This window comes from Schistocerca nitens, chromosome 3, assembly GCF_023898315.1.
Source record: "Schistocerca nitens isolate TAMUIC-IGC-003100 chromosome 3, iqSchNite1.1, whole genome shotgun sequence".
Lineage (NCBI taxonomy): Eukaryota > Metazoa > Arthropoda > Insecta > Orthoptera > Acrididae > Schistocerca > Schistocerca nitens.
Genome location: NC_064616.1, coordinates 935,010,341 through 935,254,133, shown reverse-complemented (window position 1 = coordinate 935,254,133; position 243,793 = coordinate 935,010,341). Strand labels below are relative to the sequence as shown.

General features: G+C 42.4%; 1 protein-coding gene across 3 annotated transcripts; it reads right to left on the bottom strand.

The window, feature by feature from the left end:
* Positions 1-325: 325 nt before the first annotated feature.
* LOC126249007 (dihydropyrimidinase-like) lies at positions 326-224,589 on the bottom strand. 3 transcript variants are annotated; one of them, XM_049950595.1, is made up of 13 exons: positions 224,359-224,589; positions 79,327-79,421; positions 79,172-79,245; positions 55,742-55,852; positions 55,535-55,662; positions 51,576-51,755; positions 38,151-38,264; positions 28,546-28,793; positions 15,005-15,230; positions 14,737-14,847; positions 2,941-3,093; positions 2,350-2,563; positions 326-1,269 (listed from the first exon to the last, which is right to left on the bottom strand). In XM_049950595.1, exons 1-13 carry the CDS (start codon positions 224,395-224,397, stop codon positions 1,187-1,189), a joined length of 1,776 nt encoding a protein of 591 aa, XP_049806552.1. In that variant the 5' UTR covers positions 224,398-224,589; the 3' UTR covers positions 326-1,186. The 3 variants fall into 3 exon arrangements, with proteins under 3 accessions (XP_049806552.1, XP_049806555.1, XP_049806553.1); XM_049950598.1 differs by having other exon boundaries at positions 2,395-2,563; XM_049950596.1 differs by lacking the exon at positions 28,546-28,793 and adding an exon at positions 17,906-18,138.
* Positions 224,590-243,793: the final 19,204 nt, after the last annotated feature.

Genomic DNA, 243,793 nt, shown 5'->3' with positions numbered 1-243,793 from the left:
CGCTGTTGAAATGCCTGCACAATTGTGCTGCAAGTAAAAGACATACAAAACTTTCCAATTATTTCATCCACTGTTCAAAATATATGAAAAAGTAATAATAATTTACATTTTTATTACAAAATAAATATAATTCCTGTGTTTATGGTATTAATGCATCTCATTCTAAGTTTTTTCTGAACTTCAGGATAATCATGATTTCCTATAATCCATACGTCTTAGTCCAGATTAATAAGGTTACACTGTACTTTCTTCTGGACGTATATCTAAATCATGTTGGCAATCAAAGCCTCAGAAACTGATGTTGGTTCAAGAATTAACAACAACATAAGGTTAAAGAAATTTATTAATTGATAAAGCAAAATAAATTAAAATGTCCACAGTAAGTTCTGTTCACTGTGCCATCAATATGAAGAAACAACAGTCGTCACATACATTCATTTGATTAACATTCAAACATCATGAAGACATTTTTTCTCGAGAAACTGTGCTTACATGGCATACAAATCATTATGAAACAATTTTTATTCTATTACAGTCATATATGCAATTTACCTCTAAGTATTTTTCTACACAACTTGTAATGCACAACAATTACTGTATACCAAAATGTGCTCATAAAAACAGGCAGTGTTAATCTGTTAACTCCATACATTTCAGCAACCATACAACATACATAGCCAAGACTTCTGTCACTCTGACAAAGTATTTCTGAATACTGAGTAGAAGAGTTGTTCAATATCATTTAAAGAAAGCTACACTTAAAGAGTACTGAAACAATGTTTCCAGCTTCTGTAATTATAACAGCTTCAGATGCAAACAAGCATTACAAGAGAATAATTAAAACATTACTGCATAACAATAAGAATAATGAGCTTTTACTTGGTACAATGCAGTGGGCAGAATGTTAACAAACAACATTTACAACAAAACCAACCATATTAAACTTATCTTCAAAGCACCACTATGAAAAAGTACCCACACAACAATCAACTTACACTTTCTTCTTCTGTGGCTTACTTCAAGCTAGACATAGCTGGAACGTCTCCTTACAATTCCAATTTTAAAAAGCAACAGCATACAATTTTACACATGAAGTATCTGAACAATTATCACACCAGCTGCCAGGCACTGCTGCACAGCATAACCAAAATATCAGCTGCCAATACGTGCACAGAATCGCACTGCTTCACCAAAACCCACCAGATGACTGTCCACCAGGGGGGTTCTTCACTCTGATGCAGGACTTCCTTGCAGTGTCATCGAGCTCCTCTGAAACATGAGAATTGGAAGTGGGTTATTTTGGTCAGCGAATATTGAGAATTGGAAAATAATGAAAAATTCAAGTGCTATGGATAGCAAGCATGCAGTTAGATTCTTTTATGAAGTCCTGAGCTCATTAACTTACAAACATTATTTTCCTACTATGTCTCAATCTGTAGGTTGTACTATAAGGCATGATTAGTGTGTTCACTTCAGCACACAAGTTTATCAGTTAGCATGCTTCAGTTGGATATAATGTACCTTTGTTTTAGTCACACTTAACAGACTCCAAACCACTGTGAAACATGGCTTTTTGTGCAAGATTTACTACTACAACATAGCAGAAGTGATTGCCCTGTATGCTGCAGTATCACCTGTGCAAGTTACCGATGCTGACATTTATTTTTGCAGTATTACTTAATGCATTGTAAAGTTACGTTACTGTCAATAACAGAACAGTTAGTTCAGTCAATAACTATAATGTGCTGTAATTACTTATATTTTTATCATTTCTCTTAACATAAGTTTCCCTTGCTTTTATTGTGAATCCATGTTGTAAGGTCATCACTCTCAATGACAGTAATGATGTAGTGGTGTGGAGTCTGCTTCTTGGTGCCATGGAGGTAAGTAAAGATAAGCTGTCTTGAGAGTCTAGACCTGTTAGAATTGTGGAAATTGGCTTTTTGATGTACGCTTTATTTGTAGCACATTAGTATGGCAGACAAAGGAAGCTGTAAATGAATGGAATTTTAACAAAAATATCTAAAGCATAACTTCAGGAAGCTACATTTTTTAGTACATCATAGTTTTTCAGTATTATTAATGGTTAGCCACAAGAATTACTAGAATTATGGTATCACCAGTTTTAAGGTTAAAAACCACCAAGGTGTGAGTAATTATACATGATAAGGTAAGATTACTGTGGCAAGAAAAATTATACCGCCAAACATTTATGCCTTTGAATTGTTCTATAGTTTTCACATCTTACACAATTTATACTTTCCTTTGGGAGAAGAAGACTGAGTTCCTAATGCATTATTTTGCAATTACGGTATACTCTCTGCACAGATATGTAAATTATAATCTTACCACTTATTGAGAAGGTTGAATCTTGCAGATTACGTTGTCCCTTACTTGATGGGCAACTCGTGAGTGATGCTTCAGCTGCTGGGGACACAGGTGCTTCATCAGCCAGTTTTGGCTCCAGAAGAATTCCACCATTTTCAACTGCAATATCTAATTTGAGTTCATTCATTTTCGTTACAACTGCGGGTACTGATACTGCATTCAAAGTTGCATCCTCCTGAAAACCATTAGTTGTCAATGACTTTTCTGTAAATTTTTACAGTTAATTATTACACTCAGTTTCAGATCTGATGTTATGTCAAAGAAAAATGTGCAATAACTCTCTCTCTCTCTCTCTCTCTCTCTCTCTCTCACACACACACACACACACACACACACACACACTCACACACTCTGATAAGTGAACACTGATACATTCCTTTCATTGACCAAGAAAGTACTGTCATACCATCCCTGATGTAGAAGATATGTGCACACAACGGATAGCTTTAGGATCTACAGACTGGCATATTAACATGCTAGTTTTAATAAATGCAAGAGACCAAAAGAGGAATATATTCATCTACAAAATCACACAATATTAACTGTACTTACTTCGGCATGTTTAACCTTCTCATAAACATATTCCGAATACACTGGTGTTGGAACAAATTTCCCAAAACCTTGAACAGCCTTCAAATCACCTTCATCAACACACACTCTTCCATTAACTATTACATATTCTGGAACACCATGACATTCCATTCCCTGAAAATATTATAATTTTAGTAAACACAATGAGATTTCATGGTCAAAAATACTAAATGTAATATAAATGTACATAATAAAATATCTGTTTTTCATTTACTGTGTAATGACAATCAGTGTTGTAAGCCTTTAGGCTTTTTTAAAAATGTTACGCCCTTTGACCTGGTCGACTAGCCATGCACGATAGCAAGCCACTTCCAGGATTAGAGAAGGCACACTGCCCCTGAATTTAATCCACCCAGCAGATCAGCAACGAGGCCCATGTGCCAGACAGTCTGGAAATGGTTTTTAGATGGTTCCCACATCCAATTAGGTGAATACCAAACTGGTATCCATGTTCCATCTCAGTTATGATGATAAACTTTTCGAAAATATTCTCACATTCTGCCATGGGATAACTCGGCCACCCTCTACCACTAATATTGCCAAACCCAGATTAACATGCTGACCTCATGAAGATGTGGAGCACTGCAAGAAAAACAAAGGACAATATTATGCCTTTTGACAGGAATATGAGGTGCGATTACACATGCACCTTTCCATTCTGCTGTGTGGATCATGACACACCGACAAATATAATGTAATTTTTGCACGATGTTTTATAATGATCCATGAGTAGGAGGCATCAGATAATGGCCCAAGAAATAAGTGTCTGTTTTAAATAATAAACAGCATCATATATGAAAATTACTTCCTTCAAGAAATGATAAACTTGTAGCGTGTAAATGATATTTACAGATGAAATCCATAGCTTATACCTTTATTACATTAAAGAAGCAACATAAAATTTTTAGTTTTCTCTAAACGTGATCTTCTCTCACTATCCCCAAAAAAGTAAAGCATTGAAGTACACTAGGCAGTGTATTACATATTCTTTGATGCAATCTGCCAGACATATGACAAAATGAAGTCTGAATGTCAGCTTAACACTCCTCAATACATTGCATATTAAGATCAGCAGTTTTCAATGTAATGGTGGCATACGTGACCAGTGACAAGCCGTAATTCGTAAAACAAAATGGCACAAAAGAAGTAGTCTGCACTGATCAGGGTTAATGAAATCTAAAAATTCTAGTGGAATCTGGGATTCCCTATTCTTTGTGGGGGTTAGTGGAATTGGAGAAAAAGCTAGGCTCACTCATGAGGTCTCAGCACAGTTGAGAATTTGCTACTGACCTGTCTTGCAGGCTAGAGTTGAGTGAGTTAATGGCCTGAACCAAGATTTTTCAGTACTAGGATGAACTCTGCTGCCGTCTTTAACCTGTGCTATAAGATGGTGACTTCTAAGGTTCCACTGGATCATCCAGACATGCACTTTACTCTGGAAGCAACCATTCAGAGGCAGAGTACAAGTTTCCTGTACATGGGTCTCTCTCTTTAATTTAAGCATAACTCAGAGACGTGCTTATGAATATCCATCATCCACTAACTGATTACTGAACTAGCTAAATCAAATGTTAAAATACTAGTAGTTAACTGTCAAAACAGCAGTAGCAGAGTTCCAGAACTAGTCTCTTTCAGCTGATATCAGCAAAAGGGAACACGAATAGAAGACAGCTGATGCAGTGTACTGCACCTGTTAAGGAAAACTCACAGAAGACTTAGTGGTACTTAGTCTCCAGCAATGCTCCACTGTTGGGGGTCCTTACAAAGTCATTCTTATGGAAGACATCTATTCCTTTAATTCAGATATTTGTTGCTAGTGTAGTTACAGATCAGTATAACACATGTGAAAACTTAACAGAGGTACTTTAGTAACTTAAATGAGAAGGGTTGAAATAATGGTGACAATTACAAAACTGTGCTGTGTTAATTTAGGAAAAAAAGTATTGCAGGTTTAACTACTCGGCTACCACCATCATATAGGTAGTGTAAGGATCATGAAGTTATGGTAAGAGACAATAGAACACACATGGAAGGCATAAAGATGGTGATTGTTACTCTCATCATAAGCAACTGGAACATGACAGGGGGAAAGAAAGATCAAATGTTTTGTAAAATGATTTGTCTAAAAGTACGAAATATACAGATTAAAGAAACATTTTACACCCCTTTGAATGATGCTCAAAATTGTGGACAGCAAACAAGGTGCCAAGCAGAATTTAAAGTTAAACATTTAACTTAGAATTTCGAAGAGTACTGGATGAGATTTGTTGAGTAGGCTATGTTGACTGTGCACCTTATTTGCTGTTGATAACTTTCTGCATCATTCAAAAGGCATGTCAAATGTTTCTCTAATCTATTTTATTCCTTACTTTTACATGCATCATTTTGCAAAACTTTTTTCACATTTTTTTCAAATTTCTTTTCAAGTTTTGTTCAGAAATCATGACATAATATTTTAATATCAATTGATATTCCATTATTATTATTGACGGGTGTCTGGTTAAAAATGGAAAGTGACGCGGACCTTGATCAAGCGACACTTCCTTTTAACTGTACGGTGTATGTTACATTCCATTTAGGAACTTTTGGGTAATTGAACATGTATCAATAACTACAGATTTCTGTAGTTGTATATATAAGTTTCGATGTAGCTGTATTGCCTTGATGTACTGGTGGATATTGTGTGGTATGACTCCTGTAGTTGATAGTATAATCAGTATAATGTCAACTTTATCTTGATGCCACATGTCCTTGACTTCCTCTGCCAGTTGGATGTATTTTTCAATTTTTTCTCCTGTTTTCTTCTGTATATTTGTTGTATTGGGTATGGATATTTCGATTAGTTGTGTTAATTTCTTCTTTTTATTGGTGAGTATGATGTCAGGTTTGTTATGTGGTGTTGTTTTATCTGTTATAATGGTTCTGTTCCAGTATAATTTGTATTCATCATTCTCCAGTACATTTTGTGGTGCATACTTGTATGTGGGAACATGTTGTTTTATTAGTTTATGTCATACGGCAAGTTGCTGATGTATTATTTTTGCTACATTGTCATGTATTCTGGTGCATTCTGTATTCGCTAGTCTTGTACATCCGCTTGTGATGTGATCTACTGTTTCTATTTGTTGTTTGCAAAGTCTGCATTTATCTGTTGTGGTATTGGGATCTTTAATAATATGCTTGCTGTAATATCTGTTGTTTATTGTTTGATCCTGTATTGCAATCATGAATCCTTCTGTCTCACTGTATATATTGCCTTTTCTTAGCCATGTGTTGGATGCGTCTTGATCGATGTGTGGCTGTGTTAGATGATACGGGTGCTTGCCATGTAGTGTTTTCTTTTTCCAATTTACTTTCTTCGTATCTGTTGATGTTATGTGATCTAAAGGGTTGTAAAGGTGGTTATGAAATTGCAGTGGTGTAGCCGATGTATTTATATGAGTGATTGCTTTGTGTATTTTGCTAGTTTCTGCGCGTTCTGGAAAGAATTTTATTAAATTGTCTACCTGTCCATAATGTAGGTTTTTTATGTCGATAAATCCCCTTCCTCCTTCCTTTCTGCTTAATGTGAATCTTTCAGTTGCTGAATGTATGTGATGTATTCTATATTTGTGGCATTGTGATCGTGTAAGTGTATCTAGTGCTTCTAGGTCTGTGTTACTCCATTTCACTACTCCAAATGAGTAGGTCAATATTGGTATAGCAGAAGTATTTATAGCTTTTGTCTCGTTTCTTGCTGTCAATTCTGTTTTCAGTATTTTTGTTAGTCTTTGTCTATATTTTTCTTTTAGTTCTTCTTTAATATTTGTATTATCTATTCCTATTTTTTGTCTGTATCCTAGATATTTATAGGCATCTGTTTTTTCCATCGCTTCTATGCAGTCGCTGTGGTTATCCAATATGTAATCTTCTTGTTTAGTGTGTTTTCCCTTGACTATGCTATTTTTCTTACATTTGTCTGTTCCAAAACCCATATTTATATCATTGCTGAATACTTCTGTTATCTTTAATAATTGGTTGAGTTGTTGATTGGTTGCTGCCAGTAGTTTTAGATCATCCATGTATAGCAAATGTGTGATTTTGTGTGGGTATGTTCCAGTAATATTGTATCCATAATTTGTATTACTTAGCATGTTAGATAGTGGGTTCAGAGCACGGCAGAACCAGAAAGGACTTAATGAGTCTCCTTGGTATATTCCACGCTTAATCTGTATTGACTGTGATGTGATATTATTTTAATTTGTTTCGATATTAACTGTGGTTTTCCAATTTTTCATTACTATGTTTAGGAACTGTATCAATTTAGGATCTACTTTGTATACTTCCGATATTTGTAGTAACCATGAGTGGGGTACACTATCAAAAGCTTTTTGGTAATCAATGTATGCATAGTGTAGCGACCTTTGTTTAGTTTTAGCTTGATATGTCACCTCTGCATCTATTATCAGTTGCTCTTTACATCCTCGTGCTCCTTTGCAACAGCCTTTTTGTTCTTCATTTATAATTTTGTTCTGTGTTGTATGTGTCATTGATTTCTGTGTAATGACTGAAGTTAATATTTTGTATATTGTTGGCAGGCATGTTATGGGGCGATATATAGCTGGGTTTGCTGTGTCTGCTTGATCTTTAGGTTTCAGGTAAGTTATTCCATGTGTAAGTGTATCAGGGAATGTGTATGGGTCTGCAATGTAACTGTTAAATAATTTAGTTAGATGTGAATGTGTTGAGGTGAACTTCTTTAGCCAGAAATTTTCTATTTTATCTTTTCCAGGGGCTTTCCAATTGTGAGTAGAATTAATTGCTTGGGTGACTTCATGTTGCAAAATTATCACTTCAGGCATTTGTGGTATCATCTTGTATGTGTCTGTTTCTGCTTGTATCCACCGTGCATGCCCGTTATGTTGTACCGGGTTTGACCATATGTTGCTCCAGAAGTGTTCCATGTCTTATGTTTGGTGGATTGTCTATTTTAATGTGTGTGTTATCTATTTTCTGGTAAAATTTCTTTTGGTTTGTGTTGAATGTTTGGTTTTGTTTCCTTCTATTTTCACTTTTTTTGTATCTTCTAAGTCGTTTGGCCAATGCTTGTAATTTCTGCTTCTTTTCATCCAATTGCTCTATCACTTCTTGTTGGGAGATTTTACCTAACCTTTTTCGTTTTTTTTCTTCTGACATTTCATTTCTTATAAATTGTGTTAGCTGTCCGATGTCTTTTCTCAGTTTTTCTATTCTGATCTGTAGCCTGTGTTGCCATGCTGGTTTTGTGGGTTTCTTCTGTGTGTTGGTTGGTTCTGATCTCTGCCTAGTGTGTATATTTAGTGTAGTGAGTGCTCCTATATAAACCAGTAGTTGTAACTCTTCCATAGTTGTGTTTTCATTTATTTTGTTGTGTATGACTGTGTTGATAGTTGTTATTCTTGTTTCGACTTGTGGGTTATTTGGTGGTCTATGCAGGAATGGTCTAATGCCTGTATTTGTGTCTTTGCATTCTATATATGTCAGCTGAAATTTTTCTTCTATATCTAACATGTGTGTCACTTCGTGTTCTATTTGTGCTTGTTCTTAAGATTTTGTTTTCCTCTGATTGTTTAATTGATGCGTGTTGTTCTTTGTTTGCTCTGGGATGCTTGAGTCCATTACTGTATTTTCTTCTTCTTCTGATTGCATATTATTTTGTTCCAGTATTTGTTGTACTTGTAGTTTGATGTTTTCTAATTCTGACTGGGGTATCCTGTTATTTTTGATTGTTACACGGATCTGATCAGCTAGTCATTGTTCTGTTAAAAAAAATTTTAATTCTGGGTATCTGGTAATAAATGTTGTGTATACTTGTGATCTGTATCCAGTTGTGTTGGTTCCTAGGTTTGTTGCTTGGTAATAACAGAACATGAGGTGTTGATTAACTTCATCTGACCATCTCATCCTCTGTCTTTGTTTTCGTTCTAGGGTGGTTGCAGGAAGCATATCCTGCAAAACACCTCTATTTGGACTTGAATCATTTTCCAGTTGGCTAGCAGTGTCGTTACCATTGTGGGCGGGCATAGGGTTCAAGTGTCGTCCCCGACCATGACGGCGCTTGTCCGAGGCTTCTTTAGTTCTGTCCTGAACCAACTAATCACACTAAAAGGGGGGTTAGCCCTATTACTGGTTTGTTCTTTTCGTCACCTTTTACGACTGGCAGAACATACCGGAGGCCTATTCTTTTCCCGGGCCTCCACGGGAATTATTATTATTATTATTAAGCGATTTTGACAGTTAAATATCACACTGGGCGTGAGTCGTGCTTCGGTAGCTCAGTTGGTAGAGCACTTGCCCGCGAAAGGCAAAGGTCCCGAGTTCGAGTCTCGGTCGGGCACACAGTTTTAATCTGCCAGGAAGTTTCGTATCAGCGCACACTCCGCTGCAGAGTGAAAATCCCATTCTGGAAACATCCCCCATGCTGTGGCTAAACCTTGTCTCCGCAATATCCTTTCTTTCAGGAGTGCTAGTTCTGCAAGTTTCGCAGGAGAGCTTCTGTAAAGTTTGGAAGGTAGGAGACGAGGTACTGGCAGAAGTAAAGCTGTGAGTACTGGGCGTGAGTCGTGCTTCGGTAACTCAGTTGGTAGAGCACTTGCCCGCGAAAGGCAAAGGTCCCGAGTTCGAGTCTCGGTCGGGCACACAGTTTTAATCTGCCAAGAAGTTTCAAATATCACACTAATGTAACTTTCTGTGTTTAAGGTTCAGATTCTTTATTAGCTGTTGACAACATGTAGCAGAATGAGCTTTACATCCATATACAGAAGCAATCACTGTATTAATTACTGTTCACATCGCATGTACAAATTTATGTTTTGGTAACCTGTTGCACAGAATTATAATCTTCATCCTGAAGCTCAATTTCTACACTATTAGTATCCATAAATTCTCTTAAACTGCAGAATGCATTGTTTATTAATCTTTTATCCAACTCACTTTTAAAATTACTGAAAGACGTATTCACTTCAGAATGTAGTAATTAATTTAAAAATTTTGAACAGTTCACTTTGTGAGAGTTGTCTGTTTTTGTCAGCCTATGTCTAGGAATGTCAATATTCGTCATTTCTGGTATCCTGACAGTGTATGTTCTCTCTGGTGTCAAACTCTGCAACAATGTTTATTGTATATATCAATGCTTCATAGATTTAAAGACTGATCACTGTCATTATTTTTGTCGTAGTGAATAAATGGCAGCAGTGTTCTCTTGCACCAACCTTATACATTAATCTTAGCACCTTTTTTTGAATCAGTAATATGTCACTGACATGACATGAGTGACTCCATAACAACAGCCCATAGGATATGCAAGACTGAAAACTGAAGTAAGCTATCCTGAGATATTCATTTCTCACTATATCAGATAATTTCTATACAAGATATGACGCCCTTGATGTCTTTCTGCATACAGGACTAATATGGGGTTTCCAGTTAGTTTGTAATCAATGTGTATTCCATGCAGTTTTACAGATTTTGCTTCTATGTCTTTACCTTGCCCCAGCAGCTTCTCTGGATTGCACAGTATTTTATTAGATGTGAACCAGTTTAGTGTGTAGGAGTGTTTCCTCTGATTTCTGGCATAACCTTAACCTATCTTGATTTGTAGTGATTAAAGTTGTGTCATCTGCATAGCAGATAACTGAAACCCAAGACAATGTGGCAGATCATTAATTGCCAGAATGAAGAAGAACGGTCCAAGGACACAGCCCTGGGGCACACCAGATGTGACTTTCTTCAGGGAAGAATGCTTACCTTGAATTTACACATATTGCCTACTATTATTTAGATAAGAATTAATTGCTTGAAATGCCATATCATTTATTCCCTAATACTGTAGTTTGGCTAGTAAGATGTCGTAGGGAGTACAGTAAAAGCCTTACTCAAGTCACATAGCTCAAGAGAGACCATGTTCTTATTTTCAAATGCAATTAATGCCCGATTAACAATTTCAAGGAGTACCATAAATCAATATATGTCCTCAAGAAATTGTTAAAGAGAGTTTCAACAGTTTATTTATCTACATCGTATTCATGACCAAAGTAGCAGTTTGTGTTTCTAAGAGACTGTGAATAGTATATTCCTCCTCCTGGCCTCTAACCCACATCATGCTTGACTTATTATTTGTAGTCACATAATACCTGTCTGTGCATAGTGGTATGTGAGGAATAGTGGATCACAATCCACAAAACATTCATCTGCTATGCTAACAGAGTACATGTCTCTTGAGAAATTAACTATAATATTTTCCATACAGGTATTCCCACATGTTGGCTGTAATAATAGATTTAATGATCTGAGTAAGTTTGTAGATGTTTTTGAGTTGGGCTCATCTGAGCCAGACAACTAGTTGAAATCACCACATACAACATTAGTTTTGAGTTTTAAAATCTTGCTCATCGTTTGTTCAAAATTCTCAAAAAATAAATTAACATCAATCACCATTTAGAGATCCATACAAATTGACAATTATATTTTGTGTGGACTAATCACTGGATGTCACCTGGGTAACAAATCCATCAGTGACATTTCGCTACTCCTAAAGCTGCGCAAGTGATGTAATTATGAACTGGAAAGGTGAAGGAACAATCAAAGCTAAACCAAGACCATGCACATCTCATGTCCTGATGGACAGGGACTACTGTGAATTGTGAAAGGTGTTTGTGAGTAACTGCATGAAATCAGTTCCAAAGTGTTACCAGCAGTCCAGCAAGCACAATGACTGTACAAGGTCTGTTCAAAAAATTCTAAAACGTTTGTAATTTTGCATCAATTGTGCACTGGAGTGAAATGCAGTTGGCATCCCTGCACACCCCTGTGTTTAATGTGTAACAGCTGGAAATTTCATTGCTGTATGTCTGTTATTGTTCAGTGCTGTGTTGAGTGGGACGTTGCGTTCCACAGTTTGCGAAGGTAGAAGAGCAATGCGTCTGCTTGCAATTTTGCGTGAAACAGAGACACACCAAATGATGCAGGAAGTCTAGGTGATGAGGGCTTAAGCTGTACTCTGTGTTATGAATGGCTCACAGGGTTAAAAATGGCTGGACGGAAGTTAAAAAAGATGGCCCTTGTTCAGGATGCCCTCCAATATCTACAGACTACACTCGTGTCAGGAACGTCAACAAAATTGTGTATGCCAATTGATGACTGGCCATCTAATAGATTGCAGAAGAATGTAAGATTTCAGCACCCTGATGCAGCATTTGGAATGGATTGTGTTGACACTAAGTTCATCCCACGGCTCACAAGTCAAGATCAGAAAGACCTTCACCTCGCAATCTGAAGAGCTTTTGGATCATGCACATGAGAATGAGATGTTCCTTACAAGAATCATAACTGGTGATGAAACATGGGTCTATGGTTATGATGTTGAAATCAAGGTTCAGTCTTCACAGTGGGTCAGGAAAGGGTCTCTGAGACCAAAAAATGCTTGTCGGGTCAGGCCAAATGTCAAAGCCATGCTGATAGTTTTCTTTGACTTTGAAGGATTAGTTCATCAAGAATTCATGCCACAGGGACAAACTGTTACTCAATGATACTATCACCATGTGTTGCGATGCCTGCAAGAAAATTTGACAAGGAAACAGCTTGAAATGTGGTGAGACAATTCATGGCTCTTGCATCATAATAATGCACCTGCACACTCATCCCTGTTGGTACGTGACTATTGCACAAAAAACAAAATCACTACGCTGCCTCATCCCCCATACTCTCCAGACCTGCCGCCTACAGACTTTTTATTTCCAGAGTTGAAAACCCCACTGAAAGGACAAAGATTTGCAACTATACATGAGACAAAAGGTAATTCGTAGATGGCACTTTGCATGATCCAGCAAGAGGTGTACCAAGACTGCTTCCGGAAGCGTAAAAGACATTAGGGGGCTCTGTATCATTTATGGAGGAGAATATTTCAATGGAGACTGTGCACAATAAGCACAAAGTATGTGTAGAAAAATTTTGTGGACAAAGTTCTGAAATTTTTTGAACACACCTCATACATATGGAATTAAAATGAATTGGGAACAATGGTCAAGCAGCTCCTCACAAGCCACTCATTTCTGTAGTCTAGGCTCTTCCAGCTCTCATGTCCACTGGAGGGCACACAGTCGGAGGTGGGCAGGAGTGGACACACACTGGCTGTCAAGCTGACAGACTGTAGCCTACATATGTTATTACACTGGCAGAATGCATGCAAACAGGGGTGACCATGTGCCACATGCATGCCCACAATGAAGGCAACTAGGTCACCTGGTAGGTACACTACACAAACTGCACCCGCCCACACACAAGCTAAGGGGTGCCTGGGAGTGCCAGCACACTGTTTGGTGGCATTTGAACAGCCTGCTGTAGTCAATCCTAAGCAATGCTTGAGGTGGATGACTTGAAATGAGCGATTTGGAGTGACGAATCACACTATATGCTGTGACAACCTGATGGAAGCAGTTGGTTTGATGAATACCTGACGAACACTACCTGCCATCATATATAATGCCAGCAGTGAAGTAGATAGAAAGTGGTGTTATGGTGTGAGGGTGCTTTTCACAATTATGGTGTCATACACTTATCACAACTTACAAAAATGCTACATGTGATAGTATATGAAGACATTTTACTGCATTGTGTACCGAGTACAGTAGATGAACGGTTCAGAGACTATGACTGATTGCATCATCATGACTATACAGCAGCACCTGTGAGGCAATTGCTTTTGAACAATAACATTCCTCAAATGGACTGGGCTGCCTAGAGTTCTTAACTGAATCCAATGGAACACATTTGGAATGAATTAAAACATCAACTTTGGTCCATATCCCAGTGGCCAACATCAGCAGAGTTCAAGCTATCAAAGACAAAGGTTGAAAACATCCCATATTTAAGTTCACTAACAGGTGTCTTGATACTTTTGATCCGATAATATATACCAGCTGTGTTGCTATTTCTGCACAGCATTTTATGTGGGAATGATCACGAACCAGCTTACCACTCTAATCAATAGCAACTGCCAAACTGTGACCAAAGACAGAGTATACCACCCAGTGGCACAACACATTTCTGAGCACAACATGCTCAATTTCAATGACTGCTTCACAGGTTGTCCCAGCTGGATCCTTCCAGGCAACACGAGCTTTTCTAAACTACATAGATGTAGTCATCCTCACAATACATGCTTCATTCTTATAATCCTATTAGCCTCAATATCTGCCCCACATCCACAGCCACCTCCACCGTGCTCCAAGATCTGAGCTTCACTCATCCTGCACCTACACCCCTCTTCCCCAGTCTTCCCTTCATTCTGTCTCCCATTCCAATCGATCACTGCACATCAGTGTGTGCTGCACAAACTCACCTGGTACAGTGCCCCCACACAATTCCTGTCTTGTATTTTCATGCTGCCTCTCCCTCCCACATGTAAGAATGCCCCACCCGCTCCACTCCCCTCCCCACCAACTTTATCCACTTATCCATTCCACATGACAACTTTGCACCCCAGTCTCAAGCTGAGGAGCTGTGTTGCTCTAAACAAGATCCATCTGAAAGCTGAAAAGTTTGGTCTTGTTTCTGTGCCTTTCGTCAACTTGCTCAATTTTAAATGCAAACATTTTAGGTTAGGCTTTATGATGACTTATGGTTATCAATTAAAAGGCTATGTCTTCGTCGCCACATTAACATGAGAGTCAGTATGTACTATCACATCTACAACACATTTAATTATTTACGTTACTTAAGATCTTCCCAATACATACTTACCTCAAAGATGTTGAAATCAACAGCCTGATTATGGGTTTTAGCAGAAATAACTCTTGTCTTCACTGGGTCCCAAACAACAATGTCAGCATCAGAACCAACAGCAATACATCCCTATATTAAATGTTAAATGAAGAATTAAAAATGAAGTATTTTCTGTTTGGAACTTTTGTTCAATGTGCAAAATTATGAGAGAGATTTTAAGTTACAAATTTTTACAATTCAGTACCCATTCTACGATACATATTATGTAGCAGACCAAAAATCTCACCTTCCTAGGATAAATATTAAATATTTTTGCTGCATTTGTGCTGGTGACAGCAACAAAACGTTTTACATCCATGACTCCAGAATGGACACCCTTCTCCCACACTACTGACATCCTGTCTTCAACACCATTTACACCATTTGGAATTTTAGTGAAGTCATCTTTACCCATAGCTTTTTGGTCCAGACTAAATGTACAGTTATCACTGCCAACAAGCTGAAGTCCATCTCTAAAATAGCAAAATTTATTATTAAGTTTGTTCAACTCCTGAAAGATGGGAATCTTTGACATGAACAATGCAGGGAGAGAAAACAAAACACAAAAAACAAAAATCAGACAAATATTTTCTAACAATCTTTAGAGAACAGAGAACACAATCACTATAAATACATCTATTTACACACACACACACACACACACACACACACACACACACACACACACACAGAGAGAGAGAGAGAGAGAGAGAGAGAGAGGTGAAGGACAGGTAAGGCATGTCCACATGCACAAGATATTTACACAATGTCAAAAATATAGTAGTATTAAAGCTTTTTACATTAGCATTTTCTTCTTCTTTCATTTGCCTGCATATTATTAACATTATATTCTACATATTTACACATCAAACTATGCTCATATTATGAATTTGATTTGTAATGACCATCTGAAATGTTCACAATAATTTATGCAAAAAAACAATGCAAAAGCACCAGGTTTTGAGTTGTGCTGGATTAGTAATCATTAATATAAGAAAGAAACAGCCTTTCTGCATTGCATCCACAAACCTCAGAAGAAAATTTCCAATTTTCTATACTGTGAGGTGTCTTTGCCTTCAAGCTAGAAGATGCCCTAGCAGGCATAATAAAAGTGTTCTTTTAAATATTGAGCATTAGTCAGTGAGAACAGAATATTGAGCATATAGAAAACAAATATTTATTAAGTTGAACTATTCAGTTTAATCACTGAAGTCTTATAATCACCAAACTCTTATCTATCCGAGGGTAGTTACCACGCATTACCAGTGGTTCCATATGGAACAGCAAGACAATTTAACTTTCCTAATCTGTACTGATCTTTGTCTAGTACTGCTTTTTGATCATTAATGAATGTGACACCCAGAGCTCTTTGATTTAAAGATCATTGTCAGCTATTACAACCCAGCTTACTCCTTTTGGCTAAAGGCCTGTTACAAGAAATAGCAGTATGGAAACACTTAAACACAGTGGTTCTGGTTGTTATGTTTCACAGCCAGAGCAGAGTACTGATGCAAGTTTTGTTATATGGGACACCAGAACAGTTAGCAAGTCAGCAGAAATACTGCCAAATAAATGAGAGACAGGAAGAGCACTGAATCATTAAGCACTTGTTTTAAACTTTTTCTCCCAATAAAGTGTTATATGAGTGACTGACAAGCATTTAAGAGCATCATTCATATTTCATCACTTGTAATGGTAATACTGAACACAGCCAAACCACCAGCTTAACCTCTGGAATACTGGGGCATTCAGGACAGAGTTCTCTTGTGTGTTTGCTTTACTCCAACACAATATGTTCGCGAAGAGGTATGTAGCAACCATTGGTGACTTTGAAAAGGACTATTAACATTACAAGCACTTAATAAAATTCAATAACTAAGACTCGATAAAATACACACCGCATATGAAACACACACATATATTATAAGAAGTGCACAGGTGCCATCTTAGGAAGCCTTCAAATCAAAACATGAGTTATGCTGGCAGTTTGTGACAAGGAGAATTGGACAGACAGTGATGTCCTAGTGGGTCAGGTCACACTGTAGATTGTCTGACAGTTGCAGAGGATTCCATACTTACAGCAATGAAACTTTTTCAAATACCGGAAGCATAGAAAAGATGAAGAGACTGGCTAACTGAAATCGCAGATTAATAGAAATTAGAATGAACTTGGGATTATGTAAAAGACCTAACATGTTTTGAAAGACATGACACACTGAATCAATAAAACTCATTACAGAGGTCAACATGTTGTTTTCTCTTGTTTTAGATACTATCTCTAGGCTCATAAATACTAGTAGTACCTAGGAAAGCAAGCAAATATACAAAAAAATTGGGCAATAGGTCTTCTAAGGAACAACACATATCCTAGCACAGAGAAAATATTTTCAAAAATATCAAAAATTACAATCTGAAATGCGTTGGGGAACCACGATAAGAATGGGGCAATGAGGAATTAACTTGGCACTGAAGTCAACGAAATGGTTAACTATTTTAATAATGAATGCACACTCAATCTACTCACAGCTAAATTTGAACTCTTCTTCTCATTTAAATTATGTTCTGCCAAAGTTTCAACAATATCACATATTATTAACCAACATATCTATGTACATTTTAACAGTAATAATAAAATGTCAATTTTAATCTAACGGTGTCGTAGAAGCAGGCTGCTGAATGCAACAACATTTGCAACACTAACTTATTTTGCCCCCCCCCCTTTTTTTTGGGGGGGGGGGGGGTTTACAGAAGAGCAAGATTTTGTAACAAGTGATGTGAGCAATACTGACTCACCATCAATTAACATAATGTACTTAAGTTGCGTGTGCAACAATTTTTCATCTCGAGCATCTTCTAAGGAAAACTAAAGTCCGTTCCTCTATTTGATCCAAGTGAAACATTTCAGTACTTCACTTTCTATGTCATAAATGTGATAATATTACTCTGCGCCTTTCTGCTATATGGCATACGCAAATGAAAAGAAAATAAGTAGTACTTCAAAACTATTACTGTGAATGTAATGCCCATTTATTAGAAGTGCTCTTGTACTGGACTACAAACAAGGCAAGAAAAAGAACAAATCTATTTAAGTCAGGGTAGTGGCTAGGGTAAGGACTGGGGTACTAGGTTAATGAAAAACAGAACTTACTGGGCTAACATGGTGAGCAGGTACTCAGGTGTAGTAGGGTCTGGGCGAAGCGGAGGACTGGTAACATATGCTGCAGCATGCAGCCAGCTTTTGTCCAGCTGCCGGGTGCCATCTGTACCCACAGAAGAGGCAAGTGTCTCGCCAAAAACGACTACCCCTTGTTTGCGGACAGAGCTTACGATGGCAGCTGAAGACTTGCTTGTCACACGCACGATGTACAGGGGGCAGTTCACCTGTGTCACAACATAAATTCATTTGTCTGCACACCTATACACATAAGACGTCTAACTGAAAGCCCCAATTCAGTGCAACTGAACTGCATTCCATTTCATGAATGAAAAATGCTAATGTATTCAAAGAAATACAAATTGGCATACAGCTTGCTGTTGCTGTTGAATTAGTACTTTATTATTGGTCTGTTGCACTACATATTAATCTTTCTCCTAGAAATTCAGAAAAACAGAAGTTATAACATCAAAAATCTCTTACTCTGAAACAAGATAGTAACTCTTTCACAAGAAACCTCCTTTCAATGAATCAACAAAATACAGAATAATCTAATGTAAATAAGAAATGAGGGAGCAACAGCACTGGTGAAATGAAGATATGATATGCAACTGTGACACTGTCAGCATTTTATGGTGCAAATACTACAAAACACACTATTTGCAATTAACAGAAGAGACATCCTAGCTCAACGAAACATGAAAGAGAAGCACTGGGACACTACTGCAAGACTACAAGCATACCCTACTATTAAGCTACTGTCCAGAAATACTCCTCAAAAGGAAAAACCCTAGTGTGATGCAACAAAAATTAAAAGTGCAGCTGATAGTTGATGGGTTTATGCCACAATAAATATCATTACTAACTACTTCTATTATGCAAGACTACTTCGTTTTTGAGAAATATACTATTTAATACCTACCCCATGTTTCATTTTAATCAAAATTCCATTTCAGACACAAATTTCACTAATTTTATGCTAACTATATTTATGTATTATGTATTTTACATTTTAAAACTGAATAAAAACAAAAGCAAGAAAGTAACAAAAGATAGAATGGTTTAAACAATGAGAACAAACAAAATACAGAGATTCTGTCACAACAGCTTAAAATAATCCCCGATTATCTTATGTTTTTAGAACTCCAGATCCTTTTTCTGGGGAAACAGGCAAATCATTCACAACCCAACCCTAGGGACATATGCATCAGGCAGGGTGGAAGGTGGTAAAGTGACAACACGAACATCACTGGACAGTTGTGGTAAAATGGCACTGCCATAGCTATATATGCAGACTAGTTTATATGCAGCAGAAACATAAGCTTACAGCATTTAAACAGGACATCATAAATGAGATATTCCATCTCTTGTCAGACACACACAGTTCAGTTTTGTTCTATCTAGAACTTCAAATATTTATCGTCATCTACTTTGAGGTATTGTCATTAGTCAGGGACATAACAGCTATGCAGATATGGACCATGGCTACTTCACGATTGTTGCAAACGATGAGCTGCCAGAATTTTCTGGAGCAATTAAGTCCCACAAACTGAAGTTATTTTGGAATTTAATACAGGAATATCAGATTTATGCCCAAAAGGACTGGCATACATTCCAGGTCATATGGCATCAGGATACTAACCAGGCTTCTGTTAGTAGCATAACATAAGAGCAGCAGCTCATGTGGTCTTGTGAGGTTGCTCATTCTACTACGGAGGACTATATATGTAATGATCACATGAGTCTAGGTAGGTAGGTAGGTAGGTAGGTAGGTAGGTTGTTTGTTTGTTTGTTTAAAAGAGGGGCAAAGGGACCAAACAACAAGGTAATCGGTCCCTTGTTCCCAATAAAACAGTGCCACAAGTGTGAGAATAAAACAGACAAGACATATAACACAAAACGGAAAGGAAGGAACGACCACAAGACACGAGTCAAGGTATCTTGCCACTGTGAGCCAACTTTCAAATTCAAGTACCAAATGTAACCTAGGATGTCACAGTCCCAAATGTAAATGAGAAATTGTATGGCCTGTTACTTTCTGCAAATATATAAATTGTTTATAGCTGCTTGTTACTTTCAGAATGCATATAAAATGTTTTATTGCTGCATTAACCATACCAACAAGTACATTAAATAATTTAAGTTTTATCATTTCAAGTTGTTCACACACCCTTAACATGATGGAATATTCTAGCAGATTAATGCTCTATGCATGGAAAAGGTTGTAGACTGGATGAGCATCTGGACAAATTTTAACAATGGCCACTACCCCTACCTACTAATGAATACGCACAAACATTTGTGAAAACTGCAAGTCAGGTAAGAACCATGTAATTGGAGTTAGTTCTGTAACACAGATTAGCTACATGACAATTCACAATTTTTAAGATTATAGTATTGTATACAAAATCTGGTAGATATGGTGTGAAGTTCCTGCATGCTGCATCAGTCTTTAAATGTTTCGGTGTGTAATAAAAGGTGACCTGGGTACTTTCTTGGTAAACAACCCACCATGCAGTTTAGTCTGTAGTCCATAAATCGTGAGCAATGGTTGCTGAAGAACTGCTGATTGGTCATATCCCAAATACATTCTGCAATCCACCTTACAATGTGTAGCAACATGTATGGTGAACACTAAAATCAGGGAAGCAACAATATCTGCATTTCTTCAAAGAAGCTCACACATTGATGGACATAATCCTACTAAAATATGGTATGTGGAGTTGCCTGAAGGCTCTAAGGTGACTCAGTGTAGTGGTTGCTGGTCTGTTTGTCTTCAACATAAAGGAGGCAAGACCGCACATTGTATCCAATAGCACTATAAATGATCACACTTGTCATAAGCTTTTTCTACCACACTTGTCATAAGCTTTTTCTACCCTGCAACACAACAGGCTTCCAGATTTAAGTTACCACGGTAGTACTTGACACCTGTGTGTGCCATCACTGTATAGAACAGTTATAATTAAACTTTCATTATCTGAGAGGGTCCCCACGAAAAATGAGTCATTGCAGGACAATGAAACTTTGTAGAAACATTTGTAAGGACATTTGGAAGAGGAATAATTAATAAGCCATTGAAAGAAACAGTTAAATTCCCACGAGTAGGTAACATTTGTTGATTGGGTATCACGTTTACATTCCAGGTTACAAACGTTGCTCGATGTAATGACCATCTGCATCCACAATGGCCTGGAACCACACTAGAGATACCATTTCAAAATTGCTTGCAACACTTTTTCAATGCAGGACTCTGAAATCTTCAGCTGTCTTGACAACAGTTGTACAAGTGAAGTCCTGACCATGTTGATCATCTGCAAATGTAATTCACACTGATTGCCATACCAGTACCAGTCCCTAACAACAAGTCATGACACTAGCAATGAAAATCCTGTGGTGCACAGTCTGAACGTAATTCCTGTTACATTGTGTACCAATACAGTAAACAGTTTCCCATCTACACTTGCTCAAGTAGCAAAAGTTTAACTATAACCGCCTTGCAGAATAGGCTGAACCAAGTCTCTTGCTAACACTACATGACCATGGTAATATGAAATGTTTGCCATTTCTGGACTATTGGAATTTGATGCAATGGCATGCAAGACACCAGTCTGTCCTATAGCACACAAGTGTCTGCATCAGTCACATCAGCAAAACCTCAGAGTTCATGTCTGTACTCGTTTCAGTGGCCCAGTATCAAATCAACATTGAGGACATAGCTGTATTGTGTGTCACTACCACATGGAAAATGTGGCACGTGTCCCATGATGTCATCAGATCGCATTGCCCAATACATGTCACTGTGGACAACACACTTCTTCCCACTTACATCACTCAATTAGGAATCTGAATGTACGGACTATCTGGAAACTATTGCTATCACCTGTAGCTATTTCCCAATAACTTGGCAGTAGCGATTCACTAACAAGCAAACCTATACAAGGCACACACTTTGATTTTAATCGTCTTATGAAACACCCCCTTGAAAAAGACTGAGTTAAATATTTCTGAATCAATACCTATGAAATGGTAACAGGTAAAGAAAAAACCTCAATGAAATGGTAACAAATATTAAAAGAACTTCAAATAAAAGTTCTGCGGTTGTTAAAGTATGTTATAAAGGTAAACTGAGATCTGCTGAAAAAGTCTTTTTCGAAATCTCCTAACTCCCTCCCCCACTATTTTGTTTTTCCATTTCGACTTATGACTAATAGCAAAACATATAGCATTGTTACTACCAAATTTGATAATATATGATGACTGGTATTCCAAAGATTGTCAGAAATAAGCTAGAAATCTCTACATTGCTGTATGAGCGCCTGATGTGTGTTTGCATCAGTGTCAATAGTCATGTTGGGTTGTTTAATAAGTCTTACCAAGATAAATATATTCAAAATGTATACGCTACATAGATTGTTCTACATTTATTTTTTCTTTCAATTTTATGAAATATAAAATATCTTTTGTTGTATTTGTATTTTCTTTTAACATTTCGCATATTTTGTTTTCAAGTTGTAGCATTTTCAGATTTAATTATGTTATATCTGAAACTGTTTGTACGTTCTTGTTTTAACATTACTGTAAATCTCTACAATAACAAGGAACTGCTGGATTGTTTGGGCCAAAAAACAGCTGAATGCATTTTTTTAAGTGGGGTGTTCTACCCCGTAACAGCCATATGGGCACATATAAAAAATACATATCTGTTCTTTTGGACTACTCTATAACGTATCCAAAGCCAATCAAAATCGAAGTGCATCCCTTGGCTAGATTTACTTGTATTCTTCTAGATTAGGAGGCAAGCTAAAAACTAAAACTTAACTCGGTCTGAACAAGTTTGGGGAAGACCCAACAGTACCGACCAACCGCCGTGTCATCCTCAACCTATAGGTGTCACTGGATGCGGATATGGAGGGGTGAGTGGTAAGCACACTGTTCTCCTGGCCACTGTCAGTTTTCGTGACCAGAGCCACTACTTCTCAATCAAATAGCTCCTTAATTTACCTTCCCAGGGCTGAGTACATCCCGCCTGCCAACAGTGCTCAACAGACCGGACAGTCACCCACTGAAGTGCTAGCCTAGCCCAACAGCACTTAACTTCTGTGAACCGAGGGAAATGGTGTTACCACCACGACAAGGCCGCCGACAGAAGGTAAGGTACAGGACTCATTTTCAACACATCTGCACTGCTTATGACAATGAATACAGTACGACATAATAGTTCTTTCAACAGTACACGATTAATTTTGTTTCATGAAATAAAATTAGTGCAAATATTGTAAATACAAATTGCCCTAAACATTTGTTGCTCTTAGTAATTGGTAACATCAGATTGTGTTCAACATCTATTATTCAAATTTAAGTTGTTACAATGTTGCAGAAACTTTTCTTTCAAGTATCTTCCATTTCAGTACTTGTAAAAGATTAACACTCTTGAATATCACAGTTCCAACAGCATCAAATGACATTAAAATCATTACACCTAACAATTTAAAGTCTTCCGCTAACTGTTGCGCCATAACCTGAAGATATCAAGTAAGTGCTTCACTTAAAAACTGCAGAGTTTAAGCGACACTAACTGGCACAGCCTTTTTACAAAGCTACACATAATTAGAACAAGGAAATAAAGGGTTTGGCAGAAGAGAGTGCTAACTTTCAATTTAGTAAGGATTAGACTAATCACTTAAACTTTGAATGCATCACATGCTGGTAATGAGCAGTTCCATATGAACTGTCAGAAAATGCTTCTAACCACATGAAAAGAATAAAACAAGACTCTTTATGCTCTTGTCTTTGCATTTAACTGAATACATAACATGCAATACCTCAAAATACACTGAGGGTTAGTATTTTCTTCCACCAACCCCTTTAAATAGTCATTTGTATGACTAAACACATGTGGACAAGATTCCAGTTCTCTAATATGCTCACAATGTTGCTGAGCAGAATTAGGATATTTTAACTAACTTGTTAAGCTTACTATTTCCTCTGTTTTGACTGGTGTTAAGATTGTGTGCAAAAGAATTTCTACTGCAACTTTGGTCCAAAATTTTTTGCTTAATTTGGGAATTATTCATTGATTATGATATACAGTGACCGTAGGCCATTTTCATTTGCTATGTTGTGTGTGTTGTTTCATTATATGTACAGCAGTACTGATGATAATTGTTTACTCCCAATTTGTATTGACACTAGAATATGTAAACACACGCAGATGGCTCCAGAAGCTGCAACTAGTTGTGTTTATGATGGGACTAAGAGGAGGTTGTAATGAATATTACAGCTCAAATGGAAAAGTGTTGCCTTCATGTAAAACACTAGAGGGGAATACGGGGGCAAAGACAAACTCTTTCAGTCAGTAAGCATGCTTAATGCTGATGGAATAAAGCCCTGCAAGCACATGACCTATCCACATGGCCCACGTGAGAGCAGTAATATGCTTTGCAAATGGTGGCGGAAGTTTCCAGATTACCAATGCTAACGCCAGAAGCATGAGGTCACATACACAAGCTACTGTGCTGGCACAACATCACATGCATTTGTTCACAGCCACGCAGGTTTCGTGCACCTGCACTCACTTGCACATAGGCTTGAAATCTGCAGTTCGTTCATGTGTGATGCACTTCACTTACCCCCAGAGTTACATGAAATTTACGCAAATGATGAAAAACAAATACAGACATACATTACTGATGAATAAAAAATATAAATCATATCAAACAATGGAAAATCCAGGATTGAATGTAACAATATTATGAAAAGGAAAGTTGCTACTCATCATATAGCGAAGATGCTGGGTCACAGAGAGGCACAACAAAAAGACTCTCACAATTACAGCTTTCAGCCATTAAGGCCTTCGTCAATACACACACGTACGCACACGCACTCACACTCATGCAAATACAACTCACATACATGACTGCAGTCCCAGGCAACTGAAACCACACTGTGTGCAGCAGCACCAGTGCACGATGGGAGTGATGAGTAGGTGGGGGGGGGGGGGGGGGGTAAGGAGGAGGCTGGGGCAGGGAGGGGTAGGGATAGTATGGTGGGGGTTGACTGTCAGTGAAGTGCTGCAAGTTAGATGGAGGGATGGACCACCCTGTTGCTGAACACGCTGCCAAACACGATATCCTTCATTTCAATGACTGTTTCCCAGTGTGTGCCACATAACATTTGCACCAACACCAGCTTTTCTGAATTGTGCAGTTGGGAACTTTCCCTGCAATACATCCTACATTTCGATAACCCTCCTGGCCTCAGCCTTCGTTAGTTACTGTCCCAGCCTCTTCCTGTTCCCATTCCAACACTGCATAGCTGTCATTCTACCACCACATCCAGTCTTTTTATTTATTTCTCTCCTTTTCTGCTACTTCCCTCCCCCTCCTCCCCACCTCTCCCCTGCCCTCCATCTAACTTGCAGCACTTCACTGCCATCCCCACCATACTATCCCTCCCCTCCCTGCACCAGCTTCCTCCTTACTGCCACCCAGTCACCACTCCCATCATGATCTGGTGCTGCTGCACACAGTGTGGTTTCAGTTGCCTGGGACTGCAGTCATGTGTGTGAGTTGTATTTGCGTGAGTTTGAGTGTGTATGTGTGTCTATTGTTGATGAAGGCCTCAATGGCCGAAAGCTATAATTGAGTCTTTTTTTGTGCCTATCTGCGACTCAAATATAACTCAAAACATTATTCACTTAAATGTATAAAAATACTACTTCGTCATCTGTGAATATAAAGTGTTAAGAATAACATAAATTTTTAATCAAATATCATTTATTCCTCGATTCCTTGTCATTTATCAAATGAAGGTACTTTTTGTTCCTTTTACATCAGTCTTTAGAGCAACTCTTTCTTCTTCCCAAACATCTCATCAGAAACTATTTGATTTTCGAAGATTTGCTGGTGTGACACTAAAGAAAATACATTCGACATGTGCAAAGACGATATGGAGCATTATACGCCCCAAATTCGTCTTTATTTCATGATAACGAAACACAACTTGCAACTCATAATCTTCTTCAGCAAACAATGATAAATCGCCAATCCCACTGTAGTTTTTAGCTAATAATTCATTAAAATTCCACATTAGCTTCACTTCTCAAATCACATTTCAAATAAAATCTATTTATGTCATGTATCATTTGAAACTCACAACTGGATTTCTTTGACAGTTCTTGGGCTATTATGTATTTGTAGTTTGTTGTAAGCCTCCCTTGGCCACGGACAGAAATACAGATGGACTCACGGGCAAGACACTGCTGCAATAATTGCAACTGGTCCAGAAAGGTGAAAAACATTTTCCAATCGTCTCTTGACGCTTTCACAATAAAAAAATTGTCTGTGTGCTGCAATATTATGAACTCTTATGTACTCAAACCCAGCATCTCTTCTGAATTTATGAATCTCAAAGCTCTATATAACTGAATAGATGCAGGGCAGATCAAACAACCTGTTCCATATTCTAATGGCTAGCTAGAGTTAATCCTAAACACTTTTGGATGACGCTGGCTGTTCAGCATCATTCCATAAACATTTCAGGAGGCGTTAGGTTAAAAGTCTGAAGATGGTCATCATTTGCAATCACCCAGTTATTGCTGGGTTCAATCAGCAGGTAGCATTACAACACTAACAAATTGCATAATAATATCCAGAAGACATGCATATCTGATAGTGTTAGCAACCTAAGGAAGGCATTGAAGAGTAAAAGTTTTTTGTCATCTACATTCTCATCACTGGCTGCCAGGGGGAGAAGTACTGGCAGGTACAGTTTAATAGGACCGTGTTTGTACTGCATCTGCTGAGGCCTTCTGCCTATGAGTATTTTTATGCTTTATTTGTTATTCTGTGAATCAAGTAAAGCTGTGCTCAACTCTAAGGTTGGTTTCAACACTTCACTGCTTTATGAGGTACAGTGGTACGCCCTTGACTTCCTCCCATCTCTTAACTGACTTATAGAGCCATGAACGGGGATCTACATTTCAACATGTACTCCAAAATACAGTGCAGGTTGATTTCACATTATTGTCATTAGTATAGGTGAAAGAAATGATAAGTAACAGAAAATTGTAGGACCAACCGGGGAGCGAACACCAAATCTTTAGTTTTGTAGTCTGGAAATTAAGTCATCAAGGCACATTTCTGCATAAATTGATAATAAGTTATATCAAATAGAAACTGCACTAAGGCAAGGGACCAAATATTAGTTACAGAATTTTGTACAAGTAGTAAACGAAGAAACAATAGTGGCATTATAAGTTATTTGTTATTGAAGTTACAAACAATTTATTGGTGAATAAATTTGTTTCAATGACCTACTTATCTAAATAAGTATCCAGACAGAAGGTTATTGGAATAATGCATATCTTTGCTTACCACTACACTTTACACTTCCTTCCCTTTCCATTCATTGCAGTTCATGTTATCAACTGTAACAAGTCTTATTTGTGCATTTGCTCAATTTACTCACATAAACCTATGGTATATCTGAACTGAAGTTTTTTTTTTCTTTATTACACTGCTCACAATTATAGTCTTATCACGCTTTCACGCAAATTTACAGATCCACAGTTAAACAATGACTGTCAATAACATTAAATATTCAATTATCACTTTAATTTTTGTTATAAATGATCACAATCAGTCGCTGTTGTAACACTTAGTGAATCTCAGGTGTACAGCACATATTTTCTCCATAGAAAACGGAAAATTGACACTAAAAAGAAAGTCTAACTCTTAATGCATTCAAATGCTTGCTGGGTGCATCACTGCTGCTGAATTGTGATGAAGCTGTGTAGAGTATGTTTCCTTAGCAGTGTGGCTCCAGCCACACTGTCGGTTGCCCCACATTCGGCGAGTGAGCACCACATGATACCGAGTGAGGTAACTCCCAGCTGTGTGCTTCTGTGTATGTGTGCATAGCTAGTATGTGTGCATAGCTGGTGACACGGATTTGACATATGGATACAGTGTGCTATGACGAAAGCTGTACCAGAAGAACAAGATAGAATACGGAAAGGAGTTATTTAGAATAATACAGGGATTAGTGACAAGAGCAACAGGGATTTAACTAAAAGAGATATTTACAAATTGCTCAGTTTTTTGAGTAAAGTTACAAATGGGAGAGGGGAAATTTAGGAGTGATGTTTTCAAAAGAGTTACGGAAACCAGACCTCTCCTGAAGTATAGAAATGAGAGGAAAGTGAAACAAGTTGGAAATAGTATAAGGAAAAACTGTTAGTAAAAGAACTATCATCGAAACAACAGAAGAAGGGAGAAGAAGTAGAGATAGTGTGTCATTTCTATACCACACTAATTCTATTTTTCAAAAACTTACACAAGGCAGTTGTGCTTTGTCTACAGTGTGTCCGTCACTGTTGCAAGGTGTGCATCACATCATCAATACTCACATCCTAAGAAAGTATATTTAACAGATGGTGCTAAACAATTTCACACCACGCTATATACATTTTCAGCCTTAGAAAATTGTTCATAGTACATCTACAAAAATCATTGTATCACTTTGGTTTAAGTCTACTGAATGCAACTACTCTTAAATATGCATACAAACAGGACCATCACCAACAGTGAGCCTTTTACAAGATTAAGCCCTGCATCCTTCACTATACTTACTCGGCCAGAAGATGAAGGAGACGGTTCTTGGTGTCAGCGTCAGGAGAAAGGGGAGGACTAACGACATGTGCAGCAGCGTGATACCAGCACGTGTGGCGGTACTGCTTGCCATCAGACGCGAGGGCAGCCACCAGTGTCTCCCCAAATACTGGGCTCTGCCCAGAAGCAGAAGAGACATTGCGTGCCTGCACCAGCACGTCTGCTGCTGGCTTACTCATTACGTGCACTACGTACAGGGGACAATTCACCTACAAAGGAATGCGTGACGCATGCATAACATAAAAATTAAATTTGACCATATTACAGTATGAGGAGTCAGAATGTTACTACTGAAAGTTTATAATAAACCGCCATGCCTTCTAGGCTAATGTGCTTTTTAAGCAACCACATACTACTGTGAAACCAAGGAAAATCCTAGTGTACATCTTGTCTCAGAGTATAATCAAAGACAAGAAGGGAAGGGAAATAAATAATTTATTGTAAAGAAAATTTGGCAAAAAGGACAATGTCAAAGCACGAGTATTGAGTATTGGCAACTAATTCAGATAATCTCAGTCTGCACAGAAGTGAGTGTGGTTTGAGTAGATGGGAAAATGCATTAAAATGAACACATGAGAGTTGAAGAAGGAAAATCAGAAAAGTCACAGCCCAGAATGTGGCAGTATGAGCCTGCCTGTTTAAATGTGGTTCAATAAGGAAGAGTTAAGATGATTCAAATGTCTAATTTTAAGTTGAAAGTATCAAATATGATGTATGTCTAGTCATTCCAAGTAATACACGAAATGCTGAATAATTTCTTTAAATAGACCTTTACTATACATGCACAGATTAAAGGATGAAACTTCTATCTTCAGTGTGATCAAAAGAAATGCAAAATGCTAGATTTGTAATACAAGAACAAAACTGATTTTAAAGCAATTTAACTACACATAAATAAATAAATAAATCCACAATAGTGTGGAAAGAGACGCCAATTCCAGATTTGAAACATGTTAAACAAGCAGTAATTACAGAGGCGTAAGAACGAGAGAAAAAATTTGAGAATAATTTTCTATTTGAAGTGGAAACTAATGTAATAAGCAGCCCATTGTTATATTCTTCCCTATTTGTGAGCAAGTGACTTTGGTCGTATTATTGTTGCAGCACATGCACAACAGCTGAAGAGTGTTTGTCATTTACACTGATACACATGCAGTGGCCCCAACAGGACTATTAGAAATTGTGGTCCTATTATACCAAGAAGTAACTGGACAGAAATAGTATTCAGTGAAGAGAAGTACAGTACTTACAAAACAAGCATTTATAGCTGAGATACATATTCTTATGAATAAATACATAAATTTAGAAATACAGAAATCCACCTCAAAATCATTCAGTTAATTACTACAGCCATCTGGCTGTAAGACTGTAGGGTCAATCAACTGCTGGAATTACAACAAAGACATAACTTTAGATGATGACTAGGAGGAACCTGATCACATTCTTTCTGTCAGTATTAGTTTAGTGTCAATATTAAGTAGGAAAGATAAGCTGAACTGTACTGAAGTATTTTGATCAGCCCAAAAATTGCTGCGGGTCTCTCCTAGCAACACATGAATTCCTTATCTCCCAGATCAAAAGTTAATAAATTTAAAACTGATTAATTTAATGCTACTGCTTTGATGCTACTTCACGTTCTATATGTTCTGAGATAATACCAACACAACATTCTATATTTTCCTATCCTGTACATGTTGGGGAGTAGTTTCTGACTCCTCACAGTCAGTCATTTATTCATCGTATCTACTAATAAGCAATAACAATAAAGAGAAATGATATACATCAACATACAAAAGCTATATTAGGGGGACCAGAAAGTTATGCCATTTCTGTGTATGTAGACAATTATTTGTAATTTATCGGCTCATTGTGTACTTCCAAGTCACATCAAAGACTTTTTAACATTAGAGCAATTTGTTTACTCATACATAATTAAATCTTTTTCCCTTTTTTTCAATTTCTGGTGAAATATGACAAGAGGTACATGTCCAGCATCATATGTTTTTTGAATTTCACAAGGGTAATGACACAAAAGTTGCTATCAGAAACATTTGTGATATTTATTCAAGTGCGTTAGATGTTCGTAAATGCCAAAGCTGGCTTTCTAAGTTCAAAGTGGGTAATTTTCATGTTTTTGACTCATGTCAATCAGGAAGACCAACAAATCTAGCTAACTATATTTTAAGGGTGGAAGTGGAAGTGAATCTGTGCCAGACAATTCAACTGTCAAACACACTTAACCGACCTTGGATGACCATCCAAGAACATTTGCAGCAGATTAGTAAAGACAAAATATGCTAACTGATCCAATAGATGCCATTTATTGCTTCAGCAGCACAATACAGAAGCATTTTTTGATCAAGTGATCACTGGAGATGAAAGCTGAAGCATTTAAGATAATCCAGAACACAAAAGGCAGTGGCTCTCTCCAAATAAATCACCAATGGAGTACAGCTATGCCAAGTTTGCACTCCAAAGAGGCATTTTTGTGTGTTTTGTGGAATACTCATGGGTCATTAATGTTGAAGTGCTGATACCTGCAGAAACTGTGAATGCACACCTTTACTATGAACAACTGGATTGAGTAAATCAACCTTTAATTGGAAAGTGCCCAGCAATTGTCAAATGGAAAGGCATTATTCTGCAAAATGATAATGCAAGACTGCACTGTGCATGATGAAACCCAGAAAAAATTAATGAATAGAAATGGGAGGTATTGCCTCACCCACTAAACTCACCGAATACTGTGTCACAGGATTTCCATTTATTCCAGTCATTAGAATATTTTAATCAAAAAAATTTGAAATGTGGGTGATGCCCAAAATGTCTCCAGATTTTTGCTCAAACACCAAGTTATTTTTATTGGTCCAGCAATGAAAACTTGCATACTAGCTGGCAAAAGGTGGGTGATTATGAGAAAGAGTATGTCACTGATTGAAAACAAAAACATGTTAAAAATTTACTTGTTTGAATTTAATGTAAAGAAACAACATTACTTGCCGGTCCCCATAATATATTATGCTGCATGCATTTAAATACGAAAAATACACTCAAATGATTCTACAGGTAATTACGTAATTTTTAAATAACAAAACAACCAACTATTAACAATAAAGCAATGCACATATATTGCGAGCAGTAAGCACTTGGTTGGAGATAAAAACCAACTTATGATTCTTTACTATAAAGCTCAATCTGGCATCTAGCTTCCCAACAACTAGTTTTGTATCCTTCTTCCACTTTAAATTGCTTTGGATGCATATACCATGACATTTTACAGATATGACTATTTCCAGTTATTAATTGTCACTGACACTAAATTTATTAGACATCATACACTCATACATAAATATATAAACACACGAACTGTGTGCAAACATGTTTTGTCAAAATGACACATTCAAGATCATTACAATACATTGCACACATAACTAATCAACTAAAAAACAGTATTAATAGTATCCTTTTATAAAATTTACCCACCAATATATTAATATGCTCAGCTGCTTAATGTAAAACACCTAACTTAGAAACGTGTCACAGCAATCAAACAGTAATGGAGGGTACACAGAGTGTGGAATCTTGTGATTATAGGAGGTCCTTATCACACCCTGATTTGATCTGACCAATGTAACTAACAAATCACAGTTAGGCTCTAGCTATAAATTGTTCCATTCATTCCATTTATGTCTCCTTTCAAAGGTAAAAGGTACATCATAAAATGTACTGAAAAATACACAGGACAAGAATTGCATTTTCATACGTTTAGCATGTACCTACAAAAGAAAGAATAAAAAGTCTTACTGTACATACAAAATACATTTGTGTGTTCAAAGCCAGACCAACTGTTTTTCTTTGCATTACAGGCAATAAACAAGTCAGTTATACTGCACATACACTGCTGTAGAGGAAGTTCTTTTAACAGTTGCTCAATGTAATGATTTTAATTTATGGTACATACAATTCATCATTGTGTATACTACCTCAAGTATTCCGTGAAAGGTAACTTGGAAAATCAACAGAATAGTACAGTGTTTATTGATAAGAGCACATTTTGCATTCGTGCCAGTGATTGTTTCAAGTGTTGCACTGAACAGAAGAGAAGACATTACTGGAGTTCATCAAGCAGTGACATTTAACACCAACCGCAGGTTTCATCGTGTGGAGGGCCAGGGCCTGTACTGTCTCGAGTTTGTTGTGAGAGCAGTGGACAGTGTAGTTAAAATTCAACCCATCCTGTTGTTCCTACACCAAGACATGTTCTTCCAGGAGGACAATGTCCATGTACCCAATTCTTTGGTTACCAACACATTCCCCAACATATTCCTTAACTTCTCTGGTCAGCATGATCACCTGACTTGTCTCCCACTAAGCCTGTGTGGGATACCATGGAGTTTGCTGCAGAATTCTGGAGCATATTCTAAGTTAACGTACAATAAATTTGCTCGAAGCAAAAAAAAGCTTCTGTCCACAAGTCAGAAATATATAGAAAGCATCACTGATCTGAAGCTCACTTTGTCCTTTTCTTACACAATATCCTGTGAATCATCTATGAAGAGCAACAGGCAGATTCCATATTCAAAGAAAGCATTTGATACAGTGCCCCACTGCCGATTGTTAATGAAGGTCTGAGCATACGGAACACATTCCCTGACATATGAGTGGCTTGAAGACTTAATTACTAGGACGCAGTATGTTCTCCTGGATGACAAGTGTTCATCAGAGACAGGGGTATCATGAGGAGTTACCCAGGGCAGTGTTTTAGGACCACTCTTGTTCTCTCCATAATAAATTATAAGACACATATCTTGAGCTACAATCTGCAACTTCTGACAATGCTGTAGTGAACAGGAAAGTATTGTCATAGCATGACTGTAGGAGGATACGGAATGACTTAATGGAATACCCATTTGGTGTGCTGCTAGACAAAGTTATAACGATTAAATATGTAAGTGCAAGCATAACATTAGAAAGCGATATGAAATGGAACAAGCATGTAAGGTCAATGGCAGTTTATAGGGAGAAATTTAGTGAACTGTAGCTTGTCTATTAAAAAAGACTGCATACAGAACACTAGTGTGACCCACTCTTGAGCACTGTTCTCGTGTTTGGGACCTCCACCAAATCAGATTAAATGTAAACAACACAGCAATTCAGAGGTGTGCTGCTATATTTGATCAACATGAGACTATTATGGAGATGCTTTGTAGACTCAAATCAGAATCCCTGGAGAGGGAAAAGAAAAAAAAAATTCTTTTTGAAAATACTATTGAGAAAAGTTAGAGAATCGGCATTTGTGGGTAACTGCACAATGATTCTAATGCTGCCAAAATGCAGGAGGTGGACAAATGTAGGGAAACACCAAAAACACAACACATAGTCATGCCTAATATGGTGAAGGAAAACCACTAATATTCACAACAGTTTCCAGTGATCTCAGAATGGATAAATACAGGTCCTGCATGATTTTAGAGGGAATCCCATGACATTCTTCCTAGCAGTGTGAACATGGGCCCTGTTGTCTGAACACAGGATCACCATTGGTGAATGAACATTGTAGCATGGGCTGGACCTGATTAGCCAACATGGTCACATAATCCTTGTCAGTAATGTGACCCTGCAACGTAACCATGGGGCCTGGGCCTACAGACTACCACACTATGGCTGCCCAAATCATTACCGACCCCCCCCCCTTCCCCACCTCACCCCCCACCCCTTTGGGACGTAAACTTGGCAAGATGTTGGAAAATGGAACAAGACTCGTCTGACCAAATGGCTTTCTTCCATTCTTCCACAGTCCAAGTTTTATGACTCTGGACATTTGCATCATGGATGACCATTTTAGAATTCCAGCTCACCCTGCAATTCGTTGCTTATGAAGCTTGCTTCAAGTTTTGATGATGACAGGGTTTGCAAGTGCGACATTCAGTTCTGCAGTGACTTTTACAGCTGTTGTCCTACTGTTTGTCATTACGATCCTCTTCGCTGACCGTCCATCATGACCACTCTTTACACACTTTTGTCCATGTTATGACTTAGTGGATGATCCAGAATGAGATTTTCGCTCTGCAGCGGAGTGTGCACTGATATGAAACTTTCTGGCAGATTAAAACTGTGTGCCGGACCGAGATTCGAACTCAGGAGCTTTGCCTTTCGCGGGCAAGTGCTCTACCAACTGAACTACCGAAGCACGACTCACGCCCGGTACTCACAGCTTTACTTCTGCCAGTACCTCGTCTCCTACCTTCCAAACTTTACAGAAGCTCTCCTGCGAACCTTGCAGAACTAGCACCCCTGAAAGAAAGGATATTGTGGAGACATGGCTTAGCCACAGCCTGGGGGATGTTTCCAGAATGAGATTTTCACTCTGCAGCGGAGTGTGCGCCGATATGAAACTTTCTGCACATTAAATCTCCCAGAAAGTTTCATATCAGTGCACACTCCGCTGCAGAGTGAAAATCTCATTCTGGAAACATCCCCCAGGCTGTGGCTAAGCCATGTCTCCGCAATATCCTTTCTTTCAGGAGTGCTAGTTCTGCAAGGTTCGGAGGAGAGCTTCTGTAAAGTTTGGACAGTAGGAGACGAGGTACTGGCAGAAGTGAATCTGTGAGAACGGAGCGTGAGTTGTGGTTGGGTAGCTCAGTTGGTAGAGCACTTGCTCGCTAAAGGCAAAGGTCCCGAGTTCGAGTCTCGGTCCGGCACAGTTTTAATCTGCCAGAAAGTTAGTGGATGAGGTTTTCCCACTTTCCCTGCATGTGGTATAAATCTTCGATACTGTGACTTTTGGAACACCAAGTACTTTGCCTACCTTCGTTATGAAATGAAGCACCCACCATGCAAGCACCAAGAATTTGCACATATTAGAGTTCACTTATATCTCCAACACAATGCACTCACAACTACATAAGAACACTATTCTGACCACAACTGACAATTGTAGTGTATTGAGGGCATTGTACAGGTGCCATTCATGGTCAAATACAACAGCACAACTAGCAGGCTTGGTCAGCATCTGCATTTGTGTTCAAGCATGTATTTCTCACAGTGAGTCCATATTTTTGTCCCACTCCTGTATGTATCACCTAAGGACCACAGAGACAAGTAGTGTTACAAGGTACAGTTTGCCAATGAATCATATGGTGGGTTGGGAAATACGTATGTAGATGCAGATGGCATCTGATGCAGTCTGCATTACTGGCAAAAAACAAACAAACAAAAGGAATAAGTGAAACTACCGTCTAACATTATTGTCCATGATTAAACTCAAAAATTCTATGTTCATGTCTCTTATGCACGACTGCAGAACTGCATTGTAACTAGAGGATGGTATACAAAAAAACTACAGTTGTCCAACATTATATCTCCACAGATGTATGACCTTGTGATTATGATGATACAACAATCAACCTGTACTATATGTGAATACAGTTTTATGTGGCTACCATTGTTTCAATGAGTCAATTTTTCATATTCCACTAGCATACTTTTCTTGAGAAGGAACAGACATTTCCTGTGACAAAACACAGATACTACTAACATGCACATCTTTTTTTTATTAAGTAAAACATGACAGTGTCATCTACCAAAGCCACATTCCAAATTTTAGAAAGAAAATAATGACTGAAGCTGATTACATGAACTCTCAACTCTAGAATGCTGTGAATGTGTTTATACTCTTACCTTTATTGTATTACCTGAAATGATATACATAGTTATTTGCAATACAGGGTAACAATATATTGAAAAACACTTGCTAGGCAGGAACGAGATGAAAATAAAAACAAAAACTAACAGTGAACAATAATTCTACAATAGGTGGAGGGGATTGTCAAAATGTGTACACATGTTTAGAGATACATGTCATTAGTGTTTCCCAGCCAATAATGTTGGCTTTCACAAAGTGCAACCACCACATCTTCGAGTAGGTCCTAAATTGGCCTCATTATACTGAATGCACTGTCTTCCAGTTCTAACACCAATCAGCAATACTTGACAGTACCAACAATCAAATCTGGGTTCTCCAAGAGACAGTCAAACACACTGGCCATTCAGTTACTGAGGCGACTGCAAATTATCTTTTATTTGAAATACCAGCCTTACAGTTTAAATCCCAGACACAAAAAAATGGAAACAGGATGCAGTCACAGCATTGTACTACAGCATCCTGAGGTTTTATAGCATAATATTTTCATGTTGGCTAAATTATTTCACAATTTATCTTTACACAAGTCACCTGTGTAATGGAATATTTTGATTTTATCACAGTTGTTTTTTTCTAAGTGAGTGGACACACTTTGGGACCACTCACAGATGTCAGATTTTGTTTCTGCATTCCTAAAGTCTTCATGATTGACCATTTACTTCCACAGTTTTAACATTACAATTAACTTTGCAGACAGAAAAGATATTTGCATAAACTGCAGCAGTTCTGTTCTTGTCTCTACCATCTGCTACATCTACATCTACACTCTGCAAACCACCATGACGTGCATGGCAGAGGGTACGTCCAATTGTACCGGTTATTAGGGTTTCTTCCCATTCCATACATGTGTGGAGCACGCGAAGAATGATTGTTTGAATGCCTTTGTGTGTATAATAATTATTCTAATCTTATCCTCACAATCCCTATGTGAGCGATACTTAGGGAGTTTTAGTATATTCCTAGCGACATCATTTACAGCCAGTTCTTTAAACTTTGTTGACACAGTTTCCGGGATAGTTTACATCTGTCTTCAAGAGTCTGCCAGTTCAGTTCCTTCAGTATCTCTGTGACACTCCTACAGATTAAACAGACCTGTGACCATTCATGCTGTTGTCCTCTGTATGTGTTCAATATCCCCTGTTAGTCCTACCTGCTACAGGTCTCACACACTTGGGCAATATTCTAAAACTGGTTGCACAAGTGATTTGTAAGCAATCGCTTTTGTAGGCTGATTGCACTCCCCTAGTATTCTACCAATAAACCGTAGTCTACCACCTGCTTTACCCACAACTGAATCTATGTTATCATTCCATTTCGTATCTCTACAATGTGTTACACCACGTATTTGTACGAGTTGGCCGATTCCAACAGTGACTCATATTATAATCCTACTAGGATACTAATTTTTTTTATTCATTTTGTAAAGTGCAAATTTTACATTTCTGAACACTTAGAGCACGTTGCCAATCTCTGCACCACATTGAAATCTTATCAAGATCTGGCTGAATATTTATGCAGCTTCTCTCAGACAGTACTTCATCATAGACGACTGCATCATCTGCAAAAAGCCTGATTTTATCTTCAGTCAAGAATAAGATTTTCTTCTCAATATACTAAAAAGATCTATAACAAAATGTTCATTATGTATACAGTAAAATCACAGAAAAGCAGGCAATAACAAACACATGCTCTTATGAGATAGTTTTGATTGTATTTACACAAAATTATTTGTTTCACTTCACTAAATTCAAACTCAATAACAGCTAGTAAACACAACATTGTGCTGCTATTTGAAATATCATCTTGGTCTGAAATTGTGATCATGTATTATTTACATATATGACCTAACATACTATAAAAATACCTGGTTAGCAATGACGCATGCTCTGCCAACAGCTTCTGCTTCGACTGGTTCTGGCCTTGACAGCTGGTGCCCCTCAGGACCAGTAATGCCAGCAGCTAACAATTGTTGTGCTTTCTGTAATAATTGTGGTTTCCTGTTACTGAAGCCTCAGTTCTCCATGTATCACAACCCAAAAATACAACACTAACAGACACCTGCAGTCATTCGTAATACTCAAAATTATTCACAAATTTACATTTAGCACATGTCATGTTGGAATTAATTTTTTTCCACATAATATACTTGTGGGGGAAAAAACTACTGAGGACTGGGTAAAGAATCTGGTGTAAAATGCTTTACAAGGTCCTCACACAGGCAATATTTATTGCACAATACTGAGTACCATTTAATAATACTTACCATCTGGGAATGGTATTGACAGTTTGTGCAATATAGTGAAGGGGACTGCAGAGCGTTACAAATATTGACACTTGCTCAATACATTGTGCCATATATTGTACAGTGTACAGGTGATATTGTGCAATACACAGAAGTTCTTGCCAAAACTTTGTGATTTGGGGACATGCAAACAACAGATACAGTGACACCATACGAATATGAACACATCAGGAAAGACAGATGAAAGGAATTATCTGTGAAAGTGCATTCAGGAGAGTAGTTTGACTACAAATTTAATACTTATTCAATAATTAGCTGTAGAATCATTAGATAAAAGTGTATGGAAAGAATACTGTGACTGTGTCTGTTTTAGAAGCTTGAATTATTTATTGCAGAAATACGCAACAGCACTACCTACCGATACTCTACAATAATGTATCTTATTCTTTTCAGGTTTGCAGATAGCTTCCAGCCTTGTGGAAAGTGAAATCCAATAGTATATGAACAGTATCTTTTCTGTGTACAAAGCTGTAAAAGTTCACCCATTCAATGAAAGATACATCAGTCATCATTAAAAAATTCTGATAGTCATTTAGCTATGCTGCAAGTTCTCTTAGCATGTTATTATGGTCACTTATAAGATGCCTTCCAAGCCACTTTTTTCACCCCTTGCCACTTCCTCTCACTTTCCTTTTAGCAGAATACAACATTGCAGCTGCATTACATCTGAGTCTACATAAAGTGCTGACACATCACTATGAACGAAGAGTTCTAACCAACACATCCTGGACATATATATTGTGCAATAAAATTGTCGTGTTCTTCACCTCACACTTTCACGCAATATTTTGACACAGTATTATTGTACAATAAATACTGTGAGAGGGCCACTTTAGATGGATGCTGCTACTAGAATTTTATATCAGACGTATTTCCTACAATGCAAACAAAGAAAATGACAGGATGAAGATAATGATAAGGAGCTATACTGAAGAAAACTCAACAACTTTCACATGACAAGTTTAGAGAAATTAAGAAAAGCTGCACCAGCACAAAACAAAGGCAGGACTAGGTCCTAGGAGAAAACATTTAAAGAAAACAATTCTATGGCAGTACCGAGTGAGATGACACTGTGGTTAGAACACTGGACTCTCATTCGGGAGGACAACAGTTCAAACCTACATCCAACCATTTAGATTTTGGTTTCTTGTGATTTTCCTAAATCACTCCAGGCAAATGCCAGGTTCCTTTAAAAGTGCACGGCCAATTTCCTTCCCCATCCTAGATATCATCCGAGCTTGTTCTCTGTTTTTAATGACTTCGATGTCGACTGGATGTTAAATCCAATCAATCAATCTATCTATCTATGTATCTATTTATCTATCTATGTATCTATCTGTCTACCTACCTATCTATCTTTCTTCCTTCCTTCAGAAATAAGAGAAACCACAGTATGTCATTTGTTTAATAGTTCTAACTACCGAAAACATGCTTCCTAATCAAGTGAAATGACATTTGGAGTCAAATCATAGTGGTTTTCTAAACAAACCACAAGAATACTTTTCCAGCAAGTTAAAAGAAATTACAGGACAAAACACAGCTTTCTAATCAAACTGTTATTTCATCATGTAAAGTTGCTTACCATGTAGCAAAGAGCAGTAAAACTCTCACCACACCAGTACACCTTATTTTACCAGTTGTTCCAGATAGGGTATTATCAGGATACATGAGACAGCTGCCAAAGTGTTTTTGTCACACCACACTATTGTTCATCAAGTATTTGATATGACTGACAACATGAATTGTGAAGGTTGTGCACATGTGTGTTCATACATAGGTCATAGTATGACTGACTGTTAGGCTGATGGCACAAAGTTCATCTCATATTCATTAATGCACAAATCGCTAAGTTCCATACATTTCAGCCACTGTTAATCTTAACTTGTGGCCTGTTCTTATTAAAAGGTTCCTTTACACTACATAATGTCATTTGTAACTTCAGTTATTATGGTTTATTTGCCAGTAACATTTCTAGCTGTTGTAACAAATAATGTTATCGATTAATGTTTATTCATACTTTCGTATAGTACATTTTTTATGTGTCTTTTGCCTTTTATGGAACGACAACTTCAGTGACTTATGGTTTTAATGCCACTAATAGTCCAAACTATTGTAATGAACTATTTTCCATAATAATCTCAGTTAACATTTACTGGTTTTAAGTTTGTATTACTCTGCACACGCATGAACACAAGCACTAGCTGAGCTCGCTGTGTCGCTGCCCACAGCACCCAGTTATGACTCAGCTCCCACGGCTCACCTGTATGGCCCATTTGTGTGACCTAACAGCAGAACATTAGTAGAAGTGATGCAGTCTTATGACTATGTACTGTAGTACTAACATTTTAAGTTTGACAAGGCCAATACCTGGCATGCTTTAATTTTATTTTATATTGTGACATTTCTGAAGAAGGCTACATTATTATAGCCGAAACCTAGGTAAAGTTTCTTTGCTTATGCAACTGAAGGCTGAAATTTAATATAATTTCTTCAAACTCTATATTGAAATCGAAGTGCATTTCATCATTACTGCTTCAGTGAAGGAGAAGCATCCGCAAGTAGTTAACACGGCCTCATTAGTTTTTACACCTTCTGCAACAGCCTATTTATGCGAGGTAATTTAAATCAGCATTGGCTGTTATCTACACGAAACATATATTATGACCGAACATGGAGAAAGATGAGGATCGCAATTTTCAGTCTTGTGTGGAGATTTGAAGAATTGGTAATGAAGAGGCAGATTGCATGTATGGCTCTCGGGCGAGACGTCGGATGTTATAGTGAAAACTCCACAATATTATGTCAGCGCAACTGGCCGACATCTTCAGGTGCGACGAACACACTGCTAAGGCAGCACCAGAGCCCCCTATTTATGCCAGTTGTAGGCAGGAAGTGCGCATGCGTGGAGGCGCCAAATTCGATGGCCAATAGCGACGATATCAACTGATAGCTGGAAGGACAGTAACGCCACCTACAGGATGAAGGACCAAATACTTCGGCGCACGCGCGGAGGCTGCCACCGCTGCTCTGCACTGCCATCGGCAGCCCCAGCGACCTCTGTCGGAAGCCGCAAGGGCGGAGGCTGCCGCTGTTACTCTGCGCTGCCATCGGCCGCCCCAGCAACCTCTGTCGGAAGCCGCAAGCAAAACTGCGCGTCCATGTAGGCGCCTTGATTATCCTCCCGTTGTCAACAGAATATTTATGTTGCTGGCGAATCGTCGTCCGTCTTATGACCAATAGTATTCCTCTCTGCTCGAAGCGACTTCAATATGGCCAGTGCAGGATCCCATGCTGAACTAAGCTGAAAAGCCTGTGTCTCTGTTTACAAGATTCGTCGAGCTACGTATTTCCACTGCTTCCTTAATAACACTGTCCCAGTACGAACTCGTCGATGCGAGAATTTTTCTATGTTGATAATTCATAGAATGTCCTGTACTGAGACAATGCTCGGCCACTGCAGACTTTTCTGGTTGCTCCAGACGAATGTAGCGTCGGTGTTCAGTGCATCTCTCTTCCACAGTGCGACAAGTTTGTCCTATGTACAACATGCCGCAGCTACAAGGAATCTCGTAAACACCGGGGCTTCTTAGGCCAAGGCTGTCCTTAGATGAGCCCAAGAGAGCTCTGAGTTTTGCTGGTGGACGAAAAACACATTTAACTTTATGCCTCTTCAATAGTCTTCCTATTTTTGAAGAGACACCGCCGATGTATGGCAAGATGACCATTCCCCTTTGTTCTTCGCCTTCTTCCACTTCCTCACGTTGGGTAACCCGCTTTGGTTGTAAGGCATGGCGAATCTCCCGTTCAGAATATCCATTTTGTTGGAAAATGGTACGCAGATGGAGTAGCTCATTGGATAAGCTGTCCGAGTCTGATATGGCTCGTGCTCTGTGGACCAACGTCCTCAGTACGCCACTTCGTTGCGAAGGATGGTGACAGCTGGTGGCCTGTAAGTATAAGTCCGTGTGCGTTGGTTTACGGTACACTGTGTGACCTAATGTGCCATCTTCTTTTCTCCGTACCAACACGTCCAGGAATGGAAGTTCGCCGTTTTTCTCCATCTCCATCGTGAACTTGATGTTGGGATGAAGCGAGTTAAGATGCTCAAGAAAAACATTCAGCGATGCAATGCCGTGAGGCCAGATAACAAAGGTGTCGTCCACATATTGCCAAAAACACGTAGGTTTCAAATCCGACGCCTGCAGCGCTTTCTCCTCGAAGTCTTCCATGAAAAGATTAGCCACAATGGGTGACAGGGGACTACCCATTGTGACGCCGTCAGTCTGTTCAAAGTATTGTCCATTAAATAAAAAGTATGTCGAGGTGAGCACATGTTGGAATAAGTCTAAAAATTCCCCATCCAGCTTCTCGCTAATGAGCAACTTCGATTCCTGCAATGGTACTCGAGTAAAAAGTGAGACTACGTCAAAACTCACGAGTATATCTGATGGTGCGAGTCGTAAGTTCTTGAGCCGACGAATAAAGTCTTGTGAGTTACGGATGTGATGCTCACACTTTCCTACTAAAGGGCTCAATTGTGCTGCCAGATGTTTCGCGAGATTATACGTTGGTGCCCCGATATTACTCACAATAGGCTGCAGTGGCACATTATCCTTGTGAATTTTGGGCAATCCGTATAGCCTGGGAGGTACGGGCGCCTGTGTACGTAGTCTCTTAGCAACCACATCGGAGATCGTGCTGTTTTTCAGGAGCTCCAAAGTTTTTCGCTGAATTTTTGCTGTGGGGTCCTTATTTAGTGTGCGATATGCAGAGTCGTCCAGAAGCTGGTGCATCTTGCTCAGATACATCGACGTGGAGAGGATAACAGTCGCATTTCCCTTATCCGCCGGCAAAATCACAATATCAGGATCTTCTCGTAGGGATCAAACCACTGACCTCTCTGCAGCTGTCAGATTGTTCCTAGGCACTTGAGCCCATGTCAGAGTACGGCAAGTCTACCGCCGGATCTCCTCGGCAGATTCCCTGGGAAGTTTTAGGATGCCTAGTTCGACGGAGCTAATGATGTCCAGAACAGGTGGTGTCCTCGGAATGGGTGTGAAGTTCAATCCTTTCTCCAGGACCGATACCGCCGCGTCAGGCAAAGGTTTGTCCGCCAGATTGTATACAGTTCGTCTATGAACTTCGTTGTTCTCTTCTTGTGGTAAACGGTCCCTGAAGCGATGAAACTTATCAATTTGACGTGCTGCGTCTTGTTGTTGTTTCCAGTCTGAGAACGCCCAAGTAGCGCTGTCAACCCACGTCCAAGAATCAGCGGACAGTCTTGACAATATCTTCAAATGAACTGCCAAGAGCTCTCTGGATACGAAGTCCAGTTCTTGTCGAGTATGGTGAATCCTTTCTCTTACCAGTGCGTGGCTTGCTCGATTTTTTATCCTTTTAGCGGCTGCAGAGGTTATGAAGTGCGTCACCTTAGCGAACGTCGGAATAACTCGATGATCTCGGCATCTTAATAAAAACGTAAGGGCACATAGCAGTCTGCTCTTCTTATTCCGTAGTTTATCAAAACTGTTAACTACTTTTACAGTTACAGTTACAGTTACAGTTAACAGTTTTGTCTCTTCAAAAATAGGAAGACTATTGAAGAGGCATAAAGTTAAATGTGTTTTCCGTCCGCCAGCAAAACTCAGAGCTCTCTTGGGCTCATCTAAGGACAGCCTTGGCCTAAGAAGCCCGGTGTTTATGAGATTCCTTGTAGCTGCGGCATGTCGTACATCGGACAAACTTGTCGCACTGTGGAAGAGAGATGCACTGAACACCGACGCTACACTCGTCTGGAGCAACCAGAAAAGTCTGCAGTGGCCGAGCATTGTCTCAGTACAGGACATTCTATGAATTATCAACATACAAAAATTCTCGCATCGACGAGTTCGTACTGGGACAGTGTTATTAAGGAAGCAGTGGAAATACGTAGCTCGACGAATCTTGTAAACAGAGACACGGGCTTTTCAGCTTAGTTCAGCATGGGATCCTGCACTGGCCATATTGAAGTCGCTTCGAGCAGAGAGGAATACTATTGGTCATAAGACGGACGACGATTCGCCAGCAACATAAATATTCTGTTGACAACGGGAGGATAATCAAGGCGCCTACGTGGACGCGCAGTTTTGCTTGCAGTTTCCGACAGAGGTCGCTGGGGCAGCCGATGGCAGCGCAGAGCAGCGGTGGCAGCCTCCGCGCGTGCGCCGAAGTATTTGGTCCTTCATCCTGTAGGTGGCGTTACTGTCCTTCCAGCTATCAGTTGATATCGTCGCTATTGGCCATCGAATTTGGCGCCTCCACGCATGCGCACTTCCTGCCTAAAACTGGCATAAATAGGGGGCTCTGGTTCTGCCTTAGCAGTGTGTTCGTCGCACCTGAAGATGTCGGCCAGTTGCGCTGACGAAATATTGTGGAGTTTTCACTATAACATCCGACGTCTCGCCCGAGAACCATACATGCAACATGTCCGTCGGGAAAGCCTCAAGCAACACAAGAGGCATATTACATAATAACATTAAAGGTGAGTAAAATGTGATACGTTAACAGTTAATAAAGAAATAATCTCTCTCTCTCTCTCTCTCTCTCTCTCTCTCTCTATCTTTCCCCCCCCCCCCTCTGCCCCCCCTCCAAATAACTTGAGTTTATTTCCCCCCTGTTCAAGTCGGACCCCACATGTAAAAGGAGCCATGGGTGTCCATGTTCAGGTCAAGGGAGCTGTTTGCACAGAAGGTTTGATAACAAATGCTCTAAGGTGTAATGTTTAACAGTGTGGACTCCTAGTTTGCTTCTCAGTGATCGCTCCAAATTTATCTGGAACATAGTAATATGGAGCTGTCCACAGCCTAATGAGGGGAAACAAAGAGCTGCTTGCATCAAAACACAGTATGCTCAACATGTAAGTAGCTGGAATGTCATTAAATAAGAAGACATGAACTAGACTCTGGCCACAAAACTCCAGATACAAATGATTATTCATCCTTATACTAACCACGGAACTCTTTCCATATGGACTACCTTTCACTACTGTTATGAAATTCTGGGGTAATGCATATTTAACTTAAGCATGATGAATACTTGTTGGGTTTCTGGGTGAACTTCCTTGAATTCAACTGAGATTCTAATACAACTTGAAGATGGCCAATAGAGCTTTCAGATCAGGAATATTTGTAGGCTAGTCCAGTATATCCACCCAATTTTTGTCAAATCACTATGGGATGACCTTTATTTTGCGGATAGGAACATCACGGTGACACAGAAAAGGTTCAACTCCAAATTGCTGCCACCATAAAAACCATGTTGCTGTTTCAAGTGTTTTCTAAAGGCTTGCATTCATTTTACCATTAACCAAACTAATATAAATAAAAAAAGGCAGCTGCAGAATATCACACCAGCTACTCAGAATTTCACTGCCACAACTCACTCATGTAGAACACCAGATCAGTGTGTGATGACTCATCACTCCATAAATTGTTCTTCCACTGCTACAGAGACCATCAATAGCATTGGTGCCACACTCTTTTTCTAAGTGTCTTCTGAGCTGTGGTACGATCATGGAAAAAGTTGTGTCAGCTCTGAATAGAGATTTTCTGCTGATAGCCTCTGTATCTCAGCTGCAACAGAACCTCTCTAAAAGTCAACAAGAATACCCAGCAATTGGTTCGTGTGGTGTGGTTTAGAGTTTGTCAATCCACAGCAGCTAATTTCTTATGCCTAACAGAAAAATAACTGGTATCAATGCTTCCTTAACATTCTCATTTCACAGCAACATCTTCAACAGTAGGCATAAACACACATTGCTGCTCTGATGCAAAGCCCAAATTTGTGGAACCCTAGAGTCAATATCCCACTCACATTAACTATCCCCTTCATTAACTATCCTACTCTGACAGAATGTGTATGATGTTGACACATTGTATTTCTATACCCTCCAATGTACCGTGCATGTTCAGTGGTATGTCTGAAGACATTTAGCTCCTTGGCATACCCAACAGGAAAAAGAAGTGTTTTAGGTCTCGCTCTCTATACACAAAGGCAGTCACCTTCTCTATTGAAGAGGCAAGATTGGGCATCCCAAATCGAGTTTTTGGCAGGCATGGCAGCTGTGTGTGAAGCCAGTAAATCCTATCCCTTGTCAGAAAGTCTGAGGGCAAATGTCTGGCACCCTAAAGCTTTTCCCTTACCTAGGGTATGGCAATCCCAATAGAGGAGTCCCTGGTTGTTCAGATGGGGGGGAGGGGGGGGGGGCGTCAGGTTGACAACCCTACACCACTAAAATTTAATAAAGTTAAAAATTCAATCAATCAGTCTCAGAAATCAGATAGATTTAACTGGAAGATGAACATGGCAAGTAAAATGGGTACATAATTTGATCATGGCTACCTGATACATCTGAAGCCTCAACCGTCCAGAGGCCATTATGGCAGTAGCATCAGAGATAACATCACAACACAGATATAGCAGCACTGCAGGAAACTGGATAGATAGGTGGAGGGGTATGTGAAGCAAAAAGGAAAACTACACACATCAAAAAACATTTTGCATCACCTCGGTCTCTAGAGTTCCAGAACCTGTACAGAAAATTGGAACAGAGATCAACATAAACATCATTTCTGCCCTTTTCATTGCTCATGAAAACCACCCACTGCATGTTGTACCACCATACAGCGAGACCTTCAGAGGTGGTGGTCCAGATAGCTGTACACACTGGTACCTGTAATACCCAGCAGCACATTCTCTTGCACTGTATTCCTCCTGGCATACTATCTACAAGTTCATCAAGGCACTGTTGGTCCAGACTGTCCCACTCCTCAATGGCGATTCGGCATAGGTCCCTCAGAGTGGTTGGTGGGTCACGTCGTCAATGAACAGCCCTTTTCAATCTATCCCAGCCATGCTCGATAGGGTTCATGTCTGGAGAACTAGCTGGCCACTCTAGCCGAGCAATGTCATTATTCTGAAGGAAGTCATTCACAAAATGTGCATGATGGGGGCACGAATTGTCATCCATGAAAATTAATGCCTTGCCAGTATGCAGCCGATATGGCTGCACTATCGGTCGGAGGATGGCATTCACATATCGTACAGCTGTTACGGCACCTTTCGTGACCACCGGAGGCATACGTTGGCCCTACATAATGCCACCCCAAAACAGCAGGGAACCTACACCTTGTTGTACTCACTGGACAGTGTGTCTAAGGTGTTCAGTCTGACCAGGTTGCCTCCAAACACATCTCTGATGATTGTCTGGTTGAAAGCATATGCGACACTCATTGGTGAAGAGAACGTGATGCCAATCCTGAGCGGTCCATTCGGCACGTTGTTGTGTCAATCTGTACCGTGCTACATTGTGTCGTGATTGCAAATATGGACCTCGCCATGGACGTTGGGACTGAAGTTGCGCGTCATGCAGCCTATTGCGCACAGTTTGAGTCGTAACATGTCGTCCTGTGACTGCACGAAAAGCATTATTCAACATGGTGGTGTTGCTGTCAGGGTTCCTCTGAGCCATATTCCGTAGGTAGCAGTCATCCACTGCAGTAGTAGCCCCTAGGCGACCTGAGCAAGGCATGTCATCGACAATTGATGTCTCTCTGTATCTCCTCCATGTCTGAACAACATCGCTATGATTGACTCCAACATGCCTGGACACTTCCCTTGTTAAGAGCCCTTCCTGGCACAAAGTAACAATGCAGACGTGATCAAACTGTGGTATTGACCGTCTAGGTATGGTTTAACTACAGACAACACGAGCTGTGTACCTCGTTCCTGGTGAAATGGCTGGAACTGATTTACTGTAGGACCCCCTCCATTTAATAGGTGCTGCTCATGCATGGTTGTTTACATTTTTGGGCAGGTTTAGTGACATCTCTGAACAGTCAAAGGAACTGTGTCTGTGATACAATACCCACAGTCAACGTCAATCTTCCAGAGTTCAGGAAACCGGGGTGATGCAAAACTTTCTGATGTGTGTATGATTTTTTATGGAGGAGGATCTGAGACATGTTTTGCCATCAGTAAGAGCATGGAAAATGAAGTAAACGGGTTCAAAATGGTGAGCAAGCATTTGTCACAGACTACAATTACACTGAAAAGCTATGACACAACCTTCATCAATGTCCATGTCTTTACCAAATACAAGACAGATGATGAAAAAGAAGAGTTTTATTAAGAGCGATATCATGTTTATGAAGAAGTCCCAAAAAGAAACATACATGTACTTCTATGTGATTTTAACACCCAAAGTAGGAAAAGAAAATATAGCTCTTCTGATTGTAGTGAAATACAGCTTGGACAAACAAACCAATGTTAACAGTTTCAGGACGATTACATTTGCCACTACAAAGAACACAGTTTTCTCAACTATAGTCCCACATATGAAAATTCATCTAGGAATATTGTGCTAACTGAATTGGAAAACCATCTATCAGACAGATCATGTAATGTAGCACAGACAAATAGTGAGAGACAACTTAGTCCAAAGAGGAGCAGAGTGTGGGACCAAGAAAAGTTCGAGTTTTGAAAGAAAACAAAGAATGGAAACCAAAGGTTTGATGTGACAAAACTAAACAGTGAGGAAGAAGGCAAAGTGTTTGAATTAGAAATAAACAACTGTTTTTATGTGGTACAAAATGCAGATGAACATGTGGAGGAAGTGAGGCACACTTTTAAGATACCCATGTCAGACACTATGAATAAAGTGCTGGGTAGAAAGAAAAACACAGGGAAAAAGAAGATGGTTTAATGAGGAATGCACAGGCTGAATCAACCTTAAGAGTAATGGAAAGAATATTTGAGTGAGCTACTCAACTATCCTGATCCAGAACTACATTTCAGTGAAAACCAAGAAGAAACCAATGAAACAGAGATTAACATCACTGTGGAAGACACAATGAAAGCCAAATGGTAGGTGAAAAGCAATAAAGCCTAAGCTTACTCATCTGAATTCCGGGGGGGGGGGGGGGGGGGGGGGGGATTTTTGATAACAGTTTGGAGAAGATAATAAACTACTTTGCCAATATTGCTAGTAATAACCTCAATTCTCAATAACTGGTTTTGATAATCAAAGTTACAATCTTCAGCACTCAACGAACAGATTGTTGCATATTTCTTAAAATAGCAGCAAAAGCACTCTTTCCCCTGTTACGTACCTGCCAGTTCATGAGAAAGAGTACTTTTACTGCTATTTTATGATGTGAAGATGGCAACATTGATTACCAAAACCAACTCATTCAGATTATTTGGAAGATTGAAGCACTGCCAGACAGCTGCAAGACAACAGTCATTTGTCCAACACAAATGAAAAGAAACAACATGGATTGCTCTAACTGCCAAGGAATCAGTTTACTTAACATGATGTACAAGAGACTTTCTACAATTAAGTTAGAAAAGGTAAAACAATTTGCAGAAAATATCATGGAGAACATCATACTGGATTATGTTCAAACCGTTCAACCACTGACAATAGGTTCACTCTTACCCAAATTCTTAAGAAATATTGGAAAAAAGGGAAAAAATCCAGGTACTGTTCATAGATTTTCAAAAAGTATACAACAGTATGTGAGACATCCTCTATAAAACCTTGAAGGAGTTCCAAATCCCAAGTAAACTCACTGAAACGATTAGAGCATTTATGAGTGAATCGATAGTGATAGAAGTAACTGGACGAGCAGACACACAACCTTTCCCCATAAAAACTCAACTCAGACAGGGAGTTGCACTGTCATGTGTACTGTTTAACCTCAGGATGGAGAAAGTCTTAAGTGAGAGCAAACTTGGAGAGTGTGATGGGCTACAAATTGAGGGTGGTAGGTTTCAGACTTTTCTTACGCACATGACATAGCATTAGTGACCAAGGGTGAACAAGATCTTGGGGGGGGGGAGTATAAAAGGATCATCATACCATCAAGTATAGCAGGACTACTCACCAAATAAACAAAAAAAGTTAACATATGCAAGTAGACAGAACTAAATATGTACAAGAGCACTTCACAGCTAACGGGGACTAACTTAAGTTTGTTGATCAGTTCAAGTAGCTGGGAAGTTGGTACAATTGTTATAATCAAGAACCCATTGATGTAAATGAAAGAATTCCTACTTGTTCCAGATGTCTATATGCTCTCAGAAATATGTTCAAGTGTAAAGCCACAACACATGCTGTGAAAATGAAGATCTGCGATGCTGTTATACACCCCATTGTCCTGCATGGTTCAGAAAGCTACAAAAGGGAGCTGCAAACACTTCTACAATTTAAAAGACAGGTGTTGAGAAGAATCTGGGGCCCAGTGAGAAAAAGAGATGCTTACAGAACAAGAAAGAATAACGACATTTGAGAGATCATGAACCAGCCCAATACTTTACAGTATCAAAAGACCAAATGACTCCAATGGGCAGGTCCTTAATCTGTATGCCAGAGACCCAACTTCCTGAGCAAGCAATCATTGATCACGCTATAACAAAAAGACCCCTGGGTAGGCCGACAAACAAATGGAAGACAACATAAAGAAAGATGCAGAAGCTTAGAGCGTAGTCAATTGGAATGAAACAGCAACAGATAGAATGCAGAGGAGACTGATTGTTGACACAGCACATGGTCTCTGGGACCAGCAACCACTGGATAAGTAACTAACTAAATAATTATAGAAAATTGTTTCAAATAATCAGTTTGTTTCACTCACAAACAATCTATGCTACAGCTACACTTTAATTACACGAAGTTCACATATTTCAGTTTGTAAGGTCGTTACATCAAAATGTTAAGTCACAGCTTTCTCTCCTACATCATACAGTGATTATTTCATTATGAAAGCCCTGCGTGTCAGCATAAATTCACTAGTATCTGTACAGTTCATTAATAAGCATTGTACAAATTAAAACATTTATCAAACTTTGTGTGTCAGCAGACACTGTTACATACATAAGTTTTCATTACCACAGTAAAACAAGGAGAAATGTACATGTAAAATACAATGTAGGCAGTAAGTTAATTACCTTAGCTATGATGGAACCATTTTCAGCATGAACCAATGCTACTGCTCCAAGCTCTTTACACCTTTCAAATACTTCAAATAATTCAGAATCACCCAGCATGAAAACATCTTTGTAAGCCATAAATGTTTTGAAGGAGTTTACTCCATGGTGTTTACAAAGAATTTCCATTTCTTCTCGAACCTGGAATACATAAACACACACATTTATGCAACTGACAACCCAGTATATTCAGCATTTTATCAGTATAAATGTTAAATATTACTGTTATTTCGAGAAGTAAGTTTCCCCCATGTAATGTGCTACAGAAATGCGATGAACTTTAAGAAAGTCAGTATTGTCAAGAAGCCTATTATTCAGTATTTCTATTACATCAACACACGACTTTTTAAATGAAATGCATGTGTTCTATATCTTAACCATCATATGTTAATGAACACCATATTGGTTCTATGAGTCCTATAACAGGTTGTGATTTAGGATCATAAAGGGTGATGAGTGCTACCAGTATCAGCTACTTAACACACATTTATTCCCAGTGACATGTGCTACAAGCAACATTTACTATAATATTTCTCACACTTAAGATGTTACAAAGCTTCAAGTACTGTGTACATATTGTAAGTGAATGTGCTCAATTGCAAGTAAGCAGCTGAAATTACATTTTGTGTGCATCAAAAAGTGCTACAATCCTTTATTAGCATATTTACTGATTCACAGTGACGCGTATGAGGTCTGTTCAAAAAATTATGGAAAATTCATAATTTCGCGCCTATGGTGCGTTGGAGCAAAATGCAGTTGGCATCGTTGCACACCCCTGTGTTTGATGTGTAACTGTTGGAAGTTTCATTGTTGTATGTCTGTTAGTTACTGGTCAGTGCTGTTTTGAGTAGAACGTTGTGTTGCACAGTTTGCAAGTTAGAGGAGCAATGCGTCTGCATTAAATTTTGCACTAAACTCGAGAAAACCTTTACAGAGACACACCAAATGATGCAGGCAGTCTACAGCGATGAATGCTTAAGCTGTACTCGGTATTCTGAATGGTTCACACAGTTTAAAAACAGATGGAGTCCTTGTTCAGAAGCCCTTCAACATCTACCAAAGGTGCTAGTGTCAGGAATGTCAATGAAATTGTTCATGCCAATCAAAGACTTGACTGTCTGCAAGATCACAGAAGAACATAACATTTCAGTTGGATCATGTGATGAAATCCTGACACTATCCTGCAATGCATCATTTTGCCGCCAAGATCGTCCCATGGTTCATGAGTCAAGACCAAAAAGACCTTTGCCTCTGTGAAGAACTTTTGGATTACGCAAATCAGAACAAGATGTTTGGTAAGGGAATCCTAACTGGTGATAAGGCATGGGTCTACAGATTGTGAGTGTGTGTATCTCAAAGACTTGCTGACTATTGTCTTTGACTATGAAGGCTTAGTTCATCATGAATTCCTGCCACAGGGACCAACTGTTAAACAGTGGTACTACTGCACAAAAAAATGTAGTTGCTGTGCTGCCCCATCCTCCGTGCTCTCCAGACCTTTTTGTTATTTCCAAAGTTGGAAACCCTGTAGAAAGGATGAAGATTTGCAATGACAAGCAAGATAAAAAAAATTCACAGACCGCACTTCGCACAGTCAAGCAAAAGGTGTACCAAGACTGCTTCCGGAAGTGTAAACAACATTGGGAGCAGTGTATAAATTGTGGAGGAGAGTATTTTGAAGGATACCATGCACAATGAGTAAATGGTATGGGTACAAAAATTTTGTAGACAAATTCTGAATCTTTCTGAACAGACCTCGTACATGTTCTTTTAACACGGTAGATATCAAGAGGCACATTGCACTTCTTTGAGGAAATAACAGTGATTTTTGACACAAATAGGACTACTTAATGAAGTAACTTTAATAAATTGCAACATAGTGTACTATGTGAAAGGAAGACACTAGCGAAGCTTTTAATGGTGAGGCTTCAGATAAGAGAAGTGCACTAAGAAAATGTTTATAAGAATGAAATTCTCACTCTATAGCGGAGTGTGCGCTGATAGGAAACTTCCTGGCAGATTAAAACTGTGTGCCGGACCTGCCAGGAAGTTTCATATCAGCGCACACTCTGCTATAGGGTGAAAATTTCATTCTAAAAACAACCCCCAGGCTGTGGCTAAGGCATGTCTCCACAATATCCTTTCTTCCAGGGGTGCTAGATCCGCAAGGTTCGCAGGAGAGCTTCTGTGAAGTTTGGAAGGTAGGAGACAAGGTACTGGCGGAATTAAAGCTGTGAGGACGGGGCGTGAGTAGTTCAGTTGGTAGAGCACCTGCCCGTAAAAGGCAAAGGTCCCGAGTTCAAGTCTCGGTCCGGCACACAGTTTTAATCTGCCAGGAAGTTTTAAAATGTTTATAAGTCATAAATTGGAAACACTGCAACAAAAGTACATTTCTACATTGGAGACACTAAAGCTGATGATAAAAATCAACAATGATCAACAGCACACTGTGTAGCTGAGTAGTCCTTTAATTTTCTAAGTATAATAGAGTTGAGCAAAAAATTTGTGCTTTAAGGAGCATGCGAAATTGTGTTCCCCGACGGGACAAGATATAGCAAAAAAATGGTTCAAATGGCTCTGAGCACTATGGGACTCAACTGCTGAGGTCATTAGTCCCCTAGAACTTAGAACTAGTTAAACCTAACTAACCTAAGGACATCACACACATCCATGCCCGAGGCAGGATTCGAACCTGCGACCGTAGCGGTCTCGCGGTTCCGGACTGCAGCGCCAGAACCGCGCGGCCACTTCGGCCGGCAAGATATAGCAAATGAAGACAACATGGGAGGCAAAGGCACTCTCTTCCATTATACTTAGCAAAGAAAGAAGACACAACAAGCATATGAAGACAAGCAGGATGTAAAAAGTTAAGCAAAGACAGCAAGATAAGAATATGTCTGAAAATATGGTGAAATGAAAGTAAGCACAATTAAAGGAAAAATGTAATGGAGCAGAGTGGAGGACAAAAGATTAGGCAAAAATAAAAGCAATGGTAAAATACATAAAAAATGCTAATAGATGAAAGAATAAATAAATGGATAATGAAGGAACAAAATGGGAAAGGATAGATAGAGTGACAACAGCGTAGGGCCAGCCTATTTTAAGGTTAGTGAGATAATGGAAACAAACTAAACATTGGAGATCTTTGCTGCTTTAGTGTAGAAGAACTTGTCTAGAGGGGTAGAAATTCAGACAAAACAAAGAAAGGAAGAAACACTAGGGTAGGAAATCTGATATATTCTTTACAAGGTTATCATCCTTTTGTTTGCCTCAACTTGCAGAAACCACTGAAAAACTAAATCTGGATGGATAGGAAGGAATTTGAACTCTTCCCTTCCAGAATGCAACTCCAGTGATGTAACCACTGTGCAGAGAATAGATAATCTACACAGCTCCTGAAACAGTATATGAGAGTGGTTAATCAGTGAGTTCACCGACCTCATGTCTCAGTTTACCTTGGGAGATGTTTTTGACAATAGTCCTACATTTGTCAACAGACAATTGTCTTTACTGGTTGAAATTGCTAAGTAGAATGCTACGACGCATTATATAAAATGTTGTTCCACAGACTTCTCACTTGTTTGATCAAGTAAATGGTAATGGAAGCAATAGACTAGATGGTAGCTTCTGGATACACAGAACATGCCATTATTTGGGACAGTGATAAATACGTGAACAATGGTGAAAGCAGTTAGAAGAGATGCTATTCACAGGATGATATACAACTCCACAGAAGAAAGCCTACTAAGTTATTTGTGCAGCAGAACACCATTATGGGACGTTCAACATTATTATCTCATGAAAGATACTGCGCATTCTGGACCACAGTTGTTGGGATAGGTGATGATATGATGCAAAAGATACCACAATTATACACTATAACAGTATACAACAACGTGCTAAATGCAAAAAACACACACCTTGTCTGACCACCAGGTGACTCCAACATGTAGACCATAGTCACAACAGACTTTTTCATCTGCTGATTCTCTGTATTTCTGATATGTTTCAAGTAGTGACTGGCCTTTCTTGGGTAGAGCAAAATCAACTGTGAACACAAAGTTTTGTGTTAAAACAATTCACAACTTTAATTCCATCATTGCATAATGAACTGACAATTCACTTACTGATCATAGTAGTTCCTCCAGCTATAGCAGCCTTTGTCCCTCGGTAGAAATCATCAACAGACTTTGCACCCATAAACTCAATTTCTAAATGCGTGTGCGGATCAATACCTCCTGTAAAGTAATAAGAAGTACATATCGTTAATTTCCTTTATTTACCAGTAAAGCTCTACAAAGGTATAGACTTATTTGCAATAACCCCAGCATTTACATTTGTCCTCATGATTCATACAGCAGTCAGAAAATCAAATTTTCTTATTCTGTAAGATGGAGTTGCACATGAAACCAAATCTACATTAAGGAACTGGTACTTTTTATGAAATATAATAAACACAATGACACGGCATAATTTTGTGACCAAAGTCTCATCAAACAGAAATGTGAAAGTCCTGTTAAAATTTACCTATACATATTAATCCGCATGTATATTATGTAAAGCACTGGTGCACAACAGTACACCTCATAGAAATACCATCTTCTCCCCCACCCCTCCCCCCCCCACCCCCATCAACTTTCTATTCACATTAATGACTGCCAATATTAGAGTGAAAGCACATTGATTTCTCCATGTGTGTTTCACCATATTATATAATAATGCCTAACAAAATGTGGCATTCATAACTATGTATCAGGACTGGGAACCTGCAACCACCAATTGAGAGTAGACATATTTGTCATGGTTGACAAACAATGCCAAACATCTCATGTATTTGAAAAATCTTATCAGCTTACAAGGATGCTGACACCAAAGAGATTTAAAATGTTGCTACAGTCCAATATCTCAACTGGAACAGCCAAGCCCCCTGAAAAGCCTTTTAACTTGAGGACTGGCCACATCTTGATGCAACCTTGGGTGCTTATTAGATGCACAGGTGAATGTTGGCCAACTGTGGGAGGTGTGAGAAAATCACCAAGGCACTGGGGAATATGGAAACCATGAGCTGCCACCAACAATTTCAAGTATTAGCAGAAAAACTTACCACAAAACTGATGAATGCTGGTATCTTAGATGGTGCATTAAATGGGAGACCCTGTTTCCAAGTCATCTGGATTTGCGTGTCTGGTCTTCAATCACTAATGACCTTTGTGTGCTGATTTACTTGCTTACATAGCACACAGATGCCACTACTTTAAGGAAGCCCTCATTAATGGATTAAGTTGTTGGTAGACTGTCCTTATCGTATAACGACGACCGTCAGCTTCAAGTCACCTAATATACATCACAATGATATCCAGAGACCTACCAGAACTTGCTCAAGGTTAGCACACTTAATAGCTGAGATCAACATTGTCCAACCTGAATATGCAAGATTATAAGGCCACCATGAAACATTTTCATGCTGTACCCACAAAACATTTTCATGCTGTCCCACACTCTGAGGCAAACATAAGTTTCACTATCAGCCTACACCACAGGAGACCATATTTCCTTGCACCAGCTACTTTCTGTACTCCAACAGCTGTAAAATATATGCCACTATATACAACTGCATTCAGGGATCCATACTGAACAACTAATATCTCACTTATACCAAACACACCATAACATACTGGAGAAAAGTTAAATTTTGCGATCTGAAGTTTTCCCGGCATACTTCCAATTTGAACAGTTCTTGCGTATCCGACCGGGTACAGTCGTAATTTCTCCACAATATTTTGGCAGACATACACGCTGCCATCTTCAGGTGGTTCCTGATGAATGCTGCGCCATTCCTCTCGGCGCCCTATATATACTAGCCGTTACCCCCTCCACCATTCCTCTGAACTGAGGTCTGCAGTCTCCCTGCTGCTGCCGTCGGGGGCGGTCCTTGATCTCTGGGACCGCATCTTTGTCTCCAGGCTGAGTGCAGGGTTCCAAGCCTGACTAAGTTGAAGGCCACTGTCTTTATTAATTAGATCATCCTGTAGTCCGATTTCGATGGCCTCTTTAGTAACGCAGTCCCAGAAGTAGGAGGATTGACAGTATTTTTGTTTTTTCATAGTCCATAGTATGGCCAGTCTTTATACAATGGTCAGCCACAGCTGATTTAGTGGCCCGGCATAATTCGGAGTGGCGCTTGTGTTCGCGACACCTCTCTTCTACAGTGCGGACTGTCTCCCCAATGTATGATCAATGACGTAGAAATGTCAGTGCTCGAGAAAGGACTCAACTTCGCCCCGACATCTCTATCGATTGTGGACATTATAGGCAGTGTGGAGCAGGCCACCTACACACTGCCAGCCAATGAAGCAGAAGAAATACGTCGTGAAACGTGCCGTGTGCTCACCAGGGCCACACCACTGATACAGAACATCTCTAAGGAAGAGGGAGTGGCCATCCGCGAGTTACGCAGCGATCCTGAGTTGGTGGTCTTGCCTGCTGACAAAGACAATGCTACAGTACTGCTCCTGCAGTCAGAATATAAGAGAAACATGTACGAACTTCTAGATAACACAGCGTACAGAAGGATAGAAGGAGACCCGACAAGTCGCCTTCAAAGAAGAACCGTTGAACTTCTTCGCAGTACCTTTGATCGAAAAACTGTCACGAAACTTCGACCACGAGCGGCTACACTGCCACAACTGTATGGGCTACCAAAGGTCCACAAGGATGGGACACCTATGCGTCCAATAGTCAGCAACATAGGAGCAGCAACCTATGAACTGGCTCTGAGCACTATGGGACTTAACATCTATGGTCATCACCTATGAACTGGCCCAACACTTGATGGGTCTCCTTAGTCCACTCATGGGAAAATGCGAACACCACATCCGCAATTCCACCCACTTTGTGCAACATATACAAGAACTTCAGCTCTAGGATAGTGACTTGTTAGTGAGCTTCGACGTAGTGTCCCTCTTCACTAGGGTACCACTGAAAGACTCCATCAATCTGATAAGCAAGAAATTTGACAACAACCTAACAAGGCTCTTCGAGTTCGTGCTCACCTCAACATACTTCCTGGGCGATGGAAATCGTTATGAACAGACAGATGGCATCGCCATGGGATGCCCACTTTCACCGGTTGCAGCCAACTTTTTTATGGAGAAGTTCCAGGAGAAGGCACTAGAACAAGCCAAACAACAACCAACTTGTTTCTTCCGCTGCGTGGACGACACGTTCGTTGTTTGGCCACATGGACGGGACAGCTTATATGAATTTCTTGAACACTTCAAATCACTGCACCCCAACATACAGTTCACAATGGAGGTGGAAGAGGATGGTGCCCTACCGTTTCTTGACATCCTGGTGAAACGGAAACCTGACAGCAAGCTGGGACACAGTGTATATAGAAAACCTACACACACCGATTTGTACCTAAATGGCTTCAGTTGCCACCACAATTCTCAGCTTGAAGGCATTTTGTGCACATTTGTTCACAGGGCACGAACAATCTGCGACCAGGAGAGCCTTCCAGCAGAACTGCAGCACCTCAAAACAACATTTCGGAAAAATGGGTACAACCTGAAGCAAATAAGACATGCACTCAGACAGACTGCGGCAAGAGAACAAGAAGAAGAAGAAGAACACAAGTCATTGGCGTGCATTCCGTTTGTCGGAAACACCTCAAGAAAAATCGGTAGAATCCTGGGGAAACACAATGTGAAATGTGTATTCCAACCCCCTGCAAAACCTTGATTCTACTGGGTTCAGTTAAAGGTGACCTAGGCCTTCGAAAACCAGGTGTTTATCAAATTCCCTGTCAGTGCGGAAAATTACATCGGGGAGACAGTCTGCACTGTAAAAAAGAGGTGCCGCGAACACAAGCACCACACCGAATTACACCAGGCAACTAAATCAGCCGTAGCTGACCATTGTATAAAGACTGGCCATACTATGGACTATGAAAAAACAAAAACACTCTGTCAATCCTTCTACTTCTGGGACTGCGTTACTAAAGAGGCCATCGAAATCCGACTACAGGACGATCTAATTAATAAAGACAGCGGCCTTCAACGTAGTCAGGCTTGGAACCCTGCACTCAGCCTGGAGACGAAAATGCAGTCCCAGAGATCGAGGACTGCCCCCGACGGCTGCAGCAGGGAGACTGCAGACCCCAGTTCAGACACAGGCACCACTTCCCCCACCACCTCCAATAGCCGCCGCGTTGGCCGCACCGAAGACACCAGGAGAGGAATGGTGGAGGGGGTAACTGCTAGTATATATACGGTGCCGAGAGGAACAGCACAGCATTCATCAAAAAAAGTTTAATTTCATTGTTTAACACAGACAGCAAATTAAAATTGCACTTGCTTGTATTAATGGTTGTGGATCACTATTAGCTGTTTGTCATTTACACAACCTGCATATCTTTGCAAGAGAGGCACTCAGTAGCTCGGTATAGGCTTTTGTTGAAGTTTCGAGAACATACCTTCACCGAGGAGTCAAGCAGTATATTGCTCCTCCCTACGTATATCTCGTGAAGAGACCATGAGGATAAAATCAGAGAGATTAGAGCCCACACAGAGGCATGCCAACAATCTTTCTTTCCACGAACAATACGAGACTGGAATAGAAGGGAAAACCAATAGAGGTACTCAAGGTACCCTCCGCCACACCGCCACACACCGTCAGGTGGCTTGCGGAGTATGGATGTAGATGTAGATGATGATGATACACCATTAAATTTAATCACTGGTAGTAGTTCAGTGCTTATCTACAATTTTTGTGTAAAGTTAAGTTATAAATATCTACAATAATGACAACTATTTTTCAGTATTTTAACACAAAACATCAGTACTCTGTCTAGTTTGAATGACATAACTAATAATACTTTCATGCATCTAACACAACAAAGAGACTTACTTTTACAAAGCAATATAATTTTTGTGTGACCTACTCCACAGATACTGTATGGTTTATGAGCCTTAACATTCTGACATTTGGTTTGTTCCAGTCACTTGTCCTGCATGATCCTTCCTTCATACACATTCCCGAATATTTGACAATCGAATGAACAGTTTAATAAAGAAAAGAATTACTTTTGATTCCTTTGAATTAGTTGCTGGACTGCCTCACTAATATCTCCACAAGATGGGGAGCCAAGGCTGACAGCAGAGGTGAAAGCAAAACCCCAGATAGCACTGTTGAGTGCCCATCTGGGCAGGTGTCCAGGGGAGTGATGCTGAGGAAAGGACAGGAAGATCGTAAAGTGGTCACTAGCACAGAGGTCATCATGGACCCTCCAGTAGACAGATGGGAGAAGACAAAGATGCAAATGGAAAGGTCAATGGCCGAGAAAGTTCCATGTGCCACAATGATGTGTGTTGGGGTACAAGTATTCGAGAGGCAAAGGTCAAGTTGTGCTACTAAGATTTCTACATCTCGACCACTACTAGCGTTCATGGTTCCACCCCACAAAGGGTTCTGGCACTGAAATCACTCCAGATTAGGAAAGGTGGTGGGAGTGGAGAAATCAATGCAAACAATATATTCTGAGACACGTCACTATCAGAATGGAGGTAAACATTGCAGCCATAAGATCCTGAAATGCCCTTACACGAACAGCCACAGCCTCCAAAGGTGTATTAAGAGGCACAAGTTCGCTACACAGTGTGTCCGCAACATATGTGCAAACTCTGTCCAACACCCTGTCATAGGTAGCACAATCCACAAAGGGCCAAGCTCCACATTGCTGAGAACCAAGTCTCCTGATGGGCAATGTGGAAGTCAGGGTAAGTGTTTAAAAGATAGCATAGCTCAACCTGTTGGTGGAAAAAACTTCTGCAATTTCACTGGAGAACAATGTTTTTGATGTACTGCGAGACCATGAAGGGATCACGGAGGCAGGCTATGTCCTGCTGCCACTGGTTGAGGGGTTATGGCATCAATATACATAGGTTCCATGTTCCATTTTTTGGCATGAACCGGGGTCTCAGGGACTGCCAGAATCTCCACCTTGGCCACAGAAGTGGAACAGGCAGTATGTGGTGGCAAGGGGGGAAGGGGGGGGGGGGGCACTGGAATGTCCTCCTCCACAGAGGACTTTTTCTAGTCTTTCCTCTCTTTAGAAGATTTTGATGATTACAAGGGCTTCACTGAATCAGTTTCAGGTAAAGTGATGATTGCGAAGCCCTGCAACCAGCAGCCTGTGGCTCCTTCAGCCACTGGCTGGTGTCTGGTTGTAGACAGAAGAAACCTTGGAAGGAAGTGTCCCGATGGACGCCTTTCTGGCAAGAGAAGATGGAGGAAGGTGATTCATCTCTGGTTGGGAGGTGGGGACCAATGTCCCTGGTGGCTGGAAGCCATTGTTCCCAAAGTTGGTGTGGGAGAAGCAGCAAGAGGGAAACCCCCAATCATCTGGGGGGCAAGCATGAATGGACAGCCCTGAGGGCCCACTGTAGGAGTAACAGGTGGGAGCACTACCACCAAAGGGGGCGATGTCACAGCTGCAGCATATGACATTGTTGTAAATTGCTGGGAGCAACTGCTCTTATAAGTTCTTGGCCTCTTGGAAAATTAATTAATTTGTCCCGAGTATTGTATTCTTGTATCTTTTTTCTCTCTGGGAAACAGTGCAATCTGGTGAGTAGGGAGAATGGAGCCTTCCACAGTTGACACAGATGGGGGTAGGGGGCACAAGGAGTGTTCACATACAGCACTCATCCACAGTCTCTACAGAAGGAGCTAGCAACATGTGCCCAGATATCAAGCACTTGAAGCAACACATAATGGGAAAGGGGTGGGGGTGGGGGGGGGGGGTGAATATTGGTTTTACATTGCATCGGTATACCATCACTTTTACCTCTTCAGGCAATCAATCACCCTCAAAGGCTAAGATGAAGGCACTGGTGGCAACTCTTTGTCCTTTGGCCCCCTATGTACACGACGGACAAAGTGTACACCCTGTTGCTCCACGATGGCCCATAGCTCATCAGATTGCAAGAGCAGCTCTCAGTGAAAAATGATGCTCTCAACCATATTTAGACTATTATGAGAGAGACAATCACCAGCATGTCACCCAGCTTGTTACAAGCAAGCAGTGCCTGTGACTTGGAAGGGGATAATGTTTTGATCACAATTGACCCATTCTTCATTTTAGAAGTGCCTGCGACTTCCCCAAAGTTGTCCTCTATAGTTTCCACAAAGAATAAAGTCTTTGTGGCCAAGAAGGAATCTTAATCAGTCCTTGTGGAAACTAATACTGGGGGAGGGAGTATTTTTCTGTTTGCTGCTTGGCCCTTCATTCCTCCTACAGCATAGCCAGAGAAGGGTTGGTTGGTTGACTTGAAGGAGGGGACCCAACAGCGAGGTCATCAGTCCCATCGGACTATGGAAGGATGGGGAAGGAAGCTGGCCGTGCCCTTCAAAGGAACAATCATGGCATTTGCCTGAAGCGATTTAGCCAGGGAAGGGAACATTTTAGTGTTATATCTCTCTGCATTAAAAGAGGACTGTACTTTCATAGAGACTGCTGGAGCTATATGGCCACCAGTGGAAGATAACTTCATCCCCTTCACTTGTGGCTCATCTGCCATGGTGCCACTCATTCCAAAATGGGGGCTCTCCCATGGGCACGATCCAGTCTCAGCAACAGCTACCTGACCAATAATCTACTGTTTGAAGTCCTTGTGCCCCCGTCACAATGGGCACATACTCCTTGATATAAATGGGGAGTTTTCAGCCCAGACACCACCTTTGCGATCCCTGTGTAGTCAGGGTCTACCACCAAGCAGGTACTTTATGTTATCCCTCCCTACCCCCTCTCATAGTGAAATGGCTACCATGCTGGGTTTTGGCTATATTACCTTCTAAAAGGGAATGGTGCAAATGTGGAAAGGCGCAAAGATGGAGCATACACTGCATTGGGCGACCTTCCCTACATGATCTGCACTTCTGGAGAATTTTGAAAATTGGTGGCTGGTCAAACCCAACAAAGGGGACCATGTGTTTATTGACTGATAAGTTGTCACAAATGTCAGAAACAGAAACTCAAGTCCCAATGATAAACCAGATCCAAAAATAGTTTAAAACGTTATATGTGAGACTTAAAACAACATTCTTGGAGAATAGAAAGCACCCACTCGACTGTCTGTACATTGTCTGCCAATATTGGAGGCAAACAATCTGGAAGACCACCACAGCATGGAGAGCCACAAGGATGGGGAATTCCACCAAGGTGCGAGCTATTTTTTATAAGGCTCCTCAACTACATTTTGGGGTACTGCATTATGTAAGGTAAAACTTTGGATTAATTTGGTATGGCAGATGTGAAGGTGACACAGGAAGGTGGATTCCTTCCAGGATGAGTGGAAAGAGAGGCAATATATAGCTCTAGCCTCATTTATAATCCTGAGGTATGCCACCAGATTATGCCCCATCTCTAAGTGAAGGCCTTCTTTGCATTTGCAAAGCTGCACTTGAGATAATTAAAGTGAATGCTGGGCTATTAATTGTTTCTGTAGCCAGATAGTTGGCCAGTTCATTCCCTGGGATACCAATACGACGCATGACAGAGAGAAAGACAACTGTAGGGGCAGTATGACTAAGATCAGAGAATAAATTGTGAACAGCAGATATGACAGGGTGGCAAGAGTAACGTTTATCATTAGCCTGGAGACTTCTCATTGGGCCACTACAAATTAAAACATGATAGAGGCAGGTCTGTTTAATGAAATTTAGGGCTCTTAATGGAAATCAGCTCCAAGGTAAAATCGCTACAGATTCTTGGCAACAGGTTTTGTTCTTGACCAGTGGGCAACAGAAGGAAACCCTGTCCTATCCACAGATTTAGAACTATCAGTGTAAATAATGGTAGCACACATATACTCCTGAAGAAGTGAGAGGAAGGGACATCAAAATGTCATGGGGGCGACTGAAAATTTAGGTCCGTGAAACAGACCAGTCCTAATTTGTGGTCTGGGTAACAAACCAAGGGTGTTGGGTTGGTTTACTGGGGGTAAAGGACTAAGCAGGGAGATCACCAGTCTCTCGCTCAATGGTTCTTTCATCTGGAGGTAGTGACATCCACTATGAGTGTGCTTGGGTGGGGAAAATATATAGGAATGATAAAAGCGAAGCACTGAAGGCAGTACTCATGCCCGAGCTGAAAAATGAAGTAAACTATATGGGTTGGACTGGTACACAGGGTAGAGCAGCAAAGTGGTCTCCCTGGGCTCATCCATGTTGACAGAAACCCCTCATGCATCCAACCCCTGCCACCCCAATTATGGGCAATGACAGCTACAGAGTAAAGAATGCCTTCCAGTCAAGAGATGCAAAACAGTGAAAGGTGCAAGGCTAAAAATGTAATGGACATCAATTAGACCATTAATAACAACACAATATGAGAGAAACAGTTAAGGCCACACATGGGCGTGTTCCGGTGTTCTGCATATGATTGGAGCAGGCCCTTCCACGGTCACCCCCCTCCCCTCTTGATCCATTACAGACAAAGCATTAAATAGGAGGATAGCACCTACTAGTCAACAGAGTGCCACTCCTGAAAGAGACACCCCCTAAAAGCAATTAAAACACAGAAAAGGAGGGATCACAGAAGCAACAGGGAATAAGAGGCAGGGTTGAGGATACCCCTGAGTCAGCATGTAGCAGAAGATGCCCACAACCACAACCACCCCACCCCCACCCCGAAGGTAGTTTAAGACTTCATATCTGAGGAAAAAACCATGATCTCTCTCTCTCTCTCTCTCTCTCTCTCTCTCTCTCTCTCTCTCACTCAACGTGCGCGCGCGCGCGCGCACACACACACACACACACACACACACACACACACACACACACACACACACACACAAAGAAAAAAAAATCAATCAGGATATGAACAACTGTCAGTAAGGCTCCACAAGTACTATGGAGGGTGCGGGGCTGCTTATACAAAAAAAGTTTGGGTCAATCTAATATGACAAATGCAGAGACATACAAGAGTGGGTTACTTCCAGGGGGAATGGAAGAAGGAGTGCCATGCAGCAGTAGACTCTTTGATATAACCAAGGGTCTCTCTGCAGAAAAACATGGTGAGCACATTTTAAGACAGTTAGGCAGAGATGTCAACAAAGGGCCTCGAGGTGCATATAACTAGTAATTCCAGTAGAGGATGGTGGTCATAGGATAAATGCCCCTTGTATGCGAAAAGAATTTGATAAGTTGCATGATTATAAATTCCTCAGATGATTATGATGATGATGATTGCATAATAAGTGAGCAAGCGTTGACACCATTAGGACTTATGAAAAGAGACTTCGACTCTACGTGGCTTGTCCAGAAGGTACCACAGGCCATTCATACTCTGTGATGATGGACTGGGGCAAGAAATTTCAAAGCCAAATGTGCCGCTGACCCATAAACCTGGTAATCTTAGCGCCAATGGGACGAGACCAGCGCCCAGTAAATATAGGTAACAGGTGTGCATGAGGAAGCAGATAATTACACTTATGTATGCAGCTAGTCTTTAGTTGACATGGTCGTGAGGTAGCGTTCTCGCTTCCCACGCCCGGGTTCGATTCCCGGCGGGGTCAGGGATTTTCTCTGCCTCGTGATGACTGGGTGTTGTGTGATGTCCTTAGGTTAGTTAGGTTTAAGTAGTTCTAAGTTCTAGGGGACTGATGACGATAGATGTTAAGTCCCATAGTGCTCAGAGTCATTTGAACCATTTTAGTTGACAAATATGGGGCAATAATATCAGCCTCTTATTAAAGAGGAGTCCAAAAATATGGACTGTGCACAACATCCAAGCTCTGGGTATACAGGAACAGCTCTGGGTAAGGACGGATTGTGGTATGACAACAGAAAGACACGATTCACATTTTTGCGGGAGAGAAAAACCATGGGGAAGGGTCCAAGTGGTGGCCCTTTGGATGGTTCCTTGAACCTGGCATTCAGTCAAGGCAACATATTGAAAGCTATACCAAATGCAAAAGTCATTGACACACAGTGTGGAATTGACCATTAGTCCAACAAAGGACACTAGCCCACTAATGCTAATAAGGAAGAGAAGCACTTGGTACAGAGCAATGTGCCATTGTCTAGGGCTCATGGTACATTTAGAGAAACAACTACCCAAAACAACTAGCAGCATGAAACTGACCAATAAAATTGACAGGGAGCCTTGAAAGCTGTAGTCATGGATGGTAAGTAAAATTTGATGGGGCCAAGTGACGGTGTATGCCTTATGTAAGTCAAAATGGACAGCAATGAGATGATAGTGTTTAGAATACATCTGTTGGATTGTTGTTCCAAACCTAACCAGACGGTCAGCTGTGGATTGTCCGTCCCAAAAGCCACACTGATAGGGGGACAAAAGGCCCCCTAATTAGAGAACCCAGCATAATCATCAAGTACCATACTTTTATGCAGCGTGAAGGGCATGGTGAGGCTAATCGGTTGGTAGCTGTTGACAGACATTGGGTTTTTGTTTCATCTAAGGACTGAGAGGATGAGACTGTCTTTCCAATGTGACTGGAGAACACTGTCTAGCCAAATATGGTCAAAGACCCAGAGTAGATGGAAAATTTGAGTAACGTTCAGATGCTGGATCATTTGATTATGAATCTAATCAGGGCCTGAAGCCATATCATGTGATGAGTCAAGAGCCTAGAGTAATTTCCAGTCAATGAAAGGTTCATTATTTAATCTGATGCAGCGGTGTGGGTAAAGGATGAGGGGATTTCTTCAACCTGTCCCTTATACTTTCTTATCACAACGAATCATGCAATTAACAACGGATTTTCGAGAGATCCTCAATCTGCTAGTGCTCAGAAGTGGCACATATACATAGGGCTTCAACTAAAAGCCAATATGGCAACTCTCAGCGCTTTATTGATACGCATCGTGCCATCTCATTGGTCAATGTTCAAATGCACATTCAGAATACCCAACAGATATAGCCCTGCACGTTCAGAAGGACTCCCCAACATACTATTCCATGCTACGATATCAAACATGGCACGCTAAAAGTTCGGATGCACGGTCCATGCGCTGTCGGCTATAGCGCTGAGATGCAGAAAAGGGATGTGGTAGGTGTGTGTGTGTGTGTGTGTGTGTGTGTGTGTGCCATTGCTTTAAACACTGCAGAGCCCTTCAACAATCCTGAACAGCTGCTGCAATGTCTCTGCTCCTCCATGACACTAGCTGACAGCAGAGTGAGTCTGTAGAAAGGGGATAGCAGTTCCATAAGCACAGGTGATTTTATTGGAGTTACTTCCCACAACCTCATCTATGCAATTTGACAGAGGTGGTGAAAGTGACAGCAGAGGCATGCTACTGCCAGTTGGCTCTTCAAAGCACCCAACATAACTGATCCATTGGGCAGCGACAAGGCAATGACAGGATTATCGGAAAGTGGTCACTATCACAAAGAGCATCGTGTAGCTACCGTTTTAGTAATTCCACGAGATAGTAAGAAGAGAGTGTAAGGTTGACAGCCATGAAGGTGACATGGGTGGCACTGAAGTGAGTAGGAGTACAGTCATTGAGGAAACACAGGTCAGGATAGGAAAGAAGCTTGTCAATCCGAAAGCCCCTACCAGATGAAGTGTACTTCTCCACAGGGGATGGTGTACACTGAAATCACAAAGGAGGAGGAAAGTGTGGAGGGGATTACCTGGATTAAGGCAGTCATGTCAAGGTAAGTAAGTGCCCTGACTGAAGGTAAGTAGTTGTTACAGGTAGTGACTGCCTGGGTTGTTTGCACTCACACCACTATTGCTTTCAAGATGGTATGGAGCAAAATCTACACACAGGTAACATCTGTGTGAACCATTGTACAGACCCCTCCAGATGCTCACTCAAAGCAAGTGCAGTTAAGACAGAATGCATGGTAACCTCAAGAACTGGAGAATGGTCATCAGTGAAGTGTGAGTGTGTTAGAGATTGCAGAATGAGTGGAAATTAGTTATCATAATTCTGGCAGGTGATAGTAATATATGTTGCAGTGTTGGGGTTGGGTTGTTTTGGGGCAGGAGACCAGACAGCGAGGTCATCGGTCTCATTAGGGAAGGACGGGCAAGGAAGTCGGCCGTGCCCTTTCAAAGGAACCATCCCGGCATTTGCCTGAAGCGATTTAGGGAAATCACGGAAAACATAAATCACAATGGCCGGACGCGCAAATGAACCGTTGTCCTCCCGAATGCAAGTCCAGTGTGCTGCAGTGTCATTCAACTGTCAAGTAAAGGGTGTCTTGGTTAGCCAAGGTGGGGGCCAGGGGGGACAGGTCATGCTCCAGGATCACTGTCACCATTGATGGTGTAACATCATCAACAAACATTTGTTTGAAGTCGAAAATCTGGTGCCTACATGCCTGCCGGAAGAGCCTTATCCCATCCATTATTATTATTTCTTTACCTTCTCAGACGTTAATTCTGGTTAAAAATGGAAAGTGACGCAGACCTTGATCAAGGGTCACTTCCTTTTAACTGTACGGTATGTGTTATATTGCATTTAGGAACTTTCGGGTAATTGAACATGTATCAATAATTACAGATTTCTGTAGTTGTATATATAAGTTTGGATGTAGCTGTATTGCATTGATGTACTGGTGGATATTGTGTGGTATGACTCCTGTAGTTGATAGTATAATTGGTATAACGTCAACTTTATCCTGATGCCACATGTCCTTGACTTCCTCAGCCAGTTGGATGTATTTTTCAATTTTTTCTCCTGTTTTCTTTTGTATATTTGTTGTATTGGGTATGGATATTTCGATTAGTTGTGTTAATTTCTTCTTTTTATTGGTGAGTATGATGTCAGGTTTGTTATGTGGTGTTGTTTTATCTGTTATAATGGTTCTGTTCCAGTATAATTTGTATTCATCATTCTCCAGTACATTTTGTGGTGCATACCTGTATGTGGGAACGTGTTGTTTTATAAGTTTATGTTGTAAGGCAAGCTGTTGATGTATTATTTTTGCTACATTGTCATGTCTTCTGGGGTATTCTGTATTTGCTAGTATTGTACATCCGCTTGTGATGTGATCTATTGTTTCTATTTGTTGTTTGAAAAGTCTGCATTTATCTGTTGTGGTATTGGGATCTTTAATAATATGCTTGCTGTAATACCTGGTGTTTATTGTTTGATCCTGTATTGCAATCATGAATCCTTCCGTCTCACTGTATATATTGCCTTTTCTTAGCCATGTGTTGGATGCGTCTTGATCGATGTGTGGCTGTGTTAGGTGATACGGGTGCTTGCCATGTAGTGTTTTCGTTTTCCAATTTACTTTCTTCGAATCCGTTGATGTTATGTGATCTAAAGGGTTGTAGAAGTGGTTATGAAACTGCAGTGGTGTAGCCGATGTATTTATATGAGTGAGTGCTTTGTGTATTTTGCTAGTTTCTGCGCATTCTAGAAAGAATTTTCTTAAATTGTCTACCTGTCCATAATGTAGGTTTTTTATGTCGATAAATTCCCTTCCTCCTTCCTTTCTGCTTAATGTGAATCTTTCAGTTGCTGAATGTATGTGATGTATTCTATATTTGTGGCATTGTGATCGTGTAAGTGTATTGAGTGCTTCTAGGTCTGTGTTACTCCATTTCACTACTCCAAATGAGTAGGTCAATATTGGTATAGCATAAGTATTTATAGCTTTTGTCTTGTTTCTTGCTGTCAATTCTGTTTTCAGTATTTTTGTTAGTCTTTGTCTATATTTTTCTTTTAGTTCTTCTTTAATATTTGTATATCTATTTCTATTTTTTGTCTGTATCCTAGATATTTATAGGCATCTGTTTTTTCCATTGCTTCTATGCAGTCGCTGTGGTTATCCATTACGTAATATTCTTGTTTAGTGTGTTTTCCCTTGACTATGCTATTTTTCTTACATTTGTCTGTTCCAAAAGCCATATTTATATCATTGCTGAATACTTCTGTTATCTTTAGTAATTTGTTGATTTGTTGCTGCCAGTAGTTTTAGATCATCCATGTATAGCAAATGTGTGATTTTGTGTTGGTATGTTCCAGTAATATTGTATCCATAATTTGTATTATTTAGCATGTTGGATACTGTGTTCAGAGCAAGGCAGAACTAGAAAGGACTTAATGAGTCTCCTTGGTATATTCCACGCTTAATCTGTATTGGCTGTGATGTGATGATATTTGAATTTATTTGGATATTAAGTGTGGTTTTCCAATTTTTCATTACTATGTTTAGGAACTGTATCAATTTAGGATCTACTTTGTATATTTCCAATATTTGTAGTAACCATGAGTGGGGTACACTATCAAAAGCTTTTTGGTAATCAATGTATGCATAGTGTAGCGACCTTTGTTTAGTTTTAGCTTGATATGTCGCCTCTCCATCTATTATCAGTTGCTCTTTACATCCTCTTGCTCCTTTGCAACAGCCTTTTTGTTCTTCATTTATAATTTTGTTCTGTGTTGTATGTGTCAATAATTTCTGTGTAATGACTGAAGTTAATATTTTGTATATTGTTGGTAGGCATGTTATGGGGCGATATACAGCTGGGTTTTCTGTGTCTGCTTAATCTTTAGGTTTCAGATAAGTTATTCCATGTGTAAGTGTATCAGGGAATGTGTATGGGTCTGCAATGTAACTGCTAAATAATTTAGTTAGATGTGAATGTGTTGAGGTGAACTTCTTTAGCCAGAAATTTGCTATTTTATCTTTTCCAGGGGCTTTCCAATTGTGAGTAGAATTAATTGCTTGGGTGACTTCATGTTGCAAAATTTTTACTTCAGGCATTTGTGGTATCAACTTGTATTTGCCTGTTTCTGCTTGTATCCACCGTGCATGCCCGTTATGTTGTACCGGGTTTGACCATATGTTGCTCCAGAAGTGTTCCATTTCTGTTATGTTTGGTGGATTGTCTATTTTAATGTGTGTGTTATCTATTGTCTGGTAAAATTTCTTTTGGTTTGCGTTGAATGTTTGGTTTTGTTTCCTTCTATTTTCACTTTTTTTGTATCTCCTAAGTCGTTTGGCCAATGCTTGTAATTTCTGCTTCTTCTCATCTAATTATTATTATTATTATTATTATTATTATTATTATTATTATTATTATTCACTACTCTTGATGGTAGAAACCTTGTGAGGGCTTATCCACTGTGGGTATAGGAATGGAACCACTGTGTGCAGCCCTGCGATCCACAACCCAAAGTTTCTTCTGCCACTGGCTGATTTTAGGTCAGTGGTCTCTTAGATTTATGGAGACGGGGTTCACAAGATGGAACTCTCTTCCCAGGAGACTCCACTGGAGGATGCTGCTTCTTCAGCTGGGTGCAGAGAGTAGTTCCCAAAGATGGTGCCACAGACATCACAAGAGTTGAGGGCCTATTGCCCCAGGGTCACGTTTACTGGAGGTTGAAATCAAGGAAGTAAATATGCTAGGTGCTACTGACAACCTGGCCATAGTACCCATAAAGTCAGTATCACAATTTTTCCAAGCTTCAAAATGAGAGAGGCGACCAGCAATTTTCAGTTCTTGGATTTTACATTTCTTGATTAGGATAGCAAATTTTGGGGATCAGGGAGGGTGGATGTTCCCACAACTGACACAGGCAGCATAGAGCACATGGTTAAATCTCATGAAGTTGGTGGCCAGCGTCCACAAAGAAGGCCATGTGTACACTTGGAAGACATACGTCCAAAGCAATGGCATTAAAAGCACAGCATGGATTTTGGAAAATACATCTTCACATCATAGTGATAAACCATGATATTGACCTCTGGAAGGGGATGGATGGGATGATGGGATTAAAAGCACCAAACTATGAGGTCATTAGTCACTCAAGACTGAGTCAAGTCAGCAATAGTCCCCAGAGATAAGAAAACAAAAGACAATCCAAACAAATCCGATTGTATTTGGGAATCAAGTGGAAGTGGGAGAGGGGTAACAATATGCAATGAGAGATCTACCCTCTGCATTTGAACGGTGTATCCACATGCTACATTACAACAAGAAAACTAACACCAACAAGTTGATAAAATCCCAGGAAAGAAAACAATGACAACGTGACAGTAACCCAATCACAGATGTAAAATAATAAGAATTATTAAATTGGGACAGACAGGAGCCACACCAGACCATCAAGCAAGGGCAACCATGGATCCTCTGAGTAAGAGCAGGCAATGGGGCACACCTCCAAGCCATGATGTGGCCGAAGAGACTAATGTGCCCTACATCACAGAGAGGAACAGAAACTACTTTTATGGGTGAAACGCAAAACAAGATTAGTCACTTTGGCATCAGCTGGTATCACGAGAGGTGGTGTGTCAGTAAGTTCAAGGTTTCATCGCGAAGTGGCCAAATTAAGGCAGTCCTATAGAATGTTGGCCACTGTCAGATGGTTGACACGCAAACAGTGGAGTGATCCTCACATTGGAGGATATGGCTGTGGGTCAGCCAAGTGTGGTCAATGCAAACCTAACAGAACATTAGATCACCTGCGAGAAGGACCATGGGAAGACCACAAGTTGATCATAGTCTCTTTTATTGTTTGCAGTTTATTCGGAGAAACCAGGGCACACCAATACTTGTTACAAGCTATCAACTTGACCAACCAGTCAGCATGGTCATTCTCTGGCATCCTGACAACCACTGAACTAGGTGGAGGTCACGAGGGAGATCCTGGATAGGCACAACCAATATGTGTTGAGGGTGGCAATGGTTGATAGCCCGAAGACTATTCCTATCAATTAAGAATGTCTCACTACTGCAAGAACGAACATGCCTGGGGGCTAGAATGACCAATCCAGCAGTGAATACACTGCATCTGTTCAACAGGGAGCATAGTTCACTGCACCTTGCATGTGTGTAGACAAAATTAGTTCATCTGTTGATTGCAGAGTCATCCGTGTATACTATCTCCCAAATGTGAAAATACATCAACGATGTTCAGGAATAGGAGGTGAAAAAACCAGTTTTTCAGTCCAAAGTATAGGTCGAGACAGATCCAAGGATGTGGTATACACCATCGAGGCATATTCAATTGCTCTCTAATAAGAGGCAACACTGGGGTAGCTGAAGTTCAGAACAAAGACTTCGTATGTACACTGTAATCACGATTCCAGGCCAGGGTCTCTGTCGTGAGAAGTGGAGGTTCCTACCAGGAAAAGTGACACAGTAGTTTGCATGCTCAGGGGAGCAGCAAATGTTCATCACATAAGAAAAGGGGGCGGGGGTAGAGGACCCAGCCTCAGCATGTAGGCTGATTACAGGGCTGGTCCAAAAGGCACCTGTTGAAAGTAGGACCCTGCAATGGTGTACAGGGTCCAGCATCCATGAAGATGAAGGTGATGTTGAGCCATATGCCACAGTCCCATCATCAAGATTGGACAGGATCAGAGCTTTGTAGAGCTGCTGGAGTGTAGAGTTGTCTATAGCCCAGATGGTGTTACTGTGGCAGTTAAGAGAGTGTGGATGGACAGTAAAATTTCTACAGAAGTGTTGAATACGTTGATCCTGGACAAATGCTGACTGGATAGCAGGCCCCTTGCAGATGGACTGTCAGCAGTAGAATGATTTTGGCAAAAACCACCCTGTGATGGGGCAAAAAGACCCCGAGATTCAAGGTACCAACACAGCTGCCAGTTAACCATATATTTGTGCAGGTTGCACCAAACATTAATGAGACTAATAGGGCAATAGCTGCCCATCTCAGTAGCATTTACCTGGTTTCAGTACTGGGACAATCTCACTTTCTTGCTGCTGACATGGGAACTCACACTCGCTCCAGATACGATTGCAAATGGCATGGACATGACATTGGCAACCCGCGGATAGGCATTTAGAGCATTTGGCTGTGGATGCAATATAGTCCTGCAGCCATATCAGGGCACAAGGATAGGGCACCAAGTAATTCTCACTCACTGGACAGAGGATTATACCCACTGTTTCAGGGTACAAAATGCAGGCTGATAATTCTCAGCTGCAGAGGTTCGAAGATAATGCAATGCAAAATGTTCAGCGACAGTGACTGGGTCAGAGTACACACCACCATTCAGGGAAATACGAAGTACACTTATGGGGAACTGGTGTCAATAAAGGTATCTAACCTTTTTCCGACATCTATGAGGGAGGAGTAAATGTCGCTTATGGTGTTGGAGAGTTCGTACGCAATTTCTAATGGCCATGGCAATTTTGGGTGTCCACCAAGAGACTGTCTTCCAACAGGAAGGTCCCGAAGAACTGGGATGTTTAAGTCAGCTGCCAATACAATGGCTGCAATTGCACTCTGGACAGCATCATCGATACCTCCATGTGGCAGGATGCTAATGGCAATGGCATAGGTGAATGCATCCCAGTCAGCTTTCTTATGAGCCCATCTGGAAACACCACACACAAGTGACATTGAGGGAGGATCAAGATGATCGGAAAATGATCACAGTTACAGAGGTTGTCATCGACACTGCAATGGTAGGAGGAGATGAGACAAGAGTTGCAAATGGGAAGATCAATGGCCAAATAAGCTCCATATGCCACACTGAAGAGAGTGGGGGTGGGGGAGGGTGCACTGGTATTCAAGAGACGAAGATTGAGCTTTGAGAGCAAAGTTTTGATAGCTTTACCATAGCCAGTGGTCATAGTTCCAACTGACAACGGGTTGTGGGTATTGAAGTCATCCAATATTAGAAAGTATCTGGGAAGCTGAAAAAACAGTGCAGACACGACGTTGAGGAGCACTTCATCATCAAAAGGGAGATGCACATTAAGGCAGTAAATTACAGAGACATCTTCACATGAACAGCCACAGCCTCCAAAGTCATGGAGAGTTGCACATGTTCACTGTAAAACAAGTATAGAACATATGTGCAGTCAGTCACCAAATGACACTCTTTCTGTGTCTGCGCAATTCTTAAAATAGCTTGACAGCCACAGAAGGTAGGGGTCCACTTAGCTGGGAACAGAGTTTCTTGGGAGTTTCATAGCTCGACCAGGTGATTGGGGGGAAAAGAAGAAGAAAAAAAACAAACAAACCACTGGAGTACCACACTATCAGTATTCTGTGGGGGCACGAAGGGACCAAGAAGGCAGGTCATGCCTCAGGGCCACCTGCTGCCACCACTTATAAGTATAGAGTGGTAACACACATTGGTTATGAATCAACAAGCTGTGTGGTGGGGTCAGGGGCCACCACTTCCACCAAATTGGAGACAGAGGCGGAATGTGTGGAGCCGGATGGTATATGATTTTGATTTCTGCAGGGGTCTGTATGCCCCACATTCTGAGACAGAAGAGGAACAAGAAGTCCTACAACCCACAACATGTGGCACCTTCTGTCATCGGTCAGGTCTGCAGATTCGTGGGAAGCGAGCATCCAAAGGGACCCCTACTGGTAAGAGATGATGGAGGAGGGTGCTGTTTCTCCCGCCAGTGGTTGGCATCTGACGTCCCTGACAGGTGGTGTGTCTATGCCCCCAAACAAGGTGTGTGGAAAGCAATAGCAGGAGGGCTCTCAATCACCAAGGGAGCGGGTAGTGTCAAGCAGTCTCGAGGGCCCAAAATAGAAGACACGAAAGGCAATGGTACAGTCGCTAGGGAGGATGACGACATCATAGACATAGTGTGTGTCATCGTCATAGGTGTGTGATATAGACAATCATATTTCTTTTTGACCCCTTGGTATGTGAGTTGATCAAGAGTCTTGTATACTTGAATATTCTTTTTTCTTCAGTAGACGACGCAGTCCAGTGAACAGGGGGAATGGTGATCCCTGCAGTTGATATAGATGGGGGGAAGAGGCACAGGGAGCATTCGTGTGCAATGGATGTCCACAATCCCTACAGATGGGGTGGGCATTGCAGTGTGAAGACATGTGCATGGGCCGGCCAGGGTGGCCGAGCGGTTCTAGGCGCTACAGTCTGGAACCGCGCGACCGCTACGGTCGCAGGTTCGAATCCTGCCTCGGGCATGGCTGTGTGTGATGTCCTTAGGTTAGTTAGGTTTAAGTAGTTCTAAGTTCTAGGGGACTGATGACCTCAGAAGTTAAGTCCCATAGTACTCAGAGCCAACATGTGCATGGATCTTGTGCATTTGTAGCACCACATGGGAAGTGGAATATATGGTTTCAGATCACACTGATAGATCATAATCTTAACCTTTTCAGGCAACGAGTCACCTTCAAAGGCCAAAATGAAGGCTCCAGTATCAACCCTATTGTCCTTTGGTCCCCATTGGAAGTGATGGACAAAATGCACATCCTTTAGCTCCAAACTGGCAAGCAACTCGTCATCCATCTGTAAAAGGAGAGTGTGAAAGAAGATGATATCCTGTACCATACTGAGACTTATACGGAGTTATGGTAACAGGAATGTCTGCCAGCTTGTCACAGGTGAGCAAAAGGGAAGCCTGTTTTAATCAGAACAGAGCCATTTTTGAAATCGTTCCTACTTCACAAACCTGTCCTAAAGATATTCAACAAAGAAAAGTGGTTCTTTAGTCGAAAAGGAATACTCATTGATCCTAGAGAAATGTATTGGAGGGAGTATTTCTCCCTTGTCTCTTGATTCCTATGTTCATCCCATGGCACAGCCAGGGAAAGAAACATTTTGGGGGACTAAATCCCTCCGTGCCTTAATAAGTCTCGCCTTCAGGTGAGACTGCTGTGGCCATAAGGCTGCCAGTGGTAGAAAGTGTAACACGTTTCATGTGCGAGTGTTCTGCCATGGTGTCACCCACTCTGAATGAGGGCTGTCCCCATAGGTGCCACCCACACACAAAAACAGTTACCTGTCAAGTAAAGCATTGCCTGGATTCACCATGCCCCAGCAACAATGGGCACATACTCCTTGGCATGTGCGGGAAGTTTCCAGCTCAGGCAACAACAGTGTGATCCCAGCACGGTCAGGAGGCTACCACTGTGCAGGTACTTGATGACACCTCCCCCACTCCCCCACACAACAGAATGGCTAACGTGCTGGGTTTTGGGCAAACTACTTTTGCAAGACAGTAAGGATGCAAATACAGAATGATGCAAAGGGGGAACATACACCATGCTGGGTGACCTGCCCTGCATGACAAAACAGAAATAGTAGGTGAAATCCAAAAAAATGGGACCATACACTTAAAAATGAAAAGCTGTAGAATGCCAGATGGGAAGAAAATTAGTGTCCAACATCACAAACCAAATCCAAGTACAATTGGCAGTAAGAAGACGACCAAATGAGAAGGCAATATGTGTTGGGCAGGGAGGATGAGACAAATAGTAGATAGACAGACTTGCAGCACGGAAAGGGAAGGATTGGAGTAAATCCCTTGCCTCTCCACATTTTTACATAGTTCTTCATCCATTTGCAGCATTAGGTCGTGGTGAAAATTAATTGTTGTATCATATTGCATTTCTTATGGGGTGTTTGGTAATAGGTATATCTCCAACGAGAGTAACGCCCAGGACTGGGCAGAATTCGCAGTTTAGATTAAGATGGCACCAGTCCGTAATTTACTAAGTAAAGAGAGTTCATCAAATACGTTTCCAGTTTTGTAAACAAACAACACTGGCTTAACTGAGGCGAAAGACCTTCCATTCACGAGCAAACAAGGAACTGTGGGGAGTAGGTGTTTGAATGTTACTTGGTTTTGTTTTCCTTCCATGGTAAGGCCAAAGAGTGAAAGTTCCTTGAATCTTAAACTAGTACACTTTCTTGTGGTCGGTTTGAAGACTGCTGGAGCTTCGCATTCACCAGCTGATAATTTTGGTCATTTCATTACGCAAAATATACGAAATGATGCCACCTGCCCTGAACATGGGCTCCCCCATGAGTGCCACCCAGTCAGAGCAAACGTCACCTGGCTTGATGGCCAGTCCTCCTTGGCCTGGAATCCCCAAATAGATATGCAACTACTCGCCATGTGCACAGAGGTGGCAGCTCATGCATCAATAGTGCAATCCCATCTTGTTGGGACTACCACCATAGTGGTTCTTGACGACCTTCACCTCAACTGGCGACCATGCTTGGTATTGGGCGACTTTCACCACACGGCCTGTATATTCTATAAAAAAAATTTGAAGTCAAACCTAGATGTGGGTACTGAGCGTAAGTTAACCGAAATATGTGGTGTAGAATGAACGAAGTGGGAATAGCCATGATCTATGTTCTATGAGCAAACTAGGTTTCAGTAGGGAATCTTAGGGACAAAGCATGAGAAAGACATAATCAGAGTGTAAAACTGCACCATAAGGAAAGAAGTACTGTAATGGCTTGGGTCCCTGTACTCATGGCACACGTATGAGTTGGGAGTCCCGTGGAAGGTACAGTATTTTTGCTTGCCGCTCTCCATAGCCAGTGGACACCATCTATGACATGAGGCTTCAAACCACAAATGCTGCAGTCGAAATAGCTATCGCTCAAGCCACCCAATCACACAAAAGTATTCATGCTGCATCTCACCTCATCGGTGAAAAAGCTGACACTACTAATTTTCCAATAGAGCCTCCAAATTATTAATGAAAAAAAAATCACAATTACTCATCAATAAGTAGCCATATCCACGGAATCAAAATGTCTGAATCTCTGTTTAGGAAGGACGACGCGAGTTTTCACTTACCAGGTATCACGTACTTTCCACGAGCGTCAATTATTCTTGTACCACCAGGAATGATCAGATTGCTGCCAACTTGCCTGCAGAAAACAAACATTGAAATTAGGAGGAGACTTTTTGACATTTATTTAGACACTACACTCATATTTGATAGAACTCACTTTATTACTCCATCTTCAATGTAAACATCTCCATCCACCACAGAATCCACGTTGACAATCTTTCCATGCTTGATAAGTAACCTGTTCTGGGCACTCTGCAAAAAAAGAGAAAAAAGTTTTAGTTGCGTGACAGTCTAACAAACCATTTCCTATCAACTTATGGTCCTCCTTAATACGAAAGTCATTTCTAAGGTCCTGCACATTTCGTATGCGCGATTTCAAAATCATGTCAGTTGTGAGCGCGACTTTTGGCGTGACGGTCGTATGTGTGTTTGCTGGTTCGCGTGGCTGTGTCGTGAGCAATTCAGTTTCAAAATGGAAGCTGAAACAGAGTCAGGTCGGATTATACGCAGTGACCAGCGTGTCTGCATCAAAATCGAATCCCTCCGTGGAAAGAAGCCAACGGAAATTTACAACAGTTTCAGAGAGGTGTGGAGGAATAGTGTAAGTGGATCGCAGCACAGTATCATGGTGGTCTGCACGTTTTCGTGAAGGTCGGGCAAGCACTAAGGACAACTCAATACGCCATCAACTGCTACAGACTACACCTCGCAGGTTATTGTTAAAAAACGCGGAATTGCTTCGACGTTATCGAGCAAAAGGAGAACAGTTTCTGAAAAGGATTGTTGCAGTTGATGGTACCTGTGTACGATATTTTAACCCAGAACTAAAGTCTCGGTCATCACACTGGAGGAGTTCCGACTCTCCAAGCACAAAAAAATTCTGCCGCCACCGATCAAATGTGAAACTGATTATCTTTGCGCATGGCATGAATGGGGGTCACAGCTAGACGCCGAGTGCCCCAGTGGACGTCGTTAACAGGCGAATACTACAAGAAGTATCTGCATAATGTTTTGCACTCTAAAATTGATCAAAGAAAGCCTGACGTGCTTGCAGCTGATGTCCTCATTTTGCACGGTAATGTAAGAGCGCATTTTTCCCTACCAGCGAGAGTAAAGCTCAACAAATTTGGATGGGAAATACTTCGCCACCCACCATATAGTCTTCATATTGGCCCACCAGACTGATTTTTCCCCAAACTGAAGGAACAAGCCCGTGGAAAACGTTCTGATACAACCGACGAAGCTTCCAGTGATGTGACCCGAGTAATCAGACAGTTCAACAACGAAGGTTTCCTACACGGAATACAGAAGCTGCTAAAACGTTGGGACGCAGTCATACGCAAGAATGGAGATTCTTGTGACGACCTGTAAAGGTATTTTGTAAAATAAATTATTTTCTTCAATTCTACCTTACACAGTGCACAACCTTTGACATGACCCTTGTCCATCTGAACTACATACCAGAATGGTACTACAGTTCGATAACTAGATTCCGTAGCTTATAGCTCAATATCAAGGTATCTGTGCAGATTCAAAGGTTGACTGTTACACGATTCTGTAATCCACAGACATCTTCTTGCTAACTACATTCCACTTGCACTTCTTATGAACAATGCTAAAGCGCACACGCACACACACACACACACACACACACACACACACACACACACACACACACACACACACACACACACAATATATATATATATATATATCAAGAATCGTAGAGCACCAGGAGAAGATGGCATCATCGAGGAAATCTGGAAGTTACAAGACCCAGAACTCACCAAAGACATCCACAGGATCTTGGAAGACATCTGGAAGACCATGAAAATTCCTGACGACTGGAAAACTGCCCTGATACACCCACTACACAAAAAAGGTGACAAGACTAACCCGAACAATTACAGAGGAATATCCCTATTACCGGTCACATACAAGATCCTCTCTAAAGCTTTACTGAACAGACTGGAATGCCAAACCGACCACTTGATTGGGGAATACCAAGCAGGCTTCCGTAAAGGGCGGTCTTGTGCGGAACAAATTTGGAACCTGAAAATGATTTTACAACACAAACAGAACCTGATCATTACCTTTGTTGACTTCAAAAAGGCGTACGACTCTATCGACCGGAAAACTCTCTTCAAAATTCTAGCAGAATACAAAGTAGACAACAAAACACGGGCTATCATAGAGCAAACTTTAACCAACACGACCTCCAAAGTAAAGTTCTGTGGGGAACTATCAGAGCCCTTTGAAATTCGCACAGGTGTCCGACAAGGCGATGGCCTCTCACCTCTCCTTTTCAATCTGGTGTTAGATAAGGTCATAAAAGAATGGGAAACATCACAACAGGGGATAACCTTAGGAAACCTACAGATTAAATGCCTGGCTTTTGCAGACGATTTGGCGATTGTCACGAAAGGTATAAAGGAAACAAAAGACGCTATTGAAAAACTGCACGAAATCGCTGCCAAAACTGGACTACAGATCTCTTACGAAAAGACACAGTTTATGAGCACAAAGAAACTCTCATCTCTGAACACAAAGTATGGCACGATTTACAAAACGGCAAACTTCAAATACCTCGGTGAAACACTACAAATGAGTGGACATAACAGAGACTCCAACGAAGAAAGAAAGACTAAACTGGACAAGGCATACAAAGTAGTGTGGAATCATTACAACAAGAAGTCTATCTCACAAAAAGCCAAATTACGCCATTACGACACGGTGGTGCTCCCCGAGGCACTATATGCAGCAGAGACCACACTAATCCTAGGGCATACACGTATCAGACAATTAGAAAAAGTAGAACGGAAAATACTTAGGAAAATATTTGGCGCAACTAACAACAATGGAATATGGATCAAGAAACCTACAAAGGAACTGTACAAACATACGGAGACAATCACAGAAAAGATTAGAAAACGCAGACTACAATTCTATGGACACCTATACAGAATGCCATCACACAGGCTGACCAAACAGATCTTTGACTGGGTAACCACTAGAAACAACAAATGGGTGGCAGAGGTAGAAAACGACCTGAACCAGCTCAACATAACAGCAGACACAATAAACGACAGAATAAAGTTCAGAAACATCATTAAGAAAAGTAAACTACATGAGATACAATGCGACAAACGAACAGGCATAAAATGGACCGAAGAACGCAAGCAAGATCACAGCCAGAAGATGAAAGAAATATGGGCAACCAAAAAGGCAATCAAGATGAAGCCGAAGACACAAAGCCGACAAGAAGCATGGACAGAGGACCGGAAACAGAAACACAGCGAGCGAATGAGGGAAGTTTGGGCAGCAAGGAAGGCAGCAAAAGGAACTGGCCATGTAGTTTAGTCCAAATGCGCTCTTTAAGGGCAAAACACCAATAATATATATATATATATATATATATATATATATATATATATCGAATCAATCAGAGTACCAATGGCTCAGGAAAAAATATGTATCTCGGGGGAGAACCTTTTGGTTGCAGTTTTTCGGCAGTAATACGAGGAAACATGAATGTTTTGAGTTAGGCTCAGAAGCTTAAAGTGAAGGAGATTCCTTCCGATAAACCTGTGACATGCATTAAATCCTGGTACGGCGTAAAAAAATTTCCTTTGTCACGACATTTTAGGCTCTGTGAAGGTTTTCTATTTTAGTTGGAGATGCACGGTCATAGATAACATTCGAATTTTGTGTTACCCACCGGTAATATGATGATACATTGGAATAGGGCTGTGCCGAACAGTTATTCAGCAGCGTAGGTTCACAGAGTAAAGCGGGATTCTCAATCGAAAATTCAAAACTATACCTCCACGGAGAGGAACTTCTAGTAACTAAAACAGAGGAGATATTTCAGTTTTTGTGACAGTTACATTCGGCCAAAGGAATTTCTGACAGTTTGAGATTTGTCATCGTGGCACGACATCCATCGAATATGGCGATCTCGTTGTTCACATCTATTTTGCGGCGTTTGCTTCTGCTCTGCGATACTGACACGTTCTTTAGCTGTAGCTATGGCTCGTTGAAAAATTGCAGTTCTCTGTTGGAAGGTACGGCACAGCATAATCCCACATAACTGACACATCTGATTGTATTCCACTTATTACGCAAGTTTTAAATGTGGCTTATAAAACATATGAATCTAGTATTTGTTGTACCGGTAACAAAGAAAAAAACTAACGTACGTACTTGGTCCATTTTTCTTGCGCAGTGCACTGATTCTGAGGTTTCTGTCTGTAACGTTGCCTTCTGATTGTTCCATTTTTTATTTTCCGCCGTCCAACCATCACATCGCCCATAGCTTTCTCATGAAGTGTTCTGCGCTAGTTCAAATCGTCTGCTAATGGAGACTGAGTGTGCAGATGTGCTCTTTCCGCTAACGATGCCTGTTATTGGTTAGATTGGGCTGCAGTAACTCTGCCACATGGGGCACGGGTGGCCGGCAGACGCGAGTGGCAACGCTTACTTTTATTTCTAAAACGCTTCCTTACCGTTGCAGACTCATGCCTGTACTTCAACTGGCCGGGTTGTGAACGTCTTGTGCTCTTTGTAATGAAGAAGGCTGCTATTGTGGCCACACTGAGAAAAATTATTCTTTCCTATTGAGGAAAGATGGATTGGCTCAATACATTTTGTAGTACAGTAACATTATGATGATTCGTTCAAAGAACTCGACGGTATATTCTTTATACAGGTACACTTCGAATATTAGACGTGTCTCATGCAACTAAATTTAGATTTACTGGCATTGCATAATTCAGAATTTGGAGATAAATTGCACTGTGTTGACAGCCAACGCGCTAGCTGTTTGCAAGCACGTGCACCTGAAACATGTCTGCCTTTGGAAAGATACTCGGCAGAATGCAGTCATGGTGGTTCATCTATATTTTGTCCGCCTATTCAGCTGAGTGATCAGAGCGTCTGACTGCCATGCAGCGGGCCTGCTTTCGATTCCCGCCCGAGTCGGAGATTTTCTTCGCCCGGGGATTGGGTGTTGGGCTATGATCATCATCATCATCATCGACACGCAAGTCACCCAATGTGGCGTCAGCTGTAAAGACTTACATCTCGGCGGCCGAACTTTCTCAGGTGGGGACTCCTGGCCATCAGTGCCATGCGATCACTTCATCTATGCTTTGAATTTAAGTGAAAGGGAAGGAAATTTAAATACCGTGTAGTACACATCCGGAGTAACAAATAAGATAATGGTTGTAAACATTCTTCTAAAGTGAAAGACCTATACGGTATAATTGAATGCTATTTGCAGCACTGTATCCAGAATTGATGGAGTTCCTCTGGGTTGCCAGCTGCTGTGACCGAGCGGTTCTAAGCGCTTCAGTTTGGAACCGCGTGACCGCTACGGTCGCAGGTTCGAATCCTGCCTCGGGCATGAATGTGTGTGATGTTCTTAGGTAAGTTAGGTTTAAGTAGTTCTAAGTTTTAGGGGACTGATGACCTCAGAAGTTAAGTCCCATAGTGCTCAGAGCCATTTGAACCATTATCAACAAATTGTGTCCGCCCTCAGTTGTCGATTGCAGCCCATTCTTGCTTCCACCCGAGCCCATCATTTTTGTGGCAACACATTTGAATTTCTCAAGTGCTGATGTTTTTGTCATTTGTAGTCACTCAGTTTAAATTGCATTGAATTCCATTTTTATCTTGTGCATTCAGTGAACTCTTCAGTATGGTACAACAAGTTGCCCAATAAAATTGTTTAATTCAGACTTAAATTCTACCAAATTGCCTAAAAGACATTAAATGTGCTATGATGGATTGTTGAATACATGTGTGCCCACACGTCTCCTTTCTGCATTAAAGTTAAGCGTCCTTGTTATATATATAAGATGAAACTTTTCCGAGCGCTGATCCTTGTTAATTCTAAAATGCCCAAGCTTGGCGTGAAATGCGCTGACAACTTAACTAGCCAATAATCCCTAGTTTAACAGGCAAATGTTTATTTTGAATCACGTGTACTGATTCGGGGACGAAATTCACCCATTTCTTTCTCTTTCTTCGCTTGATTCACAATTAGGCACAGGGTGGGGTAAAAGTGCGTTCTCAGTAGTTTTAGCTGAGATCTTCGACAGGACTTTAAATTTCGGGGCAATCCCGCCGAAAACTGGGCGGGTGGAAAAGCTAGCGATTCCTTTCTGAACACACCTCTTGTCATCCTATTCCTTCTTGTACGTGTCTTCCATACTCTCGCTTCTTTCTTCACAGATGGCGTGCCGAATCTCCTTATCAGACCACCTAATTTTTCAACGTCCTTTCATAGTACATCTCAATCCTTCGATTCTCCTCTTTCCCGAATCTCACAGGCTCTTATTTACTACCATACAACACTGTGCTCCAAACGTACATTCTCAGGAATTTCTTCCTCTGACTGTCCAGGGATGCCCTATTGCCTGAGCTAACCTGCTTTATGTCGTCCCTTGCATCTTCCGCCGTATGTTATTTTGCTTCCAAGATAGCAGAATTCCTTAACTTCCACTGGTTCGTGATCCCCAATTTTGATGTCAAGTTCATCGGTAATCACATTTCTGCTGTTCCTCATTACTTTCGTCATCTTTCGGTATATTCTCAACCCATATCCTGAACTCATTAGACTCTTCATTCCATTCAATAAGTCCTGTAATTCTCCTTTTGCACTAAGGATAGCAATGCCAACAGCCTATCTATCGCTGATATCCTTTCATCATGAATTTTAATTCTACTCTTGAATCTTTCTTTAATTTCCGCCATTCCTCCTTCATGCATACACTGAATAGTAGGGGCGAAAGACCATATCCCTGTCTTACACCGGTTTTTTTAATCAGAGCACTTCGTTCTTGGTCTTCCATTCTTATTGTTACCTCTTGGTTCTTGTACACATTGGACATTATCCTTCTTTCCATACAGCATACACCAATTTTCTCATAAATTCGAACATCTTGCACCATTTTACACTGTTTAATAAGTCTTTATTTTCATTTTCAATCGCAGTGTCCCAACTGTCTCTCTGGTGTCCTTACCTTTCCGAAAACAGAACCGATCGTCATGTATCAGACCCTCAACTTTCTTTTTCAATCTTCCACATTTCAATCTTGTGAGCATGAGCATGCGACAATTCTCGCACTTATCTTCGGGATGTGTGGATGATATTTTTCCGAAAGTCTGATGGTATGTCTCGTCCAGACTTGTTATCTATCACTACTGCCTTCGTTGATCGAAAGTCTTCCAAAATTCTATTAAACTCTGAATCTAATACTGGATCCTTATGTCCTCTATATCGTCTCCCGTTTCTTTCTCAGCAAGGTCATTAGACTTTCCTCGTAGAGGCCTTCAATGTACTCTTTCCGGCTGGCCGCTTTGTTTAACAGTGTAATTCCCATTCTCTCTTAATGTTGACATCCTTGCTTTTAATTTCACCTAAGTTTGCTGTTTATTTTTCTATATACTGTATCAGTCCTTCCATCGACCATTTCTTTGTCTATTTCTTCACTTTTTCCTGCAGCCACTTCGTCTTGGCTTTCCTGCACTACCTGTTTGTTTCATTAGTAAGTGACATTTCTATATACAGGATATTCTCTGATTTTTTACTTCTGCCGTTGATCAACTTAAGTATTTTCTCTGTAAGCCAACGTTTCTTCGTAGTTACCTTCCTTGTACCTATGTTTGTCTATCCAACTTCTGTGAGTACCCTTTTTAGAGATATCCATTCCTGCTCTACTGAACTGCCTGCTGTTGTTTTCATTATAACAGTATTTATGCCCTCAGAGAACTTGAGACGCATCTCATCATTCCTCAGCAGATGAGTATCCCACTTCTTTGCACACTGATTCTTCCTGATGAGTTTCTTACACAACAGCCTACTCTTCATCATCACTAACTTGGGGTAAGAGTCTGTTACTGCTCCTGGCTACGCGTTAGAACCCAATACCTTATTTAGGAATTTGTCTGACCATGATTTAATTCAGCTGGAATCTTCTAGTACCTCCAGGTCTTTTCCAAGGAAACCTCTTCCTCTTGTGATTTTGAACAGGGTATTCGCTACTACTAGCAGAAATTTATTCCAGAACTCACTTTGCCTCTCTTCTCTTTCCTACTGCGATGTCCACGTTCTCCCGTAACTCTAATCCCCCATCATTAATAGATTACCGTCTCATTTTACATACTGAATTGCCCATTCAATATCCTCATATACTTTCTGGATCTCATCATCTTCTGCTTATAACCCCGCACGTACACTTACACTATTGCTGTTCGCGTTGGTTTGCTGTCGATTCTGATGAGAACAAGCCTAATCACTGAACTGTTCGCAGTAACTCACTATCTGTCCTGCCTGACTATAAATCCTTACCTTCTTTAAATTTACCTTTCCTGATCCCGACTATAACTAGGCTAAGCCTCAGGTTCCCTTATAAGAATTTTCTAGTTTCTCCCTACCATATTCAAACTTCCGCCATTCCACGCTCCGATTTGGATGTTACCCTTTCGCTGGTTATTTAATCATTTTCTCATCGTTACCTCCAGATGGCAATCCCCTCCTGGAGATCCGAATGGGGGACTAATCCGAAATTGTTTGCCAATGGAAAGATCATCATGACACTTTTTGAAAAACATGTCACATGTCCTGTGGGTACACATTGTATTATTGCCTTTTGCATCCTCATGCCGTTCATCTCTGCTGATTCTTCCGCCTTTTAGGGGCAGTTTCCCACCCCATGGGCAAGAGGTTGCCCTTCAGCGCTTGGCCGCTCCTCGAACCTCTTTGACACGGCCACTGGATGTCAAGAGATTTCGTCTGCCACTGCTGATGAGTTTTGTTCAAGCTAGGTTCGAGCCAAGGATATTTTGATTAATAGTAAAAAAACTCTACCCCTAGACCACTGTTTCTATTAATACCAACACTGAACTCGTTTCGACACTGGTGCTTCTTCCACTAATCCCAAGACGGCCACTGGAAGTGCTTTTCGGGAGTAACAGGAGGAAACGTGTGTCAATGAAAGTTTGATTCATTGCATTTCATGGAATTTCACTTAATTAACAAATCTGCCGCCAGATGCCACGGTTAATTCTCCAGCATCCTGATGCGGCGATAAATCGGAAACTGTTATTAAAACTAGGGCGACTACAGCATTATTACGACCATATGAAGACAACTGAAACACATTGGAAGGAAATTTACGGGAGTCCGCACACGTGTTTAACAGTTTACACGGTGACCGTTGCAACATCAGTCGATGCTATGATCACGGTAAACAAACGCAGGAAGGAAGGTTAGAATTTAACTTCTCGCCAACGTCGATGTCATTAGAGTACAAACTCTGATTGGGGATGATACGAATGCCACTGTCGAAACCTCCTTTAAGGAACCATCCCGACATTCTCTGACGCAAACCGCCAAACCTAAATCGTGGAAACCTGACGAGTATTTGAAACTTGTTCTGGAACACGAGGCAGATTCTGCGGCACATACCTCGCTGTAACAAAAATCAATGTTGAAACAAACGAACGGAAAAATATCGAAGTGTGTTTACAAAGACATATTAACACGTATGTCTGCCGGCCGCGGTGGCCGAGCGGTTCTAGGCGCTTGAGTCTGGAACCGCGTGACCGTTACGGTCGCAGGTTCGAATCATGCCTCGGGCATGGATGCATGTGATGTCCTTAGGTTAGTTAGGTTTAAGTAGTTCTAAGTTCTAGGGGACTGATGACCTCAGATGTTAAGTCCCATAGTGCTCAGAGCCATTTGAACGTATGACTTCGCTCCTGAAAGAGGCGCCTGAAAATCACTAACGCGACAAAATCTTTCACGAAAGAGAGTGAAGTCTCCAGAATACCTAACGCTGGTTATGATAGTTTGTTATCATAACGTTGATTTGATAGAGTTTAACATTTACACTGCTGAACAATAAAATTTTAACACCCGGAAGGGTACCAATAACGAAATTTTGTTGTGTGCATACAGTATAGTTGGAAGAGGACATGCTGAAATTCATAAATGCTTTGGGGTCTACGCAGGATGCTAAATTTAGAACACACAGCCACCTATGGCAGTGCCAATGGCTATAGCTTGACTAGGCACCGAGTCGAGATGACCTTTGATGACAGGTATGGGTACGCTATTCGATGGTGCTTCAATTATATGCCAGAGCTCACCAGTCGCAGTGGCATGCCAGTCTCTTGGCAACTTATGACCACATGCTTTTCAGTGGGTGACAAATCTGAAGAATGTGCTGGCCGGGGTAACAGTCTACCACCCTCTGTATCCTCAGCACGGGCAACATACGGTCTTGGGTTATTTTGTTGAAAGACAACGTGATATCATCACGGATACCTCAAAGATACGGAACAGCCACTGGCCATAACACGTCAGAAATTTAGCGCCTGTCTAAATAACCGGCTATGCGAATCAGAGGTGGTGATGTTACGTACCCAGTGGCACCTTAGACCATCATGCCAGGTGCCGGGCCCGTATGGCTCTTGTAATATAGATTTTTTTTTTAAAAAAAAGACTATTTCAAACAAAAAGACCATTTAAAACAAAAAGGCACACTACGGGAGAATCATACGAATGGGACGGAAATCTATAGATGCACAGACAAACAAATTATACAATTGCTGAGAATTTTTCCGGGTTGTATGGCGTGGTCCATGGAACTCTTTGCCTTTGAGTTCATTTTTAAAAATAAATGCCGTATTCAGATATAAATCCTAACTTGTTTAATACGGGAAATCTATAACCAGTGTATTTTGCCAGTACTAACTGGTACTAACTTGTACTATCTTAAGGAAGTGTAACATGGTGAAAACTTGCGCAAAAAATTCAAATATTGACGACAAGCAGCGGGAAGGTGCATGCTAGGCGTAATAAGAAGGGGCAGAAACACAAACTAATTGATACGAGAAAAGAAAATAGTTTATAACGTGACAGCGATTGCTACCAAACTGAACTGGAGATGTGCTGCGCATACAGCTGGGCGAAATTATGGAATATGTGCGAAGGAAATTCTGTGTTCGGTTCCTCGTAGTAAGTAATGACAAAGAGTACGACTAATGGAGGATGGGGAAACAACGTAAAGAATCAGGCAGGGGAACATGGATGTGAAAAGCTGAAGGTCACGATGTGTGGAGACGTATATCCAGTAGCGGGTGCTATCTGGACGATGACGGTGATGATAGTGAAAGTAAATTGTGCTCTTCCATTTCGGGTAAATCCTGGAAAAAAAGCGATATGCGCACGAAATACATTGCTTAAAAAAGCTTCTGTACAGATTATACCCGAATATTATTAAGGTATATGCGATACATACCGGATCGGACGTTGAGCGCATACCAAGAGGCTCAACGCTAATGGGCACACACACTTTTGCAGAGAGAGAGAGAGAGAGAGAGAGAGAGAGAGAGAGAGAGAGAGAGACTAAATGCTGAAAGGATCTCTGCTAGGCGATACACTGAAAGAAACGCCATAAAGCTCTCGAGAAAACTTGTTTAGAATATCTAACAATCTGTTTTCAAGGCGAAATGTGCGAATCTTAACGTAATGCCTGGAAAAACCCAAAACGATCGGCAATTGACTACGCGATCAGCGATTAGTGAAAACCGTCAACCACCTATGGATACCGCACACAGCGATTTAAGATGCAACGACCACATACATGTAGCATAGGGAAAGCAGATGCCAGACCGCACGAAAGAAATCGCTTACAAAACCTTAATTCGACCAATTCTTGAATAATGTCCCACCTTCTACGACCATTACGAAGTGGTAGAAACGCAAGAGATAGGTAAGATTCAAAGAAGAGCTCCGCGCTTTGTCACGGTTTCGTTTAGTAAGCATGGAAGTATAACAGAAATGCTCTAAGAACTGCAGGGGAATGGGCTACAAGAAAGGTGCTCTGTATCGATATTTCGAAATTCCAAAAGCTTGATTTCCAAAAACGAATCATTAATTATTACCTCCTTCAATACTCTTCTCGTGTAATGACCACAACGGTACTAAGGCGCGTCGACAGTTTCTTCCCGCTTACATTTGGCAAATGGGATCGGAAAGAGGGGGATGTGAATTATGACACAAAATTTAGCGCCCCCCTCCCTCCCCCGGAGATCGCAAGATGGTTTGCGAACTACAGATGCAGATGGACTGCTATGAGTAGCCGGCCGGTGTGGCCGTGCGGTTAAAGGCGCTTCAGTCTGGAACCGCGTGACCGCTACGGTCGCAGGTTCGAATCCTGCCTCGGGCATGGATGTGTGTGATGTCCTTAGGTTAGTTAGGTTTAATTAGTTCTAAGTTCTAGGCGACTGATGACCTCAGCAGTTGAGTCCCATAGTGCTCAGAGCCATTGCTATGAGTATCGTTCCCACATATTATATGAAATGAAAATAGAGAACAGTGCTCAGGAGACACATCGGCCCGAATAGCCGAGAACGCTGACGCGACGCTTCCGAAATTCGGGAAGCGAGCCTGCCACAAATGGAATCTACTTCAGATACACACTACACAGACATTTAGGAAACGTTCTCACTGTTGAAAATAAAATTTCTCTAGTCGCACACAGATGGGCTACATAGATTCCATCCCGGGGGGAGGGGGCTCAGGAAGGGCATCGGTCCACCAACCGCCGCTAACATTGCTAAAACCCAAATAACAAACTTTTTATACCTGGATTCACAGTCGTGTAGAACTTTATAAAAAAACATAGTTACGCCAGTGACTGTAACACTTTATTTCACGATTGCAATTGAAAGTGTTACAGCCACTGGCGTAAATATGTCTTTTATAAAACCATATAACAATGTTGCCCTAGTAGAGAAACTGGAAAAGGTGAGGGTGAGGAGGATGAGGAAGAGGAAATGCGAAAGAGACATATTACCAGTCATTCTTTTCGTGTTTCATCCCAGTACGGGAAGAAGCGTACACTTGGTGCATCAGTGCTACGGACATGCTCCACGAACACGTGACAGACGCGCTACAATGGAGACGTTATGCATCACGGAGAAGTTTACCGTTAAAATTCAGAGAGCGTACGTTCCAAGAAGAGTTGGGCAACGCATTACTTCCTCCCGTATACGTCTCGCGTGACCACGACGAGAAAATCACAGAAAGTAGATCTTGTACTGAGGCTGGCCAACACTCACTCTTCTTACGTACCATTCGCGAAGGAAACTGGGAATGGTGATAGAAGGTAGTGGTACCAGAAGTATCCAACACTAACCGTAAATTGGTTTGTTGAGTATAGACAGAGACAATCATTTCATTGTTATTCGTAGCGTGAAGACATAGCTATAGAAGGTGAAGTCAGTAACTACATTTACAACCCTATTTTTCTCGTGCTCGCAGGCACGTCAAACCAGTTTCATTTAAGTTAGAGAAAACATCGTGAAAAATACCCCGGAAACTCCAAACACACTGCGTACCAATAATAATACAGCCAGATTATATTCGCGCCTTCAACCAAGCTGCAGACTTTTCTCAAATGTATGTATCTGGGCAACAGGTGAAACAGTTCGCTTTTCCACGTACACCATCACGTCGATAACACTGAAAGATAAGAAGGGAAGTGATAAAGTGGGCAGATATTTACTGATGGCATGGCCCACGCTGCAATTGAAATATTATGCTACTCCTTGCTGGCTGTCCAAAATGAGCAGGAAAGTGCCTAGAACCTAAATGAAGGACTGAAACTTCACACTTACATCGAGTAAAACAGTTTTTGAGACGAGTAAAATGCCTAGGAAAACGCAACAGATTATACCGAAAGCCTTCGGATCCCGTAAATACATGAAGAATCAGTAAGATTTACGTGCCATTAGAGAGTGTTGGACAAGGAATTACAGACCAAAGAAAGTGAGGAAATCTTTTCGATATGACATATCATGCTCCGCTTTCGGTTTGAGGCGCCTTCAAAAGCAGGAAAAACACATTTCTTGCTCCTCTGCAACAAATTATATGGTCACAAACCGGTGTTCTTAAGCCATCAGCAGTAAGCTGACTGTTTCGACAATAGATAAGTACAGTCATAACAACAGACAACACATCGTTTCAGAAATAAAGATATTTTCTGCAGAGATACTACACTCCTGGAAATTGAAATAAGAACACCGTGAATTCATTGTCCCAGGAAGGGGAAACTTTATTGACACATTCCTGGGGTCAGATACATCACATGATCACACTGACAGAACCACAGGCACATAGACACAGGCAACAGAGCATGCACAATGTCGGCACTAGTACAGTGTATATCCACCTTTCGCAGCAATGCAGGCTGCTATTCTCCCATGGAGACGATCGTAGAGATGCTGGATGTAGTCCTGTGGAACGGCTTGCCATGCCATTTCCACCTGGCGCCTCAGTTGGACCAGCGTTCGTGCTGGACGTGCAGACCGCGTGAGACGACGCTTCATCCAGTCCCAAACATGCTCAATGGGGGACAGATCCGGAGATCTTGCTGGCCAGGGTAGTTGACTTACACCTACCTTCTAGAGCACGTTGGGTGGCACGGGATACATGCGGACGTGCATTGTCCTGTTGGAACAGCAAGTTCCCTTGCCGGTCTAGGAATGGTAGAACGATGGGTTCGATGACGGTTTGGATGTACCGAGCACTATTCAGTGTCCCCTCGACGATCACCAGTGGTGTACGGCCAGTGTAGGAGATCGCTCCCCACACCATGATGCCGGGTGTTGGCCCTGTGTGCCTCGGTCGTATGCAGTCCTGATTGTGGCGCTCACCTGCACGGCGCCAAACACGCATACGACCATCATTGGCACCAAGGCAGAAGCGACTCTCATCGCTGAAGACGACACGTCTCCATTCGTCCCTCCATTCACGCCTGTCGCGGCACCACTGGAGGCGGGCTGCACGATGTTGGGGCGTGAGCGGAAGACGGCCTAACGGTGTGCGGGACCGTAGCCCAGCTTCATGGAGACGGTTGCGAATGGTCCTCGCCGATACCCCAGGAGCAACAGTGTCCCTAATTTGCTGGGAAATGGCGGTGCGGTCCCCTACGGCACTGCGTAGGATCCTACGGTCTTGGCGTGCATCCGTGCGTCGCTGCGGTCCGGTCCCAGGTCGACGGGCACGTGCACCTTCCGCCGACCACTGGCGACAACATCGATGTACTGTGGAGACCTCACGCCCCACGTGTTGAGCAATTCGGCGGTACGTCCACCCGGCCTCCCGCATGCCCACTATACGCCCTCGCTCAAAGTCCGTCAACTGCACATACGGTTCACGTCCACGCTGTCGCGGCATGCTACCAGTGTTAAAGACTGCGATGGAGCTCCGTATGCCACGGCAAACTGGCTGACACAGACGGCGGCGGTGCACAAGTGCTGCGCAGCTAGCGCCATTCGACGGCCAACACCGCGGTTCTTGGTGTGTCCGCTGTGCCGTGCGTGTGATCATTGCTTGTATAGCCCTCTCGCAGTGTCCGGAGCAAGTATGGTGGGTCTGACACACCGGTGTCTGTGTTCTTTTTTCCATTTCCAGGAGTGTATATAAACGGCGACTGCTACATTATGAAATGCGTTGCTCTCACAATTATTGTTATATATTCTTATAATATGGATAAATGACGTTCCTACGTAATACTAAATCAGTTTGTGTGTATATTCGCGCATCTATCGCATCAATAAGCTAAATTACCACGTATGCAAAATCTACTGCGACTTTTCGAAAAATAAATGTTTTTAATGAAGCCAGAACAATCAAACGTGTACCTGCTCTTGCGGACATTATATATATTACAAAGTGCAAGATTAAATTGCTCAAGTTCATTAAAAACTAATCCTGTATACCTTGTCAAATGCTTATTGATTTGTAAGTTTTCCTGTAACGTCCATCTTTTTAACTTTCGTAACTATATGGAGGTGATCGAATATTACATAATAGGGATGATTTCAGACGCTCTGTATATGGCAGTAGACATCTGACATCATGATGCAGTTTCTCCCCCCCTCACTTCAGATTTCTCGCCTTTTCTATCTTCGCTTTGGCAAGAGATCTCCCACAAGGGCTTTAATTGGAATGATATCCAGAACAATAAAATAAGTTCTAGTTTTACAGTCGATATCGAGCAACAGCTCAATGGAGCAACAATGGGGAAAGAATATACGCCAGTTAACGGAAGCGACTGCGCCTTCACCTTTAATTCACACCATTACTTAGAAGCACATTTGATGATTTGCTCTTTGCGAGTGTTCGCAGATATTCAGGCGGCAACTTGTGTATCGTAATGGAAGCAAATGCCTAAGACAGTCGAAATTGGCGGGCGTATTTCGCTATACTAGTAGCTTTATTACCACGATGTTCCGACCAGGTCGCAAAACTAGTGGGGAGTGCTTGTCGCATGCCGGAACTGCTTGCCAAGAAGAGAAAGGCACGTGTTTACTTCTCGGTACGGAGAGTGATTATGAAATGTGTGGTACACAACTCTCTCAAAACAGACTTTGTGAAGCAAAACAACCAACCTTTCTTCAAAGTCAAGTCACTGAGGCAGCCAATGAAGACCCGGACCTTGGAGACGGCTGTTTCATCAAACGCCCAAATACATCAGTAGAGAGTTTTGACTGGTATCAGGCTGAAGTGGGCTTCAAAGTTTCTGAAAGACTTTCGTATAGCCCTCTTCTTACCCTTCTTGACTCCAACTTCTTTCCACAATAAAATAGTCAGGTAAATGGACATTGATTTCCTATGGATGGAGATTCAAAGCATTCATTTATAAAATGGTTTAGGAAAAAGTTGTTTTCCCGAATGTTTCTGGGGAATAAAGGGAAGCAATACTTTACTGCCGATCCCTTTTATAGTTTAGCTCAGCTAGTAAAATACAGGGAGCGAAAGGCTATTTACAATTTGTACAGAAACCAGATGGCAGTTATAAGAGTCGAGGGGCATGAAAGGGAAGCAGTGGTTGGGAAAGGAGTGAGACAGGGTTGCAGCCTCTCCCCGATGTTATTCAATCTGTATATTGAGCAAGCAGTAAAGGAAGCAAAAGAAAAATTCGGAGTAGGTATTAAAATTCATGGAGAAGAAGTAAAAACTTTGAGGTTCGCCGATGACATTGTAATTCTGTCAGAGACAGCAAAGGACTTGGAAGAGCAGTTGAACGGAATGGACAGTGTCTTGAAAGGAGGATATAAGATGAACATCAACAAAAGCAAAACGAGGATAATGGAATGTAGTCAAATTAAATCGGGTGATGCTGAGGGAATTAGATTAGGAAATGAGACACTTAAAGTAGTAAAGGAGTTTTGCTATTTAGGGAGTAAAATAACTGATGATGGTCGAAGCAGAGAGGATATAAAACGTAGACTGGCAATGGCAAGGAAATCGTTTCTGAAGAAGAGAAATTTGTTAACATCGAGTATAGATTTAAGTGTCAGGAAGTCGTTTCTGAAAGTATTTGTATGGAGTGTAGCCATGTATGGAAGTGAAACATGGACGATAACCAGTTTGGACAAGAAGAGAATAGAAGCTTTCGAAATGTGGTGCTACAAAAGAATGCTGAAGATAAGGTGGGTAGATCACGTAACTAATGAGGAGGTATTGAATAGGATTGGGGAGAAGAGAAGTTTGTGGCACAACTTGACTAGAAGAAGGGATCGGTTGGTAGGACATGTTTTGAGGCAACAAGGGATCACAAATTTAGTATTGGAGGGCAGCGTGGAGGGTAAAAATCGTAGAGGGACACCAAGAGATGAATACACTAAGCAGATTCAGAAGGATGTAGGTTGCAGTAGGTACTGGGAGATGAAGAAGCTTGCACAGGATAGAGTAGCATGGAGAGCTGCATCAAACCAGTCTCAGGACTGAAGACCACAACAACAACAACAACAATAAAATTGTACTCAGCTAACACTCGTTTTACTAAAATTGGTTATCACAACCACCAGTGGGCTCTTTTCTACAGCAGTAGAAAACTCCCTACTACGCCACATTACTCCATTTGAATGAATGCCTGGACAAAAATTTAAGGAGCTTTTCCTCTGATTCACGACTACATCTCCTAAGATGGTAACACTATGCACGAGGAAAGCACCATGCGTCCCTAATAAGCAACTCACACCTTTTGATTACTTACTTCCAGCAATTGTCACCCAGTTTAATGTATCAAATATTTTTGGGTGGGAGGACGCGGCGCATTATCTTGAATGGGCAATCATCGCAAGATGAGGAAGCACCTTCGGGTGTATCTCTAGGAAGTGTCTAGGGGCCCTTGCTGTTCATGTTGTATATTAATGACCTTGCGGAAAATATTACCTCATAATTTTTCAAGGTGATGTAGTAATCTATACTGTAGTACTCCCTTAAACGTGTTGCATAAATATTCAGTCACGTCTTTATAAGATTTCAAAGTGGTGCAAAGATTGCAACTTGCTTTAAGTGTTCAGAAATGTTGCACATTTCAAGAACGAAAAAACGTAATATACTATGACTATAATCTCAGTGAGTTACAGTTGGAATCAATCAATTCATACAAATACCTATGTGTAACAGTTTGTAGGGATACGTACTGGAATGTGCACATGGACTCAGTCGTTGGTAAAGCGGGTGGTAGACTTCGGTCTATTGGTAGAACACTGGGGAAATGCGCACAGACTACAAAGGACATTGCTTACAAATCACTCATGCGGTCCATCCTAGAATGTTACTCAGGTGTGTGGTACCCGTACCAAATAGGGCCAACAGGGGTTATTGGACGTACACAGAGAAGAGCAGCATGAATGGTCACAGATTTGTTTGACCCGCAGGGGAGTGTCACGAAGACCTGAACTCGCACGCACTTGAAGACAGACGTGAACTATTCCAAGAATAGTCCACTTACAAAGTTTCAAGAACCGGCTTTAAATGATGACTCTAGGAGTACACTACAACGGTACATCCTACTACGTATGGCTCCCTTAGGTATCGTGTGGACAATATTGGATTAATTACAGCATGCACGGAGGCATTTAAACAATCATTGTTCCCGAACTCCATCCGTGGCTGAAATGGATGAAAAACTAAGAACTGGTACAATGGGACATATTCCCAGCCAGGCATTTCACAGTGGCTTGCAGCGTGAAGATGTAGATGCAGAAAGGAGAAATAAAAAGTTTCTCCAAGTTCTTCTGAAGCAAGACTGTCCAAGGTCTTTGGCAGCAGCAAAAGTAGTTGGGGAATCTTAGCAGATAAGCAAATCCAAACTCCTTTACTCTATCTTCTGCAGTGTCATGCTAAATGCTCCTTATGGAAAGAAGCAAACTCGCTTAATAAACAGTTCCTGTAGCAGTCAGTGAATAAGATTGTTCAGCTGGGGTTAGGATCGCTAATTTTGCCTACCACTTCATCGCCATTTGCAAAGCTTCTGCCGCAAGCGGTGGTAATCTAGTTAACCTGTCTTACAGCCAGTATGAAGCGTTTTATTCTTTCACGTTTTCCCCTCATACCACTGAATGTCTCACAGAGTAACGAACTACAAGCCCCTTTCTTTTATTTGTTCTGTGAAAGTTACTGCGCCGTTTTCACTTATGCGCTCAACAACGTTAACTTTTAACATACTGAAGCGATCAAGAGTGGAAGGATGAAACTCAAACGTAGTAAGTTGAGCCCTGCAAAACAGTTACTTTCGATTGGACGGTAATCTAAACACTACAGAGCCACAGAAAGGACACGGAAATATAACTAAAAGAAACATCAATAACGTTAAGCTGTCTTTTAGTTTGTTTAATGGATATCTAAAATATCCGTAAATTGTGGTGGCAGCATCGTTGTGCGTAGTATCTTCGTTTAAGGATACTGTTTTACTGTAGCACAGATCACGGCTGGTTGGTACTATACTAGGGGGGGGGGGGTTGGGTTGTTTGGGGAAGGAGACCAGACAGCGAGGTCATCGGTCTCATCGGATTAGGGAAGGATGGGGAAGGAAGACGGCCATGCCTTTTCAAGGGAACCATCCCGGCATTTGCCTGGAGCGATTTAGGGAAATTACGGAAAACCTAAATCAGGATGGCCGGACGCGGGATTGAACCGTCGTCCTCCCGAATGCGAGTCCAGTGTCTAACCACTGCGCCATCTCGCTCGGCTACTATACTAGGGCAACATTTAATTATAAAACGCAACTACCAAAGTGTGACGACACGAAATGCAAAAATAACAGGTTCAGTTGTGGGTAAAACAAGTGAAAGGCTTCTTTCATTGGGCATGTTAATGAAAAATTATTGTTCTCGCTTCCCGCGCCCGGGTTCCCGGGTTCAATTCCCGGCGGGGTCAGGGATTTTCTCTGCCTCGTGATGACTGGGTGTTGTGTGATGTCCTTAGGTTAGTTAGGTTTAAGTAGTTTTAAGTTCTAGGGGACTGATGACCATAGATGTTAAGTCCCATAGTGCTCAGAGCCATTTGAACCAACCATTTGAAAAATGATTAGCAGTCTTCAAGCATAGCGCTTGTCAAACGCTTCCGCAATAAGTAATAAAGTAATGTGGGAAATTGTGGCATTCGCCCACAACAGTAACAGTGGTTGGTTGTGGGTTTATTTCAGCGACAGTGTCACAAGTTTAGAAATTCGTATTAGCAACCTATTCTCCAGCGAAGATTTAGCAACATTTCTAGGGGAATCTCTGTTTATGTGCACACTGCTCCTAACAACAATCGCAGACATAATTACGGCTACCACAGTTGCAGATTCACACACCATCGTCAGTGTTACATACAATACAAATGAAGCTACCCTCTGTTGCGAATTCCTGCCTCTACTTGCACCCCGACGTCTAGTCTTATCAATGATTTACTTGCACGATGTGTCTTGTGTGCTCTGTGCTCCTCAGCGAGGTCATGTATCCTGAGTTTTAAAACGCGTACCGCGATTGTCTGCAAGAAAGACAACTCCCATCTGTGAAGCACGCTGACGTGAAGTAAACAAATCCTGGGACCTTTTTAGCACTCGATAGGAGCTGGGGAGGCTCAGCGCAGCCGAACTGCTGCGTCAGGCCGGCATTTTTGGCCCCCGGCTCAGGCTAATATCAGACCCGCATCAACGCCGACTACTGCGGCCGCAGTGGGGGTGCTGGCGGATGCGTCTTCTTAATGGAGACCACGTCATAACACACGGCCGGAGCGTGCGGTCGGCGGGAGTGGGGTTGCCTTCTTAAAGGGGACCTCGTTAGGAGACGCTTTGTCCGACCCGTCCACACCTGGCAACAAATGCTAACGTAATTTTCTTCGCCATCAATCACTACCAGATAAATCTTCGTTTGGAAATCTTTGAAGGAACTAACCACACTGAAATGCCAAATCATGTACTCTAATTGTGATCATTCAAAACCATACATTTAATGTCTCGGGATAGACGGAGCATAGCAGTAATCATAGTTTGGTTTCGAAGCTCGTAACCGCCCCGTGTTCGCAACTCCATTATGGGAATCCAGGAGCGCCGGTTATGCTAACAACTGTTCCTTTTAACCATGCTGCCATTGTAGAATACGAGATTTTCGAACGTGACGTACTGTGGCTTTAGATGCATAGAGCGCCATAGTAAACTTACGCAGGCTCACGACTTGGGTGTTGCGAGATGGATACGGATTGTACTGTATTCAGATGAATAGGGTGAACGGAACAACACAAACTCTGAACAACCGCATGGTCAAGTGTGGTTTTGGACGCACAATGGATTGCAGATTTAACGAGGTGTTGGCCATTGTGGTCCTGCTACCGTAGGAACGTGGAGATAGTAATCGTTCGTGCTGTACTGAAAACGGCGTTCTGGCAATAACATTAATAATTTATTTTGCGAAATCGCGTAAATTGTGCTGGCTGGGAACGTCGGACGGGGAGGGGGGGGCTGAACCTATATAATAATAATAATAATAATAATAATAATAATAATCATTTAAGACTGATTGTGCCTTTCAGCGTTCAGTCTGGAGCATAGCCCCCCTTATTAAATTCCTCCATGATCCCCTATTCAGTGCTAACATTGGTGCCTCTTCTGATGTTAAACCTATTACTTCAAAATCATTCTTAACCGAATCCAGGTACCTTCTCCTTGGTCTGCCCCGACTCCTCCTACCCTCTACTGCTGAACCCATGAGTCTCTTGGGTAACCTTGCTTCTCCCATGCGTGTAACATGACCCCACCATCTAAGCCTGTTCGCCCTGACTGCTACATCTATAGAGTTCATTCCCAGTTTTTCTTTGATTTCCTCATTGTGGACACCCTCCTGCCATTGTTCCCATCTACTAGTACCTGCAATCATCCTAGCTACTTTCATATCCGTAACCTCAACCTTGTTGATAAGGTAACCTGAATCCACCCAGCTTGTGGTTCATGGTGTGGGTTCCTGTAGTCATGTCCTAGTTCATGAACCACGGGCAACGTATGAGTGGCCAAGCAAGTGGTCCCGACAGTCGGGATACCAGTTACTTTGGAATAAGGCTGGGCATCTCGGACATATTCTGAGTCGTGGTCGCCTTTGTGGTCATACGGCAAAGACTACCAAATCCACCGGTTAGTCCCTCAGCCGTTAGGGGTAAAACCCAATGGGACTCGGGGCAAGTAAGGCTAGCAACCTGCTTCCCTGGTACTTTAAATATGATGCTGGCAACAATCAGAGCAAAATGCCTCGGACCTTTGGAGGTGACGGAGTCCCACCTCTAACTGACAAACCAGGGACTCCTAAGATACGACTTGGCAAACAAATAATAATAATAATAATAATGACACGTGCCATTAGCCAAGAATTCAAGAAATTTCCGTGACATTCGTAAAAAATATATGGCGTACTGTAAAACTTCTGCAACGGTATTGCGGGTAAAAAAGTTTCCCTGTAAGTTTGTATCTATTCATGAACGGGGCGATAACAATTTTCAGATAGGAAAAAACTCCTTAACGTGAACGCGACTGAATTTATTTTCTTCCTGATAACATTTTCTAAATGTCCGTGTCGACCATTCCAAGTACCCGCAGGTGTGCGTTGTCCTTTTGTGCCAAGCTGAGTGTACACTACTGCCCTCCGAATGGAATGGTTCTCTAGTAGCAGTGAAGTACAAAATACAGTTTCACACCGAAAACACGTTTAATAACATTAAGAAACCGAACATTCGTAACACAAGACAAATCCTGGAGTTCACAATACAAGTAGCCGAGCAGTTAAAACAGGCCCGAATTTTATGGTACGGTGGGAAACTGAAACAGCACGAACAACTACATAATTAAATAATGTGGGAAATGATAAAAGTGTTTAATAATTAAATTAAGTGCAGTATAATTTAATTAAGTGCAAAGTAATTAATGTTTATTTGCTGCTACGCAGGGCCGTTGCTAGGTGTTTTGCCGCACTAGGCGAGACATGAAAAATGAAATGACGCCCCCTCTTTCTTACTACAATCGGCTTATCCCCCTTCCCCTCCACCTACATACAACGGCACAACAATGCAAATCTCCTATATTTTTAATCATTAAACGAACGTGACAGACGTCCTCATTGTCTAGGTCAGTCCTCAATTCAACTGACAGGACATAGTATCTGCAGAAACAAAAACACAAAGAGGAACTGAGGGAGGTATGGTATGGTATCAAGTCGGAACATGATCGCAAGCCAGCGCACGAGCCCTGCTCCAGCGCTCAATGTAGATGAATCAATGTCATGTTTGTTTCCGTTTTATACTCACAAGGGTTCAAATGGCTCTGAGCGCTATGGGACTCAACTGCTGAGGTCATTAGTCCCCTAGAACTTAGAACTAGTTAAACCTAACTATCCTAAGGACATCACAAACATCCATGCCCGAGGCAGGATTCGAACCTGCGACCGTAGCGGTCTTGCGGTTCCAGACTGCAGCGCCTTTAACCGCACGGCCACTTCGGCCGGCCTACTCACAAGGGAACCTCCCCATCGCACCCCCCTCAGATTAAGTTATAAGTTGGCACAGTGGATAGGCCTTAAAAAAACTGAACACAGATCAATCGAGAAAACAGAAATAAGTTGTGTGGAATTATGAAAAAATACGCAAAATATACAAACTGAGTAGTCCATGAGCAAGATAGGCAACATTTAGGATTATATGAGCTCAGGAGCGCCGTGGCCCCGTGGTTAGCATGAGCAGCTGCGGAACGAGAGGTTCTTGGTTCAGGCACTCACACATAATCAACTTCGCTCTCCAAAATTCTAGGAGATGTTCAGATTTGCTTGGACATATACAGGTTTTGACGGTCTACACACGGAAAAATTTGAAAACGTTAAAAACATATGTTTTGACAGAGCACAGAGAAAACTGTGCGACTGTGAAACTGTTGCATTCATTTGTTGCAGTTTATGTGACAAACTCTTATGTTTTCATCACTTTTTTGGGAGTGATTATCACATCTACAAGAAAACCTAAATCGGGCAAGGTAGAAGAATCTTTTTATCCATTCGCCAAGTGTGCAAGTTAGGTGGGTCGACAACATATTCCTGTCATGTGACGCACATACCGTCACCAGTGTCCTACAGAATATATCAGACGTGTTTTCCTGTGGAGGAATCAGTTGACCTATAACCTTACGATCAAATGTTTTCGGTTCCCATTGAAGAGGCACGTCCTTTCGTCTACTAATCGCACGGTTTTGCGGTGCGGTCGCAAAACACAGACACTAAACTTATTACAGTGAACAGAGACTTCAATGAATGAACGGACAGATCATAACTTTGCAAAAATAAAGTAAGTAACTGTCGCTCGAGGGGAGACTTGAACCAAGGACCTCTGGCTCCGCAGCTGCTCACGCTAACCACGGCGCTCTTGTGCTCATATCATCCTTGATGTTGCCCATGAACTACTCAGTTTGTATATTTTGCTTATTTTTTCATAGTTCCACACAACTTCTTCCTGTTTTCTCGATTGATCTGTGTTCAGTTTTTTAAGGCCTATCCACTGTGCCAACTTTTAACTAAATCTGAGGAGGGTGCTATGGGGAGCTCCCCTTGTCAGTACCGCTTGCTTTAGTGTTGAGATAGGTAGAGGGAATGTGTGTACTTTCGTCAAAGTACACGCTTATTAAGTAACTGTTCCGTACGTTTTTGAAGGCAACTCAGTGCTTTCATTATCCCTCTTTCATTTTTTCTCCTCATTTGCTAAATGTTTTCTCTGTTTGATTTTAATTTAATTTTTTCCGCCCTTTATCGTCACTAAAATTTTGTCGCCTAGTCTTGGCTAATGGTAGAAACGGCCCTGCTGCCACGACAAAACAATCGCATGTATGTCTGGCACGAACACTACTTCGCCGCTTCATTCGGCATTTGCTCTCCGAAGATGAAGCAACTCTCATAAAAGCTTCTGCCGTAATCCTCGGTAATCCAGTTAACCCGTCTTACAGCCTGTGCGATGCTGTTTACGCACTCGCACTGTTTCCCTCGTGTACGCCTAATTCCTCTCAGCAGAGCACGGAACTACAATACCTAACTATTTCACTTGTTCTGTTACATTTACTACACCAATATTAACTTTCATATGTTACGACATTAACTATCCACACATTGAAGTGTTCAAGAGCGGAAGGAAACACAAATATGGTAACCAGAGCACTTTCAAACAGCTATTACCGACACGAATATTCAATTGGACAACCATTTAAGAACTTTAGAGCCAGGGAAAAATGAAAGAGAAAAAACATCGAGAACCAAACATTTCCGACATAGTATATTTTTTTTTAGTTTGCTTACCGAACAGTAGTTACATTACAACCCATGTCGTTTATTCGTAAATGAAGTTAACACCGTTACGCGTAGCATTTACGCTGAAGGACATTGCAGTATAGCTGAAGGTTGGCTGGTACTATGAAAATATCTGATTTTGGCGACATGAAATGAAAAGTAAGCTTCAGTCGTGGGAAAAATATGTGAAAGGCAGGGTAACAAAAATACAGTTCTACAGCAAAATACATAGTTTATCAAACGATCTCGCTATATGTAACGGAACGGTGCTCCTACATTGCGCTTTAATGGTCTTAGTTTTGGTTCAAATGGTTCTGAGCACTATAGGACTTAACATCTGAGGTCATCAGTCCCCTAGAACTTAGAACTACTTAAACCTAACTAACCTAAGGACATCACACACATCCATGCCCGAGGCAGGATTCGAACCTGCGGTCGCGCGGATATAGACTGAAGCGCCTAGAACCGCTCGGCCATCCCGGCCGGCTCTTAGTTTTGTTTCACAGGCGAGTTCAGAATTTTGTATTGGTAGACTATTCTCTCGGGAATATCTACTGAGAAAATTTCGAAATCCCGTTTTTTGTGGGGAAGCTCTCATAGTTCCCAAGTACACTGCTTTCACAGTCATCGGAAAGATCGATCACATGAATTGCCAATCTTACAATAGAATATGTGCAACCATTCTTCCCACGCTCCAACAGCCATATGATACACATTGTACCCTATGGCATGCACTCTTCGCAAATTACAGTTCATGCGTGTAGTTACATAACAAGAAGCACGATTAGCCCAGTTCAGGCAGGAGAAAAGGAAGGGGGTTATAGTGCTTGTGTCCCCGGCGGTGAACATGCACTTCGTTTGTATGCGACGCAATATGCGGAAGACGAAACTGAACTTCTCAAAAACAATTTTCGCTGTCGTATTTACATGTTTAGCATGAATCGATTCTGCTATAACAATCAAACACTGGTTTGCGGAAAGAATGGTGTCTGTAAATCGGCTGCTTCATTATAGGCAGCGCGGTGAACTTAGTTTATCAGTACCTATAGAGTGAGCGTGATTTCCTTACGGATATATCAGTGAACCCTTAATAGGAGGTGGGGTCTGTACAAGAAGATATGCTGAAATGTCTTATCCACATCAGTTACTGGGTGAGTCAAACTCAGTACAACTTTCTAGATCGACCACGTTGTGGAATATAGTGGGATGTGAACACTAGTGGAACATTACTGTATTGCAATACAGTGGAGACAACTGTTGTGAAAAAAGTCGTAAGTGATCACAAGTGGAACATTATTGCACTCCAAGTAAGTGGACACCTGGAATGCCTAGAAAATGTCCGAATGAGTAAAGACCACACTCCTATTGAAGTGTCCAGAATGAGCAAATGGTAAGTCGCCGGCCACTGTTTATGTAAAAGAGCCTTTTGCGCTAAAAGAGGGAGTAGGTGTAGTAGTCTACCAATTAGCCAGACACACAAGATGTACGACTGTTGCCAGAAGATCGATATTGCCAAATATGCAAATACGTCAAAATTTACCTTTTCCATCTAATGCAAATAAAACGTGTTTCTCTAAAAAACAAATAATCACTTTTCCCCCACTGCACATGAAATCACTTTGCTCAAGAACATCAATCTCCCTCTCTCAACCTTTCCTTCTGTCGTAAATTGCCAAAGTCTAACTCCTCTCAAGTGTTCCATTTCTGGGCAAAGTCTTCTTCCAACATATTTAACTGGTCTCTGTCTTGTGCAGTTGGTGAGTGTTCCTCTTGAGCCATTCTGTTCTTAATTTGCTCAATTTGTTAGCAGATTACTTCATGGCGCGTCGAGTTGTTCTATCATTATTCTAGTTCATATAGACTATCTGCAAAGGGCACTATGTCGCCCGAAAAATTTCAAGACTCCAATGCGGTATGGCGTTCAAGAGTACATGGAGCGTACTTGGATTATAGAAACTAAATTTCGGCGGCCAAACCTGTATTTCAAGAATAGTTAACAAAGTACATGAAGTTAATTCATTGTGGATACTCTAGAGCACGTCACTGTCATGAACATAATTACAGATAACTGCGACCAGTCACTTCTGAAATATTTTTTTGTTCCCATAAACTAGTTTTCGAACCTCTTGAGGCGCGTCTTCAGCTGGGAGAAAGAGTAGTTACGTCATAAAAAGTCTGCCAACATCGGAAGTTAATCTATTCGCGAGAGGCTCACTCGCGATACAGACATTTGTTTTCCTCTTAATCTTTATTTTACTGTTTGCTTTGTTTTCTTGAAACTCTGCAAAAGTTGCACGAGGACTTCACAGTTTTACTAACAGTGTTGTCCCACGAGTGTGACCAAATATCAATGTCAAGAGATATTTTATAACCCACGGAAATTGAAAAAAGCCCGCACTGCATATAAGTATTAATGTAAATAGACAAACAAAATGTGTCAGCAGTGCAAAAATAAGATCACTGAACGTGAAAAATGGCTTTCGATGTTATTTGGCACTTCCGTAGAAAACGATAAACGAAGGATGAAGTATAAGGACTATTTATTATCCTTCAAACATTGTTTGACGTGTTCGTATTTATATATATTTTCTCAAGCAAATAACTGTTTATGTTTTGAGATGTTTGGGGGACGGTTATTCCTATTATTTCAGGTCTCAGCAGTGTTGAGGTATAGTAGGTGAACAAAAATATGGAAACACCAAAATACAACACATTACTACGCTGAATACGATGTAGGTAACCCGATGTGATTCAAAAAGCTTCCAGGCGTCTCGAATGGATAAGTACAGGTCCTGTATGGTTTTCAAAGGAGTCTCATGCCATTCTTCCTGCAACATAGTGGCAAGTTCAGGTAACGATGGAGGTGGATAACGATCCGCATCCTTCTCTCCGAAGTACCCCACAAAGACTCAATGATATGGAGATCTGGTGACTGTGCTGTGCGAGGGGAGTTGCGACAATACAACCTCGTGCTCAAAACACCAGTCCTGGAAGTGCGGACTTTGTGAATACGGGTCCTGTCGTCCTGGAACGCAGCATCGCCTTTGGGGAACAAACACTGTACCATGGGATGGACCCGGTCAACCAAAATTGCCACATAATCCTAGGCGGTAATGCAACCTTCCAGAATACCCACGGGTCCAACGAATACCACAATATGACTGCCCAAATCAGCACTGAAACCCCGCTACGTTTCACTCTTGGCAGCGAGCAGTCTGCATTGTTAGGTTTCAGCTGTTCTTATTGTTGTTTTCAGTTCGATGGTGGTCTGATGCAGCTCTCCATGCTACTCTATACTGTGCGAGCTTCATCTGTGAATAACTACTGCAACTTACATGCTTCTGAATCTGCTTACTGTATTCATCTCTTGGTCTCGCTCTACGATTTTTACCCCCACGCTTCCCTCAGATACTAAACTGCTGATCCCTTGATGTCTCAGAATGGGTCCTATCAACCGATCCCTTCTTTTGGTCATGTGACACAAATTTCTTTTCGGCTCATTTCTAATCAGTAGCTCCACATTAGTTACGTGATCTACACATTCTAATCTTCAATATTCCTCTGTAGCACTTCATTTCGAAAGCTTCTATTCTCTTTTTTGTCTAAACTGTTCATCGTCCATATTTCACATCCACCGGGCTACACTCCAGACAAACATTTTCAGAAACTACTTCTAAACACTTAAGTCTTTATCGGTCCTTAAATTTTTCTGCTTTAGAAATGCTTTTCTTGCAATTGCCAGTCTACTTCGGCCATCATAAGTTATTTTGATGCCCAAATAGTGTCTCGTCTCCTAATTCCCTTAGCATCACCTGATCTCATTCGACTACATTCCATTATCCTCGTTTTGCTTTTGTATAAACAAATGGGCAGTGCCTTGAAAGACGGATATAAAATGAACATAAGTTCATTTTATATCCATCTTTCAAGGCACTGCCCATTTCGTTCAACAGCTCTTCCAAGTCCTCTGCTGTCTCTGCATTTCTTTTCCCTGAACTTTAACTCTTACTCCAAATTTTTCTTTTGTTTCCTTTACTGCTGGCTCAATGTAAAGACTGAATAACGGCGATGAGCTACAGCCCTATCTCTCTCTTTTCTCAACCACGCCTTCGTTCCATGCCCCTCGACTTACATAACTGCCGTCTGGTTACTGTACAAGTAGTAAATAGCCTTCCGCTCCCTGTATTTTACCCTTGCTACCTTCAGGCTTTCAAAGAGAGTATTCCAGTCAACACTGTCAAAAGCTTTCTGTAAATTCTATAAACGTAGGTTTGCCTTTCCTTAACCTGTCTTCTAAGATAAGTAGTAAGGTCAGTATTGCCTCGCGTTTTCCTACATTTCTCCGGAATCCAAAGTTATCCTCCTCAAGGCCAGCTTCTGCCGGTTTTTCCATTCTTCTGTAAAGAATTCGTGTTAGCATTTTGCAACCATGACTTATTAAAGGGATAGTTCGGTAATTTTCACACCTGTCAGCAGCTGCTTTCTTTGGAACTGGAATTACTACATTCTTCTTGAAATCTGAGGGTATTTCGCTTGCTCACGAGATGGACGAGTTTGGAATGCCTGGCTCTCCTAAGGCGGAATTTCGTCTACTCCCGGGGCCTTGTTTCGACTTAGATCTTTCGGAGCTCTGTCAAATTGTTCTCGCACCATAATATTTCCCATCTCATCTTCGTCTACGTCCACTTCCCTTGCTGTGATACTGCCTTTAATTTTATTTCCCTTATATAGACCATCTATATACTCCTTCCACCTTCCAGCTTTCCCTTCTTTGCTTAGGACTAGTTTTCCATCTGAGCTCTTTATATTCATACAGCTGCTTCTCTTTTCCCCAAAGGCCTCTTTAAATTTCCTGTAGGTGTGATCTATCTTTCCCCTGGTGCCTAGTTCTATATGATTCCAAATCCTAACATTTGTCCCCTAGCCACTACTGCTTAGCCATTTTCCACTTCCTGTTAATCTCATTTTTTTGACGTTTACCTTTCGCCTGCTTCATTTGCTACGTTTTCATATTTTCTCCTTTCCTGAATTAAATTCTGTATCTCTTGCATTATCCAAGAGTTTCTACTAGGCCTTGTCTTTTTACCTATTTGATCATCTGCTGCCTTCACTATTTCATCGCGGTATACGGTATATGCCAGGCGTGAACTCTGTCGAAGCTGGGAACGGTGTGAAACAAACACGTGTCATCAGACCAAATGACTTTCTCGCATTGCTCTATAGCCCAAGTTTTATGACTTCGGTACCACGATTTACTATTATGGCATTTGCATCATTGACTGAGTCGTTTTGCAACTTCAGTTCACCCGGCAGTTTCCTGCTTCCGAAGCTCCCTTCGTGTTTTGTTGCCGACAGGTTTTGCGAGTACTATATTCAGTTCCGCTGTGGCTTTTCCAGCTGTCGTCCTCTTACTTTTCGTCACAATCTTCTTCACCGAGTGTCTATCACGGTCACTCAACACACACTTTCGTCCCCGTTGTGACTTAGCAGATTATATTTTTTCGCTTTTCCTGTGTGCAGTATGAATCTTCGCTCGGTTACTTCTGAAACATACAAACACTTTAACTACTTTGGTTACGGACGCACCGACCACGGGCACCAGCAATTTGCCCACATTCGCTTTCACTAACAAGGGAACCTCCCCATCGCGCCCCCCTCAGATTTAGTTATATGTTGGCACAGTGGATAGGCCTTGAAAAACTGAACACAGATCAATCGAGAAAACAGGAAGAAGTTGTATGGAACTATGAAAAAATAAGCAAAATATACAAACTGAGTAGTCCATTCGCAACACATGCAACATTTAGGATAATGTGAGCTCAGGAGCGCCGTGGTCCCATGGTTAGCGTGAGCAGCTGCGGAACGAGAGGTTCTTGGTTCAAGTTTTCCCTCGAGTAAAAAGTTTAATTTTTTTATTTTCAGACAATTATCAGAGTTCAGGCACTCACACATAATCAACTTCGCTCTCCAAAATTCCAGGACATATTCAGATTTACTTGGACATATGCAGGATTTGACGGCCTACACACGGAAAAATTTGAAAACGTTAAAAACATATGTTTTGACAGAGCACAGAGAAAACTGTGCGACTGTGAAACTGTTGCATTCATTTGTTGCAGTTTATGCGACACACTCTTATGTTTTTTGGGAGTGATTATCACATCCACAAGAAAACCTATATCGGGCAAGGTAGAAGAATCTTTTTACCTATTCGCCAAGTGTGCAAGTTAGGTGGGTCGACAACATATTCCTGTTATGTGACGCACACGCCGTCACCAGTGTCGTATAGAATATATCAGACGTGTTTTCCTGGATCAAATGTTTTCGGTTCCCATTGGAGAGGCACGTCCTTTCGTCTACTAATCGCCCGGTTTTGAGGTGCCGTCGCAAAACACAGACACTAAACTTATTACAGTGAACAGAGACGTCAATGAACGAAAGGGCAGATCATAACTCTGCAAAAATAAAGTAAGTAAACTTATCGTTTGACGGAAGACTTGAACGAAGGACCTCTCGCTCCGTAGCTGCTCACGCTAACCACGAGACCACGGCGCTCCTTTGCTGATGTTATCCTTGATGTTGCCTATGTTGCCCATGGACTACTCAGTTTGTATATTTTGCTTATTTTTTCATAGTTGCACACAAATTCTTCCTGTTTTCTCGATTGATCTGTGTTCAGTTTTTCAAGGCCTATCCACTGTGCCAAATTATAACTAAATCTGAGGGGGGTGCGATGGGGAGGTTCCCTTGTAAGATCCGACATAATGCACACACAGCTACACAGACACTTCCAGCGTATTGATTACACTGAACAGGTGCAACACAACAGCGCAACCTGCGGGATTGGCTAGCATCTGCTTTTATGTTCAAGCATGCATTTCTCTCGATGGTTCCGTATTTCTGTCCACTCCTGTATACAGTACGACCTTCGTCAAGAATATCCGCTATGAATCTTGCTTTGGTCATTAATAAACTGTATTGCGACAGCTAGTTCCTTAATTCTGTTACTGTACTTCGGGTTATTATAATTATAACAAAAAATGGCTCTGAGCACTATGGGACTCAACTGCTGAGGTCATTAGTCCCCTAGAACTTAGAACTAGTTAAACCTAACTAACCTAAGGACATCACACACATCCATGCCCGAGGCAGGATTCGAACCTGCGACCGTAGCGGTCTCGCGGCTCCAGACGGCAGCGCCAGAACCGCGCGGCCACTTCGGCCGGCGTATAATTATAACACATAGTTATAACACATGATCTCAATTTCACCATTCGGGAGAAAGACTACACAGCAGACAGCTCTCGCAAAGCACGCAGTTTGGCGCTGATATGTGAACAAATGGTTCAAATGGCTCTGAGCACTATGGGACTCAACATCTTAGGTCATAAGTCCCCTAGAACTTAGAAATACTTAAACCTAACTAACCTAAGGACATCACACACACCCATGCCCGAGGCAGGATTCGAACCTGCGACCGTAGCAGTCCCGCGGTTCCGGACTGCAGCGCCAGAAGATATGTGAACAAATAGGACCGCTAGTGACAAGCCAGATTCGGTTCAGTAATAATACACCAGGGGCGCTGCATACGACTCAGTCGCCACAAGAAGTCGAATGGGACAAGAAAGAGCACATGTGCTGCTGGGGGGAGGGGACAGAGTTCAGCGGGGAACACGCCCCGCCGCTTCCTAGCGAGGCAAGGCAGCACTGCTACCACCACAGCATTCAGAATGCCTATTACAATGCTATATCGCTAGGGCGGAGAAAATCCATACCGGCCCTAAGTATTCCAACTTCTGCTCCCAGAAAAGAGCCAAGCATAATTAAAAGGACTTTAGTGTGTTGTGAGGAGGCCAGGTGGGAGCGAGGGAAGAGCAACTGGCAGCCTGCTGAGAACCCGCACTCCGCAGAAAGCACGCCCCACGCTTCCCAGGCGCACAAAAAACTCTCCGACAGATGCGCCCGGCCTGTACAAAGAAACAGCGCCTCCTCCCATGAGCCTCAACACACATCCTGTAAGGAAGAAATCCCGTCCTCCAGTATCCTGCAGCATTTTATTTTTATATATAGTTGTAGCTCGTTCCGATAGCGTATTTCACAGAACAAGATTTACTTACGCGTATACAGTGGAACCTCGCCTAGCGAGCACCTCCCACAACGCGCTATTAGCATAACGAGCAATACAAATATTGAAAAAAAAAAAGTTGCTTAACAAGCTATGTTTCGCACAATGAGTGACGAAGATTTAGTGTAATGTCACTAGCTGTTTGCGCGGGCAGGGGGAAACGTTCAACAACATGAGCACCTTTCATTGTCGACAGAGGCATAACAATCTCTCTATTTCGTACTGCAGTCTGGGTTTGGCGCTCTTTCAGCTACTACGTAAGTGCAGCTTGTGATCACACATTTCTCCAATGTTCACACACTGTTGTTTCGTACGCAAATTTTGATACAAATGTCCCCGAAGATAAAGCCGCAGGAAGACGACCATAAGAGAAAGAAAATGACCTTGGCTATGTAATGTAAAATCATTGAAAACCGCGAACGTGGTGTGGGCGTTGCTGATTTAGCACGCACATAAATCGGTCTACATCAACTATTTGCACTATCTTTACGAACAAATACAAGATTAAAGAGATAAATGCTTCAAAGAGAGTGGCAGAGTAAACAACGGTTTCGTATTCTGGACGACGTCGAAAAGTTGCTCCTTATATCGATAAATGAAAAGCAATTGCAAGGCGATACTATTAACGAGATCATCATTTGTGAGAAGGCGACAATGATTTTTGCCGACCTCGTTAAGAAGACGCCAGGATCATCAGCGGCCGAAGCAGTGTTTAAGGGAAGTCGTGGGTGGTTCGCGAAGTTTAAGAGAGGAACATGTATCCACAGCGCTGTGAGGCACGATGAAGCAACCAGCTCCGACACAACTTCAGAAACTTCAAGATACTCGTAGATTCAGAGGGTTGTCTGTCGCAACAGATTTTTAATTGTGACGAGACGGGTTTGTTCTGGAAAACGATGACGAAGCATATCTTTTATAACAGCAGAGGAGAATGCATTGCCCGGTCCCAAGTCAATGAAAGACCGTCTCACACTGCTATTCTGTGCCAATGCAAGCGGCGATTTGAAAATTAAACTGGAACTCCACGAGCCTTCAAGAAGTGTAAGGTCCAGAAGAGCAGGTTAAATGTGATGTGGTGGTCCAACAACAAGGTTTGCGTGACACGTGGTCCTTTTTGTGACTGGATCTATGAAGTGTTTGGTCCTCGGTGAAAAATATTTGCTGAAGATGAATTTGTCACTCCATTTCATGCTTGTCATGGATAACGCTCCAGCCCGTTTTCCAGGCCTGCAAGACCACCATCTTGAAGAATTTAAAATTCCTTAAGATCCAGTTTCTACCTTCCACCACTACTCCGTTGCTCCAGCCAATGGACCAGCAGATTATTTCTAACTTTAAGAAACTCTAAGCTAAAGCACTCTTCGAGCATTGCTTTGAGTTGACTGAAGCTACCAGAGTTTTGGAAATATCACTTCAACATCGTTGCCTGCGCCACGATGATCGAAAAGGCGTGGGAAGGGCTGCCGCAGTGCGTTGTAGAGTGTAACTCTGAGGCATTTTTGAGTCAGTACCTGTGGAGACTGCAGTCAACAAGATTGTGTCTTTATCCAAGAGCATGGGACTAGAAGTGGATAGATAACAACGATATCTATGAACTTGAGGAAGATCACAGTCGAGAAATGACCGCCAGAGGAGGAGGCGGTAACAGCAAAGCAGAAATCTTCTGCCGCAATAATAGAAATGCTGAAAGCATGTGAATCGGTTGCATCGTACATCACTCCAATGAAGCAGTGGCTACGCGCGCTACAAATTTATTTGACGATAATGATGTGTCGCATTTTCGCCAACAGTTGAAGCGTCGCCAGAAACGAATGACTAATAGATAGCTTCCTAGTAAAAAAGAATTAGTTATGTACCTGAATAATAACGTACATAAAATGTATGTGCAATTTTCTTTGGATAAATGGCATTAATAAGATAAAACTTTTAGTATTTTTTCTGCATGGAACGCATTATCGTATTTTACATTAACTTATTTGGGATAAATTGTTTCGCTTAACAAGTGTTTCGCACTACGACTAAGATTCTGGAACGAATTATGCTTTGAGTCATGTCCTCCGGTTTGGGTGGTGCTGTTACTGACCCCACAACACCGTGTTTGTTTTCTATACGGTCAAAATTTATTTATCAACTAAATATGATTTTATTTTTTGGCTTACTCAGTGTTTTCTTCTATTGACAATTATACAAGGGCTGTGAGCTCTCATTCGTATCTCAGTGCTTTGTCCAAATTTTCCGGACTATCTGGAGAAACATTAGAAGAAGATGAAGGTAGCGATGCAAATTATCTCTAAGATGAAAATGATCCTTTTCACAATAGTGAATATGAAACAGCTGTGTGTCCCCATGCCAGAGAGAAATAGATCAACCACTATATTACCCGCTACAGTCGTCCAGTGTAAGGAGTGTGGAGAGAACAACTTTGATGAATACTGAACGTTTGTGGAAAATTGTATATGTGAAGTTTCTTACATGCTGCTAATTTTTCACACACTGTATGTCTATCTTGCAGCAATCTATTACCATTTCATGTCATTTCTAATACAATAAACTAGTTTGAATTTTTATGTTTCACTTAACTTCACTATTGCACTGGGTTACATAAACTTTTTCCTTTTGGATGATTTATCTTGAGTTGTGTGTGTTTAACTGATTTTTGTGTTATAGTATCTGCAAATATGAAATTTGTCAATTAATATTTATGATTAAAGTAATTTATTTTTCGTGGCTAAAACAGGAGGTATCCTTTTGGATGCCACACCATCAGTTATGATACAAGGAAGTCACAACTCTGTTTGAGGGGTAACGATACACGACTACAAAAAAATGGCTCTGAGCACTATGGGACTTAACTTCTGAGGTCATCAGTCCCCTAGAACTTAGAACTACTTAAACCTAACTAACCTAAGGACATCACACACATCCATGCCCGAGGCAGGATTCGAACCTGCGACCGTAGCAGTCGCGCGCTTCCAGACTGTAGCGCCTAGAACCGTTCAGCCACTCCGGCCTGCTACACGACTACAGTCGGGTATAAATATGAAGAGGAACGACCATCTAAGCTAAGTTGCAGATAAACCAAATGGTACTGGTAGGATACTGGGAATCTGCAGTTTCTCTACAGAAGCTAAAACGTATACATAAAATGGTGTGCGAATAGTCATTAGCTTGCTTGGCGAGCGAGAGCAACACAAATTTTGAAAACTCTTAACTTTAAGACGCTAACAAAGATGCCGTATATATGGCGCGCTTAGTTATCTTCAAGAACTGGCTTTCAGGGCAGAAATAACGAATATTCTTCACCCCCCCCCCCTACGTATCTACGCCTAGTAACAGGCATTAAATTAACTAAAAGCCTAAGCGATGTAGCACGCAGCAACACTGAACATATTTCTGTTGCAGGCGGAGCGCCAACGGATACGTTACTCGTTGCACGCGACGCGTGGGACAGCTACAGGGGTCTGTCCCTGTGCTCCATCATGGCTACGTGATCGTCTGCCGAAATTCTGCACTCGTGGACACTGAGGTCTGTTCATATACGCAACAACCTACGGAATATCAGACCAGCTGTGTGGCTGGATTGAAGAGTTTTTAGCAAACAGAACACAGCATGTTATCAATGGAGAGACATCTACAGACAAAGGTTTTGGGATATAACTATTAAGTAAATTGCACTTAATATAGAATACGAAACACTGGGGCCAGCAGAAGCTTTTGTCGCTGTATCTCAAAACAGGGGAGTGTTATGGGACCATTGCTTTTCACAATATATATAAATGACCTAGTAGATAGTGTCGGAAGTTCCATGCGGCTTTTCGCGGATGATGCTGTAGTATACAGAGAAGTTGCAGCATTAGAAAATTGTAGCGAAATGCAGGAAGATCTGCAGCGGATAGGCACTTGGTGCAGGGAGTGGCAACTGTCCCTTAACATAGACAAATGTAATGTATTGCGAATACATAGAAAGAAGGATCCTTTATTGTATGATTATATGATAGCGGAACAAACACTGGTAGCAGTTACTTCTGTAAAATATCTGGGAGTATGCGTGCGGAACGATTTGAAGTGGAATGATCATATAAAATTAATTGTTGGTAAGGCGGGTACCAGGTTGAGATTCATTGGGAGAGTGCTTAGAAAATGTAGTCCATCAACAAAGGAGGTGGCTTACAAAACACTCGTTCGACCTATACTTGAGTATTGCTCATCAGTGTGGGATCCGTACCAGATCGGGTTGACGGAGGAGATAGAGAAGATCCAAAGAGGAGCGGCGCGTTTCGTCACAGGGTTATTTGGTAACCGTGATAGCGTTACGGAGATGTTTAATAAACTCAAGTGGCACTCTGCAAGAGAGGCGCTCTGCATCGCGGTGTAGCTTGCTGTCCAGGTTTCGAGAGGGTGCGTTTCTGGATGAGGTATCGAATATATTGCTTCCCCCTACTTATACCTCCCGATGAGATCACGAATGTAAAATTAGAGAGATTAGAGCGCGCACGGAGGCTTTCAGACAGTCGTTCTTCCCGCGAACCATACGCGACTGGAACAGGAAAGGGAGGTAGTGACAGTGGCACGTAAAGTGCCCTCCGCCACACACCGTTGGGTGGCTTGCGGGGTATAAATAGCAGATGTAGATGAACCACTGTCTCCAGATTTGGGACGGCAGAAACTGAGCCAAAATTCTGAGGTTTTGGGATATAACTATTAAGTAAATTGCACTTAATATAGAATACGAAACACTGGGGCCAGCAGAAGCTTTTGTCGCTGTATCTCAAAAAGCTGTGAAGTACGTCGATAAAGCCAGCATTTCTCCTTTGGACCTGTACAATGTACTTACTGAATGAGACGTTTCTTCAGTTTCCCTTTAGCACAAGACGATAAGATCCAAAGCGCCGCGGATATTTCTTTAAAACGATGCCAGGCTGCTAGTGCTGCCAGAAATCTGATATTTACAAACAGACCAGCAAAAAACATTTCCGTTGAGAATCTACATTTTCTAACACCGAGATGCCTCGAACGTGCGTGCCTCTCAAGGCTATAGCAGTCGATATAATCACTTTATCACACATTCGCTAAATTAACAAGGAAAAATTCGGGACATTAAAACCAGGATCGATTACTTAAAGGAGTCGCTTCGTAAAGACCTCAATAACTGATATTATCGGAAAGAAAAGAGTTCACAGCAGATAGAGAAACTCGTCAAGATAAACGGCAGCAAACATGATGTAGTGAGCTATCCATTACATGTAATACGATAAGCGTGAGTAGACGGCTAACAGCTCTCTCAGCTGACGTCAGCGACGAGGCAAAAAGCAGCTGCCTTCAACGTTTCAACACGCATTAACGTCGTGACACATTCTTAAGTAGATGTTAGAGGTTTCAGGTGAGATATCTGGACAATGTCCAACACTCCACAGCATCTTCCATTTTAACCACTTCACCTTTATAGTGTTGGCTGTTTTGAATATTTTCTGGGCGAGAAAGTAAGATAAGAGACGGAGCACACTCTAGAAATCAGAGATTAGCAAGGAAATCAGGTGAGACCTTTTCAATGGGACAGCCGCACAATTTAAAGAAAGAAGGAAAAATAGGGTCATTAGAGAGGGGGCACAAGTTTGGATTGGGGAAGGATAGGAAAGGAAATCGGCCACATCTTCTTCATAGGAACCATACCTGTATCTGCCGTTACGTAATTTAGAGAAAATCAAACTAGTTGGACAGCCGGGGATCTGAACCGCTGTCCTCTTGGGTATTAGTCAAGTACCTTACCACTGCGCCACCTCACCCGGTAAAATATCCCGAGTGGCTGCGCTATAACGAATATTTAAATACTGGTTCGCGTTTTTTTTTTTCCATCCTTTTGACAGCAACGTCGTCAGAAGCTTGCAACTTTAGAAGTACCGTTATGCCGCAGCTTCGTTCAAGTGGTTATCCTTTAATCCGGCAGTGGTGTACCATCCCTTACGACGAATTTCTATAATTAATCGCTAGATGGCGTGTCACACTAACTTGTAGTTCCAGGAAGCCGCTGCGAGCAGCATAGTGGCGCAAGTGTGTTTTTATAACTTAAGTTGTGTATAGAACTTCGGTGGGTGCTGTTGAATCAAGTTTCAGCTTGCAGTGGTTGGTGAAACCCATACACACCACTCTCGTCCGGCAAGACGAAAAAGTCAAGGTAGCTATTTCATTAAATTTTTGTGCGTATTTTGCCTAATATATATTTGATCGTATAATTAAGAACAAAGAGCAAATATTGTTATAGATGGATCCTTATGGGCCTGACGGGGATCAAGTGCGAGCATTGATTGATTGTATATTTTATGAGGGGCCAGTTGATTCTGAAGGTGGAGATGAAGAAGAAACTGTTACTGTCAGTGATCACGACACATCGGAGTAGGTAGGAGATGAAACAGATTAAGATGAGGTCAGCGAAACTTATTATTTTGGAAAAGATGACAGGAGTAAATAGAAAAAGGAATTGTGTCAGTAAGGATAAAATGGACGATGAATCATGAAAATGTTTTTTTGCATAATGTGCGTATTGTGGTGCTGTCATATATAAAACATTTTATTGATTGGAACTTCGGTTATTTAAAAAAATAGCTATTGGCGCGAAACATCAGTACTGCATAAATATTTGTAACTGCTATGTGACTAATAATTAAAAAATAAAATTCTACTTCATTGTTGTCACTGTACATTAATAACATAGAACAACATTAACTCATAGTAATACCTTGCGGTTGAATAAACCACTAATTTCAATGTTAAAATATTCAAAATATATTAAAAACTACATGGGGTATTCTACACCCCACACGACACTAGCGTGAGAATCCCGCGCTACACCACTGCCGGGTTTACTCGCCTAGGGTGGTCTGGAATTGAACTCTCCTCACGACTTTGACGTCCTAACTAGATTACCACCTCGCTCAGCGACTTTCCGTCACCGTGTTACTGAATGTCTAGCTTTTGACGGTGCAACGCAAATGCTGCGTAAGGTCATCATGAGAGCCTACACTGAAATGGATGGATTGAGTTAAATAAGTTACTCCACCACTTTCTTGCAAGAACATCATGGATCTTTTCTGCACCATCTCTGATAAAGTGAAAACAGAGATTTCCGTCTTAAAGCGAACCGGTCAACTCCAAGGTTGATCTGAACTCCGCAGTACATTACGAGACATGATGGGACGTTCGTGGCTGGCAAGATCACTACTTCGTTGGAGTAGAAAGAGGTTTGGGTGGTCAGGGGAAGGTGGGGGGAGAGGAGGAGATACGGTTTAATGTGGGAACCGAACCACTGCTTATTAGCTAATTTTCACAAATCATCGCCAGAGATGCAATCTACGTGGGATTCCTGAAAATAAAATAATAAAAAGTCAGAAAACCTTCTGGCAATTGAACTCAAAACATTTGGAATTGCAGTATAACAGTATAACTATCAACTTATCAATGTTCATCAGAAAGATAGTTAGGCAAACACTTAGCCACCTGACTCGACTGATACGTACTGCATTCTTAAAAGCTTTCCATATGATGTTCACTCGAGAAATGCATGCAAACTACTTTCATGAACGATTTGAGTTTCCCCACAGACGTTCGCCAAACAGTGAGATTTATGGTTCCGGTAAGGTAAGTATTGCATTTACACGAACTCCATGCACGAATTACATGTTGAATCGTCGAAAATTATGGTGATTTTTTGTTGAGCCTGCTTTCCGTATTCAATCCTTCGTCGCCTACAATTTTAATTCCTGTGCCACATTTCCTCCATTAACCATATTAACCACTCATGCCAAATTAACGCATGTGTTTTTTGCACAAATTCATCCCTACATAAGTTCCCAAGTTGTACTAATAACTTTCATACTGATAGTGAACCACTATTATTTCATTGTATTACATGCTGGGTGTACTTTATGCATGGACATATTTCTTGTAGACCTAAAAATCTCGTGTTTAAATACCATGTGTAACAAACTGCTAAATATTAAGAAACAAGCAGACTTGCAAAAGGCGGTCTATAAATGATTCTGTAATTTAGTGTTTTACGCCTACATCGTGGTGCACTCGCATGGCGACAGTTGTGAACGAGTGTCATTTTTAAGGTAGTTAATGCACTGAAATTTGCATCTATGTGAGGTAATTACATACGTAACCTGCAAGCATTAGGAAAGCACATGCACAGAGTGGCCTAATAAAATTGGTCCGGAAACTCTGCACAAAAGCACGAAACTGAAGGTTAGGCAATAGCTGTTCAATGCCTCATACGAAATGTTTGATGTGCAATGGTGCTGAACTGGCACTGGCACGGCCTATGTGACAGACGGCTCTTCTCAACATCGAGAATAAGTGTCTCGACGAGAAGGGCCCAACCAATGCTATGACAAAAGTCATGGGATAGCGACGTCCACAAACACAGACGGCGGTTGTATCGCGCACACAAGGTATTCAAGGGCAGTGCATTGGAGGAGCTATCGTTTGCCATCAGGTGATTCATGTGCAAAGGGTACCGACATGATTATGGTAGCACGACGGGGATTACCACAGACTTTAAGGGGCTCCGGAAAGGCTCAAAATCATGAAAAGTTCAATTTTTACTTTTTTGCGTTTTCTGAATCTGCAGACTATTACCTTTTAATAGATATATAATTTATTCAATTCCGAAGACTACAAATATTTTTAAATTTTTTTTGAAATGTGTTCTACATGGGCGTGACCCACTGTGGCGCTGTTAAACTGCTGTCAAATGGTGTTATTATTAACGTCCGTGTAACTGGTGAAGTGTACACTCATAAGCATAGTCTGCCTCATGCAGCACCTCAACTGTTGAAAAAGTGTATTCACGGAAAAACTCAAAACCCCAATGAAAGTGTAAATAGTGTTATATGGTCGAGAATCCCCAAGACTGTATTTGTTGGAATAGAAACACTTCACTTTGGTGTGTATGATGCTGTTGCGACTTTCAATGATGGCAACATTGTAAGGTGCAAGGTATTTAGAAATATGGGAATGAAGATAGGTTCTAACATGGTACGAGCGATGCTTGCTTTAGACAAGGAACGCCTTCGGGCTGCAGACAGGGCTGTAAAGAGTCTAGAAATACAAGCAAGAGTAAACTGGAGGAGGAACAAGAGGAAGCTGGAGGAGGAGTTTGCAGAGGATAAAGATAATCCATCCCATGGACCTGGAATGCACTAAAAAGTTAATCCAATCTTTGTCGCTCGATTCCCAAAACTTTTATTTTCTCATACTAATTACATGTTTTCTAAGGATCTTCCAAACATATTTGTTTCAAACTTTCAGTAAATGTTACACAGTACCTTCTGCATAATATAACACAGCCTTTTTCCAAAAAAACTGTATATTTTTGAATATATAAATAAAAAATTGCAAAAAAATGTTGTGAATTTTCATTACAATTGAAAAAAAATCATCTTTAATAACTGAACTAAAATTTCGTAAAATCCCTGTGTTAAGTTGTAGCCCATATTCCAATAAATAATCTGTAAGAAGTTCAACTTCCTACCTCAAATACTTTGTGAGGAAAGATGTAATTTATAAGCGTTATTTTAACATTGCAAGTATAGGGCGTTCCGGAGCCCCTTAAGGCGAAATGTTAGTTGGAGCTAGACGCGTGGAGCATTCCATTTCGGAAATCGTTAGGGCATTCAGTATTCCGAGCCATTGTATCAAGTGTGTGCCGAGAATACCAAATTTCACCACGGACTACGCAGTGCCCAAAGGCCTTACCTACCGAGAATAGCGGCGTTTGCGTAGAGTTCTCTGTGCTAACAGACAAGCAACACAGCACGAAATAACAGCAGAAATCAATGTGGGATCTACGACGAACGTATCCGTTAGGAAAGCGAGGCGAAATTTGGCGTTAATGGACTATGGAAACAGACGACCGATGCTATTGCCTCTGCCAAGAGCACGACATCGCCTACAGTGTCTTTCCTGGGCTCGTGACCATATCGCTTGGACCCTAGACGACTGGAAAACCGACGCCTGGTCAGATGAGCCCGGATTTCATTTGGTAAGAGCTGATGGTAGGATTCGAGTGTGGCTCAGACCCAATAAAGCTATGGACCCAACTTGTCAACAAAGCACTGTGCAAACATGGTGGCTCCATAATGGTGTGGGCTGTGTTTACTGGGTCCTCTGATCCAACAGAACCGATAATCGACTCGAAATGATAATGTTCGACTACTTTGAGACCATTTGTAGCCATTCATGGACTTCACGTTCCCACGCAACGATGGAATTTTTAAGAGTGACTATGCGCCATGTCACCGGGTCACAATTGTTTACAATTAGTTTGAAGAACATTCTGGACAATTCCAACGAATGATTTGGCTACCCATCGAACATCTATGGGACATAACCAAAACGTCACTTCGTGCACAAAATCCTGCACAGGCAACACTTTCGCAATAATGGAGGGCTATAGAGGCAGCATGGCTCAATATTTCTACAGCGGACTTCCAACGACTTGTTGAAACCATGCGACGTCGAGTTGCTGCACTATGCCGGAAAAAAAAGGTAGTGCGACACGATATTAGGAGGTATCCCATGACTTATAACTTCAGTGTACTACTATCACCACGCATTTCAGGCTTGAGTGAAAACTCAAGATTCATACGCCGCTTTGCTTGCTTCGTCACCAACAGCGCGACCACCATACAAAGTAATCCTATGCGAATATCAAGGTTTTGCATTGCGAATATGGCTACTTTAGTATCGATTGAAGCCAAACAACAACAACAGCGTTCGTAGTGTTTGCATGCTTCGAGACTTTCTCTGGTATCCTCAATTCCTTCCCTCCGCTGTAAATGCTTGTTCATGGGTGAAAAGCGAAATCATTATGATGTGATTATCACTCCCAAAAAAGTGATCGCATCGGACGGACAGATAATAATTGTCTGAAAACAAAAAATTAAAATTCTCAGTCGAGGGAAGACTTGAACCAAGGACCTCTCACCCCACAGCTGCTCACGCTAACCACAGGACCACGGCGCTCCTGACTGCACATCACCCTTGAAGTTGGATATGTTACACGTGGACTACTTAGTTCGTATATTTTGTTAATTTTTTTCATAGTTCCACACAACTTCTTCCTGTTTTCTCGATTCATCTGTGTTCAGTTTTTCAAGGCCTATCCACTCTGCCAACTTATAACTAAATCTGAGGGGGGGGGGGGGGTGCGTGCGATGGGGAGGTTCCCTTGTGAGACGTTTGTATTCAGTCATAAAGCAGGGAGACTATACTGAAGGACCGTACCGAGATATTGGGAAAAAACCTGTAAGTAAAAACATTAGTGTACTCTATATACGAAATTTCCCTCCTAAGTAAGCGTCAGCTATCTAGCAGCAGCGTTAGCGTAAATGCCTGGCCAGACCAGAAATGAACATTTATCTATCGATACATTCATGTGCGTATTAAAACAATGCGGCCTGGCGGTGCCGCTCACTCCGCGGTTTACAGTGGCAAGGGACGCCACACTGTAGCGACTGCTGTTACTGCGTCAGCTACCACACTGTGGAAGGGACCTAAATCTCATTAGCAGCCTGGGTGTGCAGAGGGATAGGGCAGAGCTGCCTCCAGAGGCCACACAGCAGTCAAATGCGCCAGCAGGTCACACAGCCGCTGCTGACAGTCGCGAATCTTGTTGAAAGCCGCACTATGACCGGGCCACATGCCTACAGTTGCCATATCTAGCTGGGACCTCGTCCGTAGACTCTGAGATGTGGATGCAGAAATGATGTAAAAAATTTACTATAATTTTACTTAGAACACAATTAAACGGATCTTGTTGCGGCAGAAGTAGCTGGTAAACCATAATTCAGACCGCCGGAACGACACCAGTTAAAATACTCTTTCCACAGTGGCGTTGTGTGCAGTAATAGAAAACAAATAGTCACATCAGTAGCAGTTAGCATTTGTGGTCAGGATTTTCGGTTTCCTTACGAAAGTACATCCATCTTTCTTCCACGGAGTGTTTTAGACTTCCATTCTTCCTAGTCACGCTTAGTTTCTAAAAACCTCTTCAGATACATATATTCCTAAAAACAATTGTCGCCTGAACTCTTCACACCATTTTTTGACAGGTATATAATAGTGTTTTCACTCATCACCTAATCTGGGATTTCAGATAGCTTCATCAAATCAAATACTTGAGATTTATTAAACGAAATAGCCAATTTCCCTAAGTAATCAAATGCTATGGTATAGAAAACCACTGTCTCTTCCCCAAATTTCGAAATCAAATTAATTATTGTGTTATTCTGTAATTTGTTCAGATTCATCTTGGTTTGCGTGCCAATAAAATTGGCAGTCTTCCCTTCATCTAGACATCTTTAAGTGTCGATTAATATACTGCTTATTTCAATTATCGAGACTTTATTCTTCTCCTCGCTTTTTACATTTTATTCAAAGAGTCAAGTCAGACTGCAGGAACATGAAGTAAATTTCCTGATCGCACTACTGAAAAAAAAATCTTAAATTACTGTAGGTGGTTAAGAATTCACTCAACTGCGGGCATTAGCGAGCAGCTATCTTGTTTTTGAGTAATCTAGGAGAGTCTAATGATTGACAACGTGTGGGCAGAACTCTTTTCAGTTTCTGTCTTTACCGTGAATATTGAAAAATAAATAATTATTTTCATGACGATTATTTCAATGTAGACACTTAAGACTCTAGCAGCGCTTGATATAGTGTCGTGGAGAATATGGGCAGGGCATCCATTTCCTTCTACATTTTTTCCTAGTTGTTTTTTAATTTGGTGAAACATTCCGCTGGCCGCGTCGATGAAGCCTTCCGAAGTTAATATTGGTATTGTTTCCACGAAAAGCGATTGATATGTCTTATGAAATTTGCAGCTGTCTTAAAGTGTGTAGACAAAACTTTGACTCGCTGAATAACGAAACATCGGTGCAAACTTAACAGCTTCTGTTGGATTCCGCTGTTTCAGTAAGTTCAAATGGCTCAAATGGCTCTGAGCACTATGGGACTTAACATCTGAGGTCATTAGTCCCCTAGAACTTAGAACTACTTAAACCTAACGAACCTAAGGACATCACACACATCCATGCCCGAGGCAGGATTCGAACCTGCAACCGTAGCGGTCGCGCGGTTAGACTAGCACCTAGAACCGCTCGGCCACTCCGGCCGGCTTTTCGTAAGTATTGAACAACTAAAGGAAACATCTTTCCAGCAACTTCAGTACTTGAGCCAAGCTCTTAACAGTATTTTGCAAAATCGGGGCAAAATTGGGTCTTGTCGGAATGTCGGGACAAGAAGGTCCAATACGGTGACGGTCCCGATACATCGGGACGGATGACAACCGTAAACATGCCGCGTTCTGTCTCGACAGGTCTTAAAAATCAAATTGTGTCTGAATGCCCATTCATAAAATGTGTTTGGTATAAATCTGTACGGTGATTTTATGCCTTTATAATAGATGCCACACCAAAAGACTACAGTTTTAACAAAACTCAACAAACGCTATTTACAGAGTTTTCCAGGAGAGGTATTTTGTAGTTCTACCCAATATGGTTGATTCAAAAAATTTCAGAAATGTAATACTGGGCATCCATGTACATAGGGACTGCTGAAGGAATGACTAAGTTCATCAGTATGCTCCTTTATTGACGAAAAAGTTAGAAATTATAAATTTTTGCAAAACTCAACATACCCACGTTTTCATGTGGGTGTCTTCCTCAGCTCTATGAATACTTTCATATTTTTATTTGTGAAATTTAGGAGCTCTTTTTACGCCGAAATTTATGCTCTACAACTTCCGTTGCATGACCCTTTTCATTTGGAGTAGCCGTTTCTGAGTTACAGGCATTGGAACCTGAGCGTAACTCACTTTTCCGCCAAACTGGTGGAACAATTTTCCTGTGCAACCGTCTATAGCCGTCAAGTACTTGAAATAATGCATTGCAGACCACCGGCTGTGCCAACATATCTTTATTCCTCTACCGTATTCGGTTCATAAAACCATCATCGCTGGAGGGAAAGGTGGATATCGGTAATTTACACATGCATATCGGTTGAATGGCAATTCGCTATAAACTTGCTTCTGTCTTGCCTCACATATTATTTGCCAGTCATTCAGCAGCAGTCAAACGACCATCACAAACTCTGCATATGTGTATATCACCAATGTCCAGCTTCCCATCCATTGATGATGGTTTTGTAAACTGAAGATGGTAGTGGAATAAGATTGTGTTGGTACAGCTGGTGGTTTGCTACGCATTATTTCAAATTGGTAGAAACCGCCGATTTTTGACAATAGATTGTGGCTAAATGGCTGAAACGATTTTAACTCTTAAGTAGGTAATTCTACGCGAAATTTTACGCTCTTTCAGTCTGGTGTTTTTAAAAAAAATAGTAGGACGTATCTTTTCGAGTCATAAGCGAAAAACTGAATAAAATTTTAAAAAATCGTGGTTTTTCGGCCCTCAAAAGTTTAGCAAAAGCCAGAAATCGTAGTAAACTCATTGAACTCTTATTTGGAATGCCTATCGTCGATTCAAATTACTTCCACCTTGTGCATATTTATTGGCTAGCAAGGGAACAGTGTGCCTACACTATGCACTGTTCATCATAAGAATAAACCTGATGTAAACATTACGCCATGTATTCTTCCGCGTTTACTTGAATCTCATTGGAATTCGTTTCACGTGGAGCGGAAGCCAAGCTGTGACCAGTGGAATGCGATCATAAGGATACGTTTTATGCTGTGTTACATGCACACAGACTTCGCGCTTCTTAGATGACCAGACGGAAAGCATGAAACACACTCGTTCTCACCTGACATAGTTCAAAAACGGTTCAAATGGCTCTGAGCACTATGGGTCTCAACAGCGGAGGTCCCCTAGAACTTAGAACTACTTAAACCTAACTAACCTAAGGACACCACACACATCCATGCCCGAGGCAAGATTCGAACCTGCGACCGTAGCGGTCGCGCAGTTCCAGACTGAAACGCCTAGAATCCCACCTGACATATTATTCTAATTACAAACAATAGTGATGAAAATTTCTAACTTAAACATAGGGTAATTCTTCTGAGCGAGCTGTGTGTGATGCAAAAGCATACTGCAGGGATTTCACCGTACTGTTGAATATTGAAGCCACTGAAGGTATTAATTACAGTCAGTCGTCCGGTAATCTCTTAGCTGCTTCCTTATCCGAATCCGAGAAATACATCTGAAAGTGTCACCTGCTACGTTGGTAACGCGCCCATCAACAGTAGAATCCACGAAGCCAACCAGGCACCGCATGTTCTCTTCTTTTATGATGAGCCGTTCTATATCCCACCAGCGTTCGGCAGTGACGTGTGAAAAACCTGTGCGCGTTAGTTCCAGTACGTCTGGAAGCTGAACAGTCATGTTACTTCTCGGGCAAAATCCCGCAACTTGGTTCCAGATCAGTTCTGTTGGGTTCATATCGTATTGGTACAGTAGCATATGTAAAAGTGCAGCATTTGTATGACGTGCTCGATGCTGTGGAAATGATTGTTTTCCGTGTTTCTACGCTACTTATCTACCCCTGTGAAGTACGATGGACATAATCCAAATAAAGAGTATTTGGTTTTTCATTTTCGCCTTACAAAATTAAATCGTCACGTTTTCTTAATTTAAGCAACTTTTATGAACAGTCTTTCATAAAACATCGATACTTAAGAATTTGTATTTGAGATGAAAACAAGAATTTCGCGTCCGAATTGTAATTAGAAACAAGAAGACGTCGTACATTATTCGTAAATAGTTATGAGTTTTATAATTAAGAGATGAAGGTATTTCAAATTGAACGAGAGAAAGAATGATACTGCGGAGATTTGAAACGACCGTATTGGTTAACATTGCATTACGCCATCCACTGTGCTCCACGTACGATGTGTGATTTTGTATCAACTGTATTACATGCACTGGCTGGGAAAACTTCAAAGCCAATTATCTCTGTATATTTATGAAAAAAATTAAGAACAGCCTATTTCTCGGCACTTTTTGAGCGTATTTCACACGCATGTTTCACTACGGGACAGAAAGCAGCCTCAATCATTTTCATACTGCGCATTAACAGCGCGATAATCAGAGCACAACACTGCAGAGGCTGTGACTGTACGTAGCTAAAGCGTGATTAAGAAAAACGTTGATGGCTGTTAATACATTTGAATATCTTAAAAGTTTCATTTAATGTAACTTAGTAATAATATATCTAATACACAAGTAGGACCTACTTCCAAGAGCTTAACACCAGTGTGCCTGTGCTACTGCTTCTGACCAATCATCGCATATTTTTTTAACATCAGGTTTATTCTTATGATGAACGGATTATAATCTTAGTAAGAACTTGTCCCGTTATTCAAATACGGGATATCTCCAAAACGAATGAGATTTCTGAAACACAAACAATCCTGCTTTGGAGGTTGTTTTCTTCGTTGTTTCAATACGGCTACAGTCCATACTCAGAGATTCAGTTGACAGTGCAATCGTAAACCGTCTCATTCTTTTGACGTTGACGACTCCTGCTTCATCTTTCACTTTTCACCTCCTGAACTGTTTCAGAATACTATTTATCTTCTAACATCTTAATAATGACGTCCCAAAAAGAGCGTAATACAACAGCTACTGATCTTGTAGTAAAACAGTGGCTGAACATTGAAGAGAATTAAGCAAGCAATATGCAATGTGGTCCAACAGACGCTTAGCAAGCAGGTGGTTCTTTTTTAGGATGTTGTACGATTGCCTGAAAAACACAAGCGAGTGTAAAGGCTGTTAAATTTAATTTTTAAAATTTATGTTCTAAGTTTCAACCGCGCTGTATAAAAGAAGGATTAGTTGAGCTTTGTAGAATCTTGAAACGGTCCTTAAATGCAGTAGGGTTACCAAGGATGCTGACCAATTGTAAGAAGAAAGGTGAATCGTTGTAGTAACACAAGTGTTTGTTGGAAATTAGATAAAGTGGCAGGACTTTAACACAGGAGAGGCAACTTCTTGCCTGCCACCTTTCTTTCGCTGTAGCGGCCGTGCGCAATACTTCCGGATGCGCAATAATATTGAACGTCTAGGGGGAAGTCTGAAAGATTTATTGCGCAATAATAGTGGGCACAGCAAAAACATTTACAACATATTGCGCTGCCTGGAAATAGTGAGCCGTCTCAAAACAAGACGAAAGAGCATTCATATTAAAGTCCATCGAAATGTGTAACTCACTGCCGGAATTGGGATGTTAGGAGAGACGAGTACAAAAACAGAAGTTAGGAATGACTCGTATGATTTGTTGTTCAGAAAATACAGGGAAGGTGTTTAAAAGAAAATAAATAATCCTTTCTGTGGGTGCGTGTGCGTTTAGAAAATAAATAATCCTTTTTGTGCGTGCGTGCGTGTGCGTACACAGAGACGTTACTTAACGGAATATAATCCTTTAGTGCACGTATTATCGCATGGCACGTTTTCATATCCATGTCTCAAATACTTTTAGGTGAAGCTGCGGTTGTAAATTTTAAGTTTTCAAATGGTTCAAATGGCTCTGAGCACTACGGGACTTAACATCTGTGGTCATCAGTCCCCTAGAACTTCGAACTACTTAAACCTAACTAACCTAAAGACATCACACACATCCATGCCCGAGGCAGGATTCGAACCTGCGACCGTAGCAGTCGCGCGGTTCCGAACTGAGCGCCTAGAACCGCGAGACCACCGCGGCCGGCTTTAAGTCTTCGAAAGAATTGCCCAGTAGCAATGTATCGCAGTGTGATAAATAATCACTGACTTGGTTGACCTGCGTCTCTCATGGTAGTCTTGTTTTTTGATCACAGGGATATGGGCGTCCACAGAAATTTATCCGGGAAGAGGCAGGGCGAGGGGGGTTGGGGGAGGGGGGGTGAAGGCGCAAGGAATTTATTAGTTTCGAAACATGCCATACCACAAGAACTGAATTGTAAAACTGACACAAAAACTTACTATATCCCAGAGAATTTATGTTTATCCACTCAATATCTGTTTATACAGAGATATGATAGTCTTTTTATTCAGCCTCAATTTTCTCGCCATGTTCCGTGAGTTCTCTTTGACGCTCCTTAAACCAATTTTTCATCCACTTTTCCGTTTGAAACTAAGTACAGCAACCATCACAGCAGCAACATCTTTATTGTCTGACACTCCGGACCACAGTAGCATTGCAAAATATTATTGAGCAACCTAGGCACAATATTACTGACCGTCCAGGGGCGCTTGAACGCCGCTGTTTTACGGCTGGCGTTCTCGTGCGATTCTCAACAGGCTGGTGAGGCGTTGAAACACTTTCTCCAAAACACAACTTGTACTGGAGCGGCATTTGTTACATCGAAGTATGTACTCAATCGCGCCAAGGATGAACAAAACAAGGTTGGATGTATGCCTCCCTTGTGAGCGTCCGATGTCTGTGACGGTGGGTGATGCGTGCGCTGTGCTGTCCGCCTTGTAAGTCGACGGATGTGGACTTCCGGGGGTGAGTGCAAAAGGGCAGGCCAGCTAATGAGCACGCGCGCGGCCGACGACCCGTCTCTCACACACAAGCCACTCCCGCTAACTTCCTCTTCCCCTACTCTCCCACACGCGTGCTTTCCCCCTTTGCTTCTTCGCCGTCACTGGTGCCTAGCTCTTGTTTGATGTCACCCGGCTTGCTTCCGGTTTGGATGCAAAACTCTGTCTCAAGAGCGTAGACGCGTAGACCGAAGCGCCAAAGAAACTCATATAGGCATGCGTATTCAAATACAACGATATGTAAACAGGCAGAATACGGTACAGCGGTTGGCAAGGCCTATATAAGACAAGTGGATGGCGCAGTTGTTAGATCGGTTACTGTTGCTATCAATGGCAGGTTGTCAAGATTTAGGTGAGCTTCAACGTGGTCTTATACTCCGCGCACGAGCGATGGGACACAATCTCCGAGGTAGCGATGACGTGGAGATTTTCCCGTACGACCATTCTAGTGTACCGTGAACATCAGGAATCTGGTAAAACATCAAATCTCTGACACAGCTGCGGCCGGAAAAAGATCCTGCAAGAACGGGACCAACGACGACCGAATAGAATCGTTCAACGTGACATAAGTGTAACCCTTCCGCAAACTGCTGCAGATTTCAATGCTGGGCCATCAAGTATCCGAGTGCGAACCATTCAGCGGAACATCTTCAAAAATGGGCTTTCGGAGCCGAAGCCCACTCGCGTACCCTTTATGACTGCACGACGCCGGCCGCTGTGGCCTAGTGCTTTTAGGCGCTTGAGTCTGTAATCGCGCTGCTGCTACGTTCGCAGGTTCGAATCCTGCCTCGGGCATGGATGTGTGCGATGTCCTTAGGTTAGGTTTAAGTAGTTCTAAGTCTAGGGTAATGATGACCTCCGATGTTAAGTCCCATAGTGCTTAGAGCCATTTGACTGCACGACACAAAGATTTATGCCTCGGTTGGACCCGTCAACACCGACACTGAACTGTTGATGACTGGAAACATGTTGCCTGGCCGGACGAGACTAGTTTCAAATTGTATCGAGCGGATGGACCTGTACGGTTACTGAGACAACATGAATCCATGGACCCTGTATGTCAGCAGGGGACTGTTCAAGATGGTGGAGGCTCTGTAATGGTGTGGGGCATGTGTGGTTGGAGTGATATGTGACCCCTGATACGTCGAAATACGCCTCTGGCAGTTGACACGTACATAAGTATCCGGTCTGATCAGCTGCATCCATTCACGTCCATTGTGCATTCCGACGTACTTGGGCAATTTCAGCAGGAAATTCGACACCCCACACGTCCAGAATTGCTACGGAGTGGCTCCAGAAACATTATTCTGAGTTTAAACACTTCCGCTGGCCACCAAACTCCCCAGACAAGATTACTGAGCAGGTCTGGGATGTCTTGCAACGTGCTGTTCGGAAGTTATCTCCACCCCCTCGTACTCTTACGGATTTATGGACAGCCCTACAGGATTCATGGTGTCAATTCCCTCCAGCACTACTTGAGACATCAGTCTAGTCCATGCCACGTCCTGTTACGGCACTTTTGCGTGTTCGCGGGGACCCTACACGATATTAGGCAGGTGTACCAGTTTCTTTGGCTCTTCAGTGTACATCGTCCGTAGGGAATCAGACAGAAGCTTTCTTGCCTCACGCAGTGAGTCATGGACCCCAGGGAAACATTTCGCACTCATGAGGGTAACATATGTTCACGCGTGAATCAGTCTGCCCTTCAAGCCGTAAACAACTACGCATTTCTATCAATTATTAAAGATAATTCTAATAATTCAATTGTTGTGAAACTTCGTACAGCATTTTGTAAGGATGAATGTGAACAACGGTACGGATATCAGCTTATTACGTTAAAGTAACTTTTGCAGTACACAAGTTTACCCAAAGCAAAGAATTACCGACTTTGTTTGAGAAATAACTTCCTGACATGTTAACACAATTTGCGTGTGAATCAGTGAAGAACCTTCACTAAACGCTCACAAAAAATTACACTATTTCAATTTTAGACTGCTGCTATTATTTGATTTTCTGCGCGATATTATTTTCATTTGCTTTGTTGTCTGAGTGAATGTGGAAATGAATGCGGCAATTATGTCAAGTATGACTCACTGAAATTGTAAAAAACCAGAATGAATGAGCCGGGGAGAAACGTTGTTACGCTAACACGAGTATTCTTCCGGTTTCTGAGTATCGCATGGCCTACGTAGAGCATATAAAATAATCTGGAATACGCTTGAAGCTGAAAAGTTCTATTAACCACACATAACAGTTAAGGCTTGTTTATTTTGTACGCTATCAACATTCAATTTGCGTCAATTTTGTACCCTTTGTGGAGGACAACATTCTACGAGAAAACATTTTACCACACGTTCGGTTCACGCGCGCGAAGACTGTTTCAAAAGCAGGTGCGGGTAACGTGATTTAAGTAGCTCCGTACAATTTTCCGGTGTCTCCCGACAATAATTCCCTGAAGGCTTTTTGCATCGCAACGGATCGGCAACATCGTTGTCAACAAGACAAAGTTAAAACTGAGATGATTAATCAGTTATGTCATTTCGACTTCCTTGATGTCAGTGTCTGAACCAATATGCAACTCTGTTTTAAGGTATTAATTTTCCTTCCTTCTCTTTCTTAAGCCGTCCTTGGAATCGTTTAACATCCGAAGATTAATTGCTTGTGTGTCATCAATAGCCACTTAACGTAAAAGACTGTTACCATCATCCCATCATCGATATACACAGCTAGCGCTAGCTCTCTCTCTCTCTCTCTCTCTCTGTAAGATGTGAACGGTGCTACAAGGCGCAATGACACGAAGCTTATTACCGCACCAGGCTTCAAAAATCTTTAGTGCTGAAAACATAAGATTCAAGGACCCAAATGGTTCAAATGGCTCTGAGCACTATGGGACTCAATATCTGAGGTCATAAGTCCCCTAGAACTTAGAACTACTTAAACCTAACTAACCTAAGGACATCACACACATCCATGCCCGAGGCAGGATTCGAACCTGCGACCGTAGCGGTCGCGTGGTTCCAGACTGAAGCGCCTAGAACAGCTCAGTCACTGCGGCTGGCTTCAAGGACCCAGCTAGCACCGTCTCTAAGAGGACGATACGCAGCAGTCCGAGGAGGCATGAAGTCACCAATCCTTATTACGTGCTGTTCAGGAGTACCGGGACACAGCTGTTATGACGCTGCAGAAGCTGGTCGAAATTGCCTGCATGTGTGATCAGTAGCTTACAAAAAACTTGTTCGACCACTACTTGGCTACTGCTCGTCAACCTGGGATCCGTAGCAGATAGGATTGATACAGGAGACAGAGAATATCCAAAGAAGAACAGCGCGTTTCCTCACAGGTTCACTTACCAAGCGGTACAGCATCACGGAGATGCTCAGCCAACTCCTGTGGCAGACTCTGCAAGAGAGGTTGTGGTGTCACCGCCAGACACCACACTTGCTAGGTGGTAGCCTTTAAATCGGCCGCGGTCCGGTAGTATACGTCGGACCCGCGTGTCGCCACTATCAGTGATTGCAGACCGAGCGCCGCCACACGGCAGGTCTAGAGAGATTTCCTAGCACTCGCCCCAGTTGTACAGCCGACTTTGCTGGCGATGGTTCACTGACAGAATGCGTTCTCATTTGCCGAGACGATGGTTGGCATGGCCTTCAGCTGCGTCATTTGCTGCGACCTAGCGGGGCGCCATTATCAGTTACTATTGATATTGTGAATAATGTACAGACAGGAGCTGCGTTCAGCATTGGTGGATTAAAGTTGAGTATTCCACCGGTTACCTCCTTTTTTCTGAAGTCTAAGTTCCTTGTCCTGTTCCAGACCTCACGCCAGTCTGCGTGAGCTTGAACGCGTGCCTTTCGGCTTCCTCCAGACTCCGTGGGTTGCTCTCCTGCCAATCCACAACAGAGGTGTTCTCCATCACGATGTGGTTTAGTCCTCAAGTTCCGAGAGCGTATGTTCCTAGAGGAGTCAACCAATATATTGCTTCGTCCTACGTATATCTCGGGCAAAGACCGCGACGATAAAATTAGAGGGAGTTGAGGCCACACAGAGGATTCCCAGCAATCGTTCCTCCCATGACCATTCGGGAATGGAACAGGAAAAGGGGGAAGTGACACTGGTATACGGAGCACCCTCTGCCACACACCGTACGATAGCTTGTGGAGTGTGGATGTGAATCATACATCCGGCGAATGACTGGTCAGCGGATCTTGGCAGCCAAGGGAGAGCAGTGATGTGGGCGTTATCCTACTTAATGCGGTTTCTTGTATAGAGCGAAGAAAGTGACAACAGTTGCACAACCGCCTGGACATCCGGTTGCATCGTCAATCGCTATCAAAATACCAACGTAAGTGCTATTATGTAAGCTTCCCTGGTGCGTTAATTCATCATGTTCTTGTCGAGTGTGCAGCTGGATCATACTGTCATCTTGCAATATGCTCACGGTCCATCTAGTTACCATCTTTCGGCGAAAATACTGTTTGCTAAACTCGCCGGAAATGAGGAGAATTTAGCAAACAGCGTTCTCACTTTATGATGACTACCCAATGAATTTCAGAAATATTGAGAGATATGATATGGATGCAGCAGGACACTGTCGAACCTGCCAATTTAGCCAACACGAACCAGGGTCCACCGCGAGACTGAATGCCGCCTGGGGCATTGGGGCACGTGAAGCGAGCAGGTAGGTAGGTAGGTAGGTTCGGGGGAGGGGACCTGAAGCCTGGGGCATTGCGGGAAAGTGAACTGAGCAGGTAGGTAGGTAGGTAGGTAGGTAGGTAGGTAGGTAGGTAGTTAGGTAGGTAGGTAGGTAGGTAGGTTGGTTGGTTGGTTGGTTGATTAGGGGGGAGGGGCTAAACAGTGAGGTCATCGGTCCTATTGGATAAGGTAAGGTATGGGAAGGTAGTCGGCCCTGTCCTTTCAAAGGAGCCATCCTGGCATTTGCCTGAAGCGATTTAGGGAAATCACTGAAACCTAAATCAGGATGGCCGGACGTGGGTTTGAACTGTCGTCCTCTAGAATGTGAGTTCAGCGTGCTAACCACTGCGTCACCTCGCTCGATGAAGCGAGTAGGAAAGTATAAAGCATGTTAGTAATGCGACCGATTTTGCAAACAATATATTAGTCGTGACACAGTACATCACTTGTTTTACAATTCCGATCACTAATAACCAAAGAAACAGAAAGGAAAGTTAATCAATTTACACAAAATTCCAATTCGGGTGAGCGGCCTCTCCTTGGAGCACCAGTCACGCCTGCTGAGGTTGGATTATATCGGTGTATTCTGCAAAGGTGTACACCATTTTGCTCACACACTCACAGACACTTGACTGAGACTCTAAACAGGTCAGAGAGGTAGGACAGACGTAAAATTCCATCAGCCGATCCGTCATGAGCACCCACCAACGTGACTACCCTGTTGCGCACCTACCTAGTAAACATGTTTTCGAAAGGGTGCAGCACAACGGTAGTTTCTCTGGACATGCGTTTCCATTATGTACTCACTCCCCTGTACAAGTCCTAGATGCGTGTTACTGTCGTGAACAAACTGTGACAAACGGTTGAAAGGCTATGAAACCACGAGTAGGCAAACAACGTGTTGGACGTCCACGCTTCATCACGGAACTCGCAGCGCGAAGATTGCACCATGTGTAAAGCAGGATAGGCGACGATCGGTGGCAGATCCGACAACTGGGTACACTGCCGGGGCAAGTAAGAGTGTTTCAGAGCAAAGCATTCAGCGCTAATTGTTGAACATGGGGCCCCGCAGCAGACGACCCTTACGTTTTGCCGTGTTCACCCAACGACATGGTCAATTACGACTGCAGCGGGCATGGAATCAACTAGGCTGGACTGTGGATCAATGGAAACCAATCGCCTGATCGGCTGAATAATGTTCCTTGTTAAACCTTGTCGATGGTCGTGTCCGGACAAGCCGCCACTACAGGTGAACGGCTGCTCGAAACATGCACCGTGCCACGGACGCCGGCCTGTGTGGGCATTATTATGTATGAAGACACTCAACTGGGCTTCCATGGGACCTGCGGCAGTAATCAAAGCCAACAGGACAGCTGCGGAGCCGGCCGGGGTGGCCGAGCGGTTCTAGGCGCTACAGTCTGGAACCGCGCGACCGCTACGGTCGCAGGATCGAATCCTGCCTCGGGCATGGATGTGTGTGATGTCCTTAGGTTAGTTAGGTTTAAGTAGTTCTAAGTTCTAGGGGACTGATGACCTCAGAAGTTAAGTCCCATAGTGCTCAGAGCCATTTGAACCATCTGAACAGCTGCGGACTACGTGAACATTATTGTGGATCACCAGCATCCCTTCATGCAAGATGCCTTCCCAATGGCGGAGGCATCTTCCAGCAAGATAACTGTCCACGTCACAAGGACAGAGTGGTGATACAGTGGTCGATAATCACGGTAGTCAACTCGTGTTGATTGCTTGGTCACCAAATTCGGCTACTCTGAACCTGATGGAACACATCTGGGACGCTATCGGGCGCCAGGTCCGAGTCTACAAACCACCGGCCCGTAATTTACAGGTATTGCATGACCTGTGCGTATACGTCTTGTGCCACATGCCTCCGGAAAACTACGAAGTATTTGTCGAATCTATGCCACGAAGAATCGCTGCTGTAATGCGTTCTAAAGGTGTACCGACACGCTAAGCATGTGGCCATGAAGTTTCGGCTCGTCAGTGTAAGTTAGATTAGTGCTCAAGTGGTATCGATCCACCAGTATCATATATCCTGATGAAGGTCGCCTGCAACAGTCGCCGAAACGTTGGTTCGTTTTGTCATGACACAGTGTACAACAACCTACGAGACAACGCGGGATATTCTGGAAGAGTTATGTGAAGGCTCATACGACAAGAGAAAGCAGAACTTCGTTTGTTGGCCATTCGTGACCGTTACGTTCGCACAGTTATTCGGACTTTACTATTGTTACCTGCGCTCTTTATCTACAAATGCTTGGGAACTGTATGGTACTGTTTAAAAGGCACGGTTCAAGTATCTCTATATAGGACATCCAGTCGTTTACCAATTGCCATTCGGAGTTTTCACTCTTGGCGGAGCTAGAGTCAACGCTGTTTGATATTTCACACCTTTACTGCGGATTTTATCCTATTGATGTGAAATACTGAGCTGAGAAGAAAGTCAAATGAAAAACCTTCTTCATAATATGACTATAAATTAAATCTTAAGCTGTATGAGTGTAAGCACGTTCAGGTAGCAAGTTAGTCATTTCATTTCGTTGGGTATGATGGATACCTTCCGTACTTTGTATTACTGCTGTTAATTCTAAAATACTGCCAAGCGAAGTCTGAACTGGGGCATGCAATAACAGTAGAACTCTTCCTTCTCGTACTTTTAACCAAACGAATAGTACTGATTTTCTATGCACTGAAGAAAACTATGTTAAAAATCGACTTTGTCACTCGAAAAATAGAACCGCACTTCGTGAAGCGAAATGTTTTCAGTGTCACCCTCATCATACCTAGGGACGGAATGATTCAGGCCATTACAGTTTGTGTCACCATCATGACAAAGTGTTCATTTGCCAATGTCCGAAGTAAGAGTGGGATTTCTTTACAATTTTCGTTTTATTCAATCTTTATTACTCAACCACTGATTCGCTTATCCGGGCTGTTTCGTTGGTTTTACATTTACTGGGCTTGTCAACATTGTCATTCGTTTTCCGAGACGCTCTTCCACGAGTCATTAAATATTGTGACCAATTCGTGCTGTCCTCCTTCGTATGTCTTGAATATCCTCCCTGCTAGTACTATCTGAGGTATGTTCCACACACTCGAGGAATATTCTACTACGGATCGTACGATTGTTTGGTAAGCAATCTTTTCTACACTGAATGTATTTTCCCTGTGTAAATCTAAGTGTGTGTATCCATTTAATACACTAATCCTGAACACATGTATCTCGGTTTGCACCCCGCAGTGTACATTATCTCAAAATTGTGGGTTTCACTTAAAATACCATGAAATTAAAACTGGTATGGAATACTATACTTCCATACTCCATTAAATGAAAAGCTGAATCTGGACTTTACCAGTGAAAATCTGTCACAATATGAAGACAAGTCATTCGTGTCTGCCAGCGTCAGTCTGTTTGATACTATTTTGCTCGAACTCGAAGCTGGGGCGTAACTCGTGGGCAAATGTTTTACACGCGATCCATGCGAGTACAAGCAATAGTAGGTAAAGCCTGTGACTAAGGGTTCAGTTTTGAGTTTTTCGGTGTTTTGCACCATGGCTGAAGATTTCCCAGCTTCAAATGGCTTGGTTCAAATGGCTCTGAGCACTATGGGACTCAACTTCTGAGGTCATTAGTCCTCTAGAACTTGGAACTAGTTAAACCTAACTAACCTAAGGACATCACACACATCCATGCCCGAGGCAGGATTCGAACCTGCGACCGTAGCGGTCTCGCGGTTCCAGACTGCAGCGCCTAGAACCGCACGGCCACTTCGGCCGGCTTTCCCAGCTTCGACACAGCTTGTTCTGTAAGCTGTAACAGCTAGCTTAAGATTCAACAAGTCTAGGATAGTAAGGTAAGAAGGTCGTACTGACACGCATGTAATTAATACGGAAACAAAACGGGACCGAAGCCCCCGTGAAATTGCAACAGGCAAGATGTATCTGGTCTGTAGTTCTTTCTGGTCAGATATTTAAAATATCGGAGCTGAGGCGTCTTATTGTCAGATTTTTCTATCGGAGCTGAGGCGTCTTATTGTCAGATTTTTCAAGTGAAGCAGCTACATCAGTTTTCCATCGAGTACATCTATGAAGCCCAAGGACCTCACATATTCATTGACAAAGAATTGCTGGGATTTCGGTATTTTAAGAACAGGATGCCAATGGTTAAAACTTACTTCCTTAAGCAAAAAGTTAAAACCTGTTTTATTCGCCAGTTTCTCTAGCCTTTTTAGTGCCACTGTTGTTTACGAGATTTTAAGAGGTTACAGGACTAACAGAAAATTGGTAAGTCTTTCTCTAACATAGAGTATTGCACATAACTTATGACTACATCCTGTTTATGGCTACTCCAAACAAGAAGTATTATTATTAAAACACTCCTCTGGGGACGCTCTTCTCTTTACAGAATTTGTCCAAGATCTCACTCTTGACTCTGTATCTAAATTAGCGTTTTGGAAATAGGTATGCCCATTAATTGATAAGGAAATCATGTGAAACCAATCCGTGCTTCTTAACCACAATATGGTGTATCCAAGTGGTGCCGTACGCCCGGGGAACGTAATTACCATACGAGTCACGTACAGTGTATTTCATAATTCATGTTACGCACTTCTACAGGTCTTAGAGGGGATTTAATAGATAAAGTTTTACAAAATCCATCTCCAGAAACGTCATCCAACAACGTTAGATAGCGTAAAAGTTACAGGCGCCGGCGCCTGTACATGTATGTATACACACGGTGATTCCGTGATGATAGTACAAACTTTCATGGATGATGGAGACGGATAAATGTATCAATTTGAGGTAATGGTCACTCGTTCGGAAACTAACGAGTCTCAAGTTACAAGCGAAAATAATTCTAATACCTCTGACAGTGGAATGTTTACCTATCGGCACTCTTGCTGCTAAGAATGTTTGGTATGCAACTTTCAGAGGTAGCAGTATGGAGCAAAATAAGAAAAAAATTCTAGCAAACATGGACTCTAAAATGCATAGCTTAACAGCTATGAGCACTTGTTCAACAGAGGCGATGTATTTCAAACCCGCAAAGATGAACAAATGCTCACAGCTTCTCAGGTATGAATTTTAGAGCCCATGTGTGCCGGACCTTTTTTTTTTTTTTTTTTTTTTCTTGTCTTGGGCCACACTACCACCTCTAAAAGATGCATACCCTACATTCTTAGCAACAACAAGACCGGTAATGTATTCCGCAGTCAGAGGTATCAGAATGATTTTCGCTTGTAACTTTCGTCTCCGGACCAGAGACCCTCATCTCAAATTGATACATTTATCCCCTTGAAAGCTGATATCATCACGGAATCACCCTGTACATACGCACATTTACAGGCGCCGACGCCTGCAATTTTGACGCGCTCTAGCGTTGTTGGATGATGACGTTTCTGGAGATGGATTATATGAAACTTGCTCTACTAAGTCCCCTCTACAACCTTTAGAAGTGTGTAACGAATTGTGAAACACCTGCAACACAGCTACATTGTCCAGAGAAGGCCGCTGCATCTTTAATTCATACTTGAAGGCACTGATACAGCTTCGAATTCCAAAACAGAGATAGGAAGATTCTTGTCTCTAGCCTTTCCGTAGCAATTCATGTAGACTATAATATGGTAAATGCTTATGTGCGAACGACCTTTTCCCTGAGCATTATGATAGTTTATTTCCAAGAGTCAGTATATTGCCCCAGAGTAAATATTAAAGCGGTACTGGAGGTTTTCTTTGGTTGTCATGCCAAGCAAACGCCACTTCACGGCAGAAAGTAGCAACGGCAGAAGATAGTAACGATTTGCAGAGTGTTCTCCAGAGAATTTATGACTGATGCAGACTCTGGCAGTTGACACTGAACGTAAATAGATGTACATAGGAAAAGAAATTCACTGATGTACAGCTACACTATTTATGAGAAACAGCTGGAAACAGTACCTACCGTAAAGTATCTAGTAGTAACTATCCAAAGCGACCGTAAGTGGAATCATTCCATAAAACAAATAGTGGGAAAAGCAGATGCCGGACTCAGATTCATAGGAAGAATCTTACGGAAATATAACTCATACACGAAGGACGTGGTTTGCAAGGCTCTTGTTGGACTGATTCTTTAGTACTATTCATCTATCTGGGATCCCTACCAGGTAGGAATGTGTGTGTGTGTGTGTGTGTGTGTGTGTGAGAGAGAGAGAGAGAGAGAGAGAGAGAGAGAGAGAGAGAACGAAGAGCGGCGCGTTTCTTCACGGGATCGTTTAGCCGGTACGAGAGCGTCACGGAGATGCTCAACTAACTCCATTGTCAGACGTTACAAGAGAGGCTTTGTGCATCACGGAGAGATTTACTATAGAAATTTCGGGGAGCACTTTCCGGGAAGAGTGGTACAACAAATGTCTCGCGTAATGGTCACGAGGAGAAAATTCGAGAAATTTACTAATACAACGGCTTACAGACAATCGTTCTTCCCACGCGCTATTCGCGAGCGGTGCTGGTTGGAGGTCTCAGTGTTAAGAGAAGTACCCTCCGCCACACACCATTAGGTGGCTTGCGGAGTATGACTTAGATGTAGATGAATTCTTGAACTATACCGTTGAGCCGTTTTTGGCACTATGGGCTAGGTTGGCAACACCCGAACTGTTATTCTAGGTTGGCCATGCTCCCCATCGACGCTGCTTTGACCTGTCTGACAGAGGAAAGAGTTATCCGCGCGAGCGCAGTGAGGAAATGGGGAGACAGCGACGCCAAATTAGAATGAGTAGGGCGAGTGAGCAGGAGGGTTTAGTCGACTGAAGGAACGGCCGACACGGTTAAACTCTGTGTTTACTTGGCTGCGCCTAAGCGGAAGGGACCTTGGTCTAACGCACGGTAATAGTGTGTATGCTTGGCACGAACGCACTGTGCACTTATGGAATGTGAATAAGCCGGACGCACAGAAATTGTGTGTCGTCAGTGTGTCGGACACCAGTTCCTTCAGGTACTGCTTACCGATGGTTGCGTCGCCATTTCCTGATTTTCCATTTTTATGGAGTACTGTTACAGCTCACGAAACTGTTAGTATATATTTCATGTGCTACGTGAGCTGGAGATTCAACACTTCCGTGCACACAGTTCATAACACGCTTGTGCAGGGCGCGTTCGTCAGTAGTGTAACTTTCTAGTGCTTCTTTCTACCACTGGACTGTTTCACGTACACTATGAGATATTATATTCTGTCATATGAAGGAACTCTAAGGTTGATGATATAAATACTGCACATACCGACGCAGCGCCTCGAACCTAAGCAAGTTACGCAAAAGGGGAGGAACCGGTCCAAATTTTATTTCTATTCGATGTTCACTAGTTGGTGCCATACCAAGCCATTTCGAATGGCTATTTGCGAGTTAAGCGAAGTCTAAAGAGCTCTGTACAACTTCTTGTTACCCGTGTAGTGGTTTTGCTGAGAGTACATCTCGCATTCTTGTGCCCCTTAAATAATTTAAGTAAATTTTAATTCCTGTAGATATGTTAAGTTCCAGAATAAGTGTCATGTTTAATTATTTGAGCAATACTGAAAATCTGCTACTTCTGGATTCCTGCACAGAACTATAATCATGATCTAGCTTCATTAATTTTCTCGTTGTTTGAACTGCGTGTAAATTTTAAGAGAATTCGTTGAATAGAGCACAGGTTGTAAATTCGTTATAATTATGAGAAAATTAACAAATGTACGATGTGTTAGTGTAGCTGTGACTCCGTCATTTCCACCATTTCTTATCCTATGGCCCTAGTAAATGCTACACCGTTTATTTTCGGCCCACACACGAGCATCACTTTAGTTCAATTACGACCTGCACGGGCAACAGTTTCACGGCTAAGACAAACTGTACTCAAAAAAGAAATTCGCTAATTCTCTCTAACTAATCATACGACGTCCTTCGGCGCCGACAAGTTACAGCGAACGCTCTTGCTATATCTACGGCTCCATTCCAACTCTAACCCGGCAGTTCAGACGGGAAAGCCAGTGCAGTTCGGGCATTGATCTCCTGGTGGTACCTAAGTTATTCCGCTATTATGCTTCCAAGGTACTCGAAATTTGTCACTTTGCTAGTTTTAATTTGCCCTACATTAATATTTTACCTTCTTCGCCAACCACTATGCACTTCGGTTATCTCTTATTGATCTTCATACGATATTCTTCACAAGGCAGAATCATATCGTTTAACATTTTGTTTGGGCTACTTTCAAGTCGTGCTAGTAATGTCTCATCTTCAAATTATATATATGCTATTCTCTTTCCTCCAACACAAACGCCACTTTTCTAACTGAGCATATCTCAATAATAGTCTCTAGGTGTATGTTAAAGAGAAATGGGGAAAGACAGTTGATGGTTGGATAGAAGACATCACAGTTACAGGTAGTCTGCGTAAGGCGTTTGATACGGTACCCCACAGTCGTTTAATGAACAAAGTAAGACCATATGGACTATCAGACTAATTGTGTGATTGGATTGAAGAGTTCTTAGATAACAGAACGCAGCACGTCATTCTCAATGGAGAGAAGTCTTCCGAAGTAGGAGTAATTTCTAGTGTGCCGTAGAGGAGTGTCATAGGACCGTTACTGTTCACAATATATATAACCTTACGGATAACATCGGAAGTTCACTGAAGCTTTTTGCGGATGATGCTGTAGTATATCGAGAGGTTGTAACAATGGTAAATTGTACTGAAATGCAGGAGGATCTGCATCGAGTTGACGCATTGTGCAGGGAATGGCAATTGAATCTCAATGTAGACAAGTGTAATGTGCTGCGAATACATAGGAGGCAAGATCCCCTATCATTTAGCTACAATATAGCAGGTCAGCAACTGGAAGCAGTTAATTCCATGAATTATCTGGGAGTAGGCATTAGGAGTGATTTAAAATGGAATGACCATATAAAATTAATCATCAGTAAAGCAGATGCCAGACAATTCATTGGAAGAATTCTAAGGAAATGCAATCCGAAAACAAAGGAAGTAGGTTACAGTACACTTGTTCGCCCACTGCTTGAATACTGCTCACCGGTGTGGGATCTGTGCCAGATAGAGTTGATAGAAGAGATAGAGAAGATCCAACGGAGACCAGCGCGCTTCGTTACAGGATCATTTAGTAATCGCGAAAGTGTTACGGAGATGATAAACTCCAGTGGAAGACTCTGCAAGAGAGACGCTCAGTAGCTCGGTACGGGCTTTTGTTGAAGTTTCGAGAACATACCTTCACCGAGGAGTCAAGCAGTATATTGCTCCCCCTACGTATAACTCGCGAAGAGACCATGAGGATAAAATCAGAGAGATTAGAGCCCACACAGAGGCATACCGACAATCTTTCTTTCCAAGAACAATACGAGACTGGAATAGAAGGGAGAACCGATAGAGGTACTCAAGGTACCATCTGCCACACACCGTCAGGTGGCTTGCGGAGTATGGATGTAGATGTAGAAACCAGTTGTTAGCCACTGATGCATAGTATGTATGCATCGTGATAACCCCGGCAGCATCAACTAAGGCCTGAAGATGGTGCACTGAAGCGCCGAAACTGGTAGCTACACAATAAATGACAACACGACTACTCCCCTTCCGATATTAGTTTCCTCAGACATTTCATTTCCAACCCCCTCCGTTCCAAATATACACCGAAGCGACAAAGAAACTGGTATACGTATGCGTATTCAAATACAGAGGTATGTGAATAGGCAGAATACGGCGCTGCGGTCGGCGAAGTCTATCTAAGACAAGTGTCTGGCGCAGGTCTCGTGTATTCTCCTCGGAGTACCTCCTAAGCAGTAATGTGCAGATAATTTTGATCACAGGTTTTGGTGACCGAGGGCGGGAGACAAATCTTCAATGCTTTGTGTCTCGCGATTGTTCCTGAATGTTGGGAAGACGTCGCCGTGGTGTACGTCAATCTGGCGGGACATTTACCGTACTGGTAATCCTCCTTGCTGTGAAATGAGAATGCACGCAAGCTCTAGCTTAAAATGACCCTCTTAGGCATCTAGACACACTGAACGATGCACAGTAAACACAATTTCTCGTCCACGACTGGAGAGAGCGCGCTCTACTGAACTGCACTGAAATGACAGGAACCTCTATTCAAAAATGTTCAAATGTGTGTCAAATCTTATGGGACTTAACTGCGAAGGTCATCAGTCCCTAAGCTTACACACTACTTAACCAGCCGGCCGGAGTGGCCGTGCGGTTCTACGCGCTAGTCTGGAGCCGCGTGACCGCTACGGTCGCAGGTTCGAATCCTACCTCGGGCATGGATGTGTGTGATGTCCTTAGGTTAGATAGGTTTAAGTAGTTCTAAGTTCAAGGGGACTGATGACCACAGATGGTAAGTCCCATAGTGCTCAGAGCCATTTTTGAACTACTTAACCTAAATTATCCTAAGGAGAAATACACCCATGCCCGAGGGAGGACTCGAACCTCCGCCGGGACCAGCCGCACAGTCCATGACTGCAGCGCCGTAAGACCGCTCGGCTAATCCCGCGCGGCGAACCTCTATTACAGAACTGTCTGAACGTACCGATTTCCTATAGTCGAGAGTATTCCGAAGCAGGTTTCTGGTAAACTTCAAAAATCATGACAGACGTGCAAAAAGTTAAGTACTCTCATAACCTCAAACGTCGTGCACAAAAATTCGATGGGTGAATAATAATGACAAACCGTCTATGAATATTTTATCAAACGTGCATTCTGCAGTGGTGTCAAGCTTGGCATGATGATATACACAAACATGGTCGTGGAAACTGCTACACCACGAAGGACAAAGATAACCGAATGACGACAACAAGTAAGATAAATAATCACACAAACGTGCATGATGTCTGATTTTGAGAATCTGGTATGGCGCTTAGTCCCCATGCAATACAATCCGCACCTCAAAGTCGTAACATGGAATCGAAGACAGACTAATCACGTACCCGGTGATTCACCATGCGCTTTAAATGCAGGTCTAAAGAGCATCAAAAACTGTCGCTGGAAGATAGCGAAGCATAATTGCAGACCAATGACATCCCCGGGTATGACTGAAGAGCAGTGTGTCAAGGAAATAGGGGTACGCATCCTCCTCCGAGGAATGCTAGGATATTCTGGGTAACATGTGACCTCGATTTGTTTCGTTGGCATATGGCTTGCGAAATTGTCCGAAAGAGGGATTGCGCCTTAGGTTCAAAAATGGTTCAAATGGCCCTGAGCACTATGCGACTCAACTTCTGAGGTCATCAGTCGCCTAGAACTTAGAACTAATTAAACCTAACTAACCTAAGGACATCACACACATCCATGCCCGAGGCAGGATTCGAACTTGCGACCGTAGCGGTCACGCGGTTCCAGACTGAAGCGCCTTCAACCGCACGGCCACACCGGCCGGCTTGCGCCTTAGGCCCCAAAACCTCTATGGTGTTAAGCTTGCTGTTTAAATTTACCTCTATACGCAGGATTTGAAATCGCACGAGAACACAGACCACACGATCACAGCGTTTGCCCGCTACGGCGCTCACCAATGCAGGTTGACAGATTCTGGTTAGCACATTTTGGTGCCGTCACTGTAAGGGAGATTGAAGCGGAATTCATCTGAAAATAAATTTTGTCGCCCTGCACGCTAGCGATGGGATTCATACGCCAATGGCAGGCTCAGACGTTTTCGTTTCTTGACATTAAACTGGCGCAATAGTACGCGTTCGAGCGACGCAGCCCGCGGCACATGCCATCGTCCAATGACCTCGGTACTGCCTGGATGCACAACTTCAGCGTGGCTGCACGTTCCTGTCATCTATCACACGCCTTACTGCAGTCAGGCCATAAGTTTCCATCAGCCTGTATGTGGTTAAGGATTGTTTACTTACTGCTTGTCAACGTTATTTCATTTACTGCAAGGGAACAGGGAGATCAGCACGAGATTGCAATACTTCATCAGAATAGGCCAACACATCCGGAATAATTCCACCTTTCACATACGCTACGAATTTTAGTCTCTCCTCTGATTTTGATCCTACAAACAGCAACAGTAAATATAAAGCTCCAGAATTTTTACTGTGTATATATTGCAGCATATAGACAAGCATTCGCAACATTATCCCCGAAATCCATTTTGTCACCTAGTACACGTATTTCGGTTGTCTAAATAGACAACAAAGTAGCCAGAAGTGCAGATAATCTCTCCAGAAACTTCACTTTTAATATACTGTGGAAATAAACACACTAACGAATTTACAATACGTGTCTTCACGATACTGAATGGAAATAAATGCTGGTAGGCAATGCATCACTTCAGATATGAATACAGTTAAAATGTATTTCACTTTTAGAGGCAAAAGTACTATGCACATGTTAATATCAACTTCTGCTTAAAAAGTACCTGATTAGCATACACCCAATTTTTATCATCTGTAGTGGTATGTCTGAAGAAACGAAGTCAAACTTCGTTGAAGATGCTTCGGCGTCGCTTACGATACTTGATTTTACGAATCGAACTATTTAAAGATTTGTATAACTCAACACCTAATTTATCGATTCTTACTGCAAGGAAGATGAAAGGAAGATTGAGCTTAGCGTTCCTCGATATCGAGGTCATTAGAGACGGAGCACAAGCTCGGATTGTGTCAGGGATGGGGAAGGAAATCGGCCGTGCCCTTTCAAAGGAACTTTCTACTGTATCTCGTGGTGGTATTCGGCACGACGACAGAATGTCTAAGTAAAGTAAAATTTTTGAACCTTTTTGTTCTCCATAAATTTCCAACTTAGCCCGTAATTGCTTTATAATTATTTAAGGTGTTTTAAATATTGTCCGCAGCTCGTGGTCTTGCGGTAGCGTTCTCGTTTCCCGAGCACGGGGTCCCGAATTAGATTCCTGGCAGGGTCATCAGGGATTTTCATCTGCCCCGAGATGACTGGGTGTTGTGTCGTCTTCATCATCATCCATCCCATTAAGGTCGGAGGAAGGCAACGGCAAACCACCTCCATTAGGACATTGCCTAGTACGGCGGTGCAGGTCTCCCGCATCGTTGTTATACGCTTTGTCAAGAAGCATGGGACTTCATTTCCATTCCACTTTAAATGTGTCTGTGCAACAGACATGCTGGTGACACTGAGGTCACGGTTTCAGGCATGAAACGAAATACGAAGGTTTTGAACGGCACGCCCAGAGAGCGGCAAGCTGAGGGAGAGATCACGGCACCGTCCACACCCGTTGCATTGCCCTGCCTCGAGTCAACTCCGTGGGCGAAGCTATTAGATCCGTTAAGAACACGTGGGCAAGATGTCGGTCATCCGATGCTTTCGTCACACTGCGTGGTCCGGCACCCACTTACGGCTCTTCTACCCAGTCGTTCCACTCACGCACCACTAGCGCACCAGCATGCCCCCATACGATACCGAATGCGGCGGTACGAAAAACCAAATTACCCGGTTCAAACTCTCAAGTTGATATTGCGACGAGAAAACTTGGGCCTTGCTTTTATGTTTTCATTTCTTTACTATGAGGTTGAGCTTACCGGTCGCAGCACAAGATGCCGCTCGGACCACACCACCCTTCATTTTCCTGCATCGCTTGCTTCTGCGGCTCTGTTGTACACGTACCGGAATGCAGAGTTCGATTTCTTCCAGGCTATTCTGAGCAAGCAATTTTAACAAAACTTTTTTAAAGCTTAACTGTTCGCTAAAATATTGACAAACACTGCGGAATGAGTGCGAACTTCGCGCAACGTTTACTGCTCCTCGCTGTTGGGCAGTGAGGCCCTCGCTCAACCATGGTTCCTGGCAGATGTTTCTGCGGCCGGATGTCCTGACAGCGTGCCACGAGCACAGCCAACACTGGAAGGATATTACAGCTGAATGTCCGTGAATCCTACCTTCTCGTGTTTTTTGTGGCAGTTACGTGACGAGTATATGAAAAGATACATTCTACACCCCAGTAGTTTGTCCTCACAGGCTTCCACGGAACCTAGAAAGTTTCATGTTTTCTGGTTTATTCTCTTGACATTCATTTACTGGACAGCTTTAACATTTACTGTTGCGTCACTACTGCGCTGTCAAACATGACATTTACTCTGTGTTTACACCTCACTCTCCAGGTGAAACATATTTTCATGTTGTTCACCAGTAGTGTATCCTATGATGACAATCATGGTCTGATGATGGCCTTGTACGCCGAAAGCCGGGTAACGAAATAAATTAATGCTGTAGAACAGTGGTAGTCAACCTAGTATTTACCGCCCACTAATGGGAATTCCAGGTTTCATTGTGGGCGGTAGGCTGTTGGAGGTTAAACATATTTTCATAGGGTTTTCGTAAAATTTTGACGTAATTTTGGTTGAGTAATTATTATTATTATTATTGTATGCTTTACCTTGCTGCAATGCTGCTGCATAAATTTTGTTGTTGTTTTTTGGGGAAGGAGACCAGACAGCGAGGTCATCGATCTCATCGGATTAGGAAAGGACGGGGAAGGAAGTCGGCCGTGCCCTTTGAATGGAACCATCCCGGCATTTGCCTGGAGCGATTTAGGGAAATCACGGAAAACCTAAATCAGGATGGCCGGACGCGGGATTGAACAGTCGTCCTCCCGAATGCGAGTCCAGTGTCTAACCACTGCGCCACCTCGCTCGGTCATAAATTTTATAAAGTAAAGTTAGTTACCTACTTTATACGGTACATAAAGGGTGACTGCCCCTGCTGTAGAACATCCACAATTTTGTTCTTTTCATTTGTAAGTCTTTAAGCCTTTACTGAAAGGGAAAAAGTCTGTACCGTACCCTTTCTTCTGATTACGTCCATTTATTTCATTTCATTAATTGCGTAGGACGAAAGAGGGAAACAGCCATGTATGTGGGAAATAAGTGTACACACACACACACACACACACACACACACACACACACACACACACACACTACCACGCTAGACAGTGTAACAAACCATTGTGCGCTTTCAGCCCACCACAAAATATTGTAATGGGCACTAGGTGCATTATTTTGCGACAGCAGTTATCACTGTATTCAAAAAGACAAGCAACCGAAATATCTCAGCCTCTAAATACTATTTCATTTCAATGACTGTACATATTGCAAAGTGGATGGAAAACACCATTCGATTGAAATTTGCACCCAAGGGACATCACGCTTTCGAAGAACGCAGTCACCTTTCATCACTCAGACACTCAGCAGTAACTCTACAGAAATAGAATTACAACCATATACAGATCACGCTAATGTTATGAAACAGTACCACTTTCCTTGAGAAATATCGAACATATTTCCTGTTGTGAAAACTAGTGGTCTGCATAAACAACGCCGGCCGGAGTGGCCAAGCGGTTCTAGGCGCTACAGTCCGGAACCGCGCGACCGCTACGGTCAAAGGTTCGAATCCTGCCTCGGGGATGGATGTGTGTGATGTCCTTAGGTTAGTTAGGGCTAAGTAGTTTAAGTTCTAGGGGACTGATGACCTCAGCAGTTAAGTCCCATAGTGCTCAGAGCCATTTGAACAATTTTTGCATAAACACTTTGCCAACGAGTGACCACAATAATACTTTGCCAATACATCATATTGACAATGTATGACTAACGCTAGTTTTAAACGGGAGAATTACGAAAATTAAATTTATGAGTCTAAGTAGACTGAATACCGGAAATGTGCAATACAACATCTAAATACCACAGTAGTGTGTAAATGAGCATATTCCTGCTAGATGGTCGTTGCATGGCAGTACCGTGCAAATTGACCACCTCTGGCATAGGAACAGTATAAAGCTGGCTGACTCACAGCCACTTGCACGCCATTTTTTCAGATTTTTGCATAAATGTGAGCGACCTCTCGATGTTAATTTTAAAATGAAGGACCCGTATGGTAGTGCACGTTATCACAGAAGTTAGTCTACAAATGCAGGGGGAGGTGGGGAGGTTCTCAAGTGTGTGACGTCAGAGTCCTGTCGTCGTCAGAGTCACGCGCGGCGAGTTGTGACAACGCAGTTTTTAGAAGTCAACTTGGTGGAAAACCGGTAAGCGACATTTGGTGATACAGCGATAACAGCAAGTGTTGTTTATGGATCGTAACACAAAATTATGTATAATGATGCATAATGCTCTCCACTTTCACAAACTGTGCGCAGGGTGGTTGCCCTGAAGCTGAACCCAAACTTAAACAGCCACGTGGTAACATGTATAGTATACTCAGAACGGGTTGCAGTAAGCGATGCCTTCCTGGTAAGAATAACCAGTATAGTCCACCTCTGTCGTCAACAAGGAATGGACAGAGCAGACTAGTAATGAGGTACTTGCCACCAAACAAACTAGAGGTATCGAACGCAATCGTTTGCTTAGAAGATTATAATAGGTTATAGGGAAAATTTTAAGCACTAGACCCATATGGAACAGTCTCATCAGAGCATAATACATCTCTATCTATTTAGATACTCCACAAGCCACGTGCAGTGCATGGCGGAGGGCACATTTTACCAGTATTAGCGACTAGCTGAGCACCCAGCGTTGCCCGGGTGTATGTTTATTCGAATCTTCTTTTAGTCCATCACCTACCACCTCTCCTCCTTACCCTCTCTGTCCACCTCCTCTCTCTCTCTCTCTCTCTCTCTCTCTCTCTCTCAGCACTACATGCTCCCCCTCCCTTCTCCCTCTCAGTCCGTCTCCTGCCCCTCTCCATCTCCCTCTCTGACCATCTACTCCTCTTCCCTTTCTGTCCATTTTCCCCTTCCCCTATCTTTGTCCATCTCCCCCAACCCCTTTCTCTCTCCACGTTATCATCCCCACACCAATAGAAGGTTGCTGGCTCTTGCCCCTACCTTATTTCTTTCCAGACAGTAGGTAGTACCTGTGCCAAGCGTGGTTGAAATCGATCCAGCGGTTTAGGAGGAGCTGTTTACCCATGCCTTTGTTCGCGTACCCATATGTCACATGTATTTCACATATATTTAACATATTTCACACATATCTGCACACGTAGTTCACCTATACCTCCAGGGAATTTCGCCCTGTATTTTCGTTTTCACGCAGCTGGTTGTTATAACGTTGTATCTCCTAAAGTATATGTCGTGCAATGATATAATTTCGCAGGTAGAGTCAGTGGTGTATGTGAATACTGCCTGTAACATGTGTCGCAAATACAGTCAGCAGTCTAGAAGATATAGTAAAGTAAAATGTCATGCCTGATGCGGCTGTTTTACTGCAGGAACAACGAAAAGTAAGCAATAAACATATTTTCTTTCGAGAAAAACTTTCGTAAAGGTTTCAAATTTTGTGTAAAGTTCGTTGTACGTCAAAGAGCTCACTCTCAAAACCGATGGTAGGCAATGAAAACCTTGTAATTCCATTTTATTAAATTTTACAGGAGAAACAAATGGTTCAAATGGCTCTGAGCACTATGGGACTCAACTGCTGAGGTCATAAGTCCCCTAGAACTTAGAACTACTTAAACCTAACTAACCTAAGGACAACACACACATCCATGCCCGAGGCAGGATTTGAACCTGCGACCGTAGCGGTCGCGCGGTTCCAGACTGTAGCGCCAGAACCGCTCGGCCACCAGCGGCCGGCCAGGAGAAACAAAAAAGCTTTTTAAAAAGTATATAAAGAGATACAGATAATGTCGCGACATGTGCAACTATATAGTAGATGCTTAGTTAGTGACGGATTAGAGAAACACATGCACTTTTAAATATCTTTGACAATTGAGTTACTGGTACAACGAAGTTTTCACAGACAGATGGAGTTACAACGTTTTCACTCAGTACCATCGAAATACTGGATGTATGAAGTTTGGGTATTTACACGTAATGCGTTGCACTTCGCCAGAATACGCACAATAGACGCGCGGAACACGGCTGTTTCCCTGTTTGCATCTGAAACGCCCAACATGACTGTCTCCATGAACGATCGCATACTACTGGTAAACCTCCTTTACAAGAATGGTGACTGTGCGCCAGTACTCCTGCAAAAGTTCTGGACACACTAGGGTATCAAAAACGCCTTGGTCCTATGTCTACTAAGGGTCCGGAGACAAGTATAACAAAATTCCGAAAGACATGTTCTTTAGAAGTGCAATGTGGCAGAGGGAGGAAAACGGGTGACAAGACGTCTGTCGAAAATGTGGCCACACCACTGCAGGTGGAGTCGAGTGGTGGTGTGCAAACAGCGCGGGGAATTGCCCGAACGTTGGGCGATGACTGCGAGTGACTGACTGACTGACGGAGGGGGTCGGGGGGAGGGGGGGGGGTTATGTGACTAAACGGCGAGGTCATCAGTATTGCGATTCAGAAGTTACTTGCGTAAGATAGACATGTCCACTAAACGTGGGCAGATCCAATCAGAGGGATCAAACTATAAAGTGAGGAAGGAAAAAACACAGACTGCAGAAAAGGGTAGGCCTAATCTAAAAACTGGAAAAACAAAGGTAAAAGAGCGGTCTTTGCAAGGGGAGTGGTCATGGGTCCCAGACCCAGAAAACACGAAGAGAGGCCCCAAACACAACCACCCTGCCCTTACTCCAGGAGTAAAGCAAAACCTTATATCTGAAAATAAAAACCAGTTTCACGCAGGAAACTGAGGACCAGCTTCAACAATCCGTGAATCATCTGTTAATATTAAAGACAAGTAATCTGGAAGGCTCTACTTAGTACGAAGGGCCAAAAGAAAGGGACATAGCACCAATATATGGTATACCATCAGTCTGGCTCCACAGCCACTCTGTGGGGGTTGCCTCGTTACGAAAGAGGAAACAGTAGATGAGCCTGGTATGACCGAAGCGTAGAGCGCATAAGCCAGAGGACCCTACCGAGAGAAGCGGAAGAAAGAGCGCCAAACTGCAGTAGTCTCCGTGATTGCGCGGAGTTTATTACTGAGAGCAGTTGCGCATCAGATGGCATTCCTCCTTTGAGTAAAAAGAGATTTGATGTGGATAAGCATATCTGCAACTGGAATCATGAAAGGGAATGGGGTAAGTACCTGCCTCTCTGGCCAAACGGTCACCACTTCATTCACTGGGCTGCTGGGACCCAAGGAAAGACAACAGAGCAGGTGGCATGGCCAATGGCAGAGAGGTGTTCATGGATAGCCGAGACCAAAGGGTGACAAGAGTAGCATCGGTCTATAGCCTGCAGGCTGCTCGTTGAGTCAGCACATATTAAAATACTGTGGGAGGAGGTCTGAGTAACAAAATGGAGGGCCCTGTTAATGGCTAGCGGCTCTGCTGCGAACAAACGACATGATTCCAGCAGTAAATGGTGTTCCGTGCCAGTAGCAAAAGTGTATCCCACCTGATCTATTGTTTTAGAACCATTAAGTGTAGAAGATGGTACTACCCTGGAACTCTGCAAGGATGGTACATACAGGAGGTCGAAGTATCATTGGGGCGACAAACCTTCAGACCCTGTAATCGGTCAGGAATCCCAATTTCTGCAAGGAGACTGTCGGCGGAATTAGTGTGAAAGGCACTGATAGCCAAACGCATCCCATAAATGATGAACAGGGTTAAGTAGTTTCGGGGTGGAAGGGGCTGCTGAGCCACAAACATGACAACCATAATCTGGTGTGGACAAAATCAGAGTGCGGTAAATATGGAGACGAGCAGCACGGTCTGCACCCCAAGATGTGTGGGCAAGGAGGAGAGCAGTAAGCTTACCCATGTAGATAGTTTTCAGGTGGCGAATATGAGGCAGCCACATCAGCTTTTTATCAAAAACAAGGCCCCAGAAACTGGACTACAACTTCTAGGCTCTGGGTGTTTAAATGAATTTCTACATCGGGGTGCACTGTGGATCGACGGCAAAAATGCATAACCCGCGTTTTGGAGGGAGAAAACGAAGCCATAGGAAAGGGCCCACGTAGAGGCCCGTTGAATGGAGCCTTGAATCTGGCGTTCAGCAGATGCTACCAAGTGTGAGCTGCACTAGGTGCAAAAATCGTCGACACACAACGCCGGGGTAACTAGAGGCCCAACAAAGGTTACTGGCCCACTGATGGCGATGAGGAAGAGTGTGACAACACAAAACCCCGTGGGATACTGTTCTCCTGGATCCGATGGGTGCTGAGCGAAGTGCCAAGCATAACCCGGAATAATCAGTCTGATAAAAATCGGAAGGGGGCCACGAAAGCCCCAGTCAGGAACGGTAACTAAAATGTGACGGCGCCAAGCCGTGCTTTATGCCTTATGTAGTAGATCAAAGAAGACCGCGATAAGGTGTCGGCATTCAGAAAAAGCCTGTCAGACTGCTGTTTCCCACTTCAATAAGTGGTCAGTTGTAGATCGTCCTTCCTGGAAGCCACACTGATACGGGAACAAAAGGCGCCAACGTTAGAGTACCCAACACAATCAGAAGCGAAACATCCTCTCAAGCATTTTACAAAGTACGTTCGTCAGGCTAATCGGTCGGTAGCTGTGGAGAGACGTTAGATTCTTCCCAGACTTAAGTGCAGGGATAACTATGATGATGATGATGATGATGATGATGATGACGACGACGACGACGACGACGACGATTATGATGATTGGTTTGAGGGGCGCTCAACTGCGCGGTTATCAGCGCCCGTACAAATTCCCAACCTTTGCTCAGTCCAATCTCGTCACTTTCCTGAATGATGATGAAATGATGAGGACAACACAAACACCCAGTCATCTCGAGGCGGGTGAAAATCCCTGACCCGTGTTCGGGAAGCGAGAACGCGACCGCGAGACCACGAGCTGTGAACTGGGGATAACTATGCTGTCTCGCCATTGCGAGGGGAACACACCCATGAGCCAAACGCGGCTTGACCCTGAGTAGATGCTGCCTCTGGGTAACGTCCTAGTGTTGGATCATCTCATTCTGGATGGAATCTGGACCTGGGGCCGTGTCATAGAAAGAGGTGAAAGGTTTATTATGGGATTCAGTGTGGTGGGGGTTGAAACAGAGAGGAGTCTGTTCAACTCGGCGTTTCCGCTGGAGGAAGGTAGCGAGATAGGAAGAGGACGCCGATGCTGAAAACCTGCGAGGAAGAGGCGTACGTCCCTGGGGCGGAAAAGAGACGCTTGAAAGTGGTAAGATTGGTCTGTGATGGATGTCGTTTAAATCGATGTAGCATCCGTCGGCGGTCCTGGATAGCGACTGCTACATCCTTGGTCCATCATGGTACCGGTCGACCACGAGGTGGACCAGTAGCTATATGGTGATAGAAGTGCTAGCGGCAGGCATAAGTGTCAGAAGCGTCTTGCAGGACTGCGTCAATTCAATCCGATAGAGAAGTGCTGAAGTGTGCAGCAGACGTATATAAAGGCCAACAGTCTCTGCCAAATATCCAACGTTGGGGACTGTCTCCCTGGCAGCGGCAGGGGAACGACAGAATCAACGGAAAGTGGTCACTGTCACAAACATCGTCATGGGGTGGTCAGTGTAGTGAAATCACGAAAGCAGGGAAAGAGAGAGTGAAATCGATAGCAGAAAAGGTGCCACGAGTAGCGCTGAAGCAGGTAGGACACAAATCAAATCTGTAATGAGGTGTTCAATCAGAAGACCCCTACCCGTTAAAGTGGCACTCCACCACAGGGGGTGGTGTGCATTGAAGTCCACGAGGAGAAACGGGGGTAGAAGTTGCTGTGTTAAGGTAGGTAGTTCAACATAAGGAAGTGGCCTACCCAGAGGGAGGTAGACATTGCAAACGGTGATTGCTGGGGTAGTTTACAATCGTACCGCTATTGCTTCCAGGTTGGTACAAAGGGGGCTCCAGTCAGTAGTGAGATCGGTGCGAACCAAAGGACAGATGTTCTCATGGCTGTCACGGTTCCAACAGAATGCCCGATAACCACGAAACGTTGGAGAGCAGTCATCATGGAAGTGCGTTTCTTGAAGAGCAAGACAGAATGCGGAATAAGAGAAAACACGTTGTTGTCTTCCAGTAGGTGACGGTAACATTCGTTGCAATTCCAGTGGATTATCGTGTCGGGGAATCCAGGTTGGACATAAAGAGGCCAAGGGAAGGTCATATCACTGGGTCAGTGGTCGTACCGACGAGGATGGGGTGACATCCATAAAAACTGGGTCTGATTCGAAGTGAGGAGGATGGGGCAAAGAGCCCCAGGATGCTGGGGAAGCCTCATCCTTGGACTTGCGCTGCTGCTTCTTCTCCCTCAGACAGAGGGAGGTGCTGTTATCCGCAAGGGAATAGGTCACAGTGATGTCTGGATCAGACAGAGTTACTGACTTTGGGGCTGCACGGGCATGCTTGCATGCACGGTGCAGAAAAATGTACGTAACATCCTGCATTGCTATCCCTACAAAATCGCCCATGTCCAGGAATTGCTTCCTGCCGACCAGCCAGCAAGACGAAACATTCGCTCTGTTCCTTGATCGTACGGAAGTAGACTATAGCCATAAAATATTCTCTGAACAGACGATGCTGATTTCTATCTCCAAGAAATGCACAATACCGGCAACTGAAAATCCGCACGCACATAAACCAATACCACTTCATTCTGTAAAGGTGACTGTATGCTGAGGGTTGACTGCATCGTTTATCGTATGGCCGTATTTTTTGGGGAAGATGAGTCCTGTAGGTCCTGTTACCGGTACCTTCACTGGTAAATGCGATGAGAGTCTTTTGCGCACCGACGTCATTCTAAGCCTTCGACAGCGTGCATGTGTTGTGAGGATCACCTTTAAGCAAGCTGGCGCTCCTCTGCACATTGCACAGCCAGTGGAACGGCTGCTGCAGAGGCATTTCGAAAATGCTAAAATTACAAGCCGTCATTTCCGTAGAGCCTAGCTGTTCAGACCACCAGATCTTAATCCAAGTGACTTCTGACTGTAGGGTTATGTGAAAGATGTGCTCAGTGCTCCACTTGCAAACATAGCTGAACTTAAGATACCCACTGCGCAACGCATTCTGAACGTGATCCCCGAGACACTCCGATCTAGTGGAACATGCTGTTTCTCGATTTCAACTTGCGCCGGACGGTGGACGGCATATTGAACATGTATCGCGCCAGTCTCACTCCAATTAAAAATCTATGTCATTTTGCTTTTTATGCGGTTTTTGGCCTCAAGAGATTAAAAACCGACTTGTCCCGTCCGATGTGGTACGACCTTGCCGTGGTGAATGGGCTTACCTACTGAACAATGCCACAACTGTTGATTGTCGAACCTGTGGAGTTATGTACTTTGGACAGTACGGATTGTGTAATGTGCCACTCAAACAAAAGCTGTCGTATTGCGATTGATCTGTCATTTGTAGCCGACCACATTTATGTTAAGACGCTTGCAGCAACATTTATTGGTATAATTTTCGTTATTTTTTTTTCGTTCCATGACGTTTCCCCCTGCGTCAATAATATGTTGTTCAAATTTGACGTCATTTTGAACAATGTTCTCTTTCTACAGCATTTTGAAACTGCTACTTTAATTATAGTAGATGCAGTGTGGTGTTTTTGCTCCACAACAGCCCCTATCTCATTCTGCGCACAACAGTTATGCACAGGATTCAATCACGGGTCCTCTTCTGTACTTGATATATGTGAACGACCTCCCTTCCTATCTGAAACAAGCTGAACTGACACTGTTTGCTGCTGATGCAAGCATCATTATTAATCCAGTAAAAGAGACTCCAATTGAAAATGATACAAATACGGTCTTTGGAAAAGTCATTAATTGGTTTTCTGCAAATGGGCTTGCTCTAAACATGGAAAAACACAGTACATCCAATTTTCTGCTGCAAAAATTACAGTTCCTTCAATAAATATAACATATGAACAGAAGTCAGTAGACAGGGTAGAGCATACTTAGTTTTTGGGTGTACATATAGATGAGAATCTTAATTGGAAAATTCATCTTTTGGATCTTCTAAAGCGACTAGGTTCAGCAACTTTTGCAATAAGAATAATTGCCAATTTTGAGGATACAGAAATTAGTAAGCTAACATACTTTGCATACTTTCACTCTCTGATGTCATATGGAATAATATTTTGGGAGTAACTCAACATTTAGACAAAAAGTCTTCACTGCTCAAAAGAAAGTGAGTAGAATAATGTGTGGGGTTCATAGTCGCACATCTTGTAGGCATCTTTTTAAAAGATTAGGAATTCTTACAACAGCCTCTCAGTACATTTACTGACTAATTACATTTCTTCTCAACAACATGGACCAGTTTAAAAACAACAGTGACATTCATAATTATAGTACCAGAAAAAAGAAAGACTTACACTATCCTTTGCTCAACTTATCTTTGGCACAGAAAGGGGTAAAATATGCTGCTATAAAATTTTTTGACAAATTATCAGATGAAATAAAATGTGTGACAGACAGCAGTAACAGCTTCAAAAATAAATTGAAATCATCTCCTTGACAACTCCTCCTATACCATAGATGAATTCTTGAATAGGAATAAATAAATCTATAAATATAGTATATGCATTTTGTGCCATGAAAGGTAATGGGGTAAATAATAGAAATATTAATCTTTAACTCTGTAAAAAATCTTGTTTCATATGTGCATTGCTTGTGCACTTGACACGTTACACATCATAACGACTACCGTCCCGTGCGATTGATCAATGGAATACGCAACCAACCAACTAACGCTGCTTCTTTGGGCTATCTAATTTTGTTTCATTCCACTTATTCTTCTGCCATTATAACCAGTGAGTTCTTCCTCATTTAACCGATAAAGAAACCATTATGTGGCAATTATTTCCACAATGACGGAGATGTGGTTTCCGAGGTGGAACTTTCCTGGACAGCCAAAATGCAGACTTCTGCAACAGAAGTCTTCGACAAGGCATCCATCGTTGGAAAATGTGGAGCACTGAAGGATGGACATGCAGAGGACTAACATCTTAGCCAATTATTATGGTTGTAGTTTGATTTTTTCGAGGTAATAATAAAAATTTGTGACTACCATCGTATATACGCATAACAGATGTTTAAAAATATATATCAGAGTAGGTGGTATAAACCGTGCAAGTGTAATCGGTAAGATGCTCTGTTAAGGGGGTAGTTCTGCGAATCAACGCATAGCGAATAGAAACAGAAGTTTAACGAAAAGCCACATCCACCACTAATCTGTCACCATCGCCTGCTTAGAGGCCATCAGATTGTAACACGAGCTCAAATGTCGAAATGCAAGACCTTCGGCCTGTAACTGTATGACGTCACACTGGTTTTATTGGCGCTGACAGGACGAAGCGTGTGGGCTGCAACTACTGTGACCGAAGACCGCGTCGCTATGCGCTGTGGACGAACACAAATATGTTAATGCTTCTGGCGAAGGTTCCTTCTAGTTCCTTTCATGCATGTAACACTGAAAACAACTATTACTGTCTACAATTCGCGCTCCTTCAAGCTTAAAGCAGTGATTACTACCACTCAACTCAGTGCGTTGCTTAACCATATTTGCCAAAAGTCGCCGAATATTGTGTGGCTGTTTCTTATAATCACAACCTTTACACTCGATTTTCTGTAGAAGCGATCACCCGAGGTCAGAGCCATGGCGTCCCACCAATTCCAACATGTGTTCCAAGCTATCGATATTACTAATCGTATGGTTCCGTTAGATCTCCAGTCGCTTCTACCAGCTTTCTGGAATTTGAAGTGATTTTTACATCTGCCAATTTTTAGCTCCTATTTAAATACGGCATCGCTCCGCGCTTTGCGTGTGTCCTGTCTGTAGCTTCTCTGGTTCATTTTACCACTCTATAGCTTAGCTACACGTCCCGTCCATCTCCATTTCCTCTTCATTATAGTTACAATCATGTCTTCCACTTCAGAGAAATGAATTATTCAGGACTGGAAGGTGTAATTATAACTGTAATGAAGATAGAAGTGGTCAGGACGTGTAGCCTAATTATAACTGTAATGAAGATAGAAGTGGTCAGGACGTGTAGCCACACGAATGGATGGTACATGGACCAATTAGATTCTCTAGTGAATTCCAAAATATTCAAAACAGGAGACGGCCTAATGGTGAAAAGTTGACAACAACTCAAAGCATTCAGAAAAGACGTGGATCCGCATAGCTAAAGAGTGCAATGCATGGTGAAATTTAGTGGACAGTGGATGTCAAATGACTTGAATCTGAAACCCTTGGGAGCGATATGGCTTACCAGGATGTCATATTTTTGCATGCCTTACAAAATGCAATATCATCGACATCTCCAACGCATGTAGTACTCCAACATTAAGCACTATCACGGTGTTTCACCCATGTCAGAACAACAGCAAGTAAATCGGTAACGTTACAGAGCTGGCTACAAATGCACGTTATTTAGCCAAGGAACATTTTAACATCACACTACCGTGCTTTGTGTGTGTTGTACGCTTTTATGGGTGAGTCGAAGAAACTGGAAAATACAGCAGCTGGGTTAGCTTATACCAAGAGTGAAACGCAAGGGCTTACTATCTCCAACAGGATCATGGATACCATGGTAGTGTAGCGTCTAATAACTTGCACCGTTTTGAAAACACGTAAAAATATGGGATCTTGTAAGCCAAATTTATCACAAAGGCAGCAAATTTGCTGCAGAAATTGAATATGAGATGGTGAGATCTATATTAACGACATAGGAGACAATCTGAGTAGCCGTTTAGATTGTTTGCAGATGATGCTGTCATTTACCGTCTTGCAACGTCATCAGATGATCAAAACCACTTGCAAAATGATTTAGATAAGATATCTGTATGGTGCGGAAAAGTGGCAATTGACCATGAATAAAGAAAAGTATGAAGTTATTCACATGAGTACTAAAAGAAATCAGCTAAATTTCGATTACGCGATAAGTCACACAAATCTGAAGGCTGTAAATTCAGCTAAATGCTTAGGGATTACAATTGCAAATACCCTAAATTGGAACGACCACACAGATAATATTGTGGGTAGAGCAAACCAAAGACTGCGATTCACTGGCAAAACACTTAGAAGGTGCAACAAGTCAACTAAAGAGACTGCTTACACCACGCTTGTCCACCCTATTCTGGAGTATTGCTGTGTGGTGTGGCATCCGCATCAGGTGGGACTAACAGATGACATCGAAAAAGTACAAAGAAGGGCAGCTCGTTTTGTATTATCGCGAAATAGGGGAGATTGTGTCACAGACATGATACCATGATACGTGAATTGGAGTGGCATTCATTAAAACAAAGGCGTTTTTCGATGCGACGGGATCTTCTCATAAAATTTCAATCACCAGTTTTCTCCTCCGATTGCGAAAACTTTCTGTTGGCACCCACCTACATAGGGGGAAATAATCATCACGATAAAATAAGAGAAATCAGGGCTCGCAAAGAAAAATTTAAGTGCTCTTTTTTCTCGCGTGCCGTTCGAGAGTGGAAAGGTAGAGAGACAGCTTGAAGGTGGTTCATTGAACCCTCTGCCAGGCACTTTATTGTGAATGGCAGAGTAATCGCGTGGATGTAGAGGGAAAGGAGGGACGTTCACTAGCCCAATATCTGACTGAACTTACTGTCAGGCAATACACGCAAGGACGATGAACTTTTTACTGAAATACTCGACAAGTTGACCGAAAGCTGGGCCACTTTGATGAACTATGTTTTCCCTACAGAATAGAAGATGGCGAGAGCAGCTTGCAATTTCCTTGAGACAGGAAAATAAAGGAAGCTAACCGCAGCAGCGGCACCGGCATGACGCCTGGCCAGTTGGCGGTCAGCCCGTGTGGGCGGGGTTCGAGGCCGGCGCGCCCACACACACACACACACACACACACACACACACACAGACACACACACACACACACACACACACACACACACCTCCGATGAGGCACTGCCACCTGTTGCCGTGCAAATTCCCAGTCCACTCACAATAACCACACTTCCATGTTTTAAGTATTATCAGTCACCAATTCCTTTCCCATACCTCATCCCCTTCGTCCTTACGCTTCACGGTCAAAGCGGCGATGCCAGGACGTAACCCCATATTCTAAAGCAATACGAGCACAGTTCTTTATGCACTTTAGAATAATTCGGCACTGACAAAATAGGGTTTTAACAACGGTGATTTTGTTTAGCAAGAAAAGAAGATTTAGAATTTAATGTCCCGTCGACAGCGCTGTCATTAGAGATGGAACAAAGGCTCGGATTGCGAAAGGATGGGGAAGGAAAGCGGCAGTGCCCTTTTCAAAGGAACAATACCACCATTTTCTGGAGTAAATTCCGAAAATCACGTGAAACCTAAATCTGGATGGCCGGACGGGAATTTGAACCGTCGTCCTCCCGAATAAGAGTCCAATGTGCTGACCACTGCACCACCTAGGTCTGTCATTTTCGTTTAGAGTGAGTGAAACAGCATCCATAATGAGACAGTATTTCGATATTTTTTGCTACAGAATACTTACATATGAAATAGGTTACGACGACACATTCGATTAATTAGCATACGATTTCGGAGTCTTTAGCTGTATAAAATACGGCGATTTGCTGCATAACAATTGAAGACGCCTAATGCAGATGTAAAATCAAGTATGTTATTTTTGGCCGGCCGCGGTGGTCTAGCGGTTCTAGGCGCTCAGTCCGGAACAGCGCGACCGCTACGGTCGCAGGTTCGAATCCTGCCTCGGGCATGGATGTGTGTGATGTCCTTAGGTTAGTTAGGTTTAAGTAGTTCTAAGTTCTAGGGGACTGATGACCACAGATGTTAAGTCCCACAGTGCTCAGAGCCATTTGAACCATTTTGTTATTTTTGAGGATGAAGTCGACGGACGTATCGTCAGAGACGTGACAAACCACTGAAGATGTAGGGCCTTATTTTAGTGAAACTATCCCAGCATTGACCTACATATCTCACAAGCAGCAATATGTACGTTTATCTGCTTTACTTCACTTTGACTTCGGGCAATTCCCCGTACTTCGAAGTGCCAAATTCACAAAAATGAGCCAAAACTAAATTGTGTATGCTTTACACACATGAGGTAAACAAAGTGGATTTTTTTAGATTAATATTTATACACTGTTTGCATAAATATAAAGACACAGAGCATCATTTGATTGAAAGTTAAACTTTTCATTAATTTACGAAGGAACTACTCGGGTGATCAGTACAAATTTTAATGATACTTACAAGTCTCCTCTTACTAAAGTCAAATAAATTTATAAATACATATTTACGAGTTTGGTAATTCAAAAAAACATATTACAAGTAATCGGAGTGAGACGTAATCAACAATTTTGAGTTCTAAGTACACTGCTATTGTACAATACATTCCGTGGCCTAGTCCCCTTTTGGGAAAAAAAATTGGGGTTTTTGGGAGGGTGGGAGATGTCACAATTCTTTTTGAAGTTCAGAAAAATTCTGAATCTTCTTTAAGTAATATTACAGTTGCGTTTGCGTGCGGCAACACTCTTACCACGCCAGAGATATCCTACTGCAATTTCGTGTCCAAAATATTTTTAGAATAATATTAAGAACGGTGTTAACATTTTCGCTATGTACGAAACCTAACCGGCGAGAACAGAAATGGACCTGACAGTAAACAAGTTGTTTATGTAAACTAATTTAATATTGTCTTGTGCCGAAAATTCATAATTTTGATTGGTTTTATTTTAGTCACTTCTTGTACTCAGTCTTCGTCGTAACCATCGCAGGGCTAACTCAAAATGTATTGCTGGAAGTAGTTTATATATATTTTTTATTTCAATCGTATTGTTTGGTATTTAATTTAGACGGTAACTGTTTCGGTAGTTTCACCTTCAGGCGCATTAATCAATCTAGATTCGTAGACATGTGCTCCCGGATACAGATCTGGAGTACACACTCCCTACTTACATGTACCAACTTTACTTTAAAATTTGTACATGCATATCGGGAGTTTATACCGAGGACTTGTATGAAGCAGCACAGGGTTGGCGCACCTGACGTCTCTAAATTCCGACAACATGGAAGAAAGAAGACGAAAAGGCATAGAGTTCTATCACCGATTGATGTAAGTTTTACACATGATTAGCTTCATTCTCACTCCTGAAAATACTTAGCGTGACTAGGAAATAACATGGTTCGCCGTGGTTTGGGCTTCACGTTAAACTGTCGGGATACACAGTGGTTATAGCTAAATTTTCGCAACTTGAGCCGGTGTAGACGGAAAACCATTTACCGTATGGGTACCCAAATTTATAGAAATGATGTTCAGACTATACGCTGCAGGATTTGCGTTGTTAGTAGTATCACGTTTTAACATAAGGCGCCGATACTGGTACGGCGACCTAAGGTTGAAATACAAGCATCACTGAATTATAGTTGCAGACAGTCAACATGGATCTGGACAAGGTGAGCAGGGCTTTATTCGTAAAGCTGTTCTGTCAAAACAGCAATAGTGCCGCTGCTCTTCGTGCGTAAAATTTGGAAATTTGTGGTAAGGTATTATGGGAACAAACTTCTGAGGGCATCGGTCCCTAAGCCTACACACTACTTAATCTAGCTTAAACTAACTTACGCTATGGACAACACAGACCCATGCCCGAGGGAGAACTCGAACCTCCGACGTGGGGAACCGCGCAGAGCGTGATAAGGCGCCTTAGACCGCACGGCAACCCTGTGCGGCTTCTTCGCGAGTATCGACGTATTAAAGGAATACGGAGAGGTCCTCTTTCCGCATCGGGGTTCAAGAACATTATTTGAAGTTAAGTTCGTATTATCTGGCGATTTGGGAATTATTCCTTGGAAAGGACCAATGCCATTTGGGCCACAAAGAAGTCATCACTGCTGAGAAAGCTGTAAGCAATGTGTAATCTTCAATCAGTGCACAAACTGTGTAAGGACAACTGAACTTTCAGTGGTTCACCGTTCATGTCAAATGGTATTTCTAGTGCGGTTGAATGCTGTCGTGGATGCAGATGGTCGTCACACTGAGCGACGTATGTAACCTAAACCGTAAACATGGTATGCAATTAGCAAATGTTCCCCTCATGTGGAAGTTAAAATGTGTTGCTTTCAGTAGTTTATTCGTTATTCTTCTTCCACACGTCCTCATAAATGTTTTCGCAAATTTTCACTGCCCAACGATAACTCGTTTTTCATGTGGTCTCTCTCAAGCAGCGAGGTGTATACGAGGTGTGAGGATATATTTTTTTTTAATTTTGCGGGCTTCATAAACCGATTTTAAAACAAAATTATCGTTTTGGTACACATGTTCCTGATGGATGCCTGCATTTTCAGCTGTTTTGAATATTTAGTTTACTGCTGACAGTCGAAAAGGTTATACGTGTTTTCGAGTGCTCGGTGGATATTTACTGTCGAAAAACAAATCACAGAATTTGCATTAAATTTTGCTTAAAAATGGGATAAAGTGCAGACACACATTCGAGATGTTGACTTTGGCTTTTGGCGAATATACTGTAAGGCAAGAGTTTACGAGTAGAATAAACGTTTCGAAGAATGTCGGACGTTCAAGACGACGACCGCGCTGGACGCCCTACCACATCAGTTACTAACGACAATGTGGAAGAAGTAAAGAAAATCGTCGAATCACCATCATCACAGAAATTGCTGCTGACGCCGGCATGTCTTTTGGCTCATACCGAGCACGTTTTTAGGACTTTCTGGACATGAAAAGTGTAGCAGCAACGTTTGTTCTGAAATTGTTGAATTTGGACCAAAAACGACGTCGCGCAGATATCGCTCAGAAATTGCTGAATGAAGGTGACAACGATCCCGAACTTCTAAAGAAGGTATTGTAGGTGACGAAACATGGGTATATGGGTATGATGTCGAAACCACGGCCCAATCGTCCCAACATAAACTGTCTGCAGAACCAACACCGAAAAAATAGACAAGTTTGATCACATGCGAAGGTTCTTCACACTGTTATATTCGATTGCAAAGAGATAGTGGATCCTGAGTTTCTGCCTCGTGGTCGTACGGTCGATAAGGAAAACTACCCTGAAGTTATGCACCGTTCGCGTAAACCAATCCGAAGAAAACGACCACTCGTGGAAATCCATCACGATAATGCTCCAGCTCATACCTCAATGCTTGTCCGTGAGTTTTTGGCAAAAAACAAAACTATCACCCACGGTATTCGCCGAACATGACACCCTGCGACTTCTTTCTACTCCCGAGGCTGATGAGAACCATCAAAGGACATCGTTTTTCTACTATTTCATGAGATAAAAACAGAATCGCTTAAGAAGCAGAACAATATTGAAAAGTGAGTCCCAAAGTGGTTTCAAGAATGAAAAAAGCGCGGGCACAAGTGTGTCATATCTGAAGGGGATTACTTTGAAGGGGACAAAGTTTATGTTTATGAATAAATAACGATTGTTTAAGAAAAACAAAAATTCCCGTTACATTTTGATCTCATCTCGTATACATTACACACACCTATACCCTTGCCTGAGCGAGAGCTCTGTCCGGCTAGAAAAAGAACATGAGCATTCTCCCTCTAACATGGCTAGGCTTTTTAAGGCACAGCGGTGTTAAGTTTCCAACGTAATAATTAGCATATGACTTAAATAATTTACTAATGCTTCCAGAATGAGATCTCATTCTGGAAACATCCCCCAGGCTGTGGCTAAGCCATGTCCCCGCAATATCCTTTCTTCCAGGAGCGCTAGTCCTGCAAGGTATGCAGGAGAGCTTCTGTGAAGTTTGGAAGGTAGGAGACGAGGTACTGGCGGAATTAAAGCTGTGAGGACGGGGCGTGAGTAGTGCTTGGGTAGCTCAGTTGGTAGAGCACTTGCTCGCGAAAGGCAAAGGTCCCGAGTTCGAGTCTCGGTCCGGCAGCCAGTTTTAACCTACCCGGAAGTTTCAATTTACTAATGGTTTGGCTAGATTGACATGCAACGGGTTAATACCTGAGATTAACTCAGATTAACAGCTTTAATCTTTCAGCATATATTAAAACCAATTCCTAGTAACACGTGTCCTAGACCTCAGCGCGTGCACTACACTGCTAAACACAAAATAAATTCTTAGTTGTCTGTATGCCACCTGCAAAAAGCAGCTTATCCGAGCGAGAACCTAAGGTTCCGCATAAGTGTCTGTTTAAACCCCACGTCATATCTGCCACAGTCTTGCCAGTAGACTCTACTGACAAGGGAACCTCCCCATCGCGACCCCCTCAGATTTAGTTATAAGTTGGCACAGTGGATAGGCCTTGAAAAACTGAACACAGATCAATCGACAAAACAGGAAGTTCTGTGGAACCGTGAAAAAAATTAGTAAAATATTCAAACTGAGTAGCCCATACGTAAGATAGGTAACATCAAGAAGAGTGCGAACCCAGCAGCGCCGTGGTCCCGTGGTTAGCGTGAGTAGCTGCAGAACGAGAGGTCCTTGGTTCAAGTCATCCCTCGACTGAAAATTTTACTTTCTTTATTTTCGCAAAGTTATGATCTGTTCGTTCGTTCATTGACGTTTCTGTTCACTGCAATAAGTTTAGTGTCTTTGTTTTGGACCGCAACCGCAAAACTGTGCGATTAGTAGACGAAAGGACGTGCCTCTCCACTGGGAACCGAAAACATTTGATCGCAAGGTCATAGGTCAACCGAATCCTCCACGGGAAAACACGTCTGATATATTCTATACGACACTGGTGACGGCATGTGCGTCACATGACAGGAATATGTTGTCGACCCACCTAACTTGTACACTTAGCGAATGGGTAAAAAGATTCTTCTACCTTGCCCGATTTAGATTTTCTTGTAGATGTGATAATCACTCCCAAAATAGTGATGAAAACATAAGAGTTTGTCACATAAACTGAAAATAAAAAATTAAATTTTCACTCGAAGGAAGAATTGAACCTAGAACCTCTCGTTCCCGAGCTGCTCTCGCTAACCACGGGACCACGGCGCACCTAGACTCTCTCTGTCCTTGATGTTGCCTATCTTCGAATGGACTACTAAGTTTGTAAATTTTACTAATTTTTTTCATAGTTCCACACAACTTCTTCCTGTTTTCTCGATTGATCTGTGTTCAGTTTTTCAAGGTCTATCCAATGTGCCAACTTATAACTAAATCTGAGGGGGGTGCGATGGGGAGGTTCCCTTGTGAGGAGAACCTGGCACATATGACGGCACTCTACACACTACGGCGCAATCTTAGGGCCAAGGCGCATTCCACGGACTATTGGAAATAACTATTTTATAGAAATTGGTACAGCCACTGAAATATTTACACTAGTTGTGACTGCAATAAATTTCATTTTTAAAAAAGTGTGTTGACTATGTAGACTCTCCCGGCGTATTAGTATATCAGATTCTTGTTGTGTTTCCAGCCGGATCAAACCATCATCTGAGCACAATATTTCAGCGGTCCACCTGGCCGCCATCATCACGTGAGAAAAGCTACGCCGCTCTCGCCTATAACTGATTCCACTCGCAAATGACTGCACCTTTATAAGCATCGGAAGTACAACAGCGCATGCGCTAAATAACAGTGCGCGCGCGCTCAATCGTTCCTGCTGCCCCCTGACTCAAAGAGTTGCAGCACCTTCGGCGGTGAATGCTGTTGAAAACGATATATTTTCAGCATCCGAGACAGCATATACTCGTTTAACCAAGGTCCGAAGGACTCCCGTACGTTGAAAAGGTGGATGGCAACTGGTAGCATGTAAATACCTGTCGGTATGAGTCGGTTTCCTGTAAACACTGTCCAAGAGGTCAGTCTTCTTTTCCGTCTCGGAGGCAGAAAATTTACCACAGGAGCTGCAACATCTTAAGGACGTGTTCAATAATAACGGCTATACGGACCGACAAATCCGACGTGCTTTGGAGTTGAGACCTCTACCGGAACCTTCTGAAGACACCTTTAGGTCTGTGGCTTTTCTTCCGTATGCTGGGAATGTGTCCGCCAAGATGGGTAGACTTTTGAAGAAATATGAGATCAGATGTGTTTTTCGTCCGCCAGCTAAAGATTCGAGCACTTCTTGGCTCTGTCAAAGATGATCTAGGTTTGAGGAAGTCTGGCGTTTACAAAATACCGTGAGAGTGCGGGAAAATTTACATTGGCCAAACTAATCGTACTGTCAACGACAGGTGTACTGAACATCATCGCCATACGCCATTATTACAACCAGATAAATCTGCGGTGGCTGAGCATTGCCTTTCAGAGGGACACAGGATGCTATACAGTGAGACGCAAGTAGTTGCAAGTGCTTCTCGGAATTGGGATTGTGTTTTAAAAGAATCTGTTGAAAACTAGCAGATAATATCATTAATCGTGATAATGGATACCCGCTAAGTAAAACGTGGAATCTTGTTTTATCAGACATGAAGAAACAATGGCATCTGAGTCGACCTGCTATGTATAATGATTTGTAACGATATATCGTTTTCAACACCATTCACCACCGGAGACGCTGCAGTTCTTTTTGCGCCACGGGACATCAGGAATAATTGAGCGCGTGCGCACTGTAGCTAGCGCATGCGCTGTTGTACTTCCTATGCATATAAAGGTGCAGTCAATGCGAGTGGAATCAGTTATCGGCGAGAGCAGCGTAGCTTTTCTCACCTGATGATGGCGGCCAGGTGGACCGCTGAAATACTGTGCTCAGATGACAGTTTGGTCCCGCTGGAAACCCGACAAGAATTTGATAAAGTGTGTTAGCTGCTGCTCTGTCTAACATGGAAAAGAAGAACCTGCTCAACAACCAAATTCTCTTAGAATAATTTGCTTTGAGGGACTTCTTACAGAAAATATAAACGGAGAACAAAGATTAACAACAGAGCTGCTGCAGAGAATTCTTGAAATAATAGTGTTTTATAAACTTGCTACCCAACTCGCAACATTAGTCAAAAACTGTCCGAAGAAATGCTTTCTGAAAGACTATGAACCCATAGTTTTGGGTGTCACTAGCACACAGTTTATAGTGTTGAGACGGCGTGCAGCCAGCGTCGACCGCTCTCTCCAAACACATGTTTCACGAAACTGCAGACCACCCACTGCAAAGCCTGCCGACAGAGAAGGGCACCTCTGCCGCCCACCGTTTCTCAATTGGGAACGAGGTGTTGGCGGCGACAACAGGTTTCTGTTGTTAGAAATCATTCTCATGAAGTGGACAGCAGCAGCTGTCAGTCCAGTAGCGGCAACTGTACTTAACTGAAAACTGGTTTCCAATCAGGTCGCGGAAAAGAAGCGAAGGAGGTTAAATGCTCACTATACGTACCATTCACGTAGTTCAGCCGGGACTAGAAAAAGGGAGTCGCAGACCTAGCGTATTTGTCTTCTTTCTCGAAAACTATGCGACCTAGATTTTTCGTATAAAATACTTGCTTTTCGAACGAATTACAAGGTACTACTTACATTTCATGGGGTATGTTTGAGAACGTAGAGAACTAAACCAACTTTAGAATTACAATTGGAAGGTTCGCATAAAATTGGTTCTGTTGAATAGGGCTCCTAAAGCTTCACCATTATGGTCTGGGAAGCTTCTAGATGCGTTGCATTAATCTGATTTACACAAATAAGCTCCCTGGTGCTGAGAAGTTCGGAAGACTTCACACAGAAAACAATTTTTTTAGGGCAGCAGACGTACTTAAATTTTTTATGTTTTGTAAAGAGAAATTGTTTCTTACGCTACCAATTTATTCAATTCGTAAGTAGTGCTCTCATCTTCAACACACTAATGAAAGTCACTCCAAGACTTTTCGACAGCAGTAAGGTTCGTCGGAAGTCATGTTTTATATCCTTGCCAGTGGACTACCAGACGGGAAACAGTGCCTTGGCCACGGCATAGTCACTAAAGGAAAGCGCATTTGATGAATGGTATCGAGACTAGAAAACCTCTCAGATAACTACATGACGAACGTCTGCAAGAACGCGACCACTTATTCTACAAAGAACTTCGTATTCAGAGTTCAAACTCGCATGACGTCTTTAACCTCTCGAATATGGCAAAGATCCTTCGGAATTGGCACATCTAACTTACTGCTCGGCAGGTCCCACCACGGCTGTCACCAGGCCAAATTCTAAGGCAATTGTCGAACTGGAAAGTCCCCTGCCCACAAATGACAGGAACCTTACCAGACAGCCAAAAATCTACGTCCTCGTTGCAAGAAATTCCAAGAGACACATTCATTTCTAAATTCCATGATGGGAAGACGTTGAACCACAGTAATCTCATTACTTGATTGACATCAACGAATTGATAAAAGAAGAAACTTCCACAGCTGATTATTTGTTCACACGTTTAACCCCTAACCTTGTTAGTTATTTTATCTCCAATTATGAATTCCGTAAAACTTAAACGACTGAAATAAGACTCTGTTATTACCATCCTCAATAAAAGCCTTGATAAAAAATACGGAAGCAAGCTTATGGATTTGTGCAGTTCAGTGTACCAGTAAATACAGGGGTTGGACAGAAATATGGATACACAGAGAGAAACGCATGTTTGAACATAAATGCAAACGCTAGCCAAGCCTGCAGGTTGTGATGATGTGTTGGCCACGAACAGCACCTGTGCAATGACCTCAAAACGTTGCAAGTATCGGTCGTGGTCAGAACAATAGTCTGTGTCGCTCTAACAAGGAGACGGCACGACCGTGGGGTCGGGGATTTGTCCGCAATTTTGTGTGGTGAAAGAGGACCCCTAACACCTCACTTGGTTAAAATATTAGGACGCACTATCCGGAAAATCCAGGGAAAAACCGATCCAAAGTTTCTTAGGTGCCTTATGAGTATAAAATGTTAGTCCACTGCCGACCGCCGTCTGGCCTAGGTGTTTAGGGCTCTGAGTCTTACGCCAGGGGTCTCGTGTTCGATTCCTCCTCTGGCACTTTTTTTTCATCTGTTTCATTTTCTTTGGTTATTCCACCAATTATACAGAAAGTTTCCCATACCTACATTATCTTTAACAAATTAGTTTCATTATTGAATAAAAATTATTTTCTTTTTGTCCAACAACACAATTCATGGCGATGGGTTTTCCATTTTTCATTATAAAAAAATGGTTCAAATGGCTCTGAGCACTATTGGACTCAACTGCTGAGGTCATAAGTCCCCTAGAACTTAGAACTACTTAAACCTAACTAACCTAAGGACAACACACACATCCATGCCCGAGGCAGGATTCGAACCTGCGACCGTAGCGGTCGCGCGGTTCCAGACTGTAGCGCCAGAACCGCTCGGCCACCAGCGGCCGGCATTCATTATAAAGTGTATGATAAGAAACATTGCCTTTTTAATCAGAATAACGAAGTCGACTGGAAAACATTCAATTTTTATACATATAATAATTATAAACAAGAACCGCAGTGGTAATTATCGTAAAAACAAACAAAGCAAAATTTCTGCGACATCTTGCGCAACATATAACAGCGGATTTTTTACAATCACAGGGCGTTTGCAATAAATCTGTACAAAAACATGCCCATTAACATTTACGAAAATGTTTCGAGTTTCTGACAATTTTGAGGCAAACCAGGCGTATTGAATCATGTCTCGGAATATTGATGACGATAATTGATGGTGAATTATAGAATGAATTTTTATACAATCTTCCCGGGAATTAATTTCACGATTCTCCTGTAACAATGCGCTGCAATTTTGCAAGCAATAGAAGAAAAAGTGCCGGAGGAGGAATCGAATCCGAGACCTTTGGCGTAAGGGTCCGAGCGCTAACCATGTAGATCAGACGGCGGCTCGGCAGTGGACTAACATTTTATACTCATAAGGCACCTAAGAAACTTTGGATCGATTTTTCTCGGGATTTTCCGAGTAGTGCGTCCTAATATTTTAACCACGTGAGGTGTTAGGGGTCCTCTTTCACCACACAAAATTGCGGACAAATCCCCGACCCAACGGTCGTGCCGTCTCCTTGTAAGTGCATTTTGTCGCAGTTTAGTGAATTAGATGATGGGCAAATGGTTGGCGCTCATATGGTGGATTTTCCGTAGGCAAGGTAGCCGAAGTGTTTGTTGTTCAAGAAGTACGGTGTCGAGACACTATACCGCGTATAGGAAAAACGCAAAATCAATCTTCTAAGACACAACGTGGACGGAAGTGTGCTGAGTGATCACGACACGCTCGTAGAAGAAGATTGTGAGGAAAAATAAGAGGACAACTGCATAAGTCATTGCAGAACTGAATGTCGCACTCGAGAACTCTGTCAGCACCGGAACAACACAAAGAGAGCTCCACATTGCAGGGCGCTGGAATTCTGAAACCACTCACTAATGACGCAAATGTCCGCAACAAGAAGTCATAAAAGCTGGACTATGGAGTAATGGAAGAATGTAATTTGTTCAGATGAGTCACTACATTGTTTCCAAATTCTGGCCCCTTTTACGTCCCAAGAATGAAACATGGCGGGGGTTCGGTGACGATTTGGGCAGCCGTATCGTGGCATTCCATAGGCCCCATGCTCATTACTGCCACAGATTATGGGACCATTTTAGATGATCCGATACATCTCATGTTACCATGTTTGTTCCCCAATGGTGATGCTGCGTTCCAAGATGACAGGGCCCCTGTTTACATAGCTCGCATCGTCCAAGACTGCTTTTGTGAGCGCGAGGATAAATTGTCCCATCTCCCTTGCTCACCAAATTCAACAGACCTCGATATTATTGAGCCCTTGTGGACACCTTTGGAAAGAAGCGTGCGTGACCACTATCCAGCATCATCCTTAGCTGAACTTGACACTAATTTGTAGGAAGAATCGCATAAGATTCCCTTGAAAAAGACGGAGGACCTGCATTTATCCATTTCAAGACGTCTGGAAGCTGTTTTGAACGCCAACAGTTTTTGTACACCATATTAGGCATAGTAATGTGTTCTGTTTTTGGTGTTTCCGTCCTATGGAGAAGAACTGATAGGTAAGGCCATAGAGGATGCAGGAGGAACTGTAATTGGTGGAGAAAGGATACAGACTATAAAATTCGAGGAGCAGTGTTGGCGTAATCAGAAGAGGGACTGCACAATACGTCTAAGAGTATTGTAAGAGTGGGCATGCAGTGCGGAATGTATGGAATGAACATAAATATAGGAAAGACAAAAGTAATGAGAATAAGCAAGAAGGAAGCTCCAGTTAACTTATTCCTAAACGGATAAAAGGACACGTAAAATCCTTTCTGTACATGTGAACTTTAATGACATGGAATGGAAGCTGTACAGAAGAATGAAGTAAGTAGATATCTATTTGGAAAGAAAACATTTGAAAAGGTGAAGCAGTTACTAAAGTCTAGAAGAATTCCAACGGAGCTGAGGAAAAGAATTGTTAAATGTTATGTCTGGTGTGTAATTTTATACAGGTATTAATCATGGGCAGTTAAGAATAAAGAAGAAACCTACTTAGAAATTTTTCAAATGTATCTATGAAGAAAAAAGCTTAAGGTGAAGAGGACTGACAGACTTAAGAACGAACAAGTCATCAAGAAAATAGGGGTTCAAATGGCTCTGAGAATTATGGGACTTAACTTCTTAGATCATCAGTCCCCTAGAACTTAGAACTACTTAAACCTAACTAACCTAAGGACATCACACACATCCATGCCCGAGGCAGGATTCGAACCTGCGACCGTAGCGGTCGCGCGGTTCCAGACTGTAGCGCCTAGAACCGCTGGGCCATCCCGGCCGGCGAAAATAGGGGAAGAAAGAAGATAATTGGAAGTGAAGAGAAAGAGGAAAAAATATTGGCTGGGATATACGCTGCGTAGGAACTGTCTGCAGCCACGAATTATAGAGGGAAAAGTGGAAGGAATGAAAAAATGAGATAGGAAGCGAACTGGAATCATGCATGGCATCAGAACAGTACTAACATGCAAACGGATAAAGGAAGATAATCAGAACAGGACACGACACAATGCCTCAAGCTAAACCTGTCATAAGAGGGATACATTGAAGGAAAAATCAACAGTGTCCTAAAGATGAGAAATGAAAGACCCAGTATACCTGAAGTGCACAAATATGGGTACGACTGGCTTATAGCAGGAGGGGCTGCATTTAAACATGTGCTACAGTACAAAGTCAGAACAGGGAACTGTCTTTTAACGATCTCTGTACAAATATATTTCTGATTTTAAAAATCTTCGAAAATGGCAAAAGATGCTTAATTTGAAAGTTTCCTACAAACACTATATTAAATACACACTTCTATCATACGAAAAAACCTCTGTTCCTATTTTTAGTAATGTTCAACTTGTCCACCTCAGGAGGATTTTTTGAAGTCTTAGAATCGGCTCACCATACCAACCTGTTACACTAAACGTTCAATTTTAAGAGCTCTGTTCATCTGTACGTATTTTCCACCATTCTCCCATTTAATATTCTGAAGCAATTTTGTTTCTTCTTGTTTCTAGTAGATTCCATATAGTTACACGATCGTATTTAACCCCTTAATACAGAGTGTCGCGAATTCTCATTATAAGAATGCTGTGCTAATTACTGGAAGGTTAATTGTGTTTAATGCCAGTGCCGGTGGATGCTGTTTCTTCGTGAAGCTATCAACGCTTCTGACAAGTGCAGCATTCTCCTTAGTGTTTCGGGTACCTCTAAAGCATCACGATTTTTTATTTTTATCTTTCATCTAGAAATTTATTCAGGCCTTAAGGATTTAAAAGGTTGCTCGAAACGCATCTAACAAGGGAACCTCCCAATCGCACCCCCCTCAGATTTAGTTATAAGTTAGGCCTTGAAAAACTGAACACTGATCAATCGAGAAAACAGGACGAAGTTGTGTGGAACTATGAAAAAAAATAAGCAAAATATCCAAAGAGTAGTCTATGTCCAAGATAGGTAAAATCAAGGATAGTGTGAGCTCAGCAGCGCCGTGGTCCCGTGGTTAGAGTGAGCAGCTGCGGAACGAGGGGTCCTTGGATCTGATCTTCACTCGAGTGAAAAGTTTAATTTTTTATATAATCAACTTCGCTCTGCAAAATTCCAGGACATGTTCAGATTTGCTTGGACATATGCAGGATTTGACGGTCTGCACACGGAAAAATTTTAAAACGTTAAAAACATATGTTTTGACAGAGCACAGGGAAAACTGTGCGACTGTGGAACTGTTGCATTCATTTGTTGCAGTTTATGTGACAAACTCTTATGCTTTCATCACTTTTTTGGGAGTGATTACCACATCCACAAGAAAACCTAAATCGGACAAGGTAGAAGAATCTTTTTACCCATTCGCCAAGTGTAAAAGTTAGGTGGGTCGACAACATATTCCTGTCATGTGACGCACATGCCGTCACCAGTGTCCTATAGAATATATCAGACGTGTTTTCCTGTGGAGGAATCAGTTGACCTATGACCTTACGATCAAATGTTTTCGGTTCCCATTGGAGAGGCACGTCCTTTCGTCTACTAATGGCGCGGTTTTGCGGTGCGGTCGCGAAACACAGACACTAAACTTATTACAGTGAACAGCGACGTCAATGAACGAACGGACAGATCGTAACTTTGTGAAAACAAAGAATGTAAACTTTTCACTGGAGGTAAGACTTGAACCAAAGACCTCTCGTTCCGCAGCTGCTCACGCTAACCACGGGACCACGGTGCTCCTGAGCTAAGGTTATCCTTGATATTGCCAATCTTGTGCATGGACAACTCAGTGTGTATATTTTGCTTATTTTTTTCATAGTTCCACGCGACTTCTTCCTGTTTTCTCGATTGATCTGTGTTCAGTATTTCAAGGCCTATCCACTGTGCCAACTTATAACTAAATCTGAGGGGTGTGCGATGGGGAGGTTCCCTTGTAAGCTGGAAAATAAGGAACATATTTTTGAGACATGGATTTCACTGTGCACCTGGGACAAATAATATAAAGCTGATACCGATATAGCAATGGTTTCAGCAGGTTTCAAACCCACACACTACATTTGCTTTTGAGAAGAGTAACCGTACGGTTACTCACGAGGGCTTTTTCAATGGTATAAAGAGAGCCATTAAGACTCAGTTTCTGAAACGCTATCTAGAGAACTTCACCGACTGGAAAGGAGGACTGAAAGAAGGAATTTGTGATCTAAAGGCCACAACCGGATTTTTCCTTTCTGTTGTTCAAGATGCTATAGGTGCGCACTAACTATCTAGCTGCAGCTTGGTACAGAATAAACGTCACGTAGTTTCTAATAAACTGTTGCGATGTTGACAGCAACCATATGCCTTTTAGTTTTCTAAAGCCTAACCCGTATCGGTAGAGGCGGCTTTCTTTAGTCTCTCTCACAGCAAATCTGGAACAGCTGCTTGCTTTGTAGTGCTACGGCGAATAAAGAAATACGTCGCTGCCTCACTTTTATGATACGAGCACCGTTAAGTCGAAATGTACTTCCAGTACCTGTAGTTTAAGTCTAAATGCAGTGTGAAATATCGATATTAATTACGGTACAGCAAAGAACGTGAGACATGGATGGCAATGCAGTCTTCACAATCTATGCTTTGTATGCAAATTACTGGTTGTCTAATACTTTGCACACACTCCGTGTTTTCATTTTCCCTTGCAGATGACAGGTATCATGTGACGCTGCAACCTCACAAAATTACTTACTGCTTCACGTATTGGTCTAATTGACCAGATATTGCAGCTACCGCAACAACGGGCATCCCAACAGTTCACGGATCGCTCGTTCAAATACCGCCTTATTCATTTTTTGTTCAATTTGAAATACCTACAGCTCGTAATTTAAAATCACTTTTTATGAATATGCACGTCTTCTTGTTACTAATTACACACTGCAAAGCGAAATTCGTGTTTTCGTTTCGGATATAAGTTCTTAATTATCGATATTTTATGAACAATTGTTAAGAAAGGTTCCTTAAATTAAGAAATCACAATTTAATTGTTAGGGCAAAAATGAAAAACCAAATACTCTTTATTTGGACTATGTCTATTGTTTTATACCACAAATGTAATCTTACAGGAACCAGAGCGAGAAATGTCGTTAATAAGTGAAAAACAATCATTTTCACAATATCGAGCATACCATACAAATGCTGCATTTTTACATTTGCCACTGTACCATTACAATATGAACCCAAAATCATTGATCTGGAGCCAAGTGAAGGAATTTGGCCAGAGAAATAAGAAGACTTAAGATGACAGACGTACTGGAATAACGCAAGAAGCTTTTTCACATGTCACTCCCGAACGATGGCGGGAAGCAGAACGGTACGTCATAAAAGAGGAGGAGAAAATGAAGCGCCTTGGTGGCTTCGTGGATTCTGTTGTTAAGCAACTCCCTATCACCGTAGCAGATGACAGTTTCCGAACTAAAGTGTATTTCTCGGATTCAGATAAGGAAGGAGCTAAGATATTACCGGACGACTAATAGTAATTAATACCTTCAGCGGCTTCAGTATTCAACAATACGGTGAAATCCCTGCAATAGCATTTAGCATCACGCATAGCTCGCTCAGAAAAATTACCCTGTGTTTAAGTTAGGAATTCTCATCACTCTTGTTTTTAATTAGAATACAATGTTGGGTGAGAACGAGAGCATTTTATACTTTACGTCTGGTCACCTAAGAAGAGTGCGCTGGTCAACTAAGAAACGTGCGGTAGTGCTGGATTTTTCCCACTTATTATTTCATTCTCTTTAAAAATTAAATGACATTCGAAGCTTTGTTCGTCTCTTTTTACATCTGAACTGTAAATGCTCACATCATTGCATATTAAGTTGGCCCAGCCGCCTGGCCAGTAATGTCCAAGTTTAATGCCCGGTAAAGCTGTTGTCCCGCATTATCGCTCAGTCTATGTGCGTGTTATGATCTTACTGGACACAACTTTGCTTCCGCTCTACGTGAAACGAAAGCAATGAGATTCAAGCAAACGCGGAGGAATACGAAGCGTCATTTTTACATCAGGTTTATTCTTAATGATGAACATGGCTTTTCTGGTGACACCGAGGAACTTGGCCCATCAAGATGTCGGAAGTGACTCACCTATCCACCTCAAGTGCGCTGTTTATAAATGTGAATGAGTCAGCGCTGAAATGCACTAGAGCTCAACTTCGACTGTTGTACGAATCACAATGGATGAATGCCCAGGAATCACCCGATTGTACACGAGGTAACTGAATACCGCAAAGTGAGATGTTCAGTTCCAATAAACTGTATATTTCCACTATAGAAACTGAAATATAGGTGCTCAAAAAATAGCTATTTTGTCTTTTGCACCAAATTCGAAACATTTATATCTTTTTTATTTATTTTATTTTTATTTATTTATCTCTTGTTCCGGTGAACCATGTTGTGACACTATCACAGGATATGGAACGTGTCAATTTTACAAGCTTTTGGCCAGAATTTATGGTAATACATAAAACAAAACAAAAACAGTAAACAGTAACTTACGTCCCACCACAAAAAAAAAATACATTTTAGATATAGATAGAGATTACAACACAAAAAACAGTAAACAGTAACTTAGGTCCCACTACAAAAATACATTTTAGAGAGAGATAAAGATTACAAAATAATAAGTGTTACAGAGAAATAAATATTGCAAAATATATCTTTACAATAAAAATATTCGGTATTACAAATACAAATTTGGGCATACATTTGCAATTTACAATACAAGAGATGTTAAACACTGTAGTTCAGGAACTCTTCTAATGTATAAAATGATCCTTGCAATAGGAACTGCCTTAAGGTTTTTTTAAACAGGAGCTCATCATCTACCAAACACTTAATTCTTGAAGGGAGGGCATTATTAAAAATCTTACAGCCACTGAAATGGACTCCTTTCTGCACCATACTTAGATTTGGCTGTTCATAGTGGATATCATGTTTCCTTCTAGTATTGTGATTGTGATATGCACTGTTCAGCTTAAAGATGGATTTTTCTTTCCTTATGAAGCACTTCAACGAGAATATATATTGCGCAGTGGATGTAAGTACACTCCTGGAAATTGAAATAAGAACACCGTGAATTCATTGTCCCAGGAAGGGGAAACTTTATTGACACATTCCTGGGGTCAGATACATCACATGATCACACTGACAGAACCACAGGCACATAGACACAGGCAACAGAGCATGCGCAATGTCGGCACTAGTACAGTGTATATCCACCTTTCGCAGCAATGCAGGCTGCTATTCTCCCATGGAGACGATCGTAGAGATGCTGGATGTAGTCCTGTGGAACGGCTTGCCATGCCATTTCCACCTGGCGCCTCAGTTGGACCAGCGTTCGTGCTGGACGTGCAGACCGCGTGAGACGACGCTTCATCCAGTCCCAAACATGCTCAATGGGGGACAGATCCGGAGATCTTGCTGGCCAGGGTAGTTGACTTACACCTTCTAGAGCACGTTGGGTGGCACGGGATACATGCGGACGTGCATTGTCCTGTTGGAACAGCAAGTTCCCTTGCCGGTCTAGGAATGGTAGAACGATGGGTTCGATGACGGTTTGGATGTACCGAGCACTATTCAGTTTCCCCTCGACGATCACCGGTGGTGTACGGCCAGTGTAGGAGATCGCTCCCCACACCATGATGCCGGGTGTTGGCCCTGTGTGCCTCGGTCGTATGCAGTCCTGATTGTGGCGCTCACCTGCACGGCGCCAAACACGCATACGACCATCATTGGCACCAAGGCAGAAGCGACTCTCATCGCTGAAGACGACACGTCTCCATTCGTCCCTCCATTCACGCCTGTCGCGACACCACTGGAGGCGGGCTGCACGATGTTGGGGCGTGAGCGGAAGACGGCCTAACGGTGTGCGGGACCGTAGCCCAGCTTCATGGAGACGGTTGCGAATGGTCCTCGCCGATACCCCAGGAGCAACAGTGTCCCTAATTTGCTGGGAAATGGCGGTGCGGTCCCCTACGGCACTGCGTAGGATCCTACGGTCTTGGCGTGCATCCGTGCGTCGCTGCGGTCCGGTCCCAGGTCGACGGGCACGTGCACCTTCCGCCGACCACTGGCGACAACATCGATGTACTGTGGAGACCTCACGCCCCACGTGTTGAGCAATTCGGCGGTACGTCCACCCGGCCTCCCGCATGCCCACTATACGCCCTCGCTCAAAGTCCGTCAACTGCACATACGGTTCACGTCCACGCTGTCGCGGCATGCTACCAGTATTAAAGACTGCGATGGAGCTCCGTATGCCACGGCAAACTGGCTGACACTGACGGCGGCGGTGCACAAATGCTGCGCAGCTAGCGCCATTCGACGGCTGACACCGCGGTTCCTGGTGTGTCCGCTGTGCCGTGCGTGTGATCATTCCTTGTACAGCCCTCTCGCAGTGTCCGGAGCAAGTATGGTGGGTCTGACACACCGGTGTCAATGTGTTCTTTTTTCCATTTCCAGGAGTGTATTTCAAGCTTCTTAAAAAGATTCCTGCATTTGGCTCTAGGATGGACTCCACACATGATCCTTATGGCATTTTTTGTACACAAAGTCTTTTTTAGCCAGTGGCTGATTTCCCCAAAATATAATTCCAAATGCCTTAATTGCATGAAAGTAACCATAATACGCTGACTTCATAGTTTCCATATTTCTATAAAAAGAAACAATGCGCAATGCGTATGTTGCTGAACTTAATCTTTTGCACAGATCCACGATGTGGTTTGACCAATTCAGTTTGCTATCAATATGCAAGCCTAGGTATTTTGAGGAATCTACCCTGGTTATTGTCTGCTCACCTACCTTTACAAATATTTCCTCATCTTTGGATGTTTTGTGGAACTGAATGTAGTTTGTTTTACAATAATTTAAAATACGACCATTAATGTTGAACCAGTTCACCGTTTCATTAAAAACCTTATTTGCCGTTACCTCAAGCTTATCTACTCAATTATCAATAAGTAGTGTAGTGTCATCCGTGAAAATGGTGAATTTACAATATTCCGTAGAGAGAGGAAGATCATTTACAAATATAATAAAAAGTAGGGGGCCCAGAACTGAGGCCTGCGGCACTCCACATGCGATGGTACCCCATTCTGAAGATACTGGGACACCATCTTGACTATCTACTACAACTTTTTGTTTCCTGTTTGACAGATATGAATCGAGCCATTTCCCTGCTGCACCACTTATACCGAGATGTGCAGCTTTTTGTAAAAGAATTTGGTGATTTACACAGTCAAATGCTTTTGTTAGGTCACAAAATATGCCAATCACTTTCAGTTTTTTGTTGATAGATTCCAAGAGTTTGCCAGTAAATGCAAATATTGCAGCTTCTGTTGACAAACCTTTCTGAAATCCAAACTGACTTTTGATGAAGCTATTGTGTTCACTGAGATGCTTAACTATCCTGGCATGCATTAGTTTCTCTAAAACCGTTGAAAAGCTTGTCAGTAGTGATATTGGCCTATAGTTAGCAGTATCCGTCTTATCCCCCTTCTTATACAGCGGTTTTACAACTGCATACTTAAGCCTCTCAGGAACTATTCCTTGCTTAAGTGACGCATCAAAAATGTGGCAAAGGACTTTACTTACATGGCTGGAGCAGTATTTTAATACTTTTTTTTTGGAAATGTTGTCAATTCCAGCAGAGTTTTTACTTTTCAGGGATTTAATAACTCTTTCAATTTCTTGAACAGTGACTGTTTTTACCTTCATGTGTTGTACTGAAACCATGAAAGATTGATGGCTTGCTTCATGGACCCTCGTAAACCTATTTTTTCTGTTACTGTTAAAAAATTATTGTTGAATGTGTCTGCAACTGTTTTTGGATCGCTAACAAGATTACCCTAACTTTTGATTTGGATATTTTCACTACAAACTGCATTTTTCCCCGTTTCCTTCCTTACAAATTTCCAGATAGTTTTTACTTTATTGCTCGAGTTGTCAATTTCTGCCTTCAAGCACATGTTCTTTGCTGCCTGAATTGTCTTATTCAGAACTTTATTGTAGATTTTATAATGTGTAATCCTACTGTTATCATTTGAACTCCTGGCTGCAGCGTATAGTTCTCTTCCTGTTTTACAAGAGATTTTGATGCCTTTAGTAATCCAAGGTTTGTTTCCAGATTAGAACAGGTTTTCTCTCACTGATTTTTTAGGAAATGCTTCTTCAAAAAGGCTTGTAACTTCATTGATAAATATATTAAATTTTGAATTAACATCAACTGTAGCATATACAGGAGACCACTCCACAAACCGTAATTGCTGATTAAAGGTTTCAGTGGTGTGTCTGTTTATAATCATAAATGTTTTCCAAATGAAATTTTCTTTTCTTTGCACATTCATTTGGTTTAGAGTGAGGAATTGCCCTTCATGATCAGAGAGACCATTTATAATATTTTTCATGGTTAAATTATTGCAAATATCCTTATCTACAAATACGTTATCTATTAAAGTGCTAGAGCTGGCAGTTACTCTAGTTGGAGTGTCCACCACTGGTACTAAATTGTAACAGTACATTAAATGTTCAAAATCTGTCTTGTTTCTATTTTCTGTTAAAAGGTCTACATTGAAGTCACCCATAACAATGATAGATTTAGTTTTCCTACATAGGTGGGCCAGAAGTGATTTAGTTTGTCTTAGAAATACATTTAGATTTCCAGCAGGTGCCCTGTAAACAGCCAGAACAATAACAGTTGCACTGTCTGCTGTTAACTCAATGCCACACACCTCAAAATGTTGTTCATCACAGTATTTGCTTAAATCTAGGGATTTATACACTATATTATTTTTTATAAATATTGCAAAACCACCTTTTTCCATAACAGATCTACAGTAATGAGTGACGAACTAGCGCCCTTGGTATTCGATGAAGAAAAAGATACAATCAAATTTGTAAATTTTTGGGCTGTTTTAAAACAGAAATGACAAAGCACTAGGAGGACAAGAAACAGCTCTTGAAAAAACTGAAAAAGACCGAAATTTTTAGCATTTTGACTACAGAACGTTTAGTCAACAAACTTCGTTGGCAAAATTTGGTTATCTCATCTCTCCAACGAGTTAAAAAAAATTCCACCCACCTTTTGCGAGGTATATCTACTACTTGACTACCTGCACAAAATGAGTAATGATGTAACAATGGCACGAAATTTCACTGTCGTTTAGTTAGCGCTTTTTATCTAGGCACTTTAACATCGAGCAGCCCAGTCACAGCACGTCAAAACCACTTTGCTGTATTCCAATGACCTTTCGTCTTTTGAGTGAAATTGCAATTTGCTTTTGTCGGCCGTTGTGACCGAGCGGTTATAGGCGCTTCAGTCCGGAACCACGCGGCTCCTACGGTCCCAGGTTCGAATCCTGCCTCGGGCATGGATGTGTGTGATGTCCTTGGGTTAGTTAGGTTTAAGCAGTTCTAAGTCTAGGGGACTGATGACCTCAGATGTTAAGTCTCACAGTGCTTGGAGCCATTTGATTTTTTTTATTTTTTATTTATTTATTTATTTTATTTTATTTTTTTTTTTGCAATCTGTTTTGCCTCTCGAGATGACGTCCTCTGAATCAAGGACGAAATGTCTTAATGACTCGTAACTTCCGGAATAATAAAGTGCTTTTACTTTAAATTAAACCAGCTAAGTATATACACATCGGAAATATTTTTATTGCTTGAGGCATCAAGGAATCACAAATTTAGCATTGGAGGGAAGCGTGGAGGGTAAAAATCGTAGAGGGAGACCAAGAGATGAATATACTAAGCAGATTTAGAAGGATGTAGGTTGCAGTAAATACTGGGAGATGAAGAAGCTTGCACAGGATAGAGTAGCATGGAGAGCTGCATCAAACCAGTCTCTGGACTGAATACCACAACAACAGAAATAGTCGTTTCGGCTTCATGTGCCGTCTCCAGTAATCTTCTGCGAATTGTTAACTGCACGCGTATTTATTTTTAGCGAATTTCTCTGAAGTACAGATTGCATTTGTGCCCACTTTATAAAACACTTCACAATACTCGTTTAAGCGCAGTCCCTTATAGATATACGCTAGATAAAAAGGTTTACGATTCGCGTACTTTGAAAGCAGTTAATTTTCTTTGCTCGAAGTATCTGCATGGAACAGTATCATCCGTAAACTGACAGGTACCTCCTGGAGCGTTCAACCGAAAGTGCTTCGAATCTCTGCCTTGGATCTGTTTCTCTGCAGCGGAATATTCTGCACCAGTCTGGCGAAAGTTTGTACATGCCTAACGGCTGATGCAGCTTTGAACGAGATTGGACGCATTGTGACAGGCTGTCCACGACCTACTCCTGTCCGTAAACAGCATCAAAGTATGGGTATAGCACCACCAAGTATTCGCAAGAAAGCACCTGCAGACGTGGAGAAGAAGAAACAAGAAACTGACCCCAGACATCCTATGTTTGGACACGAGACACAACATCGGGACTCAGATCAAGAAAGAGATTCACGCAAGCAGTAACAGCAATTCCTTCATTTACTGGAACTCGCCGAGCGGAATTTGGCGCGAGTCCTTGCCTGAGGCACACCGAGCGAATGTCAGAGATACCAGCCGGAGGCTCACACCTGCCTTACGGTACACAGAAGACGCTGAAAAGGCAACCTCAGGAAATTGGGCCTCAGCAGTCGTGACGAACTATGCTATTGTAAGCGGCAGGACCTCCATCTCCTAGTCTGCAAGGAACCTGCCAGATACTTTTACTACCGGTCATCTCCTTGCACTAACAAAACAGCGCTCGAAACTGCCAATACTTGCTGTTTGTTCGTTTGCTTTTATTTATCTTCCTGTCTGCATTTGTTCAATTCATAAATGCTTTTATTTTTATTGTTATTACTTTCTGTCTTCTACTTTACTGAATTATATCTGAACTGTATACTTTGTACGTAATTACTCTCTGTATGTTATTAACGCTGTACCAGTACTTTAATAATTTCATGTCCCGTCCCGGGCACGTAAAATTAAGCAAGTCCGTTTTTTTTCATTCCGCCACAAAGAAAATCTTGCTCGCTAAAAGTGACGAGAGACTGCAAGGACAGAGGTCGGTATCCGCCAGAGAACACGGCGCCACGTGACACCGCCCTATCGATCGTCGGCCCACCCCCGCCTCTGACAGTCACGCCACTGGGGTTTCCAAATTCGGCTGATCATGCAGCCGGAACACCATGTATCTCAACGGCAGTGTCCTAAAGGGCGTAGTACCGTTCTTTGCAACTTGTTCTTATGCCTACAATACTAAGTAAGATTAACGCTGTGGCTATCAGTGTTCTGGTCACGCCAGTTCCGAACTCTGAGCACAAACGTGCCTTTGTGACCTCTGCTACGGAAGGCGATGCTATGTTATGATTTTGTGGCGATAGGCTAATCTAACAGTTAGGGAAATGAAGGAAAGAAAATCGGAAACTTGGACATGTGACCCCACACGAGCGATAGCGCCAGAAATGAAAATGTTAAATAAAGAGAAAGAGGGGGGAGAGAACGTTTGGAAACTGCCCTTACGAACACACAGTATCTGCAGGAGCAGCTAAAGAGATAATTTTAATATGAAACCATGCCCAGCATCGTTCCGCTTACGTAGTACAGGAACACACTGAGTACGCGAAAGAACTTGCCCCCCCCCCCCTTCTAACAGCCGTGTACCGCAAGTCTCTAGAGAAACGGAAGGTTCCAAATGATTGGAAAAGAGCACAGGTAGTCCCAGTCTTCAAGAAGGGTCGTCGAGCAGATGCGCAAAACTATAGACCTGTATCTCTGACGTCGATCTGTTGTAGAATTTTAGACCATGTTTTTTGCTCGCGTATCATGTCATTTCTGGAAACCCAGAATCTACACTGTAGGAATCAACATGGATTCCGGAAACAGCGATCGTGTGAGACCCAACTAGTTTTATTTGTTCGTGAGTCCCAGAAAATATTAGATACAGGCTCCCAGGCAGATGCCATTTTCCTTGACTTCCGGAAGGCGTCCGATACAGTTCCGCACTGTCGCCTGATAAAGTAAGAGCCTACGGAATATCAGGCCAGCTGTGTGGCTGAATTGAAGAGTTTTTAGCAAACAGAACACAGCATGCTGTTCTCAATGGAGAGACGTCTACAGACAAAGTAATCTCTGGCGTGCCACAGGGGAGTGTTATGGGACCATTGCTTTTCACAATATATATAAATGACCTAGTAGGTAGTGTCGGAAGTTCCATGCGGCTTTTCGCGGATGATGCTGTAGTATACAGAGAAGCTGCAGCATTAGAAAATTGCAGCGAAATGCAGGAAGATCTGCAGCGGATAGGCACTTGGTGCAGGGAGTGGCAACTGACCCTTAACATAGACAAATGTAATGTATTGCGAATACATATAAAGAAGGATCCTTTATTGTATGATTATATGATAGCGGAACAAACACTGGTAGAAGTTACTTCTGTAAAATGTCTGGGAGTATGCGTACAGAACAATTTGAAGTGGAATGATCATATAAAATTAATTGTTGGTAAGGCGGGTGCCAGGTTGAGATTCATTGGGAGAGTCCTTAGAAAATGTAGTCCATCAACAAAGGAGGTGGCTTACAAAACACTCGTTCGACCTATACTTGAGTATTGCTCATCTGTGTGGGGTCCGTACCAGGTCGGGTTGACAGAGGAGATAGAGAAGATCCAAAGAAGAGCGGCGCGTTTCGTCACAGGGTTATTTGGTAAGCGGGATAGCGTTACAGAGATGTTTAGCAAACTCAAGTGGCAGACTCTGCAAGAGAGGCGCTCTGCATCGCGGTGTAGCTTGCTGTCTAGGTTTCGAGAGGGTGAGTTTCTGGATGAGGTATCGAATATATTGCTTACCCCTACTTATACCTCCCGAGGAGATCACGAATGTAAAATTAGAGAGATTCGAGCGTGCACGGAGGCTTTCCGGCAGTCGTTCTCCCCGCGAACCATACGCGACTGGAACAGGAAAGGGAGGTAATGACAGTGGCACGTAAAGTGCCCTCCGCCACACACCGTTGGGTGGCTTGCGGAATATAAATGTAGATGTGGAACACACACTGAATTCCGTCGCGGTTGATGGGGCAGTTACTTTTTGCTATAGTAAAAAGCAGTTTCGAGCATTGGAGCGTCTATGTCTTATCTGTCTGCTGCTATCTAGCACGAAACTTCCACAACTTGCAGAAAAATACTAGGGATCATGGGCTTGATACATGAAAGGCCGTGAGCGATCAAATGGGTTTATTGATACCGTCACATTAGAATTTTTGACTTTGTTGATGACGCCACGATCTCACCTCTGCTTGCACCACTTTATCACTATCGGTGAGAAGTATACGAAGGTATTCTTTCAAGTTTTTGAAACATGAAAATCGGATGGGGGAAAGTCAGGGCAGTATGGAGGATGATCAATGACAGTGAAGCCAAGGCGGCGGATTGTTGCACATGTTTTAACTGGCACCGAGTAGCTATTTGACGAAAATTAAATCACCTAGATTCCAAGAATGTCTGAATTGACTGTTTCCTTATATATTTTAGACATTGTTTCGAAACAATACTACACTCCTCACTAATTCTGCTGGTTAGAACATCATATTTTATACTTATTGGGACATATATGTCCCAGCAAAGTTTACTGAATGTAAAAAAGAGAAGAAACATTATATGGTATGTCAAAGCGATCTTCAAATTTCATGGCCGAAATTTGTATGCGATATTTCATGTTCTTCATGTCATGAGAATAATTGCTTTTTACTGGTAATGAGTTACACTTTTCCCGCATTTAACGTCCTACAAGCAAAAATGTAACTTAGAAAATACTTGGTTCAAATGGAAACATGGACCCAGTTAGGTCCTTGGGTGACATGCCCCATCACAATTATTTTTAAACCCTATCGACTAATAAACTTGTTAGTGAAAGTATTGTACCTATGACAAAAAGTACTTTTCGACCTATTATTCTTTTAAACATGTTTAAGTTTTAACCAGAAGAGTGTTAAAACAATGTGTCGCACGTTGATCCTTGTGCTGGTTGAAAGTAATTTACTTTAAATCTGACAATTATCGCATTTATAATCCATTAATTATTGAGATGTTGTGCAAAAGGATGCTGCCCTTCACTGACAGAGCAAAAAAATGGTTCAAATGGCTCTGAGGCCAATGGGACTTAACATCTATGGTCATCAGTCCCCTAGAATTTAGAACTAATTAAGCCTAACTAACCTAAGGACATCACACACATCCATGCCCGAGGCAGGATTCGAACCTGCGACCGTAGCGGTCGCTCGGCTCCGGACTGTAGCGCCTAGAACCGCAATGCCACTCCGGCCGGCCAGAGCAGACTCTGTGAATCCCTTAAGATATGAGGATGCTGTGTGTTTCACATCTACCTTAACACTGTGCCAAGATTGGTCATGAATTAGTAATTGCCTGCTGTCTACTGTCACTCATTCACGCAAGAGATGTAGGGAGAGCGGAACAAATTTTATTGTGTGTTCGTTCCCCTTGCACGGAAATGACACGGCTCCAATAAGCCATTATCTACCCAGTGCGATTTCCGAATCTAGAAACCTGAACAAAGAATTTCCGAATACCCCGCATAACACATCAAACATCAACTGTATGTTCAAATAAGTGGGAGTCTTCTCCGTATCTATCTCCCCGAACACTACAGCAGCGTTTGCTGTATGAATAACGTAAACAGAAATAAACATCTTGCTTCCGAAACTCTCCCCTCGCATCAAGACATTCACAGCAAACTAACGACAGAAATGGTGGAGAGTATAAGAAAATAGACGGAAGTGCCTCGCTCGACAAATTGTAGCAGCGGGTGGGCTCAGGTGAGCTGCCGGAAGCAGGGGCAGCAGACAGTTAAAAATACCGGTGTGCCCCGTTATACTGCTGCGTGCTGCTGGGTAGCGCCAACGCTTCTACTGCCTACGTGTACGCATTTACTGCCTGTCACTCCTTACCAAGGACAACTACTTACGCCTACAGAGCAATTTAAAACCGTGGTCAGTGATAAATGTAAAGAGAAAACAAGAACTGTCCGAAACTCACGACTTTTCCCGCATGTATCAACACCTATACTCCGCAAGCCACCTCATGGTGTGTGGCGGAGGAAACGTCCCTTCTTTCCTATTCCAGTCGCGAATGGTGCGTGGGAACAACGTGACCTCTAATCTATCAATTTTTATTTGCATGGTTTTTCAGGAAACATATTGAACAAGGAGGAAGCAATATACTGGTTGAGTTTCTAGGGTAATGCACAACAACCCTCTAGTAGCATCTGCCACTGGAGTCTGATAAGCATCTCCGTGATGCATTCGCACTTAAACGAACCTGTAACGAAACGCACGGCTCCATTTTGGATCTTCTTTTCCTGCATCAATCCTTTCCGGGAACCAGACTGACGAGCAGTATTCTAGTATAGGTCCAACGAGGATTTTGTAACCTATTTCGTAACTGACTACGATTCACGAGAAGTTTTCCAGTGAATGTCCGGCATTGGCCTTTCCTGCGAATAGTTACATGTGGCCGTTCCACTCTAAATCCTACGCATACCCCTGGATGTGCTGAATTTCCGTCTATTTATGAGCAATACGCTTCATTTTCTATACACGTTTTCTATACTCACTTATAAGAGTGCGTGCTGAAACGTAGTGGCTTCCGATTTTTTAATGTAAAAATTCTTAAAGCATATAAAATAAACTTTAACATTCTACTGCTTTATTCTTCATGTCTATACATTTATTTCTCAACATAGTCACCCTAGCGACGAACAAATTTCTCCCAATGAGTTACCAGTTTATTGATACCGTCATTTCAGAATTTTTGACTTTGTTGACGAAACCACGGCCTCACCACTGCTTGGACCACTCATCACTAGCAATGAAGGTATTCTTTAAGTTTTGCTAACATGAAAATCGGATGGGGCCAAGTTAGAGCAGTATTATTTACACAAGAAGAAGAAATTTAGAATGTTTGGAAAGTTTTAAGAGTTTTCACATAAAAAACTGAGATGCATTCCTTTTCAGCACGTCCTCGTGCATAGATTGTAAACAGATCCTGTAACACTCCATTGGAATACGCCCGAAGTTACTTTTGAGCCAGAATATCTCTATGTTGGGAACGACGGGCTGATAACTACTTGCTAGGAAATCTTCAGTCACAAAGCTGGTCTGTCATAGGTTCCGTTAGGCAACAGTGAGGAACTTCATCGAGCTTCTTCCGGAACTAAAGGAAGAAGGCGTCAACCTGGGCGATCCTATCTAGTTCCCGTAACAAGTGCATTCTTATGAAAGCTGTAAACAAGAAAAATAGCACGGCAAATGGGGCCCCTTCGATGTCCACAGTAGTTATCTCCCGAACATTCACATCACAGTCAGATTGCGGGTCCGCATGGGTAAGACAGAAATATGGCCGAAATTGAAGTAAACGACAAACAAGATTGACGAAGACAACGTCTACCGCGGGAAAAGACAAATCGTTTTCGCAAAGAAAGAAATTAAAAGAGCCTACGTATCGACGGTGCCTAGCACCGTCAATGTGTTGCAAATAGCCTTGTACTTTAAGTATAACTGGGTGACACACGGAAGAAGGAATTCCGTTATTCAGAAGTCTGTGGTAACATTAAGGAGTACCCAAATAGTGCTCTTTAGTTCCGAAGGTTTAGGATTTAATCCTCAGAACGTCTTAGATTTTTTTTTCACTTATCGCTTCTTTCATGTCTTTCAGTGACTTGTGTTGTGAGTTGTTCCGAAGTGAGCTCACATTAAACCGTAGGTCCACATACAGCTGGCTACATACAATGTGACAATTAGTGAACGATATGAAAAAACCTAAATTACACTCCTGGAAATGAAAAAAAACACATTGACACCGGTGTGTCAGACCCACCATACTTGCTCCGGACACTGCGAGAGGGCTGTACAAGCAATGATCACACGCACGGCACAGCGGACACACCAGGAACCGCGGTGTTGGCCGTCGAATGGCGCTAGCTGCGCATAATTTGTGCACCGCCGCCGTCAGTGTCAGCCAGTTTGCCGTGGCATACGGAGCTCCATCGCAGTCTTTAACACTGGTAGCATGCCGCGACAACGTGGACGTGAACCGTATGTGCAGTTGACGGACTTTGAGCGAGGGCGTATAGTGGGCATGCGGGAGGCCGGGTGGACGTACCGCCGAATTGCTCAACACGTGGGGCGTGAGGTCTCCACAGTTCATCGATGTTGTCGCCAGTGGTCGGCGGAAGGTGCACGTGCCCGTCGACCTGGGACCGGACCGCAGCGACGCACGGATGCACGCCAAGACCGTAGGATCCTACGCAGTGCCATAGGGGACCGCACCGCCACTTCCCAGCAAATTAGGGACACTGTTGCTCCTGGGGTATCGGCGAGGACCATTCGCAACCGTCTCCATGAAGCTGGGCTACGGTCCCGCACACCGTTAGGCCGTCTTCCGCTCACGCCCCAACATCGTGCAGCCCGACTCCAGTGGTGTCGCGACAGGCGTGAATGGAGGGACGAATGGAGACGTGTCGTCTTCAGCGATGAGAGTCGCTTCTGCCTTGGTGCCAATGATGGTCGTATGCGTGTTTGGCGCCGTGCAGGTGAGCGCCACAATCAGGACTGCATACGACCGAGGCACACAGGGCCAACACCCGGCATCATGGTGTGGGGAGCGATCTCCTACACTGGCCGTACACCACTGGTGATCGTCGAGGGGACACTGAATAGTGCACGGTACATCCAAACCGTCATCGAACCCATCGTTCTACCATTCCTAGACCGGCAAGGGAACTTGCTGTTCCAACAGGACAATGCACGTCCGCATGTATCCCGTGCCACCCAACGTGCTCTAGAAGGTGTAAGTCAACTACCCTGGCCAGCAAGATCTCCGGATCTGTCCCCCATTGAGCATGTTTGGGACTGGATGAAGCGTCGTCTCACGCGGTCTGCACGTCCAGCACGAACGCTGGTCCAACTGAGGCGCCAGGTGGAAATGGCATGGCAAGCCGTTCCACAGGACTACATCCAGCATCTCTACGATCGTCTCCATGGGAGAATAGCAGCCTGCATTGCTGCTAAAGGTGGATATACACTGTACTAGTGCCGACATTGTGCATGCTCTGTTGCCTGTGTCTATGTGCCTGTGGTTCTGTCAGTGTGATCATGTGATGTATCTGCCCCCAGGAATGTGTCAATAAAGTTTCCCCTTCCTGGGACAATGAATTCACGGTGTTCTTATTTCAATTTCCAGGAGTGTAGTTACAAATTACGGTGTGCACACACTTTATTCAACATGTAAGCGTCACTACAGATATTCGGATTTAGGTTATGACATGTTCGATATGCCTGTCATCCTCGGCAATGATGTGGAGCAGACGAAGAGCGAAATTCTGCACGACCCGCTGATGTGACGGCACATCGATGCTGTCGATGACCTCTTGAATGGTTGTTTTCAGCTCAGCAATGGTTTTGGGGTTATTGCTGTATACCTTGTCTTTAATAGTGCCTGACAAAAAGGAGTCGCGCCTGTTCAGATCCGGAGAATATGGGCGGCTAATCGAGGCCCATGCTAGTGGCCTCTGGGTACCCCAGAGCCAGAAGGAGGTCCTCGAAGTGCTCTTCCACGACACCAAACACTCTCCTGTTTCGATGAGGTCGAGTTCCGTCTTGCACGAACCACATCTCGTCGAAATCAAGGCCACTTTCTATTATGGGGATGAAATCATCTTCCAAAACTTTCACGTACCATTCGGTAGTCATCGTGCCATCAAGGAATATCGCACCGATTATTCCGTGACTGGACATTGCACAGTACACAGTCACCCTTTGGGGGTGAAGAGACTTCTCGATCGCCAAATGTTGATTCTCAGGCCTCCAAATGAGCCAATTTTGCTTACTGACGAACGCATTCAAACGAGAGTGGGCTTCGTCGCTAAACCAACCATACATGCGATTACTAATTCCCATCATGCACCGCGACCATACCGTGCGTTTGAACGTCCTAACTCAACCCGTTCAGAATTTATGATGATTTTATTTCATGTAGTTCAATAATTGCCACCCGGTAAGTTCGTTCAGAGTTCTGAGGACAGTAACAACATGTCAACTTCAATAGGACCATGCCTACTAAAGCAATGTGGTGTTCAATCTTGAGGTTGAGGACCAGTTTACCTTACACAAACTGTGCCTTTTGAGAAACTTCTGTGTAGTTCGTGGAAAAGAAAGGAGGTTATATTTTATCGTCCAGCCGACAGAGGGGTTATTGGAGACAGAGCACATCAGCTGAATCAATAGGAAGTGAAGAAACTGCCGTAAGACAAACTCAGCTGTCGACCTAAGTGATTTGGGGATGGCACTAATTCAGTAGTCGACCGAAGTCATTTTGGAAAAACGCGGAAAACTTACACCTGGATGGCAGGACGAGGATTTGATTCCCGATCCTCCAGGCTTACCCACTGCGCGATCTCTCACAGAAGAATACAGAATGATACAAACTACTAATATGACATTGGTGAATGAAAGTACATATGGTACACAACTTTGACAGTTTCATCATCATAAAAATGAGAACTATAATGGAACTAAATTTTCAAGAGACAAGAACAAACACAGATGTGATAAATCCCAAACGTTCCATGTCTAACGACTCGAAAAATAATATGCAGAAGAAGCATTCATGCAAGGTACAAACTGTCGTAGTTGTGATATTTTCGTGAATTCGTGTGAGTAGTTACGTGCTGTAGTAGGGCCCTTTAAAGCAAAGGAATTTTCTATTGAACTTTATTTACAACATTAAACACTGAACAAATAAAGCTGAAAACTCTACGGCATCCGTATATGCAGGAACATGTTTTATACGAGGACTGCATGTCTATACTTTGAGAAGATTGCATCAAATCCTCACGACTGGCTTCAACTTCAAAACCTCTTTACAGTCTAGTCCATCCAAAAATTCCTTCTCAGGAAACCATCACGGATTTTCCATTGCAATCATGCCTCCGCACTTTACTTGTATTTTTTGATACCCTTTACACATAACATATCGTAAATAACGACTCTGCTGTTTGCATAACTCGCGCCGAGAACAAAAAGTAATCCTTTATTTCAGCGCATGTGCAACAATTTGTTGTGTCCGGTGTATGACCACTTTAGCTTGAACTGCTTTACACAAGCTATAATGTATTTACTTGTGCCTGAGAAAATAATTCTTTCACTATTCAGTGAAAGTTTATTTACGTGTCAAATATTCCAGCTTAACTCCACTTTCATTGCTCACTACATGAGTCGCTGCTTTAAACTACCTGCGCCACACTGTCGACTGCTGCTGGTGTATCCTACATTACGAAGCAAATGGTTTTCCATATGTCCACAAGGCCACCTGACATTTCCCAGTGAGGGCGAAAATTTTTGCCAGTTTTTTTCTTTCCACTGCTACATGCGACAGGTTGAAATGGTGCAGGGTGTCCCATTCGTAAGAGGCCCCACAAACAACATTTGCTTAAATTATACTTAGAGGCTTTGTATAAAAATCAGGATATGAAATGAACATGTCATACCTTGTTCATGGGGAAATAAACGTGCGTCACACAAGGTGCTGGAAGTGACAGCCCTCGACTTGTAAACACAGTTGAATACGACGCTGCAGATTCTCGAATGTTGCTGCCAGAACCTCTCGTGTCACTGGCTCGATTTCACCGATGATGTTCTCTTGCAAATGTTCCAAGTTGTGTGGTTTGTTCCTGTAGACATTGCTTTTAGGCCACCCCCAGCAAAAAGTTAGGTGGTGTTAAATCAGGTGACCTTGGTGATCACAGTCCTTTCGAAATCACTATGCCGGGGAAAAATGATTCGATCTCAGCCATAGTCACTCGAGACGTGTGGCATGTGGTGTCATCCTGTTGGTACCAACCGAATATCAGTTCATCATAGTCCAACTGGTTCACAAATTGCCGAAACATTTCGATATAAACTGCACTTGTTACAGTAGCTCCATCCACAGCGATGCTGTAGTTTTTACCATGTATAACCACTAATCATTTCCTTCCTTATTCCACTCGCAAACTGAGCTAGGGGCAAACGACAGTCGAGACTCTAGAATCCTCCCTCGCCCTAATTACTCGTATGTTGTCTTCGCAGGCCCTACGCGCAATTTACACTGGCGGCAGTAGAATCGTTCTGCAGTCAGATGCGAATGCCTATTCTCTACGTTTACTCAATCGTGTTTCGTGAAAAGAACATTGTCTTCCCTCCAGGGACTCCCATTTGAGTTTACGAAGCATTTCCGTGTTGATCGAAAAAACCGGTAACAAATCTAGCAGGACGCCTCTGACCTGCTTACAAGACTGCCTTCAGTCTGATATAGTGGAGATTCCAAAATTTTAGAGTATGGCTTGCACAAGTGTAAGCGCTCTCTTTTTGTAGATAAGCTACACTTTTCTAAAACTCTCCCAATAACACGAAGTCGACCACTCGCCTTCCGTATTACCGTCCACACGTGCTCATTCCACTTCATATCTGTTTGCAGTGTTACGCTAGGATAATTCATCGATTGACTGTCGAGCAGCACACCACTAATACTGTATTCGAATAAGGGCTGCTTTTCCTATTCACTTGCATAAACTTTTTAAATTTAAAACATGCTGTCATCATTCACACCAACTGGAAATTCTGTCAGTCATCCTGTAGTCTTCCACAGTCACTCAACGATGGTATCTTCCCATACACTAAAGATTCTGTCTATTAAAAACAAGTTTCAACAGTTCTGATCAGGGCAATCAATTTGGAATAACCCCATCTTCTTCCGCCTTTTAACTTGTGTACTGGTTTCCACCCAATACTGAGGTACGCAACACATCGGAATTTAGGAGATTTACTATTTCTGACAGGTCATCCAGAGAAATAATTAAATTTGGTGGACACGCCAATGCGGATTATACTCATCTGTACCTCCGTACGGCAGCTCCTGAAACAAATTCTTTGTTGCCACACTCAAATACTTGTAACTCACGCAAATTCAACAACTGCCACTCTAGTTTGCTGCTTACTGTATGGTAAAGAACAATTGTCAAGTTCCAGTAGATGCATCTCTTACGTAGAAGCCATTAGTAGGACAAGAAGAATACGGTTGCTGGTAGCTACAGTAATCTGTTTGGTACAAAAGAACTAAAACTTCCATAACCATCGATGGTATGACTAGGATGCTAATCATCGAAGTCACCAACAGCCTGTAATCGGTAGTGACAGTGTAATAAAACTAGGTTGATATTCCGGCAGGCTGCAATGCGGAACACGAAATTATAGTTCTGAGAGGTTGGCCACACTGGCTCCTAACGAGCAAACCAGGTGTTGGGAGTTTTGCGGGCACGGCACCCGCATAAAAAAAGCCAGCGTTAATGGTTGGAACACCTGTGGCTTGGCTTTCCAACACCCGCCCTGCTACAACTGATCCACCGTTAAAATGCTGACGAACTTACATCCCACAGCCAGTTTACGTTTATCAGTGAAGTCACAGTGAACGCAACTTGACATGACAGCAGTCTTATTTTTTTGCTGATGTCCTCGGTGGGAATCAGACGACGAGTCACAAAAACTCCGCCACAACCGTTCAAGCAATTCCTACTAATTCCGTGAACTGAAGGGGAAGAATATTCGAAAAGTTTACAAAAAGTTTGTGTCACTAGTTCTGACTTCGGCAGCGACGACCACCTTTTAACACTACAAGGATTCAACTCATTTAATCGTGAAGATAACTATTTCTCTTCTGCAGGAGGTCATGAATATTTACGTTCGCACACGTGTAATGTAAGCAGTGACCAATGAAGAAGTATGAATGGTGTACAAGCATTTTTTAAAAATCGATTAACTTGTTTATAAGAGATGCGTATACAAAAAAAGCTTTGTGTACATATAAACAAATTGTCGGTCGACTAGAAACAAGATGATCAGGACCATGTTCTTAATATTTTGGTATAATGAACCCATCGTCTCCGGTGAGTCCTTAAAGAGTATTATGTAATTATGATTGGTTATTCCCAGTTGCCTTTGTTCACGTAAAGATGCAATGACGGAAAAAATCTCAACACTAAAAAGTAGTTGTGCGACATTAATGAAAGTTTGTAGGCGTGTTTCGACATCTGAAAGATGGTGTCCATTCAAGTTTCGCGCCCGTCGCGTAGAAGTGGCGCTAGTTTCGGTTTAAATACACACTGTAACTGTTGTGAGCGTTAGTTACCTTCGAGATTGGCCGTGGAGAGTAGATGTTAGTCAAGAAGGCATTTAAGCCGACAAAGATGGCACTATCAGCACCTCACTGGGTTTGAACGAGGTCGTGTAATAGGGCTACGAGAAGCTGCATGTCTCTTCTTCGATGCTGCAGAAAGGCTTGGTCGGAATGTAGCCACTGTACGTCACTGCTGGCAGCTGTGGTCACGAGAATGTACAGTCTCAACAAGACCGGGCTTCGGACGGCCACGTGGCAATACCGAGAGGAAAGCCCATTGTATTCGGCATATGGCTCTGTCGCATCTTACTGCATGTGCAGTAGCAGTTTGAGAAGCCACAGTGACAACGAACTGTTACAAATCGGTTACATCAAGGGCAGATCCGAGCCAGACAACCTTGGCGTCCATTCCACAGAACCCAAACATCTGCCATTTGCGTTCATTGGAGGGCATGTTGGAGGTCTGTTGTTTTTTCTTATTAAAGCCGGTCCTGCCTCGGTGCCAGTGATGACCGCGTGTTGTTTAGTAAGAGGCCAGTGGAGCGTCTGCGACCAACCTGTTTGCATGCTGGACACATTGGGCCCACACTTGGGAGTTTGGTTTGGGGGTGCGATTCCGTATGACAGCAACAGCCCTCTAGAGGTTATACCACGCACCCTGACTGCACACTTTTAAGTCAGTCTTGTGATTCGACCTGTCTTACCGTCGACATCTTGTCTTGGCCTGCTCGATCACCATATCTGTCTCCAATACAGCACATATGGGTCATCATCAGACGACAAGTCCAGCGTCATCCACAAATAGCATTAACCGTCCCTGTATTGACTGACTAAGTGCAACAGGCTTGGGGCTGCATTGCAGAAATTGACATCCTGCACCAGTACAACGCAACACAATGCATGCAGGATTGCACGCTTGCATTGAACATTCTGGCGGTTACACTGGTTAATTTATCAACATTTCAATTTGCAATGGTTTATCTTACGCCTATATTTAACAATGATCTTGCAGTGTTAATCACGAAACAATACCTAGACAAATGTATTCCCCAAATTTCATTACTCTACGTTATTTTTTCGTGTCGCGATTTCTTCTATCAGTTTGTTTACCAACAGTGGAGAAGCCTGTGATATGCAGACATTAAAACGTACAATACGAAACACAGTAACTGAAAAATGCTCCCATGGATAGCTGCGAAAGTACTGTGATGCGGGTGCTGTCGTTGCAGGTACACCTCAGCATATTGTCTTTATGCCATTCTACAACTGCATTCAGTGAACCAGTACAGGAGGTCCTATTCAGTAAACCTATGTATACTGCTGCGTATCACTAAACGTACAACTAACGCTGCCGGCAATTTAGTTCACTGAATGGAACAAGATTGTTTCCAAATAAGGCACACAGTTTCCAGCAGATTAAAATTGTGTGCTGGATTGTACGAACCTGAACTCTTCCCAGGATCTCGGTACAGCACATACACGTTTTGTGTTAGGAAGTTTCAACAGGTGTACGTTCCACTGCAGAATGAAAACATTCATTCTCATATAACAACTTTTGGACACAAGATACCTGTCAGTACCGCCTTGTGCAGTAGTTGGCCGTGTATGATGCTAGTCAGACACACAACGAGGCGTCTACTCTCTTCATCATAAAGTAGCTCGATTCTTTCCTGGTGCTTTCAGTAGCACTACAGGCGCTGAGGAAAGAGCGTTTACTTTAGTCTTTTTCTTGCGTACTTCTGTGAAGACATTAACAGTATCTCTGTAGAGTAGTGTTAATTTTTCCCCCTAGGTGCCTGCGTATTTTGCGGCCATTAGTGCTGCGTTAGCCTAGTGTAGTAATCACCAGGAGCAGTAGTCTTATTGTATCTAGCAACTTTGGTTCTTGGTGTCTAGTTGTACGTTGATAAATATGGATAGGGACTGTTGTATGCGAATGCAGTGAGAACTGGCAACTGTCCGAAAAAGGTAAGTATGTGCGTTTGCTTCGGTCCGCAGGCTTCAGGCTGCCGTAGCGATGAGGCCAAAGAGGTTACACTCTATGGATATATAACACAAATTTGAGTAAAAAATGGTTACTTGGGTTGCCTACAAAAGCCGATGCATAAAGACAGATGAGACTTTCCACAGGAAAACTACTTAACTAAACACTTCAAACTTATGTTTAGAATATATTCCTGAAACAAAGTGCATGGGAAAGCTTGTTGCTAAAGACGATGCGACGAAAAGACTGCGACAATATGTTCAGAGCATTTCCACGACGCCACGAGCCGGAAAACGCACAGGTAGCGCTATTCCCATAAATTACGGGTCAATGGTTTCCGGCCGTGGACCTGGCGTCCGATAGCGCCACAGATACGTTCCATTGCGTTCAACTCAGACGAATTTGGTGGCCAGGAAATCATCGCAAGTTCACTATCCTGCTCAAACGCCTGTAGCACGATTCCGGCCTTGTGACACTGACAGTTGTCCAGCTGCAAGATGCCATCGCCGTCTATGCAGACACCAAGAAAGAAGGATAATGGTCACCCACATTACTGGAAGTCCTGTGGAAGTCCAGTTCCTGACACTGCAAAATTCAAGGAGCATCGTCTTATCCACCTGAACATACAGTGGATGGTTCCAGTTTAAGATCTATTGCTTTCCGGCGGTTTTCAATAACTGCACAACTGTCAGTCAGCAATTTTTCATATGATCACTGTAGTGAATTTCAGAAAGCCTAGTCTGCACATCCCTGCAGCTGCTTCTACTTCCAAATAATAACATAGTATGAAGTAACTTAACCAATTTTTTTTTCTGACAAGGGAACCTCCCCATCGCCCCTCCTCCCCCCCCCCCCCCCTCAGATTTAGTTATAAGTTGGCACAGTGGATAGGCCTTGAAATACTGAACACAGATCAATCGAGAAAACAGAAATAAGTTGTGTGGAACTATGAAAAAAAATTATATATAAACTGAGTAGCCCATGCGCAACGTAGGCAGCATCAAGGAGACTCTGAGCTTACGAGCGCCGTGGTCCCGTGGTTAGCGTGAGCAGCTGCAGAACGAGAGGTCCTTGGTTCAAGTCTTCCCTAGAGCGAAAATTTTAATTTTTTATTTTCAGACTATTATTATGTGTCCGTCCGATGCAAGGTAACTGCGCCGTAGTATGGGGACGCTACACCTAAACAAACCTAGAAACAAAACATATGTTTTGACAGAGCACAGGGAAAACTGTACGACTGTGAAATTGTTGCATTCATTTGTTGCAGTTTATGTGACAAACTCTTATGCTTTCATCACTTTTTTGAGAAAGATTATCACATCCACAAGAAAACCTAAATCAGGCAAGGTAGAAGAATCCTTTTATCCATTCGCCAAGTGTACAAGTTAGGTGGGTCGACAACATATTCCTGTCATGTGACGCACATGCCGTCACCAGTGTAGTATAGAATATATCAGACGTGTTTTCCTGTGGAGGAATCGGTTGACCTATGACCTTGCGATCAAATGTTTTCGGTTCCCATTGGAGAGGCACGTCCTTTCGTCTACTAATCGCACGGTTTTGCGGTGCGGTCGCAAAACACAGACACTAAACTTATTACAGTGAACAGAGACGTCAATGAACGAACGGACAGATCATAACTTGGCGAAAATAAAGAAAGTCAACTTTTCACTCGCGGGAAGACTTGAACCAAGGACCCCTCGTTCTGCATCTGCTCACGCTAACCACGGGACCACGGCGCTCCTGAGCTCACATTATCCTTGATGTAGACAATCTTGCACAGACTACTCAGTTTGTATATTTTGTTCATTTTTTTCATAGTTCCACACAACTTCTTCCTGTTTTCTCGATTGATCGGTGTTCAGTTTTTCAAGGCCTATCCACTGTGCCAACTTATAACTAAATCTGAGGGGGGTGTGATGGGGAGGTTCCCTGTGAGTTATGTCTTACTCTGCTGAGAAACAGATGTTTATGGGACCATTCTCCAACTGAATTGCTACAGCCAAATGGTTAACTGTTTTTGTTGTCACACTGAAATCTATTGACGTTTTTATGAATAACCCAACTCCATTGTATGCCACAATAACTCCAGTTTAGGTCCATAGGTCTAACAATCTGTTGAATGCATGCTTAATTCTAGAGCAAGTGCTGCAGTTTCCGAAACACAGGCATATTTTGCAGTAACGAACGCAGGAAATTACCTATCTGCAGGACGTTATGAAGATCTGAATGAACAGTCATCGAGTCCCCAGGAGAGTATTGTCCACACTGTGTGTCAAACCACTAGCGCTGTGGTTCCCAGCCCATTTTTCCTGTGGAGCTCTTTTTAGTAGAATAAATTTCTACTATGGAGCTCCTTCAGCCTGCCTATGCTTCACCTGCTAACTGTATTTAAAAATAGTGTCACAAATGAAGGGACAAAAAGAGGATTCATGTTCTAATTATGTTGCTGTAGTAGCAGCAGCAGTAGATATCCTGGAGAGTCGCAACAACCCCATTATTCATGTCAAGACAGTTGGTCACTATGTGAAGAAACATACAACATAGGAAGACAATCAAGCTTCTTCAAAAACCAAACTGTCGCTTCAAGATGCGAAATAATAATTTGAATGAGGTTATAAAAGCCTTACAGAATAAAAGTTACATAGATGAAACTAGTATTTTATTGCTTCATAGCATATCAATTACAAATTAAAAGTTATTGTCACATTAGTTTCCCACTGCTGCAAATTCTGTTGTTCCTAGAAACTATGACACAGCTTTGCATTAACACTTGCCTGCCACATCCCATAACAATAAGCAAATGGTGTCAAAGTATGGACCTTGTTTCACATGTGAGATTTTTGAACTTTTCAAAGGAAAGCTGCCTCACATTATTCAAATGACCCTCTCCTTTGTGGTCGGATAATGGAAGACATGGCAGTAAGGGAGTATGTAGAGTATTATAGAGCATCACGGGCATCGATATCTCGGATACGTTGACAACTTCTGCTGTTGATCCAGATAGTCTGTCGGTATCAAAAAAGGTAGAGGTGCTACTCCTTGTGGACATAAATAGCAGCTGGAAATTTCCAGCTGAATAATTTTTAATTGCACATATTAGTGGAACCCAAAAAGCTAACTTAGGAAATAGATTGTTCTTCCAGAGTGTACAGATAACAAAGCTGTATCTTCAACACATGATTGTGTTGCACCAAATCTTGTCATGGCACCGTCTCCTGGTTGTCTCCTGAACTACAACTTTATGTACTGCTTTAGGTGTTACTGACAAACAATTCAGTGTTACCTCTCCTGGATCCACAACAAGTTAGTACTGAACACTTATAAGGACAAATTAATTAATTCTTACAGTAACACAATTTCATGCAGCTGCATTTAGGTACTACAGATGCTTTGGGAGAGTATTCATTTAACTATAAAAGTTATGAACAAGCAACATTAACTGGTTTAAGAAAAAAAATTAAAGTCTCACTTGCCACTCACCTTTTCATCGATTCAGTAGCTGATGCTCTAGAGGAAGCATCTGCACTAGAAATAACTTTTATGAGGTGTAATGCTAGTGCCAAATTTACTAAATTAATGGATCCCCTATCTACATCTACATGGTGACACTGCAATTCACACCTAAGTGCCTGGCATAGGATTCATCGAACCATTTTCATACTACTTCTCTCGAATGGCGTGTGGGGAAAAAGGAACACCTAAATCTTTCCGTTCAAGCTCTTATTTCTCTTATTTTATTACAATGGTCATTTCTGCCTACCCGAACAGGAGAGCATTAGTCTGGCGACCATCTCATTCAATTATTTCAACTAGACATTCAGACACACTCCATTGGACTAATCGATGAACCATTGGCTATAAATAAATCTCAGGAAGATACTGGTGGACGTAGGCATTACTACCACGAAGTGTTCTGTTGCAGGTAGAAGTGGAACATTTTATGTCCATAGCACCATAATGATTTCATGGTTCGTGCAGTTATGTGAAAGTGCATAGCAAGCCTGTACTTCTGAACTTGAGAGCCACCCTGAAAGATCAATTGCCACTTGACAGTCACTTAGTGTTACTGATAAAAGTTACTGCGAAACTACATTTAGAGACTAGAATGGCTAATGCAAGAACAGTGTTGAATGACCTTGCCCACAAAAACAAAATTAGGTCAAATACATGAGAAAAATTTATGTTTGAAGGAAAGTAAATCATACTGATGATAAACGACACTGGTCAATAATTTGCAAGTTGGTTTTGATTGAGAATCTGAAAAGATTAAATATGACAAAGTACTAGAGTTGTTATTTTGCAAATAAAATGATCAATTAAGTTTACATCTCATTGATTGCCAAAAGCTATGGCACCTCTGGTATCTAGTGTCACCTGGAAACCCTGATGCTGCTGCACCTCTCGGTGCGCTCAATCTCATCAGCTCACACTCACTTGAGGGTGAATGGCAAACAGCGAATCTCTGGTCGGGAGGAAAAAGTATGCACTCTCAGTATGGTTTTCCCGTTCTTCATTAAATCAGATTTGAGGTCTTGCCCACAGCTGATAGTTCATCTTAGCCAGCACAGAGGACGCCCTGTCTGCCAGGGAGAAGTGCAGAGGCTAGACTTGCTCCTCATTCAGAGCTCCAGCATTAAGTGGATGATTGAGGACCTTTGCAGCATCAATCCCACCTGTCCTCCGATTTGGAGCTGAGTGGAGGCCATAAACCAGCGCCGAAGAATATTCTGTGACAATCTTGGATGCCGTTAATCCACTATCAGTTGGAGAATTTTAGAACCCCCTCCTCCTTAAGAGGCCAGGTGTACGCTACCCACAATAAGTGGATAATAGAGTGGCAGAGGACATGGTGCATGCTCATATTGATCTTTTTGGAGAAGCAAAACATCTCCATGGATCTGAAAACCAATTTTATTTCTCAGATGGGAGATTCAGTCCCATTCATTAAAGACTGTATCACTCTTCAAATGTATATTGGAGGCAATACGTTAGTATAGTATTAGATAACTACAAAAGCATTTAAGATCGATCTGACTAGTGGGGTTAATGGGACCGAACGGCACAGTCATGAGTTCCTCCATCCTATATGCCTTAAGCTGCGAACAGAACTCACAGAGAAAGAACAAATCATGATGAACTCTAATGTAACCAAGAATCGATAAAACCTAGAGAGAGAAACAAGTGGAAGTGAAAAAAGAATAAGACGATGAAGGTGGGCAAGCTAGTCCGCTCAAAAAGCATCTGGAGGCCCTGGGAACGTGTTATGCGATGGGACACACACCGCCTGCATCTATCCACTGTTTCCTCACCCTTCTTCATTTCCGCAAGAAAACTAGCAATTCGTACCCATTCATAAAATCTTAGGAAAGAGAACATTGATGCGACAGTAATCCAATGATATATATGTAAAAGAATAAGAAGATATATAAATGTGGGAAGGGTAGAAGCCAAGCCAGTCCACTGAGCAAGGGCAGCTATGAATGCTCTGGCTTGGGACACATGGCAGCATTCCTCCAATCCCTCAAGCAGCTGACAAGGCCAATATGCCCTACCTCAGAGTAGCAGAAACAACCTTTACAGGTAAAATATAAAACCAGATCAGCCACTTTGGCAGTGTCTATTAGCACCAAAGGCAGTGTGTTAGCAAGTTGAAGGTTTGGCCCTAAGCTGGTCAAATTAGAGCAGTCCAGTAGAATGTGGGCCACCATCAGACAGATACCACACTGACAGTGCGGTGAATCCTTGGGATGTAGGCTGTGGCCAGGGAGTGTCTAGTGTGACTAATGCAAAGCTGACAGAATGGTTGGCTGATTTAGAGGAGGAGGGGAAAGGACCAAACAGTGAGGTCATTGGTCCCTTGTTCCCAGTGAAATAATTACACAAGGGAAAGAAAAGAAAGGAGACGTATAGCACAATAACAGGAGAATGGAAGAACCAAAAGAAAGACAGGGAAACCAACACTACTATGAACAAAACAGGAAAGGAAAACCACAGAGAGAAGCAAGCAACACATAGAAGGGATAAAAACAAGAGAGCAGACGACCGTGGCTGGCCGACCACGAGAATAAAAAGGAAAAGCTAGCCACTCTGTGACACATTAAAACATCCAGCCTAACATTAGAGTGGAGAACACAAAGGGACAAAGAACATGCGTGAAAACTTACATAGAATGATAAAACCTACTGTCACATATAAAACAAAACTAAATTAGCCGATGAGACATTGTCAACTAAAATTAATTGCAACAAGTCCGGTAACTGAAGAGTCAGTCACAGGGCAGCCAAAGGAGGACAGCTCACCAAGATATGGGCCACTGTCAGCTGGATGCCACACTGACACTGAGGTGGGTCATCACAGTGCAGGAGGTAGCCACGTGTCACCCAAGCGTGGTGAATGCAAAGCCGACAGAGAACCACACAGTCCCTGCGAGAAGCAGCCCACGTGGAGGTCTTCCACATATTCGTAGCCTCCTTAACAGCACTCAATTTTTGTGCGTAGTGAGGTTATGTCATTCCATCTACCAAAGCCGCAAAACCTTGCAGTGTAGTAATGAATGCAAGTCAGTTACAGAGAAGCTGATCTCCATAAGCAGTTTCTGGGTAGCCTGTTTGGTCAGCCTGTCAGCAAGTTCGTTGCCTGGGATTTCAACGTGACGTGAGGCCCAGGCAAACACCACTGAACGACTGAACGTTCCAGGGCATAAGCGGACTCCTGGATGACAGCTACCAAAGGATCACGAGGGTAGCACTGAATGATTGCTTGTAAGCTGCTCAAGGAGTCAGTACACAGAAGAAATGACTCCCCAGGGAATGAACGTATGTGCTCAAGAGCACAAGCTCTGCAGTAAAAACACTGCAGCCATCGGGCAAGGAATGCTGTTCAATATGTCCTTCATTGATGTATGCAAAGCCGACGTGACCATCAGCCATACAGCTGTCAGTGTAAACCACTTCATAGTCTCAGTACATGTCAAGAATCAAGAGGAAGTGGCAGCGGAGAGCTGCGGGGTTAACCGAGTCCTTAGGGCCGTGTGAAAGGTTCAGGTGAAGCCGCTGCCTAGGTGTACAACATGGAGTTGTACGCGAATGGACCTCAAGTATATGTGGTAAAGGCAAGGACTACAGTTCAGAAAGAAGGGATCGGACACCAACTGCAATTGGGAGCCCTGACTTCAGCTGCCGATGCGGGAGATGAACCGCCATGGTTGGGAAGAGGAGACAGTAATTCGGATGCGCAGGAGAACTACGAATGTGTGCAACCTAACTGGCCAGCACGTGTGCATGCCTAACCTGCAATGGAGGGGCTCCGGCCTCCACCAGGACGCTGGTCACCAGACTTGTTCTAAAACCTCCGGTCACTAGGCGAACGCCACCGTGGTGCACTGAGCCAAGTGTGTTAACAGTAGTAGAGCGACCCTGGCGGAAGCCACCCTGACATGGAACCAGTAGGCCACGTGACTCCAGGACCCAATCCAACTGCTGACACACTGAGGGTGCCACTGAACCATAAACCAGACTCCCATAGTCCAGGAGGACTCAGCAAGGGCTCTGTAGAGCTGCAGCAGCATAGAGTGATCTGCACCCCAGTTGGTGCTGCTCAGGCAGCGGAGGGCATTGAGGTGCTGCCAGCATTTCCGCTTAAGCTGACGAAGGTGAGGAAGCCAAGTCAATTGGGAGTCGACAACCAGTCCTAAGAATAGATGTGTCTCCACTACAGTGAGCAGAGCATCATTAAGGTAAAGTTCTGGTTCCGGATGAATGGTACAACACGTACAGAAGTGCACAACACACGACTTTGTGACCGAAAACTGGAAACCGTGAGCTAGAGCCCATGACTGCACCTTGTGGATGGCTACCTGTAGGCACTGAACAGCAACACAAGTACTGGTGGAGCAGTACGAAATGTAGAAGTCATGTGCATACAGAGAAGGTGAGACATATGGCCCTACAGCAGCTGCTAGACCATTAATGGCCACTAAAAATAGAGTTACACTCAATACAGAGCCCTGCGGGACCCCATTCTCCTGGATATGGGGGGGGGGGGGGGGGGGGGGGGGAACTATGCGAGGCACCAACTTGGACATGGAAAGTATGAAGCGACAGGAAATTTTGGATAAAAATAGGGAACAGGCTTCAGACACCCCACTCATATAATGTGGCCAAGGTATGATGTCACCAGATCGTGTCATATGCTTTTCGTAAATAAAAAAAGATGGAAACTAGGTACTGGCATCTGGAAAAGGCTGTTCGGATCGCAGACTCGAGGGACACAAAATTATCAGTGGTAGAGCGACCCTGGCAGAAGCCACCCTGACATGGAACCAGTAGGCCACGTGACTCCAGGACCCAACCCAACTGCCGACACACCATAAATTCCAACAGCTTACAAAGAACACTGGTGAGGCTGATGGGCCAATAGCTATCCACATCAAGCTGGTTTTTACCGGGTTTGAGCACCGGAATGATGGTGCTCTCCTGCCAGTGCGACGGAAAGACGCCATCACACCAGATCTGGTTGAAGGTGACGAGGAAATGTCGCTAGTAGTCAGATGAGAGATGTTTAATCATCGGACTGTGGATCCGATCTGGCCCAGTAGCAGTGTCGGAGCAATGTGCAAGGGCACTGAGGAGCTCCCACTCTGTAAATGGGGCGTTATAGGATTCACTGAGGCGTGTAACGAATGAGAGGACTTTCCCTTCTAGCTGTTGATGGGGAGTGCAAAAGGCTGGGGGTTAATTCTCCGACGCAGAGGCTCGAGCATAGTGCTCGGCAATCGCAATTGTGTCGGTAGATAACACACCATTTTTGTTAACACTGGGAACACCTGTTGGGGTCTGATACTCGAAAACACGTTTGATCCTTGACCAGACTTGGGAAGGTGATGTATGGCACCCAATGGTCGAGGCGTATCTCTCCCAACACTCCTGCCTCCGTCATTTGATAAGTTGGCGAATGCGAGCATGGAGTCATTTAAAGGCTATGAGGTGCTCCAGGGAAGGGTGCCTCTTACGCCACTGTTGAGCTCATTGATGCTCTGTAATTGCTTCAGCGACTTCCGGCGACCACCAAGGGACTACCTTTCACCAGGGGGGACCCCAAAGAGCGAGGGATCGCGTTTTCTGTTGCAGAAAGGACTGTTGTAGTCAAAGGATTGTTGTCACCTGCTCAACCATCACACTGATGTTCCTATGTGGGGGAGATTCAACAGTGACAGCAGAGGTGAAAGTTTCCCAGTCTGCCTTTTTAATGCCCATCTGAGCAGGCGTCCGTGGGCCTGAAGCTGGAGCAGTGACAGGAAGATGGGGGGAAGTGGTCACTACCACACAGGTTGTCATGTGCTCTCCAGTGGATAGATGGGAGAAGTCCTGGGCTACAAACTAATAAATCAATGGCTGAGTAACTACCATGAGCAACACTGAAATGTGTGGTGGCCCCAGTATTTAAGAGGCAGAGGTCGAACTGAGACAGTAAAGTTTCGGAATCTCTGGCTTGGCTAGTAAGCACGGTGCCATCCCACAAGGAGTCATGGGTGTTACAATCTCCCAAAAGTAGGAAAGATTTAGGGAGTTGATCAATCAGTGCAGCTAATACATTCAGGGTTACTGCACCATCTGGAGGAAGATATACATTGCAGACAGTTATTTACTGTGTCATCCTTATTCTGACAGCCACAGCTTCAAGAGGGGTTTCAAGGGGCACAGTTTCACTACATACTGAGTTTAGGACAAACGCAAACTCCACCTGACACATGACTATAGTCGCTATGGTTCCTGTAATATCCCTTATAGCTGCGGAAGGCAGGGGTCTGCATTGCCGGGAACCAAGTTTCCTGGAGGGCAATGCAGTTAGCAGGTGTAATGCTTAGCAGTTGCCATAGCTCAGCGAGGAGGTGGAAAAAACCGTCGCAATTCCACCTTAGGATGACGTCATCGAGAGACTGGGAAGGCAGTTTATGCCTCAGGGTCACTTGCTGCCACAAACTTATTGCCTGAGTAGTCTACATTCATTGTGTCTGAGGGTCCGGCGAGATCTAGGTCCTCAGTGGACGCCAGAATCTCCACCTCATCCACAGGTGCGGAGCTTGTAGGTAGCGGTGGTGTGGGTGGCACTGCAATTCCCTTGGTTTTGAGGATCTTTTTGGATTTCTCTCACTGCTCCTTGGGTTTCCCTGGCTAGGAGGACTTCACTGATTCGGTCTCCAGGACTGAGGATGAGCATGAAGCCCTACAACCAGATGCTTCAGGGCTCTTCAGCCACTGGCAGGTGTCATCTTTCACAGTAGCAGAAACCTGTGAAGGGAGTGACCCAAGGGACCCCTTCCTAGCGAGAGGAGCCAAAGAAGACTTACGCTCTTCTGGCGCAGAAGTGGCGACTGATATCCCCGATGGTTGGGGGCGGGAGGGGGGGGGGGGGCTGTTGCTCCCAAAGTAGGTGGTGCAGGAGCAACAGGGAGGGAAGTGCCCCCCACCATCAAGGGGGCTGGTGTAGTATTCCGGCTCTGAGAGGTGACTGAGGTTGGCGGATCTGATGGGGTTAAAACTGTTGTAGCAGCAGCTTAAGACGATGTAATATGTAAAGGCTGTAGGCGTTCAAATTTCCTCTTAGCCACAGTGTAGGTCTGTTGGTCCAGGGTCTTGTACTCCAGGATTTTCCTTTCTTTCTGGAGAATCCTGCAGTCAGGCGAGCAAGGCAAATGGTGCACTCTGCAGTTGACAGAGATGGGAAGCGGGGCACATGGAATATTGGGATGTGATGGGCGTCCGCAATCTCGACATGTGACGCTGGAAGTATAGCGGGAAGACATATGGCCGAACTTCCAGCATTTAAAGCATCACATTGGGGGAGGGATATAGGGCTTTACATCACAGTGGTAGACCATCACCTTGATCTTCTCGGGTAATGTATCACCCTCGAAGGCCAAGATGAAGGCACTGGTGGCAACCTGATTATCCCTCAAACCCCGGTGGACATGCCAAACAAAATGAACACTTTGCTGCTCTAAATTGGCATGCAGCTCATCGGCAGACTGCGGAAGAAGTTCCCTGTGAAATATGATACCCTGGACAATATTTAAGCTCACATGGGGCATGATGGTTACAGAAATATCCCCCAGCTTGTCACAACCAAGTTACACCCGTGACTGGGCAGAGGCTGCTGTTTTGATCAAGACTGACCCAAATCTCATTTTGGACAAGCCCTCCACCTCTACAAACTTGTCCTCTATATGCTCAACAAAAAACTGAGGCTATGTCGTCATGAAAGATTCCCCATCAGCTCTCTAACGTACAAGACACCGGGGCGAATAAGAGCCACTGCCATCCTTAGCCTGACGTTCCTCCCATGGTGTGGCCAGGCAGGGGAACGATTTGGAGCCGTACTTCTGTGCATTGAATTGAGCTCGTGAATGCTTTGAAACTGCTGGTGTTTGACCACCAGGAAGAGATGATGTATTACACTTCATCGCGTGCCATCCCCCCTTATGCCACCCACTCTGTCCAGGAGCCCTCTCCACGGGCGCCACCCAGCTGCAGCAAAGGCCACCTAGCAGGATGGTCATTGCCGGGAGTCCCAATGATCCAGGGTTACAAGATCTACTCCTCGGTATATGTGTGGAGTTAATGGCACAGATATCCGCAGAGTGATCCCTGTGTGGTCATGGGGCTAAAACCAACAGGGTACATGTAGCCCCACCACAATGAACTGGCTACCGTGCTGGATATCAGCTGCAAGCAAGCAAACAAGTCCATTATCATCGTCAGCATAGAAAACGATACTGCAAAGTGGATGGAAAAATATCCACCCTGGATGGTGACCTCACCCAACAGTTGGAGTACGAGCAGAAGTGCAGATCCACATCGACAAAGGATGCGATAGGTCTCAGCGCGTGATGCACATGATGCACCATGTAAGGCGCCCTTCCCTAATTGCCTCACTCTTTGGGAAAATTTTGAAAAATGGAGGTCAAATTCTACAGGGGACCATCACATAAAGGCCAAAATGTGTGAGACTCCTTTTAGTTGCCTCTTATGACACGGCAGGAATACCTCAGGACTATTCTAACCCCCGGACCCGCAGGAGGTGCTGACAGTATGGTAGATTCCCTGTGCAAAGCATGAAGAGAAGACTGCCACACAGTCACCGTCCCTTTTGTTGCTCACAGTTTGTCCGAAAAACCGGGGTACACTAATCCATGTGCCAAGCCCCCAACAATTCACAGCACAGCCAACCGAAGGTCCTGTTCCAGTACCATATCTCCAAAGTCGGTATCCTCATAGCCAACTTGGCCAACCAATCAGCATGTTTTTTCCCTGGGATCAGTTTGTAACCTGGTTCCAGACAAAGATGTTCAACCATCCAGCTTGATGGAGGTCAGAAAGGAGATCCTGGATAGGTTCCAGACAAAGATGTTCAACCATCCAGCTTGATGGAGGTCAGAAAGGAGATCCTGGATATTCACAACCAAAGGGTGTCGAGGGTAGCACTGGTTGATAGCCTGGAGACTATTTAGGTAGTCACTGCCAGTTAAGAACATCTCACTGGTGCAAGAACCAATGCGACAAAGCTCGAGCAATGGTCACCAATTCTGCAGTGAATAAACTGCATATGTTTGGAATGGAGTGTAGTTCAAGGCACCTTGCATGTGTGTAGGCAAAACCGGTTCCTCTAGTGACCACAGAGCCATCAATGTATACCACTTCCAGACCCAGATATGGATCAAGGATGGCCAGGAACAGGTGGCGGAAAAACATGGGGTCAACAGAGTCTTCTGGTCCAAAGGATATGTCAAGACAGGTCCAAGGACAAGGTACACACCATGGGGGCATACGCAATTGCTCCCTGACAAGAGGCAACTGTGGGGCAAGCTGGAGTTTACAGTAGAGACACTGTACACGAACTGCCTTCGCAACCCCGGTCTGCTGTGGGAGGTGGATCTCCCTAATAAGTAGTTCAAATGCTCGGGGCGGGGGGCAGTGAATGTATACTGTATAGGTGAAGAGCAGCAGCAGTTCATGATGTGTAGTGGAGGGACCCCAGCTACCATGTGTAAGCTGTTCGCAGGGTTAGTACAAAAGGATGCAGCATCCCCAATGCTGAAGGCAATACCGAGCCATATGCCAGATCCTCATAATCAAGATGGGACAGGATTGGAGCTTTGTTACAATGCAAAACTGTAGAGTGGTATGCGTACCAGCTGGTGCTACTGAGGCAGTGAACAGTATTATGGTGCGACCATCACATATGCTTAAGTTGGCAAAGATTTGAAAGCCGCATCAACTGGGCATTGAAGACTAGTCCCAAAAAGCGATAGATTCTATCACAATGAATAACTGGTTCTATTAGTGGACGGACAGTATGATGGTCACAGAAGTGCATGGAACATGTCTTGGCAGCTGGAAACAAAGCCATGGCTGAGAGCAAAGGACTGCGTCTTTCGTATGGCACCCTGCAGTTGGTGTTTAGCAACAACCACTGTGGAGGAGCAATAAAAATAGACAGCATGGAGAGAGGGTTACACTGCAGATTTCACAGCTGCAGCTAGATCATTAACAGCCCCTACAGAAAGGAACATACTCAATACATAGCCCTGTGGACCCCATTCTCTTGCGTTCTCTGTGGAAAGCACCAACTTGAACCCAGAATGTATGGTTTGACAATAAGTTCTGGGCAAGAATCAGAAGTGGGTCATAGAGACCCCATTTTTGCAGGGTAATGAGGACATGAGGATGACATATGGTGTCACAAGCAATAAGCTGTTGACTATGGGCAAAAGCTGACCGGATAGCAGATTCTAGGTAGACCAAATTGTCAGCAGCATAGCAGCCTTGGCGAAAACCTCTCAAGGTGTTCAACAAAGAATAATGGTTTTGTGGAGTCCCTGTTAGTTCTACATCAAAGTAAGTATTGTGGGGCATATTTCTCCCATTCCTGTTAGCCCTACATTCCTCCCGCAGCGTAGCCAGGTAAGAAAATATTATGGGGTCATACCGCTCTGTATAGCTGTAACGCTTTCCTTCAGATGAGACTACTGGGGCCATGCGACCAACAGCAGAAGTAAGTTTGATCCATTTCATTCGCAAGTCATCCGCCTTGGGCCACCCACGCCAAACACGAGTACTCCCCACAGACACGACCCAGCCAAAGCAACTGTTACCTTGTCAGGTAAGGGGACGTCCATTAACTACTTGAGCTGTTTTCTTTAAAATTTGGACCCCCTTTCCCTCTTAGTGAGATGTGGTGAGACCCCCACCTCACATGAATTTGCCCCGTAATTGGGTCAAAGGGCGTAAAAATGAAAGTTTATTTGTATACAAACATTGTTTAAAACACACTAATAAAATCGTGTTTTACTTATAAAAAGTATTAAACAGTGTTTCAAACACACAATTAAAACTACTGAGTAGTATTTGGATGGGCAGACAGATAGGACAGAAATATTTCACGAAAATGGTATTAACCATTTTGGCGGATCCCTAAGAATGACCTTTTATTGGTATATTACATACATTAAAAGTGTCTGAACATTTACTTACTTAGTAGACGAAAGACAACATTATTTGTACTTTCCTTTCAACTTTCAGATTATGAAGCTTTTCAATCTCTCGATTTATATGATCACTTAAGAGGATTCTTGTTGGTGAACTTTAGCTTAGCTTCCTTCCACAAACGATTAACTCCTTGCTCGCACATGCATCTCGTCTTCGGCATGCCGCCTAACATTAGCATTGTATAGAAGTTATGATATAAATTCATGTTGAATACAAAACATCGGCTTCATACGCGTTGCAGAATGTCATGACAGACATGCTGCGATTTCGACTGGTGCGGCAAAGAACTCCCCGAATGCAATCTGACACTAAATCTGGGAATTCCGGGCATGCACACCTGTAAAGCATTCGGTTCTGTTCAAAGAGGTCATGAAGACTGGTGGACACTTAAGTATTGTCTATTCTCGGGATTAATTACATAAAACAAAATCTTATCCGTTACAACATATTCTCTTACTTAAAAAGTTGATGTGACTTTTCATTGCCGCCATCCCCTTCACATGAGATTTTGTGATATTTTCCCGACCTCTCACACTCCATTCTGAGCTCACGTAACTAATGGTCGCCACCTTAAGTTCCCATGCCCCAGCCACAACAGGCACGTACTCCTTGCCATACGCCGGGTCATTGACGACGGGTGTCAATAGGAATGTTACGAAACGTGGGAACGTATTTCTGCTGTGCAATACGCCTCAATTAGAAAACTGTTCCGAAACGAAAGAGTACCAGAGCTCTGTGAACAAACAAAAACTAATCGAAGCCAGTAGGGGTGTAATGATGTGAAACGTTCAACGAACTCTGATATAAAATTCTATCTAAAAAACGGACGCGAAATTCTAAGAGGCTTTGGTATTACGTTACACCTATAAACAGATTAAAGTCATCTGTCCAGTCATCAGTGAACATACATGCACAGAAAAGGATGACAGAAGGCAGAAATACTAAATTCCGTTTTTCGAAATTGTTCCACAGAGGAAGGTCGTACTGCAGATGCGCTTTTCAGTAGTCGCAGTAACAAATGGTTCAAATGGCTCTGAGCACTACGGGACTCAACATCTGTGGTCATAAGTCCCCTAGAACTTAGAACTACTTAAACCTAACTAACCGAAGGACATCACACACATCCATGCCCGAGGCAGGATTCGAACCTGCGACCGTAGCGGTCGCACGGTTCCGGACTGAGCGCCTAGAACCGCTAGACCACCGCGGCCGGCTCGCAGTAACACATGGGTGTGGCATATCCAGTTAAGTGACTGCGGTATGGTAAATCAGCTAAACGCGCTCAACAGAAGGAAGGTAACTGCACCTTTAACGGGACACTTACGTATCGCTGACGCCAATCCGTTGTAGAATTTTATCAAAATGCATTTTATGGGTATTCCGAGATTCTGGAGACAATTTTTCTGCTCTCAAGGGAAAAAAACTTGGATTCTGTAAACAACGATGGTCTGAATCCTAGCTCGCTCTGTTCCCAAGAGCTAAATAGCAGATGATACTGGCACTCATGGTAAATGCCGTGTTCCTTTTTGAGTTCGACAGGCTTTCGATGTCGCCTAATGAACAAAATACGAGTTTACGGAATATGTGATCTGCTTTGTTACTGAATCGAAGAGTTCGTTGCAACAGAACATTCTTTGATGAGAAATCTTTTGCTTCGAGTATGCTAGAAGGCAGTGTTATGGGGCAATTACTGCTAAAAAATATATACAAATGGCTAACGCCGGAAGCACCCCGTGCAGGTATTCGAGGATGATGCTGTAGCATAAGGAGAAGTTGCAGCCTTAGAATATTGTAGCAAAATGCAGGAAGACTTGCCGAGGATCGATGCCGGCTGCACGAGTTGGCAGTTGACCCTCAACAGAATCAAACGCAAAGAGCTTATCACGTTGAATACCACAGCTGAACTGACAATTTTAATGATTAATGAAAACCTTTTCAACATTATTATTACAGATTTATTGTGTTACGAACGGTTTCGTTCTTAGGAAATCTTCAACGTGCCGAGATGTGCTCAAATCGTTAAATAAAGATCTGGCCGTCGCTTATGTTTAAGACCAAATCCGAAGACAATGATCACCAACCTTAAATATGGCGAACATGGCATGCTGCGATCACTAGACTGCCGAGTGTACGTATCATGTGCATCGTTCTGTATTTTACGACGACCAAGCCATTTATATCATGATTCTAGCACAACTCTACTATCTGAGGATGTACGAAGAACGAAACCGGTCGTGAAACAATGAATCTGTAATAATACAGCTAAGGTGGTTTTCATTAACCATTAAAACAAATGCAACATGCTGCACAGCGGTAAGATTACCTAACAATCACTGGAAACGACCATATCTACTGCATACCTGGGAGGATACGCACCGAGCGATTTTAAATTGAGCAACAACGTAAAACTATTAGTAAGAAAGACAGATGCCATCGATTTCTTGGAAGAATCCTCAGGTGTAGTTCACCCACGAAGGGTGTAGCTTACAAAACCCCGGTTCGACAGCGCTTCAGTATTGCTCGTCAGTTTGGCATCCTTACTAGGTGCGACTGACATACAAAACACAGAATACGTACAGCATCGTTTAGTAAGCATTACGAAGATGACCATCTAACTACAATGGCAGGCGCTATAAGGTAGTGGGCATGACTGAGCAGTTTACTGACAGAAGTGCTACAGCTTACATTCCTCGAAGAGTCAATACATTTCTTCCGTCAACACATACCTCGAGAAAAGACAACGAAGGTTAAGAGACATTCTCGCTCACATGGAGGAACACCAACTTTCGTTTTTTCCGCGCACTATTCGTGATAGGAACAGGAAAAGTGAAAGTGACAATGATACATGAAGTACCCTCCACCGTACACGTCAGGTTGCTTATGGAACATGTAGAGGAAATACTTTTCTATCTAATATGGTGCACAGGAAGGAAAAGCTTGCTATTCTGTGAAAAGGTCGAAATTAAGTTTTACAAGTAATGTAAAAAGTTTCGGCATTCTGGAAGCACTGATTTAGCTTATCAGATATGGCAGTTAGTGCAAAGCCATACCAGAATAACAAAATGAATAACGCACACCGATTTCAGAAAAACCACAGGAAATGCAAATTAGGATAGTTGAATCAAATAATATGTCACTCATTATAAGAACATTTCTGATCTACAACCAAGAACTTAGTTCGGTATTCATTCCATTCACTTACAGTCCCTTACAACATTTAGTGGACCTAAAGTGGAATGACAAAACCAACTACAGGAAAAGCAGATACCACACTGACACTGGAAGAATCCTGAGGATATTTAAATCATCTATGAAAGAAGTGGCTTACAACACCTGTTCAACAATTCTTGAATATTGCTGATCAGTCTGCGACCCTTACGGAGATGGATTAACAGATGAGACAGAGATACAATGAAGGTCAGCACATTCAGTCTCGTGTTTCTTTAGTAAGCACAAACACATTATAGTGATGCTCAACAAACTCCAGTGATAAACACTACAAGAGACATGCTGTGGAGAAGTTCACTAATGAAATTCTTACAGCATATGTTCCAGAAAGTGTCAGGCAATATATTGATCCCTCCCACTCAGGAAAAAGGAATCAGTAGAGTTCATACAGAGTCTTTGTGAGAGACATTCCCACCACACATTCACAAATGGAACAGCAGAAGGAATGCAGTGACACGTGAGGGGGAGGGAGGGAATGAAGAGGAAGAAGAAACTGAAGTTAGTTAATTTATAATGAAAGCTTAATAACAGCAAAACATTTCTGGAAAACAGAAAATATCAATGTGAAACAGCTGGCTGCACACCTATGTTCCCTCTCCAAAAGTAAAGCAGAATTATGAAGTTAGTCTAGACAGAGGGAGTTCAAAAATGTACTGAACTCACATTCCGGAGGACTGGCGTTTATTCCCCATCCAACCATCCTGACTTGGGTTCCTGTGGTTTCCCAAGATGCTAAGGTGAATGCTGCAATGATTCCCCTGATAGTGGTACCAGAAATATCATTAGCCACATCCCATAAGGTGCCTTCTGAGTATAGTTGTACATCACAGTAGTAATATAGTAATGGGTGGTCTTGCCAAGACCTCTACACAAAATGAAGATTTTTAGTTTAGAAATACAAACGTTTTTCCTTCATACAATGCAACAATATATAAATTTGGCTATTTACACTAACCAGTTTATTACTTGGCCAACTTATGACACAGCGACACTTCTGACAATCTTTCACATAGTATAAAGACAAAGCTATAACCCATATCCCTTAATGATTCACTACTTTTGAGAAAGTACTGTAAAACATAACATTTACTGAGCATCTCCACCACTGAAATCTATAGAAACTGTCTTAGACATCAGAAGAGAACCTTCACCACATTCAGGCCAATGTGGTGCCACCTTCCATGTATAATGTACTGGACTCGCACTTGGGAGGGATTCCCATGGTTTTCCAAGTTGCTAAGGTGAATGTTGGAATGATTCATTTGATTAGGGCATGCCAACTTCCTGCCCTATCCTCACCCAATCCTATCATACTTTGTTAATGTTTCATAATGTCTATATTATTCCTGTAATGTATCTGACATGTCCAATATTGTTATAGTAAATATAAAATTTTAATTTAATAATCGCTCAAGCATTCTTACTTGGTTCAGTCACAGAAGAAATGCCTTATACCAACATGATCAAAGGAACAATACCTACTTGCCAACTTAAGTTATACTTAAATCAGGAGACTGGAACACAGTATCTGCCACTGTTTACTGAGAATCATTATAGTGAAATATAGTGGATGAATAAGGTATTACAAATGATGAGGTAACAATACGTACTCCCTTCCACTTATTACAAAACGGAAGTTATGTTATCCAAAAGGGGAGGAGATCATGCAGTGAAATAACACAAAGTTCAGTTCACTATCTACTCTGGCAAAGCACCTGCCTTGTCTTTTCAGGATGATTTCAAACAGCCATCTTTGATATACTATAACATACCCTGTGAATAACAAAGCAAACCATCTGCATATTACCACACTGGTACTTTACATTGACAGTCTTTTCAAGTAAACAGAACACTGTGACACATGGAGAAGAGAAAGAGAGATAGAGAGCGCTACTTAATAACAAAAGCTAAAGAACAGATTAATATATATATATATATATATATATATATATACATATATATATATATATATATATATATATATATATATATATCAATGTGAAACAGCCGTTGCACTGTTGCACAGCTAAGTTCCCTCCCCAACAGTAAAGCAGAATTATGAAGTTAGCCTAGATAGAGGGAATTCAAAAATGTATTTACAGAAAACCATGAGAATATAGCGGGTTACATCACGCAGGTCAATAATCTGCTTGCTGTGGTGAGTCAGACAGGGGGTTAAGAGTTGCTTCTATGTGTCAATTCATTCATTGTTTCCAGAGCAGGAAACAGGTGATTGGAAGTAACACCAACTATGATATCTGGAAATTGAAGTCTTTACAACAGCAGTTGTCAATTTTGAACATAAAACCCCGAGTGCAATATTTTATCTGCTCTGTGAATCACTGCACTGCACATATGACCTATGAAACTCTGCAAGTATGTGAATATGTGACACTTCATTATTGTGTTATGTACTTTCCAAATAGTTGTTCAATACTCACTGATAAAATCAGCGAAAATGAAGTCCTCCACTACCAACTTATCAAACCTAAGAACAGTATCTGCTTAAGTACACTGTAAAATGGACAGTACTTCAGAACTAATACTGTAACTTCAATAACAACTCTCCGGCTCTACAAATCACACCAGAACATTCAGGGCCAATTATGCCCCCTTTCCCTGATAAGCTCTGGCAAATTTGTGGTTCCAATGTATTTGGTGCTACTGGTATTTAAAATATTATCAGTCCACAGCACTTAGTGTATCAGGTAGGTTGTCATTATTACGCGACCCCAGTCACGTACAACAACATAGTCAACAGTGGCTAAGTACACATTTCACACTGCTGCCTTAAAGTTTTTCCTGTACAAATGTCAATGCTCACATCCTACAACAATAATCTGGCAAGCTGCTTCAATAAATTAATGTTTTGTGAGTTCTTTACTGTAGTGGTGGCAATAAACTATATGGAGAAACATGATACTACATAAGTGCTTCCAAAATTAAATTACTGGGGCTGAAACAACCGGCAGCACCAATGAGAACAGACTACCTCAACAAATTTAGGTCCTTCGCAATTTACTTTCATAATTTTTTATTCATAAATTTATATAAATTATTTTTCATGTATAACAAACTTACATTTGGAACACCAGTACTAAATACTGAGGAAAACTGCTTTACAAACAAGCATTCCCAACTAACTGCTAACCCCACAGAGAACAATGTAAAGTATTTCAAGTGTAGTCATCAAGAGAATGCTTCATTGCTATTTATTTACACGTCAGTATGAGTGGTTTCAGATAGTTGTACAATAATTTGTATAAATCATAAGTCTACTAAAATCAAAAGTAAATCTTAACTTCAGTGAGGAATACATGTTTCATTTCCAATACAGCCCCTTCATGTTACACCATGTCCAGTGATTAGGCAGCTAACAGCCTACCATGGTACGAATATGTAATATTGGGGATTACTAGCTGTTACACGCAAGGGAGCCATATGACCTATGAAGCTCTGCAAGTATTTTCTTCTTTAACCTCTAGCATCATAATGAGTAGATATATATGACACGAGTACCTTTGAGTCCAGTGGACAAATCATTACACCTCCACTGCTATTAATAATACTACCGAAAGCAAACGTGCTGCAAAATTTCACAATGATTAAGCTGGAGGAATAATACATGCGCAATCCTCAAAGTCTATTTCAATTGTACTCGAGAAGCTAACTACGAGTGGAAAATCAGGACTGAAGTGCAACAATACGACGACGGTAGCTATGAAACTGGACCAACAATACAACACAGTTGTTCATAAACGTCGTCTACTATAGCAGTTGTGAGACTCAAAGTTTGTCTCTCCCACAGTTACTCTAAGTCTTTTTCCACAAATTATTTAAAAAAAAAAATAAAAATAAAAAAACCTCTGAAAAGATTGCACATACAGTGATTGGGCAGGCAAGTGATGATCGAACAAAACTGATATCGATTTAAATCATACGTCAAAATAAGATATGCTACTTACGGCTAAACCAACGCACACAGGGAAAAATCGGAATTCATTAACAAACAAACTATACAGTAACACGAATATAGCTCTCTACAGCTTTCTTTCTGTAATAAATTAATGGTAACAAAGGATTACAGATACACGTTTTTTTTTTTTTTTTTTTGCTACACTATCACACCCTATGATCAGAACACAACAATGGAAGTTCACTAACAATAACGAATAAACAAAAATGACAACTTTATACTGCATGAAAGCTGGGGAACTGAAATCGGTATAGCGATCTCTAAATTTACTTAATATTGAGCCAATGTTCAAATAAATTCTATTTATCGTATTAAATAATTATTTTCTAGCCTTTTACGTGTCTCTATGAGCGTGCGGTGTATTAAAATCTCTTGCTTCTACGGAATTGTGGCACAACAGGCTGCAATGCACAGACGGTAAAAAACGAAAATGAAAAAAAAGGACGAAACGTAATTGTAAAGATAAATATTTTCGTCTACTAACCTGAAGATGTAGCGGCACCTTTTTCACCGGCGTACTCATGGCTATCTAGTTTCTTTCTAACGGCAGTAGAGCTAGTAGCAGCAAAAAGTGAGATCCACTTAAGTGTCCAGAAGAGAATACAGCAATGCCGGTATACGCAGCCTAGTAGCTACACAGCAGTCAATACGCAATCCCGACCACTACATGCACACAGCACACCCCACCTACCCAGCAGACGACTGCGCAGTGCGAACGCCGCTACGTCCAAAGATAATGGTAACGCCGCAGCAGTCTCAAATAATATCAGAGACATACATGTGCGACCACCGAGGCTACAATCTATGGAGTTGCTTCAACAGCGAAAACATTCAGCCCGAGACTTACGCATTCCGCCATATGCTTGTGACCAGAATATTGCGAGTAGCGTGTGGGTATTGTCGTGTGAAAACGGTTATTCGTTTTACCCGCAGATGCTTTAACAGAAGTGAAAGGTCTGCTGTTACTTTCTACAGGTAAATACTGCAACCGCAATAATACTTTTGGTTGAAATACGAACTATTCGTTTCGATGGTTATGCTCACTTGTTTACAATATGCAAGTTCACAGATGAGAGTCAAGGAACAGCTTGTTGATCATGGGGTTGCCACGAAACAAAGTAAAATACAGCAAAATGTGATCAGAGCTTTTCCATGCAGCCCAGTTTGATCAACTTCAACGTCATTTGTTCGCATCAGAGCCTTGTTATTCTTTCATCACTTCTCTCATACATACAGAAAGCAAGCTGCTCCAAATTTTTCATAAATGATTGAATATTTCAGTGTATGATACCTATTTAATTGATAGAATTTGATGTTAAACTTGTTTCCATTTGCTGCAGGCAACAGGTGTCACAACAGGCGTCTATACATCATATATTATACTAAATGTTGATGTTTGAGATAATCCAGTGAGTGGATATTGTCACTAGGCAACAATTTTTCATTTAAAATTTTCAGTGTATTATTTTGTGCATAAATGATTATTCTACTCTGTGATAATTGATATATTGGAATAGTATCCTATAGTTTGGGAACTACTGTTTCGGAAAGTAATAATAATTTACGTGCATCGAAAACTTTGACATGTAGAGCTAATTAAATACATCTTTTTGTTTTCTGGTGTTGACAAAAGAAGTTCTCGTCTGTCCAGATGCACCACCTCATGACACTGTTGTTCATTTGAAGAGCAAATTGTACACTGTGTGTGAAGTAAACAGGAAGAACATAAAGCTTCATCACAGCCAAACTGTCCCCTTAAGCATCGAAATAATCATTTGAATCGTGATAAAAGCCTTACAGGAGAATATGTACATAGGTGAAAAGTATTCTGTGCTTAACAGTGTATTCAGTGTGAATGAAGAGTTTCATGTCAGTTTGCCAAGACAGCATGTTATGTCATTCCTATAAAATGTGATACTCTGCATCAATGCTTGAACTTTATTCTTTAAGAGCATATGATTATGTCAGGGTTATATTTGATACTTGCTTGTCATATCATAGAACAATAACTAATCGGTAACAAAGTGTGCTGGGGCCCCTGCTTCCACAAGTGGTGCAGTATCTATATCTACACAATTTCAATGATTTAGTGGTTAATGAAGACATCAGCAAGTGTCTAAACAAGGCTTCCTTTCTGAGCCTGAGTGTCAATATGAGACATCAATAGTCAGTGATAAGCACTTGGTATAACAGTCCAGCATGGCTCACACAGTGAAAATTCTCATATAAACAAAAATGGATTCAAACACAGTAATATAATAATCTTCGAAAGACTGACTATACTTGTGATAAAGTGCATTGGTTAATAGGTTGCAAGTTTTTTTTTGTGAAAATGAAATAAAGATTTAATTTCACAAAACGCTCTTTTGTGGCATAAAAAACGATCACTCAAGTACATAACTCTTTTATTGTCAAAATTCCTTTTTACACACATAATAACTGAATATATTTGGAATCGTGATGGGAATGATAAGTCAAAATAGATAGTGTGTAGAATGTCCTACACATTCTTAGAAATGGAAAAAAATGTGTCAGGAAGACAAAGATAAGCTTTACATGATTTTAACTGTAAACTTTTGATTTTAGTGGTAGGCCTAATGCCCAAATGCACCTAAGCTTTATCAATAATTTTCATGCAATGGTGTCCTGTTCCTCTGACTAAAAAGCATCATTTTAGTGCTTATATTCTGAAAATCGTACAGTTTGGTAGTGAAATGGTCGAAATGTTCTTGTGCTGTTTGTACTGTTAATTATTGCAGCTAATAATTCGTTTTGTATTAAAATGATAGGCCATTTTGCCATGGCATAGTCATTGCTTAATCAATGAAATTTCACATTGACAAATTAAGATCTCAGTTGTCAGTATGAGTACTCCTCCACAAAAGTATTTTGTGTCTAAGTACATACTCAGATCTGACTATCAGTTTAGTGACACTAAGTAGAGACATCAGATTACACACAAGGTTTTAAGTTATAACAGAATGGCAGACTGCACTGCCCCTGGCTTCAGCCATTGGCTGTTCTCAGTGTACGTAATGCCATCTTCCTTTATTCTAACCACCTTGTGTGAGACAACGTTGCGCAGAAATATCTCTGGACTAAACACTCGGTTATGCAGAACAAGTTATTGCATCCCATTTGTGGCTTTTTTGAAGAAAGAAACACCTTCCTGTAAATCTTTTGTACCTCCAGTTTCAGTTTAGTCGCTCTTGCTAACTATGGACAGCTCTTATAAGGAACTATTATGAACAGGGTACAACTGGAGTTCGGCTGAACTCGACTGATTAAACATGTCGCAGATATAAACATTAAGTTACATACAGATCAGTCAGTTACCACAGCCTTTATTTGAGATTCACAACTGTTGGTTTTGCCAAATCAGTACTTGTCAGCTTTCAACCTAAACGAGTGTGCCTTATGGCGCTTGCCACGAATATCTCTTCTTCCGACTCAGGTTGGCTAGAGGTTTAGTTTGAAAGACCAGCTGGTGCGAACTGTTGCATGCAGGGTAAGCAAGGAATGGTCTCTCGCATATGGTAGGGGACGTGTGGAGTCCCGGCGCTGGGACAGACGCAGAAGGTTGTTGGCGAGTACACTTTGGTGTGTTGTGCTGTGGACCACATCAGGGTGGTTGTGCTGGCTTTTCCGTTCCTTGAAGGGAATTCCTTGATGGGTGTCCTGATTGGCTTTGGACTTGTATTCAAATGTTAACGTGGTTTTAAGTTTTGCAGGGATCAGCTGTGGATCAGCAGCTTGTGGTAGTCTGTTGTTTAAATTTACCATTGATTTCAGGGGGTCCAAAGAGACTGGGAAAAAGCGCAGGTGACTCCAGTATATAAGAAAGGTAAAAGAACGGACCCTCAAAATTACAGACCAATATCCCTAACTTCAGTTTGCTGCAGAATCCTTGAACATATTCTCAGTTTGAATATAATAAACTTTCTTGAGACTGAGAAGCTTATATCCACGAATCAGCATGGTTTTACAAAGCATATCTCATGCGAAACAAACCTAGCCCTTTTCTCAGATGATATACTCAGAACCATGGATGAAGGCAACAGGCAGATTTCATATTTCTAGATTTCCACAAAGCATTTGACACGGTGCTCCATTGCTGGCTGTTAACGAAGGTACAAGCATATGGAATAAGTTCACAGATATGTGAGTGGCTCGAAGACTTCTTAAATAATAGAACCCAGTATGTTGTTCTCAATGGCGAGTGTTCATCAGAGACAGGGGTTTCATCAGGAGCGCCCCAGGGAACTGTGTTAGGACCCCTGTTGTTCTCTATATACATAAACGATTTAGCGGACACGGTGCGCAGCAATCTGCAGTTGTTTGCTGATGATGCCATGGTGTATGTTCAGATAGTCCTAAATATGGAAAAATGTAAGTTAACGCGGATGAGTAGGAAGAACAAACTTGCAATGTTCGGATACAGTATTACTAGTGTCCTACTTGACACACTCAAGTCATTTAATATTTGGGCATAACGTTGTAAAACAATAGGAAGTGGAACAAGCATGTGAAAAGTGTGGATGGAAAGGCAAATGGTTGATTTCGGTTTATTGGGAAAATTTTAGGAAAGAGTGGTTCACCTGTAAGTGAGACTACAGATAGGACGCTAGTGCAACCTATTCTTGAGTACTGCTCGAGTGTTTGGGGTCCATACCAGGTCCGACTGAAGGAAGATATCGAATGAGTTCAGAGGCAGACTGCTAGATTTGTTACCAGTAGGTTTGAACAATACGTAAGAGTTATGGAGCTGCTTCCTGAACTAAAAAATGGAAATCCCTGGAGGGTAGGCGATGTTCTTTTCCAGAAAAGCTATTGAGAAAATTTAGAGAGTCGGCATTTGAAGCAATTCTACTGCTGCCAACGTACATCGCGCGAAGGACCACGAAGAGAGTATACGAAACATTAGGGCTCATATGGAGGTGTACATACAGTCGTTTTTCCCTCGCTGTACTTGCGAGCCAAACAGGTGGGGAAATAAGTGGTGTTACAGGGTACCCTCCGCCACGCACCATACGGTGGCGTGCGGAGTATCTATGTAGGTGCAGATGTAGATGCTCAGCTCAGTTGGGCAGCTCCTTATCTCATTTGAGTTGTAGTTGTCGGTCGAATTTTCGTGGGTTTTAAGTGCTGCACAGGTTAGCAAAGCAGTTGTTGGCATGGTTGATGTTGCTGCACACATTAATGTGGATTTAATTGCTGCACAGCTCAGGCTTGTAGCTTTTGGGTTGATTAGTGAGGCTGCAGGTTGACATTGGTGGACCTTATGGCACTTGTAAACTGAAGGGAGCTATTGCCAATAAAACCATTCCCTCTAAGGCCACAGTAGTAGGTATTGGGCTCCACGGAAATTATACTTCAGCGATTAAGAAATAGTCCGTTATTAGCGGACTAAAATCCGTTTGTGTCGCAAGGTGTGGATAATAATAATAATGGCGTGTGACGAGGGCCTCCCATCGGTAGACCGCTAGCCTGGTGCAAGTCTTTCGATTTGACGCCACTTCGGCGACTTGCGCGTCGATGGGGATGAAATGATGATGATTAGGACAGCACAACACCCAGTCCCTGAGCGGAGAAAATCTCCGAGCCAGCCGGGAATCGAACCTGGGCCCTTAGGATTGACAGCCTGTCACGTTGATCACTCATCTACCGGGGGGGGGGGGGACGCAAGTTGTGATAATAATAGTTTTAGAATGCTGTGAAACAAGTATATCCTTCAGCCATACATATTTGCAATCAGGTCACAAGTGGTACGCCACAGAACATGATTACTGTGTTGCAGGGCTATGCCTATTCGCTGCAGTCAGAGTCGGTAGGATTACTGGTTTAACTGGTGTTAATGTGTCATTGTGAAGCTACTTAAACTCACAAGATGGAACCAAGGTCGATTCGAGACATTAGTTATCTCCGTAAGGAGGAATCGATGTATGAAATTACAATTAGAGGGGCTAAACCCCAGGCTACTGTCTTGGAGATGTTGGAGCAGGTGAAGGAGGATGGATCAAAAGCACTGGTAGCGTTCCCCAAGGAAAACCAAGGGCTAGAATCTGCACTTCTGGTCATTGAGAAAGGATTGAAGGAGCTTGATGTTTGCTGTGATCTATTGGTTAATAGTGTTCCATCTCCAGGTTAAGTTTGGAGGCTTTGTGCGAAGCTGGAACATTAAAGGAGCAGAATTAAGATTTTGTTGTAGGTGACATTCATCGCTTCCAATAGATCACAGTTGGTGAAACTGCAAGACAGGTGTTTCAGGTTGTATCTGTGACGTGCTAGTTTTATCTCGGAGCTGAAAGAAGAGAAGGGTTTGATAGATAAAACAGTAGGGAATACTGAGTTTAGTCACTTCAATAAGTTGTTGAATCTGCTTCAAGACTTTTTGCAGGAGGTGGGTGAGTTGGGAATACTGAGTTTAGTCACTTCAATAAGTTGTTGAATCTGCTTCAAGACTTTTTGCAGGAGGTGGGTGAGTTTTCACTAAGTTCCATTCTGCAGGCAGTTAAGTTCTTGTATTTTCTGGATAAACTGGAAGAGAAGGGTGGAGCCTTAAACATCTGACAGGAGGAACTGTTAGGAATATTAGATATGGAGGTTGATGGGGGCTTGTTGGAGAGGGTACAAAATATCATTATCCAGGGTGAAACCTTGTCCTCATAGGGCGTTGCAGGAACTCATCATTTGCATGAGCAAAGTCCTCAGGAGCTTTTCACCTACTATGTAGACAATTTTAAGTCGGGTGCTAGAGTTTTGTGCCTAGAATTTAGTCAGTCGAAAGTTGTACAGCACGTTCTTGAGAGTATGCGGCTGGAGGACAGACAGAGAGCGGTATTTCGTGAAAAGCGGTATGATTATGCTACCTTGGTTGGTTGGTTGATTTGGGGGAAGGGAACAAACAGTGAGGTCATCGGTCCTATCAGATAAGGGAAGGATTGGGAAGGAAACTGACCATGCCCTCCCAAACGAAGCATCTCAGCACTTTCCTGACGCAACTTAGGAAAATCACAGAAAGCCTAAATCAGGATGGCTGGACGCGGGTTTGAATCGTCGTCCTCCCGAATGTGAGTTCAGTTTGCTAACCACTGCGCCACCTCGCTCTATGCTACCTTGACAGATGTGGTTAACCACATGCAAGGATTTTCTTATCTTATTGCGTGAAGGAGAGAGAAAGAAACTACAGAAGCCAAAGCATGTGACAATACCACATCTGCAGCCCATCGTGGCAGGGAAAAGGAACACTGACATTTGAACCAGTCATCCTGAGTGGCGCCTAGGGGTTGGTTGGTTGGTTGGTTTGGGGAAGGAGACCAGACAGCGTGGTCATCGGTCTCATCAGATTAGGGAAGGATTGGGAAGGAAGTCGGCCGTGCCCTTTCAGAGGAACCATCCCGGCATTTGCCTGGAGTGATTTAGGGAAATCACGGAAAACCTAAATCAGGATGGCCGGACGCGGGATTGAACCGTCGGCCTCCGGAATGCGAGTCCAGTGTCTAACCACTGCGCCAGCCTAGGGGAGATGGGCAGCTTGGGGCAGTTACAACCATGAAGTCTAGTCAGTCTAAACAGTTGCCATACATATGTTGTTATGTTAATAATGACCCAGTCTGTGGCTTGGTTGATTCAGGCAGTGTCATGTGGATTTAATTCAGGCAGTTCTCTCAAATGCAGAAAAACTGAAGAGGAACCCATGTAAGTAGCGGCAGCTAACAACGAACAGATGAATGACCGAGGGGTGTTGATTATTGGGTAGGAATAGAAGGCTATACATGGAAGGTTGGGGTAGGATAGGATAATTGCCAATTTGTCAACTCCATTTATTATTGGCTCAGGTGTGATAAGGTAGATAAGGGGAAGTTGTCAACTAGGCAGACAACAGTTATTATTTCAGATTTGCTCAGTATCTCAGGTATCAGTGCCGGCCGCTGGTGGCCGAGCGGTTCTGGCGCTACAGTCTGGAACCGCGCGACCGCTACGGCCGCAGGTTCGAATCCTGCCTCGGGCATGGATGTGTGTGTTGTCCTTAGGTTAGTTAGGTTTAAGTAGTTCTAAGTTCTAGGGGACTTATGACCTCAGCAGTTGAGTCCCATAGTGCTCAGAGCCATTTTCAGGTATCAGTTGTGTGAGCCTTGTAGTATGAAAACCGAGCTGACAAGGAAATATTCCTGAGGTGGAACTGGAAGCAACACCAGTAAGTTAGGTAGCACTGAATGATTTGGAGCATTTCAGTTACGAGTAGAGGCTGCAAGTACTTGAACTGTGGGGGAGGTATAGTGATGTATTGACAGGGAAGTTGGGAATCGCTGCACTACTGGAAAATGAGATAGAGCACAAAGATCAAGTGCCTGTGAGATAGGCGCCACATCGATTATATCCATCTGGACTAAAGGAATTTAAAGGGCACAATGAGAAGATGCTACAGCAAGGGGACATTTCTTTGTCCAAATCTCCTTATGTGTCGCAGATATTTTTAGACCCACAGCAAGGTGGAGGTTCAGGACTAGCTGTAGATTAAAGTTAGCTCAATAAAAAGACCGTTCTAAGATCAATTCCGCTACCTGATCATCATATATGTTTCACCTGATTGAAGGTAGCAGCGGCGTTGACAGTACTTGATTTTGACCAGGCCTATAATCAGATCCCCTCACATATGGCATCTAGGAAAATCACTGCATTTATTATAGACTGGAATTTATTTGAATTTACAAGGAAACCATTAGTTTAGGCCACTGGGATGACAGTATTATCACAGCTAATGGACACCATCTTCTGTGATATTAAGTTCTAGTTCGTGTTCCACTACCTGGATGATCTGCTTGTGTTTAATAGGACTATGGAGGAGCACAGGGATCATTTGAACGCATTCTTTGGTAGATTGTATATCGCTCGGTTGATTGTTAATCCAGACAAGGTGAAGTCTGCATAGAGAGTGACTCAGTATCTTGGTCATATAATGTATGCAGACAGAGTAGTTATCGATCCCAAAGGAGTAGAAGGAATACTGAGTTGTCCAAGATCTACTGATATCAAACCCATTTCCAGTTTTATTGGGATGGCAAATTTTTTTAGGAAATTTGTCCCTCAATTCGTCCACAAAGCAGCCCCACTGAATCATCTCAAATGAAAGGGACAGACTTTTGAGCAGGGTATGTCACAAGAAGCTGCCTTTTAGGCACTTAAATAAACATTGGCCTTAGCTCCGATATTGGCATTGTCCAAATAATTTTAACCAATTCATTGTAGATGTGGATACTTGTATATATGGCCTAGCAGCTGTGTTGTAAGTGGGCTGTTTAGGTTTTTATGCTGGTAACACCACATAGCGCTCTATATGAAAATCACTGACTGTGCTGTGTGAAGTCTGTGGCTGGTTTGCATTGTTGGAATATTTGCTATTGTAGTGTTGGGCAGTTGGATGTGAAAAGCACATAGCGTTGCGCAGTTGGAGGTGAGCCGCTAGCAGTGGTGGATGTGGGGAGAGAGGTGGCAGAATTTTGAGAGCGGACAATCTGGATTTGTGTCCATTAGAAAGAGTAAATTTGTAATATTGGATATCATGAACTGATATATATATATATATATATATATATATATATATATATATATATATATATATATATATATGTGTGTGTGTGTGTGTGTGTGTGTGTGTGTGTGTGTGTGTATGTGATGACTTTTGTATATTATTATGGTAAATGCATTGTTTGTTCTCTATCAAAATCTTTCATTTGCTTACGATGTCTATCAGTAGTTAGTGCCTTCAGTAGTTAGAATCCTTTATTTAGCTGGCAGTATTGGCACTGGCTGTATTGCAATAGTTCGAGTAATGAAGATTTTTGTGAGGTAAGTGATTCATAAAATGTACAGGTTATTGTTAGTCAGGGCCATTCTTTTGTAGGGATTATTGAAAGTCAGATTACGTTGCGCTAAAAATATTGTGTGTCAGTTTAGTGTTGATCATAATAAGTTGCGAGGTGCCAGGGCTAGCAGTGTATTTAACACTAAATTCTTCTAGAATCTTCATATATAAAGGATGCCCTAAGCCCCCCCTATTCTAACTCCGACTTTTTGCTGTTGCACATGGATTAAAAAGAAACGCTAACTGACTGTAATCGACCCTGCAAGTGGAGTAGAAAAGAGTTTGGCACCTGCAATAATTTCATTTGATAAATAAGTAAAATAAAAGAAAGTTTCATTAACGTAGTGAGAAATGAAAGGGTTGCTCTGCCGATTAACAGAATGAAAGTTCTGTCCAAAATAACAATATGATTTATTATGAGTAAAATCAAAATAATAAACAAAACACAGGAAACATTTTACAATACATCAAATTGGCTCAAATTGGATACTCAAATAAATGCTGTGAAGGTGAAGTTGTTCCTAAACTAGATTGTGACATTTATGACGAAGTGGTATGTGGAGCCAATTCCTTGCAACTCAAATCTTAAGAGAGACACACAGCCAACCCAACATTAATTGCTGCTACAGTAGTGAGAATTCAGACAATGAACACCCAAGACAGAACAAAGTTAGAAAAAGACGAACAGGCGCGCTCTGCTTAGCTCTGATTATCACCTAGGAAAATCCCTATCTGCCGGTGCTGCAGACATACATTACCAAACTGTCTTCTTAACTCCAAGAACACGATCTGGCGTACCAGAGCCGATAGCTGGTTGCTTCGACGTCCCGTCGTGGTGATGATAATGTCGCGAGTATAGCCCGAAACTAATTATCCTGGTCTGGTTGTTCCAGACAAAAGACTTCCTAGCAATACAAATGCGCCTCTGAGGGAGACGAAGAAGGCTCGCCACACAATCACTGACGGTACAGTGATTGATTTTAACAAGTGAAGTCACACTGTAACTCCGATACAGTCAACTTTAGCCAAAACTGCTCAAGACAGACAACGTAGGCCGCTTGTAATCAGAACCCTCAATTGCCAACTGTACTCGGAATGTTACGTTGAAGTCGAAACTTCAGCAACTTCGTCAAACTTAAAAGTATATTAGATAGCCAACTGAAGGCAGGCTGTCCAGAGCAGCGAGAGCTCAGTCTAGTAACCTACATCGACCGAAAGGCGAGAGCCGACTCCCCACAAGAGCACCCGTACAAACCGAACACAGAACATTCCCGCCCCCACGACAGTGGCCATGGTTAACCGTTCCAATCAGCAACTCGAAAACCGGCGGAAAATTCCACTCTATTGCCGGAGCACTACCATTCCATCAATGGATATTCTTGGCGCCAATTTCTGCGCCGATTTTGCTACGTCACGGAGCTATGCCCTGAGAAAGCCAATCACAGTTACTATACGGCAGAAAACGCGGGAATTTGCGCGCCAAGGCTGCTTGGGAACACAAGTCATTCCCATGCCTCGCTGGTAGCCCGCCAGAAAGTGTTTTCGCTAAGTTTCTGTGAAGTAACGGAACCTCTAGCCCAGCCGCTACTTCAGGCCCCTGCGGGCGTGTCTTTTGACAATGTCGGCGTCTGGAAAGCATTCACTCGACTCCCTCACACCCGTCGGCTTACTCTTTCAAGATCAGCAGAGCCCGCCTGTCACCGGACCACCTGTGTGATGAGAGACGCTGCGTGGGAAGTCCGCGTGTGAAGGAATAGCAACTTTTCACCGCATGCAATTAGAGAGGAAAATCGTAAGATAGAAATATGAGAGGGGGCTCATGCCACCTCTCATAGCCCCTACGCCATTTTAGATTGTAATTGGTGAGCAGTTGGCTCACTTAGGAGCAAGGTAGTGAGTCAATCGCCCAAGAACAATCTTACAAACTGACTCCACATGCCGCACTCTATAAAAAAATCACTGCAACCGAAAAATGCAGCTCATAGAGGGAGGATTATTTATGATGTAGTCAACTTCACCTTCTTAATATGGAACTCTAACACTCACATCACACATCCATACCCAGGGAGCCCCTTCCAAACACCGATTCACACAGACATTCACTCTCTAAATATGGCCCGGGCATGTGAGCCAAATATGGAGCAATTTATTCTTTACAATCAGAGTTGGAGTGCTCCGCAATTAAATACCCAAGATGTTACAACAATTTGAATCATTAAACTAACCTGAACTCACTTACACATGATACTATTTAAGTTAACAATCTCTTTGTGACCTTTCAGAATCTAATTACAACCTCCGATTCATTCTGTCTCCCTGCAGCAAGAATAACCTTTACAAAATGTTCCCTGAACTGATGGTCCATTCACATTGACAGTGGTGGTATCTGCTTCAGTTTATGGGGACTTCAGGCACACTGTTTGCATACACACAACAATAAATACAAAATATAAAAAAAAACATGGTGTGGAGAACAATACAGTAATTTGTAATTTGTGCGCCCTACTCTATCACTTACATAATAATTACAGTGTAAAACACAAACACATACAAGGTATAACATACGTTACAAAAACAACATTAGAGACAGAAATTTTAGAAAAAAAACAAGCTTCATCGGGCGTCAAGTTGTGCTTGCACATTGCACAATGTTCATGAATGTGCTGAGAAGCACTAAATCACATTGCTGGAAATATTCGAAGCACTTCACAAATTCGTTAGTTCCCCTGAGGGGGTTGGTATGTTGAGTCATATGCATTGATGCACATGGTTCCATGTCTTGAGCATCGGAGGGGGGCTTTTGGGATGGGGCCACAGTACTGACATCACATAGAGCTAAACGTCGGGTGTTGTTGCTACGTTGTTGCAACTCCACAAATGTGTGAGGTGATCCAGACAGGATCGAACTAGGAGCGATGATTCCTACAACTGCTCTCTAAGTGAGAGGAGAAGTTAAAAATGAGACAATTCATTTGTTAGAGTTTGTGGCACGATACTGATTTGTGTATGCAGATCAGCCAATGCTAGTGAGTTGTAAACACTCAAATAGGTGATTATATAGCATCACTTTCTGTCCTGAGGCACAGGTTCTGACACCTTATGTGATCTTCGTGTACTCACGACAATGTGGTCTGCCTCAGGGAATCCCTCCAAATGGCTGCCGCATCTGGAGATTTAACTGGCTGTTGTGTGCTGGTCGTGTGTCAGTGTCAACGGCCAGCCACACTTTCGCTTGTGGCCCAGCGAGGGCTGTCTGCCGCCTAATCCCTCAGGTATACGGCCCGGTGACTGACAGCTTGTAGGACCGGATGCCCCCGCGCCCTTCTCGTCAGGTGGCGCGCTGACGCTCCCCTTCTTGCAGGTAGCCGATGACCTCTTGCTTTTGCTCCGCCTGGCCTCTGCATTGCCACGATTCCCGTCATCTGCACAGTTCTGACAAAAATCTTATGCCTAACTTTTTCCCATGACCTTCTATGTTATAATAAATTTACATAACGATACATTGATGGTCTGTCATTTCAGGCACTCTTATTTTAATTTTATAGTTATCAATCTACGGCTATCATTATAACAAAATCTTGGTGTATCTAATCTAGACATGGAAATAATCTATCTTCATATTTGTGTAGAGACCGATCTCACTACTGTACATGGTGTGTGATGCTATACTGGATGAACAACTAAATGTGTGGGCCCGCACTAATATTACTATTACTTATATAGAGTGACAGTAGACATGCTCAAGAGTTAACTACCAACTGCCAACGATCTACATTCTATGTCTTTTGAATAAATTAGGTGATTATGCAGGTGGAAGTTTTACTGAGTTATAAAGAACATGAAACTCTTCTACATTCGCTCGCCCGTCGTCCCTCCACTTGGGGTCTGTGGTTTGGTGACCTGAAAAATAGCATCCCAACAGGCGCGCGCCAAACACTTAAGGTAGAAAACCCCCACAATATTAAGGATCTAGCTATTGTTAAATCCTAAAGTTTAACTTATCCTAGTATATAGTACTCTCCTTTTTTCTATTTTTATTTATTTTTTTGTTTACCTTATACAATACTCTTACATAATTCCTGTTACGTTGAGATGTCTCGCTGCTCGCCGCTATTGACGACAGTGATGTGCGCGCCGTACGACATGACCTCCGAGTTTTCATTACGCCTCACTGAAACTCCGGAGACTGGGTTAGGCATGGCTATACTAGACAATAAATTTATAGTTGAACTTAAATTTGTATGTGATGCAGTTTTAGCAATGAAAGCGCACCTTTCCAGAGGCAATGTAATATGACCAAGCCAAGACTGGTTCCTGTTGAGGATTCAGTCGCCCACCACACGCCAGCTACACAGTATGTCATGAATATCCAAGTATAAGTCCCTGGTTATTCATCTGTGACAGTCGCAAGCAGCATGCTAAATCCCCAACCAGCACATTGGCATGGTAGGCTTTATGCCCGCATTTCTACCGTCTAGAGCACCATTGGAGTCAAACGCTCACAGGTTCACATCGACTTGCAAGACAACGATGCTGGTGCATCACTGTAAAAACTATACTGCCCATATTCATCCTCGAAATCACGTAATATACCACAATCTTGCAGTGCACTGTTGCGTGCCTGCAAGCATTGGTATGAACGTCTCACGAACTGGTTGTGGCCCCTATAGAGCGTATCACGACTTCACAGAACGCTTCTAAAAGCACGTTCTTGTTTGCTCCCGTTTGTGCGGCATCTCCTCACTCATCATTATCCCTCAACATGGACACCAGACAGGAAAGGACGCCGGCCGCGGTGGTCTAGCGGTTCTAGGCGCTCAGTCAGGAACCGCGCGACTGCTACGGTCGCAGGTTCGAATCCTGCCTCGGGCATGGATGTGTGTGATGTCCTTAGGTTAGTTAGGTTTAAGTAGTTCTAAGTTCTAGGGGACTTATGACCACAGATGTTGAGTCCCATAGTGCTCAGAGCCATTTGAACCATTGAACCAGGAAAGGACAAAAACATTGCTCATGAAAAGGTAGTGTCTCCTACTCCATCGACATTGGAAGTCGCGAACATAAATAAAAAAAGGATAGCAGCAGTAAATTCTTATGCGAGACAACGCAGCGTGTTAATACTTTAGCAATCTTAATCTATTAATGCAACGATTATTGTTCCCCGAAGAAAGGTTCATATATTTGCCTATTCTACTATGCACACCACTTACACTACTACTATAGCAAGGTTCATGTATTTGCCCATTCTGCTATGTACACCACTTACATTACTACTATTCCACGAACTTCTTTATGTGAGAGATGTGGTGGAGTCCTACGGACTTCTTTCCTTTCAACGCCTCTAATTCATAAGCATTGTGGTGAGCTGCTCTCCTTATACGGTACGGACGGTTGTAAACAGAATAGAATTTTTGGCATTTCATTTTTTGTTTGTTAGAGAGTCGGAAAGACTTCACGAGCACCCTTTGTCCAATTTGGACGTGTCGTAGACGAGCTCCCCTGTCGGCACGTCTCTTCCTGACCTCTGCTGCAGCCCGTATCCTCTTGAGAGCCAAATCCACTATGGCTCGGTGCTGCGTTCGCGCCCTTGGTGGGAAGTTTACGACTTCGGTTATCAAGTCCTTAGGAATCCGGTTTTTCAGTACTGTAATGGGTGCCAATTTTGTTATCCCATGGGGTGCCTCATTGATCACCTCCTGGAAGTCTTTAAGGAAAACGTCCCATGTCGTGTGCTGTTTGTTACAGTACAACCGGCACAAGTTTCCGAGTTCCTTAATAACCCGTTCTGCAGCATTCGAGCTCGGATGGTGTGAAGATATAAAAATGGGATCAATTTTACATCGACGCAACGTCTCCTTCCATGTTTTTGACTTAAACTGTGGCCCGTTATCAGAAATAATTCTACTCACATGACCAACCTGTGGTAGGAAATCCCGGATTAGGGCTCGTGATACAGTTCGTCCTGTCGCCCTGTTCAATGCCGTAGAGGTAACGTATTTGGACGTTAGTTCAACAAATACTAATACGTAAGTATATCCTCTTCTTGTTCTTGGCAAAGGTCCCATCAAATCTGTTGCTGCTAATTGTCTTAATTTGGTCGGTACGATTGGGTATAATGGTGCCTGCATGCTCACAGTGGTGTGCTTAGCCTTTTGCAGTCTTTACACACCGACAGTTCCCTCCGAATTCGACGCTCCATGTTTCGAAAGTAACACATGGTCCTTAGCTTGAGATTGCACTTGCGTGGTCCGAAGTGTCCATAGCTGAGGTGAGTATGCCATATAATCTTGTTTATTAGGTGTTCAGGGATGCATACCCCCCATTCAGTGTCATTGGCATAATTTCGGTGGAAAATTATGCCTTTCCGCAAGAGGTAGAACTGCCTGACGGTTGCGTGTCTTCTGTCTATCCATTTCTGTTTCAATAACACTAGGGCAGGGTCCTTGTCTTGCTCCTTCTTGATGTCCTGCATACTACAGGTAATAAAATTTTCAAAGGCTACTTTCTGCATATAGAAAAGGCCGTAGTGATTTTCCTCCAGATCTTCTTCCATGTTGTGCTCAAATCCGATCGGTGACCGTGATAAGGCGTCTGCAACAATGTTCTGACTGCCGGGGATATATTCTATCGAAAAATTGTATTGCTGCAGATATGATGCCCACCTAATGAGCCGCCTGTGATTAAGCTTTGCAGTCATCAGGAACTCGAGTGCCTTGTGGTCAGTGCAGACCCTCGTCTTGCGACCAAACAGAAGGTATCTGAATTTTTCAAACGCCCATACAATAGCCAGCGCCTCTAACTCGGTTACTGAGTAATTCCTCTCACTCTTGGCTAGTACTCTGCTATCAAACGCAATTGTCTTCCACACCCTGTTTCCTTTATGTACATAGTCTTGGAACACCATGACACCCAGACCTGAGTATGAACTGTCCGTGACTATGCAAAGCTCTTCTGCTAAATTAGGGTATGAGTGGATGGGTGCATGCAATAATGCGAATTTTAATGCTTTCCATTCGGATTCGGCCGCCTCATCCCATTCCCAAGGAATCTTCTTTCCTGTAAGTTCATGCAACCTAGGACTGCTCAGAGTTTTGACATGTATAAAGGGGTTGTAAAAATTTATGATCCCCAAGAACCCCCTTAACTGCTTCTTTGTCGTAGGAATGGGAAACTTTTCAATCGCTTCGATCTTTTCGGGATTTGGGGCAATGCCCTCACCCGTGATGATATGTCCTAGAAATGTGACAGAGGACGTCCCAAAATTCGATTTTTCGATACTGATAGTCACTCCGTATTCCTTGATTGTCGCAAGGAGTTCACCGAGGACCGCATTGTGCTCTCCCCAAGATTTCTCCGCGATCAGCAAATCGTCCACATAGCTGGTGACATAACGTTTCAAATTATCGCTTAGTATGTCGTCCAGCCCCCGAATGAATGCGGCAGACGAAATGTTCAAACCAAATGGTAGACGACGAAACCGTTAACATCTTCCAAATGCTAAAAATGCTATATACTGTCTGCAATTTGGATGGAGATCGATCTGCCAGAAACTCGATTTTAGATCAACTGATGAGAAGATTGATATTCCATGGAAGTTTTGTAAGAGTTCCTCTAATCGTTCCGGTCTGTCTGTTTCGGGTTCTATTATGGTATTAATCTGTCGCGAGTCCAAGACTAATCGAATACTACCATCTGCCGTCTCGACTACTCTTAACGGGTTATTATAGGCTGAAGCCGTAGGTTCTATTATTCCTTCACTCAGCATTCGCGTAATTTCAGCTGCTACTTTCTGTCGATATGCCAAGGGGATTGGGTAGGGTGGCACACGAAACTGGTTGTGCGGACGTACACGGAATTCATATTGGAAGTTCTTTATTGATCCTGTCTTGGGAATGAAAACCTCCGCATGTTCTACTAGTAATTTATGAAGTTCTTTGCGGTGGTCGCACCTTATATTCTTTATTGCTTCCACTTTTTCTCCTATTTTCTCCTTTATTTCTCCCATTACTACGACTTCATTCTCATCCGTGTCCTCTCCCCTACCCGCAACGTCGACCTATTCTTCCTTTCTGTCTTTCTGACACGCATAGTTTATCCGAACACAGTTAGACGGTAGTTGAGCTGTGATCAGCTGGTCGTCGAACTTAATGTGGACGGGATTCCATTTCCTCAGAACCACTTCACCTCGTCCTAGATCAACTATCGCTTCATGCTCATTTAGGAAGTCCGTTGCTATTATCATGTCGATCGCCAGATTTGGCGCGATCCAGAAGTTAGACTCAATTTTGTGCCCTTGGCAGGAGAATTCCAGTCTTGTTTGTTGGGTGACCTCCGTACATTTACCCGCTAATGCCCCTTTTATTTTGGTTTTCTTAACCGATAGGACAGGCCAGTCCATCTCCTGAGAGCACCTCTTGTATGCTGCCTCAGATATTGCTGTTATGTAGCTTCCACTATCTATTATCGCATTCATACTCTTTTCAGCTATTGTTACTGTGATAAGAGGCTGCCGATCCTGTCGAGGAGTTGTTTTATGTTCTTCGAGCAGGATTTCTGACAAATCTTCGTAATTTATCATCCGTAGTTGGCCAGGTCCGAGATTACGTGCGAAATTCCGGCGGCCTGTGTTCGCACTAGTCTGGCGTCAATCCCTTGTTAAGCTCCCCTCCTCTGACGTGCATTAGGATTTGCGGGTCTAGTTTCAATCTCCTGGCTCCAATGTTGTCCTTGGTTTCGCTCTCTCCAATTACGGTCGCTTTGCCGTTCGTTATTCCTCCTATCCCAGATTCCTTGTCTAGATTGACCCTGCTCCCTGACGTTCTGGTTTCCGTGTCTTTGGTTTCCATAACCTTGAATAGCGTAACCTTGGCTTCCGTAACCCTGGTTTCCTAACTGACCAGTGCGATTATGCGATCTGTTGTCGTCTTCCCTTCCTGGCCCGTGGTATTTGTTACTTTGCCCCTTCTTCCTGTCCTTTGCGTCTTGTTTATCAAAGACAACTTCGAGTTCGCGCAATAGACTCTTGAATGCTTCTATGTCAGATCCACACTTCCCGACAAGTGTCTGTTGGTACCTAACTGGCAATTTGGAAAAGCAAAATTTAATGATTTCTCCGTTGCTATATGGACTATCTAAAAATTGATTCTTCTTGAGTAAATCATCAAGAAATTTGGTTGCGCTCCTATGCCCGGACACTTCCAGTTCAGGACAAAATATTATTTCCTCTTTAATCCTGTCTTGCGTTTCCTTTGACCAGTAGGTCCGCAGGAATGCACCAACAAATTCCTGGTAAGTCCGACACGTCGCTGCCACACCTCGCATCTTTTCCGCCGCTTGGCCTTCGATGTGTCCACACATTAATTCTAATTTTGCCTGGGTTGGCCATGATGCCGGTAATGAATTTGTAAACTGCATCACTCAGCTCTTCGGATGCATCGACCCTCCATTATCCTTGAACTTCTGGAATTTTAGTATCGACAGGAAGTGATTGTGATGAAAATCCTGTCTGATCCTCGCACTGGTGTTGTCACTCGTTTCCGATACTTGCACGTCTGCTGAGTGTCCTGTTCTATCTTGCTGATAACTGTGATGTGCTACCTCCGTAACACAGTGGAAGTGGCACTCAGAATTCACTCTCCTAAGTGGGCTACAATTATTGGAGCTATTACTCGCTGTTTCTGCGTGTGCATTGTTAGTTCCGCTCTCGGTCATTGGGCTAGAGCACGGCGGGCTTTTCCTCGGAGACACAATTCTGTGTACTCCATCATTGGTATCCGAACGCGCAGTGCTCGTGTGCCCGTTTTGCTCTAGTTTTGCTATCCGACTCTCTACTTCTTCCATTCGTTTCGTGTTGTTCGCAACCGCGATATTACCCTGTGTTTTTAAGAACGCTAGGGATTTTGAGTGGGATTGTGTTGTACGTCGCAAGCGCCCTGCGAGTTTAGAAGTTGCTTCCGCGACTTTCATTGCCCCTATTGCCGCCGTTTTGGCCAGGCCTGCTACTTTTTGTGCAGCCATTGACATTTGTTTTACTTCTCCACATTCTTTCTTTATTGTT

Excerpts from the sequence above, each read along its gene's own strand:
- LOC126249007 (XM_049950595.1), bottom strand. The coding sequence starts at position 224,397 with ATGAGTACGCCGGTGAAAAAGGTGCCGCTACATCTTCAG. Across the intron at positions 51,756-55,534 it reads TCACCTGGTGGTCAGACAAG|GTTCGAGAAGAAATGGAAAT; the intron begins GTGTGTGTTTTT and ends TATGTATTCCAG. Across the intron at positions 15,231-28,545 it reads CTCCTTCATCTTCTGGCCGA|AGATGGACTTCAGCTTGTTG; the intron begins GTAAGTATAGTG and ends TTGCTATTTTAG.